This window comes from Rattus norvegicus, chromosome 3 (assembly GCF_036323735.1).
Source record: "Rattus norvegicus strain BN/NHsdMcwi chromosome 3, GRCr8, whole genome shotgun sequence".
NCBI classification, from domain to species: domain Eukaryota; kingdom Metazoa; phylum Chordata; class Mammalia; order Rodentia; family Muridae; genus Rattus; species Rattus norvegicus.
In genome coordinates this window covers 34,894,611-35,160,233 of record NC_086021.1, presented here as the reverse complement: position 1 = coordinate 35,160,233, position 265,623 = coordinate 34,894,611, and the positions used below count along the sequence as shown (strand labels likewise).

The window sequence follows — 265,623 nt, the reverse complement described above, 5'->3', positions numbered from 1 at the left end:
ATCAAAGATACCAATGGCCTCCCGGGCACCCAGACTGCTCCTCCAGGAAGAGAGAATGCCCAGGAAGCCTATGACCTTCCTGTCTAGTGGTGCTCTTAAGGAGTCCTGGGTTCTGCGGGGTGACACTGAGAGGAGTCAACAGTATAAGGACCCTGCCCTTGTCACTGCTCTTCCCTGTCCTGCTCCCAAGGTTCACCGGGGGAGGAGCCACCTCTTACCTTAATCTGGGGTGCTAACGAGTAGCAGGTGAGCTCAAAGCGGACCTGGTCATTGCCCTGGAAGAGACGATAAGGGTTTGTTAGAGGTACAGGATGGACCAAGAGATGGAGGACAGACGGCAGAGGGCTTTCTTCTCTGTATGTTATCTTGTTGTAAGGACAGGGACCAAAGACGCAGATACTGGGAGGGGCAAGGACTGGAACCCAGGGCACCCCCTGACCAGAGCTTCGCCGAGGGGCACTCAGCGTGCGTGAGCTGCGATGCCCTGTGAGCATGATGGTCGAAGGGAGGCTGGCACAGCAGATGGCACGGAGCCTGTGCTCGAACCCTGTTCCGGCTGGTGGTGGAGCACACGCACATAAAAAAAAAAAAAAGAGAAGTGTCTGTGAGGGTGTGCACTGTTGGGGACATGGTGTGCACGTGGATGCACGGTCCAGGGGTGCATGTAGAACTGTGCCGCTCCAAAGACCCCAAGTAGGAAAACATGGGCCCCCGAGGGGCTCCAACCACATGCTTTGATCTTCTACACCCACAAAGTGGTAATTCCTGTCGCTCTCTAGGCCTCAGTTTCCCCAATTCTATAGCGGTTGTTTGGGGCAGGAGGGCAGAACTAAGTGACCCAGAAGGGCCTTTTGCTTGCAGTCTCTCTCTGCACAAACAGGAGACTGAAACCCAGAAGGCAAACAGACGAGTGTTCCCTGGGACAGGGACAGGCCCCCAACCACAGGGCCTCAGCACCCTTGGACAAAGCTCAGAGTCTGCACGCGGTCATCCTGAGCCTTGAGACAAGAGGAGAAGGGGCAGAGTGGGCACGGGCTACCGGGGACCGCTGTCTGTGTGTTGCCTGCTCTGCCGCTCGCAGAGAGGGAGGCTCAGGCGCTGTGCAATAATAGAGAGCCCTTTCGCCTACTGTGAAAACTGCACGGGCGCAGCCAGGCAGCAGTGGGAATAACATGTTATTTTCCAGAGTCTTGTCAGGCGGTGCGGAAAGCCTGGTTCCAGCCCCTCCCCACAGAGCCTGGAGCTGTGGAAAGCCGCTATCAGCAAGCCTCTCGGACACGGGCCCAGAGTCATCCCCTCTATCAGTCCCCACACTGGGCACCTCCTATTCCTACCACGAGGGCAATCCCAGGGCCCAGTAGACCAGGGTCACGCAGGCACCATATCCATCCTGAGTGTGCCGTGAGCCCATTATCTTCATAAAAACTGCCCCCTGGGCTGGGGCTGGGTCATCCCCATCAAGGTGGGAACACTGAGGCTGAGAGAGCAGCGTTTTCTCCAGGATCCACATGCAACACCCCTTGGGAAGCCAGAACATTCTAGCATAAAGCCGACCCTTAGATTTTTTTTTTTTCTGTGCATGGCCAAGTGCTACCTGGCCTGGCCACTCTTTCCCCACGGCTTCAAGTTTCGCCAACACAAAAGGCAGCCTGTGCCTCCTGAGCCAGGCCCAACTGGGCTGGTGTCTGCTGACCCAGACACGGCAGGGGGATGGACACCCATCTGTTCAGAAGCTGAGAGCTTGGAAAAGCTGGACAGACAGGCTTTCTTGATTCAAAGTCTGTCCTATGCAAGAGCCTAGGGCCCTTCGTTCCCTTTATCGACCCTGCGAGGGATCCCAGTGCTGGGGCAGCTCCTAGTAGCATGCCCGAGTGGGGGATGGGGAGACGGACAGTGTCGAGTCACACGCATGTCTGCATACTGGTGCATGTGCGCATGGCGTGTACCTTGGTGAGTGCCCATGGGAATGGGAGGGTAGGGAAGCGGGGGTGCCTCCCATCTGCCCTGGGATAACCCTGCAGATGGTGCCATTTACGAAAATACCCCTGCACCCCCAGAGTCTTGGGCTCACATTTCCAGGCTTTCTTTCAAATCTAGAGGCTGCAGAAGCGTGCCCTGCCCATCTCTCTGGGCGGGCTAGGGTTCCACTCACAGTGGAGCAACCAAGGATAAGAAAGATGCCTTTGTAAATGATGCTCCCTGGGTTGGACTGCTTGCTGGAAGGAGAGCTGCCTTGCCCTGGGCCCTTGCACAGGCTGTGCCTTCAGCCTGGGCTACACTGCCTTTCGGTGTCATTGGCTAACTCTTACTCTTCCTCCACGACGTTCGTTCGACACCACCTCCCAGCACCCCTGCTGGCTCAGTGTCTAGTCCCACAGTGCCTCCATCTGGCTGCCCTATGGCCTGGCCTACAAGAGAGAGGGTGAACACAAAACCTGTGTTGGGGCTGGGAGACGGCTCCGCAGTTAAGAGCACTGGCTGCTCTTGCAGAAGACATGGATTCTTCTGCACCCACATGGTGGCTCACAACTACCTGTAACCCCAGTTTCAAGGGATCCAATGCCTTCTTCTGACCTCTGTGGGCTAATCCACACGTGTAGTACACAGGGCACCCATCATCCAGGGACACATACAAACACATTACATAAATAAGCAAGTAAATAAATAAATTAACAGATGGATAATATTGTGAAGACTCCTAGTGGGGCAAAGCTAAGGCAGAGGGCTGGGTGGCAAGTTCAAGACCAGTCTGGGGCACACAGTGAGACCACCCAAACAAGGGGCCTGGGCAAGCCTTTAAATTCAGGAGACAGGCAGGAACATCTGAGCTGAAGGCCAGGCTGGTCTACATAGCAAGTTCTGGGCTACAACAACGACCCCAGGTCATGGCTCCCAGGCCATCCAGGTCAAGACAGCTATAGGCATATCACTAACCTGCCACAAAAGCCACAGCCCCTCCAGCCTGGCTCTGCCACACGGTCACCCTCTCCACTGTCTCTTGGGACAACTGCATTCTGACATGTACAGTGACCAGTGTGTGCTCCAGACAGTCAGAAACACTGCATCCCAGGGCCTCTCCAGGTCTCCTCTCATTCCCCAGTATTTAGACACTGCCTCCAGAGGCCGTGGGCTGGGGAAAGAGGTGGGTGTGTCACTGGGAGCCATGTACATGTGGAAACAGGCAGAGGAGTATCCTTGTGGACACCCAGACCAGGGAGAGCAGAGCCAAAGCGGCACTGGCTCCTGGCGGTCTCACTAGTCTTCTTGCTGCTGGTCTCAAGGGCTCTGAGATGTTTCAAGTTGCACCCTCTCCTCTATAAACAGTGGGGATACTGCCAGGCTCAATCAAAGAAGCTGTGAGACCCATGTGGAAAATTCTAGAGCCCTGTAAAACCCGCTATGGGGAGCTCAAGCCCTGGGTTGCTGTCCCAATGCCCATACACTTCCTCAAACCCAAGTCTCTAGTGCCCTCTGGTGGCCACATGCATGTAGCACGGCAAGTGGCCTCTCTCCCGCAGTTCGCTGGCCTGTCTGTGGCTGGCTGGGTTCTGCCCTCACTCAAGACAGAACCAAAAGGAAATATAGCCCTTTGTTCTACTCAGTTGATTCCCATGGGATGGACCTTCAGAGTCCTGGCCCTGGCTTTGGCCAGCATGCCAGCTCGGTTTACTTGGGAAGATGCGGTGGCTTTATTCTGCTGACCCTTGTTCTCAGCGACCTTTGCCCGTCCTCAAACATCTCTCCCAAATGGTTCAGGAGCTGGGTGTTATTTTCACTCTCACTTACAGCTGTGGACAGTGGGGACACTGGGGACACTGTGGCATGCTAGCTGAGCTGAGTATGCAGCCCTGAGCCTTGGGTCTGATCTCCCACCATTGCTGCCATGGCTGTCTTAGGGAAGGTAGTACATGCTGTCCCTACATCCTGCAACATCCACCCTTCTGCATTTGGTCCCCTCGCATGCAGCTGAGCAGACAGGGTACCAGTGAAAACCAGGAGCCTCTGGGGTGTGAAGATAGCTGACCAGTTTCCTCCATTTCATGGCTACTACTCAGGAGAGTTGTGTCCCCAAACTGGGCCCAGACCCTGCTGTCTCCCATAACTACTCCATGTCCTCAGATGGGCCATTTGTTGTCACGGCCTCTTGCCTGAGGGGCATACTGTCCACTGATTCTGCAATATGTCTACCTGTGTTCATCCCCAGAGTGCAGACATCATGAAGACAGGGCAGTCTTCCTCCTGTCCCCTGCTCCAAGGCTCCTGAACCCTGCCTAAAGCAGCCTTATGAGCCCTGCCTTATCAGGTGCAGTCTCTCGGGCTTCCCAAGAGCAGGCGACAGACCTGAAGGTCAACTATGTCTGTGGCCACAAGCCAGCTGAATCCAAGACAATGAAGGCATGTTGAAGCTCTCACAAACACCCAGGGCCATCCTGGTTGCTGGCTATCTCTGGGGCCGCCCTCAGGTGAGCTCTCCTAGGTCAGCCTCAGCTGCATGTCTCCTGTACCCACATCATCACCAGCCCCGTGTCAGCAAGGTGTCACGGCACCCACTAAGCTTGAGAGCTCACTCTTAGGAGTCATCAATGCTGTTAGGAGCCCTGCCAACCCCACGGGGTTCTCTTCAGCCTGTGCTGCACAGGGGAAAAGGTGACCCTCAGGCGCCCTGCCAGGTGTGGTGGTATATCCCTTTAGTCCTAGAACTGGAGAGTCAGAGTCAGGGAAATCTCTGTGAGTTTCAGGCCAGTCTGGTCTACGTAGAGAATTCCAGGACAGTCATGGCTACATAGAGAGAGAGACCCTGTCTTTAAAAAAAAAAAAAAAAAAAGCTAAGTCTAATCCCCAGATCTCTGAATATGACTTTGTTTGGTCTTCACAGAGGGATCTGGGTTTCAGAGAGGCCATTAAGGTATCTAGTATCTGAAAAGGTAACTTTCAAGGAAAACATAAGAACAGACATCACGAAGAGACTGGAGCACCACTAAGGCCTCTACAAGCAAAGGAATGAGTCCCTGGGGCTGCTGGGAGGGCAGATTCAAACACAGTCCTCTGGGCCTTTGGAAGGAGCAGGTTACACTTAGAGCCTTCAGAACCCACCCTGCTCTCCAACCCTTCTTAGCTTTCTATTGTAGTCCATGGTGACATATGCTGTGACTTTATCTGGGGCTGATGCGTGTCTAACCTTGTGATAGGTCTACCAAGCAGGTGGCAAGGCTTCCATTGGGAGCCCAAGCACAGACAACTCAGCAGGTAGGTGGAAGGGACCACCATTGTTGTTCAGGCAGCCCAGCCTTTCATCTTGGCCAACTCTGGGATCCTCAGCAGCTTGCTTTCCCTTCCCTCCTTCTAGTCACCACATCCCCCAACCCCCAGCCTTACCTTCCCCGTGGCGCCGTGAGACACATACTTGGCCCCTTCGCGCTGGGCAATTTCCACTTGTTTGCGAGCTATGCAAGGCCTGGCGAGAGAGGTGCCTAGGAGATAGCGGTCCTCATAGAGTGCACTGGACTGGACAGCAGGCCAGATGAACTCTTCCACAAACTCCTTGCTTACATCCTCAATGAACACCTAAGTGGAGAACAGCTATGAGAGGGAGTCTAGCAAGGATTGGGGTTCTAAGGGAACACAGGGAGCCCTTAGCTATACCAATAGTCATGTGAGATCGGAGCAGACTATACCTGCCTTTCCTTCTGCCCTGTAGTACACATCACTCGTTAATTCCAGCCAACTACACTGTTACTCTCCTTCTGCACTCATGGCAGACATTACTAATCAATCCCAGTAAACCATTTAGCATCCTTCCCAACAGGATGAACCTCTGGTGTCCCCTAAAATCTCAAACAGAAGCTATTGTCCAGGGGTGAGCTTCCCTAGAAGGAATTTGGCAATAACTACAGATATCATTGTCACATTGCTAGATTCCGTGAGGGGAAAGAGCTTGGGACTTAAATAAAGCCAGGGACTTTGTTTCCAGCTTGATTTCCAGTGCCCACATGGTGGCTCACGACCATCTGTAACTGCAGTTCTAGGGGATCTAACACCTTCTTCTGATGTCTTCAGGCACCAGATACACAACAGCATACAGACATACATGCACCCATACAAACAGTACAATTTAAACTACATAAAATACTGCATCATGCCCTCCGTGCTATTTGCTGTTTTTGCTGAGGCTGCTTTCACAGGCAACACAAAAGTTACGAGGGGGTGAGGGGGTTGGAGAGACAGTTCAGTGACTAAGAGCACTGACTGCTCTTCCAAAGGTCCTGAGTTCAAATCCAGCAACCGCATGGTGGCTCACAGTCATCCATAATGGGATCTAATACCCTCTTCTGGTGTGTCTGAAGACAGATGGGTAGGTAGTAGGTAAGTAGATGGATGGATGGTAGGTGGGTAGTTAGTAGGTAAGTAGATGGATGGATGGGTAGGTGGGTAGTTAGTAGGTAGGTAGATGGATGGATGGATGGGCGAGTAGACAGGCAGATGAATAGATGCTGGGTGCTACTCATTTATCTGAAAGCAGCGCATTTGATCCTGTCCTCCTGGGGGGAACACAGGGGACAGGAGCTCTGATGCCCGTCCTGTCACAGCCCTACCTTCAGCCCAAGCTACACCTCTCACACCTTACCTTTTTGGCCCCAAGCTTCAGTGCCTTCTTCCTGGCTTCCTCAAAGTCTTCCTTCTGGCCAATGTTGGCCTATGGAGCAGAAACAGAGGCCAGTAAGCCCAGGGCAGAGAGGGTGCGGGAAGATAGTGAGGTGCCTGGGTGAACCGGGCCAGCCACCACCCACACCCAGCCTCCCTCAGTCATCACAGAAGTGGTGCCTGAGGTTGGTGAAATGGCAGAAGGAAGGAAAGGGGCTGCAGGACAACTTGAGACGCTGGGCCCACGCAGCCTCTCATACTTGGCACTGCATGGCTGGGAGTGCATGACATGGGTTTCCCTGACAGAGCTGCTTCTGGCATCCAGGTGGTTGGGACACAGATGCATGTTGTAATTGACCACAGGTCTGAGGCTTTCCCTGAGCCCATGCAGTATCTGCCCTGGCCACAGGAAGGGACCAGCTTATCCAAGCATCCCGGTGGGCAGCAGGCATGAGCTCAGAGGTGCTAAACCTAGTCTGTCTGTGGACTCTGGCTTATTAGCCAGGTCCAATGCACAGGCTCTGCACTCCTGGTCCTGCATCTTCCCAAAGCTCTCTATAAGTTCCTGTCTGAGATTGCCCAGCTTTCAATCTGCCAGGGACTATGGTGCTAAGACAGACAGACAGACAAACAGACAGACAGACAGACAGACAGACAGACACACACACACACACACACACACACACACACACACACACACACACACTCACCAGGTGAATTTGAGCAAAGGGAATTCCATCCCTTCCGCTTCCCCTCCCAGTCCCTTGTAGCAGGTAACAGGGTCAGCTGACCATACACAGAGACCCCTCCTGGCCCAAGGCCAACATCACTATCCAAAGCAACAGACTCATTTCCTCAGACATTCTCCCCTGGGATGGTGGGAGCTCATTATGCCCTCCCTTCCCCCTCTGTACCCCAGGTGCAGCCACAGAGAGGAATGCCTAGAAGGTCTGACTCCAGCCAATGGGACGAGCCTTGGGCTCCACAACCAGCCACTGAGCCTGAGACAGCTGGGTTTCATCTTGCTGGGTATGAAAAGGTCAAGAATGAAGCCAAGTGGAGGCCAAGCAAGGCAGGTTCCGGGATCCAGCCATCCCTGAAGACTTCCGGCTCCTGGACCTTTGCTGTGAGAGCCAAGAACTGACTTTTGGTTTTGGCTTTGTTCTGTTGCCTTCAGCGATGCTAGGTTGGGGTTTCTAAATCCCAGGCCTGACTACCACATCACAACTATGGATTCCGAGACAGTACGTGCAGCCGACTACATTGGGGATGTCTGCACTAGACGCTGGATGGGGAGGTGGCACCAAGCACGGTCTCTCTCTGATGACTTATTTGCCATGCTAGAACTAAAGGCTTGCTTGGAGGGAGTCTGTGTGGAGAGGCTTGGACTAGGTGCCTTCGAAGCCCAGGGACCTCCTCTAGGCAGAACAGTGGCAAGCCTAAGGCACGTCTGCTAGCCTCCACCCATATGGCCTTCCTGACAGCCAGCCCTTTCTGGTCAAAAAATGGAGGCAGCTCATCAAGCAAGGGAGAGGCCATTTCCCATCTGGCTCAGGCAGGTTGTAGAGAAAACAAAGAGCAATGGCTTGGTAGAGGATGATGTCGTGTGGGCAGTGGGGGGAAGCAACGGGGAGGGGGAGGCTGGAAGGGCCGAGGGACCCACAGGCAGGGAGGGCACCTCCTCACCAGGTAGGCGATGACATCATAGCCTTGTTCCTTCAGCCACACGAGGATGCAGGAGGTGTCCAGACCACCACTGTAGGCCAGAACCACAGAGCCCTTGCTGGACATCTTGTCTGGAGAGAGCAAGAAGGATATATGTATAATGTAGGTCAACTCTGCTCAGTCCCTCCTGGCTCTGGCCCCTCTCAGGAGGCCTTGGAGAGCCTTATCCCTTGAACAATAAACAACTGGGATGCCGGGAACAGAACGTTCACCTTCCCACATGCACCCCTCCTGGGGAACCCTGACCTGACTGCTCTGCACGTGTCCCACATGGGATCCAAGAATGCTGGGTTGGGAGTTGGGGCCAGCAATAAGAAGGCAGATCATGGAGCCAGACCCTACCAGCTAAAGTGAGCCTTTGAGGCTGAGCACCAGACCAAGGCGGCCGGACCTGGGCAGTGCCTGAGGGATATGTATAGTGGGAGGCTGGGAAGGGGCCTGGGTTAGAGCAGCAGGCAGCTGACAGGCAGCCCCCTTGAAAACTGTTCCTTGCCAAAGCAAAATGTTCTGGGCAAGGCTACAAGAGCCTTCTGTCTATCACCCTGAGCCTCCACAAGGACCCCGGAAGTAGGCAGTGAGGCTTCAGGGTGGTCAGGGGGTCAAGGTCACAGAACAAGCAGCTTAGGTCATAGCGCCAGGCCTGGCTTTGTTACTTGGCTCCTTGTCCAGCAAGTGTCGCTGCCACCACCTCCGGCCTTCTGGTGGACAGGAAGCCATGGAGAGGACACTTGGTCCCAGGCTCCTCTCCCTTCTGCACTCACTGGAATTTGAGGTGCCCTGTCACACTCTGTGTTCTAGGGGTAGTAACTCTGAGGGGTCTGAGAGACACCCCCTGCCACCAATATCTGTCAATTCAGCTCTATAAGGGCTTAAAGACAGATTTGCTCGAGTCCAGGTGGAGAAACTGGCCCAGAGAGAGGATGGAGGTGGGCAGAATGCCTCTCTGTAGCCTGAAGTATTTCCCAGCAGCCCCCATAGGCTACCACAATGCAACCCGTCTTTCAACTCACAGAACCTTCCAGAAAGGTACTGGGATTGTCTTGTCTCTTTTGCTACGGAAGCTATTTCTTCTGCCCAGAAGGCTCCCTGAGAGCCCTGGGGGTGCCTTCCAGCATGTCCTGCATGTGACCCTGAGAGTAGGTGCTTTATAGAGTCAGCCACCATTATAGACCCTAAAGAGGAAGCTCAGGGTCAGCAGCTCAGCCACCACCCAGGTAATTATAATGCAGACAGGCTGGAGAGATGGCTCAGCGGTTAAGAGCACTGACTGCTCTTCCAGAGGTCCTGAGTTCAAATCCCAGCAACCACATGGTGGCTCACAACCATCTGTAATGGGATCTGATGCCCTCTTCTGGTGTGTCTGAAGACAGTGTACTCATATAAATAAAATAAACAAATTTTTAAAAGAAAATAATGTCAGTAGGCATCAGGGCCAGATACAGACCCAGGTCTCAGTAATTCAGTTTCTACTAGAACAGTAGTTCTCAACCAGGGGTTGCATATCAGATATTTATATCACTATTCATAACAGTAGCAACATTACAGTTATGAAGTATCAACAAAAACAACTTTATGGTTGGGGGTCACTACACCAGGAGGAACTGGGTCCTTATTAGAAGTCACTGGGAAGGACAATGGCTCTCTGCAAACCTAGGGAGTGTATCAGGGCTCATCTGGTTGCTGTCACTACCATGAAGCTGGCTGAGTACTGTTCCTTGGGCCACAGTGGCTTTCCCAGGCCACTGAGTACTAAGCTGCAGGGTTAAGTTAGGCACAGCTGCAGGTAGACTTGGGAGCTGGAGCAAAGAGGCGTAGTTCTCCAAACATTCCCTAAGACCCACTCTCTAGTCAGCCCCAGGATGTCTCTGGCAGGCTTTGCTGCCCTTTGGACTTAAAGAGCAAACACCTCAGGAACAATACCATTGGTGTACCGGTTGATACTCCTGCAACAGACAGCAACTGCCTGCCCAACCTCAGCCAGCTGCCCTGGACCTGGGCTACCAGGTGACTCAGCAGGCTCTGACCCTGAAGCCAGATGATGGTGCCCATGGCAACTGCAGCTAGGCAACTGGCCATGGATAATGGAGGGAGGGAAGGAGAAGGGAGGTAGAACCGAAGTGGAAAATACCTTGGATTGTAGCTACAGGTCCCTGGAGTCCGTAGTCTGTCTTCCTGGCCGGGTGAACCACTCTATAAAAGTGAATGTGATATTGAGACCCCTGTGGCCACTCGATGCTGTGAGAGGCTTGTCAAGAGACATGGAGACCTTGTGGTGGTGTGGAGGATGGAATCTGTGTCTGTTAAGCACGCACTCTACCACTGGGCTGCACCCCAGCCCCTAGCTGTGTGCATGCAAATCATCTTGTTTGTCAAGTTTTGTATGCGTTACTGGGGAAGCCATCCTCATACTCCAGACAATAAGCACTCGAGATGAAGAGGTAATTCGGTAGGTAAAGTGCCTGCTGAGACCTGGGTTCGGATCCCTGGCAACCATTTTAAAAGCTGGGTGTGCTGGTGTAATCCCAGAGGCAGAGACAGGCAGCCCCGAAACTCACTAGCCAGCAATTCTAGCCAAATCTGTAAGCTCTGGATTCAGTGGAAGACCATGTGTCAAAAAGCAAGGTTGAGAAAAGGCTGGGGAGATGACTTCATAGTTAAGAGCCCTGGCTGCTCTTGCAGAGGACCTGGGTTTGATTTTTCAGCACCTACATGGAGCCGCACACAAGTCCGTAACTCCAGTTCTGGAGGATTTAGCGCCCTCTTCTGGCCTCTGTGAGTACTGCACTCATGCAGCACTCAGCCACACCCCACCCATAACGCAAGAACTAAAGAGGAAGAGGGGAAAAAATTAGAGTGATTGAGGAAGACACCAGTGTTGACCTCTGTCCCTACCACCAGATATAAAACAAAAGATATTAAATCTGTACATTGTATATCGAACCCTTTTGTTAGGCATTTGCCCCAATTTAGACAGAATTGAGGCTCAGGTTAAGAGACTTACTGGGGCCTTAATAGGCTGGGAAGTAGCCAGACCCCCAAACCCACATCAACTGGGTTGTGCATGTCCTATTGATCTCTGACTGGACACCCCTCTAGAGGTGCCAGAGGGACGAGCTAGGCAAAGGGTGGTAAGGGGGCTCTCAGACATCTTAGGGCATCCGGGGAATGGAGGCTGCCTGCAGATTCACCCAGCTCTTAACGGTCACTTCTTCCTCCCAGTCTGTTCCAAAGACACCCAGAGCCATGAGGGTGAGAGGGAGGTAGGGCTCCACAGACAGGTCAAGCACCTGCATGACCTGTGCGGCCTACCCGGCCTCAGTGGTTTCAGGGAGCCTTTCCTCCTTTCAGGCACACGATCCACTGAATTCTAATCTGTTCCCGCTCCCAGGAGCAGCACGGGGTAGGGCCCATCTCCCATTGCACATAGTAGGCACTCTACACTCCAACGAAGGTGCTACTCTTCGGAGGTCAGCTCCTGACTAGCATGTCCTGACGTGTGGGCTGCTATGGCCACCTCCACCTGCCAGGCTGTGTGGGTTTGGGCTCTGGGAGCCTCAGCCAGGGCTGCGCACGTAGTGTGAAGGGATGTGTCCAGCAAGGACCCCGTGCCTAGAAGCACACATGCAGGCTTGCAATGTGTGTACCTGCACTTGTGTGCTTTTTCGTACCCCTAAGTCTGGGTCTCTGAGTAAGTGTCTCTGTGTACCTGTGGTGTGCACCCGAGTGTGTGCATACGCGAATGCTCACACACATACACACATTCCTGACTAGAAATTGGTAAGGATGCTGGGCTTGAAGCCATAGCCTGTGAGCTGGGCACATAAATATCATCTTGGGTCTCAATCTGAATCGGTGTCAGAAGCAGTCTGTCCCCGAGGATAACATGCATGTGACTCTTGCACCCGCTCTTGTCACGTTAGCCACACAAGCTTTGGTGGGGCTGGACTGAGAGGTATATCCTGGGCACTGGCCTGTTGGCTCTGGCTGATGCCACAGAGAGTGCCACCTACCTTGCTCACTAACACGAGCCTAGGCTGATACAGACTGCCCTCCACTCCTTGGTTCTTAGTTTTGGCTCTTCCTGTCTTCATGACCAGACTACAGACAGCTACCTGGGCCATTCTGCCACCCCCGCTCTATCTGCTGCCATCATTACTCAATTCTAATTGGTTTGTCATTACTGTTCTTTTAAAACCCTGACTGAACCTAGCCCAGAAGATCCCTGAGATGACTCTAAGTTCCCCTCTGCAGCTTCATGTCTGATAAAGCTAGACTGCGATACCGATATGGCTCAGCAGGGGGCGCACCATCCTCCTGCCAGTTTATATTTGATAGACTTGCGTTTCTGACCTTCATGCCAGAAGGAAGCAGGCTGGGGAGCGTACACGGTTTTACTAATCTCTGGTGAGATACTCAAACCCTTATCTAGGATAGCGGTCCCAGAAGGGGTGAAGACACTTGAACCCATCCCTTTGACTCTCAGACTACTGAAACAATGTATCCCAAGGAATTAGAGTTCCCCAGGAATTTCTCAAGCTGGGGGAAGGAAGTGCTGAAGGGCTGGGGAAATTGAGAGAAGGAACCTTTCTCCCAAGAGGCCAGGCATGCTGGTCCACACCTTTCATCTCGGCACTTGGACAGCAGAGGCAGGGGAATCTCTGTGGGTTTGAGGCCAGCCTGGTTCCAGATCAGCCAGAGTCACATAGTGAGATATTGTCTCAAATAAATTAAGCAAACAAACCAAGAGCCGACAGTCACACAGTTCTGACCACTTAGCCAAGATAATGCTGGCCGGGCCACACCTTGAACAGGATTGCATTCTTGAGCAATTCCTGATGCCTCTTGACCTGTTAAAACCTAACCCTTGGGTCAGGCTGCCGGAGGTGGGCTTGGGGCCGTGTTCTTTGTTCTTCTTCCCAGTGTGGCTATACTGACTAGATCTCCTTCATCTGCCTTTTACTATTAACCGTCTCTTTAATTGGGCTATGGGAGAAGGCTGGCAGAGCACAGCTTTTCAGGGATAGCAGGGCCCGTGCTCTGATGCAAACAGCTCCAGTAACACTAGAAGAACACACCATTCATCAATGCTACCAACTGAGACTTGGGTGCCTGGCCATTTTCCAGGTCTAGGGAAGAACCAGCCTCAAAGAAGCAGGGAGCCAGGTCCTGGGGAATGAACTCTGCCCAAAGCCTTCAGTGAAAACCAATGCCTCAGACTCCGAGTTCGGCAAGACATCTCTTTCTAGGCGGCTGCCCACAATGAAGCCACTCACTCCAGGAGCTGTGTGTTCACAGCCCAGTGGAGGCATCCCGCTGACCCAGGGGCATCCGGGGTAAATGTGAGATGGGCTATGAGAAAATGCTGGTGCAGCAGGTGGGTGGCTGGGGCTTGGCTCCACCCCAAGGCTCCTGGAGTGTCTGGCTTCCGAAGCTCAGAGCTGGCAGGCAGTTGGGGTGGGGGGGCATGTTTAACCAAGGGCACTGAGAGTATAGGCTTCCTGTTCTGTCCTACTCCGTGCTTGGGGGAGATGGGTAGTGGACATTAGTCTCCCTTCATTTATGGAGTTCAAAGGCACTGGGTCAATTCCAGTCTCTACCCAGCCCAGCTCTTGATTCTCTCCGCTGCCTCCTTCCTTCTGAAGGCCTTGTCCCAGGAGAGCAGGGACCCTGTCTTTTCAGGTCTGCATCCCAGACTCAGTGAGGTCACTTGAGCAGACCCTTGGCCACAGCTCTCAAAACAGTACTGAACCCTTGGACAGCTAGTGTTGCGAGTCCAGGCACAAGGCTGGCAGCCCCAGAGCTGAGGGTGACGAGGGTGACGTCAGGCATCACCTGCCAGGTCACTGGCCAGGCAGAGGAGATGCAAGGGGAGGAATCAAAGGAAAGGTTTTCCTGCCCTAACCCTGGGGGAAAAGGGCAGGTCTGCTCCTGCCATTGCATTTGTAGATAGCCTGACAGACCCACTTTACAGAGGGGAATACTGAGAGTGCGGTTGGTTCTCCTGGAGAAGACTTCCCTTCCTGGAGAGGGGCCCAAGCCGTTAACAACCCAGAAATAGATATTTCCTGTGAAGGGGCTCCTCCCAAAAAGCCAGCCAGCCAGCAGGAAACCTGGCTAGGAGAAGCCCCACCCAGACTGAGCCTGGCACTGCACCCCACCGAGAAGGGAAACTGGTCAGCCTAGGGCCTGGGACCGGTAGGCAGGGTCCGCATATCCACCTTAGCAGGGCACTGTTAGACTCAGGAGAAAGCCACACGCCCAAGCCCCCAAGGGCAAAGAGGGACTGAATCTTTTGCTCACTTTGAGAAACAAGCCTGTACGTAGATCGGTGAGCCTGATCCAGGGAGAGGGAAGGAAGCCCCCAACCCTCTGGACTCTCCGGGGCTCTACTTAGAGTCTTCGCAGCACACAGGAATCGTGATCAAAGAAGGAAAATCTAGACGGGACCTCGATAGTCCACCTGCTCCCGAAACCCTGGGACCTGTGCGCCTCCATGGGTTCCTTAGGCAGGAGGAACGTGTGCGTCACAGCGTCCAGGACACCAGCCTCCTTCCTTCCACCAACTGCGCGGTTACTCGGGGGCCGCCCCGCGCCCACCCTCGGCAGCTGCTCGCTCCCTCTGCGATTCCTCGGAAGCGAGACCCTGGATAGAGAGTAGGGGAGCAAGAGGGGCCCGGAACTTCTTACCAGTGAGCCCAGGCGGCAGTGGCGAACAGCGGAGCAGGACCGGGAGAGGCGCGCATCCAGGGTTATAAGCACAGGGCCTGGGGGGCAGGAACCTGGGACACGTGGGAGCGGGCTGGAGAAAGGCCCCGCCCTCGGGCCCGGCCCCCGCTCCGAGCCTCTCAGAACTCGAGGCCACCTGCGGATGGGCGTGGCCCGCCGCTCTCTCCTACTGGCCCTTCCCTCTTCCCTTGGCGTCAGCACAACCTCCCGGGGGCGCACGGGCGTGGGCGCTTGCAGTTTAGGTCCCCAGATCCTGGCCCGCTGGTGGCGCCTGGGAGGGCAGCAGAGGTTGGAACCCGCGTGACTAGCAAGGCTGATCGCAGTCGTCTTGCAAGGACCCTTGAAAGCGCTTCTAGGCGAGAGTGAAGATGCAAATTGTTCAGGCTCAGAGGCTGTGTACCCAAGCCATTTAAAGACTGAAGCATCTGCCCCCAGAGGCCCTCGCTTCCCCTAATGCTAGCCCAGAAGCCAAAGCCAAGGGTTCACAAGAGAAAACGCAGACGAGTTAGCCAAGGAAGGCTGGGGATACCATCTTAAGGTCCTGGCTGTCTCTCCTCAGACTGGCATCTATCCAGATAGCCCTGGGCTCCCAGTAAATAGTGAATCAAAGCCTGGCTGTCTGCTGACCCATCAGAAGATGGGGAAGGTTGAGGTTCACAGAGAAGCCGCTGGCTTGTAAAATGAAACCGGGGGTTGTGAACCACATGAGCCAGAAGGCCGTGTCAGAGGCTTCCCAGCTTGGCCCCTGTAGCACATAGGACAGCCCCTGCCCCAGTGAACTTCAACACCCAGGATCATGGCCAAGGTCACTATCCCCACAGGTAGGCCTACATTCTAAGCCTCAGCCAGTCCCATGCCCATGCCTCCCCCAGCTCGCTTTACCGCATTGCCTACCCTCGGACTCTGGGTGCCCTCTGGTACCAGACACATTTACAGACCCTAGCTGCAGGATTCTTTTGCGCTCCTGGCCATGTCCTTCAGGTTAAAAGTGGCCCATGACAGTTAGAAACTCCAGTGAGTCAGGTGGGAATGGATGTCCAGGGACAGCCTGAGGCATCTACCTGCTGTGTGACTCTATGACAGCTGACCTGTGAGTGTCACTGGACCAGCTCTGGGCCTTCCTCACAGACAGGAGACTAGTGAGGGTCAACAAACAGAAGATGGCAGCAGCTTGTGGGCCACTTTGAGGCCATTCCTCCCCGCTTGCTGACTCAGCTTCTTAGGGCTGACCCTGAGGGCAGGGCAAATATCTATATTAATCTCCAGTTCCGCCTTACCTGCTACCCTTTATGAAATATATCGCCTTGATCCACATTCTACAGGCGGGAACTGCAGCGCACAGAGAGGGTGCATCTTTCCCAAGGTCACACAGCATGCCCAGGGCACAGCAGAATTAGAGACCAAAAGCCCCAAAACCTTTGCTCTAACTCAGGTTTGAGCTGAACTGGTACAGGTAGGAACTGTGATCCCAGGGCCTCAAGCAGCAGGAACCTTTACTCCCTACTACAGAAATGATGCCAGCCCAGGGGACTGATACATAGGCCTGGGGGATATGGGGGGTCCATACTGCCAGCAGTTGACTTACAAGGAGCCCCAAGGAGGTGGAGGGCCCATCGGCTCCAGGACAAGCCATGTTCTCTGCATTTCGTCACCTTCAAGGTGACACTCAGCCCTGCCCATCTGCACTCTGCAAACCACTTCTGGAATTTGGGTGAAACATGACCAGAGAGGGTTTACCCCTGGAAACGAGTCGCCATGACCTTTGACTTTCACCTTTCCCCCTTCCCATGACAAGGTCAGGGTTCCTTAAGGATTTAGGTTAGCGATTTGAACAAGCAAAACAAAACAACTTTGCTACATATCCCAGGCTAGCCCAGAACGCTCTATGTAGATCAGGCTGACCCTGAACTCTTGGAGGTTTGCCAGCTTCTGGCTTCTGAGCATCCTCACCTCCTCCCCCGCACGCTCTACCTCTTGTTTTACTCAGACCACAGGACTTTTCTTGCTGCAATTTCCAGTCTCATTTCCCTGCGTAACTAGATTGTCCATCAGCCCTTCCTCTATCCGGCTGCCAGAAACTTCCTGAAAGTACAAACCAGAACAAACCAGACCAGGTCACACACACCCTTCTCAAAGGTCTTTGATGGGCCAGCAAGATGGTTCAACGGGTTGAGGCACTTGTGACCAAAGCTAATGACGTGACTCTGACCATGGGACCCTCATAGAGGAAGAGGACCATCCCGTTTCTTTAAGTTGTCCTTTGACATCTGCATGGGCACCGGGGACGCGTGTGAACCCCTAAAGCACAAGAGCGTGTGGGGGGGGGGGAGTTCTTGCTGACTCATCACTGCCCGCCCACTCCGCGCCCTTAACTTACAACTGTTCTAAATGATTGTGTAAGTGTGGGTCTGTTTCTTGCACCCGTGTTCTGTCATGTTAGTTTCTTTATCTGTTGCTACGCTGGTTCTACGCTGTCTTGATTCTTGTAGCTTGAAATTTAGGAAATGACCGTTTGGCATTGCCACAAAATAACAGAAACAGCCTGTCTCTGTGTGTAAAAAGCTTCTTGGGGCTGGGACTGGGGCTGGGGCTGGGGCTGGGGCTGGGGCTGGGGCTGGGGCTGGGGCTAGGGCTGGGGCTGGGGCTGGGGCTGGGACTGGGGGTGGGACTGGGGCTGGGACTGGGGCTGGGACTGGGGCTGGGACTGGGGCTGGGCCTGGGGCTGGGGCTGGGGCTGGGGCTGGGGCTGGGGGCTGGGGGCTGGGACTGGGGGTGGGACTGGGTTTGGGACTGGGGCTGGGACTGGGGCTGGGGCTGGGGGCTGGGACTGGGGCTGGGACTGGGGCTGGGACTGGGGCTGGGACTGGGGCTGGGACTGGGGCTGGGGCTGGGACTGGGACTGGGGGTGGGACTGGGGCTGGGACTGGGGCTGGGACTGGGGCTGGGCCTGGGGCTGGGGCTGGGGCTGGGGCTGGGGGCTGGGGGCTGGGACTGGGGGTGGGACTGGGTTTGGGACTGGGGCTGAGACTGGGGCTGGGGCTGGGGCTGGGGCTGGGGCTCAGGTGGGAGAGAGCTCGCCTAGCTGCACAAAGCCCCCAGCTCCATCTCTAGCACCACATGACCAGCTTCAGTGGTTCCCTCCTGTAATCCCAGCACAGATGGCAGGAGCATCAGGTTCAAGGGCATCCTTGGTTACATTGTGTGTTTGAGGCCACGAGAACCTGTTTCCTACCTGTTGTGCTTTGCGTGTGGTGCTGGGAATCAAACCTAGGGCTAAGCACCGCCCCCTGCAAATCTATATACGTAAGTCTCCATATCATCTTAGAAGGGCAGACAAGACTGTATTTTCCAGTCCAGGAAGATGGTAAATTTCTGTATCTCTTTATAACTTCTTGACCTTTCTTAACACACACACACACACACACACACACACACACACACACACACACACACAAAAGCCCTAAAAATATTTTTAAAAATATTAATTGCTACAATGCAAGCAACAAGAAAGATATGAAATGTGTTGGCTCAGTCTCTGGAAGTTGACATCCTGATGTGGCCTTCACTATGGGGGGAGGTCAGGCCTCTAGTTTAAACCAGAGATGTGTCCAAGAAACCACAATGTATAGTGGTTTCTTTTCTGGGGATGGGGCTGAGATGGAGTCTATTATTTTGTTCTGGGCTAACCTAGTACTCTCCATGATCAGCCCAGGCTGATCTCAGATTTGCATAGTTCTCTTGCCTTTGCCTCTGGGTGTTGGAGTTACAGCCTGCATCACCCAGCTACACTTCATTAGTATGTCATTTGTTTGCCAGTGCTGGGGATTGATCAACCAGAGTGCATGGAGCCCAGGGTTCAGTCTCCAGCACCGCATATACCATGCATGGTGGCTCATACTTACAAGGTCTCTGGGAGGTGGAGGCAGGAGGATCAACCTAAGTTTTATAGTGAATTGGGGGCTAGCCTGGGACTTATGAGATCATATCACACACAAAACACAACCACGCACATGCACATGCACGCACACGTATATATGTCTCTATGAATATGTGCACACGTGTGGATGCTGCTGCAGAGTTCAGAAGAGAGTGTTGTGAGTCCTCTTCCTTCACTGGGCATCCTCCTCTATCACTGGGAGTCCTCCTCCATCACTGGGAATCCTCCATCACTGGGAGTGCTCCTCTATCCCTGGGAGTCCTCTTCTATCCTTAGCTATCCTCCTCTAACACTGGGAGTCCTCCTCTATCCCTAGGAGTCCTCTTCGGTCACTGGGAGTCCTCCTCTATCCCTAGGAGTCCTCCTTTATCCCTAGGAGTCCTCCTCTATCACTGGGAGTGCTCCTCAGTCACTGGGAGTGCTCTTCTATCACCCTCTAGCTCTGTCTTGGAGTTGGGGCTACAGACAGGGGACTTTCGGCTTGTCATGTGGGTGCTGGCATCCAAACTCTGGTCCTCAGGACTATGCAATGTAGCAGGTGTAGAGCTATCACTCCAGTGCCCTGAACGGATGGCATGATTTCTTAAACAGACTTTGACAGTCCCCACCTCTCCTCCAATCAGAGTGAGATGCCAGTGCCCTCCTCTTGGCCATTGTCAGTTGAGCTCCTATGCATGGACGTCCCTGTGCATGTGACAGAGGCCTGATGTCTCTTCCCCTGGTCCTTCTGTTGTGGCCTTAGATTCTACACCACCACCGTTACCTCTGCCTCACCCTTCCAGCCCTGCCCACTGCCTCCCCAAAGCATGTGGCAGCCAGGTGGTCTCTTGAGGTACAGGCTGAGACTGGTGTGGTCACTTGTACTGATACTGATCCATGTATGTGATCTCGGAGACCCCCCCACAACCTATGGACATACAGACACTTAGCTTGTGCTCATAACTGGGCAGAGGCCTCCTCTTGTCTCCTGTCTCTGCCACCCAAGGGATCTGGAGCAGCTGTTGACAGAGGAGCTGGGAGAGTATTCAAGGTCCTTAGTCTGCAACTTCTTATGTTTGGCACCAGAAGCCACTGTCCCCCTGCCCGGGTTTGGGCAGAATGGCCAAAGAAGAGAATAACCCCAGGCCAGACCTCAGCTTTCCCTTCCTACCCAGAGGGACACAGAGTCCAGTTGTTGGCTTCTTGGAAACGCTGCATCAGGGAGTTTAATGAGTGACCTGCCGGGTGGAGCTGTTTTTCACCACCGATGGTGGGAAGAGCCTCGGAGGTCAGGTGCCCCAGGGGCTGGGTGGCTAGATAGGGCTGTGACCAATGACAGTTGGAGGTGACAGGCAGCTGTGGAAAACACCTCTTGTGGGGCTGGGTCCAGCTGCAGAGCCAGCAGAGAGGCCTCTGGAGACTTCTTTGTGAGCCAACAGCCCCTGAGGGTGATCTGGGACAAACTTGGTCTCCACTAACCGGCCAACAGTGCTGCAAGTCTCTTTGCTCACTAGCCTGATTCAAGGTCTCAGAGGAGAAAAAGCAGGGAGGGGTCCTGGGGAAGGGACACTCCTCACTCCCTTCCTCAAGCCCTCCCTCTCCATCTAACTCTGGCCTGTCTCCTCTCCTCAGCACTGCTGAGCCTTAACTTTGAGACTGACAGCAGCTCAGAGCCTTGTGAGACTGCTCAGAAGCCAGGTGGGCTCAGACAGAGTGCTTGCCTCTTAGCCTCCACTCCTGCATCTGTGAAATGGGAATATTAGTCTTGCCTCAGGAGCCTCTGGGAGAGTAAATACACTCGAGTTCGTGAAGGAGATCCACTGGACAGTACCTTTACAACTCAGAGGGCTTGGGGGAAGCATGGGAGGGACTGCAGCGGGGAGAAGAGAGCTGTACCCAGCTTGTAAGAGTAATCCCTTCTGGTTCTCAGCACCAGAGTGAGGCCCTGTCCTCTTCAGGGCTACAAAGTTCATAAAAAGTTAACAGCATAGCAGAAACAGCCCCTGACCCCTGAGTTTTCAGGAGGAGTGTTTATCTCAAGATTCTCATGGGTAGGCCTAAGATTAATGAGGCATGGTGGGCTTCGGACACCCTGTCTCTATGTGCCTTCTCCCCCGTCCTCCCTCCCCTATCCTGGAGTTCCAAACAGTGTGACTTAAAGCAGAGATGGGTTTTTTTTTTTTCCAGCTTTCATATTGGGAGTGGTTGAAAGAAGAAAATTTCAGGCTGGAGAGATGGCTCAGTGGTTAAGAGCACTGACTGCGGGGCTGGAGAGATGGCTCAGCGGTTAAGAGCACTGACTGCTCTTCCAGAGGTCCTGAGTTCGATTCCCAGCAACCACATGGTGGTTCACAGCCATCTGTAATAAGATCTGGTGCCTTCATCTGTCATATATATGCAGAACACTGTGTATGTAATAAATAAATAGATCTAAAAAAAATTAAAAAAAAAAAAGAGCACTGACTGCTCTTCTAGAGGTCCTGAGTTCAAATCCCAGCAACCACATGGTGGCTCACAACCATCTGTAATGGGATCTGATGCCCTCTTCTGGTGTGCATGAAGACAGTTACAGTGTACTTATATATAATAAAATAAATAAATCTTTAAGAAAGAAGAAGAGAATTCCATGGTATGAAAAGAGCAAACTTGAAATGTGAGTATTGGGAAGAGCCCCTCCCCCACCCTGAGGTGGGAGGGACAGGGACCTGCTAGGAGAGCATTCTGCTAATTCAGCTAGCTCAGCCCCTGCTAGTGACTTTCATTGGAGCATCACACACTCATAGCTGCCTATGTTGTCTCTAGCTGCCTTGGCACTCCAAAAGCACAGGGAGTGAGTTGCATCAGAAACGAGATGTCCTGGAAAGCCAAAAAATATTTACTCTTTTGTCCTTGGGGAGAAGCATGCAAAAGCCCGGCTTCACCTAAATCTGTTTTGAAAGTAGAAGGCTAAACGGGACATGGAGGCATGTGCCTGTAATTCAAACACTCAAGGTTATCTTCAGCTGCGTAGACAGTTGGGGGGGTCATCCTGGGCTACATAAGACCTTGTTTAAACACCCAACAAAACGAACAAAAATCAGAAAGAAAGTAGATGTGTCCTGGGGACATTCTGTTGGCTATATGGACAGCTTCTAATCTAGAGGTTGGAAAGTCAGCTCATGGTTAAGAGCACTGGAGACTCTTGCAGAGGACCTGGGTTTGGTTCCCGGCACTCACACGGTGGCTTATAACAACCTGTAACTCCAGTTCTAGCCTAGACAACTAGGAGTGCTGGGGCCCATCTGTAGTCCACTCGGGAGGCCAAGGGAGGATTGTGGTGAGTTCAAGGCCAGCCTGGACTACAGAATAAGGTCCTGTCTCACTGCTTTCTTGAGTCTCAGATGGCTGTCCAGGTTAGCTGGGGTGGCAGGGAAAAGTGAATTATCCCCAAAACCTTCTGCACAAGAGACAGTTTTCCATGGCTACATCTGGGAGTACCTGGCAAAAAGGTTATGAGGCAGGGGCTTGCCCACCCAGAAAGAAGGACAAGGACAGTGGCAAAGCAGTGCCTCAGCCAGTACACGGGGTGCTTAGTCCCCCTAGCACACAAAGCCATATCTCTGACCCATCCCAAAGCCCCCTCACTTTTTCCTGAGCAATCCCAACCCCTACTGCTAGACCCACTCCTTTCAGGACCTCGACCCCTCCCTGCTGCTCCCACAGCTCCCTCCCGCCCGCCCTCCCTCCCATTATCAGGTATCTGCTCAAAGGTCACCTGTTCAGTGAGGTCTGCCTCAAACTGCCCCAGAGGGGCTGGGGCTGAAGCATAGCCCCATCTGATATGGAGGCTAACTGGACTTATGTATAATGAGCTCTCTCTCTCTCTCTCTCTCTCTCTCTCTCTCTCTCTCTCTCTCTCTCCCTCCCCCCCAGTGGGGCTGTGTGTGTGGCAAAAGCATCTGGAGTCTATTCAGCCCCCATCCTGTTGGATACTGGCCTGGATAAACTGCATCTTTATCCCTTATCTTACAGCCCTGTGTCCTACCCCTCCTCATTGATGTTTCCATGCATTGGCCTTGCATGTGTGTGTGCATGTTTGGATGTGTGCAAACATGGGTATTCCCTAGGGACACTGCCCACCTTTTAAAATTATTATTATTATTATTACTATTATTTGTGTGTGTGTGTGTGTGTGTGTGTGTGTGTGTGTGTGTGTGTGTTTGGATGTCACAGCACCTATGCACAGTTCAGGGGACATCTCTTGGGGGTGGGTCCTCTCCTCTACCCTGGGATCGAGAAACCAACTCGGGTTATCATTCGGTTTAAATGGCAAGCATTTTCTTATCTCTGAGCCTCTCCCTGGCCTTGGGAGCACTTGTCCGCCTGCCTCTGCCTCCTCAGCGCTGGGGTGACAAGCTGGGGCCCCCATGTTAGTACATCATGAGTTCCAGGAGTCAAACTTGCCCTTGCAAGGCAAGCGCATTTACTGAGTCCTCAGCTGGTCCTTGCACACGTTCCACGGATGCAGAATCATGTAGGCCTTTTGTAGTTAACATTTCTGAGTTGTTGGTTTTTTGTTTTGTTTTGTTTTTTAAGTAAGCTAATTCATTCGCCCACTGGTCAAAGGTAAACTGAGCCCTATTCAGGTGCCAGAAGAAACTGTAAAACCAACCTGGGGCTCACGGCCCCATGTTCTAGTGACAAGATTCACGAACAAGAATTAGAGTCACGCGTATGCCTGCCACTTAGGCAAGGGTCCGAGGGAGAAAAAGCCTTGGTGTTATTGTTTTGAGGCAAGGCCTCTCGTAGGCCTGGCTAATCAGGACTTCACTATCAGCAGGATGACCTAGATCCTCCTGCCTCTAAGCCCCTAGTACTGGGATTAAGGGTGTGCCGCCAATCCTGGCAACTTTGAATTATTCTTGAGAATTAATATATCGTGGTTTTGGTACCACGTATTAGTGTCTATGATGAATATTTAATTCTCGTTAATTCTCCCGCAGCATAATTGGGAAGGAAGGTCTGCTTTACAGCTGTTTTACACCAAACATCCTAGCCAGGGACAGAGGCCTTACGATGCCTATGGACATGGGTCTGCTGGACCCAGCAGCCAGGATCACAGCAGGGCTGGCCACGGCCGTCCCAGGCCCCTCCTCAGCAAGATAAAAAAAAAAAAAAAAGTCGACAAAGACATCAAGTCAGTTAAAAAAAAGTTTTTATATTACTGCATTCCATGTGGTCAGGGCAGTGCCAGCCGCTGCCCCCTCTACTTGGGGTCTGAACTCCTTGGAGTCCTGGTCCCCTGAGACCTTGCCCAGCTTCCCCCTGAGACTTGAGGAAGGACAGGACTCAGGCCTGCCCCATCGGCTTTGCCACCAAAGGGGCAGCGGTCCTTGCCCTGGGGTCAAGGCCCTGCGCACAGCAGTGTTTACCGAAGATCTCGCTGACGCACGGGGGCGGGAGAAGAGGATGTTCTCTGTCACTGTAGGTGTCACGGGCAAGGGCCACCCTGTCCTCTCTGCGAGGTCACGGTGGATCTGCAGCTCTGGCCTCGCCAGCTTCAGTACGGGTAGGGCGACACTGCAATTAGCAGGACGTAGAGGCTCTGGTGGCGGGGTGCCGCTGCGCGCACCGTCAGGCGGTAGAGCCCGGCGCGGGTGAGCGCTCTGCGGGTGTAGACCGCTCCTTGTCCAGCGCGCAGCTGGCGGAGAGCAAAGGGACTACGTGGGTCGGGCTCCAGCACGGTGAGCTCCGTACGGTTGGCAGGGATGCCAGCCTCGGAGAAGGCGGCCAGGCGGGCCACGTCATGGTGGGCGCGCACGCCGAGGGGCAGCGGCAGCAGGCGGTACTGCAGTGTGGACGGACCGCTGGCGCTGCAGTCCTGAGAGCAGCGGCGGAAACAGGTCCTGTGGGTGACACAAACAAGCTTATTGGGCTGCCATCCAGTGCACCTCAGTTCATCCCCATGCTCCCCGAATACCTTGCCTGAATATGCTACTGTTAGCCCATTTCAGAGATGAGGAAATGGAGGCGCAGAGAAGCCAGATAGGGATTTTTCCTCTCCTTTAGCATGTCTGCCCTCCCCCTTTCCCTTTCCTTGCCCAAAGCCAGGGCAGCTCAGTAAAAACACAGAATAATAAAACTCAGTCGCTTAGGAGCCTAGGGGCTGAGTCACAGGTCTGGACTCGCAGACGTAGCAGGGATTCAAAGACAACGTGTTCAGCCTTATGGGAGTCTCCTCCACCGCCTGCCTCATTCCCGGTTGTAGGGTCCTGATTCCCGGTTGTAGGGTCCTGAACAGTTACACGCTCCAGAAACCTTCCCGAGGTTCTGAGGTCTTGGTGCCTCCGTATGAACACAGTGAGCAGAGTCCTGGAGTTTGTGAGATTTCCTAGTTCCTATGTTTGGGGTGCTTTCTGTCTGAGGTGTTTTTTTGTACGAGGGGAGCAGTGCATTATCAGTCCCAGAGAGCACACACCATGTAGTGGTGGATCATCGTGTACGGAGCCAAGTTTGTCCCTGCCTGGGTGCAGGTTGCCAGCTGTGCCAGCACGTAGCTCTGGCCCGGGACGTCTGGCAGGGCAGCTCCCTCTGGCCTCGAGAGGCCTTCCTGGAGTCGGGGGTCCAGGCACGAGCAAGCTGGAGAAAAAGCCCTGTACTCATGTGCCTGCCCGCTGGGCCCCTCCTTACCCAGGGCTGGAGCCCTGCCGGTAGGTGGCAGGACAGGGCGTGTCTACACACTGGAAGCTGCCTCGGGTGTTGAAGCACATCTGGCCAGGCCCACACTCGATGCCATCTTCCTCACACTCGTTGATGTCTGGGTGGTAGGGCGCGGTAGGAGATGGGAAGATAGAGAGGGAGACCAAGGGAGGCCGTGTGAAAGAGACCAGCGGAGCCCCAAGGAGAGACCGAGGAGAGACCCTCCCCAACACCTCTCCAGCTCCCAGGGGCATGTCTTTGGAGGGCATGTCTTTTAGGGATTTCCTCCTATCATGGGTGAGGTTCAGACTGAGAACAGCCCAGGGACACTATGCTGTGTGTCCCTAATCCTGGGAGGAGTGTGGATTGGGTCTGGCTGGCTCACCCTGGCAGTTCTTCCCGCTGGGAAGGAGGCGGTAGCCAGAGGGGCAGAGACAGTAGTAGCTACCCTCCGTGTTTTGGCAGGCATGCTGACACAGGCTTCTCACACTGCACTCATCAAGGTCTGGTCCAGGTGGGGACAGAGGGCAGAAAGATGCTGAGTCAGATTGCAGGGTGACCATGTGCTCTGAGACCGGTCAGGGAAGCTCCCTGCTCCGGGCAGCCCCTCCCCTGCCTGCCCCACCCAGGCCTGCCGCAGGAGGAGTTCCTGGGCTGTCGAAGAGTGGAAGCCTCACACAGCCTCTATCACCAAGTCAAGTCCATCCCCTCTGTGCAGCCAGCCCAGCTTTCGCAGAGCCCACGGACTACAAGCCCGCACCCTCTGTTCTCAATAGTCCGTCCCTCTTTATGTCTAAATGGAACATTCTTTCACTCCCCAAACCCTCTCCCTCGACAGAAGTGCTTCTCAAAGTGGGTTTTTCCTTAGGCATCTTTTTAGGAGGGCCTAAAGACAAACAGTTTGAACAGCACCCCAGTGTCCCTCTTGGGATCTCCTGCGTCCATCAGTATAGCCAGAGCTCTGCCCCTCAGTTGCAGAATTTCCTCCTGCCTCCACCCCACCTTGGCCATGAGTGCTGGGTTTCTGAGTTTGCCCAGATCCATGCCCAGCCTAGGAGCTCAGGACAACAGTGTCCCTAGGTCCCTATGGTCCGCCTTACCTGTACACACGCCATCCTGCCTTATGAAGCCAGGTGGGCACCAGGCCCGTCCCACACTACTCAGGGCTCTAGAACCAGGCCGGAGGGAGACCCAGGCATGGTAGGAACCATTGGGCCTGGGTATCCGAGATCGCAGCCAGGGCAAAGATGGGTTCCGGTGGCTGACAATGGTAATGTTTTGACCGTTCCGTCCCAGGGGGTTACAGGTCCTGCCATCCTGTAGGAGGGTCTGGCCTGGTGGGCACAGGCATCGGTAGCTGCCCTGGAGGTTATGGCACTGGTAGACACAGGGCATGGGCAGCTGTAGGCACTCATTGATGTCTGCAGAGGGAGACCAGATAGGGAGTGAGGAGGGCACGGTGCACCTGTGGCACCTGTGGCCTGCAGGTGCTCCAGCTGCCCCTTGGGGTTTTGTTGTTGTTGTTGTTTTTTGTTTGTTGGTTTTTTACTTTGAGACAGAGTCTTGTTCAGAATGTGCCTCTTTCTTTTGAGTACTGACATGAGAGCTATGTACCTCTATGCCTGGTTCTAGCTGCCTCCCCCTGTCATCTTCCCAGAATTCAATGCCTTATGCGCTACACAGGGTTTCCTTCAAGCTGGCCTCATGAGGATCCTGCTACCAGCATTCTCCCTGTCCCCAGGGCTGCAGACAGGGGCACCTCCCAGCTCTGAGCACGAGTTCCAGTCCTTAGTGACAGTCATCCATTCTACCCTGTGCCTCTCTGAGGTCCTGCCCTGGTCTTCCCCTCCTCCCCTTCTGCTGGGCAGAAGTGTCCCTATGCAGGGTCTGGTGAGAGGCCTTAGCTACTGCTTCAGTCACTCTCAGACTCACCACCATAAACACTTCTTGTCCTGAGGCAGAACTGAGTGAGACCCAGGACCCAGAAGAGGTTCTGGCTGTCCCCTTTACCTAGGCAAGGCAGGCCGTGACCTTGTTGGCGGTACCTTCTGGGACAACCACAGTGGTAGCCACCTGGAGTGTTCTCACAGACTTGATTGTAGTGGCACTCATCCAGCTGTTCCAGGCATTCGTCCACATCTGGGGAGGCAGTGGTGTTCACAGGCGTGCTCATGGAAGTGGTTCTGCCCGGAGGCCTCCTCCAAGGATGGCCCCTCCCCCCCCCACTGTAAGGCCTTGTCTGTCTCTTTTTCTGACCACGGCTGCACAAGGCTTCACGCTAAAACTTTGCCTCCTCCGTCTCTGAGTACCACACAAGGTTAGAAGGCAACAGGGTCCGAAAAGAAGGGGCTTAGAATGCGGGTTCTAGCAGAGCTGACATATTCTAGGCCCTAGGTAGGCAACAATCCTTTTACACAAGCTCCTCGTGTGTGAGAAGAGGCCCTTTTGGTGCCGTGTTGGTGAGGGGGTCAGATGTGTGCAGGGTGTAAGGACTTGGTATATAGGAAAGAGGAAGGAAGGAAGGAAGGGATGGAGAAAGGAAGAGAGAGAGTGATGAAGGGAGATAGGAAAGGAAGAAGGAAAGAGGAGGGAGGCAGGGAGGGGGGAGGGGGAAAGAATCTCTTAAGATCTAGAAAGCTTCAGAAACTTGAAGACTCACAAATCTCTCTCTCTCAGGGCTATATAGACAGAATGTTTGCCAAGGAAGAGGAGACCCTTCTAGCTGCTGCCCAGGCTGGCGAGGGCTCCCCCATGACGTGTCCGTCTTTGAGTCATTATGTCCTCACAAGCAGCCCTGACTCTGTAAGCCGCCCATTAACTGCCTGGTTCACTACCCTAGACTCTATGGTGTTACTTCTTTAGTTAGTTGCTAGTGTCTGATCTGGGATGAACAGATGTTCAAGTCTGCTTGGGAAAACAATGCACGACATAGGCCGGGTGCATAAAACCATACAGTGCATAAAGGTCAATGAGAAGGTCAGTGATGCACAGTGACTGCCTGGGAGCTGTGTTGAGAAGGACCCGGAGGCTGGCTCTAGTCTGGACCACGATGTGGGGGTCAGTCATGGAGGGAGGTGGCTTCCCTGCTGTCTCTGACTTATTTCCTTCACCTCATCAAACCCAGTGGGCAGAGATTGAAAGGAAAAGATAGGACCCAGCTCTGGGCTTCTGCCAAGAGAGTTCTAGATGCCCCCGAATCCCAGTGACATTCTCTGGTTTCTTGGGAGTATGGCTGGGCCCCGCCTGGTGCCCCTGTCACCTTCGCAGTTGCTTCCGTCAGCAGTTACCCGGAAGCCAGGCCTACAGGAAGGGAGGCAGTTATAGGAGCCGAGCAGGTTCACACAGTGCTGCCCCTCCTGGCAGAGGTGGGTGTCTCCTGCACACTCGTCCACATCTGGGGGCAGAGCACACAGGGAGGGGTGGGGGGAGACCTCCATGCGAAAGTTTGCCTTCCCACAGCCATCCTTATACCCCGGGCCAGCCCACACAGCCTAGAAGGCCCAGCCCGTAGTGCTTATGGAAGCTTGCAGACCATGTCCCCTCGGATTTTAGCTAGAAAGCCAAAGGAGACTTGGGAGGGCCAGGTGAAGACACAGGCTAGTGTCAAGGTGAGAGCTGTCACTCAGCCATGGGTCACAAAATCAAGAGAATGGGGCTGCACAGAGACCACATTTGCCTCTGGGGATCCATGCTGCCCCAACACCCATGCCTCAGGATCTTTCAGAAAATGACACCTCCCCAGGTATGTGCTTCCCTTTGGAATCTGGACCCCAGGAGCCTCCTGCACCCTTGGGCCAGGATTGAGCTGCACCTCCCCGGGGGGCTTCTCACCTCTACAGTTCCTGCGGTCCCAAGCCAGGGAGAAGCCAGTGGGGCAGGAGCAGGAGAAACGGCCGGGAGCATTACGGCAGGTATGGGAGCAGGGACTGGGACCCCCTGAGCATTCGTCCTTGTCTGGGTGGGAGACACGAGACTCTGTTCACGGGTGCTCCTGCCAGCTGGCTGGGGAGGGCTATACAGCCCAGAAGGAGAGGTCAGCTTTGTTCTTCCCCGGGTGGGGATGAACTCACCCACACAAAACGCTCCCTGGGCATCCAGCTCAAAGCCCTCGGGACAGCCAAGTTCATTTTCTTCTGTAATGCAAAAGGAAAGACCCTGAGGGAACCAGTTCCCCAGAACATCTTAGGCTTGTTCTTTGGGCTGGTCCAGGCTATGGGCCCTGGTTGGGAGCACAGCTTTAACCAGACATGTGACAGCGAGACAGCCAGCTGGCTCTGGGCCCAGGCTTGTTGGAGGTGGTAATTGTAGGGCATGCTTGGTCTTGTAGATGTACCCGGGGCGGGGGTGGGGGCTCGTAAGGACAGAGAGCCAGGTAAACTCAAGAGGGACCACTAGAGAAAAGTAGACTGAGGACATGCAAAACTGCACAGGAGAATGCAACAGCCGTGCACAGAGGGTTGCAAAGCTGTCAACAGCCAGCAAGAAAGGGAGATGGGACTGCTCCGGCAATTGTAGGGACAGTTGCCCTTAGCAAGGTGGCCACTGGGCCTGGTTAGGGCTGTAGAGGCAGAGCCTGTTCTGGTGGCCTGGAGACCTGGGGAAGTTAGCAGTTCATGACCACTGTGCAGATGGGAACCATGGGATTCCCACTGGGTCCATAGCTGGGACGCAGTGCCGACAGACTGAATCCTCTGAATCGGGCGCGCCTTGCCTTAGAGCTTTGCTCTTTCAACAGCATTCCTCTAGAGATCTTAAGCAATGAAAAGATACTTTTAAAGCAATTCCTTGGGTGTGGCTACATGGTGTGCTCAGGTGGGAGAAGGAGTGGGTGTGGTTTAGACTCGGAGTGTGGAGTATATCTCCTGCCTAGGAAGAAGCTTCAGAGGTCTGGGCAGGAGTGGCTTGAAGAGCTGAACCGGCCCTGCCAGAGTGGGCGGAGCCATATGGAATGGGGCGGAGCCATATGGAATGGGCGGAGCCCCTCTCCCTAGCCTGTGCTCTGGCAGTCTTAGCTGGTAGGGTGGAAGTGGGCAGTGGGGCCTCACCAGTTTGCAGGGCTGTGGTGAGCTGGAAGCTCAGGGCCTCTGCCTCAGGGTCGAAGGCCGAGCTGATAGATGAGGCCCGAAGGTGCTGCACCAGCTGGGGCTGGGGGCCCCGGGTCTCATCATACTGGATGCTGTGATTGCAGCTCAGTGAGGCCGGGAGCCTGTCGTGGAGGAAGCGCTGTGTGGAGCCCACGAATAGCTGGCCAGGCCCGGTCTGCACGTAGTGCTCCTGGAAGTCCTGGGGGGGGGGCAGGAGGAGGGGGGAGAGTTCCACTTTAGAGCAGCCAGGAGGGAGCTGGGGTGCTTTCTGTGGAAGACTGGGTAAGCTTCCTTTGTCTCTTCTGCCCAAGAGCTGGCATTCAAGGGCAGCACAATGCCTGTGATTTTCTTGTTTATGGAGTGAGAGAAATGCTCACTTCTGGGTGGCGGCCCCCTCTTAAAGTCTATCGGAATTGGCTTCTGGGGTATGAGGAAGGAGGGTGGGCCTGTCTCTCAGGGTGGCTGGGTGGAGCAGCGCAGCGTTAGTACCTGCACGTGTAGATCTGCGTCGGCCAGGCTCTCTGGGATCATGCCACTGATTTTCATGTTCACAAGAAGGAACCCATCAGGATCCAGTCCCCGAGCCACCTGGGTCATTGTGAGCAGCTCCCCTGCAAGCCATCCCCACCCGGCCTGGAGTCAGCACAGGGGCAGTCCAGGCTCTCTTAGGCCCCGCCCCTAGCCTTCTGCAAGAAGACCAGGCTCACCTGTAGAAAACTCCATTTGTGACTCCTGCTGGAAGTTGCCGCCGGTCAGGGAGTAACCGTTTAAGGCCTCTCCGCTCTCTCTAGCCAGGGCCCAGTAGATGGGAGAAATAGTGACCACCAGCACCCGCATCAGAGGCCCTGGGTAGAGCAGAATGCAGAGGCCATGTTAGGACTGGAGTCTTGGGAGCAGCAATGCCGCTCACGATCCCTCTATGTCTCCCCTTTGCTCAGCCTTTCCCTCCCTGGCTGCGCTTGGTCCTGTGACTCCCTGTGCCCGCTGTTTAGCAGACCCCAGGAGACAGCAAAGTCAAACATATACTTTATGGTTCGGCTAGAAAAGCAAATATAATAAAGGGATGCATGGAACATGATAGCCAGGTTCCACAAAGCCAGATTGATGGTCCCCATGGCTCCTGGGGTGCCACAGGCTGCCACTAGGTGCAGGCTGGGTTGATGATCAACCAACTTGTAGAGAATTCCTGCAAGCGCCCTGGAGAGGAAGGCTTGTTCTGAGTGGACTGTCCTGGGTGTCATGTGACATCTGGACCTCTTAGAGCTAGGAGAGGTCAGAGACTGGGTCAGGGGGGTACTGTCCCCCTCACAGCTTCCTCAAGGTCAGGGACAAGTGGCAGTGAGTAACAGGGTGGAGGGAGGGAGCTAGATCCCTCGTGGGCGGCAGACCTTGCCCAGCTCCTCGGAGCCTCCACCCTATCACAACCAAGTTCACTGAGCCTGGGCCTCCATGTTTCCCCCATGGCTCCTGCAGCTCCTGGGAGCAGCAGTCACCTCGAAACAGCGTTTGGCTTAAATCAGTCTCTGTTAACAGTGGCTTCGAGTCTGGCAGTTAAAGTCCCCTGAACCGGGGCTGGAGAGATGTCTTCATTAAGAGCATTTGTTTTTTCTGGCAGAGAATCTGGGTTCAACTCCCAGCACCCACATTAGTGGCTCACAACCATCTGTAACTCCATTTGCAGAGCACCTGACAGTCTTTTCTGACCTCTGCAGGCACCAGGCATGCACATGGCTGTACATACATATATGCAGGTAAGACATCTGTACACGCAAAATAAAAATAAGTTATTCTAAAACAGAGCAAAAAAAAAAATCCAAACAAACCAAAACCAAAACAAGAGAGGCCAACAACGAGGCCATGTGTGGCTTCTGAAGAGCTGTTCCTAGTGAGAACTTGTCTTGGCCTTTCCTTGCACTGGGTCCTTGGAAGGGGCCTTGGGTCCTTTACGTAGGCTTGCCAAGGTGGGGCCGGTGAGCCACCTGGACATTCTCTGCTCAAGACATCCTACTTCTTGAATCTGTGATTCAAAGTACGTGCACGCCTCTTCCTCCTCCTCTTCCTCTTCCTCTTCCTGCTCCTCATCCTCTTCCTCTTCCTGCTCCTCATCCTCTTCCTCTTCCTCCTCTCCTTCCTCCTCCTCCTCCTTCTTTCTTTTTGATTTTTGACGAAGGGTTTCTCTGAATAGCTCTGACTATCCTGGAATTCACTCTATAGATCTGGCTGGCCTCGAACTCTGAGATCCACTTGCCTCTGCCTGGCCTCCCAAGTGCTAGCATTAAAGGTGTGTGCCACCACACCAGGCTACCTCCTGCTTATTAGGGGATGGAATTCTGAATCTTTCCCTCTGTCTCCCCCCCCCCACCTCATGTCTGTTAATCAATTCTAGTGATTCTTCACCTTTCCATGGGTGGGGGGCTCCCCAAGTGTAAGTGGCATTCCCATCATTCTCTGAGCTCCTGACACAATGCCCTGTTCATGCCACCCCTCCCTGTCTGTTTCAAAGGCAGTGACTTTGTTTGGTGAATGTGGTAGGGGGTGGGAACCTGTGAGCGGGAGAGGGAGTCAGCTCTTCAGTCTTCTCTTCAGGCACTGGGCCTTGAACAACAAGCCTTTTCTATTGTGTGGGTCCAGCATGTGTCCCAGCCCCCCAGCTCCCCACCCCCACATACCCACACTTGCTGGGACATGACTGATGCTGCTCCAGATGGTAGGGAGCTCAGAACCGCCCTGCTGTCGCACACTGATGTTGAGAGTAGCCATTCCCAATTCCTGGCCATTGATGACTCCGATCATGCTGCCCCGACTGCCCCGGGGCTCCCCTGTGAGACAGGAGACAACCAATAGTGACACATACTACCCACTCTGAGCCTCTGGGCAAAGGTGTTGTCACTGTTACTATTTCATCAAATTAGAAACTGAGGCTCAGGAAGGCACAAAGGCCTGAGCTTGGTCCCTGGAACCCACATAGAAATGTCAGCCATAGTGGTATATACGTGTGGTCTTGGTGTTGGGGAGGCAAAGACAGCAGAGGCAGGGGTGGAACCCTGGGGCTCACTGGCTAGACACTTAACCTAATGGGTTCAGTGAAAGATCCCATCTCAAAAACAAGATGGACAGCTCCCAGGGAGTGCACAATTTGTCATCTGGCCTCCATATGCACCCGCACACACATGGACCTGCATACACACATTTACACATATGTACCACCACACACATGCACCTGCATACATGTATGTACACACACATCATGCACACACGTACTCATACCCAAATGCACATGCACACAGGCACCCCCCACATGTACCCACACACAATGCACCTGCGCATACATACCCCTGCATATACATGTACTTGCACACATGCATATACACATGCACCCACACACATGCATGCACACACAAGTACTCACACAATGCAACTGAATACACATACACCTGCACACACATGTATGGCATAGATGCATCCACACATGCATGCACTTACACACATGCACCTGCACACACACACACACACACACACACACACACATGTGAATATACATACACATAAAGCCAGGCAAGTCATGTCCCTAGGTCACATCAAGTTGGCTTGTTTATAAAATGAGGAGGTGGGTCCACAGACACACAGAAGACCTGTTGGTCTAAAACTTGCCAGGAGTGATGGTGGCAGGGGTTGGCATGCTGTAGGGACAGGGCACCATGCCAAGAACGGAGTATTATCACCACAGAGTCCTCATTCCATCAGTGGCCCTGGCTCCAGCTGGCCTGCAGCTGCTCTGGCTGGAGCAGGCTGGCTGCCCGGAGGCTGCCAGGCGGTGCAAGCAGCCGTTCTCTTGCACAAATTCAATGGATGACATAGGCCCTCAGGGCCCCTGCTTCCTCTGCCTAATGAACCAGCTGCCTCCTTTGGGCAAATGGCCTTCCAGGGGGCACAAGACAGAGGGAGCCTGGCTCTCCGCTCACCAGCCCTCCGGGGAAATTAACAACAAATTGCAGATGAGCTGTCAAAGAAAAGAACACAGAACATTCCATGGTCAGGATCGTAAACAGTCCATCAGGACGGGGTAATGCCGGGTTCTAGGAAGTGCAGCCCTCAGCTGGGGTCTGGTGATGCCCATCTGGAAGGCTTCTCAGAGCTATCAGTTTCACAACAGAGAACAGGGAGGGAGCTGACTTGTGCAGGGAGGAAGATAAGTCTGATCCAGATCTCCGGAGACCACAGGAGCTCTGAGCCCTTGAATAGCAGGCCACGTTTTAGGAGTCTTGGCCTCATGTTGCCCACCTCCTAAAAACCAGTCAGGGTCAGAACACATTCTTTTTTTTTTTTTTTTTTTTTTTTTTTTGGTTCTTTTTTTCGGAGCTGGGGACCGAACCCAGGGCCTTGCGCTTCCTAGGCAAGCGCTTTACCACTGAGCTAAATCCCCAATCCCTGAGCTAAATCCCCAACCCCCAGAACACATTCTTACACTGATGGGGCAGAGAGAAGAAAAACAGCAGGGGGGAGAGACAGGTTTGCAGTCAGGGAGCCTCAACAAGTTGGACCTTCTGCTGGTGGCCAGGAGAACTCAGCGCTTGCCTAGCTGGTTCCACCCCCAGGATTGCAAAACCAAGGCCAACCAAAAAACAACAGAAAAAAACAGAACAAGGGTTGGAGAGATGGCGGGTAAAGTACCTGATGTGCAAGCAGGAAGACCTCGGCTAGGACTCGCACATAAAAGCCAGGACACATAATAGTGGTGCAGGCACACCTTTAACTACAATGCTGGGGGAGACAAGGCTGCAAGAAAGGCAGATCCTGGGGCTTGCTGGCCAGACAACCTAGGAGACTGGTGAGCACTGGTTTAGTGAGAGACCCTGACTCAAACAAAAAGTAAGGAGGGAGGCTGGAGAGATGGCTAAGTAGTTAAAAGCATGTACTGCTCTAGGGTTGGGGATTTAGCTCAGTGGTAGAGCGCTTGCCTAGCAAGCGCAAGGCCCTGGGTTCGGTCCTCAGCTCTGGGGGAAAAAAAAAAGCATGTACTGCTCTTCCTGAGGACCCAGGCTCAGTTCCCGGCACCCACAACAGGAAGTTCACAATCATCTGTAACTCCAGCGCCCTCTTCTGGCTGTGGGCACCTGCATGCACATGGTGCAGAGAAATTCACACACACACACACACACACACACACACACACACACACATATTTTTTATAGGGTCAGAGAGTGATAGAGGAAGACACTCAGTGTCATGTCTTTCTTCACCTCCACACACATGCACACATTTACATACATACTCTCACACACATACATTCACTCTCACATTCTCACATACTCAAACACAAGCACACATACACTCACATACTCACATACAACACATTCACACACACTCATATACACATGTACACACGCACACACACATGCACACACACACATACACACACACACACACACACACACACACACACACGCCCCCCAAAAAAAACCTTCAAAATCCTTTTACACAACAAAACCATTGAAGGAACTTAAAGCAGGTAAATCCTGAGGTCCACCATGTGGAGAAGGTGGCCATTGTGTGGGCATGGGTGGGGAGGTTGGGACAGGAAGCTGTTCTTTGTCTCTCACAGCCGAGAGAACTATAGATGGGAATGTCACACACAACGAGAAGATACGTCTCCAGGTAGATTATTATGGGATGCCATCCAAGCCAGGCAGAAAAGGGGGCAAGTTTTAAAGCTCGTCTCTACGCTGTGAAGGAAGCGGTAAATCCAAGCTTATGGATTTGCAGTTGGAGAGGAAACAAGCAAAAAAACGAGTCAGGCATGGTGGGTTGTGCCTGAAACACCACCACTAGTGGAGACTGAGGCAGGAGGATTGCTTTGAGTTCTAGGGCCAGGCTGGGCTACAGAGTGGGAATGTTACAAAATGGAGCTAAACCAAGAATTACCTAAGCATGGGAGGAAAAAGGGAGCTCCACAAAGTTGTCCTCTGACCGCCACCCAGGGCTGTGACACACGTATCACGCCCGTGCAAATAGATAAAAAATATAAAAAGATTCACCTAAGCATGTTCCGATCAGTGAATTATGGGTAATAACTAGTTATCAGATTTCTAGTTTCTCTGGCCTTTCTGTAATTAGCATACATGAAGGGAAATAGTAATTTCCACTATTAAATAAAGAGCTAAGTGAACTAAAGAAAGAACTGTGTTGGGGTGAATCCTTCCCCATGCCTCCTCCTCTTTTCATGTCTTGATGCTCTAACCCCAGGGGACCTTATTTAGAAATGGGATCTTCCCAGAGAACAGCATGTCAAAATGAGGTCATCAGGGTGAGTCCTTGTCCAGTATGCCTGGTGGCTTTATAAAAAACACAGGAAATAGAGGCTGTCTGTAGTCACTGTTCTTTCAATTGCTGTGGAGAGACACCATGACCAAGGCAATTCTAACAAAAGAAAGTATTTAATTGGGGGCTAGCTTACAGTTTCAGAGACTTAATCCATGATTATCATGGCAGGAAGCAGGCAGAATGGCACTGGAGCAATCGCTAAGAGTTTTACATCTGATTTATAGGCAGCAGGCAGAGAGACAGACACTGGGCCTGGTGAGGGCTTTTGAAACCTCAAAGCCCACCCCTAGTGGCACATGCCCCCTTCAACATGGCCACACTTTCCTTCTAATGCTTCCAAACAGATCACCAACTGGGAATGCAGCATTCAAACGAATGAGCCTATGGGACCCACCCTCATTCATCCCTTCACATAGATGGGTGTTCACAGGGAGACTGCCACACAATACAGGCAGATTGGGCAACTCTTCCAGAAACCAAGGAATTCCGATGATGCCAGAAGCTAGGGCCAGAATCTCCTGCATACGCTCAGTGGGAATCAATCCTTCCAAGGCTTTGATTCTGGACTACCAACCTCTGAAACTGAAAGATCGTGTCTGCTCATTAAGTCCCAGACTATGGGACTTCTATATATTCACCTCAGAAACCAACACAGAGACCATGCACAGAGCTTTGCGGTTTGGACTGGGAGCTTGTCACCAGGAGAGAGGAAGAGTTAGGACCAAATTCTGAAACAGAGGGAAGTCCCTCAGACCTGAAGTCACCCTTGAGCTAGCAACTTCCTCTGGGTATCCAAGAACCACTGATGTCTGGGTGCATTTGTTAGCAACTTGCCTTCTTACAGACAAGGGAATCAGGGACCAGAAAGGTTCCCACATTTGCTTAACAAAGGTCAAATCTCAATTTCTACGGAGAGAGATTGTGACCAGGTAGAAATAGATTGGTGATGTCTGTCATAGGCAGGGTAGAGAATGGTCCTTTGGGCAAAGATTCTGCACTATGTGTGGAAATGGATTGGTGATGTCTGTCATTGACAAGAGATACAAACCCATGTCCATGGGGGTATTTGGTGTAGAGGCCGACAATCCAGAAACAATATTCTTTATGTTGGTTTGAATTGTTTTACTGTGGCTTCTCAGGACACCCCTTTTTGATATTAAAGTTTGGCTTCACCCTAAGGAGAAGGGGGCTGATTAAGGAATCTCTGGTCTGTGGGGGGTCAGTAATGTCAAGTTTCTTCTGATGACCTACCATGGCTGTGTAAGACTTGGGATGACCATTAGTTCACAGATGTTCACAGGAAAGTCCTCAAGGGCATCATAGGTAATCTTATTTGATCCTGCCCTTTTCTCGGGGTCACAGGGTGTCCAAATGGAGGATGTGGGTCAATGTCAGACGACCCAGAACAGCCAGGTTCTCTGGCCAAGCTGAGTGTGGTAAATGCTTAGCCCTTCTGAGATTCAGTTTTCTCAGACAGGATGCTATGGGTAGCTTTCCCACCAGCCTCATGCTCAGTTTTAACCAAGTGAAGAGCCAGACGCCTGAAGGGCAGTGGCCCAGGCTCTGCTAAGCAGGAGACATCCACTAGATTCAGTCTAGAGGCCTAGGTAAAACACTCCTTACCTCTCACGGCCAGCAACGCCTTGGCTGTGGCAGAGCCCAGAAGGTTGTGAGCAACACACTCATATACTCCAGCATCTCCAGCTTCCACACGTTCAAGCCACAGGCTCCCGTCTGGCAGGGCCCGCAGCCTCCGGCTAGCCTGTAGTGGTCGGCCTGCCCGTAGCCACTCGATTGTGGGCACAGGCTCTCCAGTGGCCCGGCATCTGAGTTCCACATCCACTCCGGACCTCACTGTCATGTCCCGAGGCTCCACCTGGAACACTGGGGCACCTGAGAGAGGAGTAGGGCAGGTTTTAGGGGACAGTCTTGTCTAGTCCAGAGATCTGTGCTCATTTAGAAAACACCAGAAGGTGGGAAGAATATGAGAGTCACACACATTGCTGCCCCACAGCTACCAGCCTCTTCACACATGGTTTTCCCAGGAGACCACTGTTGTGTGTACACGTTGCTGCTTTTGCTCCATCCACCTCACATTTGATGGTGCCCTCCTACCCCAAGATGATATCACTAAGAGCTTGGGATGTGGCTCAGTAAGTAAGAGTACTAGCTGTGCAAGCATGAGGACCTGAGTTCAAATCCTCACCGCCTATGTTTAAGATGCCAGGCATGCACTCCACTGGTACTTATTCTCTGTACTTCAATCATCCATAGGTCAGACATTTATATTGCCCCACCCCCACCCCAAGGCTCAGGGACCATCAGGGAGCACAGGGCAGAAAGTCTGTAAGAGCCAGTAGTCAGGGAAGGCCAGAGTAAATGTGTATCTTGGATTCGCTGAGGTTATGAGCTCTCTCTCACCAGACCTTGTACGACCTGCACAGGATCAAACCATTCAACATTTGAACACAGACCTGGGATGAGCTTACGGCCCCCTCCTCTGAGGAGCTGTAAGACAGCTGACAACTTCTGGAGAATAAGTATTCTTTAAGGATGTGGTCTCCAGTAGGTTGATCTTGTTCCATCAGATCCACCCCTCCCCCAGGAGTATAGTATATGTACAGCAGAAATTAAACTGGGTGGCTTATAAGAAATAAAAAGAGGGCTGGAGAGATGGCTCAGTGGTTAAGAGCACCCCAGCACCCACATGGTGGCTCACAACCTTCTGTAATGAGATCCGATGCCCTCTTCTGGTGTGTCTGAAGACAGCTACAGTGTACTCATATACATGAAATAAATAAATCTTTAGAAACAAAAAGAAACAAAGAGAACACTAAGTCAGGGGTGGGTGGGGAGGCAATCTGGAGAAGTTAGCAGGAGGAGTGGTGAATATGATTAAGACACACTGTATCAAGGTCTCAGAGTTAAAGTGTTACTTAACAAGCACCACTTGGGGCTGGGGATTTAGCTCAGTGGTAGAGCCCTTACCTAGGAAGCGCAAGGCCCTGGGTTCCGTCCCCAGCTCTGAAAAAAAGAAGCAAAAAAACAAAACAAAACAAAACAAAAAAACAAGCACCACTCATGGCTGTGTGTGCCTGTAATGTAACCCAGGGCCATGGAGGGCAGAGAAAAGAGGATTGCTGGGACTTGCTGGCTGTCAGTCAATAGCAACATAGTGGGAAGCCATAGGGCCACAAAACGGCAGGGAGATTCCAACAGTGTGGATGGTGTCACAGTGCTGGGAGAAAGATTGGACGGGTGACATGATCCCAGTCACAGCTTCTTTCTGCTTTTAGTGGAGCAGGAGGTAGAACCCTGGCCACAGACTCACTAGACAAGTGCTCTGCCAAGCTTGCCCTAGCACCCAGATTCCATTTAGATGAAGATCAAGGGCTGGAGAGATGGTTCTCACACATAAAATAAAAAGGTTTAAATCTTAAAAAATAAGAACGAAACTAGAATGTGGAACACCTTGCAGCCATGGCTGAGCAAAGTGGTCCTCCATAAGCCCTCCCTCCAAAAGGATTAAAAACTTCAGCAGAATTGACAAAAATTATTCCAGGGCCCAAGAAGCTAGCCAAAACCTCACAACACACAACACGTTTCCAGAACCTTGGCTGACAACAGTGGCAGCCTGCAGGACTGCCCAGGACTGCTCACCCCACTCCTCACTCGACATGGTATCCCCACAGGTCAGCGTGAAAGCCACCAGCTTTCTGTAACCAGGGCCCAGCTGCAGTGTGGGTGGCAGACGAGACATACCCAGAGGCTGAAGTATGCAGGGAAAGGAAACTGGAGGTGAAAAATGGCCACTCTAGCAGCCCGGCTGAGGAGTCCAGAGAACCTGCCAGAACTTTGACAATGGCAAGGAGGGTATGAGGGAGACCTGAGCTGGTCACTCCCTTCAGCTCTGGTGGAAGGGAAAGATTCAGGTAGAGGAAGCCCAGAGACGGATGATCTTTGACCCATTCTGCAGCCACATGAGGCTGAAATTCGTCTCCATGTTTTCTGTCATGCTCACAATGTCTGCATGAAGTAGTTTTGTGGCGGTCACTTTCAGACCTTCCGGCTGCTGAGTCACACATCTGTGCTCTCCTGTGTGGGCTGGCTGTCATTGCCCCTTCAGGCTGAAAATTTCCTGGTTTCTGATTGAGCCAGGGGGTTTCCCATTGCAGCTGTAATCGAATGTCTCACAGCCTTCCTCCTCCATGGGGAGAGAAGCCATGGCCCTCCCCGTCAGACCTGCTCCTCCCAGGCCTCTACTGACACCCTAGAACACTAGAGGGGCTCAGCATCCTCCCTCGAGCAGCCCAGGGCGTCAGGATTCCCAGTAGGGCTCCCATTAACTGTAGAGAGAGAGAGATCTCTCATGAGAAATGGGGACAGTCCTGTGCCCTCATTAGGCCTGACACGGAGAACAGTGATGGCCCCTGCTCAGAGTGTGGGGGAAGGGTAGGCTGCACTCATCTATGCATGGCACAGGCTGTGCATGGTGATTGTCATGGAAACTGGAGTAAGGTGACTGTCCTAGCAATATATCTTCCTGCCTCGTCGTCCTCTGTTCGTTCTTTCCCCGTTTTAAAGTTTTAGTTTAAATTACATTTATTTATCTAGGGACTGGAGAGATGGCTCAGTGGTCAAGACAGCAAACTGTTCCTGCAGAGGGCTGGGTTTGGTTCCCAGAAACCACGTGACTCATAACTGCTTGTAAACTCCCACTCTGGCCTCTCCAGCCCCTGTATCATGTACATACACCCACAAACATACAGATTCACACACACACACACACACACACACACACACACACACACACACACACAGAGAGAGAGAGAGAGAGAGAGAGAGAGAGAGAAAGAGAGAGAGAGAGTGTGTTAAGTTTTTAAAATATATTTTTGTGTATATTGTGTGTTGTATGTTGTGTGGTGGTAGTTGTGATGGTGCATGTGAATATGTTGTATGTTGTGTATGTGTGTATGTGTTGTGCATGTATATGTGTGTGCATTGTGTGGTGGTAGTGGTAATGGTGTATGTGTATATGGTGTGTGTGTGTGTGTGTGTGTGTGTGTGTGCGCGTGCATGTGTTGTACATGTGGAGGTCAGAGGACAACGTTCTCTCCCACCACAGGAGTCCCAGGGATTGAACTCAGTCTGTCATTCTCGGTAGCAACCCATATTTACACCCTGAGCCATCCCCTCTGTCCCACAGTCTTTCTTTTGGCTGGAGAAAGGGGAAGGGGCTTTGCTGGGTTTCCTGTCCGTTGTTTTGTGAGATCCTAGCTACATCGCAGATGTTGGCTTCAGCCTCATTCGGCACTCAGAGAGGGTGCCTGGGCCTGGGCCTGGAGAGGAAGTGCCTGGGCCTGGGCCCCGGGAGCCTCAGTCTCCCTTACTTTTTCCTTCAGTTTCGTTCTGCTGCCGTATGCAAGTTTCCGGTTGTTCTGAGTAATCACAGGACACACTCAGCTTTGTCTGTTACTGGGTCTACCCCATCCCTGACAAAAGAGCCTGACAAACTCAGGATGAAGGGAGCCCTTGGCAGGACAGACAGTTGTCCTCTCATCAGACCGACAGGACAGATGCTCTCTGCCAACAGTGGTTACGTAGGGCTGGTGAGGACGGTGACTTTCTAGGGTGGCTGATGAGTCAATAATCAGGGCAGGGCAAAGTCGCCAAAGTGTGGACAGGAAAGAAGGAAACAAAGTCTGTTGACACATGATACATAGACGATCCCACTGGGGGAAACCCTAGGGAATCTATGTGAAATTCCCAAGAACTAAAAACCAAGCTGTCAGCCAGGTGGTGGTGGCGCACGCCTTTAGTCCCAGCACTCGGGAGGCAGAGGCAGGGGGATCTCAGAGTGTGAGGCCAGCCTGGTCTGCAGAGTGAGTTCCAGGACAGCTAGGGCTACACAGAGAAAGCCTGTCTTGAAAAACCAAAAAAAAAAAAAAAAAACAAAAAAAAAAACAAAAAACAAAAAACCAAAAAACCAACTAACCAACCAACCAAACAAAACAACTCCAAAAACCAAAACAAACCAAAACAAAGAAACAAAACAAGACAAAAAACTCCAAAACAACATAACAACAACAACACAAGCTATCAAGGCCACAGGGCATAAGATCAAGATATAAAAAGCCAGGGTGGGCTGAGGAGATGTTGCAGCAGGTCAGAGCTCTGCATAAGCCTCACTGTCTGAGTCCAGAGCCTCAGAATTGACACATTCCATCACCTCAGGCCCAGCACTCCTCTGGTAAGAACTGGTAGAAGCCTGTGGGGCCAGGGCCAGTCGGCTGAGAGAGAACCAACTCCCCAAATTTGTCCTCTGACTTCCGAGGGTTGGGCATATAGCTCAACTCAAAGGTAGAGTGCTTCATTAGCATGTAAAAAACCTTGGGTTAAATCCCCCAAACTGAAGGCATTGTGGTGGGCCATGCCTGTAACCCTAAGGTAGAGACAGGAAGATTGTGAATTCAAGACCCGGTGACCTCCCCTACCCCAATCAAATCATTCGTTAATATCTGTACTAGCAACTGTCCATCTTGTTTACTGAGGCAGAGTCTGTTCATTGGCCTGGTTGTCCAGCAAGCCCTGGGGATCCATGTCCCGCCACTGCCCAGCACTGGGGTTACAGACACATGCCACACACCGAGTTTTAACATTGTTTTTATATTTGTTTCCTCATTTACCAGTGGGTCTGCCATGGTGTATGTGGGGAGGCCAGAAGACGACTTGCGGGAGTCAGTCCTCAACTTCCACTGGGGGAAGTCCGTGGGTTAAATTTAGGTGGTTAGGGTAGGCAGCAAGTCTCTCACACACTGAACGTTTTTGCTCCCGGGGAGCAAATTTGGGTCTTTTTGTTTGCCAGGCAAGCACTTTACTGACTATTTCATTTCCCTGCCCCTGAGGACTTAAAAAAAAAAAAAATAGGTATGGTGCTAAACATATAATCCAAAAAGTACAAAATCGATCGGTTAAGTATGGGCTGCCTCTTATTTTACAGTTTAGCCTTTCTTGAAAGGTTTTGTCAAGAAAAGGCACAGACAAGCTGTAGACTGGGAGAAAGAGAATTCATAGCTCAAAGAAGCCAGAACCAAGAAGACTGCCTGGGATCCCATTTGAGAAAGTTCCAGGAAGAGGAAATCTGGAGGAACAAGAAGTGGGCCACTGGTGGGCCTGGGGCTAGCCTGCAGACTGGAATGACTAAGGGGACAACAGTCAGTCAGTCCCAGGGCTGATAGGAATCTGCCCCTTAGGACAGTGGCCCTGCTTGCACAACTCCATGATTTTATCAGATGAGTACTTTTATTTCTTTTTAAAAGATTTATTTTACCCAACCAAAGAACAGAAGCTGCTGACCCCTCTGGTTGAATTAGGGAAAAGCTGGAGGAAGCTGAGGGGAGGGCTACCCTGTAGGAGGTCCAGCAGTCTCAATTAACCTGGACCCCCCAGATCTCTCAGACACTGGGCCACCAACCAGGTAGCGTACACCAGCTGCTATGAGGCCCCCAACACATACACAGCAGAGGACTCTCGGGTCTGGGTTCAGTCAGAGGAGATGCACCTAACTCTCAAGATACTGGAGGCTCTAGGGAGTTTAGAGGTCTGGTGGGATGGGTGAGGTTGGGACATCCTTGTGGAGACAGGGGGTCAGCGGGGAGGAGGTATGGGATGTGGAACTGTCAGAGGGTGGATCAAGAGGGGAATTAAATCTGGAGTGTAAAAATAAATAAATAAGTAAATAAATAAATAGATTTTATTTTAAATTATGTATATGTGGGGGGGTATGTGTACGTGTGTGTGTGTGTGTGTGTGTGTGTGTGTGTGTGTGTGTGTGTGTGTACTCACAGAGCCCAGAAGATGGTGTTGGGTACCCCTGGAACTAGAGTTAATGGGTGTTGAGAACCGAACTCTGGTCTTCTGAAGGAGCAGTGTTTTTTACAACTTCTCTCTCTCTCTCTCTCTCTCTCTCTCTCTCTCTCTCTCTCTCTCCCTCTCTCTCTCTCTTTTAAAGATCTATTTATTTATTTATTTTATTTTATTTTATGTATGTGAGCACACTGTAGCTGTCTTCAGACACACCAGAAGAGGGCATCAGGTCCCATTACAGATAGTTGTGAGCCACCATGTGATTGCTGGGAATTGAACTCAGGACCTCTGGAAGAGCACTCAGTGCCCTTAACCACTGAGTCATCTCTCCAGTCCCTTTACAACCTCTCTATTCTGTCCCCACCCACACCCCACCTTTCTAAAATTTTCTCTTTTAGATTAGTGTCACAGTGTAGGTTTGGCTTGAAACTCACTTTATGGTCTAGACTACCCATGGGACCTTAGCAGTCCTCCTGCCTTACTCAGGAGTAAGTGCCAGGATTTCAGGTCTGGTCTGTGCCGCCACACTCACTCAATGCGAACCATAGCTGAGCAGAGCTGTGGGTCTTTTGTTATACAAAGTCAAGGCAGCCACTAGTGGGGCAAGGGGGTTTGACTGAGATTGCATGGGGTGCTGGGAGTTGGCAGTGGGTGGGTTCCCAGCATGAATTCTCATATGCTTCAGGGCTTCATACATGGGTTCATCTTCAATGCAATATTTTCTGAAGGGCTAGGGAAATGGCTCAGGGTAAAGTGCTTGCCGCACAACTGTGAGGATTTGTGTTTGATTGAAAGTCATGCAATGCTTGTTTGTAACCCCTGTGCCGGGAAGACAGAATCAGGAGGATCTCTGCCAGTCAATCTAGTTAAAACAGTGAGCTCCAGATTCCCTGGGAGACCTCTCAGAACAGTGAGCTGGAAAGCAATAGTGGTGAAAGGTAAAAGTTTTAAAGTTGCCTCCCTAGACACAAAGTTTAGAACAGAAAAAAGAAACAGGTTAGGCCCCAAAATTGTACGTTCCAGAAAGCCTCTCCTAGGGCTATAGAATGGGTAATTACATTGGCCGGCTCAACAGCTTTCTCCCAGAAACTAGCTGACCATAAATCTTAGAGAACAATCTTGAGAAGCAGGAAGCTTCTCCCAGGAACTAGCGGACATAAAGTTAAACAATCTTGAGAAACAGAGAGTTTCTCCTTGTGATTTTTCACTGTTATTCTTGACACTTTCCAATGATGCCATCCCTGCCCCCTCAGGTTGTGGTTTCTCCCTTTAAATACCCTTTCTCCCAGTCTCTCGAGGTTGAACTCCACTGCCCCTGTGTGGGATATGAGTCTCGACCCCAGTGCACTGGTTCCTATCAATAAACCTCATGTGATTACAGCAAAGATGGTCTTGTGTGAGTTTTGGGGGGGGGGGTCACGTCATTCCAAGACTTGAGTGAGGGTCTCCCCGCTCCAGGGGTCTTTCAGTGGAAGGCACCTAATGTCCACCTCTGGCCTCCACATACTCCTGCATGGGTGAGCATCCTCCCTCCACCCCCAACTGCACACAGAATACTTCTGTAAATTCTTTCGCAGGATTTCCTGTGCTCAGATAGTGCTAAGCAAACTCTGAGCTGTGTCTCCAATGGAAGAGCTGTCACCTTAGCCTCAAAGGCAGTTTTGAATCTTGGATAGAAACAACCATAAGAATAATAGCAACATTTGTTTCAGCCTGAACCTTGGTTACATTTGGGAAATGTTTTCCCGGGGCTTCTGCCACATGATGAACCATATCCAGCTGCAGCTGGCCCCGAGTGCCCTTATCACCTGATCCCCACCTGCAAGGGACAGAGTTGAAACTCACTCTGAAGCACAAGGGTCACCACTTTCTCCACAGAGCCCATCTCGTTCGTGGCCAGGCACTGGTACCGTCCTGCGTCGTCCATCTGAGGTAGCAAGGGAGGAGAAGGGTGTGGGTGCTCAGGTGAGGAAGAGGGTCGGTTGGGCACACTCGGGTGACTGTACTGAGACTCATCTGATGTGGGGATGTGGGGTGGATAGTGGACAGAGAACCTGGAGTCCTGAAACAGCAAGGGCCCTGAGGCTGTTCATCAGCTATGCGGAGTATACAACCCCTCTGCCCCTGGAAGCCCTGGAAGCCCCAGGTGAGTAAGGGTGGGGCTTGTTGCTCTAGGCAGAGTCCCGTGCTAGGGAGAGGACATTTTGGTTTGCTTTTTTCAGACACCTACATGAACTACTATTTCTCTGCTCTGCTGTAGGGATTTGGATAGCCAGGGAATGTTTGCTAAATACTAACGAGCACACTTAAAAATTATTCATGTATTCATTGTTTAGCGCGCGCGTGTGTGTATGTGTGTGTGTGTGTGTGTGTGTGTGTGTGTGTGTGTGTGTGTACATTCAAGCATGTGGAGGTCAGAGGTTACCTTTGGGAGTCATTCCTTAGCTCCTCTATCCACCTCCTCTATGGCCTGGAACTTATCAAGTATGCTAGACTTGGTGGGCCAGGAGGCAAAGGGTCATCCTGTCTGTTTCCCCAGGGCTTGGATTATTTGAGCTATTAGGCTCAGCTTTTTAGATGTGGATTCCTGGGATCAAACACCAGTCTTCGTGAATCATGACAAACTCTTTGCTGACTGAGCCATCTCCCCAGCCCATGCCTGGTACATTTCAAAGCCTCGAACTCAGGCGTTTGCGCTAGAAGGTGCAGCTCACAGGGTCTCCAGACCAGCACGCAGGGGCTCTGGCACAGTAGCTCTGGTGGCCAAGGACACTCTGACCACACAGGGTCCTGTCCATGACTGGTTTGTGGTGATGCAGGGAGACACCTTCATTCTTTTTTTTTTTTTTCTTTTCTTTTTTTCAGAGCTGGGGACCGAACCCAGGGCCTTGAGCTTGCTAGGCAAGTGCTCTACCACTGAGCTAAATCCCCAACCCCTGACACCTTCATTCTTTTCTCTTCCTGCTGTTGCTGCTAGATTTATTTTATTTTATTTTATTTTTGGTTCTTTTTTTTTTTTTTTTCGGAGCTGGGGACTGAACCCAGGGCCTTGCGCTTCCTAGGCAAGCGCTCTACCACTGAGCTAAATCCCCAACCCCTTATTTTATTTTTAAAAGCAGAACATGGTGGCGCATGCCTTTAATACCGGCACGCAAGAGGTGCACAGGCAGGCAGGTGTATAGCATTCAAGGCCAGCATGCACTACACAGTGAGTTCCAAGGCAGCTAAGGCTACATAGTGAGACCCTGTCTCAAAAACAAAACAAAACAAAACAAAACAAAGCAAAAACCAAAGCAAACCAACAACAAAACACCCCAACACCCACCCCCCAAAACCAAAATAAAAACCTCTCTCTCTTTTTAAGAGAGTATCTCTGTGTAACCCCTGCCTGTCCTGGAACTTGCTCTGTAGGCCAGGCCGGCCTTGAACTCATGAGCCCCAACCTGTATCTATCCAAGAGGTGGCTCCCAGGGTCTGATGAGACACAGCTGAGGGTGGGGATCTGGTGGCCAGATCCACATGGGTGGGGTCGCGTCACTACCCTGTTACCACATCTATGGAGATTCAGTTTCCCAGTCTCTAAAAGAGCCACGCCTTTAATCCCAGCATCCGGGAGGCAGAGGCAGGCGGATCTCTGAATTCAAGGTCTACAAAGGAAGTTCCAGGACAGCCGGACCTACAGAGAAACTCTGTCTTGAAAATCAAAACCGGGCTGGAGAGATGGCTCAGCGGTTAAGAGCACTGACTGCTCTTCCAGAGGTTCTGAGTTCAATTCCCAGCAACCACATGGTTCACAACCATCTGTAATGGAATCGGATACCCTCTTCTGGTGTCTGAAAACAGCAGCAGTGTACCTCATATGCATAAAATAAATAATTCTTTAAAAAAAGAGAAAATCAAAACCAACTCCCCTCCCCACCCCAAAACAATAACAAACACCAAGCAAATGACAACAAAAATCCAGTCTCTAAAAGAACAGGAGCTGCTAGAACTGGTGCAGGTGTCCCCAAGACTCTTGCAGGTGTCCCCAGGACTGTCACAGATATTAAAATCACTGCAGCTGCTATTGCACTATATCTGTCTCTTTTTTAACACACACACACACACACACACACACACACACACACACACACACTGCACATGTGTTTTGCCTGCATGCATGTCTGTGTGAGGGTGTCAGATCCCCTGGACGAGGAGTTACACAGAGTTTCGAGTTGCCGTGTGGGTGTTGGTCCTCTCGAGCAGCCAGTGTTCTTAACCGCTGGGGTCTCTCTCTAGCTGCACTACCCGTCTTTAATCACTGTTTGCATGGTTCCTAACTGGGCAGATCCGAAGCCTATCATGACACGGTATCAGGCCTGACTGGTCAGTTTCAGTGTCACTAACCCCTGGAAGGTGGGGTGCAGGTGAAAGCTGAGAGAGGAGCTTCCCACAAGGAACAGGCAGAGTCAGCCTCCTGCACGCACTGTGGAGGGAAGTGCCTTTAGACTGTAGAGGGTGGTGCTATCCTAAAAATCCTCTCAACTGCTGTAAAAAGCACAGGACGGGGCCCCGCCTTGCCTTGGTCCTGGGGATAGTCAGGGAGCCGTTCTGCAGCTGCAAGTGGAGGCGGCTGTTGGGCAGTGGAAGGCCATCTTTGGTCCAGTGGATGTCTGGAGCTGGGTCTCCACGAACCACACAGTGTAGCTGGATGCTGCCCCCTACAGGTTCTACCAGGTAGGAGAAGGCTTCCCCTTGTAGGACCGGAGCCTCTGCAAGAGCCAAGACAAAATTAGCCAGGAGTGAAGTGTCCTTGTAGCCCATCATTTCATCAACCCACTACTAAACTCTGTTAAGCCCCTGCCTTCCTCTGAGCGCTAAAGGAGCCCCTGCTGGCCCAGCATGGCTGTACACAGTCCATGCATGCATTGGGAGGGCAAACACCTTCTGTGTTGATGCCCATAAACTGGCAGTGGTCACCAGGAACTTATGCTTTGATCGATTAGTGATGTCTGAGTGGACACAGGAAGGAATCTGACTTCTATGTGTCTGCCATACTGGTAGACATGCAGATAGAGCACCCCAGCTGCGAATCACACAGCCAGGTACTTTGGAGAAGAACGGTAAAAACGTGAGTGCTGGGGCACCTGTCGGACAGGAGCTAAGGGACTCATTTAACTCCCTAGGCACTGTTGGCTGTTCTGGGCTGGTTTCCATGGTTCCTGGGGTCCTGAGATTTAATTGATCCAAAGCCATACAGACCCAGTGTCTTGGGTTATCTTGTCTCCAGCAAGACCCACCCAAAGCTAAGCAAAAACCCCAGTGTTCTGAGGGCTACGCATGCCAAGGGGACATCAGCAGACTGGCAAGCACTGGTCCTATCCCAGCCCCAACAGCCTCCTTCTCCCCTGGTACTTCCCAGCAGCATCTAGGACTGTCAGAAGAGCGGGTGTAAAGTACAATTTTCTGTACTGACCTCCCTCCCCCAAGGATGTGTGTACAGAGTACGGTAGAACTCAGCCCCTGGCAATGTATAAAGTCCCCCAGGGGCTCCCGACTCGCACAGGTTAAAATGTCACTAGCTAGAAGGCAGGAAGTTAGTTTCTTTTTTTTCTTTTTTTTTCTTTTTTTCCGGAGCTGGGGACCGAACCCAGGGCCTTGCACTCGCTAGGCAAGCGCTCTACCACTGAGCTAAATCCCCAACCCCAGGAAGCTGGTTTCTTAAACATCAGAAAGTGGGATGGGTTACAGGAGGGCGATAGAGGAAGCTCACGTGGGCTCCCATGCTACCTTTCACATGGACGAAGCTGACAGCCTGCACACGGCCAACTCTGTTCTCAGCCCAACACATGTACACTCCGCTGTCCTCTTTGGTGACGGCTGCCCGCTGCAGGGTGCTGCCCCCATCCTGCTCAGACACCCCCTCTGTGGTGGGAAAAGAGATGTCCGCTGCTCTTAGTCTGCAATAAGGGCCTCCCCTCTGTTCTTGGTCACTCTACAGAGGTGTGTGTGTCTGGAAGGTGCTTAAGAGGGATGCAGAGACAAATGGGATGGTCCCTTCTCCATGGATGACGGGATGGGATGGTCCCTTCTCCATGGGTGGTGGGCTGACCAGGCAGATCTTTTTTGGGGGGGTGGGGGAGGTGGGAACAAGCCACAGAGGATCTGGCCAGAGAGTTTGCCTGTTTCGTGATTTCCAGGTGACAATCAAGGGTAGACCTATGGGGGTCTATTAACATAAATAATCAGACAAAAAAAATCACAGGCCTGTGATCCCAGTGCTCAGGAACCAAGATAGTAGGTCTAGGAGCTCAAGGCCAGCCTGCGCTACAGAGAACCCTGTGAGTTCTCCGATTGGCTAGACTGACCAGCCAGTGAGTCCCAGAGATGCCTCTGTCTCTGCCTTCCTGGTACTGGGATCATAGACGCACACCACTATATCCAGTTTTTTTCCATGGGTGCTAAGAATTTGAACTCAGGTCCTCTGTAGATACTGCCCTTTCTCCCCGTGGGTCAGACATAGTCTCCATGACAGACACTGCCATTGTGGGGGAATTTATTCAGGACGCCAAGTGTATTTCTGTGTTGGGTCGTCTTGTCCTTGGCATTTCTCTGTGTCATAGAAGTGGCTGGGACGTCTACCATAACTCCCTTGTAAGGCGCACAGAGAAGCCCAATCTGCAGGTGCATAGGGGGGCTCGGCAGACATGGCCTCACATCTGGGTGATGCTGTCCACAGCAGAACATGTCATTTCCAGGGGAGGGCATGCAGCAATTCACTAACTAAGCAGGCCCTTGTCAGGGGTCTACTGTGTACTCTGAACCCCTGTGTTTCCCTGCTGGGTCTCAGAAGGGAAGACAGAGTTGCCTCCTATGGGAGCAGCATCTCAGGGCAAGAACACAGGTATCCCCTCTTGACCTAAGGTCTCTGGGACTGAGTCTTCTGTTCAGATGGCTTCCTGCTAGCTCTAACATACAGCTCACGATGCGCTCACAGGCAGGCTCTCTGTGTTTCCTTGTATAACCTGGACACCCAGGGCCTGAAGGACCATCTGACACCCTCTTCCACTCTATCTACTGCACTGGTCTCTGAACCCACCTTCCTCTTCTACCTCCCCAGCCTCAACTCTGATCACCCCTGGCTCCAGGAGACCCAGACCTGTGACAGGCTGGTCGTTGATGGTCCAGCCAATGCGGGGTGTTGGGCTGCCCCTGGCTGCACAGCGAAGCCATAACCTGTCCCCAAGGTGCAGACTGCGGTCCCCGGGCAAGGTGGTAAGGACAGGCAGCGTCAGGATAGTGAGATGCACACGGCGGCGGGCACGGCCCACGGCGTTCTCTGCGGTGCAGATGTACGTGCCTGCATCCTGGCCCTGGAGGGAGAGGGAGAGGGAGAGGGAGATTCAGGATAGCGAGACTACCTCTTTACCTAGCCTGGGCCAGAATCCTTGGAGACCCATTCTCTACAGGTTCCTGTGAAGCTTCCAAGCTAGAGAAGCAGAGTGACTCTTCCTAACTCCTACAGGCAGCAGTGGGCCCAACAGACTTCTCTGAGGCTAGGCAGGGTGTCTCCATGCCTTCCCTTTAAAAAAAAAATCACTCAAGCTCCGATCACATAACCAGAGCCAAGAGACCTAGTCCTGTTTCCTGACATTGTACTGGGTGCTGGGCTTTGTGATCCAACTGACGCATGCCAACTTATCCATGTTTGAAACACCCAAGAGGTTGCTCCTACCTTTGGGGAGAAAACCCAGTGAGGTTCTGAGGGGGCATGTTCTGCAGGGGACCCTGAGGGCTCCTCACTGCTGTGGGGACAGGGTCTGGGGCCCTGATAACCCACACAGTCATGTGTCACAACACAGCTGCCAGGTCATTCCAAGAGTGGCAGTACTGATGATCAAAGGGGCTGGCACCCCAGAGCCCCGGCTCAATACCTCCTTTGGAACTTGGACAACATTCAGTGCTGAGATTGGTTGAGAACAACTGGTCCACTTGGGAGACACTAAGTTGTCACTATTCTTCTCTGGGAGGTGGCTGCGGAGGTCATTTCAAACCTGGATTCTGATTACGGACAGAAGCTGTCTTGGGATATCCAGTTGCCTCTGACTCTTGGCTTATCCTCGTGGGATGCTAACACTGCCCTCCCAAGTTCCCAGGGGCTGAAGGGCCTAGGGATAGCCGTGGTGAAGCAGGTGGTACTCTGCCACCTGAGGGCCACACTCATTGATCTTGGACCTGGGTCTCACCTCAGAGTTCTTTACCAGGAGCTCCCCAGAAGGCTGCAGCGTAAACTTGCCCTCAGGTCCAGATACCAGGTGGCCATCCTTTTCCCAGGTGATGGCTGGCTTGGGGCTGCCCTTGGCTGTGCAGGGCAGGAGGGCATGGGAGCCCTCAGTGGTGGACAAATCTGGGAGACCATTCTCAATCACAGGTGGGACTGCAGGAAGAGAGATGCTCATCTGGGGCTGGGCTGAGCTTGCAGTTTGGCTTCTGTGTGCCAGGGCCTGGTTAGCGCTCAACCCTTCTCAACTTCTCCTACCAACTTCCAAGCCATGGGTCATTGCCCGTGGTCAGAATGATCTGAGGATTCTGCGTTTGGCAATGTTATGACCCTATTATAGCTGTGTGCCCAGGTGTGTACACGCAGGTGTATGTGTACATGTGTGCGCACACACGCAATGACTTGAAGCGCTGTGGTGGGGGCAGAGGCCATCTAGGGCTCCATTAGCACAGACTCCCGGTGTATAACAACCTCAGAGAGCATGTGTAGCAGAACTTGTGTATTTCCTTCCCTCCATAGACTATTCTAGGGATACAGTGGAGGGCCTAGGCAGGTACAGTTTGTTTCGTCCATCGGGTAGCATTTGTCTGTGCAGGGTAAACAGGATCAGGAGGGGCATGGAGCCAGGAGACACTCTGGATTCATGGCAAAGCTTGACCCTAGCCATAGAGCCATGGCCATCCAGTTATCCTGTCAACAGCTTCAGGGACAGAGCACCCTGGGGCCCATTGAGCAGACCTTTGGCAGATCATGAGGCTCAAACTAAGGAAGAGCCATATAGAAAGAAGCTTATAGGGCAGGGGAAATAACTTGTCACTAAGTTACAAAGGGAGAAGAAAGGCCAAGTAAGCATGCCAGGTTGGAGAAGGCAGAGGGTGAGTGTTTATGACTAGAGTTAGCCAGACTGGACAAGAGAAAGTTCCCTCAGCAGTGCTGGGTAAGGAAGAGGTGGGATGTGTCAGCAAGGGCAGGAGTAGACTAGGAAGAGTCTCAAATTCTGGGTCACCATGTCTCCTGCAGGTCCCTCCTGGACCCACCTTGCACCACCAGCCTGGTTTTTGCCATGGCACTGCCCACGCTGTTCTGGGCAATGCAGAAGTAGTTCCCGGCATCCTCTGGGCTGGCATGCATGATCCGCAGCTGGCCGCTGGGGAGGACCTGCATATGAGCTCCTGGATTTGGATAGAGTAAGTTAAGGCTAGTATCTGCGTTGGGGGAAGCGTCTAGAAGGATGTGGTGTGAAATGATCTGTTGGATTTGCTGGTGTCACAGAGGGCAGGAGGTGGGACCATGTCTCAGACCCAGGGATGAGGGTGGGGTCTCCTGGGTAGGAAGGGGGGCCACCTTGCCCTTCCTGCTGGCCACTGTGAGGTCTCACCTTCAGGAATGCTGAACCCCTCCTTCTGCCAGATGATCATTGGCTGAGGGATGCCAGAGGCCTCACAGGGCAGCAGCACCTCCTCCGATGCCACGACCTGAACCATGCTGGGGAGCGGCTTTACCACAGGGGAGGCTGTGAGCACAGAAGACAGAGGTCCCTCCAACAGGTATCCCTCTAACCAGGGTTTATATCGAAGGAGAGGGATTCTAGGGGGAGGAGGGGCTCTGAAGCCTCACGCCAGCAACAGGACTGCAGGGAACCAGCTCTCTCCCCAAGATTCCAAACTAGGAATTAGTTTAAATTAGGCTGGGGGCATCAGGGACCGAGGCCTCCCCTGTACTCCCAGTCCTACCTGTCTCCATGTCTCCAGCACCCCCAACTCCTTTTACCCTGGGGCCTCAGGTGGGCACTTACCTTGCACTGTGAGGACCATGTGCTTGCGGGCTACCCCCACAGAGTTTCGAGCTGTGCAGGTGTATCGGCCAGCATGGATAGGGAGGGCCTGCTCAATCTCCAGGGCTCCTGTGGGTGGGAGCCGGGCATGGTTGGGGGAGGAGGGATGGGATGTAGGACAGGAGTCCCTACTGACAAAGTGGGTAGGGCTGTTACCAACACTCTTTCAAATGGTGGGTAAAACTCACGGGGCACAGAGGGCATGGGAACAAGTTCTAAGCCCGCCATGCTCCCTGCCTTCTACTCTCTGGGCCTCAGTTTCTCCATGTACACGACGAGAAGTAGACAAGATAGGCTGCGGGGCCTAGGGGTATGGGACCTCAGGGTCAGTTGCTCCTTGCTGGGATCCACTGCTCCCCACAATGTGCTCCTCTCAGAAGCCTCTCAGGACTCCCTTCTGCTCTCCCGGGTTGGAAAGAGGGTAGCAGGCAGTGAGCCTCAACTTAGTCTTCTCACTGCAAAGTGGTTTGGCCATATTACCTGGGGACTCCTGGGGCCTGCTGTGGGGGACTGAGGTCACTAGTCTATAGCTGTAGAGTGGAAGGAGAGATCCACGGCACCTAGAGAGTCTGAGAAGGAGTCTGAGAAGCAGGGCTGCCCTGCGCAGTGATCTTGAGAGCAGGCTTCCCTAAGTAGCAGGAGCATTCACTTAGGGAGTTGCTACAACCATTTTGTATACTTGTACATCTGAGAAATGTAATTTCTTTTTGAGACAGGGTCTCATGTAGCCCAGGCTAGCCTTGAACCTACTGTGTAGCTGAGGATGACCCTGACGTACTGGAAATACTTGGTGGTGCCACCAAGTCAGTTTTATGTGGTGCTGGAGATGGAGCCCAGGCCTTCCCACAGGCTGGGAGAGTGTTCTACCGAGTGGGCTCTATTCTCAGCCCAGCAAAGGCACTATACCGATCTGGTCTCCAAATTCCATTAATAATAGGACCTCTCAAACACCAAAGGGTCAAGAGCATGATTTTAAAATAAAGGCCAGCTACCTTTACCAATACTCCCACAGATTTTTCTCCTTTTATCAGAAAACCCTGATTTTCCTCTGGTGAGCTTCAGACAGCAGACACTACACAGGAGGGGGTACTGAGGTTCAGAGAGGGCAAGGGACTTCTCTCAGGATGCACAGCAAGGTGAGGTTCAGAGAGGGCAAGGGACTTCTCTCAGGATGCACAGCAAGGTGGATAAACCTCGCTTCTTTCCTGCTGCCCAGAGCCCGTCCACACCCTCAGTGCGGTTTCCTTTTTCCCCAGAGGCATCTCTGCGCTCTCTGTAACTTACCGGAGGGCAAGACTCGGTAACCACTGCCCCTTGCTCCCAGCTGAGTGCCTGCCTTGCTCCAAGACACTGCTGGAGCTGGTGACCCTGTGCTGTGGCAAGTGAGGACCACAGGTGCCATCCTGGTCACTGTGAAATGCGTCTGGTCGTCCGCAATGGTGGGAGGCACTGGAATGCAAGACAAGCCCTTGCTGAGGTGCAGAGGGGACAGGTGGCCACAGGACCTCGGGGACAGAACTGTCACGAAGGGAGGCTAGGGCATGAGGTGGCGTGAGAGACGGAAGCTTTGGGAAAGGCAAAGTCATACTGCACCCTCAGAGGATATTTTTGGGCACAGAGATAGTCATGAATAGCTTCCTGTAGAGACGTTGGCCTGGTGACTGTGGAGAAGGCCTCTGGGAGAGGTGACCCACAATTGAAATTCTGAGGAAAAGCAGGTGTTGGTTGGGTGAAGGAAGCATGTTTCTGGCAGAGGGAGCAGCTCGTGCAGAGATCTGAGGCAAGCAGAGGCATAGCTGGTCCCAGGGCAAGCCATGGGGCAAACTGAACCTGGTGGGGGGGGCGGGGGCCTCTGTGGGGTTGGACCACACCGGACCTCGCAGGCCCAGCTGAGACTTTAGCCTGCCTTGAGGTCCCAGGCAGCTGAGGAAGGAGCAGATTTGGCTTCAGACTGTTGTAGATTAGACAGTGTCTGAGTGCTGAGATGAGCATGACCCAGGAGAGCTTCCTAGAGGAGGTGTCCTAAGATGCCCAGAAGTCTTGGGGTGAAGCCAGCACAAGTCCCTGCTGGCAGGAGGGCTCCCATATTTCCCACCTCTGCCAGGACTTACCGTGGACAGTCACCTGGTAGCGCCTGCGGGACTCGCCCATCTCATTGCTCGCCACACACTCAAACTGGGCTGAGTCCTCAGGGCTGGGAGCTGTGAGGAGCAGGGCACTGGAAGGCAGGAGCCTGGGACAGACAAATGGATGGCTGGAGTGAACCAATGCAGTCTCCCCACCCCGGGCCTACCCTGCATCTATTTCTAGACATGACTTAAGGTATCTTCTAGGGCCTCAGAGGCTCAGAGGATTCTCTACTCTCCTGGGCAGTAACTCCAGCTCCAGGGGGTCTGAGACCCTCTTCAGGCCTCGTGAGCTGCCGCACACACATGGGATATACTCAACACAGACAGACATCACACACGGAAAAAAGAAGTTTCTTCTAGAACGTTCTAGTCCTAAAAGCCTCCGCTACTGGGCATGTAGATGACTTTCATGTGCACTGATGTTGCTCTGGCTCCTGCACTTTTGGGACAGCGTGTCATTGATGGCGCACATAGCAAACTGCCCATTGGCTGCATGTGATACTCAGGCAACACTCCGAAGCTTTCAGAAGTAGCCACAGGCTTCTGTTGGGGATTTGATTTGTGCTTACACAGGAATTCGCACGTCCTCTGTGGGTTCCTGCCAACAGTTGATTTTTTTGACTGGTCAATAAAGGCCATAGGCCAATGGTTGGGCAGGAGGACAGAGGAGAGGCTTTTAGGATTCCTGGGCAAGAAATATAGAGAAGAGAGAGGAGTGCTGCCATTAGGAGGGCGGACCATGCAAGAAAGGGTGCAGGAGAGAGAGCCCGCAGAATTGTAAGACTTATAAGTCCCAGGGGCCACTCCGCTGATTGGGTCTTGAGTGGCAGAGATGAAATATTAACTCAGGAATATCAGAGGGGAGTGTGCTAGCCACGTGGAGGTCCAAGAGTGGCCCAACCATTGAGTTAGCCAAGGCCTATTAAATAGAAAGGTGGCGTGTGTGTGTGTGTGTGTGTGTGTGTGTGTGTGTGTGTGTGTGTGTGTGTGTTTCGTTTGTGAATCCAGAGCTCTTGGACAGGTGTGCACACCCGACGGGAGCATAGAGCAGACTTTTAACTGTTTACTGCTGCAGGCTTCCTGTATGCCCAGCAGCTGACCCGCCACTCCCCTGCCCCACCCCCCAGTCCCTCCATGTCCTGTTTTCAATGTGCTGAATAAATCATGTACGTTTTTCTGTGGGGCCATGTGTTCAAGCATCTTCTCTTCTGCCAGGGGGCTGCCTCGGTGTCACAATTTACCCCTGGCATCTGTGGTCACTGACCCTGCCACACGCTGTGTGATAGCCCCTGATCTTTGGTATATCTACACCATAGATGAACTGTTCATTACCGGTAGGCGCCTTGCTGCAGGCGGAAGTCCAGCTTCTGCCCATCCTTCCACCAGGTCACCAGGGGCTTGGGAGAGCCGCTGGCCTCGCAGGGCAGTGAGGCCGGGCTGTGGGCAGTCAGGGTCAGGTTGGAGGGACCAGGGGCAATGGCTGGGGGCTCTGGGGAGAGATTGGTTATTAGAAACAGGCATAAGGTGGGCATGTGGGAGCTCTCTGAGACTGCACTCATAACTGGGACACTGGCTGCCTGCCATCTTCAACCCATCCCAGGGAGCTGGGGGAGGGGAGGGACACTCTCCAGGGAGAACTAACAAGGAACAATGGACTGGTTGGGCCTTTTGAGTCCCTGAACCTGGTGCCTTCCTGACATCCCACACTTGAAGGACGCCACCAGGGCTTCTGTCCATCAGTCCTGCTTAAGGTCAGAGTCCTGCAAGGTAGTAACACTGTCACAGGAGGGAAAGCTTGAGCGGAGGACCCAACTCAGTGGCTTTGAACTGGTTCCCATGGAACATGTGCCTTTAAGGAAGGGTGTATGACATATGTGTCCTCTGACTACGTATGGGTAAAACCGTTCTCTCCTGAGCGTTATAGCTGAAACCCCCTGAGAATCATTGCTTTTGGCCCCTGGCCCCTGGCAGGAACGGATGCTGAAGGCAGGAGGGTGCTTTCCCCTGCCCACCTACCAAAGACTCTAAGGTCTAGGCCTTTCCGGTCAGAGCCAGCAGAGTTAGATGCTAGGCAGAGGTAGTGTCCAGCATCCTGTGCCAGGACTGGATGGATCCTCAGTGAGCCCTCAAGCAGAAACTCTAGCCTGGAACAGAGAGAGGGGTTGTCCTGGAGGTAGGCGGATGGGGTGCTGAGAGGGGCTGGACCCCTGACTGTGCTGCCCCCAGCTCTCTCTGCAAAAGGGTTAGGAGTCAGTCCTGCACTTGGGAGACTGACATAAAGCTACACACACTACCAGAGAGGACAGGAGCGTCTGCTCCCGGGGACAGCAGGCTCACTATTTCTGAGAATGGCCTCAATGGCCAGGCTGTTATGTAAATCCCGGACAGAGGATGTTTTCATCACACAGGCGGGGCCAATGGCACTGTGTGCCGTGGGAATTTGGGTTCGATATTCACAGAGGGCTTGCTGCTTCCACAGGTTGTATGAGCAGGGGAGCTGTAAACTTGGGGTGGAGAGGGGGTACCTGTCATGTTTATAGAGGTAGGAGAGAGATAAAGAGGGTGAGAAGACACTATATAGAGAGAAACAGATGGACAAGGTCCTGGTGCGCCTGCTCTTGTGATCTGAGAGTCTCGTACACCCCGTGTAAAGTCACTTTTCTGCCCCAACTGCCTGGAAGAGTTTCTTTCTGATTGACAAAGAGGAGCCTAAACCCAAGATCCTCCTAAAGCCCCCTCCCCTTCTGGCTCCCACCTGGGGCTCCCAGGGTCCAGAGGGATCCCGTCCTTCCGCCAGCTCACGAGAGGCGTGGGCACACCGTGGGCCTGGCAGGGCAGCAGGGTTGTGCGGTTCACTGAGACGTTCACAGCATTCGGTCCTGGCTGGATGGTGGGTGCCACTGGGGAGGGGCAGAGGGCAGGGCTGGGAGCCTGTGGCTCTGAGGGGAAGGTGGGCGGGGAGGGGGACACTCACTGTGAATCTCCACGTGGAAAGCCACGCTGGTGCTGCCTGCTGTGTTGCGGGCTGTGCAGCTGTAGTCCCCGCCGTCTGCTGTGCTCAATGCCTGCAGCTTGAGGAATCTGCCCTTCTCTGGAAAGTGAGTGTGGGCATCTGCCTGCAGAGTGTCCCCCAGAGGAGGGGAGAGAGGGATCTTTATTGGCACTTGGTTGTGACCTTGATCTCATGGCTTCAGAACTGAGTTCGGAGTTGGCCTCCTCTTGCTGGGAAAGCCAGGGGTAGGAGGACATGTCTTGTTGGAGATAAAGTCAAGTGTCCGGGCCCCTCTCAGGGTCCAACTGGCAGGGTTGTGTGACCATCCCTCCGATAGGTTCTTCTCCTTCTTCTTCTTCTTCTTCTTCTTCTTCTTCTTCTTCTTCTTCTTCTTCTTCTTCTTCTTCTTCTTCTTCTTCTTCTTCTTTTTCTTCTTCTTTTTCTTCTCTTCTTCTTCTTCTTTTCTTCTTCTCCTTCTCCTTCTTCTTCTTCCTTCTTCTTCTCTTCTTCTTCTTTTCTTCTTCTTCTTTTCTTCTTCTTCTTCTTTTTCTTCTCTTCTTCTTTTCTTCTTCTCCTTCTTCTTCTTCTTCTTCTTCTTCTTCTTCTTCTTTTTCTTCTCTTCTTCTTCTTCTTCTTCTTCTTCTTCTCTTCTTCTTCTTCTTCTTCTTCTTCTTCTTCTTCTTCTTCTTCTTCTTCTTCTTCTTCTTCTTCTTCTTCTTCTTCTTCTTCTTCTTCTTCTTCTTCTTCTTCTTCTTCTTCTTCTTCTTCTTCTTCTTCTTCTTCTTCTTCTTCTTCTTCTTCTTCTTCTTCTTCTTCTTCTTCTTCTTCTTCTTCTTCTTCTTTCCAGAGCTGAGGACTTGCACTTGCTAGGCAAGCGCTCTACCGCTGAGCTAAATCCCCAACCCCAGATTCTGCTTCTGATCAAACTAGTCTTGGCTGAGACAAGCATCAGGCCAGGAGGTCTGAGAGACCTGTGAGGCTCTGCTCTGTCTTAGGTTAGCAACAGGCTGCAGCCGAGGGTTGCTCTGCTGAGACCGTCAGGAACCTGAAGGGGCCGGGCACCCTCATTGAATCCCCTACCCACAGACCCACAATCCCCCCATCCCTAGCTACAAACTGGCCCCCGGGGAAGGACGAGCACGGAGACAACTTGTCATAGACTTGGGTCACAATGCCCTCAGTATAACGTAAAGGCACCAGGTCCGAAATCCTGGACTTGCTGCAGTGCCCAGCCATGACACAGAGTGACGGTAACATCAGGGTAGGTAGATGTGCCCAGAGCAGACATGTGGCGTGACGTGCAGACAGGCCGACCCTCAGAACCCTGCACTCATTTGGTCAGAGGCCTCAGCTGGAGATGGAGGAGCTCACCTGAAGCAGGACACCACCTCGATGCCACTCAATCTCTGGTGCTGGTTCTGCTTCCACGGAACACTCCAGGATCAGCTGCCCTGGAGCCAAGCCAACCACAGAGCGGGGGCCCCGGGGCCCAACAACATTTGGAGGGGCTGGGGGAATAGGAGGATACGGGAGATGGACTCACTCTCGCAGGTCCCATGCTGTTTCCCCTTCCCCTGAACCTATACCCCTTACCTTGAACCCTGACCCGGAAGCTCTTCTCGACTTCACCTGCAGGGCTCTCAGCCAGGCAGGTGTACAGCCCAGCATTGTCCACCTGGGAACAGGGCAAGGAGGTCAGCTGCTTCTGATTCCACATGTCCACTGCTCCTGCCACCCCACCCTCCTTGGAATTCTCTTCTCCATCTTGCTCTTGACGTACAAGGACAGGACTGAAAGTCCTCACTCTAGCTGTCAGGGTTTGCTTGTTTTTGATCAGCCTTGGCTCTGGCCTTAATGGGACTCCGTAAGGACATAGGCATGGGGATCATGTCCCTCGCACACAAACGAGGACCTAGGGGACGTTTGGCAGCTGCCCACTGGACAGTTGCAGTTTCTCCTCCGGTCCTAACCCCACGCCAGCAGGAGCCATTGCCAATACCTGCACATTCCGCACCCGGAGCACCCGGCCGACTTGGCTGTCATTTTCCACCCGGCTCAGGGCCTGCCCATCTTTGTGCCAAATGATGTTGGGTGGGGGGATGCCGCGGGCTTCACACAGGAGTTCCAGGTGGGCACCAGGTGTCAGTGACAGCTCTGAAGTCTCACCAGACGCCTCAATGTGGGGGGGATCTGCAAGATGTCCACCTTGGGTCAGCTTTTCTCCCCTCCCCCACCACCAAGAGGCTCACCCCCCCCGGAAGGGCCTAGAAATGGTTGAGTATGGTGTGTGGGGAGTGCAGGGGAGGGGAGTGCTAGAAGGTCACCTGGACAAAGAAACCACAGGTGGGTGGCCCCGGGACAATTATCTGTACCTTGATCTCAACAAGGATGAGGTACATGGAGAGGAGACAGAGTTGAAGCGGATGTTTTTAATAGGGCCCCTCATTGCACACTTTTGGACCACATCATGAGGCTGTGTCCCTACATGTTGGTGCCTCTAGCTTTTGCTTTTGACATCAAGGGTCTGTCTGGTGATAAAAGCTACTGGACTAGAGCTGAAGAGAACCGGACTTCTCAGCCACAGTAGCTTGGCAGTCCGGGCCAGCGAGGCCTCTCTCTGGAGCTTCATACAAAGGTGACCCCAAACCTCCAGGGAACTCCTCATCCTCAGTGGCTTTTCCTCAGCCCCAGAGTCCCATGTCACCCTCTAGCCACCGATGCTGCTGAAGACAAGGCACCCACCCATCACGGTCAGCTGGAAGTGCCTCCTGGCCTCCCCTGCCTCACTTGCTGCCATGCAGGAGTAGGTTCCCGAGTCACCAATGCTCACGGCTTCCAGTTTCAGGCCAGGACCCTGCTCAAGGCTCTGGGGTAACAAGGGCTCCCCGTCTTTCATCCAGGACACGAGGGGCAGGGGGCTTCCCCGGGCCTCACACGGAAGGACTACTTCAGAGCCTTGGGCAGCCATCACGTCGTTCTGAAATTCCTCTGGTTCCAGGATAGGGGGCACTGAGGGGGACAATTGTAGGCAGGGTCCCTATCAATCCACAGCCGGTGGCCCTCACCCTGAATCTTTGCACAGTCTGTGGCCCTCATGGATAAAGCCTTTGGAACTCGCACGCTAGGCGAGTCCTCCAACACTGACCCCTTGTCCACCTAGTGGAGCGGGGTCCGGAGTTCATTACCGTAAATTGCCTGTCAGCGCTTGGCACTGAAGTGGTTGCTCACAACTTGGGGGGATAGATGAGCGGACAGTGGAAGAAATTAGATTAGAATGTCCCATGGCTCTACCCCGGGCACACCCTGATGAGCCTGGGATGGGGGACTTCATCCTCGGCTGCCCTAGCCTGAGTCGCACTCACTGCCCCACCCTGCCCCATACCGAGTACCAGCAAGGTGAAGTTCCTGTTAGCCACACCGGCTGGACTCGAAGCCACGCAGGTGAAGACGCCCGAATCTGCCAGCTGCACCTGAGAGATCCTGACCCCCCTCCCCAAAGGGGGAGAAGGGGAGAGGGAAGGGGAGAGGGAGGGGGAGAGGGATGGGGAGAGGGATGAGGAGAGGGAAGGGGAGAGGGAAGGGGAGAGGGAAGGGGAGAGGGATGAGGAGAGGAATGGGGGAGAGGAAGGGGGAAAGGGAAAGTAGTTGAGTTTTCTTATCTCAGTTCTCAATGGCTGAGTCTGAAAGGAGAACCCTTTAGCCCCAGTTCACATCCTTTCCCTGGCCTCCTAGTGCTCCCTGGGGAAAGTCTCAACTGCCCTTCCTTGACCCCCATGCCCACTACCTTCTCACGTCCTTACTGCCTCAGCCAAACGTCCTCAGCCTCCTAAACGCTGGAAGCTCAGTGTCCCAGCAGGCATCCTTCCCACCGGCAATCACTCAGGATCCACCTGGGAGGTCTCCACCTACTGGCCCCATTCGGAGCCCTTTCTCCTGAGCCCTCAGCTTCTTCTGGGCTGCTCTTGTGATGGATCAGAGAGGATCACGGTGTCAGAGCCAGGCCAGTCTCCCTTCCTGAGCAGAGCCTTCTCAAACCCTCCTGCTCCTGTCAAAAGCCATTTTCCAAGTCCAAAGGACATGGTGCGTGCACGTGTGTGGTGGATGGCTGCATCCACCTGGCTTCCAGAATCTTCCCTGATGCTGACAGCCCTTGAGTGTCTATCTCCCCAAGTTCAAGTAGACAGCGCATCTCCCCCGGGTGCCTAGGAACCTCAGCGTCAAGAGTCGTCAGATTCAAAATGGAGTCCCTTTGGTTAAGCCCCAAACAAAGTAACGCTAAGGGGGGTTGGGGAGGGTTCCTGTGCATGACTGCCCAATGTGGCTGTCACTAAAGATGTCTGACAGACCTTTAAGCATGTGTGGAAAGTGCTCTGTGAGCGCCCCTGCCGGATGGGCAGTGACCCATGCCGCATCAGACAGGGCCACTCTCACCAGCTGCGGTCTGGGGTTTCAGGGTATCTTGTATAATTCTCATTTTGCCTTTAAAGCTTCCCTTTCTGGGCGGACAAGGTGACTCAGTATGCTTGCTGTGCTTCCTTGGTGATGACGAGATTCCCAGAACCCAGGGGAAAGCCCACCAATGAGTGTTAGGAACCTCAAGATCCCACCTGTAACATCTGCCTGTCCCTGTTGTCTTCCTGTTCTGCTCCCACCTCAGGAGGGGAGGGGGGCCCTTGCACTTGCTCTGTCTGGATGCTGTTCTCCATGGAAACCAGGCCTGGCTCCACCTTCTTCCACCTCAGCAGCTAGCCTTGACCAGGGCACTCTCTGTTGTCACTGCGTCTTCTTGACTGTCTTTAGCTCATGGTTTGGGGCCTTTACTGCCTATCCCTTTATGTCTGGTCCTTTTGACTGCAAGACTCTCTTGCTTGCTGAAGTCTAGAACCAACAGCTTAGTTCAGGCCTCTTCCAGGAAGCCCTCCTGGCTTTCCACCTGGCCTTGCCAGTCCCGTGCACTCAGGTATCCTCTTGAGTTATGCTTTCTTCGTCAGGCCACAGGATGGGACCTCTTCTGGGGTCCCACACTAAGGTAGCAGGAGCTTCATGATTTCCCCAACCACCATAAACCTCTGCATCTGTGTTTGTATTTTACTGTCCACACAGAAGCATTTGGAACCTAAGCAGCCTGGAGACTGTGTCAGCAACTGTCATTATCAGGGACCAGAGGTTGGGCTCTCCTACCTGAGGGTGCGGCCAGAGTTGTGGAGGAGGGTGCGCTGGGAGAGTGCAAGGGGCAGGCCATCCTTGAGCCAGCTCACGTGAATGGGTGGGGACCCTTGGACAGGGCACATCATGGTCACCAGTTCTCCAGTCCTGCTCACCAGGGTCCCTGTGTCACTGGCTTGTTGCTTGATGGTGGGGGGAACTGGGACAATAGATTAAAAGTGATGAGGGACTTGGAGGGAGGGCAGCACCCAACCCTGACCTTACACCACTGCCGGCCATTGTAGTTAGGGTCTTGGAGTCTTGGCTATGCTCTGGAGAGATGAGGCCCACTGTCAGGGACCCAGATTCACCCAATCTTTTCATGGTCAAACCGGGGGCTGGGACACTTGTGACTCTTATTTGAGAACAAGGTCTGTAGGCCCAGGAAGCCTGCAGAGCGGCTATCACAGAGGTCTTGGATGGAGGTCCCTGACTCCGCCCACTCATCTTCCTGTAGGTTTTCCCACAAGGTACTGGGGCTCCCTGCCTCTCCTCAGCCTCAGTTCCTCACCCAGTACATTCACCGTGTGTAGCCTGGCATCCTCCCCAGCTGGGTTGTGGGCCACACAGGTGTAGGCACCCGAGTCCGCTGCTCTTAGGCCCTTCAGCACCAGGGTGCTGCCATCCAGATAGAACCTGCACGGGGAGGAGTCACTGAGTGCCGGGGCACACAGGCTGGCGGCCCTGGTGCCTCGAGAGGCACAACCTGGCCTTACCGGAGGTGAGGCCCCACGTGCTGGTCCAATGGGCCACCTTCCTTCAGCCAGGCTATATCTGGTGGTGGCTGGCCCTCAGCCTCACAGCCCAGCCGGACCTCCTGTCCCTCCAACACGTTGTGTTCTTGTGTCATGCCCGAGTTCTGGATCTGAGGAGGCACTGTGACAGGGGCCATGGTGAAGGCCCGGAAGCAGCAAGGGCTGCCGGGAATGGGGCAAAGAGGGGGTGTAGAGTGCAGACGTACCTAGTACAGACACCACAAAGTCTTTACGGGCTTCTGCTTGGGCGTTCTCAGCCATGCACGTGTAGGTACCAGCCTGGGCTGGCTGCAGGTGACTCAGCTGGAGGCGGCCACCTCGGGAGACCACGCCCTGCCCCATGCTGCTCTCTGTGGAACAAAGGGAAGCCCCTGAGTCCTGTGCGCCCTTCCTGAACTGACAGGGAAACAGGCACCAGTGGGTCGGAGGCACCTTTTTAGATTCCCACTGGCCTAGTTTCATTTCTGACACTGTGAAAAGTTACCCTGACAAGGGCAGCATAGAGGAGACAGGGCGTCATTAGGCCCACCGTTCCAGGTGACAGTCTTTTTTTTTTTTTTTTCCGGAGCTGGGGACCGAACCCAGGGCCTTGCGCTTCCTAGGCAAGCGCTCTACCACTGAGCTAAATCCCCAACCCCCCCAGGTGACAGTCTTTGAGAGGGAGCGGTGGCATCAGAATGTGGCTGGTCACAGTCACAGCAGAGCAAGAAAGAAATGTGTGCATACCTGTGTTTAGCTGGGTTTCTCTACCATATATATAGTGTCATTCATTTTCTGGCTGGGTCTTTCCACACCAGGAAACATGCTTAAGACAATCCCAGACAGACACGCCCACAGCCAACAAGGCCTAGACACTCCCACATTGGTGCTCTCTCAGTGGTGATTCGAGCCTATGCCAAGTTGACAATTAAATTAACCATCACAGCCGCCTTCCTCAACTCACCAGTGGCTGTTCTATTTCTTACCGCCCTCCCTCTCTCCCACTTAGGGTCCTACACCTGCTACGCAGATCCAGGTTGCTGATCAAAGGGAGTCAGCCCCTCAGCGGCCCCACAGGAGTCACCTGGGGCTTCTGGGACTCTGCTCAGCAGTTTGGAATGCCCTCTTGCAGGTCTGTCCTGAAGGCATTTCTAACCTCACCAGGCCTACCTCCCCCCGGCCTTGACCCCGTCCAGCCTTTCAGCACTGCGCGCACAGACCAGTCTCACATGTCTCTGTCCTCCGGAAGCATGAAATGTATCACAAAGGCACAGTGCAGCTGAGGGCTAACAGCTGTAAAGCCCTGTCAGAGTCAGGGGGCTGGGGGTTGGAGGGCAGGGGAGGATGGAAGGCCCAGGGGAGGGGCAGGAGGATGCCAGAGAGGGATGCAAGGAGGAGTCGTAGGCCCCTGGAAGGGCTCCTCAACAGGGACTGCTGGGACAGAGCCTGAGCAGAAGCCAGTCAGATGCACGCAGACAAAGTCGTGGGCATTCCAGGCAGGGAACAGCATGCATGAAAAACTAGAGGTCTGATAGACAGGGTTTGTGGTGACTCAAGGGTCCACTCAGGAGAAACAAAAGCACACCCCAGAACCCGGAACACCCACAGACGCCTGCACGCTAAGCTCACAGCAGCCTCATCGTGACAGCCCGACGGCTGGTTAAGAAACACAGTGCTACTTGTGCATGTCTTTAATCCCAGCACTTGAGAGGCAGAGGCAGAGGCAGAGGCAGGTAGATATCTGTGCGTTTAAGGCCTGTCTGGTCTACATAGCAAGTGCCCAACCAGCCAGGGTTACATATTATATAAAGGAACAATAAAAAATAATTAAATTTATGTCTGAAAGAAAAAAATAAGACTGATCCAGGATGCCCAGTAAGCTTTCAAAGGCTCAGGTGGAACAAGGCAAATGCAGAAGGTCACAAGATGATGTGGTACCATCAGAACGAATGTCCGGGACAGGCGTTTCATGGAAACCCACAGCAGACTGCCGTGGGATGGGAAGTCGCTGGGCCTGGGGGTGAAGGCTAATGGCTATGGGGAGTCTGTAGTGGGCAATGATGACATTCTAAAATGGATAGTGGCAGTGGCTCTACTGCTTGGACACACTGAAAAGCCTTGAATGGTCAATACTCTGTAAACGGCTGGACTGTGCAGGATGTACACAGTAACCCACTAAAGCTACAATTTAAAGAGTAGGGATAGAATCTACATGTGAACGGGGCGGGGGAACACATTGCCTAGCCACAGCTGCCGCTGACCCTTCAGAGACGAGCTGTCAGAACCTTCTGCCTGCATTAGAGGGGCCCGTGGGCCTGAGACCAGTGGGGGTGTGGGGTGCTGCCCTCACCAGGCACTGGCAGGGGGCAGTGATGCCAGCATGGGATAGGACTCGGCGGACAGCGCCACAGGATTTACCAGCTGACAGGTTGAGTATCCCCAGACTGACCCTAGCAGGATGTAGAAGTCAAGGAGGAGAGCTTAGATGGAGTGACCTATGGCCAAGCAGGTGCAGAGCTGATTGACAGGAGGAAGGGCAGCTCAGGGGTCAAGGCCAGACCCAAGCCTGGGATAGCCAGGCCTGCAGAGCCTCCTGTCTTCTGGGTGGAGTGTACAGACACCAGAGGACTGCTGGAGTGGTTCCCGATGGCATTCCAGTGGCCAATAAAAGCAACGAAGGGCAAATAGGGGTACGGCTTCTGTCATACAGTACAGCAGTCTTGCTTGAGAGAGGAAGGGAGGGAAAGGGGAAGGGAGAGAGGGAGGGAGGGAAGGGGGAGGCGGGGCATGCCCAGGGTAGGTATTTCACATACATACACACACGCACACACGCACTCACGCACCCACGCACGCACGCACACGCATTTGGGGGGATTATAGATAGCCATCACTGGAAGAGGTCTTTGAGAGTTCATAGTCTGTCCCACTCCCTCTGCTTCCTGTTTGTGGTTTAAGCTGTGTTCTCTCGGCTTCCTGCTCCTAGCACCATGCTTGCAGCTTGCTCTCCTCCCTCATTGCCGTGATGGGCTCTTCTCCCTCTGGAACCATCAGCCAAGGTCAGTGCCTTCTTCCTTAAGCTGCCATCATCACGGTCACGGGCTGGCTCCCTGTGGCTCAGCCTCCACGAGCCCTCCATTTTGGACAAGACCATTGATACCGGACAATTTCCTGGGCTTCTACTGTTGCTCCACTGAATGAAGACCTATTTTGCACTAAAATGGTAAGCAGGGCAGGGGTACTCACCCACGGGCAGTCTGTCCTTCAGCCAAGTCACAGTGGGAGCTGGGACTCCAGACACATCACAAGCCAGGACTAGGGGACGCCCAGCTACCTGGTTCACTGTCTCCCTCTCAGGTTTCTCAAATGTTGGGGGCACTGCAGGAAAGATGGTAGGTTTCTGCACTCTCCCCTGTCCTCCAGTTTCTGATCTCCTAGATTTCCCTCAGCCCGGTGCTGGGAGGCCAGGATCGTGCCTGGTGTCTAATCTATACAGCAGATTAGTGCCCAGTGTGCCCTGTGAAACTTGGCAGGCAGAGGGACAGAATCTCCCCACTAAGTCCTTCCAAGCATGTCACAGGAAGAGGCCTGTGTGGATTTTGGGGGGTTGTTTTTTTTTTTTTTTTTTTTTTTTTTTGGTCTTTTTTTTTTCCGGAGCTGGGGACCGAACCCAGGGCCTTGTGCTTCCTAGGCAAGCGCTCTACCACTGAGCTAAATCCCCAGCCCCGGGGGGTTGTTTTTGAGAGGAGGTCTCAGTCTGGTCTGGAGGTAGCTAGCCATCTAAGGCTGTAGCTTATGTACCTTTAACTCCTAACCCCACCCCCACCCCCACTTCGGCCTCCCTCCCATGGGATTACAGGCCTGCACTGGGCCCTGATTTTGAGCTCCATCCTTACTCCCTTCTTGGTTTTGAAAATTCCAGATCTTGTGCACTTAGCCCTTGGTGGTAGGGCCTCAGGGATCCAGCCATTGGTCTCATCCCTGGCAAGTCTAGGAGCTGCTTGGGGTTGACAGGCAGAGGCTAGGAACTGGCCAGGCCGGGCAGGGACCCCAGAGCAGAGGTCGTCCCAAGAATGTCCCTGCTAGGAATGCCAGGAGAGAGCCCTGGTTCCTGGCTCCTATGGTCACTCACCCTTACCTGGAAGATGCATACCAGGATATGACCACGACAGAAGGACCAGACTGACCAACTAGCTCTCCCCTCCCTGTGTCTCACCCAGTTTCCTCCATAAGTCCTTTCAAAAGGTCTGTACTGCCACCTCTGTGGCACCCTATTTCCTGGGATGAACTCTTACTATACAAGATCTTGACCTCTTCTGTCTGTCTGTCTGTCTGTCTGTCCCACTTGTGATTGTAAAATAAGCTCTCTAAAACACCCCCTGGAGTCTGTGAATTTCATTCTCCAAATTCATGGGACAAAATCCCTAAGGCTACCAGTTTGGGGTGGCTTTGTTGACCATTAGGTTTTCTGGGACCACAGGTCTCCCAAAGTCATAAAGGCTCTATTCTCAAAATGGGGTCTAAACTGGTCCTGGCTTACCTTGGATGTTGAGTTCAAAGGTCCGGGTGGCCTCTCCAGCTGTGTTGCTAACTTTGCAGCTGTATACGCCCTTATCTGATACCTGGGACAGAGCGCACTGCGTTAGTGTTAGTGTGTGCAATAGAGATTCCCCAGAGAGTCACCTTGTCTGGGAAGCTAATCAAGGCCCTGGAAATGAGGGAAGCAGACTCGGCCCACTATGTCCTGGTCTGCCCTTTACTGTGGGACTGGAGCTGGGTCAGAAAATAGGAGTCCATAGGAGAGGAATATACTCATTCAACAAACACTTGAGAGCCTGACTTGCTCCAGTGTGGAAGGATTCTGTTTAAGGTCACTGTGAGGCCCTGGGCCTTTTCCCAGTCACATTTTGTGTGTGTGTGTGTGTGTGTGTGTGTGTGTGTGTGTGTGTGTATCTACTTGGGTTAAGGAGATGGCACCCCCACATCATCTTAGGACACACCTTCCTCCTCCCTTACTCAGACCTATGGTGTCAGGAGTCAGGGCTGCGCCCACTGCCCAAGCTGCCCAGGGCCACTGACCTGTGAGTCGAGGATTTCCAGTTTTTGTCCTCCTTGTAGACCCTGAATCCGCTGCCCCAGGGCTAGGGGCTGCTGATCCTTGAACCAGGTCACAGCTGGCTCTGGGAGTGAGTCTGTCTCACAGTTTAGGGTGGCTTTGTCACCTGCTCTGACCTGGACAGCCTCCTGGGGGCCTCCAGGAGCCTGTTTAAAGCTGGGGGGAACTGAGGGCCAGAAAGCACAGTGAGGCGGCATTATGGCTTTGTCCATATTGTCCCCAAACCACCCTGGGTAAATGGCCCAGGGAGACCCACAGGACCCTCAAAGCCAGTGCTGACCCAGGGCTGCTGGAGGAAGTGAACTCAGGCCAGCCTACCAGAGCCTACTGCCAGCCAAGGGACCTGGTGCCTAGACATGGCAGAATGGTGCTGACCGAGGGCCTTTTATTTTCTTCCCAACATCTCCTGACTAGACACAGCCCTCTATGGGGCCTCTCAGCCCCTGCCTGGTACTCCTGTTAACTCATGTAGGCGTCCATACCTAGCCTTGAGCTCTCTGGGCTTGCCTTGGCTATGTATTTACAAATGAATGAACCTCCTCCCAGGACTGAAAAGAACTTTCCAGAGAATCTTGGCTGCTAACACTGCAGACCAGCTTTCCCCCAAGGGGATTCCAAAAACAAAGAATGCTGTCACAGGCTACAAGCCAAGAATCTCTGACCTTCCTAGCCTAGCTCTTAGGGTTCGCCAGTGCTCTGCCCCCTTAACCTGACTGCCACTGAAGCTTACGGTGAGCCACATGGTAGGCCAAGGACTGCAATTTCCCTTCATCTACATAGGGATTGTCACCTTACACATAGGACATCTGGGGTTCAGAGAAGGGGAGACACTAGCCCAAGGTCACAGAGCAAGCCTGCGCATGACTGCATCAAACCCTGGTGTATCCAATCCTACTAATTTACCCTCCTGGTGGCTATTCATAAGATAAGGGCTTCCCAGGGGGCTGATGGGAAAAGTAGATGGGGCACAGCAGGGACAGGACATACCCAGAACACTGAGCTGTACCATCTTTTGGTCTCGGCCTGCAGGGTTGAGGGCTTCACACAGGTAGGTCCCGGAGTCAGCTGGCTGTGCCCGCGCCAGCCGCAGTGTGTGGGTACCTGTGGGACAGCAGTCCCTGCACCAGTAGCCGCAGGACCCCAGGCTACTCTCAACCCCCAGTCCTCCCAACGTGCACAGCCCTGTCCCAGGTTTGAATATCTCAGACTCCCAGCAGAGCCTTGAACTGGGCACAAAGTCTCAGTTTACCAACCAGGAAGGAGGAAAACCTCTTGTCCCAAGGAGAGAGGCTGGCCATCCTTGTACCATGTGACCTCAGGGCTTGGGTGAGCATGAACTTCACAGGGGAGGGAAACACTGCTGTTGAGGGTGGCGGTGAGCTGGCCGGCGTTCCAGTTGGAGATTTGTGGTGGCACTGGGTGACGACAGAATTGAGATTTCCGTGGGTAGAGAGCACAGCCCGGGGAGGGGACACACTGAGGAACTGGCCTAGGCTCTTAGAGCAAGCCCTGGTGTATCTGCACACGGCCCTTGGAGGGCAAGCCTTATTAGAGCTGCTTTGCACAAGAGCACAGGGTAGCTTGATCAGACCATTCTCCAAAGCCACATAGTAGCAGAACCCAGATAGCTTTTGGAGCTTCAGTTTGTGACTTTGAGGACTATCCAGTCCATCCTCAGAGATACAGCTGTCCCCACATCTGGGCTCGCAGTGACAGAGGTCAAACAGCAGACTTGTGCTGGTAAGACCTCTCGGAATAATTCTATAGTCATAAAGCCAGGCCACCTTCCAGGGTCTGCTGGAAGGTGTCCTTTAGACACATGTCAGGTACACAGTAAGTGCTCAGTAATGACATTGTAAGCCCTTGGAGCAACCCTCTGCCCAAGCTGTTCCTGACTTGGTTGGTCCAAACATGATTGAAGTCTCACAAGTGGTTTTTTTTTTTTTTTTGTCCTGGCATGTGGCTGGGCCAGGTTAGGTTGTCTGAACTCTGAGTATAGGGGCTAGGGTACCCTCAGGGAGAGGCCAGGAACCCACAGAAGTCCCCTCTCAGCTATCTCACCTTGGACCCTGAGGGTAAAGAGTTTCTCTGCAGAGCCCGCCTGGTTCTCCGCAACGCACATGTAGTTGGCAGCGTCAGTCACTTCCGCAGTGGAAACCTGAGGGCACAGAAACCCTCAGAGCACAGCCTGATGCCAAGGCCGACATCTCTGAGAGGACCCAGGGGCCTCATAGCGAATCCCCACACTGCCAGGGAGCACCGCCCGTCTCCCCACAGCGGACATGTGGGCTGCAGGTGCTCTCAGTGACCAGGACCAGTCCCTCTGAGGCCCATCTGGAGGCTCCGTGTGGTGTCTTGGGAGGCAAGACTGATATATTGGTTGGTTTTCTGGAACTAAATGGACAAGAGGGCCATGGCAGTGGTGGTGGTGGGGCGTGTTTACCTCTGGGGGAGTGTGTGCAGCTATGGTGTGGTTATCTAGATCCTGGTGGTCAGAGCTTGCAGGGGGCTGCTGCCCTGGGTCTGGGCTGGCCCTGAGTGTGGCACATGTGCTTCTGATTTGCCAGGAGTGACTGATACTTATGAACACTGTGTGACCAACGGAGCACCTCACAGATGCCATGTGTCGTGCAGGTGACAGCCCCATACTCTAAAGGACCTTTATATGGCCCAGGTGACACTCTCCCTTGGTTCCTAGTGCCTTTACCCTGAGAGGGGTCTGTTCTTACCTTCAAGACCTGTCCTTCCTCTAGGACCTGCAGCCGTGGGCTGGGGGACACAGGAAGCCCATTCTGGAACCATGATAGAGCAGGTGCTGGGTTCCCCAGGGCTGGGCACTCTAGGCTGACGGCACTGCTGGCATTCACAGTCACCTCCTCTACCAGCTCCTGTGTGTCTCCCGGGATCACTGGCGGTGCTGGGTGTGAGGGGAGACCGAGAAGTGGTTTAGGTGTTGGGCCGGGAGTGAACAAGGAAGTCAGTCCCAGATGCTGGCTGGGGTGTCCTTGTGCTCTCCTCACTGAATCTCTCAGGCCTGGAAACAGCTAAGAAATCTGGGCTTCTGAGAGGTTATAGTCTACTCAAAGGTACATGTAAGACAGTGGCCATGTGGGACTTCAAAGCCACTTCACTTCCGCCTGGCTTCAAAGCCCAAGCTTGAAACCCTATTACAAACCATCCGAGTCCAGAGGGATTGCATACCCACTGCCCAGGGCTCTTCAGAAGGAAGCCTCTCTGGGACCAGAGCCTCCCTGTCCCTCCTCACCAGGGACACTCACTCAACACCAGTAGTTCATAGTGTAGCCAGTCCTCGCCCACTTCGTTGGAAGCCTTGCAGGAATACCTGCCCGCATCCTCTGCCTGCACGAGAGGCAGCTGCAGGATTCGGCCTCCTGCAGGGACACAGGACAGGGGCCTGAGCTCAGGAGCCAAAGCTCTGAATTCAAAGCAAAGACTCTGTTTCCCTTCTGGAGAGCCCAAGACAGCACCACCACTCCCTGCCACATCATTCAGGCCAAGGGAAGGTTAAGTCCTTGCTCAGTTAAAGGCCAGGTCTCAGGTGCAGGCTCAGTAGCATGAGTACTGTTGGTAGCCCATTTCACAGATGGGCAAATGAAGCTTGCAACAAGCTTAGCAAGAGGGTGGAGTTGGCTGGCTAGTCAAAGGTCAAAGAAAGTATTCCCAGAGGCAGGGTTAGCTGGGGCAGGGGAGGAGTTACCTGGGACCCTTTGTGACCAGGAGGGAGCCAAACCTAGTCTCTATATAAGGCTGCTGTGTGCTAAGGATTCCAGGTCAGGGAGTCACCAGCCCAGGCTGTGGGTGTGGTCTGATCACGGGTCAGAAACAAGGTCTCTCGGCAGAGCTATGCAGGGGAGGCTAAGGCCACAGTGGAGCCCAGGTGAGGTCTGGGGTGGATTTGTGATGGGAATCTATAGTCAATCCAGTGTTAACATGCTCAGGGTGGGTAGCCAGGGTCAGAGGTCAGCAGTGGAGTTGAGGTCCATGCTAACATGTGAAGCAAGTCAGTGGCTGGGATCAGGGATTAACTGACAGTTGAGATCAGCTTGTGTTTGAGATCTGCATCAGGGATCTCCCCGTGGCTGAGCCTACAGTGACAGGATGTGAACCCGGGGTCCAAGTCTGAGGTCAGCAGGAGGTCAGAGGTCAGATCAGGAAGTTCCAACTTGGGCAACCTCTACATGCATGGCACTCCTCATCAGAGATTGTTACAACTGACCTACTGCCCCCATCCAGTCCAGTGCTGGTCTGGCCCTGGCAGGCCACCATGCAGATGCTAAGCCAGGGGACACCCCCACCCTCACCCCAGTTACTGCAGCCTGGTCTGGGGCAGGGGCGGGCAGGCACAGGGAAGCCAGGCATCTCTCAGCCTCATTCCAAGGCCTTTGATTCGTAAAAGATATTTCAAAATAGGGTCCACTTAAACAATTAATAAAACCCCCAATAAGGAAATATTTTAAATGATAAAATGAAAGTAGAAAAATTTCATAATCTGTAAGCTATGAAGATAGCATAGACCTCCAAAGCCAGAGAGATCTTCCATGGGATCCGTGGGATTGCAACCTTCTCCCCTCCCCCTCCCCCTCCCCCTCTCTCTCTCCCTTTCTCCCTCCCCCTCCCCCCCTCTGTTGTGTACGTGTGTTTTGTGTATGTATGTATGCGTGCAGGTCGCATGAGTATGTGAGCACATACAGTCATGTGTATGTACATAAATGTAGGTCAGGGGTCAGTTTTGAGTGTTTTCCCTCTGAAGCTGTTCCCATAATGTTTTGAGACAGGGTCTCTCACTGGCTTGGGTTTTTTTTTTTAATGAGAGTAGAGTTGCTGGCTAGTGAGCCCCAGGGATCTGCCTGCCTCTCTGTCTGCAGTGCTGGGATTATGGTGTGCACCAGCCCTCCTGGCTTTTCCATGGGTTCTGAGGATTACTGAGTTTCTTCTGGACTGGCAGGTGATTTAGGGGGCAGAGCCTGTGGTTCCCATTGGCTTCCTACTTCCGGGTCAGTCTTTACAGTCTTTACGTAAAGAGACCGACCTCTCCCAGAGGAGTGGTTCTCAACTTTCCCGATGCTGTGACTCCTTAATACAGTCCCTCCTATGTGGTGACCCCCAACCATAAAGTTATTTTCATTGATACTATTGTGAATTATAATGTAAATATCTTAGGTACAGGGTATCTGATATTGGACCCACAGAGGCTATAAGCCACAGGTTGAGAACTGCTGCCCTAAAGAATCACACCATTTTCCTGAGCATTCGAGGTCAACAGAGATCCTGAAGCCCAGACATAGGCTCTGGCCTGGGCTGGGAAGCTCATTTTAAAAGCTAGGCACAGAAAGCAACCCCATGCCGCCATTATCCTCAGTTTGCAAGTTTCAGGCGGCATCCGGCCTACCTTGCAGCACAGAGACCCCATCGACAGCTGACAGGGGCTGGCCCTCCCTGTACCACGTGAGTTCTGGTGGTGGAATAGCATTGGTATCACAGTACAGATAAGCTGGGTTGTTCTCCACAACCTCCCGGTACTCTGTCACCCTGCCCTGGGCCTCTTCCTCATGGGGCAGGAGTTCAAAGCCTGCATCAGCATCACCCATCTTCTGGAACATTGGGGGCACTGTGTGGAGGGAGACCAAGACATTAGGGATACAATAAAGGGTTAAGGCTGCTCACCACTACCCAACCTGCCTGGGAGGCACTGCCACACCCTGTACTCAGGTCAAGACTTCTCTTTGCTCCCCTAGGGACTGCCTGTGAGGCTGCCACATGAATTTTAGGAAAAGCCCCTTGTTCTGTGGACTCACATTTAATTGGCCTCAGAGAAGCCCCATGGCACACCTCTCATCCTAGCACTTATGAAGAAATAAAGCTTCATAGATGTGAAAAACAAAGTTGTAAAGACAAGGTTTTGAGAAATACATCTGGTGGTCAGGATGCCTATGACAAACTTGTGACCTTTCTGAGAGATACATCTGACGTCGGGATGTCCAGTGAGATGATAAAGTTTTGGTGATCAAGATATTGAGGCAATTCTGACTAAGCTAATTAAGACAAAGCAAAAACAACTGTTCTTGGAAAGACTCCTCCACCTCTCCCTGTGGTGAATCCCGAGAACAACCACAGGGTGTCATCCTGACCCTGCCTGACCACCCTGTTCATCCCCCCTCTAAGGGACATGCCAATTTAGCCCTTTCCCAGTGATTCTCCGAGGCCAGGTACAGGGCTGGATGAGGAAAGTGACCAACTAAGCCAAGAACAGCCCCTTGAGCAGGCCAGCCAATACCTGACCAGATCCTTTGTCCTGTGTACCACCAATGAGAATGAGCCAGCTAACCCTGTTGCTAAAGTCTGCCCTCTGTAACGAATAAAAGTTGTGTGTTTTTGGGTTCGGGGTTGCCTCTCCCTGCATGGATGAGCAACCCCACGTGGATTAAAAACTTTATACCCGCATGCTATTGCAGCGGTCACTTTGCCGATCTGGGCTCTGTGGGTGGCGCTCCTGAGGTAAGGCCACTATGGGGTCTTACAACACTTAGAGGCTGAGGCAAGAGGACCACAGTGCCAGGCCAGGAAGGCTTTGGCTCAAAGACTTTGGCTCAGAAGAGTAAAATGAGATAAGATAAAAATGACTTTTGTAACGTGGAAAGCTTTTGAAGGGAGTCAGACAGTTGCCAAGTGTTAGCCCGCATTTGCTTGTTGGTAACTCAGAGACACAAAGCTCTTTGCAGTTAGGACCTGAAGGGGCCCCAGGGGCACCTGCCTTAGTCAGGTCACCTGTACCTTTCTCTTTTTCCTTCTTTGAGACAGGGTCTCACAGTGTAGACCCAACTGACCTCAAACACTTGGAGACCTACCTGTCTTTGCCTTGGGGTGCTGAGATTAAAGGTGTGTGACGCCATACCTACGTTTTGCAAAGGACAAAACCAAGGCCCACAGGCAGCCAGTGACATCACCAGGTCATACAGCCCAGCTGTGATTTGAATAGGTATGGCCCTCCATAGACTCGTGTGTTTGAATGTTTGGCCCATGGGAAGTAGCACTGTTAGGTGGTCCAGCCTTGTTGGAGTAGGTGTGGCCTTGTTGGAGGAAATGTGTCTCTGTGGGGACAGGCTTTGAGGTGTCATGTAAATGCTCAAGTTAGGCCCAGTGTAGGACACAGTCCCCTTCTGCTGCCTTCAGACCAGATGGAGCACTCTGAGCTCTATCTCCAGAACCGCGCCTGTCTGCATGCTGCCATATCTCTTCGTGAAGGTAATGGGCTGAACCTCTGAACCTGTAAGCCAGCCCCAATTAAATGTTGTCCTTTATAAGAGTTGCCATGGTCATGGTGTCTCTTCACAGCCATGACATCCTGAGACAGCAGTGCTGACAGGGCCAGGGTGAGGCAGCTAAGGGTCAAATGTGGCAGAGGAGAAAGAGTGCTTTCTTATCAGGTCACTATGGAGCACTGTGCGACAAAACCTGTCCTTCCTTCATTTGACTTGACCTTCAGCCTCCCAGCCTCCTGGCTTCCCTTGCAGCCTCCCAGCCTCCCTTGCAGCCTCCCAGCCTCCCTTGCAGCGTCCCAGTCTCCCTTGCAACCTCCCAGTCTCCCTGCCTTCCAGCCTCCCTCCCTGCCTCTCCTCAGCCCTTTTGGCCCCTCTCTAGCTTTTCTTTCTCCCTGCCTTCTCTGCCTGCCTCCCAGCTCCTGATTTAAGGCTGGGGCTACCATTGTCTGAACTCATTCCTTAGCCATAGAAAACACAGAGCCAGTCCACATCTGAGATGTTGAGACAGATGATCCATGGAGAATGCCTCTGTGGAGTGGGAGGGCTCCTAGTGCCCAGCTAATGTTGCTGCCATGGGTCACACCCTTCTACCTGGAGGCGGCATCTTGTCTTGGGCTCACTGGTTGCCAACACCCAGCCCACACGTACCTTGGATGAGAACATTGAAGTCCTGGTCATCCTCGCCAGCCACATTGGTGGCCACACACAGGTATCGGCCAGAGTCAGACACCTTCGTGGGTTGGATCTGGAGCAGCCGCCCCTCCCCCAGGACACTGAGCCGCTGGCTGGGGGTCACAGGCTGGGAGAAAATAGAGAGGGACCAAGATGAAAACTCAAAATTGTTTGTTTTGGGACAGGGTCTCATGTAGCCCAGGCTGGCCTCAAACTCACTCTGTATCCGAGGATGGCCTTGAACTCTTGACCCTCCTGCCTCAGCTTTCTAAGTGCAGGGATTACAAGCGTGTGCCACCAGGCACCCTATTCTACATTTTAATAAATAAAAACCAGACCATAATGTGAAGTGATGGGATTGTCCATGGCTCTGTCAACCCAAACCCGCATGTTCTCGGAAGAAGAAAAGAAGCAAAGGAGTGGACAGAAGAGCTTAATGGTGGGGAAGTGTTGGTTTTGTTTTGTTATCATTAAAGACTGAACGGTGAGCAGGTCCTGCTCTGGGGCTAGGTACTTTCAGGGCTTCTCTCTGGAAAGATACAGGCAGGGCTAGTGAGGCTCAGGGTGAGCATCTAAGGTCGTCTGGGGTCCAGCACACACCCTTCCGTCCTTGTACCAGCTGATGGAAGGCGGGGGCACGGCCCAGCATTCACACTCCAGGGTCAGAGAGCTGTTGACTTTGGTCTTCACTTCCTTCACGCTGACCTCCCCCAAAGGGTCATCTTTGGAGATGGAGGGGGGGACTGAAAAGACACAGGTTGTGTGAGGAGTGGGTCTGGGGAGGGTCCCGAGACCCTAACCCACCGGCCCTAGGGGCAGCTCCCTGAAGAATGTGGATGGTAAACAGGATTCTGGAAGGGAAACCCATCTGCCCCTATTTAGGGTCAGAGAAAGCTAAGGGACCGGGTTTATGAGGCAGGGGGTTTCAGTGGTAGCCTCCAGAGGGCCTTTTGAGGGCCCAGGTAGAAAAATGAGGGATCCCAAGTTGTGTCTCCTCACCAGTAGAAAGCCAGGACTTGGGGAGGGATGGGGGTCAACATGACTAAAGTCTTAACACTATCCTTTCTTTCCCACCAAATCAAGGATGGGAAATGACAGAGATTCCCCTCCCCCACACCTCCCCCCCATTCCCCCAGCTGCCTGTGACTCTCAGGGAAAATAGCCACAGAAGGAGTCTGGGCGTCTCGAGTGTGGCCAGCACTCTTCTGCCTGTCCAGCCAGTGTCCCAGGGGTGGTGGGGGCTCACTGAGTACTTCCACATGGTAGTTCTTTGTGGCCTCCCCCAGCTCGTTGGTGACTATACAGGTGTACTGGCCGGCATCTTCCTTCTGGGCATTCAGGATCTGTAGTCCGTGGGTACCTGTTTGGGGATCCATGGCCAGAGTTAACCCAAATAGGGCTTCACCATAGACCTGAGCTCAGATTGACCCAGTTCAGGGTCAATTCACTTGTCATTTCAAAGCCCACCCCAAGGGCGTCACCTGGGAGGAGCTGGATGTTTTTCGAGGCCTCAAAGGGCAACCCATCCTTCATCCAGGTGATATTGGGGGATGGAAAGGCTAGTGCCTCGCAGATCAAGGAGATAGGATTGTTGATGGTCACGGTCACTTCCTCATTGGCATTCTTCTCAGGCTCTCCCAGGATGGTGGGAACCACTGTGAGGGGGAGGCAGGAAGGCCTTGGCTAACAGAGTCCAGCCCAGGCCTGGAGACCCTGATGATCAGGACAGCTAGGACCCTAGGGTTCTCCTTGGTGCTGTATTGTGTGAGGAGAGTGGAAAATGCAGCTCAGGGCAGCCACACTACAGGACAAGACAGACGACCAGTGTCCCTCAACATTGACTCAACACGTGGCCTTGCTACTTATTCAACCAAAACCTTGCTTCTGATGATGATGAGGGCGACTTTTGGTCCAAGTGCTTCTTGGATCCTAAACTTTCTTTCCATGCTGCTGCACGGGGCACTGTTACAGTTTGGGCATGAACTGTCATAGGAAAGGCTTGTGTGCAGAAAGCCTGGTCCCCAGCAGCGGTTGCTATGGAGATCTGGCTGCTCCTCCGATTATTTTTGCTGTCACCCTTGGAGTGGTTTGTGGAAACTTGGGGTTCCCTCCTGCAGCATCTGCTGATCGGGGGAGGCCTAACACTCACCCAGGACACTGAGCTGTGTGTGTTTGGTCTTCTCCCCCACTGCATTGGTAGCGATGCAAGAGTAGTGGCCGGCGTTGGACAGATTGGCCTGGGGGATCCACAGGAAGGCGCCATCTGGGGACATCTCATAAGGGTCTCCAACAGCCAGGGACTGGCCATCTTTGAACCAGGTGACCTTGGGTGGTGGGTAGCCTATAAAAGAGGAGACAGTGAGATCCTTCAGCAGATTTTGACCAGGTGGACTCAGGCCAGAGGAGACTCCAGACCAGCACAGATATGGAGTACATCCTCATTTAGGATGTACAGCAGGAATAGCCTGGGCCTTTCTTCAGGAATTCGACCGCCTTACTGGGGACTGGGCAGAGATGGCTTGGCACAGACAGGCAAGATCCATTTGTCCATCTCCCCTTCCTTCCATCTACCCACCCTTCAACTCATCCATCTGTCTTCCTACCTTACTGCATGTTCATGAATGGATCTTTCTATCCATCTGTCCATTGATCTTCCTACTCACTTAAGACACTCATTAATCCACCTATTAATCCATTCTTCTATCTATCTCCTCATCCATCCATCCATCCATCCATCCATCCAATCATCTACCCACCCATCCATCCATCTACCCATCTACCCATCCACTCACCCACCCACCCACCCACCCACCCACTCACCCACTCACCCATCCATCCACCCACCTATCCATCCATCCATCCACTCATTCACAATCATCTTTAGTCAAACACCTGATATATAGAATAGAATCTATTCTCCCACCCATTCATTCACTGTCTTTCTCTTTATCTACACAAATTTCCACCCACTCTCCAACCCTCAAGCATCAGAGAGAGCCTAGTCTTCCAGGCAGCGGGGCGGCCATGGACTCAAGGATCTCAGACATCACAGACTATTATGGTCTTATGTGTGGTCAGTAGGGTGGGGGCAAGGAGGTCCTAGTGCAGTGGGGACCTGGGAAGTTTCTGGCAGGTGACTGTAGTCAGCTAAGAGCAGAGCAAACAATCCACACACACAAATGGGGCCTGATGCAGAGAGCGAAAGTGTAGAGGTCTTTGGTAGGTAGCCCCAGGGTTGGGGACTGGCTAAGGCAGGCTCTCCATGCTTGCAGCCCTCACCCGTGGCATTGCACAACAGCTGGGCAGTCTGTCCCTCAGGCACCTTGATCACTTCCTCCAAGTCTTCATTTTCAATGCTGGGAGGAACTAGGAGGAGAAGGGAGACAAACAGTTGCCAACCGGGTGACCTACCCAGGCTACCCATCCACAGAGTGGGAAGCTAAGTTTCCTGGGCCTCAGTTTTCCCTTTCCCCTTACTTCTACCCAGAAGTCAGTGTAATGCATTGTTGCTGCTGGAGACTGAACAGACAAGTGAATGTGCTGTTGACTATCTGCTTCCTCCGCTTTGGGTTGATCCTTACTCTTTCTGGAAAATTTGAACAGAACAGAGGGTGTGTGTGTGTGTGTGTGTGTGTGTGTGTGTGTGTGTGTGTGTGTGTGTGTGTGTGTGGTATATGTATGTAGTGCATGGTGTGTGTGTGTGTGAATGGTTTGTGGTGTATATGTGTGTGTGTGGTGTGTGAGTGTATGTGTGTGAATGGTTTGTGGTGTATATGTTATGTGTGATGTGTGTATATGTATGAGTAGTTTATGGTATATGTATATGTGTGTATGTACAGTACATGTGTGTATGGTGTGTATATGTGAGTATGATACATGTGTACAGCATGTGTGTGTATGGTACATGTGTGATGTGAATAGTGTGTATGTGTGTGTGTGTCATGTGTGTGGTGTGTGTGTGTGTTTCTGTTTATGGTATATGCTGTGTATATGATGTGTGTGCGTGTGTGCCATGTGTGTGGTGTGTGTGTGTTTCTGTTTATGGTATATGCTGTGTATATGATGTGTGTGCTGTACGTGTGGTATGTGTGTGTGTGGTGTGTTCACCTGTGTATGGGTATGCATATGTATGCAAAGGTAAATCTTAAGTTTCATTCCCCAGGGACCATCCACTTAAAAACAAAAACAAAATTAAAGAATCCCCAAGGTCTCTGGCCCAGAATTTGCCGAGTAGGCTAGGCTGCTGAGCCAGGAAACGCAGGGCTCTTCCTATTTGCGGTCCCTAAGGGCTGGGTCTCTGAGTGAGCGATGCTACACCCAGATTGTTTCCCTTGTACTTGGGACCTGGGACCAAGCACAGGTCCTCACACTTGCACAACATTGACTGCGCTACCTCTCCAGCCCCAGCACAAAGATGAGGCAAGGGAATCAGACCCTCCCCCATCTCTCCTGCCCTAGAAGCCCCGCAGCGGGAGGAGGAGGCTCCTGGTGCTCCCGAGAACAGAGATGCGTCCTACCCAGGACCTCTACACTGAAGTTCCTCCGTGCCTCCCCAGCCTCATTGCTGGCCAAGCACGAGTAGAGGCCTTTGTCCTGCTCCTGTGCCTGGGTCATCTTCAGCATCCAGCCACCTGGGGAGGGAAGGGAAGGCGTGGGCTCAGCAAACTCTCTCCACTCATGATGTCAAACACTCATGTGCAGGAGTCTGCCTCCCAGCGGTCCATTCCTCATGTAGGGAACGGGAGGACCGAGACAGTGAACAAAAAACGATAGAGCGCAATGTCCTCTGGCAAGAAGGACCTGACATGCTGGTTCTGGGTGGCTCTCGGCTGAGACACAACAGAGAGATGCATAGCCCTGGTCCATTTCAGATGCTTGTTGGTCTCAAGAGACCCAGGAAAGAAAGGTCTTTTCCTCCAGGGAAGAAGGGCTAGTTCCTCACAGAGGAAACAGTTGCACAGATCTTGTAAGACCCACCTGGGGCAGATAACACACACACACACACACACACACACACACACACACACAACCATTATTATTTCTACACTCATGGCAGACATTACGAATGGATTCCCAGTGCCCCTTCTGTAGGGCCTAGTTCCTGTCTCCACGTTCCTGTCTACAACGCATCGGCCGACTTCTACAAAGCTGGAAATGTGTTTGTAATCCCACAACTAATGGGTCACTGAGGCCTGACAGCCCACCGTCAGAGGTCATAGGCATCTCAGGCTGATCCTGAAACACACCTGCTTTAGTGCATTACCTGCCAAGAGGTAGGTGCCCTCTCCGGGGCTGATTGGCTGTCCTTCCCGAAACCATTGGACTGTCGGGGGCGGGATCCCTTCGGCTTCACAGAGCAGTGTCAAGGAGCCGTGTAAGGTAGCAGTGACATTGGTTAATGAGTCCGAGTCTCCAGTAAGGTGAGGAGGTGCTAGATCCAGAGAGAACCGTTTTCAGTGTATACAGGAGCTCAGCACTCCTCAGGTTCTGTCTGTCCAGGGAATGGCAGCCCCACTGGGAGGGACCAGGAACGGGGAGGATTCCAGCTGCTTCCATCAAAGAAGTGATATCTACAGCAGTTTTAATTTTGGCCACAAGTGGGCCTTTGGGATGAGTCAGGCATCTCAGGCCTCAGTTTCCCTATCCTTTAGGAAGCATATAGACCCGCCTCTCCAAGACAGTGTCTTTTTTTTTTTTTCGGAGCTGGGGACCAAACCCAGGGCCTTGCGCTTCCTAGGCAAGTGCTCTACCACTGAGTTAAATCCCCAACCCCAAGACAGTGTTTTATGTAGCCCAGGCTAGCCTCCAATTTGCTATGTAGCCAAGGATGATCTTGAGCTCCCCACCTTCTTGTCTCCACCTCTTGATTGCTAGGGTGACAGGGCAAACCCCAAAGCCTGGTTTATTCAGTTCTGACTATGGGACTCAGGACTTTGTTGGCAGAATGCTAAATGAGCTCTACCTAGCTGAGTGCACCCATTTGGTACACATTCTGTACGCCCCACCTGGGCACAGAACACACACATACCATTACCACGATGCCTACACTCACGTAGACATATGAATGGGCATTTGATTACATTAGCATTCAAGAGGTAGAGACAATACCACTCACTGCAGGGCAGGAACCAAGCAGGGCAGACAAAGGTGAGCCTGCACCATCCCTGGGTGAAGTAGCAAGGCTTTCTTTTTGGAATGACCTCCCACTAGTGGGATGGCAAGGCACAGAAAGCTTAAAACCCCCAGGCAAGCAGGGCCTGATGGGAAGAGCCTTCCTAACCCACTGTGCTCCCACCCTCTCCTCCAGAACCATATCCCGCCTTCCCTGAAATAGACTCAGGTACACAGTAGGGAGATTATGGGCTCCAGAAGTCACCCAACTCTTACGTAGTCTTACAGCCCCAAGGCCACTTCCCCCAGGTAGGCGTCTAGATTCTTCTACATGTGTATGGTCTCCCTGGCTTTCCTATATCTGCTAAGAACACCACACCAGCCACATAGACCATGGGTTGACAGAAACAGGGTGGGGGAAAGCCAACGTGAGAGGAAGGTAGGAGATGGGTGTTTTGAGAACAGCCACACTGAGGATGCTGTTGGCCATGGCCCCCAGTGGCAGCCCTCATCAGAGCCCAGACTGAAGAAGCCCCAAGAGCTGCCTGCACCCAGCTGTGTCAGGGCCTGACCTGGCCTCAGTCTCTCCATCCTCCCCACAGGCCATGGGTCCTCACCCAGCACGGACAGTGCAAACCTCCTCTCGGCGCGCCCAGCTATATTCTCAGCCACACAGCTGTAGCCACCAGCGTGGGAGGCCTGAGCCCGGTCCACGTGTAGGCTGTGGTTCTGATTCTGAAGCCATATGCCGAGTTCCATCCTGACAGGCTGACCATCCCTCTCCCACGTCACCACCGGCAGTGGCTTCCCTGTGGCATTGCAGTCCAGGGTGGCATTTCCATCCTGGATCACGGAGACTGTCGTGAGGGGCTCCCAAAGGCCAGTGACCTGAGGAGGAACTGAGGTGAAGAGGAAGCCCATCAGTGAAAGGAGTTAGGGTCACCCGGCATCAGGCACGACCAGTGCTAAGGCCTTGGTGGACGTGGCCTATTAGACCTCTGTTCCTCCTTGCACTACAAGCTGTGTGACCTTGCCTGTCACTTCACCGGAGCCTTTCCATCTCTGTGGCAGAGTGACAACTGCATCCCTGAGCAACCTCTCAGACAGGCTGGGGATCTGAGTGGGCCGCTCTTTGGGGAGACCCAGCCATTCTCGGTCTGTGTAGTTCCAGTCTCAAGGGCTGGAGTTTCTCTAAGTTGCCCATGCTTGCTCTCCAATAGGGACTACAGTGCCCAGTACCTTTCTGGGATTTGTTTTCCAGCACATCTCTTGTGTCATGTAGCTCAGGCTAGCCTTGAATTCACCTTGTGACTAAGGATGACCTTGAACTCCTGATCTCCTGCCTCCCTTCCCAAGTGTTGGGATTATATGCTAGGCAAGCACTCTACCAATTCAGCAGCGACCTCATCCCCAGAGCATGGTTTTCAGAAGGCCAAAATATTTCGTTTCTTTTGTCCCTCATGCGCGTGCGTGCGTGCGTGCGTGCGTGCGTGTGTGTGTTGTATGTAGTATGTTTGCCTATGTGCACGTTCACATGTATGTGCAGATATGCAAGCATGTGGAAGCCTGAGGTCTGCATACAGAATCACCCTCAGTTGTTCCTCCGCCTTATTCACTGAAGCAGGGTCTCTCAAACTCAGAGATTACCAATAGAGCTAGTCTCAGAAGCCAGCTTGCTATGGGGCCCCTGTCTTGTAGACTGCAATGCCCACCTGCCATTTACACAGACTCCGGGGATTCAAACTTTCTCTAGCAGGATTCATATCATCATGCATGGGCCATATAGTGTTTGTGCACACTCATTCCTAAACATTTCAGGGCATGCTTTCTCCTAGGTCACACACGGCCTGCGTCCCCTCCTGTATGCACAACTGGCGAGTTGAGAGTCTAGGTTGGAAGGTCAGGCACGTGTCCAGCCTTGCTGCCCCTTACCTTGTGTGGTCTAGCAGGCATGTGCCCAGCCTTGCTGTCCCTATCACCCCCGTGTGATCTAGGTTTCAGATCCACCCATGCGCCCATTCTCTCCAGCCCTGGCAGGCTCACCCAGAACTTCCAGCTGCTGCTCCTGGCTGCTGGTGCCAGCCACGTTGCTGCATTCACAGGTGTATGTCCCCTCCTGGGCCGACTGGGCCTGTCCCAGGTACAGCAGCCTCCCGACCGCTAATACCTGTTCCTGGCTGTCCCCATCCCCAGGCAGGGGCTGACCTGGGGCAGTGAGAAAAGGGTCCTGGACCAAGGAACTTGAGGTCCTCTCAAAAGGAACAGTGGTCCTCCCAATCACTAGCTCCTCCTCCAGGTGCTCCCATATATGACACCTCCTCCACAGAGCCTTCCCCAGAGTCCCGGCAACCCTCTGAGCTGCCATACTCCTAACTTTGGAGTTCTGAGCATGCCCTGCCCCATCCTACCAGAGGTAAAGCCAAACCCTTCACAATGGCCCCCTGGTTCACTCCTCATTGCTCTGTGGACCACTTCCCCACTATGTCCTTTCTGGCTGACTCTGCTGCAGCCCTATGGACCCCTTTTGTCCCCCAAAACATGCTTGCCTTGTTCCTGCCCCAGGGCCTTGGCACCTACCATGACCTCTGCCTGGAATGTTTCTCTTTGCTCAGTGTCGTCTCTCACCTTGGGTCAAACATCTCAGCCACATAACTTAAAACTCCAAATCCTGGCCACATTCGCCTTTTCCCTTTATAACCTTCTCCCTAAGGCCCAGACTCCCTTCCTAACTTTCTGTTTGTCACCTGCCCAGTCAGGGTTTGGGAAATGGTTTCCTGGCAAAGCAAAGAGACTGGGAAAGCAGCACTCTGTAGCTGGCTGGTTGGGGATTCAAGGGCTGAGAACCTATTCATTCATTGAGGCACTCAGGTACAGGGTGAGGGGTGCTAGGTAAGGGGTGCTGAGTGAGGGGTGCTGGATAGGGGGTACTGAGTGAGGAGGTGCTGGGTGAGGAGGTACTGGGTGAGGCGGTGCTGTGTGAAAGGGTGCTAGGCAAGGGGGTACTGGGTAAGGGGTGCTGAGTGAGGGGGGCTGGGCAAGGGGTACTGGGTGAGGGGTACTGCATGAAGGGGTGCTGGTTAAGGGAGTTTTAGGTAAGGGGGTATTGAGTGAGGGGGTGCTGGCTGAGGTGATGCTGGGCAAGGGGGTGCTGGGCAAGGGGGTACTGGATGAGGGGGTTCTGGGTGAGGAGGTACTGCGTGAGGGGGTACTGGGTGAGGGGGTACTGTGTAGTGGGGTACTGGGAGAAGAGCAGTGGGTAAGGGGGTACTAGGTAAGGGGTAGTGGGTAAGAGGGTACTGTGTAATGGGGTACTGGGTGAGGGGTACTGGGTAGGGAAGGGGGTACTAGGTGAGGGGTACTGGGTGAGGGGTAGTGGGTAAGGGGGTACTGGGTGAGGAAGTTCTGGGTGGGGTAGCCATCCTACCGTCTTTCCTCCATGAGATCTTGGGGAAGGGAATGCCTTGGCAGTCACAGGACAGTCTGGCAGTCTGACCCTCAGTCACAGTGAGAGTGTAGGGCTCCTTTGAGGGGAAGGCTGGAGGAACTGGTTCAGAGCAGACAGAAGTTGGGGGTGGTAGGGGCAGGGATAGGTAGGGAGGGTTGTATCCTGGGGCTCAGATAGGGATCCCTTCTCCCGGGGACCTGGAAACCCTCACCCCAGACATGTAAGTTGAAGTGCTTCTCAGAGCGGCCTGCCTGGTTAATGGCCTCACAGGTATAGTGACCTGCGTCCCACACCGCCACTCGGTCCACCTGGCCAGGAGCAAGACAGCGGTCAGTGAGTCAAGCAAAGGCAGCGAGTGTCACCCCTAGACAGACCACAGCCCCCTCCTCCTGCCATGTGACCTCACTGAGCCCTGATCTCCCCGCCTGGAAAGTGAAGCATCTCCCTGCCCGGGGCACCAGGAAGTTTCTAGAAGCCTTTCTGGCTTCTCCACATCATATGCATAGTTCAGGCTGGGCACATGGTGATCCAGTCCTACCCCAGCCCTTCATCCATTCCCACCACCCTCAGAAGGTCCAACAGAGCCAACCGGAGGAGAATGTGGACAGTGAAGGATCTGCCATCTGGGGGTCAGACCCTGACCTGGGGTTCATGAGGCTGCACCGTGGCTTTGGAGAATGAAGGGAAAGAAGAGGAAATAAATGGGTGGTGCTTGGAGACAGGAATGGTAATATCACAAGACGGAGATGGGCAGGGGAGGTTGGGACAGTCAGCATATGCCGGGGTCCTGAGGGAGACTCTGATGGCTCTGTCTCCCGGTGGGTGATCATTGGTCACAGTGAGCCTAACAATGCTCACAGGGACCTGGGATACCCATAAGTCCACCCTGCCCTGCTCGTTCGGCTTCTCCGGGCAGCGGGCTGCACAGCGGCACACCTCCAGCAAGGCCTTGTCTGCAGAGAGGCGTATGCCAGGGTGAGGCTCCAAGGGTCTCCCATCCTTCTGCCATCTCAGCACGGGTGGCGGCACGGCATGGCTCCGGCACTCCAGAGCCACTGACTCATTTACCACCACGGATATGTTCAGCTCTTCTCCGAGGATGCTGGGGGGCACTGTGGGTGCAGACGGGGAAGGGACCCCTGTTAGTAATGGGACACCAGGAGAGGCCACAGCTGAGTTGGCCTAGCCAATTCCTACAGCCAGGAGCAAACTCCAGGGGAAGAGAGTTACATCCAGCCTACCCTGGCCACCTCAGTCCTGCTGTGTGGGCTTGGTGACAAGGTTAGCTGCTGAGCCCTACCCCTGTCAGCTTGGGAACCAGAAAACACTGGGCTTCCCTCCTGACTGTGCATACTGCCCCAACACTGTGGCTTCATGCTTCTTCTCTAGCCACAGAGCTCCTGGACATGCGTGGCCACTTGCCTGCCACCTGCCCACCCACGGGGATGCTCACGCCCCAGGACAGGTCTCTAGGGTCTACTAGCAACCACAGGGTCAAATGGTAACTCCTGTCTTCTCCATCTTCACCCTAGCTGACCCAGGGCACATGGCCGCCCCAGTTCTGCTTCTTGGAATGGCTGACCTTTAGCAATGCTCACCCCGCACACCCCGTCCCAGGCTAGAGACTCACTGTGAACTTGCAGGACAATGTCCCGGCGATCCTCACCCACAGCACTCACTGCTACGCAGGAGTAGCCGCCCGCATCAGAGGCACGGGCGCTGGCCACTGTGAGGACTTGGCCTCCGGGGAAGACCTGTACCCCAGAGGCAAGGCCACATTAAACACAGCTCTTACTACAGGGATGGTACCTGCCTTCCCAAGCCAGCCCTCATTCCACATCTATATGGATCCTGTTCCAGACCCCCTAGAGGTCCCCAAGGTAGGAGAGTCACAAGCTGTACCCCTGACTCAAGGACCCCTGCTGGCTGCTGGCAGTTTTATCTGATTCTAAGAGAGTCACCTGGAGCCATTCTGCCCACCACAACACCACGAGAAGCCAAGGAGCCCTTCAGAGGTTATTAAATCTAGTGGGCCACATATATAAAACATGATCAGGGTTGGTGTGAAAAGGGATGCATAGAATGTCTTAGGTGTGACTTTTTAATATTAGTCACATGACAAAAGGAACATGTTTTAAAAGATTTATTTATATCATGTATATGAGTACACTGTAGCTATCTTCAGACACACCAGAAGAGGGCATCAGATCCCATTACAGATGGTTGTGAGCCACCATGTGGTTGCTGGGAATTGAACTCAGAACCTCTGGAAGAGCAGATAGTGCTCTTAACCACTGAGCCATCTCTCCAGCCCCGGAACATTTTTTTTTTTGATATTGGACTTGATAACATTAAAATTGCTTTGCCTTGGCTGTACCCAGAATGATACACCTTTAATGCCAGCACTTGGGAAGCAGAGACCGATCGATCTCTGCGAGTCGAAGCCAGCCTGGTCTACCTCTTGCAGAATGAGTTCCAGGATGGCCAGGGTTACACAGTGAGACCCCGTCTCCGAACAAAACAAAAATTGGTTTGCTTTGGTTTTGTTTTTGGTTTTTGAGGAGGTCACACATAGTCCGGGATGATTTCAAACTTGCCATGTAGCTGAGAATAACCTTGAGCCTCTTGCTTTACCTCCTGAGTACTGTGTGCCTCCATGAATGCCAGCGTGCCTACGTTTTGCAGCTCTGGGGATGGAAGCCAGGGTGTCATGCACTCTGGGCAAGGGCTCGATCAACTACTACATCGTCAGCCCCCTTCGTTACTTCTTTATGAGGGAGGGGTGAGACAGGTCTCACTATGTAGACCACACTGGCCTAGAACTCACTATCAGCCTACCCTTGAAGTCACGGCGATCCTCCTGCCTCAGTTTCCTGAGTGCTGGGGGTTTGGGCATGCACCATCACAGATAGCTTCCTTTCCCCTCATTTCAATGTGCTGACAAACCACTCTAGGCTACATATTTGGCTGGCATTGGTGGCATGCAGTGTATTTCAGTGGGTAGGGAGGTCCTGTCTCTCCCTTACCCTAGACTTCCAGGGCCTGCTGCCAGTCCCTACAGGAGGTGGCTCAGAGACCACCCAATGCTACTAACCTTGAGGCCAGGGGTTCCTTCAGGGGACACAGGGTTCCCATCCTTCAGCCATAGCAGCATGGGGCTGGGGGTGCCAGTGGCATTACAGGTCAGGCGGAAGGGTGTGCCAAGTACTACTGGGCCTGGTAGGCTGGGTGGCAGGGTGATTCGGGGTGGCACTGCAAAGAGGGGTGATGGGAAATGGAACTGAGTTGAGCCCCACCGAATGTGACATTGTCTAGGGTACCCTTAGGAGCACAAGTCACAAACAAAAGCATGGGCGTGGCATCGCCACCCAGGCATCGTGTCAACACACCAAAGGCTTCTAAGGACTGAAGGTGAGAGAGGGGGGTCACCTGGCCAGGGCTAATCAGCTTGAACATGTCAGACATCACACTTGAGCTCAGGTCTTGGGGATTATGGGGACATTATGGGGACCAAGAGCGGAGTGTCCTCTTGACTCAGGTCTCAGATGCAACACTGACATCCTGGGGAAACCACAGCCAAAAGATCTCACGGTAACCAGGAGAACAAAAGCTATTTTCTCTCACAGTTCAAGCTGTCTAGCTCCAGATGGCTGCCGACATCATCCAGGGCCCTGAGTTTGTTTGAGCCAGGCTTGCCTGCCCAGTGTTGGGCAATGTTGGCCTCCATTCGTGCCATGAGTATTACTGTCCTCACCAGAGCAGTTATGACTTTTTTTTTTTTTTTTTTTTTGGAGCTGGGGACGGAACCCAGGGCCTTGCGCTTCCTAGGTAAGCGCTCTACCACTGAGCTAAATCCCCAGCCCCCAGTTATGACTTTTTGTTTGAGATCCTCACAAGACTGAGTCTGTTGTTGAAGGAGAAGGTGGGGAGGGCTACTTCCTCTTCTCCAGTTGTACATGATATCCGGGAGTGCTAGAGGGTGCTACAGGTACTACAGGAGGATTAACAGAAGGGGACTCTCTATCCACAGAGCCTTTGAGGGGCTGAGATGGGGCTTTTTGACAATGTTCTTGCTTGGGGTTCATCCATACTCCTATAAGAAAACCCTCACCCATACTTCTTCTGTAAGGAAGCCCCATAAACCCATTGGTTCCCCAAGCTGGAATTGTGCCTTTGGTCTACTACTGGGGCCCTAGGTGGGATGTGTTAACATTTGTTCACATGGCGTTGGGAAAGTCACATGCAGTCTCTGTTCAGTTTCTCGTGTTTCCTATGTCTCTGTAGCTCAGATGGGGGAATAGATCAAAGACAAGATGGATGGGCACAGGATTGGATGGATGGACTGTGGATCAGTGATGGATGGGCAGATATTTGTGTCATAGATGGGAGGCTGGATGGTTGGGTAACCGACGGACAGTTTAGAATATATCACTGGTTGGATCAATGGATGTGCAATCATTGTTTATATGAATGGGTGAAAGGCTGGCTTGCTGGGTGGTGAATGGGTGGGTGATGAATGGATGGATAGTTGGGTGAATGGTGGCTCAGTGGGTGGATGGATCAATTGGCGGGCAGATCGATGGGTGGGTGGTGGAGGGTAGATAGTAAGTGGATGGCTGGATGGAAATGTAGATGGTAGATATATGGTGAACAGATGGATGCATGGGTGGGTGGTGAGTGAATGACAAGAAAGGTGTGCGATAGCAAACAGGCAGATGGACGGATGTATAGATGGGGAATGGATGGATAAACTGACAAACAAGTGGACAAGAGACAGAAGGCTGGACACACAGGAAGAAAACAAGCATTTCGGAAAGGCCCTATGGTCTTAGGCACTCACCATTGACCCGTAAGCCATACTGCAGCGCTGCACTGCCCACCACATTGGTCGCCACACAGCGGTAGCTCCCTGCATCAGAGAGCTGGGCTCGCTCAATGTGAAGAACTCTACCGTCAGTTGACACTATCAGGTGTCTCTGGGTAGAGATGGGCTGGCGACCCTTGAACCAGGAGATGTCTGGGAGAGAAAAGACACGTGCAAGGATCCTATCAGCGATTGACTGTTGGCTGTAGGGGTATTCCGAGAAGCTCGCAGAGTGAGCATGGGCTTCTTCTCGTACTAGAGACAACCAACATTCTTAGGAGGAGCAGAGAGAACAGAACAGCTACAGCACAGGAGATAAGACCAGAGGCTAAGAGGAAGCTCCAAGGTGGGGCTAGTGAGCCAAGGCCAGCTAGTCAAAGCCAGCCAAGCCTCTTTCCCCACAGCCACCTTCACCCAGGAGTGTGTAGAGAAAGTCACCCTGGGCAACAGCCTCAGAGGCAAGGATGGAGCGCTGTGTCTTGGGCTTCCTGTCTTCAGTCAGTGCCCATTCCCTCCCTAGGGCTCTACAGGAGGTAAGTGCTTCCTGGTCTCATCCACCCAAGGCAAGTGACTGTCTTTGCTCCTGAGGGGACAGGTATTGGGCCTCCCCTCTGGAACATGGGTAAGTCCCACCCTAGCCTGGATGTGGACACTTGTATGATTCACCCAGGTGCCCTAGCCTTTTCCTTCAACTAGTCTGGAGAAGCCCAGATGAAGGGGATTCTAGACCTTAACCACAGCCTGGACCAGCCCTAGGAATGCTAGAACCTCTAAAAGACCTCTTATAGACTTGTTCCTGACCTGCATACAAAATTCTGGGTGCTTGCAGAATTGGGACTGGCTAGGGGGACGTCTGGCCAAGAAGATGAGTCTTACCTGGAGGGGGCACACCCGAAGCCAGACACTCCAAGGTCACTGAGGCATTCTCCAGAACCGCCTTGTTGACTGGTCCTGGTTCAATGTTGGGGGGAACTAAGGGGTTACAAAGAGAGACCCCTCTTGGTGGATGTGGGCTCTGGGCAGTTATAATCCCAGCCACCCTCTGCCTTTTCTGGCTTCTCTTAAAGGGTTCTGGTGACAAGGCTCACATACTTGGAGTGGGGAGCCCTTAGGAAAGCCCCAAATCAAGCAGAGCCTATGAGACCTCCCCAGAGGTCACACAGGGTTCCCAAACCCCAGCCCCCAGTCCTGGGGAGGATCAAAGCTGGCTCAGTAGGAGCCGGAATCCCAAGTAGCCCTGGAGTAGCCAGGCAGGGTTTGTCCACACTGTCAGGGACACGTGTGAACCCCAAAACATGAATCTAGCCAGCAAGGAAGCCATTGGCATAGGTAAGGTGACCGCTGAAAACCTTTGCAAGGGTCTGGACTTTTGTGGTTTCCTTTCATCCCTAGACCCTTGACTCCCAGATCTCCCACTGGCATCTGGGATGCTTCACCTAATACTTCATCTCAGCATTGTCCACCCTTTGCAAAGTTAAGCATACAGTTGTGAATCTAAAACTTCCACTTCCGGTCCCAAGGACCCTTGAGGTGTCACCAGTCACCCCAGGCTTTGGACCCCATTGAGCTGCGGTCCTCACCCAGAACTTTTAGTGTAACATCCTTCTTGCTCTCCCCTGCCAGGTTGGTGGCTGAACACGTGTAGACACCTTCATCTCTCAGGTCTGCCTTCTCGATCTGGGAGAGAGGGTGTGGGAATGAGAGGAAGCCACAAAGTCCAGGACCAGGCCACAGTCGGAGAGAGGACAGAGTGGGGGGATGGCCCTCACAGGCAGGTGCAAACATGCAAATGAGCTCTCTTCTCCATGATATCATCTCTGACTTTTCCCTCTGGTGGCTAAGCTTCAATGGCCTGGACCAGGCTAAGGGTCCCCTCCATTCCCCAGGCATAGCACCCAAGTACCTATTCAGAGTGCACACACAGAGAGGGCTCGGTTGTCCCACCTTTCTGTAAAGACTCTGCTCAAGGGCTCCAGGACCTCTACAGCCAGCCCTGGTTCTCTAACTGTACCTGAAGGTTGCCCCCTGAGGTTGCCACGGCCACGCCATCTTTCCACCAGCGAAGGCTTGGGGTGGGCACTCCAGTACCTGTACACTGCAGGGTTACAGGCTGCAGGAAAGGGGCTGTGAGATTCTCACCACCGATGATGTTCACTGAAGGAAGTTCTGCGCAGGAGAGATGGAGAGAGCCTGAGTCAGTCTCAGGGGGCCTGTGGTAGGTATCCAGTAATCCCCTAAATGGCTAGACATGAAGGAGTGGCTTTGAAGGCCTGGCCAAAGAATGGTTCTAGAATCCTTGCTCCTCAAACACCTGGATAATGGAAGGAACTTCAGACTGAGAGCCAACAGAATAGTGCATTCCCTTTGAAAGTTCTCCAATCCACAGATCCAATGATCTACCCACACATCCATCCATCCATCCATCCATCCATTCATGTAACCATCCATCCATCTACCCATCTATTCACTTATCCAGCAATCCATCCACCCATGCATTCACTTATTCATTCATTCATTTATTCATCCATCCACTCATCCACTTACTTACCTATTTATTCATCTATCTATATCTATCATCTATCCATCTATCCATCTATCCATCCATCCATCCATCCATCCATCCATCCATCCATCCATCCATCCATCCATCCACCCACCTACCTACCTACCTACCTACCTACCTACCTACCTACCTAAACATCCATTCATATGCCCATCCATCTACTCATCCATTCATCTACCTGTCCATTCATCTATCTACCTACTCACCCACTCATCCCCTTAGCCCAAGCATTTGCTAACTAAACTATTCATCCATCCATCCATCCATCCATCCATCCATCCATCCATCCATCCATCCATCTTGGTACCCACCTAATTGCCTACCCATACATCCAATCAACTCTCCACCAGTCACCCTATCCATATGTGCCCCGAAGAGTGCCAAGTGTCTATTCTAGAACCAGAACTACTGCAGGCCCAGATAAAAGAAAGGTGATCACCATGCCCTTTGTGGGGAGTCACAAAGCTGGCACAGAGGACAGTTACACAAGCCGCTCCAGAGAAGTGGAGTGGCAGGGACTGAGAGAATGAACAGTGAGGATGACAGACATGGTGAAATCAAGAAGCCTTCCTGGAAGAAAGGGCAGACCTAAAAATCTGGGAGGAGCTAGGCAAACCCAGAGGTTGGACAGTGGGTGCTTATTAACTAAAGATGTGAATGACGTTAGATGAGACTGAGCAGAAACAGGAGGCGAAGTCCCCAGGCAGCCTGACAGGACAAATGGGGAGTATGATGACCAGCCATGACAAGCCTCTCCCACCCACATGTCTTTGGAAGTCCAGGCTAGACGTCCCATGTCATTCCCAGGTCTGCCATGGCCTCCAGCTCCGCTAGCCCCATCATTTCAGATTGTTCCAGAGCCACAGATGCCTGCTTACCATGCACAGAGACCTCCACCTCAGCCCCGGCTGTTCCTGCCTCATTGGTGGCCTGGCAGGAGAAGAGGCCCGAGTGGTTCAGCTCCACCTGGCTGATGTGCAGTTTGGTTCCCTGTGAGGCCAGCTGCACCCCAGCCAGCTCCTCGGCTGGGCGGCCATTTTGTAGCCATCTGAGGTGGATGGAGAGGGGGTCAGGTCACCCTGAAGCCTCTCTTCCGTGGTTTAATGCCATGCTCACACTCCTAGGAGCAGGAATGGCTCACACACACATCTCCTTCCTCACATACAACCCTGTCCAGTTCCATACATACTGGATGGTGGGCACCGGGGAGCCTGATGCCTGGCAGGGAAGATCCAGAGACTGTCCCACGATGGCAGTCACCTGGCCCACACCTTCAGCCACCAGCAGCTGTGGGGGCACTGTGGGCAGGACATGCTGCTGGCTGGAGCTCATCCTAGCCTTCAGTGATGCCGGGGCCCCAGTTTTACCCCAGCCTTCTAGTCTCCCCTCAAATGTACCCAGGAGGTCTTCCAGGGCCACTAAAGAATATGAGAGAGGCCTCTATGGCCTTTCTCCCCAGAGCCCATTTATTTCATGTCTCAGAGCCTGGAGTCCTGTCTGCTTTGTAGTCTTCTGTCTTATGTCACGGGGGCCACATACGGTCTAAGTGTCAGCTAAACAAAACTCATACCCACTCCAGCTTTGGGTCTGAGATGCTACATGGAAAGCAGAATCTTTCCTGGATGTGTTGGTCCAGGGCCGTGGGCGGGAGTGGGGGATCAACCTCACCTCTCCCTCCATGCGTCCCCAACCCAGGCCTCACTACTCATCTGTGGTATACAGGAAAAGGGAATACATGGCTTCCCTGCCACCATCCACCTCCTCTGGGGCTAGGCATGGAATGGGCATGGGAGAAGACCCACCCACTGCTGGCTCACCTTGCACCTCCACCGAGTACTGCAGTACGGCCTCTCCAGCGGGGCTGCTGGCCACACAGCTGTAGAGGCCACCGGACGCCTCTCCTGGGTTCTCCAGCTGCAGGGCACCTCCTGCCTCCAGCCACGTCCCATTGCTATCCACCACTGGCAGCCCTTCATGCTGCCAGGAGAGGGTAGGGGGTGGATGGCCTCTGGCCACACACTCCAGTGCCACGGGTCTCCCAGCCACAGCCTGCACCAGGTATGGCCCTCCAACAGCACCCTCAATGGTAGGTGGAACTAGGGAAGAGGCAAGGCCATCTCAGGCACCAAAGGGTTGAAGCTCTACTCTCTACCCTCATTCTATTAGGTAAACCTTGCTCAGACACGGTCTCTCTCTCCCAGCAAGCCTCTCTCAGACTCTTGCTAGAAGAGCCTCATCTCGCTGCCAACCCTTGCTTGTATCTCTTCTGCGTTCACTACCACCCAGAAAGCTTATTCCCAGGAGGATTCCAGCCTGTCTATTGAACAAACTGATGGGTCTCCAGGACTCTAGACTAGGCTGCCATCCCTGGAAGTCTCCTTACAGTAGATCTGAGACAATACAGTATGATCTTGGGGACTCTTGATGTTTGAAGAGTGATCAGAGCTCACTGCGGCCTGATGTGTGTGGGGGTGGGGGTGAGGGGCAGGTCCCTCAGGCCCTGAGATGTGGAGCTGATAGAATTACCACTGGAGGACCCCGTACAGTCATGAGCTTGGACTCAAGATGCTTCAAACCTTGTTAGGACCCTAAGGCTCTTGGAGAAGGTACTGGACATGCACATTTCATTCTACTCCAGAGGGTGACAGAGACTCCTGGGAGTTCCTGGTGGCAGGTGTTGTGGTGTGCCCCACCCTTTCCACAGCTCACCACCTCCAGACTCCAGCACCCAAGCCCTTTGCTGACTCCTTGGCAGAGGTCAAATGACTCCTCTAGACTCCCAGGCTGTCCCCCAACTCCCCAGAGCACCCTGCTCTGCCTGACCCAGGCCTACTCTCAGTCTTTCTCAAGAGTGCTACCCAATTTTTCTGAGTCTACCCTTCAGGGTTGCCAATTCACAGATATCTTCCCCTCGTAGGGAGGGGGCAGAGCTCATGTGTCCTTGAGGTATGAATCGGGCAAGCTTCTCCATCCCATGGGGACACACAAGGCCAGATCCTTTGAGTAGCATCAGTCACAGGCCACAGGGCTCTAAGTCCTAAGCTACACAGAGTTAAATGAGGGATCTCTGCCTCCTTGGGAAGTTTTGTGGGGGCTCTCACAGTCCTCAGGAGGAGCTGGACTCTGCATGGACTCCCACCTAGGTCCTGCCTGCAGCCCAGTGTCCTCATTTGCATAGGGAAGGTAGGGAGTTGAAGTGAACCCTGTCCTTAAGTCACCCTATTTGGTTTGATCACCCCAAGTGGCCACCCCTCACTGACCTTCAGAGACAGTCAGAGGTCACCTCAATTGTCTATACCAGCTGCCCACTGCTGCAACCCTCTGGCCGCTCACCATAAACCTCCAGATTGGTGGATTTCTTGGTGATCCCTGCAGAGTTGCTGGCCTGGCAGGTATAGAGGCCAGCATCGGAGTGCTGGGCCTTCCCCAGCTGGAGCTGCCGGCCACCCTTGCTGTAAATCACTTCAGAGCTGGGGGCCAGTAGGGTCCCATCTTTGTACCAGGTGATGTCAGGAGCTGGCATTCCTCGGGCCTCACACAGGAGCTGTGCTGTGTGGCCCTCCAGGACAGTCACCTCACCTGTCTCATTAGAGCCCCAGATGGTGGGAGGTGCTGGAGACAGAGAGGGACACGAGGGTGGTCACAGACTGATTGAGTTGGTGGCTGACATCCCCTGAGTAGCATGCACACACCCCAGGCTTCTATCATAGGGGCTGGCAGGCATGAAGGACGAGGGAGGGATGTGGGGACACAAATGGAAGAGGCCAGCTCAGGGACATGCTTATGTGGGGAGCAAGCCCAGTCACTATGGGTAAGGATGGTACAGAAGGGGAGAGGGGCTGCAGGCTTGAGCTCTGGAGCCCACAAGGCCTCTAACTCACTGTATGACCTGGGGTAAGTCCTTTCCCCTCTCTGGGCCTCGGGGTCCCCATCTGTGAAGGAACTTGATCAGGGATTCCCCTAGGGCGGGGCACTCACAGCTGGTACCCAGGATGATGGCTGAGTTACACGGGTAGAGTACAACATCACTCTGCTTCCCAGAACCATGCCCTCCTAACTCTCTTGTCCCCGATGGCCATTAGGAAAGGCTCCCACTGAGGCCACTGTGTCACCAACCTGTCTGCCCCTTTGTACTCAACATTTGGTTTAAAGTTTATTTTGTTTGTTTGGATATGGGGATCTGGAAATATAGCCTGTGGGGTGTGTGTGTGTGTGTGTGTGTGTGTGTGTGTGTGTGTGTGTGTGTTCAAATGGGTGTGAATGTGGGTGCACACACACACACACACACACACACAAAGGTCAAAGGTTGATATTTGGTGTCTTCCTCTATTAGACTCTTCCCCTTACTTTTTGTGACATTGGCTCTGGAACCCATCAGCTCAGCTAGGCTAGCTGGCCAGAGAGCCCCAAGAGTCTACTTGTCTCAGCCTTGACAGTGCTGGTGACTCTCTAGGTGAGGTGACCATCTCAGAGGGCCACACAGCGCAGGCATGTGGCCACAGGAGTTCTGGGGATTCAGACTCAGGTTCACTTGCTGGTGGAGCGAGTAGCATACCAGCTGAGCCTTTTCCCTAAGCTCTCAACTCCCCTCGCTACCACAGAGCACAGCTGTAGGCCAAGTGCCTGCTGCTTCGCTGCCCAGAAGGCCTGCCTTCGTCTCTTTGAATGTGTTCCTTGGGGCTGTTCTATAGCACCTACATGTGGCTTCCTACATCCAGGAGAAGGGATTCCACTGTTGAGCCCCACCCGGCCCTGGGTGTATTAGTTTTTCCTGTTCCTTCCATTGATACAGCAGACACTGGCTTCCCACGGACACTTGAAATACTAACTTGCCTTATTTGGCGTTCCCATGTAGATGTGAGTTCAACACAGGTCAGAAGTGGTGAGTGGGTAAAGTTGGTGGTTTGGGGAAACAGGAGGAGCCATCTGCCCTTAGTTTCTCTTTTTTTTTTTTTTGGTTCTTTTTTTTCGGAGCTGGGGACCGAACCCAGGGCCTTGCGCTTCCTAGGTAAGCGCTCTACCACTGAGCTAAATCCGCAGGCCCCTCCTTAGTTTCTCTTATTGCTCCCCTCCCGCCCCAGGCTGTGTTCCTGACTTCCCCTCCCCCGCTCCCAGTAAGCTCCTAGAACAGCCAGGTCTGGGTGGACAGGACTCACAGTGAATGCTGAGCTGAAAGTCCTTGGCCTGCTGGCCGGCTGGGCTGAAGGCCACACACTGATACCGTCCTTCATCACCCAAGTGACTGCTGATGATTCTGAGAACCTGGCCATCCTCCTGCAGCAGGATGTGAGAGTCCCCTGGAAGGAGGGGCCTAGAGAAAAGCCATAGATCAGGCCAGGGTGCTGGTGGGGTTTCCTGGGAATCTCCCACAGGGGAGGGACACCCATGCTGCCCTCCAGCCGGTTGCACACACCACACTCACTGGGTTTCTCAGGTTTCCCTGACCCCTCACCCGGCCCCCCACACTCCACTGAGAGAGTCACTCACTGCCCATCCTTGATCCACTCCACCTGGGGCGTGGGGACCCCTGAGGTCTGACACTCCAACTTCACATCCGCACCAGCCAGGCCCAGCACCTCCTGAGCAGCCCCAGCTCCCAGCAAGGAAGGAGGGACTGGGGGTGGGAAGGAAGGTGAAGGGGGGTGACTCCGACTCCGTGCACCCTGCTGACCACAGGAAGGCCCCTTGGCCTACACACCCTCCACCGAGGAGCTCCACAGAGTGATCAGCACCACGTGTGACGGCTAACCTTGTCAACTGGGTGAGAGTTAGAGTCACCATGGAAGTAAAATCTCACACTGTGTCTGCGAGGAATTTTCTAGATTGGGTTAACCGAGGTAGGAAGACACACCCTAAATATGTGCCCTGGACTACATAGAAAGCAGAAAGCCGGCGGAACACCAGCGTCCATCTCTCCCTGCTTCTTGTGTGTGGATGTGATGGTACTGGCCACCTCATGCTCCCACGGCCATGACATCCTATCAATATCACAGACTGTACCTTTGAACTGTGGGCCCAGATTAACCCTTCACCCCTTAAGTTGCTTACGCTAGTTAACACGGCAACTAAGACTGTCTGGATGTCATCACTTAGTTAGCCATGTGACTGTCCCCTGTGTGGTCTGCTCCGTGGGCTCCTGAGAATAGGGTCTAGGTCTGTGGTGGCCCCTGTGTGCCCCTTGGTCTCTGCTGACACATGCTCAGTTCAGGATACAGCCCGCACTCACTGAACACGGCAAGATTGAAGTCTCTCTGGGCGCGCCCTGCCTGATTCTCAGCCTGGCAGGAATAGAGGCCAGAATGGTTCTCTTGGATCCTTGGGAAGTGGAGGGACCGAGCACCATCCAGGAAGCGATGGGCACTTGCCTCTGGGATCTGAACACAAGAGGCCAGAGCGAATAAGTGTGAACAACAAGGGAACAGAGGCCCACCAAGCTGGCTGGTGACCAGAGCGGAGTTCTCAGTTCCCCAAGAGGACTCTCAAGATGTCCTTTCAGGACGGCAGTTCCCCATTACCCCTGAAGACTGCATTCCCAAAGACATCTGTCATATTCCCATGCCCCCTCAGCACACACACAGAAACATATCTTTATCCAAAAGTCCTAACCCCCATCCCAACTTCCCCCAGAGTCACTCACCTGCTGCCCATCCTTGAGCCACACCACCTCAGGGACTGGAAACCCGCTTGCGTCACACTCCAGTGTTAGAGGCTGCCCAGCTAGGCCTGACATGTTGGCTGTGCGGCCCTCTTCCCGGATGCTGGGGGGCACTTGGGGAGCAAGGAGAAGCAGAAGAGCGGCTCCCACTTTGGTTGAACTTGGCATCTGAGGCAGGCCACCCACATCCAGCCCCTCCCCGAGGTCCTCAGCCTGTCATCGGCCTACCACTGAAACCCCAGGAGACCCTCCTGCCTTCATCTATCCTGGTCCCAGATCTAACCACAAGGGCGGTATGGATCTCAAGTGGACACAGCAGCTTCCCCCTGGGACCAGCACAGCCCCATCCCCCACTATGAGTGGAAGCCATACTCTGACACTCTGTCTAAGAGGCAGGACATATCCAGTTCTACCTTTGACCAGATGCCTCTCCAGAGAGGTCCCCAAGTGGGAACTGCCAAATGTCAGCCCCCGTGTGTCTATAGCCAACCTCCCAAGGAAGTCATTCCCCAGCACGTCAGGGACACAAAGTGGCTGTGAGAGTTGCTCAGGCTGACAGGTCCAGCTCACCCCAACAGTGAGGAGTACCTGCAGCCTCCCTTGTCCTTGTGGAGTTCCTGGTACACAGGCTCAGCTCACCGGTTAGAGGTGCGCTAGAACTCCGTTCAGCTCACACACATGATTGTTTTTTATTAGCTTTGTGTGTGTGAAGGCCAGAGAACAATCTGGGGTGTAATCCCCCAGGTGCCAGCCACCTTCTATGCTTAGAAAGGAATTAGGAGCATATGACATAGGCTGGACCGTGAGCTCCCAGGCGTGTCCTAGCTTTCCCCAGCACAGATCCACACTGTGATGCCCCGCATTTGACATGGGTGCTGAGATCAGAATCAGATCCTCATGGTTACACAGCAAACACTTTAGTGGCCGAGCTTTTGCTGCAGATCTTGACCTGCTGACATCCCCCAGAAGTCTCCACTGTCCCTAGAGATGTACCTGGTGAAATGGGGTACCACTCCCAATACCCTCAAGCCCTAATCCTTTCTGGTCTCTTAGGGGAAGGAATCAAGGTATCCACCATCTACTTTGTAGGGAGCTTTGGGACACTGGAGCCCTGGCATCATTTTGGGTCTCTATGTGGGAGGTGGACACAGGCCTATCGCCAGCCTCCAGGTCTAAGGTCTCGGCTTACCATAGACCACCAGCTTGACTCTCCTGGAAGCAGAGCCCACCTCATTGGTGGCCTGGCACTCGTACTCTCCGCTGTCCGCAAGAGAGACTGAGGACAGGAATAGCGACCCTTCGTTCAGCACCGCCACGTCTGGCCGGCCATTCAGGGCCTCTGAGGATGGGACCCTCCTCCATGTGATTCGTGGCTTTGGAGAACCTGCCAGGGTATATACAATCATCAGGCAAAATGTCGGACACCCCCTCCATGCCTGCACTGTCCCCTCATCTGACTCCTTGTGTACATATTGCTGACCTTCATGATGGGTGGCCTCAGGCCCTGTGTCACCCCCATGTCAGGAGAAGGAAGAGGAAAAGGGAGAGAAGGAAAATGAGGAAGGGGAGGAAGAGGAGGGGCTCTCTCAGATCTTCAGCATGTGTCCCCTGTCTCCACACAGGGCTGAGTGTCCACAGGTACATGAGCAAAACATGCTTTCTGATTCTCAGGGAGGTCAGAGGTACCCTTCCCGGTATCTCCTGCTAGCCCTGAGCTCTCCTTTCTGTGCCAACTCTGACTTTCAAATGACCAACAGTACATTCCTGCCAGCTTTCATTGCTTAACATCCTCCCCCATGAGGGTCAGGGTCTTCACGGTTCCTTGCTATGCCCAAGCCACCAGCACAGCCCACATATACTAGGTACTGGGTGAGTGAACAAGGTGCCAATGGAGCTAGGCACACGCAGTGACAGATGTTGACTCTGCCTGTCCTGTCCTGCCCTTCACAATGTGACAGAATTCATGGTAGCCACACTCCTGGCCACCTCCCAGCACTGAAGAAGAAGCGATAGTGTCCCTGAGTATTCCTTGTGCCAGCCTGTGATGCTATGCCCTTTAGCACTCAGACCCAGAGCCAATTGCCGTCCACCCCTGGGAAGAGTGCCAAATACAGCCTGGGGGTGGAGCAGTCCAGACAGGTTGCATTACAGAGGGACCTTGGGTGAGGCTGGTGAGGCTGAACCCTCATGGTCCAAGGATGGGGGACAGGGGGTGAGAGGACCACACTATGGAACAACTTGAAGGTAGAAGGCTAGTTTGGGTGGCTTGCCCATGGTTGTTCCTGCCTGCTATTTCTAGAGTCCAACACTAGGTGGCACTGTGATCAAGGCTCCCAGCCTCTACCTCGGTGCCTGTTCTGCCTGCTGCCCTAGTGCTGTTCTGGAATCTCCTAGCTGCCCAGCTGCTGCAGAACGAGCTGCTGAGGTCAAGGGTGCTTTGCAGGTTCCTCCTGGCTTCTCTACCCACCCATTGCTCATCAGATACGCAGCCCGTGTGAACATGTGATCAATCATGATGGAGATGGCTTGTTTCAGCCCCCGAGTCGTAGACAAGCCCAGGAAGGTGGGTCACTGTGGCAGTGAGGTCTTTGGAAGGTGGTGTGGAACACATTTCCCCTCCTGAGGAATAGGCACACGGCTGGGAGCTGTGACTCGCACCTCGTGTCCTACAATCTTACAGCAATGCCATCAGGAGGGACTGGTGTGCCCTCACCATGCAAATGAGGAGACTGAGGCTCAAAAAGAGAGGTAAACCTCCAGGAAATGCAAGGTCAGGCTCTGCTTGGACGGCTGACCCAGAGGTGGCAAGCTGAGCCCTCAACTGCATTGCTCTCCCAAGGCAAACCTAGAAAAGGCTGGCCTGCTTGGAACCATTCTGGGAAAGTATGGGGGAAGAGTGGTAACCCCACAATCTCAATTCAAAAGGACCCAAGAGCTGCCTTTAGCCCAAGCTATCACTTTCCCAGATGCTGGGGACTATGGGGATTCATAGGCAGGCTGACTGGAAGGCAAACCACTGGCCGTGTGACCTTATGCAAACTGCTTAACTTCTCTGGGACAGGATAACCAATACGGAGAAACTAATGGGCATATCTATCCTATAGAGTTGTTGGTGGAACTCCATAACCCAAAGAGGCCACTATATGGTAACCAAGTTCCTGGAACCCAGGCCAGCCCTGCTTCCCTAGCCCCACCCTGGGTTTGGCCTCACCTTGGGCGGGGCACAGCAGACTGGCATTCTCCCCAACCACTCGCTCCAGCAGGTCGTTGGTCTCATTGACGCCCCAGTGTGGTGGCTCTGTGGGAGGTAGCAAGGCCATGTTCATAACCCTCAGGTCTAGCCTTCCCTCCCAGTATGGGCTGGGATGAGGGATCTCCTCCCAGAGCCCCAGGCCCCAGCCTCCCAGGGAGGCCAGCATTCTAGGCTGGGCCTGTGCCTCAAACACAAGAGGTATAATAGGGTCATGTCAGTGTCCTTCCAACTGTGGCTTGCATCCAGTTCCCAACAGTGAAAATGCTAGAATATTCCAGAATATTCTGTGGGTCATACATAATTCCCTAGCGACCTTGTCTAACACTGGATCACCTTGCAGAGATGTGGGCCAGGGTGGAGAGAGGGAGGGATCAAGGGAGGGAGGGATGGGGAGATGGAGAGAGGGAGGGAGAGAAGGAGGGAGGGAAGGAGAGAGGGGAATGGAGAGAGGCAGGACTCACCCAGCACTTGGAGCTCTAGCTTCCAGGTATCTGTGCCAGAGCTACTGGAGGCCTCGCAGTGGTACAGCCCAGTGTCAGAGGTCTTGACAGCAGCAAAGTGAACGGAGCCTGGGGGTCCCTCACCCATCAGGACCATCCCATCCTTGAACCAGTTCAGCTGAGGCTGGGGGTTGCCCTCGGCCACACAGTTCAGATCAAGAGCTTCTCCAGCCAGTACCTTCAGGACCCTCGGGCCAGGCTGCACCTGAGGGGGAACTGGCAGGGTTCCAAGGATGGGCATCAAGGTGGGACAGCTAGTTAAAGGTCTCAGAGCTCCAGCCCATACAATAACCCTGACATGAGCGGGCAGCAAAATCATCACAGGGGTGGGAAGTCTAAGGCAAGCCACTCCTCATTGCAAAATAGAGCGATCAGAACCCACGTGGCCTTCCCCACATCCTGAAAGGGCAGATTCTATCTTTTGCCTGGACCCCTGAATACACTCAGTGCATTTATCCCCCATCCCCACCATGTGCTCTGTGCCATTTGGGACCTGTCATCTGCTCTACACCAGCGTAGTGGGCATGTGGGGAAACTGAGGCACTGAAGGCAGGGCTAACTCAGAATGGCCCGGCCAGACTGGAGCAGTACAGTCTGAGCAGCCACACAATCCCAGCTCTGTTCTCTCCCCACACTGAGGCTCTATGCACCAGCCGAGCCTCAGTTTCCCCTTGATGCAGTCAGAAGGAGAGGTGAGGAGGCACCCGCTCCCAGCAGCCCCCAGCCATAGCTATGCTTTTCAACCATTTCCCCACACTCTATCCCGAGAGTCCTCCTGCAGGGTGGAGAATGCCACACCCAGTTTGAAGATGGGGAAACTGAGGCATGTAAAGATTTCTCTCCTCTTCCAGATGAAAGGAGTTAAAGACTGTAGCCCTGGGTCTGTGTGTCTGGCGGTCCAGGCCGCTTCTAGAAGGTCCAACCTGTGCAAGCTAGGAGCATACGCAGGACCCAGGCCAACCTGCTCTCCTGAGCCATCAGAGAAGCTGAGGAGGACCCTGATATTGTCCCAATTTCTAAGACACAGTCAAAGATGAGCCCGGGCTTTGGAACCTAGCAGAGTAGCTGCCTGGCTGTGCTTGGGAGAGGCCCAGGAGCATGGAGATGCCCATGTCACAGCCTCCGTGCCATGCCCACCGTCTTTGTCACACCTTGGGCTGCCCTGTTCTCAGCACCTGACTATCCGTATCCCTTCCAATGATTACAGCGTGGGCACGATCATGGCCCCGCTTTACACGGTTCAGAGAGATCACACAGCAAGTTGGTATCAATACTGAACAAGATTCAGCCTGCTGTGCCATTCTCAGCCCTGCTTCCCACTTCCACCCTCACCCTCCTCAGGGTTCTTTTTCTCTCCACCCTCAACCCGGGCCTCAGCCTATGTATCTGCAAAATGGGAGGCTGGCTCGGATAGGGCTGTCGAGCATCTGCGGAGCATTGAGGATGCTTGATCTCCAGGGCAGACGATGTGTCTAGCCGCCCAGCTAGGGTGTGAAGGACACAGAGGAACCCTTGCAGCTGTTCCGCATTACCCACAGTCCGAGTACAGACTTCAAGTCATTATCAACGATGTGGAACGCTCACTGCCTCTCCACCCTTCTTTCTTAGGCCCATGAGAATAGCACGTGGGATAGGCCATGCTTGGTCCTGTCTTATGGTCTTCCCAGGGCTCTGGCTTGGGACGACTTCTTTTGAATGGGACCACTCCAGGGACCCCTAAGCATGCTGAGGACCAGGACCACAGTGAGTGAGCATTTAGACCTTGGCCACAGAGGGACGGAGGGGTACAGTGGTGGCTGGAAGATCAGGAGCCTCTCCCAGCATCAGTGAGCCTGTTACAGAGGCGCAACGCCAATCAGACAGAGAGCCTTGGAACCCCTGCCCCCCGTATGTATCCCTAGGCTTGGTCCCCACTGAGTGCTGTTCTTGGGGGGCCTCTTTTAACAGTCCTTCCAGGCCCTGAGTCAGGGAGAGGAATGACCGGTCTGGCACTGTAGAGCCTGAGAGAGTAGAGGGAAAGGCAAGGCAGGGAGATCAGGGGTGGAGTAAGAACCCTGTGCGCCCTACCTTGAACTCCGAGGATGTAGCGGCGAAATGTGGCCCCTGCGGGGTTGCTGGCTGTACACTCATAAAGGCCGCTGTCACCCACCTGGGTCTGCACCAGGCGCAGGGAGCCTGATGAGAGGAGCTCATACCTGTGGGGTGGAGGGACATCAGTGAGATCTCATTCCACTCTGACCGGAGAAAGGCTTGAAGACCCATCTTCACGGATCTAGCGGCTGTCTCCTCCAGGCAGCCTTCCCAGACTGAAGTCAAATCTACCTTCTGGCCTCAACTCCAGCCCCTACTCTGATTCCAAAAGCCAGGGTCAGCCCCTCTCAGTTGTAGCACATGTAGAGAGATGGTTGGGTGCCAACCCACACTCCCAGCCTTCTTAGCTGTGTGACCCAGGGCATGAACTGGGTTTTCGTTTCATCATCTATAAAATGGGGCTGCATCCCTGGGGCTCTGGCACCCCCACCTCCATGCATCACTGATTGGTGGTAATGTCTCTTGTTCTCAGCACATCTGTTTGTCAGGAGGCTGGACTCCCTTTGTTTTCAGAGAGAAATCCACCAGCCCCAAGCACTCAGTGTTTGAGTTCTCGGGCTCTCCTACCCAGAACCAGGCCTCTTGGAGAGTCACTGTCCAGCCCTCTCAGGGGCCCATGAGAAGAAACTTTGCAGACCCTCTCCGAGATCTGGCCCACCTTACCAGTCCCCTGACCCTCCCCACAAGGCTACATGACACTAGCCAGACTCCAGCAGCTGGGATGGACCCTGAGGAGCCCCGCAGACATGATGTCAACCCCATCTGTGCTGGCTCCAAGGAGCAGAGGCTGCAGCCTGTGGCCCTGACATGCGGAACAAGTGCTCACATCAGGGACAGAGGACCCCAGGATCAATCGTCAACCTAGAGGTGGCCCCAGATCTTCAGATGGGCTTTAGCCTGGTTTCCCACTCCACGCATTCACCTCTGCAAAAACTGCATCACGGGGCCCCTGGCAGGATACTTGGGAGCCAACCCTGCAGCCCCCACCTTTCTCCATGCAACTGCTAGGTTGCGTGGTTTCCAACCACACCCAGGTTGTCATCACTGGCCTTGCCTCATCTGTAAGTGAGGTGATAACCTCCCTACCCAGAACCTTCTATCTGGTTCCAGTATCCAGCAGGCATTGTACACAGCTTTGAGTGACCTGCAAGCCAATGGCATGCAGTCTACAAACTGAACTACACTCCGGGCCCTTGGCACCTGTCTTTCCTATAACCAATCACAGTCATCTGTTTTTGCAGAAGTTGGAAGGGAGTGGTGTGTGCTCACTGTGCCATAAGGAAGAAATGGATAACTGTGTACCCTCAGTTCAGATGAGCAGGCTTACGCTTGCAGGGGCTGAGAGGACTTGGGCCTGCCCAGAAAAGTGGCTATTTGCTCTGAGTGCCAAGGTAACCATAGTAAGCTCTGGGGACAGGGCCTGGAGGGATCTGTGCAGAGCATGCCCTCCCCTCCCCCCTCACCACTCTCACCCCAGGCCCTGTCCCACCCCTCAGAGCTCAAGTTTGCTTGACTCCTGCAGCTCCGAGCCTGCTGTGAGGCAGTTCTTCATCCTTTAGGCAGGTACACTTCCTCCAGGAAGGCCACCGTTATGCCTCTGGGCTGGCAAGCCCATCTGTGGTCTCCCATTGCTTTACTCAGCTCATGACACTGGAAGCCTCTGTCTTCCAGTCCAGTGGGATACCCTTTATCCCCAGACCCTAACAGAACAGTGTCTATGGCCACTCAGTGTGAGCTCCCAACACGGCTCAGAGACAAAGGAAAGCCGCTGTCCTGGTCCAGGGCTGGCTAGACATGCTTGGGAGGTGCTGGACAGGGGCTTCCAGGCAGCTTCCACCTGCTCCCCCAGCTCCCCAAAGCCCTTCCAAGAGCTCAGTAGGAAAATACTGGGCAGGGCTGGTAGGAGGTACACAGAAGTCCAGACGCTTCAAGCCACGAGCTGCTGGGGATGGGGGTTCCATCAATAGGAGGGCTTCTCCAAGGCTCTGCAGCCAGATGACTCTTCACAGCACCCAAGGGAGCACTTGGATTCAAGGGGAGTTTCCTGTTTATGATGTCCATTGGCTGAGACCTTGCAGTCCAGGGCCAGTCATACACAGATGTCAGAAGGCTGGGACAGAGGATCGGCAGGGGCCCACAGTGACCCTGGCAGATCCTCCCTGGCAGAGAGTGGCCAACAAACCTGGTCTGCCCAGATGGTTCAAAATACACCTGGTGGGAAGTACACCTGGTGGGAAGTACTTGGTGAGAAGTACACCTGGTAGGAAGTACACCTGGTGGGAAGTACACCTGGTGGGAAGTACTTGGTGAGAAGTACACCTGGTAGGAAGTACACCTGGTGGGAAGTACATCTGGTGGGAAGTACCCTGGTGGGAAGTACACCTGGTGGGAAGTACTTGGTGAGAAGTACACCTGGTAGGAAGTACACCTGGTGGGAAGTACATCTGGTGGGAAGTACCCTGGTGGGAAGTACACCTGGTGGGAAGTACTTGGTGAGAAGTACACCTGGTAGGAAGTACACCTGGTGGGAAGTACATCTGGTGGGAAGTACCCTGGTGGGAAGTACACCTGGTGGGAAGTACACCTGGTGGGAAGTACATCTGGTGGGAAGTACCCTGGTGGGAAGTACACCTGGTGGGAAGTACATCTGGTGGGAAGTACCCTGGTGGGAAGTACACCTGGTGGGAAGTACTTGGTGAGAAGTACACCTGGTAGGAAGTACACCTGGTGGGAAGTACATCTGGTGGGAAGTACCCTGGTGGGAAGTACACCTGGTGGGAAGTACTTGGTGAGAAGTACACCTGGTAGGAAGTACACCTGGTGGGAAGTACATCTGGTGGGAAGTACCCTGGTGGGAAGTACACCTGGTGGGAAGTACACCTGGTGGGAAGTACACCTGGTAGGAAGTACACCTGGTGGGAAGTACATCTGGTGGGAAGTACCCTGGTGGGAAGTACACCTGGTGGGAAGTACTTGGTGAGAAGTACACCTGGTAGGAAGTACACCTGGTGGGAAGTACATCTGGTGGGAAGTACCCTGGTGGGAAGTACACCTGGTGGGAAGTACTTGGTGAGAAGTACACCTGGTGGGAAGTACACCTGGTGGGAAGTACACCTGGTGGGAAGTACACCTGGTGGGAAGTACACCTGGTGGGAAGTACACCTGGTAGGAAGTACACCTGGTGGGAAGTACCCTGGTGGGAAGTACACCTGGTGGGAAGTACTTGGTAGGAAGTACCCTGGTGGGAATTACACCTGGTGGAAGCATCCACAGCCCACACATGCCTGCCCGTCCTGTGCATCTATGTCCAGCCAGCTCCTGAAGCCATTAGGGTACTTATCACAGATGCGATCTCTGATGTTATCTGTGTGGAATCAGATAATGCTCGGGTTTCTACTTTATTGTCGTTCTTAGCACACAGTAGGTGCACATGAATATTTGGTAGAAGTTACAGCTGCCCTCTGTCCATGTATACATGCTTTCCCCACCTTCACTTACACAGTCTCCTCTCGCACTGTCTCAATACAGCTGTGCTGCTCTCTGGACCTCCTCAAGGCCGAATTGACCCAGCCCTTCCCTGAAGCTTCCCCAGACACTTCCATGCAGGAATTCTAGAACCTAGGCTCACTCGTTTGTGATTTACTCATTCATTGAGAGCGTCCCCAGATTCCTAATGACCAGGGTGTCTGTGTTTCTCTTCTTGGGCTGCTGAGAATCTTGGTACTTGTCTATCCTGGTCCCTCCCGCTGCTACAGGGGTCATCTTGCTGCCTCTGGCTATCAGAGGTCATTGTGCAATGCTTTCAATCCTATCAAAGAAGTACACAGTAGGGCTGGAGGTTGGAGAAGCTGCCCTGTCCACTGTCCACACATCTCAGCATATGCCTACTATGTGCTGTGTGTACAGCAGTGTCTGTGGGCCAGGGCATCTTTAAGCCCAGGGTGGGGAAGCGTTCAGCTGAGTGGCACAGTCCCTCATCAGGAAGTCACAGATGGAAATGCTGAACTGGGGAAACTGAGGAGAGGGCATGATAGCCTTTCGGGGAGGGGGAAGAAGGGAGAAGGGGCTGCACCATGGCTACTAGGTAATGAAAATGTAGGCTGCTCATGCTGATAACAGGGATGGGCCGATGTCAGCAATGGCCGCCAGCTCTCGTGTACTTCCTGTGTATATTTACACCGTTGAATACCTGCTGAGGTGCCTTCTCATTCAACACTCAACAGCCACACCTCAGGACAGAGCCCTCATGGGTTCCATCACTGTATTTAGTAGAACAGAGGTCAGAGAGACAAGCTCTGTTGTCGATGCCACTCAGCTGACCAGAAACAATGGCACCTGGCCCTCAGATCGTGCCACCCACCGTGACTCCCCATCACTTTGGTGGCCAAAAGTTTGGGGTCTGATGTTTGGCTAACAAAGGGAGCCATTGGTCATGGTACACTGAGAACCAGACTGGTCACCAGCTCACTAGCTCTGAGGCTCCACCAAGGCAGAGAGCTCTACATCCGGCCTCTTAGGTACCCTGTCCTCCGACACTGGCTTAAATCAGTCAGCCCAATAAAGAGACCGGTGGGTGGGCTGGCTGTCCTTCAGGGTCCAAGGGAGTAGGCAAAGAATGAAGAGAGACTGTGACCACTGGAAGCCTGGAGCAGCCATCTCCCCTTGCTACCACTCCCCTTTTGGAATTAGGGATCTGGCCCTGTGTGGGTCCCTGGCTTGATGCCTTGGGAGCAGGAGCAGAAGCCAGGAGCACTTCCAGCTGCCCCCACTCCACAGCAGAATCCCTAAACAAACATTAAACATTGTTGCCTAGCAACACACCCCAGCCCAGCATCCCAGCTGAGGAGAGGGATGCTCTCTGGCCACCATCACAAGCTGGACCCTTTCACATCGCGGAAGGGAAGGCTGAGGCCTGGGGAAGAGATGGATCTTGTTTGAGTTGGATGACACTGGGCAGGGTCCCCCCAGGCCCTTCAGTGTCTAGTCTGATCCGGCACAGAGCCGGCATGAGCTGTCCCTAACCCGTGCAGCCTGCTTTAGTTTTGCATTGGTGACTGGGAGGCATCTGCAAAAACAACAGTTCCGGGACAGTGGGATCAGATAGCCAAAGACCACATCTTAATCTTGTCCTTAGATGCTTGCTCTGAGGCCTGACGGCCAAAGGAGGCAACCCAGGAGGCAGAGAGGAATGTATGAGTAGAGCCACCACCCAGCAGCACCATTTATATTATGAAACTGTCGGAGGGTATGTCCCAAACAGCAGAACAGCTCTTAGTAACACCAGGGCAGCCCGAATGCAGACAGCACACAGTCCCACACCAGCAGGAGAGGGCAGAAAGACCAGGCGTTTGGCTATGCGAGAAAGAACCCAGTATCCAGGGCAGAAGCCAGACCCACCAAGTTCATATAGGAGTATGTATGTATGAGGCCATAGGAAAGGAGGGGGACTCCGGTGGACGTCAGGGTCTCTTGGCTTCTCCAGCCCTGAGCCCACTTTCTCCAGTAAGCTCTGACTTGGGAGGTATTAGAGACAGCCCTGGTTCAGAATATTCTTTTCTGGGAAAAGAAGGCAGCCTGCTAACGTGCAGTGTGTATTCATATGTGTGTGTCTCACCTCTATGTGTGCCTCTGAGTGTGCTGTCCCTGGGTGTCCAGCGGAGGGAGGAAGAAAATCTCATTCTAGTTCACCCTCCCCCAGCCCCTGGTTCTCTCTCTTCCTCTGTGGCCCCAGCATGACGACATTTGCGGCAGCCCGCTCCAGGGTGGCCTGCTGGCTGGGCCCACCACTCAGAGGCCGTAGCGGCCCAACACATCCTGAGACTGACTCCAGCCAGCCGCTTACACAGCATTACCAGGGAAGCTAAGGCAGGGCAATGCCTTTCTAGGGACCAGAACTTTGGGCCAGGCTTCATTTTGCTCAGAGAAGGAAGAACGTTAGGGGTCACCTGAGGCATGCCGAGACCAATCTAGATCTCAAGCAAGCAGACACCTCCAGCTCATGGAAGGAAGAGAGCTCTTCCGTTTCTAGAATGGGTCTGGAAACTGAGCCCTGGGGCTCTTCCAAGAAGGAAGAGGAGTAGGCAGGGAGAGGGGGGAGGGCTGAAGTAGCACAGACCACAAGCCTGTCTCCCCTTCAGTGTCTCTTGAAGCTTATCAATCTCTATGTTGTGGCTGTGGGGTGGGGGCAGGAGAGCCATGCTCTGTGTGTGAGTGGAGACATGCTTAGCTTCCGGCTCCAAGAAAGCCTAAAGAACCTCAAACACACCCGTCTAGTTTGTTTAAAATACAATTAAAGGAACAGAGGCGCTAAGCAGCCACCCGGGGATGGAAACACCTGTGTCACTAGCCGACGGAGCGAGTATCAGGAATGTTCTCGAATCGCCTGTGGTGAGCACTGCACAATTGTAAATGTACTAAAACCAAAACCCACTGAACCGGGCAAGTGAAAGAAGGGAGCCGCTGCCCTGTATTAGAGGGGGACTTCCAAAAGCTATTCATGGGACAGTTCCAAAGTCAACAGACAGGGTAAGATGAGCGCTGTGGTGTGTGTGTGTGTGTGTGTGTGTGTGTGTGTGTGTGTGTGTGTGTCTGTCTGTCTGTCTGTCTGTCTGTCTGTGTGTGTGTGTGTGTGTGTCTGTCTGTGTGTGTGTGTGTGTGTGTGTGTTGGAGGGGGGTATGGGTGAGTGCACACACTGTATCCAGAGGCCAGAGAGGGCATTGATCTCCTGGAGCTGTAGTCACAGAAGCTTGTGACCCACCTAATCTGGTTGCTAGGAGCTGAACTTGGGTCCTCTGCAAGAGCGGGATGTGCTCTAAACTGCTGCGCCATCTTACCAGCCCTGGGACGACAACTGCCTCAGTGTGTCTGTGAGTGGCTGCAGCAGGAGTGAGGTGTGAAGCGAACGGCTGTCTTACCATCTGTGACATCTAAGCATCGGACAGCCATCCCAGCAGGAGAGCAGGATTTGCAGAACGTCCACTTTGCAGATGTCAAAGATGGCTGAGAGTAGCCAAGGGCCACCTGGGCTCCCCAGTCAGAACAGAAGCTGGAGCATCTAGTGTCTTCCCCAACCTTAGTCCTCCTTTGAATCCCCATCCTGGGCACACTGACTGCCTTAAAGATAAATTCCCAGAATCCCTCAAGTCCAGAGAGAAGCGATGGGAATCTTCCAGAAGGATACCAGTAAAAGCAAAGGAAGAGAACATATTCTATGACCGCTGTTTCTCGGGAGGTCCTAGGAGATTTACAGCTCCCTGTTGATCCATTAACGCATCAGGCTGGAGGGGTGAACAACTGGAATTTGCTTCCCATTTCAGTAACAAGTCATAAACAAACACTACAGCCGCTGCCTGGCAAGGAGCAAACACTAGCCTTGGGGGTGGGGGGTAGGCTCTCCCTACCCCACCCCAACACCCCTCACCACCATCTCATCCCATGGCCTGCTCGAGGACACTGTGAGGCCCACCGAAGGCCAGCTCTTTGAGCTCCATGTGAATTCGGTGATACATGGCTGCGAGATTTGGAAGGATTCGGGAAGCAGATGTTCTGAGGGACACGTGGGGGTGGTGGGGGTGAGAGCCAACTGCTGGAGACCTTCTTCTTGGTCTGAGGCGTCTCAAAGACTTTGCCAAGACTGATGTCACAGCCTGTGCTGCAGTGCATCTCCCCCGCTCCAGGTCAAGGACTCCAGGAATTTAGAGACTCACTTACTGGCTGGAAGTAGCCATTGACAGCCCCTCCTGAGGCAGAACTCTGTGCCACTAACAGCCCCTTGCAGTGTCCCCAGTGAAAAGAAGCAGGCAAGCCGCCAGACACCTGCTCTACATAGTGGCTGTAGAGGCCACTTGTGTCTTGGTCAAGATGTACATCCCACCCTAGCTCTGGTCTTTCTTACTCTAATGACCCTGAGGGTCACACCCCAGCCCAGGAACCCTCAGCATCTTGGTACAGCTCAGAAAGCAGGTCACTGGGCAAACAAGAAGCAAGGTGACCTACAGGACCTAGGACACAGAAGCTCACATCTGAAGTTCAGGATGTGGAGATCTATAAAGTGTGTGATGTGTCACGGGCCACATTTGCAGAATCCCTCAAGGCTTCCCCGAGTCTCAAGGTCACGTGTACCAACTTAGGTCACAACCATTTTGACACCAGTCTCCCTCCAACCCAAGCTGGGCATCTTACTAGCCCCACACACTGGGACTGGGTACCTGTTGGTGACAGGCAGCAGAGGGTGGGCATCCTTGGTCCAGGTGACCAGTGGAGTCGGAGAGCCTTGGGCCTCGCAGTCCAGGGTTGCCTCTTCACCAGCCTTGACTGTCACTCTCAGAGGGGCATCTGTAGCCTGAGAGTCATTTATCTTGATCCTGGGCTTGGCTGTTGGGAGAAGTAACACAGTGGGAGCAAAAGCAAGAGGCTAGCAGATGGCTCCCATGGATAGCAGAGAGTGAAGTCACCTTTACCTTTAGGGAGGTTCAGAGAGCAGTGAAGTCCAGTCATGACAATAGAAAGCCCGCCCCCTTGACTGTCCATCACTCTGATATGCTATCTCCCATTGGTCAACCTTTTCATTCCTGGGAATAGGAGCCGCAGGATGCAGCATGAACTCGTTCTCGCTTCTTCAAAGCCCCAAAGGGAATTTAGAATGATTTACACACATCATTTCTCTGCTTGGCCAAGGACTCTTCATGGATGAGGCTACCTCAGTACTGACTCCCACACCCATAGCTTGCTCAGCATGCACTTGCTCACAGAATTAGGTCAGAAACAAGTTACGTGCTGGGGGTGTCCGAACACCACCATGGCTTCCTACGTATACCACCATAAATTCATTAAGTCCCACGGAGCTTAGCCTGGACTTTATAGTTGTAGAATATGACCTTGAACTCCTGATCCTCCTGTCTCTGACTTCTGGAGACTGAAATTACAGGTGTTCACTACCATACCCACCCGGTTTTGTTTTATTTTTTTTAAAACAGGATCTCACTGCCTAGCCCTGGCTATCCCGGAACTCACTATGTAGACCAGGCTGGCTTCAGATGCACAGCCATCATCTGCCTCTGTCTCCTAAGTGTCGGATCTAAAAGGTGCGTTCTCTCATACTTGGCAGATAAAAAAAAAAAAAAAAAGGCGTCGGGGTTGGAACCTGGTGCCTCATGTATGTTAGGTAAGTATTCTGTATCCCAAATCCCCATTGTTTTATGACAAACCTATTTAACAGCAAACAACCAGCTTTGGTTCACAACCTAGACTCACCCCCTGAGGGCCCAGCCCTGAGGGAGTGGCTGGGAACGACTCTTACTCTGGTCCAGGCAGCATTTTGAGTTTACAGGGAATACTGAGTCTCAACTGACCAGTACGCAATTGATTACTTAATCTCAGTAATGATGGGCGCTACTAAGGGGTTGTCCCACCCAGAGTTTACAACAGCTGTTTGATCCAGCTGGGGGTCTGACACAAGAGAGAAGTAGGTTGGTCCCAGAGGAAGAAGCACATTGAGAGAGCCTCATGTGTGAAAGCCCTGAGGCAGGTTAGAACATCAAAGAAGCCAAGAGGTCAGAGAGTTGGGACAGGGCTGGGGGGCAGAGGAGGGTGAGGGCAGGGTGAGGAACAGAGGAAGGTGAAGAGAGAGGGTGTTGCAGGGCATGTGAGTCCTGTGTCTGTTCAGGGCTTGGTTCTGTGAGCCCCTGTGGCACCCCTCCCAGCCATCGCTCTCCCATCAGGATCCATGACACTCACTATTAACGGACAGCCACATCTCCTGGCTGGAGAAGCCCACGCTGTTAGTGGCTGTGCACACATAGGCACCTGCATCCTGTGGGGATGGCTGAACAATGACCAGGGTACCATTTCTGCTCACACTGTAATGGTCGCTGGTAGTCAGGGTGTTGGTTTCCTAGGACAGAACCACGGTGACGACATCAGAGTTCACGCTCTGTCCCAGGATGCATCAAGTTGACCTCTCTGGCCCCCCTACTCCCAAAGGTTACAAGTTCTGCCTACCTTGGTCCAGGTGATGGTAGGGGTAGGGACCCCCGAAGCCATGCAGGGGAGGGAAGCTGGCACTCCTTCCTTGGTGATGTGGTGGGTGGCAGTTGGATGGATTCTAGGTGGCACTTTTATAAATAGACCAAAATTTTATAAACCAAGGTACCTAATGGCCAAGGCCCAGAAGCAACCCAAATGTCCCCCAGTGATGACTGGATAAGTAACAGGGACGTGTGCCCATAATGAAATAGTACTCAGCCTTCAAAAAAAAAAAAAAAAAAAGCATCAGTGGTTTCTGGGTAGAGGTGCAGAACACCGAGGGTTTTTAAGACAGGGAAAACATCAAGTTGAGACCACCAAGGTGGGAACACATGACAGATAAGCACAAAGCAGTGGACTTGGCTGGGGACGCCAGGCCTGGGCCAGCTGTTAGCACAGGCTGAGTAGTGGCGGCGGCTGTTGATACTGAGGGAGGCTGAGGTGAGGGAGAGGAATTCACGAGATATTTTTGCCTATCTGCTTAATTTTTTCAAGAAATCCATTTGGAAAGCAAGACCTATAGTCTACCCAGGCTTTGTACTACAGGTGTCCTAGTGACCTTGGAGAGGCGGAGCCAAGAGGACCCCAAGTTCTGGTCTGCCTGGGCAATATAGTGAAAATCTGTCTCAAAACGAAATTACTAATAAGGGGTGGGAGACACAGCTTGGTGGCAAAGCGCTTGTCTGACAGGCTCATGGCTAAGGGGTTCCACTCCCACCACTAGGAAGAAAAGAAGGAAGAGGGTGGAGAAAGAAGAGGGGGAAGAAGGAAAAGGAAAAGAACACAGAGAGGGGGAACTGGGGTGATGCTCAGTCAATAAAATGTTTGCTGGATAGGCATGAGGAGCTGAGCTTGGTTCCCAGCACCCACATATAAGGCAGCTTCTGTGCTGTGCATGGGCAGAGCTCTCTGACCGGCTGATGACCATTAACGTGTAAGGTGGGGAGAGACAGGAAGATGCTCAGTGTTAACCCCTGACTTCTAAGTGCACACACGCTATCCAGTGTACATGCACAATGAAAGAGCGCTCTAAGCTAGGCATGCTGGTGCACACCATTAAATCCAGCACTCAGGAGGCAGAAGCACACAGATCTCTGTGAGTTCAAAGCCAGCCTGGTCTACATAGAGTTACAGGCCAACCAGGGCTACATAGTAAGACCTTGTCACAAAGAGAGAAGGTGAAGGGGTGAGACAGAAAGAGACAGACAGACAGAGAGACACAGAGACAGAGACAGAAAGGGGGCATACAGACACACAGAGAGAAAGACAGAGGGACAGAGACAGAACGTTTAGAAGGGGACAGTGTCTGGGGATGTGTTTTACACCATTGGATTCAACACTAGAAAACGGGAATGACCAACCTTTTGTTGGTCTGATATTTAAAAGAAATCCAACAGGAGAAGGAAATTGGCTCAATCCATGGCCACATGGCTGGTGGTTATTGAATCTGTCCCAGACACAGGCTGCCTGTGCTGAGAACAGCTGCTCAGTCTCTCTGCTCAGGACTTTGTATAAACCACGTAATCGCTCAGTCCCTGGATTCCAGGATGGGCCAGAAAGCTAAACTGACTTGGATTCCCCGCTCATGGCTTTGGGGACAGACCGATGAGAAACAGCAGAAAACAATGTTCACAGGACAGAGTGAACTTAGGAAACAGGTGCCAAAGGCATGCTGGGAACCCTCTGGATTCATGACGAGGTCCAGAGGAAAGCCAGAATCCAAGCGCCCTGGAGCTTCAGGGAGTAATGTCCAGGGGGCCCAGAGGATGAGTGGCTTGTGTGGCATGATCGTGATGGAGCCAGGAGACCAGGCTAGACCACACCAATGTCACAGATTTGGCCTCTAAATACTGGAGGTGGGGGAGGGGAGGGAAGGATGGAGAGACAGACAGACAGACAGACAGACAGAGACAGAGACAGGCAGAAACACGTGAAACCTAGCTAAGGTCTGTCATTGTTCAAGCTTTAGCAGGGCTTGACTGGGACAATGTCTGATTGTCCAGACAGGATACTGCATCTTCCTGCCCCAGCCCCTGATGGATTTGGCTCTTCTCTCACTGAGGAGGCCTGCTCCCTCCCACTCACCCCTCCAGAGTTTCATACAAGAATCACCACGGAAAGAGAATGACCTGGGCTGATGATAAATGCAGCCTGATTTAGCTCCTCGCCTGGTAGGAAGACGGGACTTGTTTGGGTGAGTTGAGGACCTGACACCCTGAGTAAGAGGCCGGCTGGGTAAAATAAACTTACGGCCTCAAAATGTGCCACTGCTGAGACCCAAAACACAGAGGACGTGGACATACATCCCCAGGTGTGGTGAGGACACGGGAGAGGTAGAGTAGACATCACAGTGTATCCCAACAGGGATCTGCAGGCTCTACACTGATTCCTCTGAAGCCGTGAGTGACAGGGACACGGCCATGGCATATTGTCATGGGAACATCTGACAAGACAACAGCAGACATGACCACAGTTTGGGCTTTGGTTTTTTGGGGGGGGGGGTGTTATTGTTGTTGTTTGTCTTTGTCTGTCTTTGTTTATTTTGTGACAGGGTTCTTCTGTATCGCTCTGGCTGTCCTAGAACTCACTCTGTAGATGAGGCTGGCCTCAAACTCACAGAAATCCACCTCCTTTCACCTCCTGGGTGCTAGGATTAAAGGTGTGCACTACCACAGCCTGGCTGGGTGATTTGTTTGTTTGTTTGTTTGTTTTGTTTTTAACTCAGACTTGTGGGACTGTGGCGATGGCTTGGTTATTAAAGTGCCTCCTGAGGTAGGATCTCAGCCCCCACATAAAGGTGGGACGCATCTATAATTCAGCATGGGGCAGAAGGTGGTGGTGGTGGGTGGTGGAGGAGGTAGATCCCAGAGCTCGCTGATCAGTCTAGGCGATCGGTGAGCTCAGGGATCACTGATTCTGTCTCAGCAAACAATGTGATGGGTGGGCTAGAAGATGCTCAGTGCGTGAAAAGGTGCCTGCCGCCAAGCCAGCCAAACAGCCTGAATGCTATCCTGGGACCCACATGGCAAGGAGGGAACCTACACCCTCAATTATCCTCTGACTGCCACAGGCATGCCATGCTGCGGGCACACACATGAATAAATATATGTGATAGTGATACAAAGAGGAGGAGAGTCATGGCAGATGACACCTGATGTCAGCTCTGCCCCCACACATGTGAGTACACAGGTGCACACACATGAGCACACAGGTGCATACACATGAGCACACAGGAGCACATACATGAGCACACAGGAGCACACACAGGAGCACACAGGAACACACACAGGAGCATACACGGGAACACACATGAGCACACACATGAGCACATGCATGAGCACACATTATACACACAAAAATAAATAGATCTGTAGGGAAATGAAAGCTAGGGAGACAGATATAAAGAGAATTTATATACAATGCATATGAAGAACAAACATAGAGACAGGCATGGTAGCTTTCACCTTCAAGCCCTGCACTCATGAGGCAGGGGCAGGTGGATCTCTTCGATTTTGATGCCTGTTTGGTCTACATAGCGAGTTCTAGGCTAGCCATGAAGACTGGGCTAGACTCACTCTCAAGTGAAAAAAACATACCAAACCATGCATAATGGATACATATTCTCTAATAGCGTGTTCATAAATGGCTGTTCTAAATATACATGCAGTCAAGCCTGTACACAGGTTCCTACACAGGCTCAAGCAACCACAGATAGAAGATGTTTAGAAAAATACTTCAACGGAAAAGCTCATTTTTCCTTTGTAAATAAATATAATAACCATTTGAAGTGTCTCCATTCTACTAGGCACTAGAAGCTATCTAGAGCCTACAGGGGGATGTGACCAGGTCCTGTGAAAATCCTTCCTAGGCTTTCCTGTAGCCCAGGCTAGCCTCTAACTCACTAGTGTGAGTCTGAGCTCCTGGCTCGCCTGCCTCCGTCTTCCAGGCACTGGGATTACAGTGTGCACCACCACGCCTTGTTCATGTGGAAGGGATGGAACGCAAGGCCTGGACCTGCCAGACGAGCTCTCTACCAACTGAGCCCCATGCCAAGTTCAGATACTTGAGCACGTATGGGCTTTTATAAGCAAAGGGTATGCGGAAACCAATTCACCATGGCTACTGAGGGACCACTGCAGACAGGGCACACTGACAGTATAGGAATATCCGACTCTAATTTCCCTGCAGCAAAGACATGCTGTTGAAGATCAAGTTATCTCAAGCACTTTCCCCTCAGCCCATCACCACCATCTTGGGATCTATGACTCACCCTGGACCACCAGCTCCACATCTCGGTGCTGAGAGCCTGCCACATTGGTGGCCACACAGCTGTATCTCCCAGCATCTTCTTGCAGGGCCCGGTCAAGGTGGAGGCTGCCATCAGCACGGACAGCATGCCGGTTGCCTGGAGGGAGCTGGTGGGGGCAGAGAGGCAGAAGCTTAGATGAAGGGGCCAGCGCTTAGGTGTGTAGGTGCTACTCCTAGTAGCTTCTCTGTTCTTCAAGCCATCAGCAGATGCTGGACCAAGAGGCCAGGGGCCTGGTAGAAGAGCCTGGTGGGGTGCAAATACAGTTTCCCAGGCCTCACCCCTTCTCTGAGCCTCACCATCTCCTGAGATCAGCAGGGTAAGGGGAGGCACCTTGCATATCCTGGTCCCCATCTCCCTCAGCTGGGTGGGCAAGCAGGTAAATGGGTCAGAGCCACCTGCCTAACCCAAAAGTTGTCTTGTGAGAGTTAACAAGAAGAATATGGAGTTGAGACAGAGATCTCAGTCTATGGGGCAGTGGCAAACTGTCTTCTTGTCCCCACTGAGACCCCAGAGAGAGATGACATGGGCTACAAGCAGAGACTACAGCCACACAGATACGCAGAGAGCTTATATGACTTCTAGGGGCTTCTCCTCTCAAGGAGTCTGCCATATTTAACTGCACAGGCTGCAAAGGCAGTCGTGGGGCTAAAGATTGCCTAGGTAGAGCCCATACACTTTTAAGGCACACTCCATGTGCCACATGCATACACAGAGCCACACCTGCCGGAGAAGGAAGGGAGGAAGGAAAGGAGAGAAGGAGGGAGGGAAGGAGGAAGGGAGGGAGGAAGGGAAGGAGGGAGGCAACCCATGCCCATGTTCACTGTACAGGGCTGTCAGGGCAGAGAGGTCAGTACTATGTTATTAGGTCTCAAGTTCAAGTTAACAGAGCAAACCTTTAATGCCGCTCTGCAGCGTGGCTTATATGAACTTGCTTGCACACTGAGAACCCTAGGGAGTTTTTAAACCAAAGATAACAGTGGTATGACCGCTAACTTCAGAGGTTCTGGTTTCACTGGTAAAGCCGAGGCCAGGATAAACAACACACTCCCAAAGAGACTCGAAAGCACATCTGTGCTAGAAGGAAGCCATCTCAAGTTGGGGGAGCAAAGGCACGAGAGACGATGCTCTATGTAAGACTTAAAACGGGCTTGGCAAACTGTCTGCACTGAGCGTCAGAGGTGGACTATTTCAGACTACATGATTTCTGTCTCAGTTGCCCAATTTGACCCAAACAGAGACTAATTATGAGGGGATGCATTTCAATAAAACTTGATCTAGAACAAAGCAAAACTTTATTTAGGGCGGGCTGGAGCCTCTGAAGTTTTGAAGTATGGGCCACAGGGTTTGAGCCCAGCTTGGCCACCTACTAGCTATTTGATTTTAAGAATGTTGTTTAACTTCTCTAAGCCTCAGTTTCCTTATCTGCAGAATGGGGGGAAATGGCTAGGTACGAGGAATGCAGAAGATGAGAGCAAGGAGTGGCATTTGTGCTGCGGGGAAGAGAAGGATAAGCAAGAGCAACTGGAAAGGCATCCCAGCGGCAGCAACGGTGTGGGCTAGTGCATGGATACATGATTATCTGGCCTGATGGGAAATAGTTAGGATGGGATGGGAGATGAGGAGGCGGGGGTGGGAGATGCTTAGACATGCTTGAACCTGCAGCAGGTGGCCGGTGGCCCTGGCAGGAGCCATGTTGTTGCTGGAGCTGTTCCTGCTGCCTGGTGGCTAGGTCAGGTCAGGAGCCGAGCATGGGGAACAGAAAGTACACACGAGCACTGCTGTCTTCCTGAGCCATGCCGCCTGCCCGGCAGCTGGTGTTTTAGCTGAGGGGAATCCTTTATGGTCTCAAGGGCACAGAGGTTTCAAGGGTAATGGCCCAGGGAAGACAGAAAAGGTACAGGGAGCAGGGTGATGGTGTAGACAGCCCTGTGCCACGGACTGAAAAACTGGCTCCTGCATGTGTTGCTATGAGCTAAACCACACAGGGTAGGGGCTCATCCTGGAAACATGCCACGAGAGTGGCTTGGCCACCCTGCATCCTCTCTCCTCAGACCCTCCCCTGGATTGTTCTCCTACTGGGCAGTAAGCAGGGAGAAATGGCAGGACCGCAGATGCCAACAATTCAGGAGACAGGTGATTCTGGGACGAACCAGGACGGAGAGGGAGGAGGAAGGGAACATTGCAAAACGGGGTAGCTTCGAGGCAAGGGCTGAGGTGTGGCTGTGACCTCTGCCCACAGCTGCCAGGGAAGCCTAGAACTCACAGGCCTGCCAGCCTTGAGCCAGCGTCTCTCAGGGAGGGGCCTCCCTGCCAGGATGACACAGGTCAGGGACACGGGCTGTCCCTCCAGGACACGTACGACAGAAGCACTGCTGGCGATCTGTGGGGGTGCTGTGGGGAAATGAGAGCTGCTGGTCACACAGGTCTGAGGGACACAGACCCACCCCACCCATGGACTTCCCCAAGAAGACCATGATTGCAGCAAGACCAGAGAGCCTAGGGAATTAGGTGTTCCCTAGGAGACGATGGCCCAAGGAGCAGGGATAGAAATGTGGGGATACATTGGTCCAGTGTGATAGATACAAGGAGAACCCTGGGACACCCACAGCCTGGCTGGAGCACCTGCCTCCCACTCCCTACAGCTTCCAGATTCACCCACAGACCGTGTCCAGTGACCACCAGCTGAGCCTCAGCCTGGGCCTTCCCGAATACGTTACGAGCTTCGCACACGTACGGGGCTTGGTCTTCCAGGGAGACTCCTGAGGAGAGGAATGAAGCTGGCTGTTGGGAACCCACAGACTCTAACAGTACAAGTGCACAGCCAGGCCCTGCATGCATGCAAGGGAGGACCAGGGTATCAGAGGAGAGGGAAGAGGGTGATGCTGGACCTCACCTTGCTCATCTGTGGAATGGGACAAGGGATAGATATGTGGTTGAGCTGCTCATGTGTGCTACCCCCATGACAATGAGGAGCAGCTGGCCTGCTCTTGAGGACACCTTTAGCATCATTAGGGTGGTGATCCATCTCATAATGGAATGACTTGGCCAGAACTACCAGCCCGTATGAGCCAGCATCAGTCTGCCCATGGTCGGTTAAATGAGAAAGGTTCTTGTAGCCCCCGCATGTTTGAATATTCCATCTCCAGTTGGTAGAACTTTTTAGGAAGGATTAGGAGGTGTGGCCTCGCTGGAGGAGGTGTGCTGCTAACCCGCACCATCCCCAGTGTGCCTCTCTCTGTTTCCTATTGTGGACCAAGGTATGAACTCTCAGCTGCTACTCTAGCACCATGCCTGCCTGTCTGCTGCCACACTCACTGCCGTGATGGTAATAAACTCTGGCCTCTGGAACTGTAAGTCACAACTCAAGCCTTCCTTCTCTAAGTCACCTTGGTCATGATGCTATGACACTCGGATAGAAAAGTACCCAATGCAGCAAGTACTGGGACCAGGCTCTTACCCTCCTCAACCCTGTCTGCCAACCCACCCAGCTCCCTTCTCTTACTTTCAAAGACCAAGACTCCTGAATCTCGTTGTCCAGTTCTGCTCCTCCTCCCAGGCTCCAGGGCTTGGCCGTCTCCACGCCTCCAGGTGACGGTTGGGGGTGGGCGGCCTGTGGCCCGGCAGGTGAGGAAGACACTCTTGCCTAGCTCCACGGTGACGTCCTGGGGAGGATCCGTCAGCCTGGGCGCATCTGTGGGAAGCGATTAGTCTGTGGGGAGCCTCAGTGAGCTGGGACCAGGGAACGGTCCGTTTTCTTTGTCTCTTCTCTGGGGGCTCCGTCAAGGCTCACCCCATGAAGCTAAAGTCACTCTTGATCACAGCTCCATGGCCAACCTGAGGTTAGCTCAGTCTGCCTCTAGAGAGTTCCAGAAATGAAGCAGAGAGAGCCTGTTTTGGAGGGGTAGTGGCTGTAGATGCACTTTGCACTGTCCTACAGGAGCCTCTGGGTTTGGCGTGGGGGCTTGGATAGCCACGCAGGGGGATACATTTGCCTTCCCTGCTACAGTTTGTCCTCAGGACCCTCCCACCTGCGAGGAAGGCCACAGGATCCTTTATGGCTGAGGCTGACGGAGATGCAGCCAGTGAGGGGTCAGGGTTCACACAGGGGCTTGGGCACAGTGAGCCCCATGGCCTCCCAGACTTCCCTATTTATCTCCTCCTGAGCCCGAGGTGGGTACAGAGGTTTTGTGTTAGCCTCTGACATGCTTAACCTGAAGCTCACATCTGCCATTTCCCTGTCCCTGCCTGCTGTGAGCCACCCTAACATGCTGCCCTCAACTCTTCCTTGTTCTCTCTGTTGTTCCTGTTCTTGTAATGGGAACTATTTGGAATAAGCACGTGAAAATTTCCATTACACGTGACCTTGTATCTGATGGTCAAGAGTGGGGTGCCGGCTGGCGAATATGTATTGACAACGGGCACACAAGGATGCTCCTACCATGCGAGCCACAGAACCTGAACTGAGAACAGAGGGTGGGGATTTCCCTAGTCCTTGCTCCAAGTACTCCAGACACCCCAGACTCCATTCTGCCGGGAAGCTGGTGGAGTTCTGGCTGTTAGCACATTGTTGCCTTTGCTGGGGTGGAAGAATTGGACTATTTTCCCTAGAACAGAAAGTCCAACTCCTGTCCCTCAGGAGAGCCAGATCTGGCCCCAGAGTAGACAGTCTTCCTCTTCCCGCTCCTTCCCTGCCCCTGCAGCCCTGGCACCCTCCATGGTCCATGGGTCTGTGTCCCTAAGCCATCCACTCAGGAGGTCCTGGCTTTCACTAACAGGGTGAATCTAGAGCCACGGGAAAGCGGCCTCCTCTTTTCCCATCTCTCCAGAAACTGCCGACCATCTTCAGATAACATTGAACTTCTTTCCTGGCCTTGGGATTGGGAAAATTTAAGGGAGACGCTGACGCAGCTTGGAAAGTTACCACAAGACAAGAGACTGTCTGTGAGGCAGCTCCACACCGGGTCTGTGGTCACACAAGTACAGAACCTAGCTTCGGGCCCTGGTCTTCAGAGATGGAGGATACCCCACCCCACATGGTGCAGCCCCTGGCCTGAGTCCCCTGAAACCTGCTCTTCGGTGTTCACCATGGTGGCGACCAACTACAGCCAAGCAGGGCCTCAGATCTGGGCCCACCCACCTCCCACTCAGCTCTGCTTTTGACTCCTGACTTTTCCTTTCTCGGCTCCAGACCTGCTGAGGGGATAGCTCACCCCACCCCCTAGCATGAGAGCAATGGCCACAGTGGGTACCCTCTAAGCAGCTGCCAGGAGAAAATGCTTTCAGAAATACCAGAAACAGTTCCTTGAGTTCAACAGGTGACATCACAAATTCCCTAGTCACATGTGAGGAAATTGGGGGTCAGAGAGATGGAGGAAGGGTCCCAAGGCCCATGGCAGGTGCCAGGACCCAGGCTCTTCCCTAGCCCTGTGACCTGCTAGGTGCTGCTTACGGACTCCACAGTGGTTGTCTGAGCAGCGGTCACCTCTTCTGCTTTCTTGCAGGAGTCACAGAGATGCTCTGCCGTAGGCCCCACATGGAAAATTCCCACCCTTTCCCTTCCTTACCCAGAACTCCCTAATTAAGGTGAGACCCAGAACCCCATAATGTGTTACAATGGAAGGCTCCCTAGTTAGATCTTTCATTGGACAAACGGTGACTGAGGAAAATGTGGGGACCAAGATGGGGCCATATGCTCAGCCAAGGGCCTTCCTCAGGGCCTGGCCAGTGTGCTCAGTGTTCTCTGTCTTCAGTCCTTGTTGCCACACTGACTTCCATAACCCCCTGCAAGGGCCCAGGCCGGGACCCTGTGACGACTTCATCTCTGCCTAATTTCCCTGTGAGTGGCCCTCTCTACCTTGGCCTGGAGCCTATGCTGGGGCAGAGGGGTCAGAGGTGAGGCAGGCAAGCGCAGAGAATGGTGAGGTAACCCAGGACCCCGCTTGGTTTGGCTGTGCACACCGTCCTTTCTATAATAACGTACATGGGAGGCTGAGGAAATGACTCAGCAATTAAGGGCACTGGCTGCTATTCTAAAGAACCCGGGTTCAATTCCCAATATGGCAGCTTATAACTAACTATCTGTTAACTCCAGTTCCAGGGCCTCTGGTCCCTTCTTCTGGCCTCCATGGGCACCAGGCACATACATGGCACTCATATGTGCATTCAGGCAGAAATGCCAATGTACATGTACAATAAAGTACATTTAAATATATTTAATGATGCACACGGCAGCTGAGCTCCTGACCTGCCTGTACTATGCACACCTCCCTCCCCTCTCCGAACCAAGCATCCTCTACGCCAGGCTACATGTGTGCCCCTCTCTGGACGATGGGCAAAGTGCCTCCTCCCCTGCCAACCATCATCAACAATATCTGTCCAAACACAGCTGTGTCTGGATACGGGGTGGTAGAGGTTCAGCCTGGACTGGTTCTGGGTACGTACATGTTCAGTAAAGCAAAACTGTGCCCTCAGGTAAACTTTTAAGAAGACCCTATTCACCATCTTAGGCCTGTGCCTAATTGGACCAACATCTGACCAAAATCAGATGCATTATGGGAAGGGACACAGGCAGTGGGAAAATGTCAATCAAAACAGAACCACACTCACTCTCTTAGTAGCCAGTTCCTTTTCTTGAAACCCATGAAAGGGAGGATCGAATGGTCATGGGGCCCCCTAAGCACCCTTACTCTAACTCTCTCGCAGGGTACTGCAACCTCTCCTATTACTTTGCCCTTAATAAACTTGCCTTCTGCAAGTCTGTGTGAAGTTATAGTTCAAGTCCTCGAAGAATCAGCCAAGAACCTGGAGATATCCCCAACCTGGACCTGACTGGTAGCAACAGAAACTAAAGGTTCATCCTCAGCTACATGGTGAGTTTGTGGTCAGCCTGGACCACATGAGATCCAGACTCAAACATGTAACAGTGGTGTGCATAGCTTAGCTCAGGACATAAAATGTGGGGGGTGGGGTGCTGTCACACTAAATGTGTGGGGAGTCATTCACGGCTAGCGCCTTGTCAGCCTGCCAGGTCTGGACATAGCCACCTAAGTATGTTGGTTTAGTTGTCCACGGGAGCACACATCAAGCACATAGTCTGGATTTGGTCTGCCAAGGACCCCCATAGCAGTGTCCTACTACAATCATCCGACCACACAGAGGGGGAAGTGGGACTCTCGAGGGCAAGCCACTCAGCCAGACAAGTTGTCCAGGATTCTCTTTCTCTTGATTGACAAGTGCCAGGCCCAGGTGATTCAAAAGTGCCCTCCAGAGATGTGGCTCACTGATAGGGCATTTGCCTCGCACCAAGCGCTGGGTTCCTTCTCTCGAGCCTCAGAGAAGAAAGTGTCTTGGAGCTTACTGGCTCCTCTACCACTGCTGGAAAGACAGACAGGCTGCCTCCCTTCCTGGGTCCTACATGCTACAAGAAGCCCATTCCCCAAGCCACAGCAGGAGTAGGCATAACACCCACCTGCTCCCAGCACCTGCCAGCTTGGCCAGGAAGGCTGGACCACAGCTGCTGCCCAGATGGGCAGGAAATTTGATTTCCCACTCTCTCTACCAGGCTTGCTTGTCCAAGACCCACAGCTGCTCGCTATTGTTCACCCCTACCCTGCCTGGTCCCGGATAACCATTGCCTCTTCCCTCTGACCTGGGCCTTGTCAAAGGAGCAGGGGACCTCAACCTGGACCCCAAAGACATAAGGCTCCGCTGAAAGGCAATCAGATGTGGAGCCAAGGCTAATGACCATAGCAATGCCACAGGTAGTCTTCTAGAACCTTCCAGCTAAGACAATGACAGTGTTTCTTGTCTCGAACCTCCCTCATCTCATGCACACATACTTCAGAGGCATTTGGGCAAGAAGGAGCTTGGAGCTCAGAGAAGAGAAGGATGTTGGTTATTGTCCAGTGCTGACCCCACACACCAGGATCAAGGGCTTAGAGCCACCGTTAGCTTTCAACTCTGTCATGCCTAGCTGTGCGCCTTGGGCAAGCCACATGCCTTCTTTGTGCCTCATTCCCCCATCTGTAAAGGGGTACTGATGACCCTCACGTCCAAGGTTCGTGATGATTTTATGACTGTACACCTAGGGCATGCTCAGAGCTGTCAAATACTGCAGACGTGACGGCTCTTGTTTTACTATTGGACTAAGAAGGCTCTTTGTCTACTTTGACAGTCTGAGCATGAAATCCTTTCTAAAACATCTCACTGGGCCCGCAGGATGATCCCCAGGCTGGGCTGACCCACAACAGGTGGTAGCCCTCGGAGTCTCCCCTTTCTGCCAGGCTTTAATTGAGGAGTTCCACACCAGCCTGGGGGTACAGATAATCTTTTCTAAAAGTAAAACACTTATTACTTAGCCACAGCCACAAAGCTAAGGACTAAGACGTGTCCCAGTTCCCTGTGGGTCTCCAAAGCCCTACGCTGGCATTGTAGGTACAGATATTAGCTTCCTCTCTAAAGGCAGGGCAGGGGCTGGGCGGTGGGCGGGCTGGGAAGCGAGGGCGGGCAGTGCATACTCACATCCAACCAGCAGCTGGATTTCAGCAGAGGCATCACCCAGTTCGTTTACAGCCTTGCAGGTATAGAGGCCAGCGTCTCTTTCCTGAGCTTCAGGGATCCGCAGTGTCCCAGACCTGGAGCCTTCAGGAGCCAGAATCACTTCCAGACCTCCTAAAACAACGATGGAAAAGTATTGGCTGGGGTCCTTGGTTGCCCGGGAGCTAAGATCTCAGGCTTCCTGACCCAGAGCTTCTACAGGTCACACAGGAGTTTGGCGGAGGTGGTTTTCCGGAAGTCATGATTTCTGGGCCCAGACTTAGAGCATGTCGGGGTCTGAGTTTCTCCCAAGCCCCTTGTTGGCCAGGGCTGGGATTCACCCAGACTCTGACATGACAAGCTCTTCCCTCAAAGTCTCCACACCCAGGCCTTCTTACTGTCTTACCCCCAGGTCCTACTGAGGCCAGGATCTGCTTTTAGGGCACAGGAAAAGGTGAGTGGTGTCTGGTAGATATCTTTCACATGCCTGCCTCCCTGACATCTCTCTCCGAGGCAACTGAGGACCATTGTCACCTCTCCCATCTTGACACTGGTTAAATTTCAAATACACAGCTCTACTTGCTCAGCTCTGGGCATGAAGCACCTGTGCTGAGTGACATCGCGTCACCTGCCTGTAGGTTCCTCATTCCTCCCGTTCTCCCCATTGTGACTGTCCCATTAAATACAATGCACACACACACACACACACATACACACACACACACGCACACACACACGCATGCACACTCAACATGCATGCATGCACACATGAACACACATATACATACACATGCTCACGTGCTCACGTGCACACACACATATGCACGCATACACATATGCACACTCAGAGGCACATACACAGTCACATGCACACATGCACACACACACACACAATGCACACTCAACACGCAGTATGCAAACACAAACATACACACATACACACACACACACACACACATGCAGTCACTTCTCCTGTCCCTGTGAATGGCTCTGGGACCTCATGCCAATGGACTGCTAAGTTTCTTGGGACCTGCCTCCTCTCCACACTGTTCTTAAGCATCCCACCCCACATCACAGCAGGTGTCAAAAATCCCTTCCCTCCTAAGGCTGAAGAATATGCCACCCTAAGACCTTCTTTGATGGGTGGGTCTGGGGCAGGGCCATCAACCCTGAGCCAGGAATCTCAAAGCACCTACCTCCCACTAGCCAGAGAACTTAAACAAAATACCCTTGGCAGAAAACAGAGCCAAAGCCACCAGGCCTGCCTGCCAGGCTCTGATGAGACACCAGACAGGAGCTGCAGGGTAGAATCAGGTATAAGTCCCCTCTGGGGACTCCAGCTGACCTTCAGAAGTTGCCCATGGCACTATCCCCTGCCAAACATGGGAAGCAACCCCATCCACTAACTAAACTCAGCTAGATATTAGCCCAGGCTTGCTCTAAGCACACCCATACTTAATCCTCATAAGACGCATTTCCAGATAAGGAAACTGGAGCTCAGGGTCCTCCTAGGGGAGAGAATAAGGACCCAGGTCTGACTGGGTACCTGTGGGCTATGAGGCTGCTGGGGTCTGGTTGCTGGAACCAGTTGGCTCCCTTGTGAACCCCCCCCCCGCCTTCCCTGTTGGGAGTCCCTGCCTGCCAGTGACCTTTCAGAAAACTGTAAGTCCAGGGATGTGGTGGACATTTCCTGGGCTTCTCCCCATTAAACTCACCTCGATACCAGATGACCCGTGGTGGGGGGACCCCAGACGCCGCACACAGTAGCACGGCCTCTTCCCCAACAGCTGTGAGAACCACAGCGTTGATAGCAGACACGGATGGTGGGTCTGTGTGGACCAGAGGAGAAAATATGGGGCTGGCCTTCCGTGCCTTCAGTGGGAAGAGATTCCATTCCCTGCTCCACCTGCCCCCCACACCCCTAGCACCCACATTTATTCACATGGCCCCACTAGCTGCAATACCAATCCCTTGCATGGGTGTTGCGTGTCTCCCCACCAGAACGCCAACCTATGTCTCACATCAGGAACTATAGGCACAGGGCCTGGTACACCACAGATGCTCAGTGTCCCTGAGCAGGAGGGAGGGAAGAGCGTGCCCTGAGAAGTTATGGCCCAAGTACCTGTGTAATAGAGGGTGACTGTTTCCTCGTCTGTGCCTACTTCATTAGCGGCCTGGCAGCTGTAGTTCCCAGCATCCTCTGGGGCCACTCCCTGAATGATGAGTGTGCCTTGGGCATCCACATGGATCCTGAGGTCGTGCCAGAAAAACATGTGACATATGGTGACCCCATAGTCATCATTAATTACAAATTAATGCCACTAGTAAATGACATCCAGACCCTGGCAGGCTTCTCTAGGACAGGTAAGCTAAGGATTCTGCCATTTTAATTCCCAGGGCTCTTCTCTGAGACCCGAGAGCCTGACCACTCCATGCTCAACTAATCCTGACGGAAGTCAGGCACACACCACGCCATTTTTACTGCCAGGCCTAAAGCTCGCATTGACTCACCTGCTGTCCTCTGGCAAGGCGAGGCCCTCACGGCTCCAGGAGACATGGGGTTTGGGGTACCCAGAAGCTGAGCAGCTGACCCTCACCTCCACACCCTGGGAGAAACGCTGGGACCTGGCATTGATGCTGACTTGAGGGGGCTCTGTGGGTGAGAAGACCCCATCTGACCAGTGTGCTTCCCCACAATGGCCCTGCCTGACCCTAATCACAGTTTGGGAGGCAGTGGAGAGGAAGCACAGGCCCCCCAGAGCCAGAGTCCCCACGTGGTATCCCTGGATGTGGGGAGAGTGGGCCCTGACCCTGGGTTGCTTTGAGCTGGACACTGCTGAAGGCTTTGGGCACTCAGCAAGTGCCAGGGCTAGGGACGGTCACATCTCTGTGACTTTGAGGTGAACCCCATCACCTGCCCTAAACCAACCCCCCAAATAAGGTTTGTTCAATTAGGTGCTCTCAGTCCACAGACCCAGTGAGGCTCAAGCCAAGCTGCCAGCCAAATTCCCTAAAAAGACAAATGTACTCCTCGCTTCCACGCCAAGGAAGACATAACTAATCAATCTCTGTCCTGCAGAGCCCAGGTAGGGTCTCTCAACACACTCCCAGCACCAGTAGGAGAGGCTGGCTCAATACAGAACACTGTATTGAGAAGAGAGGGAGGAGAGGCTTGGGGAGGCCAAAGCCACACCCAGTCCTGAAGCTCTTACATGAATGACTTTCTCTAGCCAGGCCTCCCCCAGTGCGCCCTCCCCCCCAGTCTGCGTCAGGCACATCAGATCTCTCATGCTGCCCCAGCTCTAGTGTGGAGAACCTCCAATAGCGATCACCACTTAGCTAGGAGACAGGCCCCACCACCTCTGAAGGTTCCAAGTTTGAGCAGAAGGAAGGGCTTATGGTGTCCCCAGTGAACACTAGGTAGAATGTGTTAGGGTACAGCAAGAGTGGGAGGGGCCTCACCTCGCACCAGGAGCCAGGTAGATGCCCTTGTGAGCCCATTCGGATTGCTGGCCACACACTGGTACTGCCCACCATCACTGGGGACAACGCTGCTCACTTCCAGAGACAGGTCACGCAGCTGGGAGACTCGGCCTGTTTTGACTGGTAAGGCTCGCCAGTCCCGGACCCATGTCAAGTTGTAAGGAGTTTCACCTAGGACTTGGCATGACAGGATGGCGGTTTCCCCTGGGGACACGGTCACATTGGGGCCAGGGACCAGCTGTGGTGGAGGGTCTGTAGGAGAGATTAAGGAGCTGGGGTGGGGGAACAGCCGTCCCCTGTGTCTTGGGACAGACATGTCAGCCAGCAGAGCACTCATTCTGCATGTGTTCTCCATTCAGAGATTGCGTGTCTCCCATCACGTTCTCCCTAGGGTGCTATCAAACCCTGGAGCTCGCCACAGCATGGATGTGTTCACGAGCCACAGCCAATGCACACTCCACAAGACCTATTCAGATCTTGACACGCTCCCAGCCAAACATCTCAGCCAGGAGAGGGAGAAACCTGGTGGGAACATCTCTGTCCTCCAACAGGGTGGCCCTCAACAAGCAGCCCTCGAGAGACAGACGCAAAGGAGATGCTGCTAAGTCTATTGTTCCAGGAACACACGCCATCAAACTGACAAGATCAGAGACACCTGCCGAAAGAGCAGGGCCAACAGGGCACAGGCAAGAGATGTAAACATCCCAGCCTGCATGGTGGCACTGGCCCACGATGCCCACGCTTGGGAAGCAAAGGCAGGACTGCTGTGCGTTTAAGACCAGCCTGGGCCACATGGCCAGTTCTAGTATAGCTACCTGGTGAGACTCTGTCTCCAATACAAAGAGGAAAAAATCACAATGCTATTGAAAGTGCTTAGAAGCCACATTTGGGGACAAACAGAGAAACTTGACTGTAGATAAAATTAAGCAGTAGTGAATATTCATACTTTGTGGGGTGTGTGTGTATGTGTGTGTAAGTGTGTGTGTGTGGTGTGGTGTGTGTGTATGTGTGTGTATGTGTCCTGTGTGTGTATATGTGTGTGGTGTGTGTGTATGTATATGTGTGTATGTGTATGTGTGTGTGTATGTGTGTATGTATATGTGTGTATGTGTGTGGTGTGTATATATATGTGTGGTGTGTGTGTATGTGTGTGGTGTGTGTGTATATGTGTGTGTATGTGTCAGTGTGTGTGTGTATATGTGTGTGTTTTGTGTGTGTGTGATGTGTGTGAATGTGTGATGAGTGTGTATGTGTGTGTGTGGTGTGTGTGTATGTGTGATGAGTGTGTGTGTGTATGTGTGTGTGGTGTGTGTATGTGTGTGGTGTGTGTGTGTGTGGTGTGTGTATGTGTGTGGTGTGTGTGTGTGTGTGTGTGGTGTGTGTATGTGTGTGTGTGTGTGTGTGTATGTGTGTGTGTCTGTCTGTGTGTGTGTTCCGACATTGAGACTAGGTCTCCTTCTGTAACCCTGGTGGACCTGGAACTCATTATATAGCCCAGGCTGACCTCACACTTGCAGCAACCCTAAAACCTCAGCTTCCCAGTGCACGAATTACAGATGCAGCCATTAACTAGGGGACCTCAGTTTTGCAGTGTGATCCCCGGTTTCCAGGGCTCTGTATTGAAATGTCAAGGTAGTTACAACTTAGTTTAATGTAGTTCAGCGGCAATGAGAAAAGCCCAGTGTGTACAGATACCAGCACATGGCAGACCATTTCTTGATCCTGCCCACTTCCTGCTCATCGTTTATAAAAATTACTCTCCCTATGCGGAGGGGCACAGGCTACCTTGCGGCAGATGGTGGACTCAGGTTGCTGAAATCACCTCAAAAAATGTGGGCAAAGAATTTCCTCTAGGGAGCTAGCTCCACAGATAAAATGGCAACTGTTCAAGTGTTAGGATCCAGGTTTAGATTCTAATCGTTCGCATAAAATCCAGGTGTGGCAGCTCACATCGGTAGCCCCAGCTCGAGGGAGTAGGGATGCGAGGATCCCTGAGGTCTGCCGCCTTCCACTCCTCAGTCAAGTTAAGATTAGAAAGCTTTCCTAGATTCCATGAGAGATCCTGCCTCAAAAACAAAAAGGAGGGAACACCCTATGTCAACCTCTGGCTCCTGAAGAAAAGCTCACAGGAAAGCACCCCTTCACACACATGATATACCACAGGCAGAAGAGCTCATCATCACGCTAGACTGGTGGAATTGAAGGTGGCTTTTGTGTCCTGGTTTATGCTTTTCCACCTTTCTGCCAGGGGTCTGTGTAACTTTTTATCAATGGATGTGGGGTCACTACGTTGCATTTCTTTTCTTCCCCACAAGACTGTCTGGGTGTCTAACTTTAAAGATTACATCGAATCTCATTCTGAGACTGCCCGTGGCATCTCCAGTCTTCTAGAGCTCAGTGGTGACATCCTGAAAAGAATATAGAGTAACCCTGCAGGGACACTAGGCACGAGGCCAGTATTGAGCAGGGTAGCTATGTTCTGAGAGAGAGACTGTCCCCAGGTGACAGCAGACTAGTACTCTGCCCTGAGGATGGAGAGTGACTTCTAGAACACTTCGGGGGGAGGGAAAGAACACAGTGGGCACACAGAGAGAAGGGGATCCACCTGTGATGACAATCTGGGCGCTGGCTCGGCCTGTCCCAGCTCTGCTGACAGCTATGCACTGGTACACGCCTTCCTCAGCCTTGGAGGCCCGTGGGATCTCCCAGCTGCTGTTTCCTGACTCTCTGCAAAAGCAACAGGCAGTATGGTCACTCTGACCCCAGCCAGGGTTTCCCAGTCTCCGGGGCCTCAGCCTCCCTGCACTGAGGGGAACCCTAATTCCTCGCTGAGGCTCAGTAAGAAAAGCCATGCAAATTCCCAGTATGCTGTGTGAGCTGACTTAATGCCTTGGCCTCTCTGATTTCTAGACTCCCACACTAAGGGAAGGGTCTAGGGGGTCCCTCCATTCTTGACCCCCACTGCTGGGCCCATTCATAACCAGAATACCCACTCTCCCCATCCCCATACAGGCCGATCAGGATGACAGTTAAAGTGACCCCAAGTCTCTCCCGCTGCCCACTCTTTGAGATCTACCCAGGGCACTGGAGCCCCAGAGCCAGGGACAGTTGCTGCCCAACAGCCACTCACTGAAAGTATCGCTCCTCGCCCAGCCTCTCTCCATCTCGCTGTAGCTGCAGCTGGAAGGGGAGGGTGCTATACACAGAACAGGACACCAGCAGGGGCTGCTGTAGGTAACCGTGGATCTTGGGAGCCATGCTGACCAGTGGCACACCTGCAGGCAAGCACAGGGCTTAGAGCTCTTCCCTACCATGCTGAAGCCTCTCCTTGGTGCCTCACAGTCACACAGGGGCCCTTAGGGATAAATAAGAGCCAGGGGCCAGCCTTTAAATGTCTGGTTGAATTCAATGGTCACCCGAGGCAGGCCGCTTACCTTTGAGAACCTCAGTTTCTACTTCTGCCAAATAGGGGTGATCCCGCCAAAGTTTAGGGAACGTCAGGGAAGGGGTAGGAAGAATGCAGAGGCAGAGGAAGTGGGGGAAATGGTGTGTGATGCTGGCTTCCAGAACAATATGACCATTGTACCCACGTGCACAAGGTCTACCATAGGCTGGGCCTGCCAACGTCCTGTCAGGGAATAACGAAGGGTTCACGGGGTCCCACTCATCCGTGAGGCCTTACAGCAGCTAACGGTGGGTGAGGGGGAGGTTGTGCAGGCGTTGGTGAAATGTCCATGCTCACTAGTGCTCTTGTAAGCAACCCCAAAGAAACTCAGCAGGTTGCAGCCAACGAGGAAGGAGTTGGGAGGAGCCGGTGGAAGCAGGTAGAGGGCAAGACACAGAAATGGTGGGGTGAGCAAACTACATTACTGACATGTATGAAATGTCACATTGAGACCCGGTAGTACGCAGTGCTAATAATCACATGCTAAGACGGCGTTTTTAAAATCATCAAGCGAAGGTTAAATGCTCATAAAACTAATTAGCTTCGAGAAGGACTCTCCTTGGTGTAATCACTAAGATGCTATATCGATGGGCTGATGACGGCCCTGAGACTGTGGTGTGGTTAGGAGCTGGGAACGACCATCAGCGGAGAGTACTCCACAACCTCCCTCACCAAGGCTTCCGAGGAAGCCAGTTAGCAGACAGGCCTGCCTGGGACCAGCTCTGAGATCTGACCAGATGCTGCCCACTGTGTCGGTGGTCTATGTAATTGGCTATTCTTTGTCCGGGAGTGGGGTCCAATTCACCTAGATCTGTCTGCAGGGAAATTTTTGCAATGGCGGGGGGGCAGCAGGAAATGATTATGAATGGGAAACAGCATTTTTGAGATAAAGCAAAAAAACCTCGAGGAAACTCACAGCTTCCTTCCGGGGCCCCTGTCTGCCAATGCTCATCTCCTCACCTGACCCTTGTCTCGGGAGCAAGAGCTTCTTTCCCTGTTTGAGTTGTTTTCAAGAGGCCTCTGAGAAAGTTCCCGGCAGGGTCAGCAGCAGCCCATGGTGCTGGCAAGAGCTCAGGCCATAAGGCTGCCTTCTTTGCTCCCCAGCCAGAGGAGACAGGAGCCCAGTAAGATGCTCAAGGGGTGAGACAATGCACCAGACTGCCTCACAGCCCAGACTGGGGGCTGGGAGAGTGGTAGGTGACATCATGCCCTGGGCTGTCTGCCACATCCCCAGGGAGAGGGGTGTCAGACTTCCAGCCACGTCCTCAGCTGTGTGTACAGCCGCTGCTCGCCCCCACAATCTGGAGGCTCTCCCAGCCAGCTTGGTTACCCCTCTTCTGAGCAGAATGGGACCAGGAGCCCCAGACCCACTACACACCTTTAGCCTCAGAGCAAACCTGTTCTGAGGCAAACCCCAGCCTCCTCAGCTCTGAAAGTAGGGAGGAAAAAATACCATGGCCCACCCCTCCCTACCCCATCAGAGTGTCAACAGAGACCAAAGCCCACAGCTGTACAGTGACAACCCAAGTTCCTGGTTCCATCTGGGAGGACAGAATGGAAGGAGACAGGTTTCCACTGATGAAACCTCTCTAGAAATTTCCCCCTTGGGCTGTAAAGGCATGGCAGAGAGGCCCAGGAATAGCAGCATGGTATAGTGGCCAAGATGCCCAGACACAAGAAGGCAGGATGAAACAGAAAAGAGGAAAGGAAAATGGGGGGAAATGGTGAAAGGAGAGGGGAAGGGGGAAGGGATCTCAGCCAAGTCTTAAAGGAGTGCTCTTGTGTGGGCACTGTGGATAGCCTCCAAACCAGCCCTCTCTCCTGCCTTCCACTCACCCTTACTAGAAAAGAATGTAGTAACTGCCCCACCAAGAAGTGTGGAATGCCCACGAGACCTTCCCCTCTGGGTTCCTCGGGTGCTTCCAGGGAAAAGAAGACAGTGTCCACAGGGAGGGCCACAGAGCCCAGCAATGTGGTCAGGTGTCCCATGAGTCTAGGTGCCCCTGCTAGGAGCAGAGGTGGAGGTGGGAAGCCCAAGATTCTACCCTGCCCTGGTGCTTCCTGACTCTGAGGCACCGAAGCCAGAAAAAGCCACCCAGGTGGGAGCCAGTATGGTGACATGAGACATCGACAGTGGCTGAGTATGGTCTCAGGAACCCCTTGTAGCTGTTAGCAGACAGGATTCTGGAGCCCTCCGGCAGACGGGGGAACTTACTGTCTTGTCATGGTTCCCCGGAACTTTCCTATGGGTGCTCAGGGAGGGGCAGTACCTCTGTCCACTACACAGAACCGATTCAGGTGGGCAATGGGCCAGCATTGGCAAGTGCTGGGCCCACACTTCCATGCAGCATGGCTTGGACTTAGCTTAGTAAACCTCAAAATTATGAATGAATGAATGGATGGATGATGGATGGATGGATGGATGGATGAAGGATGGGTGGATGGAGAGACAGATGGATGGATGGATGGATGGATAGGTGGATGGATGGATGGATGGATGGATGAAGGATGGGTGGATGGAGAGACAGATGGATGGATGGATGGATGGATAGATAGGTGGATGGATGGATGGATGGATGGATGGATGGATGAATGAAGGATGGGTGGATGGAGAGACAGATGGATGGATGGATGGATGGATAGATAGGTGGATGGATGGATGGATGGATGGATGAATGAAGGATGGGTGGATGGAGAGACAGATGGATGGATGGATGGATGGATAGATAGGTGGATGGATGGATGGATGGATAGATGGATGGATGAATGAATGAAGGATGGGTGGATGGAGAGACGGATGGATGGATGGATGGATGGATAGATAGGTGGATGGATGGATGGATAGATGGATGGATGGATGAATGAAGGATGGGTGGATGGAGAGACAGATGGATGGATGGATGGATGGATAGATAGGTGGATGGATGGATGGATGGATGAATGAATGAAGGATGGGTGGATGGAGAGACAGATGGATGGATGGATGGATAGATAGGTGGATGGATGGATGGATGAATGAATGAAGGATGGGTGGATGGAGAGACAGATGGATGGATGGATGGATGGATAGATAGGTGGATGGATGGATGGATGGATGGATAGATGGATGGATGGAGAAATGGGTGAGAGGGTAGACAGATGAAGCGATGAATGGATATCCTTATCCGTTGGATGATGGGTAGGTGAATCAGTGGATAGATGGATGGCTTGTTGGCTGTATGTAGCAAAGAGGATGGGTAGATTCTTGGGTAAATGCATGTGGATAGTTAGGCGGACAGGTAGGTAGATGGATGGGTAAACAGATATAAAGGCATGGATGAGCGAGCTGTTGATGGTTATCTAGACGGGTACATTGACACACAGACGGATGGGTGGGAGGATGGGAAGGAGGTGGGAGCATTGCTGGGTGGGTGGGTAGGTACATCTCCTACATCTTCAAATTGAAGGTCGTGTCAGGATTTGTCATAACGCCTAACAGAACAGCTGTCCATGGACGTTTTCCCAAACTAATCTAGCCAGGAAACGCTTCCAGAAAGACACTCACCTGGGGCCACCCCGCTGTAGGAAACTCCAGAGACACGGAGGAGGGGATTCCCCTCCTGGTCTTTGCCCTTCACCTTGAGATAAAAGCGCTCCTTTGGTACGTGGAAGGGTGGCCCAGCCCAGAGCTGATGAGTGGACCCATTGGAGAGGAGTTGTGTAGGCAGAGTGAGAAGGGACCTCCCCGAGCTGTGTGAGAGCTCCACAGACTCAAGGTGGCCAGGTGCCTGCAGACCCGTAGAGTTGATCACCAGGGAGATGGGTACGCCTGCAAAGACAAGGCGCGGGATGACTGCTGGACTCTGGGGCCGCATTTCAGGAGCCAGCCTCCTTGGCCTTCCTTCACCAGGTCTGCATCTTCCCCATCTTCCCCTGTGTGAGCTAAGGCTGGAGATGAGAAAGGACGACGCCGTGCGGCTGTCCATGGTCCTGAAGCACTACAGCTTCTCCACCCTTGCCTGGATTAGCAATCTGCTTCTGCAAACCCAGATCCTAGTGAGATAGGACTGGGAAAAAGCTAATGTCACCCCCCCCGACCCCGACCCCATATTTATTTGTCATGGTGTTGGCTGTGATCTACCCCGCATGGGGACCCTCTCCCCACCCCTCTCACAAGCACGGAACTGGACTCAGCTTTCACCACTTCCTTAGTTTATTTGAGAGCCTGAGTCAGGTTTCTCCTCTTTCAGATGGTTTGATGATTTTCAAAGAAACACCAAGTCTGTACTTGGCACAGAAGAATCTAAATGTGAGTCCCTCGGAAGGCCAAGCCTGTGAGTATCAGGCTCAGGTCCATGCTGCAGTATTCAGCCAACAGTATGTAAAAACCCCCTGAGGTCTTGTATGTCCAGCTAATGGTATACAGTAGCTGTTTGCCCTGGTCCAGGCATTCAATGTCCAAATAGCCACAGACTCCCCCAAGCCCTAATGATCCCAGTATAGAAGCTCAGGGCCAAACACTCTTACTTCCTGTTTCAGCGGGGCATGGAGGTGCACACCTTTGATCCTAGCACTGGGGAAGCAGAGGCAGATTTTTGTGAATTGGAGACTAGCCTTGTCTACAAAGTGATCCAGGACAGACAGGGCTACACAGAGAGCCCTGTGTCAAACCCAACACAAACAAACATTTCCGGTATCTTTCTCCTCCTCCTCTTCCTCCTCTTCTTCCTCCTCCTCTTCCTCCTCCTCTTCCTCCTCATCCTCATCCTCCTCTTCCTCCTCATCCTCTTCCTCCTCTTCCTCCTCCTCCTCCTCCTCCTTTATTCTATTGGTCCTCATGCACTCCTAGGAATTAAACCAAAACCTTGCAGACATTCGCAAGCATTCTGCCACTAATCTATCTCCCTAACTTTTTAAGAAAAACTTCTTGTGTGTCTCTCCCCTTTCAGGCAGTTACAATGGCTTTTTAAAGACCATCAAGTCCACATAAAGTCTAAACGATACAGTCAGGAAGCCGGAGGATGCAGGATTATAGCCATATAGGTCTGAACAAGGAAAAAGGAGTGAAGAGAGATTACACAGGCAATCCTAGTGCTGGGGAGGGAGAGATGGGTGGATGCCTGGAACTTGACGGGTAGCTAGCCTAGCCCACTTGGTGAGCTCCAGGGCGTGAAAGACCCTTCTAAAAAACTGACGGTTCGGGGTTGGAGAGATGGCTCAATGGTTAGCAACTCTGGCTGCTATTCCAGAGGACCCAGGTTGAACTCCCAGCACCCACGTGGTGGTTCACAAACGCCTGTTAACTTCAGTACCAGAAGTGCTGCTGCCCTCACTTGGCTTCTGTGGGTACTGCATATACACGGTACACATAGATCCAGGCAAAAGTCACGCACATAAAATGAAAAAATTCAAAAGCAATTGGTGACCAGTGCTGGAGGAATGACTGCAGAGGAAGTCCCCTGACCTGCACACACACACTTGAACATATATACAGGAACATAAAGACAGGAGAGACAGTGGCTCAATATTAAAAGGGACAGTATGGGGTCCCCTCAGCCCTTGGTCTCATCCATCCTTGGCTGGAAGGATGCTCTGAAGGTAAATATCACCACATGGGCTGATGGAGAGGAAGCTGGGCCAGAGTCATCCTGTGGTCTGGAACAATAGCCCATCTTCCCCTCCGCAGGACCCATTCCACAGTCACGAATGGCTCGCACAGCCAGGCAGGACCTCCCTCAGCCTCCCAAAGCCACTGTCATCCTAAGGCCCAAGGTACCTTGCAAAGGCCACTCGATGGTGTGGTTGAGGTCCAGGGAGGGCTGCACGGAGAAGCCGGCTCGGAAGTTGATGTTGCTGATGCCCGATATTCTCACTGAGTGGCGGCCGCTACTGTACACCTAGTGCAGGTCCCCACTCAAGTCACCACGTGCCAATTTGGCTATTTTCTGAACTTTTCTTCTCAATCTTTCTGGGTGTCATCCCAAACTGCTCCCCTCCCTCACGGTGGCAAAGCAGGTTGTTCCTCCTCCGCTCTCGCCCCTGCACCCCGTCGATGTACCCATACCACTGCCCACACATCCCAGGCTCCCATGCTGAACACCCAGTGTCCCTACCTTGATGGCCCACAGTCCTGGGTGCTCGGGCTTAAAGGCTACGACCTTGGCTGAGTCTGGAATGTTGAGGAGCACATTGAGGCCTTCGTCCGTCTGCAGGACCCTTCCTGTGGAAGCCCCGGGTGTCTTTCAGTCCTCTCTTATCCCAGGGTTCCCAGGTTCCCCACCCTCCAGTATCCTTGGGACTGACAGGAACTGTCATCACTTTCAGTCCCCATTGGTCAGTTATCACCAGCCTTCTCCACCTGCAGGGACACAACTTGATGTCCCCTCACTCTTCCTAATTTCTATATATCCTTGAGCATGAACCCCCTGCCTCTGTCTGTCACCTCTTTGTGGAGTGTAGTGATATGTGTGATATATCTCTGTGTAGGGTGTGTGTGTGCATGTGAGTGCATGCACATGCACATATGTCAGACGACAGCTTTCCACAGCCAGTTTCACCCTCTCACCATGCGGGACCCAGGGATAAAACTCAGGTCTTCAGGCTTGGCAGCAAGCTCCTTTACCCACCGAGCCATCTCACTGGCCCATCTTTTCTTTTTTGTGACAGGATCTCTCACTGCACTCGGAGCTCATCGGCTGGCCAAGGAGCTTAGGGGCCATCTGTCTCCACCCTCCAGTACTGAGGGTAAAGTGTGGCTGTCATTCATGGGTACTAGACATTCAGACTCTGGTCCTCATGTTTGTGAGGCAGACATTTTATTGGCTGAGCCATCTCCTCAGGCCCCTCCTTCCATCGCCTCAGCCTGGCCTTCCAGCTCAGTCTTGCATCAGAAGAGGAGGTGAACCCTGGGACATACCCAGTGGGTCCCGGACTTCGATCTCAGGCCCTGGCCCGCTCAGTGAGATGGTGACTTCCTTCAAGCTGGGGTCAAAAGGGATTCTCCATGTGTGTTCGCCCTCCTCCTCGTGGTCTGCTGACAGCAGATGAACTTTGGAGGCCTGGATGGCGGACTCCACCCACTTTAACACCTGAGGAGAAATGAGAGAGGCTGAACTAGCCAGTGTGCCCAGGGTTTGATTGATGTGCCTGGCCACTTGAAGCAGACCTAACTGTGTGCAGAACCTACACACTCCCCAGACAATTGGGGTGGCAGACAATCCATTCAGTCCTCAAAGCCCATGGACTCTCCCCTGTCCTACACCGGGCCTGATTGGCTCTTCTGCCATCTTGGCGGCTATGGTTTCCAAACGATGCCCACATGGGGACACGAGGTGATTCGGTGCAGAGAAGAGCAGGCACAGGCTTCTGCAGCATAGGCTCCTGCCTCTCCTCTGCCTGTGATGCCTGTGAAGAAGCCCCTGGTGCATACTGAGTGCCTGGGAGATCTCGAGTCTCCCTTCTGTGTGGTTTGTGGAGCCACAGGCTTCTCACAGGGTGCTAATCTTCACAGGACTACAGGGTCCTGCATTCCGTCAAATAGATTAAAGTTAGAATCTTCAGTGCTTGCCTGGGGCGCCGTCACTGGGTAGAGTGTTTGCCTATCTCACAGGAAGCCCTGGGTTTGATACTCAGTGCTGAAAAAACTTTTCTATGCCACACGATTCAAGGAAAAACACTGAAAAGAACTCTGCACTCAATAGGAATGGTGCTCACAAGCCAGAGCATCCCTCCCAAGGACCCAGAGCCTTTTTGGAAGAAGGCCCACTCCTAAATGTGGAAGGAGTGACGCAATTAGGAAACCATTGTCTTGCAACTACTAATGAAATAATTGTTTTGGGCAAGGATCCTCTCTGGATGTTAAAAGCACAGGGTATAAGATTAATGGGGACTAAATATCCACCCGGAGCCTGGGTGTTACCCCCACAGACACTGAAGTCAGTATGGGGTGGGGAGATACGGCCTTGCCATACACAGCTGCCTGTCACCACCGGAACCAGTGACACAATGTGTCATCAGCTACAGTAAGACGGCAAGGTGCTGCTTGTCTGTTGATGTCAGGCATCAGAAAGAAGTCACAACACCAGCCCTGAGACACCACTCCATGCTCACCAGCCACCGCCTGCCCAGGCCTTGCAACAAACTCGGGTTAGACAGGAAATAGAGAGGGAGGAAATAGATCAGTGACGTCGTGGGGCAAAGGCTAGAATTTAGAACACGGGACCCAGCAGGGCCTCTTCAGCTGGTGTCCTGACAAGGAGCAGATGACTCCAGACTTTTGAGGTTAAGACAGACACAACAATCAGGTGTAACGGGCAGCAACAATTAAGACCTGAGCCCCGCATGCTTCTTCAGAAAACATCGAGAGGGGCTGGGAGATGACTCTGCGGATAAAGCATTTGCCTTGCAAGAGGCAGGACCAGTGTTCAGTCTGCCAGCGCTCAGATAAAAAGCTAGGTGTCATGACAGTCCACCTGTAACCCCTGTGCTTGGGCGGTAGAGACAGGGGATCCCTGGACCAAGCTGGCTAGCCAGACTAGTTTAACCTGAAAATTCCAGGTGCTGAGAGAGACCCTGCACCAGTCAATGAAGCGCAGAGAGAACACACCTGATGTCAATTCCTATCTCCACGTGCACATAACACATGTGTGCCCTCATACACGCATGCATATACATGCGTGCAAACCAAAACCAAACCAGACAAGGCATTTTGAGGCCAGTTGGGGGAAATCGAACAAGGTTTTTTCGTACCAGATCACAGTAAGAAAGTGTATTAATATTAGAACATTCTACACTATGAGGGAGAGTAGGGGGAGGGGGTGCCAGTAAGGTTCAGCTGAGGAACATACATGAGACCCTGGGTTCCATTCCCAGGAAATAGTCAATTCTAACTTGTTTATGGATAAAGTATCACGGCTCAGCCCAAGTCCAGAGGGGTAAAGAAGAGAAAGATGCAGGCAAGTGCTGAATTGTTGGTAGCCCTGTGTCTTAGGGCATGTTGTTTGTCTGATTTTTGAGACAGTGGCTATGTAGCTCTGGCTGGTCTGGAACTTACTAACAAGACCAGGTTGGTCTTGAACTCACAGAGGACTGCTTGCCTCTATCTCTGAGTGCCAGGATTAAAGGTGTGTGCCGCCATGCCCCTCCCCTCACACATTCATAGTAATTTCAGAAACTAAAAGCCATTTAAAAATGATAATGATGGGTTGGGGGTTTAGCTCAGTGGTAGAGCACTTGCCTAGCAAGCGCAAGGCCCTGGGTTTAGTCCCCAGCTCCGAAAAAAAAGAAAAAAAAATTATAATGATGTGAGGAGTTTATCATACACCTGGGTATGATGTTTGCTTGACAGTGTCAGTCAGCTGTAAATGCCTTCCTGGAGTTGTTGCCTGAGAAGGAAAAGAAAAAGAAAAAGAAAAAAAAATCTGTGATTGATTAGTAATGTCTGTCACGGGTATGAGACTAGGAGAGAGTGGCTTTGTGTGCTACCTGCAGGCCATTGTGACCCTAACTGGCAGTCCTCCTGCTCTGCCTACCCATGTGGCTTTTCACAGAAGGGAAGGGAATTGGAAGATGTGCCTGAGACTTTGAAAATGAGCACATTTTACTGCGACTTGGATTTACTGAGACACGTGCTGAGACCTCAGTTATCACGGGATAAGAATCAACTTTGTTCTGCCTAGTTTTCTGCGAAACATGTCTCTTGAAAAGGCTCCACCTGCCGCAGCTGATGGACCAGGACAGGGTCTTTTGTCTCCATGGTAGAGGATGGAAGGAAGTCAGTGATGCTGAGGAATCAGTGAAGCTACGGAGACATTGCCAGATAGAGAAGGAGCAGCTCTGTGCCAACTGCCTGTTCCTCAGGTCATACAGTGGAGGCAGAGGACGGTGACCCAGAAAGGAGGCTGCCCCAGGCAGCAATCTTCTGGACAAGTTACATCCGCTACTCCAGTGACGGAGCTACTGCAAACTGTTCTAAATTGTTCTGGTGGAGAGAGGATGCTACCAAACCACAAAGAAGGCTGGGACACGGACAGCAGCACCCTAATGGCCCCAGCATGAGGCAACCTCCTGGAGGGGAGTGTGATTCTCACAGCAAGTCCAGACCACCTTGTAGGGCCAGGCTAAGGGTCAAGGCCTTCTGGACCTGGCTGTGCCCCCAGGCCTCCAGAGCGGAACTTAGGGGCCTTCTGAGCAGAGTCCTTCATTAAGCAAGCACACTGTTTATTTGGTGACCGTGATGGCTTCCAGATGTCTATGAGGTGGGGCCTGGGAGCCAGCCATCTGCTGGCCTGAGCTCTGACCGCTGATGGAGAAGGAAGGAAAGAGTCTGGCCTTGTTACCCTCTGCCAGAGGACTGCTGATGGGCCCTTCATGGCTGATAAATTACCCTAGAGGCTTGACAGCCAGGAGAGCCGAGGAAGCTGAGAGAACCAGGAAGAGGAATGGGGGGTCACGGCTACACATGAGGGAGCTGAGGGACTGGCTTGGAGTCACAGAGGGAGCACCCACCCTGTCCCAAAGCTCTGCCCCTTGCCAGCTGTGCACCCCAGATTCTCTACCCAGCCCTGCCTTGCTGAGAACACTCTTGAGAGTGTACCCCTACTCTTCAGAGGGCTTCAGTGGAGAGGGGGAGGGGAGGGGAGAAACCTCTGCCACCAGCCAGACGACTGGGAGAGTTAAGCTGTGGTCAGCTCTCACCTAGTCTTCCCGGGTCCCAGCACCAAGCTCAGCCCCCTTCCTTCACCCTGGCCACCACCTCAAAAGGCAAAGGATCCCATCAGCACAACTGTGCCCAAGGGAAAAAGAGGGAGATCCTGCTACGGGGAAACAAGAATGGGCATAAAGTCAGTCCCCTTGAAGGCAACAGAACCCATTGCCACCCCCCATCTTACCCCCAGCAGCCCATGTCTCAGCCTTTCCACTACCCTGAATGCTGCTGGGTAGAGTCCAAGGTTAGACCATCTCAGGGTCCTCTAGGTTGGGGCTCCCCAGGGCCACTGTTGTCGGAAACAAGTTGCCTCTCTTCAAAGGTAGTTACAGAATCTGGGCAATTTGTTGGGTGTACTTACTGCTGCTGGACAAGAAATTTGTCCCAACCCCCAGAACTGGCTAAAGAGAAGATCGTAGGGTACAGAGCAGTGGACCATGCAGCAGGGAGAAGGAGATGCCCAATGCTCTCCTGGGAAATTATACGGTGACTTCCCAGACAAGAAAACGCGGTGTGGTGAGCTCTTCCGCCCCCTGGCACACTCCTGCATCTTCAGCTTTTGTAGCTGAGCCTGGACCAAGCCAAGCTTGTGTGCCACCCATGGGGTCTACCCAAAGCTTGGTTTTTAAAAATGCCCACCTTGGGCTCGGAAGCCTAGCTCAGTAGAAAAAAGCGTGTGGTGTTTACACATAAGAACCTGAGTTCGGGGGTTGGGGATTTGGCTCAGTGGCAGAGCGCTTGCCTAGGAAGCTCAAGGCCCTGGGTTCGGTCCCCAGCTCCGAAAAAAAGAACCAAAAAAAAAAAAAAAAAAAAAGAACCTGAGTTCAGCTTCTCAGGACCTCGCAGAAGTTGGGAGCTCACGCACGTGCCTATAAACCAACGCTGGGTCGGGGATGCACAGACGGGCAACCCTGGAGCTCACTCACCAGGCAACATGGTTAGTTTTGGCTTTGGTGAAATACTGTGACTCAAGAAGTCAACTGGAGATCACCTAGGGAAGATGCCCAGTGCTGACCTCCAGCTTCCACATACACTCACAAATGAATGCATGTAGTTACATATGCCACACACCCTGGGACAATCTCAAGGTCACATTGCCTGCCTTCAGTATGGTCCTCTCTTGTGGCAGGATGGTCAGAATTCTAAGTTGCCTTGCCAAGGAGAGAGGTTCTTCAATTCCCCCATATACTTTGGAACAAACTCCAAAAGGGGGCTCTTCCCCCATAACACGACAAGTTCACAACCCAAAAGAACTAAGATCCCCAAGACAGAAGGTCCCGTGTTCAGGCCAGTCACCTCCTCCTGGGTGGGGCATGCAGTAGGTGCTTACTAAATGACCACAGGAGAGTGTGCACAGTACATCAAAATCCTGCACTTTGTGAAGGTCAAAGTGTTTGCTTGACCTGCCTCCTCAGAAGTTTAGAAGACGTCTTCCAGCTAGAGCCCCACTGGCCTGACTTCCCTGGGGAACGGCCACAGCCTTGGCTGTCTCAGCTACTTTCCCAGGCTTGCTGAGGATCTGGGAATATCCAGAAAGAGACAGATCCAAGGCTTGAGGCTCTCCATGCACAGAAGCCTCCATTCTACCACCTGGAGCAGCTCAACCTGGCTGTCAGTGGTCCTGCCACGTGAGACTCGCACAGCAAAATGTGGAAGGGCTAACCTGGGGTGCCTGGAGACAAGGACCCTGGCAAGCTGTCTTCAGCCTCTCTGTCCGATTTGACACTGGAAGGAAGTAAGCATCCCCGCCCCCCAAAAGCGGGGACGAAACTGTCCCTCCACTCTGAAATGCCTCCCGCCCTTACGTGGGGCTCCATGCCAGGGTAGGCTGACAAGCCAGAAATTAAAGCCTGTTGTATCACAGAGAAGTATAAACGCCATCTGTCAACAGGGAGCCGAGGCACGCTAATCTAAACACGGCCCTAGAGACCAGTCCTCTCAGCTCATAAATACACAGCTCACAAAATCCATTCTTGAGGCCACTGCCTGCCCTGCAGACACCTTCTTTCCCAGAGCAGCAGGCATGGGGACCCAAAGCACGCTCTGTCCCCCAGCCACTTCCTGGAACTAGTTACCCAGCTTGGGTGTCTGTTTAGGGTGGCCTCCATGGCCCAGCCTTGAGGGCTCTCATAGTCTGAATACTCACACACCCACAAGACGAAAACTCTGTAAAGCAGTGTGGAGAGTTCTGGGAAGTGATGTGGAGCGAGATTTGACCTTGGCAGGAAGTTGAAGATGGCTTCCTGGGAAGGCACGTATATCAGATGGTTAGGAGTTGGGAGAAGAAAGCCTGACCAAAGGTCCCAGGGCTGAAGAGCAGGAGAGAGGCCGGTTGGGTTTTGAGGAGTCGGCAAGAGGAAACACAGGCAGAGGTTCTAATAAGGGTCTAGATGTGCGGGAGAGGGGCAACAGGAGGAACCTAGGGGTAGTGTCCTGGGGTCCACACAGGCCATTCCCAATAGTCTCAGGGAAGCTGGTGTCAGGGTCATGTGACAGCTGGGGCTCTCCAGTGGTTCCACGCCCACACTTTGCACTCAGCAGTGCCGGAGGACTTACAGCACAGAGAAAGGCCTCTCGGTTCCACTAGAGAGATGGTGGTTAGGCTCTGTACTGTTGGAAGGATGGGCGTTGGGGAGGGGAGAGCTGTCATTTGGTCAGGGAGCAGGACAGGGGCGCAGACGCCTGGCATGCTCTGGCTTAGTAGATCCGGAAGCTGGACCCTAAGGTAGTAGAACCAAAGCAAGTCCCTCTGCTGCTAACTCCCAGGATCCCGGGCCCAGACAGTGGTCCCTTTGCCCCAGACTCTAGGATAGCATCTGAAACTAACTCACTGTTACCCTTCCAGCAGCGGGATATTGGCAGCACCCCGAGGTGCTCCTCCAAGCCTCAGCCTCTTTTACTTTTGGGGTGTTTCCCAAGAACTTGGTGTTTCCCAAGCCTGGGGGGTTTCAGGAGAGTTGAGGAGACACGCAGAGCCTGGAGGTAGGCACTCAGCACAACTTGGTGACAGCCACAGGCAAAGCTCCTATGTACGACACCATATGAGGCTCCACCCCCTCACCCACGGGGGCAGCAGGCTCGGAAGGACTTCCTGGGGTGACTCACCTCCGACACCTGCTGCTTGTCCAGCTGGAACACCTGGCCAGAACTGGTGGAGGCGATCTCCTCAAAAGCCAGGTAGCCAGGGTGGGTGCGGTCACCGCAGTCCCCAGTCAGCACGAAGACCACCTGGAAGATAGGCAAATAGGCCCTGTGCTTCCTACCGTAACCAGTGGAGGCAGGACCCCAACCCTGGGAGACCTGGGAATAATGACACAGTCCGTGCAGGAGGATCAGGAGGGATGCAGGGTAGGGGCAGGGCAGTGTGCACAGCCAGAGACACAGCAGGTACTTCTGAAATCTACAACAAAGAATGATACCGAAATAGACTCCTTTTGGAGTGGCCCCTAGAAGCTACGGTGAGAAGAACCCTGAAGAGCTCTAGAATATTCTAGACACAGAAGCATCTATGTAGTCCCAAACCTTGAAGTTTTCCCCAAGAGTAGACCCGCCCTTCTCCCCTCCGCAGCCATCAGTGCAAAAAGCAAGAGGCAAAGTCTTGACCTGTCGTCCGAGCACACAAGGACCAGGGTTCCTGAGCTGCAAGGACCAAGGGCTGTGAGGGCAGAGAAGCATTGCATGAAGGGAAGATGGGGGAGGGGCTGCACCAGGGCAAACCTCACCAAGAAGCGAGGTCCCCAGAGCTTGCAACCATGCTGCCTTTACAGAGGGGTGGCTGGCCTCCACAGCTCCAGGGCTCCAGGAGAGACGCCGGACCCCACTCACCTGTGAGGCTTCATGCTCCCCTCCTGGTCTCGTGCACGCTGCCCACCCCATCCCTAGAGCTCCTCACCTGCGACTGCTTCAGCTGCAGGAGCTGCAGGAGCTCATTCTTCTTGTGGTAGTCCTTGGCACGGGCATCCGAGAAGACGTAGATGAAGGAGCCGGGGTTGGCAACCTCCACAGCAGCCTTGATGGCCCCCACACTCATTTCTGGGCAGTCACCACCTCCCTGGAGGGTTGAAGTGTGTCAGCGGCTGCCACCCACCTCATCGACAAGGGAGCAGCCTGGACAAACCTCTAAAACCAGCGGGAGTTGGGAGTCACCTCGAACCACCTCAGCGTGGCTGCCCTGGGTCAGGCTGTGGTCCCTGTCGGTCCCTCCCAGCATCTGCCCTGTTGTGACTTTAGGCAGGTGTGTTCCTCCTTCTCTCTCTTGCGTGAGTGACAGCTCCATCTTATAGAAGGTATGGAGCTGGGGGGTGGGAGAGCGGCTGAGACATGAGCGAACCTTACACAAGTGAGTGTGTAAAGTGCATATGTACTCACGTGTGGATGATCATACACATGTATGTGAGTATGTGTAGAGGTCAGAGGTCAATGTTACGAGTCCTCCTCTTTTGTCACCTTATTTTTTCAGATCCATCCCTCACTGAATGTGGAGCTCCCTAACACTGTTAGGCATACTGGCCAACAGTGCTCTGTGGTCCTCCTGTCTCTGCCTCCTCGTGCTGAGATTACACGCATGGGCAGCCACACCCAGCTCTTACATATCTGTGTGACAGGCACGCTTTACCAAAAGAGCTGTCCCCCAGACCATCACCACCACATGGGACAGGGAAGGCTGAACGGAATCACTGGGGGCAGCCTCAGGAAGTCCTGTGGCAGCCAAAGCTTAAGAAGTAAGGATCAGAGCTGAGCCGGGCAAGGCCAGAAGAAACACTCTCTCTGTCACTTGCCCTGGCATCAGGCCCTCAAGGAGACACACTCACACCCTCCCTGCCTGGCAGCACCCAGAGCTTTTGGTGAGGGCACACGCCTGCTGGAGCAGCCGCCCCCACAACACAACTTTCTTTTGTTTTTAATTAATTGATTATTATCTATTTGATTATTATTAATTGATTGATTGATTTACATTTCAAATGTTGTCCCCCTTCCTGGTCTCCCTTCTGCAAACGCCCCCATCCCATTCCCATTCCCCTTTCCCTCAAGAGGGTGCTCCCCACTCCCTCCTCACCCCTGTAGCATCCCCCTACAACTTTCCTTCTTACCTCAGGAAGTCAGAAGGACTGCCTGAGCCCCAGGTATTCTAGACCCTGCCAGGCCCTGGGGGATCCAGCTGAGAAGCAGACCCCACCTACGGAGTCCCTGCTCTCAGAAGGCTAGTGGCCTCAACTGTCAGAAGGACGGTGCTGAGCCATGTGTTTTGTGGCCAAGGACATGTGACCCAGGCTCAGATCTGCATTAGGGGTCTGAACTAAGCTGTCCCTCAAGCCTCCACACATACCCTCAATGGAACAGCGTCTCCCCTCACTCATTTATTAAAACAGGACCCAGTATGCACCAGGGCTCTGTGACATATTTGTTTCATGGACTGAGGAAAGCAGCCGGGAGGTACTGGCTTCCGGGATCCAACCTAAGGTGTGGGTTGAGGGAAAGGCAGGGCCAGGATGGGGGTGGGTGCCATGGCGGCAAGACCTTGGACTCTTGTCATGGAAGAGGAAGAACAATAAAGATGGCAGGTGGCCCACCTGAACATAGAGTTGTCTCAGCTCTCTCTGAAACACCACTGGGTCCGCCGTGAGGGTCACTGGGCCAATGTCTGTGGGAAGAGAGAGATGCAGGTGTGTTTCCCCGAGCACAGACAGGCCAAGGGCAAACCATTCCAACAGCGGTCCTGAGCCCTCTCTAAGAAATCGCCTTTCTGGACCCCACCCATTCCTACTTTTGAAGGGAAAGGGATGCTGGGAAAACAGATGGGACAGGAAACAGTTGCTCCATTCTGGAACACACAGCAAGCAGCCAACTCCAAGCCAAGCAGTAAGCACGAAGCTTCCCAGAAAGTCCATCTACACACCAAAGGGACAGCAAGGAAAACCTGAGGGTCACATGGGTGTGGAGGGGGATGTGAGGCAGGGAACACCCTCGGACAAAGCTGGTGGAACTCAAAGTCACTCCACTGCCTCAAAGAGAGCACACGTTCCTCAAAGATCAAGAGCTAACAGGCTCCGGTGGGCACAGAGCCTTCTGCTCAGGTGTACATAACAATCATGTCAAAGTTCTTGAATCCTAGTCACCGCCAGACAGACTCCATCTTGTGTGATTACGGAGTCAAACAGCTGAAAGTCGGCTTCCGGATGGGCAGCATACACAGTGTGGACAGTATGCAAAGTAGATGGCTAACTTCCTGGGAAGGCACCAGGCAGGCGTGCACATGGGACTCACAGCCAGGGAGCCGTGAGAAAGAAGCCAGGCTTGGGAGTGCGCCTCCCTTGGTGAGAGTTTTCTGTACTAGAACTTGGAAAGGCAGAAGGGTCAGCAGAAGGTACAGCAGTGCTCTAGACCCCCGAAAGGAGTGTGGTCTTCTTTTTTTGTTTAATTTTTTTATTAGATATATTTCTTTACTTACATTTCATATGTTATTCCCTTTCCCAGTTTCCTGTCCATAAGCCCCCCATGCCCTCCCCCTCCCCCATACGGATATTCTCCCCCTCCATCCCCTTACTGCCCCCCCACATTCCCGTGCACTGGGGGTCCAACCTTGGCAGAACCAAGGGCTTCCCCTTCCCCTGGCACCCCAACAAGGCTATTCTCTGCTACATATGCAGTTGGAGCCCTGGGTCAGTCCATGTTTAGTCTTTCAGTAGTGCTTTAGTCCCTGGAAGCTCTGGTTGCTTGGCATTGTTGTTCTTGTGGGGTTGCAAGCTCCTTCAACTCCTTCAATCCTTCCCCTAATTCCCCCCAAGGGGTTCTGTTCTCAGTTCGGTGGTTTGCTGCTATCATTGACCTCTGTATTGGACGTGCTTTGGATGTGCCTCTCAGGAGAGTTCTATATCTGGTCCCTTTCAGCATGCACTTCTTAGCTTCATCAATCTTATCTAGTTTGGTGGCTGTATGTACATGGGCCACATGTGGGGCAGGCTCTGAATGGCCGTTCCTTCAGTCGCTGCTCTAAACTTTGCTTCCATGTTCCCTCCTATGGACATTTTTCCCCTTTTAAGAAGGAGTGGTATCTTCATAATGTGCCATCTGCTAAGAGCACACAACTGGGACCCACTCATTCTGGTATCTGTTGATTTGATATATTTTAACAGCCTCAGTGCTCATACTTGTGTGAGACTTGTGGGGACATTTTGTCCCCTAAGCCATTGCCTAGCTCCTGGTCATTTCTGTGCCAATAATAGATCAGGCTATTTAAAGTACAGATAGAAATACAGACAGACAGACAGATGATGATGATGATAGATAGATAGATAGATAGATAGATAGATAGATAGATAGATAGATAGTAGACATGAATGGATGCAGGGATGCATGGATAGATAGACAGATATATAATGGGTGGATGGACAGATAGATGGTGGTGGTTGGGGGAATAGATAGATGGTAAGCGATGGATGACCTCTGTGCCTTGGGTTTAGGTTTTCCATTGTTCTACATGGCAAGATCAGGCTTCCTCTCTTGGTTTTCTTTTCCTTTGAATGTTTTTAGATCATTGGCTTTTCAAAATCACTTTCTTTTGGCTTATGCATACATGTGTGTTTGGGCTGCCTGCATGTATAAGCATGTTCATGGTATGTGGGTACTCAGATGTGTGCATGTAGGGTGTATCCAGGCCAGAAGTTAACATCGAGTGGCTTCCTCAATAGCTCTCTTCCTTATATGTGGAGATAGAATTTCCCTGCTGAGCTTAGAGCTCTCCCACTCACCTGCTCCATCCAGCTAGCTCAGGGATCCCATCTCCATCTCCCGTGCACTGGGATGGCAAGTGGGCTGCCGATGCTACCCTGACAGTGTCCTGGGTGCTCTGCATCCGGACTCGAGCACTCACACTTCTATAACAAGCACTGTCACTTACTGAACCATCTCCTCAGTCCATTTAAAGACCTGTTTTTATATATGTGTATGTAAGCCTGTGTGTGTGTGTGTGTGTGTGTGTGCCTGTGTGTGTGTACACATATGCATGCCACGTGTTCAAGTGCCTGCAGAAGCCTAACAGGGCCTCAGATCCCCTAGAGCTGGAGTTAACAGTTATGAGACACCACGTGATTTATTCGAAGAAGACAATGCAATCTTGGCAGTCCTGGGTTGAAGGGTGAGCTTCCTGAATCCAGTGTCTAAGGCTCAGCCTCCCACTACCCAGGTCCTGGGAAAGTCCATCCTGTGACAGGGAGTTGCCTCTGGGAGACCATGTCACACCAGAGCGGCTGCCCTCCTGCTGACATCCTCCACCCCCAGTGAGCATCCACATGCATTCATCTCGGTAGACACCACACTGCCTTCCCTAGTCCTCAATCCCAGAGCAATATCAGCCCCTACAACACGAGGAAGGGTCTGAGTACTCAGGGGTCCCCACCAACTGTGCGGGGGGTCAGAGATGCATGCTGTCTTCAGTGAGGGCTGTGCGTACCCTCACTGGGTAGGTTGGCCCCTCTCACTCCCAACTTCCAGCAGAGCACTGAGCCCAGAACCAGACAGCGCAGGACGGGTTTGTCCCTATGAGAATTTACCTGTAGGAGAGATGACTGGGTCCCTTCTTCTCCCTAGTTCTTGTCTGGAACAGCTGGCTCTGAACAACAACAAAAATCCCAGCGGCTTTGTTTGTGTGCCACTGTGAGTCCTTGCTGATGTAGTGTGCCCCCAGCTGTGGCTCTAAGAGCTGATTTGTGTTAGCTTGTTTTTGTTCTGCTGCTGTCATAGAGCACCTGACGCTAACTGAGTGATCAAGAAGAAAGGTTTATGTCCTCTCACAGTTCTAGAGGCTAATGGGTCCAAGACTGTGCTACAGCATCTGCTGGGGACTCCAGGAGCATCATGTGACAGAAGGGAAGCAAGCACGCTGGAGAGATGAGTGGGGGGCTGGGAGGTCATCTCAGGAGAACTAACTCAGTCGGGGGTGACCTAAACCCCTCCCCTGGGCTATAAGTTACCTCATGGGAGAATTAAAGTTTCCATAACCTAGCTTTGGGGTGGGATACAGGCCATGACAATGGTGTTGAGCGGCATGGGTCTATTGTCAGATTTATTTTTTTAGACAAAGTCTCATGTAGCTCAAGGCTACCCTAGAACTCTTCATGTAGCTAAGGGTGACCTTCAACTCTTGACCCTGCAGTTTCCACCTCCTGAGTTGCTGGGATACAGGTGAGCACCGTTTCACTCAGTCTTTGCAGTGCTGGGCAGAACCCCAGGCATTGTGAATGCTGGGTAGGCCACTGAGCCACACCGTTAGCACCATAAAGTCTACTGTCAAGTCCAGGGAGACAAAGCGACCTGACCGAGGAATTACAAGTAGGGATCAGTAGAGATGGGGCTGGAATCTGGGTCATTCTGACCCCAACTCCAAGCTGTCAACCACGCTAGAGGCTGCAGATGTTCTGTGTTCATTCCCTGGGCCTCATTGCTCCTGGAGGAGAGGGAGGTTCGTGACTGAAGAAGGACATTTGCCAAACAGCTGGGCAGATGTAGCGTGCAGCCCCTTAAAGCTGGGTATGCCGGCCGTGGGAATGATTAAGCCTATGACCTTGACTCCCCTCAAACACCCTCCTAGGAGCATATGAGTACCAGAAGGCTGGCCCAGGCTCACCCCTCTACAGGGGGAGCTTCTGCTCTGCGTGAAAACGAGGTCTCTGGGGTATGTATGGGGCAGGCAGTGCTGGAACAGTCCAGGTGCTTCGCTAACCCCTCGTCTGGCCCTGCTGGTCCCAGTGGGAATAGTCAGGGCCATAGCTGGGCCTCAGACTACATCTGTAACAATCTCCATCCTCAATCAAGTAGCACTGGAGTCCCATAACCCCCCCAGCACACACACACACACACACACACACACACACACACACACACACACACTCCCCGTCCCCCACAGTAACCTCAGCAGAGTTCCCTATCTTACCGCCACCTTGCCCACCTTGTCCAGGACTTAGCTGTCCCTTCTCTAGGAGGCAGAGGCTGGAGAAGCAGCATGCAGGCTGCTGGGACTCTGACACTTCCTGAGCCTGATCCAAGGTGTCACCTTTGAAGATATTCCCAAATGACAGGCGTGACGAGACAAGAAACACTAGGCTGGTGGCTCTATCCAAAGAACCAAGAATGGTCCCAGAGCTTCTGACAGAAGCCCCTGGAAGCCTCTACCAGTGGATCTAGGCTCAGTCTGTTGCTCCTCCTCAGGATGTACTGGGCCACAGTCCTGCTGACCTCAGAGCTTCTGTTTCTGCCATCCGTGGTACCCAGGATGCTGTTCCCAGTCCTATTTGTAAGGTTGACACTAATCCCACACCCCAGACCTCTGGGGGTCTCCACTCTCACTTCTTTTTTTTTTTTTTTTGGTTCTTTTTTTTCGGAGCTGGGGACCGAACCCAGGGCCTTGCGCTTCCTAGGTAAGCGCTCTACCACTGAGCTAAATCCCCAGCCCCTCCACTCTCACTTCTTATCCACAGGCAAACACCTCCCCAGCACCCAGCACCCAGCACCCACCTTTCCTTCTCCCTCCATTCTCTCCCAACCCTGCAAAGACTCAGACTAGGAAGTGTCTGGCCCAGTCAGGCCATGACATGAGCCAGGCTGGTCCCCAGGATACATTCGGGTTTCGTTTCTGCAGTAGATGACTCTGTCTCAGGATGATGAGGACCAGCTGGACGTAGCTGACACCTTACAGGTGCCTGGATCTCCAGCCTCCTGGGAGAGGTGGCTGGAGCTAGACCAAAGCAGTGAGGACCCTCCGAGGGGAAACCCTTGGCTAAAGGGCCCTCTAGCCTAGTGGTGAGAGCCCAAAGCTAAAGGAATAAGGGTCTCTTGGTAATCGGGGGAAGTGGGTGAATATCTCCAGTCCAAAGGAAGGAAACCCCCAGGCTGAGGGAGGAGGATCCCTGGGCTAAGGGGATAAAAGCCTTTAGGTTAAAAGAGAAAGGGCTGTCAGGCTGAGGTAGTGAAGCTCAGGCTTGGGGGTGGCAGGAGGGTAATAGGAAAATCAGAGTGGAGGGAGACAATGAAGACCTCCACACATGCACATGTACACAGGTACACAGGTAGCTCCCACACGTATTAAAGAGCTGCCCCAGCCATGGGCAGTTCTGAGGACTGTACCATGAGTCCAGCCCAGCCAGCCCAAACTCCCCTGTCAGAATGAAAGCATGCCTGGAGAACTCTGGAAGGTTCTAACTTGGCCAAGAGTCAGACATATGCAAATTTAGAGAGGACACCATCCGTCCTCCATCAATTTAGCATAAAGTTCTTACAGTACACTAAACTGACACAGGCCAGGATGTGATTAAACAGTCCCCCAGTGTGTCCTGGGCAGGGTACAATACAGGGAGGTTTCCCATACCCATCAAACGGCAAAAGGTGGGCTCCACTTCCACAGAGCAGTTTCATTCCCAGGAATACACACATAAAATCAAGATAAATATATCTATTTTTAAAGTGAGCACTTTGAAAAAATTTAAGGTTGTATGCGTATATGAAAAGCAGCTGAGATGATTCAGTGGGTCCATGTACTCGTCACCAAGCCTGATGACCTGAATTTAATCCCCAAAACCCATATGGTGAAGGGAGAAATAAACTCCCAAACGTTTTCCTCTGACCTCCACATTCATGTGATCATACACGTACATAAGTGTTTCTTTTAAAAGGGGAGACATATGAATGTAAGTGAGATAAACTGGCTATATATTACTACACACATGTGCACACACAAGCACATACACACATGCACACACATACACACACATACGCACACACACATACACACGCATGCACACATACATGCACACACATACACACACATACGCACACACACATACACACGCATGCACACATACATGCACACACACATCACGCGCATGGTCTGGAAAGACATAAGAATATTAAAGTTTGCATTTCTTCAACGCTGTATTATTAGAACGTTTTATAAACGGATGTTCACTTTTGCTTCTTTGCGTTTGGGGTTTGGTCTCGTGATGGAACCCAAGGCCTTGTGCAGGCAAAGCATGTGCACTACCGCGGTGATCCGCCCCAGTCTGGCAATGTTTGAAGGAAACAGATTATTAACTGGAAGAGTTGAACCCCGAGCCAAGGCCTGACAAAGAGCAGAAAGGAAGAGCTTCCTAGACAGTTCGAGCAGACGTTCCCAAATGCAAACCTCCTGCACGTGTACTCAAGCCAGAAGTCAGCTTAGTCTTAAAGAGACAAGCCACCGTGACCGAGGGACTAAAGGAAGAAATGTGGGAACCAGTCATAGGAAGAGATTGCATATGTGGGTCAACAGGAGAAAGAACCTAGCAACATCACAATAAAAGCTAGAATTCTACCTGCTAAAATCGATATACATTCCAAACCCTGTGTGTGTGTGTGTGTGTGTGTGTGTGTGTGTGTGTGTGCGCGCGCGCGCGCGCGCGCGCGTTATTTTGTTTTAAGACAAGGTCTCATGTAGCTCAGAGCCTGGTCACCACTGCCAGTTGCACATGGCTCTAAGGACCAAACTCAAGGCCTTGTGCAGGATAGGCAAGGGCTCTGACTCTGGGTGACGCCCTCAACCCTATCATGGGAAACAGTTTCTGTCCGCTCGTTTGGCTTTTCCTTCTGGTTCAGTTCGTTGTATGTTTTGGCGTGAGGCGTTAGAAACAAAAAGGTCATCCTTTGCATGGTGATTTCAAAACAAAACAAAAGAAAGTCCCAAACACACTTCAGGTCAAGAGCCAGGGCCCCAGGGCTCAGGCTGAAGCCCCATGTTTGATTGTGTGTTTACCACACATGCAGCCCTGGGTTTGATTGAAAAACAATTGACCAAGAGACAACCAGTAACCACCAAAATGAAAAATGACGTAAAACTAGCGAGGAGACGAGAGGCTGTGGCCACCGCCTTTCTTTACATCATTCTGCACACCCGGCAGAGGAGTGAGCCGAAAGGAGAGCAGGGCCAGAGCCTGCACACACCGGGCATTACCCTGGGAAGGAAGCCCGAGACACCACCAACGCTGAGTTTAAAGAAAACCCATCGAGGGCCTAGGGACCAGGCGCAGAGGTAAAGTGCCGACTACACAGAGAGGATCTGAGCTCAGATGGCCAATGCACATGTAAGCACTGGCTACAGTGGTGTGTGCCCAGAACCCCAGCACGGGAGAGGTGGAGGCAAGAGGGCTGCTGGGGCTCTCTGGCTGGCCAGTCTAACCCAGGCAGGAATTCCAGGTTCAAAGAGGGATCTTTTTCCCCAAAAGCAAGGTGATGAAGACCAAGGAAGATATCCAACGTCAACCTCTGGTCTATACACACACACACGCACACGCACTCACACTCACACCTGCACACACACATGTATACTCACCTGCAAACACATGAGCACATGTATGTGTGCACACACATATACACATACATACACACACTCATACATAAGCATGCATGCACACATGCACGCACACACACATGTACACTCACCTGCAAACATATGAGCACATGTACACACATACACACATGCTCACACACACACATGCCTTCAGTAAAGAGTCTGCAAGGTAATAAGTGCATGAAAACAAATTGTTCCCCAACATTCCAAAAATACAGATTTTCAGAATGAAATGTGATGGATAAAAATATCCTGACCAAAGTGGTAACGCATGAGAATGAAGGAGTAAGAAACGCTCTTAATGGAACCGGAGGGACTCGTAGGAAAAACACAGAGCCTGGCTAATGGACATGTGTCAGCAGAAGCAGGAGCAGGTCTTAGGGAGCAGGCAAATTCCTTCAGATGATAACTAAAAGTAAACTGGAAATAAAACAAAACCCTGAGCAAGATCACAGTCAATCTTTAGTAGATTTCAACTCTTCATTATTTTATTCATGTCTTTATTAGTTATTGGTTTTTTTTTTTTTTGGTTCTTTTTTTCGGAGCTGGGGACCGAACCCAGGGCCTTGCGCTTCCTAGGCAAGCGCTCTAACCACTGAGCTAAATCCCCAACCCCCACTTATTGTTTTTATTAATTAATTTATTGTTGTGGCAGAATCTTACCATGTAGAATTGGCTGCCCTGGAATTTGCTATGTAGACCAGGTTGGCCTTGAACTCACAGAGATCTACTTGCTTCCACCTCCAAAGCACTAGTGTGGATCACCTGACTTTTATTTTTATTTGTGTGTGTGTGCATGTGTACACGCGTGCTCATGTGTGTGCATGTGCAGCACATCTATGGCTGTGTGCGTGTGAGTGTAGGTGTCCCAGAGTCCAGAAAAAGGAGTCAGGTCTGCTAACGCTAGATTTGCAGGCAGTTGCTGGCTACCCAGAGCAGATGCTGGAAAGCAAACTTAGGTTTTCTGTAAGAGCAGCTAGAGCGCTTGGTCGCGGAGCCATCCCTCCAGTCACAGATGATTTTTTAAAGAGAAGTTAACAGAGGTTTTCTGTTACCTAATATTTCATCTGAAAGAATAAATACTTCAGAATAGTTTTGAAATGAAGATATGAGGGAATGGGGATGTTGCTAAGCAACAGAATTTGTGCTTAGAAAGTACTTGGAAGGTAGAGGCAGGGGAGTCACGAGTTCAAGATCATCCTTGGGTACACAGGGAGCCAGGCTACATGACACTGTCTCAAAACAGTAAGATGCATGAACCGAGCTCTGGCTTCCGTCTCCGGCTGCATAAAAATACGGGATGAAATGAGGTTTATAAACAGAAGAAGAAGCTGATGGGAGCGGCTGTAGAAATGGGGTCTGGAGGACAAAGGAGGAGCTGGACCTGAGTTAATGAGGCCGTTTCCCACGGGGTTAGGAGTTAACGATTCTGAAGCCACGCCTGTCCGCGCTGAAACGGAACAGTGAAATGGATGGTCGGCGGACGGATGTGGGGAGCCAGGTTCGTCAGTGTTGGAACGGGAGGCCAGAGATAAGCCACACGTGTTCGGCCTGGCTTCATGCGGAAAGAGGTTCGCACAGTGCATGTGGTAGTGATTTAGTAGTGGAGACCTCAGGACGAAGGCATGTTCTCCTTGGAGGGACGCCGCTGTATGTTAGGCATCCTTCCTGCTACTTCGATAAGAAACATAGTAGAATCAAAGTTGGGGGTGGGAGGAGGATGTATTGGGACCCGGGGTTAAAAGATTGTGGCCCACTGGATGATGGTGGCACACACCATTAATTCCAGCACTCGGGAGACAGAGGCAAGTGGACCTCTGAGTTCGAGGCCAGCCTGCACTGAGTTCCGGGACAGCCAGGGCTACACAGAGAAGCCCTGTGTCAGAAGGGGAGGAGGGTATAGGTTATGGTCTGTCCATCAGGAAGGAACGGTAAAGTTCATGGTGAGGGGACCATGTGCTAGGACACCGCAAGTGTCTCCAGGTCAGAATGTAGCAGGTAGGGAATACTCGTGTCTCACCAGCTTCCACTGGCTTCCTACGCCTCCCTCAGCTGGAAGGGTCAGCTGCCTGTATTTGGGGTGGCCTGTCCACCTCAGTCTATCCCCTCTAGAAACCCCCCTCACAAGCGTAACCAAGAGCTCGCCTTATTAACCCCTGAGGTGTTCCTTCTCCGGTCACGCTGCCAATTTCAATTAGCTATCACGAGGCGGTTATATCCAGAAACCCTGTGGCCAATCAGATGGCTCATCGGTTAGAGGTACTTGCTGCTAAGTCTTAGAACCTAAGTCAGATGGATAGGACCTACATGGCAGGCGAGAACTGACTTCTACAACTTGTCCTCTGACCTCCTTGTACATGACATGACACATGTCTGTTCACACCCTCTCCCCAGTAATTTTTTAATGTAATAATAGTTTTTGAAAGCAGAAATACTGATAGAAGCACACGCAAGTTTTGCTTATTCCCAGTTCTCCCTGCTCTGTCATGAAAGGCATCCGCAGAGACCCTTAAGCAACCAGAAGCACATTTAGCAACAGAGCTTGGCCACTGACACCATTCCCTAACAAAAACACCCGGGTCTCCCTGAGGAAAACAGCTAGTTCTACACAACGTGTGCCTGCAGTATGTCTCGGTGCCGAGGCATGCATGGGGCTTAACAGTGTAGAGCTTGGGGGCTGCAGCTGTGCTAGCAGAGCACCTTCTCAGCATGCACTGGACCCCAGGGTTCCATCCCAGAGTGGTAAGGGGAGGAGGTGCATACCTGTGATCCCACCAATCAGGGAGTAAGGCAGGAGGATCAGATGTTCAAAGTCACTCTCAGCTACACAGCAAATTCAAGGCCAGCCTGAACTACATGAAACTTTGTATAGACACCATAAATGTATCAGTAAAGAACAACAATGTCTAAAATCTTTCCCTGTGCTGCACTGGGAATGTGCATAGGAGCACAGAAGCCAAGCAAATTAGTTTCCAAGGACCAAAGCCCGAAGAGTCTGGGCCAGGAAATAAACAAAGTAGTCCTGGATTAGAACCAAGGGAAAAAAATACATGCACTTTCATGCCAAACAAGATACATGACTACATGATAAATAAGTAAATAAGTGAGAAAGACAAGGCCACTCCCCTACTCAGGAAAATTCTGCCACTTCTGACGCTGTTCCAGGGAAGGCAGTGGGACATCTCCCTTTGCAAGGGTAAGATGCATCTCCCAAAGAGACAGCAGGAAAAGAGAGCAGGGACCCCCTTCCCACTGGAGGGCCCTGGCCAGCACCTGACCAGGCCCAAGCAGGGTTTGCAGGCCATCCTGTTGGAAGTGCACATCCTTCCTAGATATGGTCACCCTGGCATTGGATCTCTTTGTTCTTCTCCACCCCAAACCACCTAACTAGCGAAGTGTGGTGACAAAAATGCCCAAGGCTGGAGAGATGGCTCAGTGAGTGAAGGGACTGCTGCATGAGGACATGAGTTCATATCTCTGGTACCCATATAAAATCTAGGCAGGGCAGTGTGCACTTGTTACAGGAGTCCTGGGGTAAAGGACAGCGACAGGTGGATCCTGGCGTCTCACTGGCCAGCCAGCCTGGCTAAAACAGTGAACTGAATGTTCAGGGAGAAGCAAGTAGTACTCGAAAGGTAAGGGAGATGGGCCAGACCGAAGAGACCCGGAGTCGACCTTGAGCCTCTGCAAGTACATGTATACCACACTGCACACACATGCATACCACACAGGTATTCCACACTGCAATGCATATATACCTCAATGAATGTACACCACACATGCACGTGCATGTACAGCACACATTATATACATGTAACCATGTATGTATACCACAGGTGCACATGCATGTATATCACATGTATACATCATATGTGTACATGCATGCATACCACATGTGAGCACACACATCACACATGTACATACAATACATACAGGGCATATCTGCTCTATCCTCACATTAATTCCCGAATCTAAAACCGTATGACATAAAAACTTGATTAAAAGCTTTATAAGAAGACATAAAAGCAGATTTGAGAGCACATATCTACATGATCCCAGCAATTGGGAAATTAGAGCAGAAGGATCGTGAGTTCAAGGTCAGCCTGGGCTGCATTAGCAAAACTCTTTCTAAAAACAAAACCAGGAAAACCACTGTGGTTGGGCACAGTGGTAAGTGTGTAGTCTCAACACCTGGGAGGTGAGACAGGGCAGGCAACAGTTAAGGGCTAGCCTGAGCTAAATAAAACCAATCTCAAAAGCCAAAACCAAACAAACAAACAAACAAATACAAGCCAGGCATAATGGCACATGCCTTTAATCCCAACACTCTGGTGGCAGAGGCCAGTCAGTCTCTATGAGTTTCAGGGCTAGCCAGGGATACATAGCTGGCCTGTCTCCAAAAAACACACAAATGGGCAGAGTAATCATAATAAGAGAACACAGGAGTCCTTTTCTTAACACTAACTACTAAGGCTGATAATTTAAAAAGTGTGTTCCTGGACCAAGAATCATCAGACAGTAGGAAAATGGAAACCCAGACAGAGTCCTGCTCTGGTAGGTAATTTGGGATCAGAGCAAGAGCCAAGTGATGGAGAAGAACGGATTGGGAATTTGGGGGAGATAGCTCTCTCTGTAAAGCGCCTGCCTCCCAAGCGTGATGGCGTAGTGCAGATCTCCAGCACCCATGTAAAATCTGGGTGCAGTGGTGGTAAACAGCTGTAAGCCCAGCACTGGGGGCGCAGAGACAGGCGGACCCTGGGAGTTTGCCGCCAGCCAGGCAGATTTGATGATCTCTAGGATTGGTGAGAGATCCTGTCTGGAAAACTAAGGTGACAGTAACCTCTGCCCTCTTCAGTACATACGCGCATGTGCGTACATGAACATGTACACAAGAGCAAATGTACATGTATAACACACACAAGCACACATGCACACAAGCACACATGCACACACATATATTCGTACACACATACGCAAAGAGCAAGGATAATTTCATAAGATGACCTTAAAAAAGAAATTAATAATAATTATACTTAATTATAATATAAATTATTAGTTTTCTCTTTTATTTTTCAAGACAGGGCTTTTCTGTGTGGCCCTGGCTGTTCATGAATTTACTCTGTACACCAAGCTTGTCTCGAACTCACAGAGACCACCTGCCTCAGCCTCCTGAGTGCTGGGATTAAAGGTGTGCACCACCACTGCCACCACCAATAACAACCACCACCCTGGCTATGTATTTGATTTTTTTAATTCTGTAGGCCGATTTATTTTATATTGCAGGTAAAGTTAATGCCAAGAAAATAAAAAAATACTTTTACATATAGCTAATTTTATGATGATAAAACAAAACACGCCATTCTAAGTATGTATGTGGGAAGAAACGCAAAAGAAGACAAGAGTCAATAGATTTCTCTATATGAATACTGAAGACCCCAGGAACCATGAACAATATGGAAAGGTAACCGACCAGGAAAAATACTAACCATTGGGCAGGGGACACAGATTGGTGGCTGGGCACTTGCCTGGCATGAGTCCCATCCATCCCCCACAGGGGGTGTGCACTAAACAATGTGCAAACGGTGGGTACCACCAACATAGTGTGAATTATCAAGTGAAGAAATCCATTGGCGTGTCCGCCCCCAAAACCCCAACAGTAAGACTGACATGCCTAGGAGAAAATCACAGGGGGAGGGAAGGAAGGAGGAAGGGAAGGAGGGAGAGAGGGAAGGAGGGAGGGAGGGGAGGAGGGAGGGATGGAAGGAAGGAGGGAGGGAGGGAGATGGATTGAAGGGGGAGGAAGGGAAGGAGGGAGGGATGGAAGGATGGGGGAAGGGAGGGAAGGAGGGAAGGAAGGAGGGAGGGAGGGAGGGAAGGAAGGAGGGAGGGAAGGAAAGAAGACGCTCTAATGAACATTTCAGAAGCTCACAAGCTATGCAGACAAGGAACTGGCCTCTTCCCTGACACCCAGGGTTGGGTGCTGTGGCCCCTCAAATGCCTAGAACATTCCACAGACTTGAAGAGCCACCATCTACCCGCAATGTAAAAAGCTCATTCCACTGCAGTGCTGCCAGTGGAAGCCACAGGCCCTGTCCCTGGGGAATGGGTGCTTTTGTAGCAGTTACTGGTGGGACGTGCAGAGCTATCCACATTTACAGTCCAGAGCGACAGAAAATCTGCCGCTATTCTCCTCTGGGAATTGTCCAGTCTGGCTCATGGATTTGTTTGCTCACTATAGCCTGGCTGTACCCTAATGCAATCCTCCTGCCTCTGCCTCTGCCTCCTCCTGGGTCCTAGCAACTACAGGCATTTGAAACCACATCCAGTTATGATTTCTTAAAACTCCTCACTTACCTTGGTGAATTTTTAACATTATTTTAGTTTGCGTGCATGGATGTTTTGACTACATGTATGTTGGTGCCCCCCCCTCACACGTGCCTGACACTGAAGGAAGCCAGAAGAGGGTGTGTGACCCTCCGGAACTAGAGTTACAGATTCCAGTTCTGATCCCCCGTCCTCCAGGTGAGTCCTGAGAACCCGGGGCCCTCTAGAAAGGCAGCCAGGCTATGAACCACCGAGCCATCTCTCCGGCTCCTTATGCATTTATTTACTGAGTGTGCACAGGCACCAGAGGATAACTTTCAGGAGGCAGCTCTCTCCTTCCACCCTGCAAGTTCTAGGGATAAAACTTAGATCATCAGGCTTGGCAGCAAGCATCCACTGGGCTGTCTTGCTGGCCTTGCTTTTGCAATGGAAAACACACTAAAACCATTCCCAAAGCTTAAAGTCATTCTCTGTTTGCAAGGCTGTGCATCCCTAGAAGCGCCACCGAGAGCCTGCACGCGCACTCACAAACACCCGGTAGCTCCCATTAAAAACACACTCGCAGAACGCAGAGCTGGGGGGGGCGGGCAGGTCAGAAACCCCTCTGTCTCCAGTTCATCCTCTACTGAAGGGCATACCATTTGCTGATTCAGCAGACACAGCCAGAGCCCAGCTGCAGTGCCTGCTGGGGATGCAGTGCTCCAAGCCCATACAAGGAAATTCAGGGCCTCCCAGGCCTTGGCAGCTATAGGCAGCAGGCAGCAGAATGGGCTTCATCCAGCCCCGCTCTGCCCCACTTCCTCCAGGAGAGCTGCCTGCCAGACACACACACACACACACACACACACACACACACACACACACACACACCTGTCCCTACATGTCACATTGTCCTCTAGCCCTTTCCCAGCCAGCCACTCGCCCCAGGAGATTCTTTGTTCCAAGCATGTCCCCTGTCCCTGGCAGGAGCAGCCAATGCTCCCTTCTCTAATGCTGCTTCCTCGCAGTCTTTCAGTGTCCCCTACTGAGACTGAGTGATAGCCAGGCACTATACTTAAGTGACCCCTACCCCCTCATTTTGAGATGGTATCTTGATCTTGGGCTTGAACTTTCCAATCTCCTGCCTCAGCCACCGGAGGCTGAGACTACGGGTGCGAACTACCGTGCCCACCTGCATGCCCTTGTTCTGCAGTCCCAAACTGTTACCGCTAGGCTGCTGGGTCCTGGTTATGAATCCTAGTCCCTCTCCCACTGTGGGGCTTCTATATCCTTGAGTTCTTCTCCACTTGGAATCTGGGGGAGCTTTAGGGAAGATGGTTTGGGTAGCCTGTGGGGAGGGTTTGTTTGTTTGCTTGCTTGCCTGCTTTTGTTTAAAAATAAAAAGGTCGGGGTTGGGGATTTAGCTCAGTGGTAGAGCGCTTGCCTAGGAAGCGCAAGGCCCTGGGTTCGGTCCCCAGCTCCGAAAAAAAAGAACCAAAAAAAATAAATAAATAAATAAAAAGGTCTGAGAGTCCAGTGAGGTGGCCCAGCAGGTAAGGGCACTTGCACCAGCACTAACAAGCCCGTGGCGAAGGAAAACAGTGACTCGACCAGTTGTTCTCTGACCTCCACAGGTTTGCTGAGGCCCAGCCACATACATGCATACACCTAGTCAAGAAGCACATACATGCAGTTGACTTTTTTCAAAAGTGAGGTAGCTACCAGGGTGCCCAGCTGAGGGCATATGCTCACCAGACCTACGCTGACCTAACCTCACCCCTCTTTACCTCCTGAGGTCAAGTCCTTCTCAAAATTCTTCCCATGTCAGAAAATTGAACATAAAATTGTTAGAATAAATGTTCATGCAGCATAATGTACAACGGAAACCGGAACTCCAGAGAAGCACAAGGTTGCATGAAGAAAAGTGCATTGAGACCGGGCACCCAGAGTTAGGGTCCGGCTTTCCTTTCAACTCTTGTCTACCTCTGCACCAGAATTGGGGTGGTGATTTCAAAGCATATAGGATGTTCCTGTATCAATCAAAAAGGTTCATGTGTGCTTTCAAAATCGTCTCTAGGGCATCCTAGAGCAGCCCTTATCCTCTCCAGAGCATGCCTGGTCCTCTCCAGAGCATCCCTGGTCCTCTCCAGAGCATCCCTGGTCCTCTCCAGAGCATCCCTGGTCCTCTCCAGAGCATCCCTGGTCCTCTCCAGAGCATCCCTGGTCCTCTCCAGAGCATCCCTGGTCCTCTCCACATCCCTGATCCTCTCCAGAGCATGCCTGGTCCCCTCCAGAGCATCCCTGGTCCTCTCCACATCCCTGTTCCTCTCCAGAGCATGCCCTATCCCTTCAGAGCTGGTGCTACAGGAGCGAGGGAAGGAAGTCGTGGAGCTCCGTCTGCACGCTTGCTGTTAATGATGACTTCAACTCTTTCATGTCAGCTGGAGTTTTCGTTTCCTGGCAGCTGGAGGGCCATTTTCACCTGGAAATTTTTATTTAAATCTGTGGTAACCTTCATTCTGAGGAAAGTTGGACTTGTATTTTACTATCAGCTTTTTAAGAAGGTGAGCATCATTTAAATTTTAGTGGACTTAAAATGAAGTACGGAGGTGCGGTGTGGTGGCGCAGCATGTGGCAGCACTTGCCGCCAAGCCTGTCAGCCTAAGCCTCAGCTCTGGAAGCCACGGGGTGGTAGGAGACAACCAATTCCTGCAAGCTGTCCTCTGAGCTCCACAGACACACCATGGCAAGTACACTCATGCACACACACACCCACACACAAATAAATACTTAAAAAACGAGAAATAAGGGAATAAAAGGGAGCCCCGAGTAAAGCTTGGAAAGGAAGAAGGAAATGAGGTAGAGAAAGAAAGAGAGAAAGGACTGGAGGTTGAAGGTTGACATGAACGGCCGAGTCACACAACCGCACAGAGCCCAGGGAGCATCTGAAGTTAGTGGGCAAGGAGGGGCAGCAAGTACAACCATCAGGAGCCCATTTTGGGGCTCCAGACACTATCTGTCTCGAAAGGCTGCTATCCCGTCCTGAAATGGCAGCCAAGTGTTCTAGAGACAAACAGTAATAGTATCATCTGGCAGGTGGCTTCGGGAAACCCTGTTGGTGCCCTGGGTCTCAGTCACTACAACTAGTGGGTGGACTCACCATATCTAAGCTCCCACAATGTGATAATGGCTTTGGAAGGCCAAGAAAACTGAAAAGTGGGGGAGAGAGAGCTGGAGGGAGAGGCTGACCTACATCCTGACAGAACCCCGCCTCCTCACACACCCAATCTCATTATCCTTTTGGGTCTCCCAGGAGTCTTTTCCTAAAGGCCTGGTCCCTGGGCTTAGACATGGGGAGCCCCGTAGAGAAGAGGAACAAAGCCTCAGACAACACGGAAGGCGTGGAGGGCGCGGAGTCAACCCCTGGAAGATTCTGTGATTGACAAACGTGCACACCCCTGACAGGCCGCCATCATCTCCTTGTGTCTCCTCAAACTCTCCACCGTCGGTGCTGTGTGGGACCTGCCTTTGCGGTGGGAGCCTTCAAAGCTAGCCTGGATAGTCATGTGGATAGATGGAAGCAAAGGGCTTGAAGGAGAACGACACAAAACGTAGCTCTCGGGAGTGAGGCAGGCACAGAGAAGAGCTCATATCCCTGCTTCTTTCCTACTTTCAGTGTAAAGCGGAAATGTTTTCATTTTTAAAAAAAAATGTTGAGGAACGTGGTTAGGGTTGAGGATGTGGGGGACATCTCTCCGCTGGGTGCAGGGGGCTCTTGGTGGGGAGGCTCCCCAGCGAGCATTTTCAACCCCGAGCTAACAGGTTGGCTGCAGGGAGAATCAGCGGTAACTAGGAGCCCCGCTTTCCTGGGAAATTTTGTTGTGCTGGAGTAGGGGGGCAAAGGGGAAAGGGCAACAGGTTCCACCAAGGGCTGCTTTCCCCCTGAAAGAGTGCCCTTTGCCATGTCCTGGCCTCTCATATGCAATCTGGGAGATGGTGACTCAAAGAAAAGAAAAAGAAAAAAAAAAAAAAAAACAACTAAAAACTTATGGAGTCGGCACAGAGCTTGCCCAGTGTGCGTGGAACTCAGGTTCAATCCCCAGCACACAATAAAGGGGATATGTTGGTGCAGGTCTGTGGTCCCAGCATTCTAGAAGATGAGGCAGGAGGATCAGAAGTTCAGAGTCATTCTCCACTACACAGAAAATTGGGAGACCAGCCTGAGCTACAGGAGATCCTGCCTCAAAGGAGGAAGGAAAGGAGGAGGGGAAAGGAGAGGGGGCGGGGGAAGGAGGAAGGAAGGGCAGGTAGGCAGGTAGGCAGGCAGGCAGGCAGGCAAAATAAAATCGAGAACCAAAAACCACACAAGCTCCTGGCACCAGCTGTCAACATCTCCACACTATTTTCCCACTTCACAGATGGAGAAGGTGAGACTTAGAAGCTTGTGGTCGCCTGCTAGAAACTCATAAGCTCAATGCCAACCTAGGGGATGCAGGAGAGAGCGTGGCCAGGCAACGGAAATGTGCCAGAAGATGCTAAGGTTCTGGTTATCGCTTTGCGCCAGGCAAGGCAGAACGTGCAGCAGGGATTGGGGGTTGCGGGGTACGGGACACCGGAGGACAACACCTCGAGGATGCAGGGGAGGAGGGAACCAGCCGCGCCGTGAGGGGACCTTGAGGACCGCGCGAGGCGCTACCTGGGTCGTGGAAAGGCACCAGCGCATAGTTGGCGATGACCCGGCTGCGGCTGCTCAGACTGCGCTCCAGAATGCGTGAGGCGCCGTCGATCACCTGCATCAGATCGTCCCACATGGAGCCGGTGACATCGAAGACGAAGGCCAGGGTGGCGTCTCCTGTGGCGGGGGACAGCGTCTTCGTGGGCTCATCAGATGTGACCGCCGCCGCCACTACTGTGTAGGTCGCCAGGAGCAGCGGCAGGAGCTGCGCCCCAGGCGTCATGCTGAGCCGGAGGCTGCAGCCCTAATGGGACGCGCAGGTCGCAGGGATAGATGGCAGTGCAGTCTCGCTCTAGCGGGCTCACCGGACAGGGGCGCGGCGGGGTTTCCCTGGTGGGAGACCGAGGCGGTCCCTAAAGCCCATCCCGCCTCCCGCACCCCTCCCCCGCGCCCTGCGGCGTGACTCAAACTTTCCCAGCCCCGCGGCTCTCTGGTCCAGCCCTGAGGTTAGAGGAGGACGCAGGGCAGACGGCAGAAGGGAGGTGGGGCCACCAGCCAAAGGCGAGGGATGAGGGTGCGGGAATCCACAGACACCTGCAAGCCCTTCTGCGGGGGCGGAGAGGCCACACGAGCAGTCCAAGCCTCCCTCAGACAGGAATTGCATTCACTGTTACCCTCCCCCCACCCGGCCATCTCGGTGGCTCTGAGCCTCCCTGATATTGTAATTATTCTTGTCAAATTCAATAAGCTTTAGCCTGACGTTCATCATGGGCACAGCATCCCACAGATATATTCTGGAGGCTTGCTGTAACCCTAGGGAAAAGATACTAAGACCAAACATATTTGATACAGGCCATCAGAGGCTCGGAAAAGATACTAAGACCAAACATATTTGATACAGGCCATCAGAGGCTCGGTGAGAGATTAAACCTATTACTAAGTGGCACAGTCAACATCAGAAGCCAAATATAGAAGGACCCCAACTCCCTCAGGCTCTGCTGTTTCCCCTCAATATTGTAAGACATCGTTGCAGGGCACATGGGGACTCCAGAGGATCAGCCACACATTCCTCTGGTCGCCTGTCTAGGCAGACTCACGGATTGCATGTCCGGGCTGGGCCACATGGAAGGGGCTACTGGGACTGGGTTCAACCATCCTTTACCTGGCAGTGCTCCTGTGCCAGCTGGGTGGGTCAGGGTGGTGCTTCTACCAGTGGGCCAAGTGGGGATGTCCTCTGCACAGTCAGGTTGGAGGGTGCTCTCTTTGCCACTGGACTGTTGGGGGGTCCTCATCCATCACTTGGCTGGGCAGAATGCTCCATCCACCTCTGACTGGCCAGAGGTGTTTCCCGCCATCCTGATGCAGCTCTTCATTCTCCCAGGCTGTACACTCCTGATGATGTTTGTCCTTACAAACCAAGAGCCCCTTGGAATAGAGAGTGTCTTAGCGTCCCCACCACCCCACCCTGATCCTACTCTAGTCACTGGCACAAGGTGGACTCATTAGATACTGTCTGACTGGAAGAGGCAGTTTAGGCAAAACGCTTGACTCCTTAGGACCTTCTCTGAGTACAGCCCCCTGGGTGAGGTCGGAGAGACCCTGGACACAGCTGAGAGCTTCGGGCTGTAGAGGGGTCACTCTCTTGACCCTTCCTCCCTTCCTCTGAAAATACCTCAGCCAGGAGACGAGCCACTCCACACCACCTCTTGTCCTTTGGGCTAGCCTCAGCTCCCCCATCTCTGAGGCTGCTGGGGCCACTCTGTCCTGCACGCACAGCCACTATGTCCTCGCCCCAGCTCTGACAAAACTGTGTCACTGGGACTCTGCCTGGACGTGCGACCTTCCTCTGCAACTGAGCTCTGTGAAAACAGAGACCCAGAACCTGGAACACATGGGAGTCCAAAGACTGCCACCAGCATGAGGAAGTGAGTACCAGAGATGGGTTACAGAGCCCTGGCCATAGGCAGGGGTGCCGGCCTGGACATGTCTAAGATTTAAGTCTCTATGAGGCCAGAGCCTCAGGGCAATGATCTCTTGAAGAGCTGTCTGTCTCATGTGATATGGCAGAAGCCATGTCCCCAAGGCCTGAAAGTGGCATTTGCAGGCAAGTTTGATGGGAAGTTTAGTCTCCTGCACTTGTAAACAACTGGCTTTTTAAACCTCCTTGGATGAAGGTTGAGATTGCCCACAGAGCCTGGGCAGGGTAGGCCAGCTGTTGGAGTGAGAAGAGAGACACCAGCTGTGGAAAGACAGTAGCAACCAGGAGCCAAAATGGTGACATTTTGATCCCGGGACAGAGGACTTTGTCATTCAGTTACAGATATGTGCTGAGCTGAATGTCAGGTCCTCCAGGAGGTGCTGTTGAGACAGGGGGATAGGAAGATAAAGGAGTATGGCCCCTACCCAGAGGAGGAGAAACGTGTAAACAAATATTTCTAAGTCAGTGAGCTAAGAGAATGACCCAGTGTTCTGGGAGCTCAGAGGAAGGAGCGGCTGAGCCTAGGAGGTCAGAGAAGGTCATGGAGCAAGGCGGAGATACCAGCAAGAATGAGAGAAAGGTCTGGAAAGAGAAGAGCTGGGACAGCATTCACAAAGGCAAGGGAAGCAGAGAGGCCACCACTGAAGGAGATGGTGGCAGAGGGGACAAAGGCGAGAACCGGGAGGATCCTACACACTTCACCAACCCTTCTGGGGTTTACCTAAAGGTCCTGGAAGCTATCGGAGAATATTCACGGGGGGGGGGGTGGGGGGGGAGGCAGCCCGGTCTGGCTAATTAACATATTCAGGCAGCTCCTGGAGGCTAAGTTCAGAGGACAGACCTTATAGATTTATGGGAAGCCATAAAATTCTCACAGAAGATCGACCCAAAGACAGCAGGGACCTTCTCCTTATGCTGGTACAAGGGATGGAGGGAGCCACAGACTTGAGTCTTGGTGGCTTTGTGGTGGGGGATGTAGCCCAGGCTGGCTTTGAGCCCACAGATTCTCCTCCCTCAGCCTCATAAGTGCCTGTGTTATAGGTGTGTGTCCCCTTCCCCAGACTTAGATTTGAGTTCTGAAACTGCCTGGTGAACTCCAGAGAGGGGCTGGAGAGATGGCTCAGTGGTTAAGAGCCCAGCTGCTGGGCTGGAGAGATGGCTCAGTGGTTAAGAGCACTGACTGCTCTTCCAGAGGTCCCGAGTTCAGTTCCCAGCAACCACATGGTGGCTCACAACCATCTATAATGAGATCTGGGGTCATCTTCTGGCCTGCAGGCACACATGCAGACAGAAAGCTGTATGATGTATACATTAAAAAAAAAAAAAAAAAAAAAAAAAAAGAGCCGAGCTGCTTTTGAGCAGGACCTGGGTTCGATTCCCAGCACCCGCATGGTGGTTCACTGTCATGCAGGACTCCAAATCCGGGGGACCCAATGCCTTCCTTCTTTTCATCTTCATAACCTCCGAGCGTGCACACAGTGCACACACATGCACGTAAGCAAAACACCCGTACGTGAAATCTAATGAATAAACCTAAGGAGAAAACTCTAAGGAGGTAGGAGAACTACTGAGGTCCCTGCAGATGTTTCTTGTCACCCCGCCACTCTGCAAGGACCACTAGGTTCCCTCAGAGACACAGGATGGAAAGAAAAGTTCAAGGCTGGTCTCTGCCTGGCCTCCCTCTGTCGCCATGTTGGGGACCCTGGGGGTGGGGGGAGCGGTCTGATCCCATTACCCAAACAGGGTGGCCATGCCACTGACTCAAGCCCAGGTATCCCAGGTTCTCCCCAGAATGTAACCAGGGCCATGGGAATGGGGGAGACCTGTGGTGGAAATACAACACAAGCAAGCCACAGCAACCAGGTGCGTTCCTGCATCTCCACTTCCCCAGGCCCCAGGAGTCTGCATTTTTCAACCCAAGAGAGCCTACATTAGCCACCCCCACCCCAGACCCAGTAGTCAGGGCTCAGGGGAAGGCAGAGGAGCTGAGGACCAGAACGGACAGAGCTCATGAGGACAAGAGAGGCAGCCAGAGTCCCAGCCTTACAGCCATGGCCCCGCAGCCAGAACTGGATGATTTACTGCCGAGCCCAGTCCCGCTGTGGGACCAGCCTCCAAGTCACATGTACTGCAGGAATGATTTGAAGCCGTCCCAAGAAATAGTTGAGCCACTTGACACAGCAACCGTTGCCCATCCCCATGTTTTCAAGAACAAACAAATGAAAAACTGGGCCAGAGACAGCGCTTTGGGGCTCACTCCCACCACCCGCCTGGTCCAGCTGCTCCGGGGTCTCCTGGGCAGAGCGCCTGCGCGCCTGCGCTGCTTAACCGACATAGCTGGGAGGAGAGCGCATCTCTCAGAGATCATTACTCACTTGTTTCCGGCTGTGTCTTGAGTCTCACTGACATCTAAGGTCCTTCTGTCACTGTCACTGGTGTCAGTGGAGGCTGACACCAACATCCACAGTGAGCTAAGGTTGAATATCTGCACACAGCATCCACAGTGAGCTGGGGGTTAATACCTGCTCACATCTCACATCCGCTCACACACGCATACACCAAACTCTATTTTAGCTTCCTACCTTAAGCGCTGCCTTTCCTCTTCCCAGAAAGCTTGGCTTTGAGCCCCTTAGCTTTCTGGCTAAGGTTAAGCATTTCTCTTGAGTGATCTGAGGGAGAGCTGCCCTGCCCCATTCCATAGAAAATCCTGACAAGTGGGACTCTGTGGTTCCCTACCCATTATGGAAGATGGGCTAGAATTGGCGTTTGACCGTACTCTGGCATAGAGGCTGAAGGTCCATGTGCCGGGGTGTCTTCTGAGGAGACACATGGAGCAGGCTGGAAACCTTTCTCTTGACGGTGTGAAGTCAATCTAAAGTAACAGTGACTCAGAAGGCGTGACCTAGACCAGGCCACCAGGAACAACTAAAGAGTCTGGGAAGACCCACGTGTAATCGATTGGGTTTGGAAAAGGTGCCAACAGGAAAGAACAGGCTTTTCCAACTTACAATGTTGGAACAGCTGTGCATCTATAAAAAGAACTAACGAGGGGGCTGGAGAGATGGCTCAGTGGTTAAGAGCACTGACTATTCTCCCAGAGGGCCTGAGTTCAATTCCCAGTAACCACATGGTGGCTCACAACCATCTGTAATGGGATCTGATGCCCTCTTCTGGTGTGTCTGAGGACAGTGACAGTGTACTCATACACATAATATAAATATTTAAAAACAAACAAAACCTAGCCAGCTCCAATTCCTAACTCACTACACATAAGTAACCAGAGACCACTGACAGGCCTGTGTAAAGGCTAAATTAGAACACTGTTATGAGCAGGGTGTTGAGATGGCTCAAGGATTAAGGATGGGCGTTGTTCAATCACCAGGGGCTTGTGTTTGGATCCCAGCACTCACATCAAGGAGCTCACAAATGCCTAAATTCCAGCTCCAGGGAACCTGATGCCCTCTGCTGGCCTCTGTAGGCACTGCACGCACATAGGGCAAAAACTCAAACATACAAGCATAGGCTCACACACATAAATAATTTCTTAAAAGAAAGGAGAGCGAGAGCTCGAGAGAGCGAGAGCGAGAGTGAGAGCGAGAGCGAGAGCGAGAGCGAGAGCGAGAGAGAGAGAGAAGTGCTTTCTCCTTTCACTTAATGATGCAGTGACAGCATCCGAGGAGCTGAGCAGCTCTCTTGAAACCATGAGGAAGTCAGTGCAAAGAGCACATGAAAGTGGACCTCTCTTCGGGGCTGTCTTAACCATGGCTTCTCTACTGTGCACTTGCCTTTGGAATTACTCAGACTGTATTGAGTTCTGTGTTAAGTGCAGCTACCAACATCCCCATCTGAGAAGCAACCACATCCCAGAGACAACCGCATCCCTGAAGCACCTCCATCCAAGCAGTGTTTCTGTGGACATCTTCCTGATTTTTCCCTTCAGATGGTCACAGTCTTACATAACTTCTTCTCTTCAGGCAATAGATATACATCCTTGCACACTACTGTCTAAGCAACTTTTCCTATAATTTTTCTTTAGACGCTGGCTCTGGAACTTCACCCCCCCCCCAGATGCCGAGGGACCCTGAAGAGAGAACTGGACTGCTCACAGCAGAAAGCAAGCCACGTGAACACGTCTCCGAAGAGCAGAAGTGACCTTTGACGCATTCACATCTCCAAGCCCTGTGGCAGGCACACAGTAGGACCTGGCACACAGTAGGACCTTAATAAACAGGTGCTGTATGAGTGGATCGCTGCACACAGTGGGGCTTCAAAAAAACAATAAACAAGTGTCATATGGATGGCTCGCTAGAGCCATGGAACCCCCCAAGCTTGATCATCACAGTGAAGACACAAGATGTCTCCTGTCTTGTGTGTGTGTGTGTGTGTGTGTGTGTGTGTGTGTGTGTGTATTGTGTGTATGCATGCACAGGTGCATGTGGAAGTTGGAGGACAAGTTCAGGCACAATCCACTTTGTTTTTCTTTATGACAGTGTCTCTCGCTTGTCTGGAACTTGTCCTATGAGCCACCCCCCCCCCCAGGGATCCACCCTTCTCTGCCTTCCCAGAACTGAGATTCCAAGCACATACCTCCATGCCTGGCTTTTTATGTGAGTACTGGGGTTCGAACTCAGGTCCTTGCACAGCGAGAACGTTACTGACTAAGCTGTCACCTGGACCCTGGTTCTTCAATACCTTCCCCTAATATACTCGACTGCATCATGATGATAATGTCCCCCAAGTGTGTGGGGAATGTGGTCAGAATTGGACAGTCCCTGTGTCTGAGGAGCAAGGCCCTCAGAGCCAGCAAGTTTATCAAGCCTCACTTGCCACTAAATCCAGGCTGCTGTCATAGTCATGGTCCCTACCCACCCACACACCACCCGCTAGCACTATTCTGTAGTGCTGAGCAGCAAAGTCAAAAGTTCACCCAGAAGCCCCTGGGATACTGTCTCAGGTAGAGTTCTGCTCAACCGGAAGATTCCAAGAGCCTGTTTCCAAGGAAACAGGAGGGAAGCATGAAACTCAGGAATCACTTCCTGTCTCTGAGAGATGCTGGGTCCAGATGTGGGGCTGTGAGTTGGGGCAATGCTGAGGTAAACAGCAGGGAGGGGGCCTCAGGGCATTGAGACAAGAAATTACTGAAGAAGCCACCAATTCGTGGCTAGGTTTGTGTCCCCACAGAAATAAAAATAGGCATTTGATTGGGTGTGGTAACACACGCCTTTAATCCCAGCATTTGGGAGGCAGACTCATGAATGTGAGGCTAGCCTGATCTACATAACAAGTTCCAGGACAGTCAGGGCCACATGAGACCTTTCTCAGAAATAATCAAATAGGTTCATAGGTAGAGTGATTACAACACACTCCTGTGGACCCCTATTCAGAGGCCCAGTACCCACATAAAAACCCGGCATGTGGGTGCATATCTGTAATCCCAGGTGGGAGGGGGAGACAGCAGAATCCTGGGGGCTCATTAGCAGCAAGTTTAGCCAAACCACTGTGCTCTAGGTTCCGTGAGAGGCTCTGCTTCAAAGAGTAGAGAGCAATCCAGAAAGACACCTGGTGTCAGCCTCTAGCTTCTTCACATATGTATGTGTGAGCTCCCCTGCACATAGGCATGCACACATGTGCATGTGCATACACACACACACACGCACACATACAAACGTATGCACACACCTTCCAGACTTTCAATCAAAGACTTGCCTGTATTGTTCACAACACCTCAAAGGAGTAGCAAGCACCCATTCATGAGTCAGTGGATGGATGAAGTAAGTGTGTTATTAGCCACACAAATACTGGGGCTCCGTGCACATAATCACTACAGCAGAGGCACACGGCAACATGCTAGGCTTCACTTTGATATTTTATAAAAGAGCAGAATGTAGTTGCCAGAGAAAGGTAGATGGAAGCCCAGAGTTGGGGTTCACAACTCGAGAAGGGAAGCCAGCAGGGGTCTCCCTCTACCTCTGAGGTAGGCTGGCCCAGCCCATGAGGAAGGCCTGCTGGGTTCTGGGCCAGACTTACTCCACCACCCACTCTGATCCCTGCCTTTAAGGACTTGCCAACTCAAATTACCTCAAGAAGTCTCCACTAAAGGATCCGAAGGCTCAGAATATGATTTCAATCAAGGAAACAGAGCCCTTCAACACCGAGGCAAGGACAGGTGGCCTTTGACAAACACAGAGACTTGCAGAAGGAACCATATTGAAGGTGTTTTGATTGCTGCAACCTGGAACTGCTGACCCAAGGAACTGTGCTTGGAAATCCGGAAAGGGGACATGGTGCTTCCAGCCCACGCATCACCAGAACCTTCTGGCACGCAGAGTAGCTGGGTCGGGATTAAGGCAGTGGACTCCTTTAACAAGCCAGGTCTAATTGTGTCTCTGCAGATGTTTAATGGAAGCCAGAATCCCAGACAGGCAGCTTCAAGAACAATGCTGGACAGGTTCTCATGTGGGAACCAGAGACACAAAAGTGGTGGTAGTTAATCAAGTCCCTGGTTCTTGGGAAGCGACAACACAAAGAGCTGCAGCATCTGATCATTACCCTGGAGCTCAGACACAAGACGCAGTCCTGTCTGAGCCCTCATAACACTGCTCACGTTAGCGACTCCCCTCCAGCACCAGGCTTCCTCCTGGAGAGAGGAAGCGTGCCTTCTGGCATCCCTCAGGACTCCAGAGTCTACCCTAGAGTCGAGTCCCAGGGAAGAGAGTTGATTGGCTCTCAGCGAATCGCATGCCCAACTCTGTACTAGGCACTGGAACCGGAGGGAGATAAGACACAATGATTGGCTTTCCCCCGGGTCACGTGATCACTCTATCTCGGGGCGTTTCAGCAGAAAGCATGGAGAAGACTGTTCTTCACAGGTCATGGAAGCTTGAGTCCCTTGACCATCTTTCCCACATCAGGTCCCGCAAAAGTCCTTGAACTAGATGCATCCAGCAAGCACTCTATAATTGCTGAGAGACAAACTGCTGCTCCCTCCCAACCCAATAGCACCTTCTCTTTGACATCTCAGGCCCGAGTGGATGGAAAGGTAGACTCGTGATTTGGAATGAGTTCCTTTTCTCAGTAGGGCCCCACCCCAGGCAGTTTCTCCTAGTTCTGTGAACTAGAAAAGGTGGAGAGATATATTTGATAATCCAGCTCACGGAGGGAGCTGATGACCGGCTCTTGGAGAAGTGATTTTCTTTGAACATGATACTACAGACGGGAAGCTGTCTCGAGTGTCCCATCCTGGCGTGCAGAACACAGTTTCTACCTCTGGACCTGCCATGAAAGCAAGCCCACACCCACACCCACGCCCTCCCAGCCTCCCATTGGGTGTTCCTTAAATGAGCGAACGGAACACAAGAGCCTGGCCGCCGTCTGACCTTCAGGCCCCACTCAATGAAAGCATCACAGCCAAACGGAATGCAAGGGAGACTCAGGCATCAGAGAGAAGGTGGGTCCTAGCTGAAAAACCCAGAGTATTAACAAAAGGGAAACCACACCTCAGTTTCTCTCTAGTCCTCTCAACACATTTGCCCAAAGGTCTCGGTCTCTCTCTCTCTCTCTCTCTCTCTCTCTCTCTCTAGTTTCCTTCAAGTTTCTCCTCTCCCTACCTCCCACCATCCCTCCCCTTCCTTCCAAGTCTAGGGTTTTATTTTCCCTCCTAATAGCAACGAGTTGTTTTTTTTTTTTAATACAAGTATACTTAGGTTTATTTTTTTAATTATTAGCGGTTTGTGTGTGGAGGTCTGGGGTGGTGGTGTGCATGTGGGTGCCGTGGCTTACACATGGAAGTTCAATGACAACTTTGGGAAATCGTTTATTTTCTCCCACTGTTGAAGGAGAGTCTCTGTCATTTCTGCCATGATGGGTACTCCAGGAGAGCCAGCCTGGGAACGTCTGGGCCATCCTCCCATCTCTGGGTCCCATCTCCCAGGAGTGCTCGGATTACAGATGTGAGCTGCTCCATCTGTCTTCTTTGCGTGGTTTGTGGGGATCAAACTCGGGGCTTCAGGCCTGTGAAGCAAGAACGTTCACCCACTGAGCCATCTTGTTGGCCCAACTTAGTCCGTCTAGATTTATGATAGCTTTCCCTACCCGTTTCCCTTCTTCTGCCCACAAAGCTGCTGCAAAACACACTCGATGTTCAGTGGGGATGGAGTGGGAGGGGGCGGAGGATACTCAGAAATCGACCAACCTCCCTCATCAAAGACACCTTTGAGAAACGGGCGGAGGAGGGCTTCCTAAACGTCTATTTGGTGATACACAGTTGACAGCTCAAAGTTAGTCATTTCCCATGGACTCCTACGCAGGGAGCAGGGGACAGGCAAGAATTCATGTGCAAATTCATGTACACCTGCCTCATGAAGGGGCCATTAATGGTCCAAGGACCCAGAAATGTGCTTTGACTCAGCTCTCAGACAACTACAGACGCCCTGTCCTTCAGAGGTGCCATTCTGTTCTGGGCTTGACTGATTCATTTTGATGGTGACTCAGTTTTCCCAGTAATTGACAAAAAAAAAAAAAATCAGTAAGCATGCAGAATGAAAACATTTACGCCAAGCCAAGCAGTGACAGCACACACCTTTGGTTCCAGCACTGGGGAGGCAGAGGCAGTCGGATCTCTGAGTCTGAGGCCAACCAGGTCTACAGAGAGAGTTCCAGGACAGCCAGGGCTGCACAGAGAAACCCTGTCTCCAAGAACCAAACTAAAAAAATATGAATAAAAAATAAATGAAATAAAAGAGAACACCAATCTATCAGTCTCTCGTTGGTGTTTCTAGAACATTCTACCCAACAACATCGGAGCACACGTTATTCTGTATTGCATCTGCAACAGTCGCCATGTGCAGGATCGTGACAAACCTTAACAAATTTAAAGAAATTGAAGTGCTCGGTAGATGTTTCCTGGCTGCACTGTTAATTGAACTGAAACTCATTAAGGAAAAATAAGCAAACTCTCAAATGTCCAGGGGTTCTCTGAAGCAGCTCCCATAGCATAACTTACAGCCTTAAATGCTCGGATAAGAAGAGAGATCTTGGAAATGGAGACAATGCTATGTAGTTAAGAGGGCTGGCTGCTCTTGCAGAAGACCCAAGACCAGCACCCACAGAGCCATTCACGGCCTGAAACTCCAGCCCCGGGGAGCCCAACACCATCCACGAGCACGGCTTCCATCTGCCCATACCCACACAAACACATACACATATATTTAAAACTAAAATAAAGAAGAGCTCAAATCAGTAAGCTAAACTCTTACATGGATCGGCAGGATGTTTCAGTGGTCAGGACATCTTTAATGACAAGCCCTAATTAACCTGAGCTCAGTCCGCTTGGTAGAAGGAAAGAACCAATCCACACAAGTCCTCTTCTGACCGGCAAAGATGAGCACAGCAGTGGGAATGTCCCCCCAGGCATAGCTGCCTCCAAATAGCATCCTCCTCTCCAGACCGGATACTTGGACCTGGATCTTCAGTGCAACCTCACCAAATCCAGGTACAGAGGCCTTGGGTAGAGAGAATCTGGCTGTGGCACCTGTGGTAATTCTGATGGTCAACTTGACAGGATTTTTGTATCACCATGGAAACAGATCTCTGAGCACATCTGCAAGCGATTTTTCTAGACTACTTTTAGCCATAGATGTGGCCTGCCGTCTCCTGGGCTGGTGAGCTAGCTGGTTTATGTCAACTTGACACAAGCTGGAGTCATCAGGGAGAAGGGGGACTCAGTTGAGAAAATGCCTCCGTAAGATCCAGCTTAATTAGTGATCTATGGAGGGAGGGCCAGCCCACTCTGGGTGGTGCCATTCCTAGGCTGGTGGTCCTGGATGCTGTAAGGAAACAGGCTGCACAAGCTCTGAGGAGAAAGTCAGTAAACAGCACTCCTCCCATGGCCTCTGCATCAGCTCCTGGCTCCAGGTGCCTGCCCTGCTTGAGTTCCCCCCCACCCCTTGACTTCCTTTGATGACGATGGCTGAACAAACCCTTTCCTCCCCAGGTTTCTTTGGTCACAGTGTTTTGTCACAGTCATAGAAACCCTGACTAAGACAGCTGGGGTCTAAATAAGGAGGAAGCGAACTGAGCATTCATGACAGGGATGGTAGACACAGTCCAAGCAGCCTCCTCGAGCTCAGGTGGCCATCGCTTCCTCTCCACTGTGGACTGCACTCTAACGGGCACTGGAACAAGTCTTCTTTTTCTTGAGTGGCCTTTGTCAGGTATTTTGTCACAGCCGTGGGAAAGTGACTGAATATACAGCACATTTACCGGGCCTCCTCACATCACCCTGCTGAGGCCAAAAGGCATCTGGTTAAGGTACGCCCTTCTGCTGCCCATTCTGCAAGACAGGACACCGAGGCTCCTTGTGGCTCACTTTGCATTGCCCCACAGCTTGCAGCTGGGCAGGGTGGAACCAGGACTGGACCCTAGAGAAAGAGCATTAGCCGAAGACACCTTGTAAGAACCTGGAACAACTGTGGTGGCCTGGAGTTGCCTCAGTGCACACCCAGGGACCCGCAGAGAGCCGCTTTTCCAGGCCCCACCCTGCCTCTGAACTTCTGCCTTTGAGGCTGCCTGATGGCCCATCAGACTTCCTCCCATAGGACAGAGCCATCTCCTGCTCTGGTAAGGGCTGGTCAGGAGCCAGAAGGCCTTACAGGTCTCAAAGCGGGATGGTTCCAGCAGAGAGCTGGCTCCGTGTTGCTGGGTAAGTATGAACACTGAAGTTCGGGTCCCGGAACACCGGTGAAGGTTGGGTGGGCCTGGCAAGCTGGCTACACTTCTAGTGGAAACAGGATCTTCAGAGTAAGCTGTTGTTAGACCAGTCATATCAGTGGGCTATGGGTTCACCCAAGAGACCCTGCCTCAAAGAATAAGGTAGAGGGTGACTGAGGAAGACACATGGGCACACACATGGGAAGGGACAAATGGCTGCTTTGAGCTCAGAAGGTGACCGCAGCAGTAGCTAGCACAGTCCCAGCACAAGGGCCCTGCTTCCCTTGCTGGACTGCAAAGAGCAAGTTCCAGGTCCAACAGTGCCCCTGCCTCAGCACCCCCATACCACACACATCCACCTCTGATCTCTCCACAGCCCTCACTTCTACTGCTCAGGTCCAGGGCACCTGCAGAAACCAAGGAAGAGTCAGCTCGTCTGGAGCCTGGAAGCCCCTTGCAACATTTGACAACCCTTTTAGGAGCAGAGGCAGCCTTGTCTACAAAATGCAGGTGTGATACCAGTTACGGACTCTAGAGGGCGCTTCCACAAGTATTAAATGAGCGCAGCAAGGATCTGGGGCCAGCTGTATCTGAATGACCATTCATTCATCCACTAAATGTTAAAATGGGGACTTACAGAGAAGAGCCATCCCACCAGGCTTGCTGGGAAGCACAGAGAGGAGGAGCTACGTGCTAAGAGTGCAAGTACCCAAAAGTGACCTCTTGTCTCTCTACCTTCCCCGTCTCCCCAGTTGGAATTTACCTCTGCACCTTTGTATCTGATGAGTCTGTCCATCCTTCTCCTCACCTAAGGATCCTGAAATCCTTTAAGGGCAGATGTGTCCTTTTTCCTCCAGGAATCCCTATCGACGGCTGTCTGTGACAGCTCAAACCTACCCTTTGTGGGTCGCTTAGCCCATCTGTGGTTGGGGTCTTTAGCCTTTCTACATGGACAGCAGGCTCCTCAGACCAGCATCACACAGCTGTTACATTTGCACACGAGGCTCAGGCTGAGGGGCACCAGGGAGCTTTTGGCTTCTGCCTTGAATCCACGGAGATAGCAGTCACCTTGTTTTTGTGGACTTGACGCACAGGCTCTAGTTAGTGGTCTGAGATTGTCCTGTGCTGATGACTCTCTTACAAGATGGCCCACCCCCACCTCCTGTATTCATATCACCCAGGTCCCAGCTCTGCCTTCCAGCATGGCAGCTGGCTAGTCATCCGAAGCAGAGCTTCTCACATGCACCTGTGTGGAATCTATAGAACTCTCAGTGAGCTCTTTACAACACTGGGGGTTCCAGTGGCTAACCCAGGGCAAGCCCTCTGCGGTGGTTTGAATAGGAGGCTCCCCAAGGCTCATATATTTGAACACTTGGTCACCAGGGAGTGGCGATCCTTGACAGGGATTAGGAGGTCCACCCTTGTTGGAGGAAGTGGGTCACTGTGGGGTGGGCTTTGGGATTTTCGCTGTAGAACCCTCAGCTCCCACTCCAGCACCATGCCTGCCTGTATGCCACCATGCTGAAAATACACTAAGCTTCTGCAACTGTAAGCCAGCCCCAGGGAAATTTTTTCCTTTGTAGGAGTTGTGTGGTTATGGTGTCCCTCTACAATAGAAGACTAACCCTCTGTCCCAGGATTGTTCTGGAAGTCACCACCACTCCCAGTCTTTCTGACTCTGGGGGAGCGGAGGAGGTGGTTTCACGACTCACTACATGGTTTGACTCCTGAGATCTGCAGAAGTGAGTGGCTAGCCTGGGGTCTCACCTGGGAAAAGGACACAATTTCTGAGACAGGAGACAAAACAGTCCCTGACCGGAGGGACCCTGACAAAGTCCTTCCTGGCCACCTCCTTATGGACTCCAAGTCGATATCCTGGCCAGTCCAGAGCCACTAGTTCCCAAGTCTTTCAGCAAAACAAAGGTGCACTCCGCAGGATCCCTTCTCCTGGAATATCCTGGCATAGGAGAATTTACATGCAAATACTTGGAAGAGACATCCGGTCGTTTAAATCGACCCAAAGGCACGCGCAATCGTTTAGAGAGGATCTAAGTCCGGATGGCGACACAGGGGGAGACCCGAGATGGCGTAATTCAAGACCCGCGTGCATTTCTCTTCCGAGACAAACTCTGTCTTGGGCTGGTGTGGCGACGGGCCAGAAACATTTGTTTGAGGCTAGTTTCTTTGCTTTCACTCCATTGGCTAGAGCGGAACCGCATGGCCGCCCTTGCTCAAGGGAGGCTGGGAAATGTAGTCCTTTGCTCCACACACCGCCCTGCTGAAAGCAAATGCAGGAGGCAACAACTTTCCAAGAGCTCACTTTTCCCAAGCTCAGGGGATTTTAATGGCCTTTCCACGCCAGATAGACAGAGGACAAGGTGGATGGGTGTCAGGTAAGGTGGGTGAGGGTGGCAGGTAGACAGTGACCACAGTAGGGATTCTGCTTCGCACCTCTACCACCATCCCCACCTCAAGCCCCTCTCTGCCCGTTCCTGTCCATGCCAAGTGTGGTCCTAAGTATTTTGTTATGGTGTGGCTGTGAGGTGTCCGCTGCAGAATGGCACATTAAACACTGGTATTGGCCCCTGCCCGATGGTCCTGTTTTGGGATTCCGTGGAACGTTCCACATGTGGCCCGCCTAGCTGGCAGAAGTGGGCCACTAACTGTGGACCTTGGAAATTATTATCCCCTTCTGGTTTGGCCCGAGTTCTCTGCTCCCTCGATGGAGGAAGTGTGAGGAGGCCCTGCCTGAACTCCTACCACCATCGTTTCCCCGCCATGGTAAACTGGCAAGATGGAAGGCTCCCACTGTGAAGGAAGCCCGCTGGGTCACCATAGAGAGCTCACTTCCCTGGGAGGGGGGAGAAATCGTTGGTGAAGCTGGCACGTAAGTCACCCAGGATAGGCTGAACCAGGGCGCACACACTAAGGTCAAGGCCTGCCCGAGGCAAAATGAGGGAGAATGGATGTGCCATCCAATGCTCTCAGCCCTCAGAGACCCTAAGTTAAGGCTCCACGGTTGACAGCAGGCACACCCATGTGACCAGCTTCCCTTGCATCGGCCATTCAGGACAGACCCTCCTATTGGCAGAGAAACCGCTGTGCACACATTCCATGTATGTGTGTGTTGTGTTGGTATGAATGTGAGGTGTACACACCCAGGACCACACACGCAGAGGCCAGGGGGGACATATATCACCCTCTGCCTTATTGCCGTGAGACAAGATCTCTCACTGAACCAGAGGCTGGCTGGCCTGAAAGCTCCCAGAACTCCTCTGGCTCTGTCTCCCTGCGGGGGGGGGTCACAGGCCTGCACAGCTGCACCCCATTACATGCTGCTGGGGATTCGAACCCAGGTCCTCATGCTTGCAGAGAAGGCACTTCACTACGAGTGCCTCTCCCCAGCCCCATCTATTTTTGATGCTCTCATGGGTGCGATACTGTGCAGATATGTAGGTGGCCCCCAACTTACACCAAGGGACAGCTCCTTAGGACTGAGACCCTCCTTGGTAACCAGCTCTCTCGAGCAGAGACTATCAGACTCTTATGCACACGCTCTTGCTAAATCCTGCCCCACAGTTTGCTCATTCGCACAAGATGGGGTTGTGGTAGGGGTACGATTGTAGACAGCCCACCACAACCCCTGCCACCATCACCAAGGATCTCTGAAAAATGCAGGTCTGGGTCAGATCCCAAGAAAACCACATTCCCAGTATGTACTGGCTGGTTTTGTGTGTCACCTGACACAGCTGGAGTTATCACAGAAAAAGGAGCCTCAGCTGAGGAAATGCCTCCATGAGACCCAGCTGTAAGGCATTTTCTCAACTAGTGATCAAGGGGGAAGGACCCAGCCCATTGTGGATGTTGCCGTCCCTGGGCTGGTGGTCCTGGGTTCTATAAGAGAGCAAGCTGAACAAGCCTGGGGAAGCAAGCCAGTAGGTAACATCCCTCCATGGCCTCTGCATCAGCTCCTGCTTCCTGACCTGCTTGAGTTCCAGTCCTGACTTCCTTTGGTGATGAGCATCAAAGCTGAACAAACCCTTTCTCCCCAACTTGCTTCTTGGTCATGATGTTTGTGCAGGAATAGAAACCCTGACTAAGACATAGTGAGAGGCCAGGTTAGGCTGACACGGCTGGGCGAACACACTTTGAGAAGCTCTCATATCCCATAGCGTATCTTGTTGGGCTGTCAGGAGGAGTGCAGCTTCCCTTGGCCCGGGAATTCACTTTTGCATCTGCAGCTGCTGAGAACCCAACTGTGTTGGAGACTATGGGAAGTCGCCTCTGGAGGGGAGGTGGGTGGAGAGACAGTTGGCTTAGCCTGCAGAGGTTTTGACATCTGACTTTGAGAGCAACAAGCCTCAGCTGGACGTACGTAGTCACACGTATGAAGCAATGTGGCCCCCAGGCAACCCCAACAGATGGGACATGCGGGAGGGGATGCTGCAGGGTGAATTGCTGTGGCCTGCTCACCTGCTGAGCCCTGGTCGCCAAGGCAAGCTTTCTTTAAATTTATTTATGTATGTGAGTACACTGTCTTCAGACACACCAGAAGAGGGCATCAGATCCCATTAAAGATGGTTGTGAGCCACCATGTGGTTGCTGGGATTTGAACTCGGGACCACTGGAAGGGCAGTCAGTGCTCTTAACCACTGAGCCATCCCTCCAGTTCCCGTCACCAGGGCGGTCTTAACCGAGTGGATTGAGTGGATTCCTTGCATGGGATTTCTCTTGGGTATCCTGAGCAGACCACACCCAAAGTGAGAGCAAGATTGTCCTGGGAGAAAGAACTCTAGAGCAGACAGAAACACAGAAACAGACAAAGCACCAGGCCCACACAGGGAGGCAGGGAGGTCCAGGAAGCATGTTTAATTGGCCAGACACAGACAACATACATCGGGAGCAGCGGGGACACCTGGACATGCAACAAAGCCTATCGCCCTTGGCCTGCACCACTAGGTGAGGGCCTCCCTATGCCCCCCCAGACATAGACAGGACGGCACCCCAAAAAGAGACTCTGAGGGTGCTGGGAATGCAAGCAGGGAAGGATGGAGACAACCACAGCCAAATGTCACCTTTCCTAGATTGGGTTTTTAAGTTACCTAAAAATCCGTCAGGAGCTGCAGGACCCACTATGGGCACCAACTCAAACGGCGCTGGCCTGTCACCCCTGCAAGGTGGCTGACCTCCTTCTGAGGCATGGAGAAACAGATCCAATGAGTAAAAGTCCCGAAGGAATCTGGAGACTTGGTTCAGGAATGCAGAGGTGCTGGGTGGGGCCCCCACCCTGGGAAGCAGACAAAACCTGAACCTAATGCCAAGACAGAAGATGGGACCAACTGTTTATTCAACAAAAGCCTTTTATTCATTCAAAAATTAACCATTGGATTTATTTCTGCAGATATTTTTTTAAAAAAAATTAAAGTCGGGAGGGCAAAGCTTCCCACTGTGCCCTTATGCCAACTACCTTGCCAGTCCCAGATGACATAGCAGAGGGGTGGGTGGGATACATGCTGCCAGATATGTGAGGCTGGGGAATCCAGGACCTCTGGAATCACAGCCCCCACCTTGGCCTTCCCACCTCTAGCTTCACCACTTGCTGGAACGCTGCATCCCCAGGTGCCACTGTGGCTCACCACCACCAGGGGGCGTCCCCCGTGCATCCTTGGATCATGTAAATGTAGAAACACACTAGGAAGAATCTTAGGGGCTTTCTGTTTGGCCAGCAGTGGGGGCTTTCTCAGGAGAGATGCCAGGGATCCCATGCACCGCACGCCCCGCCATCCCCCAGAAGAGACAATGTCCCCCAAAGTGCAAAGGCACCTTCCTCGGAAATCAACTATCGAACTATAGAGCATTTAAAGAAAGAGATGTCAATGCTGCATATATTTTACCTTGTTATTTTAAACCTGGCTAGATACTGAAAAGTCGTGATATGCTCCCAAGTCACCATCGACACAAAGTGGGCAGCAGATGCTGGGAAGAGGGGATCACAGCATTCCTGGCCCTAGAAAGGAGGGTCTGCCAAGGGACCAGGGACCTGGCCTCAATGGCTAGACCACACCCCTAAAGAAAGCAGCATCAGATGGGGTGGGGCCTCTAAAGAAATGAACTTGGAGAGGCCCTCGGGCTGCGCAGAAGAGGCCTGGCCTCAGATTCCGGGCGTGCTGTGTGCCTCAGCTAACTGCTGGTGAAAGAGAGGGACAGACGTAAGTCAGCACACGTCCTTGAACGAGAATAGTGTCCGACACCCTGCCAGGAAAAGGCAGCCCAGGGCTGTCTCAATGTCCAAGGCTTGGGCCAAGGGCATAAACCGTGAAGGCCAAAAACCACACTGGAGGATGCAATCCAAAAAGCCAAGATGCTGAAAGGAAGCCTGGACCCACAGACATCAGTGAACACCTTAGCTGAGGAGCCCCATGCTTAACCCTTGACAGACCCTCAGCTAGGAATCCATTGGATCTTGATGCTACCACACATGCCCATTCACAGAGAGGACGACCAAGGCTCCAGAGAGAGGTCCATTCTCATCCTCTCAGCTAATGTCATCACATCTACTCCCTATCCTAGAGGCCCTGTCAGGGACCAGGCAGCAAGATGACCCAAAGAGGCCTCAAAGAAAATTGCCTGTGTAACTGGAGCCCTGGGGATCTGGTGGGCCAGCAATGGAAACAGCATGAGCAAAGGGCCTACCCATGAAGAGGGTGTGTGCACGGACGGGCTAAGCGTTCCCACTCACTCACAGGGATGGACAGGCAGGACAACGCCACCTCTGGATGGAAGACGTCAATCCTCCAGCTGACAGCTGCTCACCCACGGGTCATTAGCAAGGAAGATTCTGGCCTCCCAGAAGTATGGTGGAGATTACAGGGGAATCGGAGCAGAAGAAAAGCCCCGGGGGCCGCCTTCCCCCTCTCAACGGTGGGCAGAGAGGCTACACAAACCAGAAGCAAGAACTGTGGGCTCGGGTCTGCCTCTGCAGCTGGGAGGCTCACCTGGCAAAGCTCGCCAGGGTGAGGACGAGCCCAAAGGAGCTCACGAGTCTGGGGGATCCTAAAGAAGGGGTAAAAGGGGTGCCTCTGGGTCCAACCACACACTCCAGCAGCGAGGCTGTGTCCCGAGACCGTATAGGGGTTACGCTGTCATTTATACGATTCTGTATCCTCCAGGGCCTACAAAACAGTCAAAGAACGGTGTCACAAACACCTAACTCCAGGCTGAGAATCACACATCATCAACAAGGCCAACCACCAGGCCTCCCAGCCCTGCTGCTGACTGAGAAGGCAAAGACTACAAAGTCCCAGAGAAGCCCAGCTTTGGGCTCCTTGCTTCTCTTCCATGGTTGCCTGGTGTTTCTGGTGGCATGCTGGAGCCGTCTCGCTGGCTTTGGATTCAGCCCTGAGGAGCAGCATGGCCTGCTCCCGTCTCCCTACCCCTTCTCTCTCAGACTCCTAGCAGGGAAGAAGGCTGCTGCAAAGGGTAGATAGAGGCAGGTGAGCAGAGGGGTTCACACGCTATACCTACCCAGCCCCTTAGTTAGCATCAAGGAGGCAGAGGCCAGCAGTTCCCAGAGAAGCCCACTTCATACTCTATTCTGTGTGCCCGACACCCGCTCCCAGTTCCCACTCCCAGAGCAAGGCTCTCCATCTTTTCTCTGCTGCAAACATCAGAGTAAAGTTGCAAAAATTAAAAAAAAAAAAACCAAAAAACAAAAAACACCCCAAGTGTGTTCTTGAAAAAAAGTGTTATGGGCTCCAAGGGGTGCAGAGGAGAGGGGTGGGGGCTTCAGGGCAGAAGCTGGGGGAACAGTGCATTAGCCATCGAGGAATGCCTACCTTCCCCTCTCCAAAAACGGAGCACAGTATCTGAGAAAGAAAGAAAAAAAAAAAAAAAAAGGAAAAGATTTTTTTGGCTTCTTGGCCGCTGCAGGCCACCATCCTCCCAAGTGTGGCGGGCAGGTGGGTGAGGGTGTGCACATGTAAACGGAGGCCCAGCATCCTGGGAGTTTCAGACACACAAGGTAGCAGCAATAGTTAACAACCAATAAATAAAAGGTATCGATTATGTATGAGTATAAAAAAAAAAAACCCTCAGTTTCCCCACAAAATGCACAATACTGTTATCACGTGAGTCACTGCCGCTAACACCCTTGCCTGCCAGTGGCCTCACTGCCCCTGGCCACCACTGCAGGGGACCAGGCAGAGACTGAGTTCTCTGAGACACAGAGGCCTTCTCCCAATGGTCAGTATCTTTTAGAACGGAAGGTAGTTTGTTTTCTTTTACATTGTCCATTTGAAATAAAAAAAGAAAAAAGAAAGCACACAGGCCAGACAGCAGGAAGAACGGGACGGCTGCCGAGGGAGGCAGCCCGGCGCTCAGGTTTGCAGAGGGCTGGAGCCTTTCCGTTTTGGGTTGTCGTTGTTTGGACAAGCGGAGGTCGTTGACGATGGAACCAGTGGCTTCAGGCGGCAGGTGGATGCAGGGCTGGGGGAAAGACAGCCAGGGCCTAGAGGCTCAAGGGCGGCCGGCTTTGTGGAGACGAGGAAGGCTGGGTGGGCACAGGGGCGGTGTCAGGCTGCGGTGGCCTCATGGCACAGGAAGAGGCTAGTGGTTCCCACACATCTGCAAGACAGAGGGAGGCAGGATGTGTTAACAGCTATGGCGACTGAGGGGTCCGTTAGGGCTCCAGGTTCCTTCGGGTTTGGAAAAATGAATGTGACAGTGACGAGAGACCCTCTAGAGCATCCCAGAATGGAAGATTAGTGCCACAACCAAGAATTAACTCAAACTCAGTGATGACGGGGGTCTGAGGTGATTTGGCGGCTCGACTTGTCCTCTGTCTCGATTCAGAGCACACAGCCTATGCCCTTCCCGTGACGTCACACCTCACACCAACGCTGCCTGAAACAGCTTCGGGTTTGAGACGTGTGTGTTATGAATTACAGCTTTTTTTCTGTTTCCGTTTACTGCATCTATGACATTTTTCTGTTCCCACAGAAACATCATGCTTTAATTATAGAAAAAATAAAGACAATAAAACTATATGCATAACAAACTGCTTTTAAAATAGAATTCTTTATGATTTATTAGCTGTAAATATTTGATCTAATGTTTATTTCGTATACTTACGTACCAAGAGCTGTGTCAAAGTTTCTCAGTGAGAAGACGGGTCACGAGCAAAAGAAGTGTGAGAAACTAAAGGGCACTAGAGGGCGCTAGAGGCGCTAGAGGGCACGAGAGGGCCAATCAGCACTCTGGGCTGGAAATCCTGAAAAGTTTGCATGGCCTTTAATTCACCACAAGATTCTTCATATCCCTCCCTGGGAAATAAGTAAGATGATCACCACGGCACACTCTGTAATAGTGAAGGGCCAGCCTGAGTGTCCAATATCAGGGAACTGGTCGTATCAAATATTTACAGCCATTAAACCCACGGATGGCATAAGTCACTAAGGATCCAATCAGAAACAGGATGTGGATTCGGCCCCTCTTCAGCTCATGAAGACAGCCATTACACATTCCAAGGAAAACAGTGGTGTCAACAAGAGCAGGGGGAAATCAGAGTCCTTGCGCCTCAACAGTGAGGACATAAAATGGTGGGAAACAGCATCTGAGGCCTATCTGCCTGTGTCAGTGACATACCCAACAATGTGTTTAAAAATGGCTTTGATTTATGGCCTCTGTGTGTGTGTGTGTGTGTGTGTGTGTGTGTGTGTACATGCACACTCCGAGGATTAAAACCAGAGTCTCTCATGTGCCGGAAAGTACTCCCATACCACTACATCACCACCTCTGTATTTTTATGTTAAGACCAAATCAATCTGTTATTCAATTGTTCAGGTAGGTCTTGAACTCCAGACTCCTGCCTCAGCCTCTGAACAACTGAGATGACGGAGATGATGGGGAAGATGGGGTGATGGGGGTGATGGGGAAGATGGGGATGATAGTGACAATGGTGATGATGGGATGACGGTGACAATGGGGATGATGATGGGGATGATAGGGATGACGGTGATGATGTGAAGATGGGGATGACAGTGACAGTGGTGATGATGGGGATGATAGGGATGACGGGGATGATGGGACTGCAGGGACATAACAAGGAGACAATAGGCCTACACCACCAGACCTGGCAGAACTGCCCGCTTTAAAACGGTTCCTTCTGCATTGAGTTCCCCTCCCAGACTCTCTTATAAAAAGCTCGGAACCTGCCCTGGAGCCAGTCAGCCTCTCGGCCATGCTCATATGGAATTCGGGGTGTCCTGGAGGCTCTTGATTGGACAGTTGCAGAATCCTGCTCCAGCACAGTAGGCTTCCTGATCTATGAGGGTCAGGCGGCAATTTGTGTTATCCTAGGCATGGGAACCGGAGAAAGAAAGCATTTAATGGTGTCCCTAAAAGGAACACAGAGACTACTGGCTGTCTAGTTTCATGTCAATTTGACACAAGTTAGAGTGGTCAGAGAGCAGCTCCAACGGAGAGAATGGCTCCGTAAGATCAGACTGGGGCAAGCCGGTAGAGTACTTTTGTAACTAGTAATTAATGGAATCATGGTGGCTTATACCATTCCTGGGCTGGTGGCCCTGGGTTCTATAAGAAAGCAAGCTGAGCAAGCCATGGGGAACAAGCCAGTAGGCAGCACCCTCCATGGCCTCTGCATCAGCTCCTGCTCCAGGTTCCTGCCCTGTTTGAGTTCCTGTCCTGACTTCCTTCCATGATAAACAGTAGAAATGTAGGTGGAGTAAACCCCTTCCTCCCAAGGCTGGTCATGGTGTTTCATCACAGAAACAGTAACCCTGACTAAGACGGGGGCAGAGGGATAACAGGCAGGACACGGTGGTCAGGAGCAAAGGGAGGAGGTGGATGGGGCAGGGCTGTTGTCCCCTTCCTGTCAGCCTCTGTGATCTGCAAACCTTTCTGATTTGCAGTTACTCTTGCTATACCTCAAACACTATCCATTTTTACTGACAAGTTTGTTGTTGTTTCAAAATATGATTTTATACTGTTGCCCAGGCTGGACTGAAACTCTCAAGTAGCCCAGGCTGGCCTGAAACTCCCAAGTAGCCCAGGCTAGCCTTAAATTGGAATGAGGCTAACCCTCATCCCTCAGCCTCTTGAATGCTGAGATTGTAGGTGTGAGACTACACACCCACCAGGAAGCTCTGACTGAAATGTAACTCCTCAAAGATGGTGAACACGGCATCCCATCTGCTTGCTGGAGAGCCGTAAATCTAGAGCCCATCAAGACATTCAAATTCATTTCATCATGATGGATTTTTTAAAAAGTCATCGGTAACCTCTGAAGGATGTCAGGAAAACAGTTAATTCAGGGCTTGAGAGATGGCTTATATGGCAAAGTTCCTGTCAAGCAATCGTGAGGCCCCGTCGGGTTTGACCCCGAGCACCCATGTGAGAGAGAGAGCTGAGCTTGGCAGCATGTGGGCATCGAGGCACATGGATGGTGCAGGCTGGCCAGCCAGCCTAGCCTGAGCAATGAGCTCCAGGCTCAGTGAGGAATGTGGATCTCAGAGGAAGGCACCTGATGCTAGTCCACGGCCACGCACAAACATGCGGGCATGCACACAAACCAACTCATTTCAGAAGGTGAGAAAGAAGCAAGTGTGGCTGTTAAAACCTGGTTATCAAGGTCAGCAAATCACAGTCAGATTCAGGTTCCCCACAGCGTGGGCTCAGGGAAGGCGGCAGGGCGCACACAGCAGGTTGTCCTCTGGCCTCCATGCTCATGGCATGAGCAGACACACAGTAAACAAATAAGTGTAATATTTTTAAAATGAGCCAGGTGGTGGCCCACACCTTCAATCCCAGCACTCAGGAGGCGGAGGCAGGTGGAGCTCTGAGTTCAAGGCCAGCCTGATCTACATGAGATCCGGGACACCTAGGGCTAGGCAGAAAAACCCTGTCTTAAGGGAAAAAAATTAAATAAATAATAATTTTGGCCACTGTGACTATGTCTAGGTCATATGGGCTAGGAAGTAAACTTTTAATTTATCACATTTATTTTTAATGAAGTTCTCTTTGTATGCATCAATTCTAATGTCTTGTCGATATGAAAGTGTGTCTGTGTAAAGTAATGTTGATAAAGGGGCTGGAGAGATGGCTCAGTGGCTCAGAGTGCTGGCTGCTCTTACGGAGGGTGCAGGTTCAGTTCCCCGTACTCACACTGGTGGCTCACAGTGGACCCTACCTCCAGCTCCAGTAGATCTCATGCAAATTCTGGCTCCTGAAGGTGTATGCACGCATGCGCATGTACACACACACACACACACACACACACACACACACACACACACACACACGTTTTAAGTGATGTTAATGGGAAGCTTCAAAATGGAGCTCAGACCTTTGAACTGAAGAAGGGCCAGGACATCCTCCCCTTAGCCATCTGGCCCCAACTACCTAGTCTTCAATCTGTCCTCAGCCCAGAAAAACTTATTCTCAAACTAACCAGAGGCTGGATTGGGTCTTATAAAAACGTTAAAACGCCACAGAGTTGTGCTTGACTTGAAGACCCGCAGGAGTCCTGAAGACACAGAGAATACGCTGCCGGTCCTGTGGGTGGGTAGTTCCCCACCCCCACCCCCAGCCCTGCCTTGGGACCCGTCCAACTCACCACAGCTCTGGGCCTGGACTATACCAGCCCGTCGTAGAGGGACAGCGCCTGCACAATGGAGGGGTCGGCCTTGGAGCCTTCCTGGAACTCCTGAAGAGTTAGCTTCCCATCAGCGTTCTGTGAACGAGAGAGGTAAGTGGCTGACGGTGGCCATCCGCCTTCGGGGACAGCCTGCCCACAGCTGGTCTCAACGGAACTTCCTGAGTCTAACTGGATCTTCAGAGGAACCGAGCAGGCAGCATCAGACACCTGGCACTCCTGACACGTCTCTCAGTTCCCCCACCTGGGGACCAGGGAGAGACAATGACAGGTCTGGGGAATGAATATACCACACGTGTCAACTTAGAGACACCGGTAATTCCAGGCTTTCCATCAGCCAAAGTGCCTGTACCTACTCATCTCTCACTCCGTAGCTGGGCTCAGTGCGGCTGGCCTATGCTCTCAGCTACGTGGGAGGTTGAAGCAGGAGGCTCGTGACTTCAAGCCTTGGGCTATATGGTGAGTTCAAGGCCAAAGTGGACAACTTACAGACCTGGCAACATACAGAAGGAGCTGGAGACCGCAGGGGTTAGGGAGTGGCATCTCAGTGGTGCTTGTTGAGATCTTATCTCAATTCCTAGTTTTAAAAAAAAAAAATCCAATACCAGGGGCAGAGGTTTACCATACAGGTGTGAGGACCTAGGTTTGATCCCCAGTAACCACATCAAAATGCCAGGAGCAGTGGCACAGAGCTGTAACCTCGGGGAAGGTAGAGACAGGGTGAGCCTTGTGGCTCACTGGCTGGCCAGCCTTGCCAAATCAGTGAGTCCCAAGTCCCAGTGAGAGACCCCGGTGAGTGAACTTCTGGGGGAGGGTACCCAAGGTTGACTCCTGGCCTAGTCATACATGTGCACGCATGCACGCATGCACACAGGTCATAGAGTGGTCAGCCCTTAGGCTTAATGCTCCAGTGTTTCCCTGGGGTCTCTTCTGAAAACCAGGTCACATCAAGCCCCAGGAGTCCCCGGATGGAACCAAGCTAGTACCTGGGCCTCAGGCACCATTCATATACTTCCAGCACCAGGGAAAGTGACACAGGTGTCGCCCACCTGGCAAGGCCAGTCCTGTGATGGCCAAGAGCCTATATGTGTGATGCCCCTTGCTCCCCCTAACACCTCAAGTCTTCAGGTCACCCTACAAAGGAGGAAGCAGCTGCATCAATCCCCTGTAGTCCAACAAGGGAACTGGCTTAGGGTTACAACTGAGGGACCCCACTACCGTAGGGCAAGGGGTGCCTAACAGGTTCATGGCCTTAGCAAAATCAGTCTGAGTCCCACTACGAGAGGGCTGGTGCTTTCTGCACTCCTGAAAGTTTTCTGAGGATAGCAGAAGCCCTGCTCCTCCCAAGTGTTAATCTCCTTTCCTAATGAAGAGCTCAGAGCTCTCAGGGCAAGCCTGGTACCATGCAGCAGTTGGTAGGAAGCCTGGTGATTTGTATTCTCCTAGAGGCTGGAGAGGCTGTCCCTTCACCTCACTGTTTCAAATTTCCATGTAAATCAAAGTTATTTTAGTTTGGGGGGGAAGTTTTAGATTGGGGGTACACCTCAAGTAGGGCTCAGGCGTTGTATGTGTACAAAGCCCTGTGCAACCCTCAGCAACACCAGAAAAGCAGAGGAGGGCCTTCAGAGAGTCAAAGGAACCGTAGAGTTCTGCAGAAACAAGAAAGGGGGTCCGGGCAGGTGGCCTGGCATGCACAGTGTGAGCTGGGCAAGCATGAAGACTTGAGTGTGACTCCCAGCACCCACCCTGAAGCCAGGCATGGTGGTGCGTGCCTGTAACTCCGGCCAAGGCTGAGGCAGGAGGATCGCTGGGGCTCACTGGCCAGCCAGTCTAGCTCAGTCAGTGAGCTCCAGGTTCAGTGAGAAATTCTGTGAGCAACAGAAGACGCTTGGTGTCATCCTGACTGATAGACAGACTGATATGCGCCCCCGCACACGTGCACACAAACACACACACACTCTCTCTCTCTCTCTCTCTCTCACACACACACACACACACACACACACACACACACCAGTACACGTGTGCATACAACAAAGACACATACATACACGAGAAAGAGGTTTTTCAACCCAGGGTCTGTGGCTAAAATGCAGTGGGTCTGTGGACACAGATGAGGGGGCAGACAGTTCCCAGAACCTCAGATGACTATCAGAACCTGTGGCACCCAGGACCTGCTCACACAGCCACTACCTGGATCAAAGCGTCAACTTACGCAACAAACATGCCCGCCGTGTTTGCGCAGTGCTAGCGATGAAACCAGGACCTTGCACGTTGTAGGCCTCCACCACTGAGCCATATCTCAAAACTCCAGCACAGACTCCCTTTAAAGCATGCCTCAGAATCCAGCCCCACCCCTGCCGTCGCCCGAAATAACAACCTGCTTCTTGGCCACTGAAAGGATCACTTTTACACACTTAGGGCCATTATTGTGAGAAGCCTGGGTTTTGTAGAATGTCAAAACAGTCTAGGATTAAAAAAAAAAAAAAAAAAAAATGAAGGCCAAGGGCCCTGGCTAATTGCAAGGAACATCCTAGAAGGTCCCTGGGAAACTCACCGAAAACCCTGAATGGCTACTGGCTGCAAGCCAAGTTGACTGGCCTGAGCCAGTCCCAAGGATCAGTGGCAAAGCCTGGCCAGGCCCAGGCTCCCCATGCCCCACCTCACCTTATCCATCATGGCGAAGATCCGGTCCACCCTCTTCTCTGGTGTGTTCTCTTCTTCTGGGAGCTCCACGGTGTTCCCCTGTCAAGGTCGCACACACCAGGCTGGGCCCGTGCAGCAGCCTGGGGCTCGTGGCTAAGGAAGCCCCTGCCCAGCCACCAGGCCACTAGGTCGGCACTTTGACCTTTGAACTCATAACTAAAGCCTTGCCTTAATATCCTGGGCTGGTGGCAATGAGGATCATGTCTCTCTCCCATTCTCCAGTCCTAGAACTTCAAAGGGACGTCTGGAGCTAACACCCACCTAGTCCCTGCCTGACCAGCAAGTGAGGATGCCCATGGCTACTGGCTACTCAGCCAGCAATGTTTGGTCGGCCTGGATTGCCCTGAGACGGGGGAATGATTCTGCAGGCCATTGGCGGCCTTCCCGCCACCCCTTCCCTCCTGGGACTCACCACCATCTGGTAAATGGCATCCACTATGTCCAGCATCTCGTTTCTGGTGATGTAGCCGTCGTTATCCAAGTCATAAAGCTTGAAGGCCCCTGTGGTCAAGCAGCCAGGTGGGGGTCACCCTGGGCCGGGGCAACAGTAGCTCCTCCCCTCCCCCTCCCTGTGACCCTATGCAAAGTCCAAGGTCAGACCTTTCTGCCAAACATCAGGCCAACATACTGATAGGAGAGCACATTCCTACACCAGTGTAACCAGAGCAGAGATAAACCAGCTATGGCAGGGTGGCTCACACCTTTAATCCCAGCACCCAGGAGGCAGAGGCAGGCCGATCTCTGAGTCTGAGGGCAGCCTGGTCTACCGAGTGAGTTCTAGGACAGCCAGGGCTACACAGAGAGAGCCTGTCTTGAAAAACAAAAGAAGATAAACTACACACAAAATCAGGAATCTTATGCAGAGGCCCACATCCCTAATCGGCGCATTCAGGAGGCAGAGACAGGAAAATGGTGGGTTCAAGAACATCCCAGGCCACACAGTACACTCTAGACCAGCCTGGACTATATAGCGAGAACTTGAAAAAAACCAAGGATGAGGCTGTCGTTCAATAGCAGAGGACGTGCCCAGCACGGGCAAGGTCCTGAGTTCTGTCTCCAACATGGCAAAAAATAATAATAATAATTTTGTAAATATGTAGGTACTGGTCTACAGGGACTGAGGTCGTGGTGTGTGTGAGGACGGTGAGTCCCCAGAGGTTGGGAGACCCTGGAGGAGACAGCCAGGTCTTTGAACTGGGTCACGAGATTGGCCTCAGAGCCCTCCTGAATCCCAGACACCAAGGCTCTGCCTCCCCTGACTCTCATCTTCAGGCCCCTCCTCACAGTGGGCAAAAGGAGGAACTAAAGGCATGCACGGGTGTGTGTGAGGAAAGCCCTCTTCTGTTTCTAGCACAGACGCCATTGTGGATGGGGAAAGCACCCACCAAGCAGGGCATGCCACACAAATGCCCCTCTTCTAGAAAATTCCCTGCTACTCCCGTGTGACAGCCGAGGACCCCCCCAGGACACTCATGTCCTTGACTAAGTGGCTCTTCCCAGCCTTCCAGATGCAGCCTTCACATAGAGTCCTGGCCTGGAGCCCGCTCCTGCTGCAGCAATGCCTCCCTGGGCTCACCAGGCTCTCAGTCAGTTCCTCCTCTAGCCGCTCAGCCAGCTCCTCCTCCTCCCTGCCTCCCCCACAGCATTAGGGAATTTAGGAACCTGTCACTGTGACAGACCGACAGCCACTACTACATCAAGCACTCATCCACCTTAGCCCCAGGTAGACCCTCAATTCCCACCCGGTACCAGGGTAGCACCTTCACCTAATGTTTGTTGATTGAGTAAACGAGGGATATCAATATGGCTGAAGATCTGGGCCCAGCAGGATCTGGATCCTGTGACCCACAACCCACAGGATCTGCCATCTCAGTACCATATCTGCCTGAATGTTATTCTTGGTCCCACCCACACCCCAGACCCTGCAGTCTGCCCCACCGATGTGACTGTGAACTTTGCCTCACAAAATCCAAATTACTCCCTATGGGACCTTAATCCGTCCCAGAAGGGCAGGGTGTCCTCTTGCTCTGGCCCTGCACAGATGGCCTGGCCTGCTTCCTTGGCCACATTGGGCCCACCTGCCCAGGGCCCACTGCCCAGGCCTCTGGGAATGCCCTGACCTCCCAGAGCAGGACACCATCTGTGGTCACCGCTGCAGGTGTCTAGCGCCTCCTCCTGGCAAGGGCTGGGGCTGCAACCTTCTAGCCTGGTTGGGGGTGTGGCGGGGGACAGGAAACTTACACCTCAACTTCTCATCCAGGGTCCCCCTTGAGGTCACCGATAGAGCCTGGATGAATTCGGAGAACTCGATCCTGCCATCCTGAGGGAGACAAAGGCTTCGGTCAGCAACAGACCTCGTGATGGGCAGTGACAGACAAAGGACATCGATGGCTGACGGACAAAGGACAGGAGGGAAGGAATGAGGGGCAAGGAGAGGGGAGGAGGGGAGACAAAGCTGGAAGAGGGATAGGAGGCAGCAGAGACCGAGACGCTGATGCCTGCTACACTAGTAAGCACTGAAAACTCATGCTCACTGGTGCTCGGTCAAAGAGCCAGGCACAAAACTCTAAGCCTCAGTTTCCTCATCTGTACAATGGGGGTACTGAAAGAAACCACACCACAGGAAATGGTGGCCAAGACTGTAATTCCAGCATTTGGAAGGCAGAGGCAGTAAGATGGGTTCAAGGCCAGCATCAACTCCATAGAGAATCCAAGTACAGCCTGGGCGGCCTGGCTAGTTTTTGTTTGTTTGTTTGCTTGTTTTTGACTACTTGACACAAGCTAGAGTCTCTGCGAAGAGGGAACCTCACTCAACTAAGAAAATGCTCCCTCCTGGGTTCGGTCCCCAGCTCCGAAAAAAAAAAAAAAAAAAAAAAAAAAAGAACCAAAAGAAAATGCTCCCTCTAGATTGGCCTGTGGGGTATTCTCGTAATTAATGATCAGTGTGAGTGGGCCACCCCGGGGCTGGTGGTCCAGAGGTGTGTAAGAAAGCCAGCCAAGCAAGCCACAAAGAGCGGCCTGGTAAGCCACACTCCTCCGTCGCCTCTGCTTCAGCTCCTGCCTCCAGGTTCCTGCCTTGCCTTACGGACTGTGGTTGGGAGACAGGAGCTGAGTCGAACCCTCCTCCCCAGGCTGCTTTTTGTCACAATGCTTATACAGCAGCAGAAACCTAACGAAGACACTGGGTTAAATAAGACCCCCTTCTCAAAAAAAATCAAAACGGAAACGCCAACCCCACAGATGGCTGTCTGCTTATCCCAACCCCACACCTAGCGTTCGTCACACTGTGAACCCCAGTTCCAACTCCTGATCTTCCTACCCCTAGAGGACTCTGCTTTTTGTTTGTATCCATGAGAAAACTCTCGGATATGTGCCTTCATACACGTATGCAGCTCTCTGTGTATTGCATGTGCAAGCCAGTGTATTTATGCACATGAACATGGAGCACTGAGGTGTGTATGCACATGTCGGTCTGGATCTGTGCTGGTGTGTGCCGGTGTCACACCTCTGTGTGCCATCATGCCCACGTGCATACGTGCGCCCGGCCCTGAGTGGGGAACTGTGCAGCGGGGGAGGGGCTGGGACGCAGCCGCTGGAGGAGCTCGTACCGGGCCAGACCCAGCAACCTGCAGCTCACCTTGTTCTCGTCGAAGACGTTGAAAACAAACGTGGCGAACTTGGTGGGGTCTCCAAATGGGAAGAACTGTTTGTAGATCTTCTGGAAGCCAGCGGCGTCCAGCTGCCCACTGGGGCAGTCCTTAATGAAACCCTTGTACCTGCAGATGGCAGAGCACGTAGCAGAGAATGTCACCCACCAGGGGCTTCTGCCAGTGAGACCCAGGAAAGCCATGAACCCCTCCCTCGTCCAAGACAAGGGCCCCACGACACTGATAACAGTGTCCCGTGGTCTGATGAACATGGAGTGAGATGTCACAGGCATGGGATTAATGCCTCTGCCGTTCATTGGTTGTGTGATCCTGGGCAAATCACTCCAGCACTCACATGATCCTCAGAGGCAGCACAGGGATTTGCCTGGACATAAAACTCCTGGCCTCCCTGTCTGACACTCCTCACAGAGCAGTTAAAATGACTCCCACCAATGATGCCCACGAAGCCTCACTCCTGGCTGTATAGTGCCCCGACAAGGACTGGCATCTGGCACCTGTACCATCCCTGCCCCATCCCTTCTCTAAGGGAGCAGAACAAACACCCACTGGGACCACACACAGGGCTCAGAAGACCCTTTGTACTTACTCTGGTTGGATGTGTCCACCCTTGCCCTAGTACCCAGCATGAGACCCTCCCAATACCCAGGCGACTTGAGAGGCCAAGCCACAGTCTAACGCAGCCATCCACCAGCACTGCCAACCTAAGCAAACGCCTTCACCTCTCAGAAAGCTCACGTATGAACCACGATGATCACCACGCCAATCTGGCTAGACTTGGGTGACATGATGAGTGTCACCCTGGGGGCCTGATATCTAAAACTCCACCATATACACTCTCCAATATCGAGCAATGCTACAAAGCCATGTAAAAGAGTCCCTAGTGTGACCATCAGCACACGTGTGGCTTTAAGTCAGTGCCTGTGTGCACTGGAGGCCTCTCCGTCCCTCAGGTGGGGCAGGCTCTCTTCTGAGGACCATTCCTCCCACGATGGACAGCCAGAGCAACTGGCCTCAATCAGCAGAGCATCCAGACCAGGGACTTTGTTACCTTTATTGAACTAGTCTTATGGGCAAGGTACTGAGAAAGCCCATTTTCAAGACAGAGAAACTGAGGCTGCAAGAGAGGAAGTTACTAACAAGGTCATTCAGTCCACCCTGATGCTATAAAGGGGAGGGAAGGTGAATCTGGGTCACTGACTTTCCTATGGTCTCCTCACTACCCACCAGAAGGTTCCATTTGTCTACCATCCTCAGAGTAGAGATTCTGGGAGTCAGGAGCTAGGAGCCTTCTGTGATACTGTGCCTCCCCCACCCACAGAGCTAGTCCCAGTGCCATGAGGTAGGACAGTGATCCCATTTTACAAATGAAGCCACAGCTGCCAGCCTCAGCTCTCTGCTGCTGTGCCCTTTGCTGACCATTCTCTTTTCAGCAGCTTATTTTCTCACATCAACACAGCACAAAACTTCTCCAGATCCACGGAGGTCCCCGCATTCTGTTCTGGAAAAGTCTCAAAGGGCCTACTTGCCCTGGCAACCCTGGGGAGTGTGGGGGGCACTGTGGACCCTGTTACAGGCCACACACCAGAATGAAGCGGAGTCAGGCTGTGAGGGACCGGACACTGGACCTGAGCCTCCTTCCTTGATGGTATCGCCAGCTTCCTTCCTGGGGCCAGGGTGCAGAGTTTTAGGTTGGCTCCTGACTGCCAGACCCAAAGCCAGAACTCCAGAATCCACAGGATTCTGCCTACTTCCGCCCTCCCCTCCCTCCTCCTTCCTTCTCCATTCTTTCTCTACCACTGCCTGCTGCTCAAAGGCCGGTGACAGTTACTCAAAATCAACAAAATAACAAAAGCCAGCTATGGCTGTGCCTGCCTTTAAACCCGGGAGGCGGAGAAGCGGTTCTCTGAGAGTTTGAGGCCAGCCTATATATGGTGAGTTCCAGGTCAGTCAGGACTACACGGTGAGACCCTGTCTCAAAATAACCAAAAATGAAGAAAAGGGAGAAGAGACTCCTGAAGCCCTGCAGGAGGCCCAGAGGAGCCGGCTCCCGAGTGGGAGAGACTCCCCGCACTGCACCAGCAGAAGTCATTGGCACTGACATCAGGGGCTGGTGGCAGGGTGCCAGTCTCTATTGAGAATCCAGCTACCCCTACAGAGGCTGTCACTGAACCCCACCCCATCAATAGGAGGCTGGAGAACCCCACCACCGCCAAAGAGATGCTGGAAGCCAGGAGTTCCAGCCCGCACAGAAGGCCCCATCATGTATTCTCCACAGCCCCTTGATGTTTAGTATCCCCTGAGGTCTGTAAGCTCTGTGGCCTTACTCACCCTGACCTGTCGCCTGCCATCAGCCTGTCTAACCCTACTAGGGTAAGAGTCCTGACCCACCCTTAGCCAAAACCTCCATGACAGGCAGCCTTTAAGGTAACTCTCCCACTCATTCAGGCCTGCTTACAAATCCTGGCTGACCTGAGCTTCACAGCCTATACAAAGTATCTAACTGGAAGTGTCTGCCTGGAAAGGTGAATGAGCCACTGGGTGGGGCTGAGAGTGAGAGCCTCGTTGCCCGGGTCTGAGCCCCATTGACCTAGAGAATCCGTGGACAAGACTAGCAAGCTGTGGACAGAACCACCAAGCTCCATGCACAAGCGTAGCATGCCAACGGTGTGTGTGAGGCTCTGGTGTCCAGGGAGGGAGAGATAGTAGTCCAGGGTAACCCAGGCTGTTAGCAGAAGCAGAGCCCCTACTATTCAGCCTCCCCACCTCCCAGCCTCTTCTCTGGGAGGAGATGCAGGCTGCGCCACCCCCATGTCAGCGCCCGGGAAAGCAATTATACTCAAACATTATATAACCCCACTATTCGTCCTCCTAAAGTGGAGGAGGGGACCTGCCCTGACTAGAATGGTGAGGGAGAAGACTGGGGTTCTGTAGCAAACTGGTACCTCAGGTAACTGGCATGGTCAATGTTTCAGGAAGGGAGTCTCAATGCCAAGAGGACAAGAGGACCTGGGGGCCTAGCACACAGGCCCGCCTCACTCAGAGAAGACAGGAGTGAGCGTGGGGTTGGGGGAGGGGGGGTGTTATCACCGTCTCACACACACACACACACACACACACACACACACACACACACACACACACACACCTGCCTATAGGGAGCGTGTGGAGGCCAGAGGCCAGTGTCAGGCATCTTCCCCAATTGTTGGCTTCCTGATATTTTGAGACAGGGCCCTTCACTGAATCCTAGGTCCCTCACTAGCCAACTAGGTAGCCAGCAAGCCCCAGAGTCCTCTGCCTCTGAGATAACACCCCACCTCAGACATACATTGCTGCACCCTGGGTATTTTTTTAAAGATGTATTTATTCTTGTTTTATGATGAGTGTTTCTGCTTGCCTGGACCCCAGGAAAGGCTGCACCCGCTGAGGGCTAAATCCAAGGCTTGTCCCTGAGCTCTGCAGGATCGATTTTGCCAAATGATCCAACCAAGCGTGTATATATACAAGGTATGCCCCTGACGTTGAGAAAAACCAGAGGACATCACATATTTCCCAGGAATGAGTTGTTTGCCACTGTGTGAGCACTTGGAACCGAACCCTGGTCTTCTGCAAAAGCAAGGAGTGCTCATAACCACTCCACCAGACCTCAAGCCTGCTCCTAGCTTTCTACGTGGATTCTGGGAAGCTGAGCTCTGGTTCTTACTCTGCTGAGTGAGCTGTTCCCCGAATCTCAGCTTCAGTTTTTCTTAAGCAGGGGTCTGGCTTCTCATGCAAACCTGGCTTGACCCTGCTACCTTCTACCCAAGCCTAGTATGCAAAATCCAGGACAGGAGTGTTCCAGCCATGTGACACTCTGCTTGGGATGTGGCCAGTCTGTTTTGGGGACCAGCTCTTAGGGGTGGAGGTGAGAATGTGAAAAGACGCCCCAGAGGTGATAACTGCATCCTTAAGTCTGGGGCAGGGAACCTGTCACCTCACAAAATCCTAAGCGCTGTGACTGTCACATGAGTCACTCCCAATGGGGTGTGCGTATGCAGCAGAGGCAAGGGACGAACGCAAGGGGGAATGCCATGACGGAGAGATCCCAGCAAGGCCACTTAGGCTTGGTTTCCCATCTCCCACATAGCCTAGCCAGCTAAGATATCTGGAGAAACTTGTCCTTGGAAAACTGTCCCCATCCCCTCATGCCATCATAATTTTTTTTTCTTTTTCTTTTTTTCGGAGCTGGGGACCGAACCCAGGGCCTTGCACTTGCTAGGCAAGCGCTCTACCGCTGAGCTAAACCCCCAACCCCTCATGCCACCATAATTAAGGCAGCATCTGCTTCCCAGGGAACAGAATCTGGATGGTACGTAGCTAAATGGGTAGATATGGTGCGGACACCTCTGCCACAGCTGGGAGAGGAGCAGGGAGGGGTGCAGCTTCAAGGGGTGCACGGAGGCCGCCTAAGGGGATTGTTCCTTTTGTCATCTCTTCAAAAGCCTCCCTGCCTGGGCCCACCCCTACCTCCCCACAGCTCCCTAGAGGAGGAGGGTCTCTCCTCCCTTTTCCTTCCCCTGGCTTCATGGGCCCCTCACAGCAAGAAGCCAGCATACATGAGCCAGTAATCATTGGAGCATGAAGGAGAAACAAGCAAGATCCAAACTACGACCTCTGCCATGGCACGCACAAACACACACTCACAAAGCTGTACGACCTAGAGTGCCTTCACTTCTCCAAGCCGATCTCTTTAACTGTAAGACGAGGCTACTTCTAGAATTCAGGACTCCCTGAAGGGCGCTCAGTGTTAGGATAGCACCTGTCCACAGAAGCCCTGGGGACACGAGGGTACCTGCAGCCATGTGGGGCGGTCCAGCTGGCCCTGCCGAGATGCTTGCAGATAGCCCTCCTGGGCCCACCCTACAGTACAGGGGAGAGAACAGCCACAATCCACGATCCTACCGCCTTCCACCTCACTCCCTCCTTTCTCCTCCGCATACTTGGATTTGAGCAACTGGGACACCATTTTGCTTTCATTCAGCTTGATGTCCCTGTCACCGTCAAGGCACTGCAAACTTGAGCCCCTGTGGTATTCCTCAACCAACCCCTGTTGTGCTTCTGACCACCCACAAGGATGAGGCCAGCTCTGTGGACACTGGGTTGGATCTAAGATTAGAGAACCTGGGACACAGGAAGGCATCCCCCGCACCCAGTGTCCTTGCAACCCAGGCCCTGAGTTCTAGTCTTGGTTCCTCTAGCACTATCTGTGTGGCAGGCATAGCATCACTTGGGAACCCTGAACAACAAACAGTGTTAGATGTGTGCACTAAAGGTTTCAAGAGACCAGAACATCTGGCTCCAGGTCCAGCTCCCCTGACATTGGCTGAGGGATGGGATGCAGGGAGACAGTGACCACAATGGAGGGATCCCCGAGTTTGAGGCTAGTAAGAACAGGAAAAAGATGTGAACGAGACCTGGGCATTGGCAGGACAGGCGTGGGAGGTCCACAGTTTAACCTCTAACCCGGCAGGATCTTAGAGAAAGTCCCAAGCCATAAAAGGAGTTTTCGGTTATCCAGTGATAACCAATGGGCTCGTCTTGTGTGGTAACAGTTCTATAACGGCCCACAACACTAGAGACTGATCAGAGCGCCACAATGTGTGACCCACTGCTGCCTGCACATAGTAGGTGCTTCCCGCAGGGGCAAGCCTAAATCAAGCAAAAGTCAGGAAGCTCCCCGGGAAGGAGGCAAACTGGAGGAAACCCAGCTTCAGGAGAGCTCAGCAGGGCTGGACCAGCAAGGGAACTCATAAGCACAAGCATAGCCTACCATCTGCAGTGTTTGCACCAGAGAGCCCAGGGGCTGCCCATAGGAGGCAGGGAGGTGTCCACGCAGGAAAAAAAGCTAGGGAGACAGCATTGGGGTAGGACAAAGGAAGCAGGCAGACCTAGAAATGAACTGTTCCTAAAGGAAGTGGCTACATACGAAATAACCAGAGATGGATCAGCCCCGCCCCTCCTGGGTCAGCTTCTCTCCACACCTGCACTCCCTTGCCAAGGCCTGCAGGCTCATGGTTCTGGCTCTGCCCACCTAGGCAGATCTTCAGTGGGAGCCAGCCCAGTCAGCAGAGCCACGGGTCTGCCCTTTCTGCAGCATGGAATCTGCTGTGCAAGTTTAGGAGTAGCCCTGGAGGATCTGGGCTCTGTTCCCCTCAACATAAAGGTCCCCAAGTTCATCTCCTTTCTCCTCCTGGGGTTGGCCTTACAGTGAGAGCCTCTCCCATCTGCTTCATATTGCTCGGTGGCACACACTACCTGCTCTCTTCCCTCAGGGCCCAGAGCAGGCATTACTAGTTCATCACAGATCTCACTAATTCCTCACTGCTACATTTTCTGTTTGCTCTGTGACATACCTCTTCAGAATCTTTCTCAACACAGAATTTCAGAAAGATTGGAGCTGCCCACCTTCATCTCATATTTATTCTCTCTCTCTCTCTCTTTCTCCCCCAACCCCCGCTCCCTGCCCCAAGGTTTCTTTATAGCCCTGGCTATCCTGGAACTCGCTCTGTAGACCAGGCTGGCATCGAACTTAGAGATCAGCCTGCCTCTGCCTTCCTGAGTGCTGGGATTAAAGACATCATCACTGAACCAGATTCATTTAGGATTTAAATGAGGCAAATTAGTCCAAAGTGGAGACGAGACGTCACACGGCCCGGCGTGGCTTAGTGATGAAGTCAGTGTACACAGCCAGGTATCTCCCGACTTGTGTCTCATCTTCAGTCAGCCCACTGGATCCTTTTGGCTTTGTTTTCCGTGATTTTGCCTGCTTGTATATCTGTGTATCATATGTGCACCTGGTGCCCAGAAGAGCATGTTGGAACTGAAGTTACAGACAACGGTGAGCCAACATGTGGGTGCTGGGATTCTAACCCAAGTCCCCTGGAAGGGCAGTCAGTGCTCTTAACCTTGAGCCATCTCTCCAGCCTCCAGCTGGAGTCTTAATGAATGCCACAAAGTGGGGCTGGGTAGACGGCACAGTCAGTAAGGTAGACATGAAAACCTGAGTTCGGATTCCCAGCACCCCTGTGAAAAGCTCAATGTGGTAGCATGCATTTACAATCCCAGCACTGGAGATATTGAGGAAGCAGAGACGGGGCTCTCTGGAGCAATCTGGACAGCCAGCCTAGTCAAGTTGGAGAGCCCTTAGGTAGCAGTGAGGGACCTTGTCTCAAAAAACAAGTTGGCCAGGTGGTGGCAGTACATGCCTTTTCCTCTCAGAACTTGGGAGGGAGAGGCAGGTGGATCTCTGTGAGTCCTAGGCCAGCCTGGGCTACAGAGAGTTTCAGGCCAGCCTAGGCTACATGGTAAGATTCTGTCTCAAACAACCAGAGAAATGGCCGCAGAGATTGCTCAGCAGTTAGAAGTACTTACTGCTCTTGTCGAGGAGCAGGGCTTGATCCCCAACACCCACAGCCTACTCATAGAACAGGGGATATTGATCTGTCCCGCAGCCACACCCACCCGAAGCCACGCCCACTGCAGCAGCCATGCCCGCCCCAGCACACAGGCGCTTCCTCTACTCACCACTGCTGTACTTCCTTTTCAGTGACTGCAAGAGAAGAGAAGAGAAGACCAGAGGTTAGATAGCAGTCCCAGGACACAGCCATTGCAGAGGTGGGGCTCCCTCCTACCGCCTTCCCCACGGCAGTCTGCCCCACATGACAGTCAGCCAACTCTGAATAAGGACATACACCCCTAGTAAACAGGGAACGATAGGAGAAGACAGGGCCCTTCCCCAGGGCCCACTGCCTGCTGCTGCTATGAAGGGGCACCTCCAAAACACCTTCAGAAACCTGGGTTCCCTGCTCAGAAAGTAACTTAAGGTATATTCATTCAGCCAGGTATGGTGACCACGAGCCTTAATCCCAGAACTTGGGAGGCAGAGTCAGGCAGACCTCTGTGAGCTCCAAGCCAGGCTGATCTACGTCTTTTCTCAGCTCTCAGTTCCAGGACGGGAGGGTCAGAGTGGGTGCTGCTTCCAGGCCTGGGATGGGCAAGGACTCTCTTGAGGACCAACTCTCTGGGAGCCAGACCTCCTCACTGCCCTACCGACAGCCCTCTCAGTGGCTGTCCAGGTCTTTACTCTCAAGATATGACCAGATATGGCAGCTGAAAGGATCCTCACGTAGGGCTGATGCTCATGCCAAACCCAAACTGACAAGTCTACCGAACCGTAGAGTGAATGGGTTTTTTTTTCTTTTCTTTTCTTTTCTTCAAAGTATTGAATCGAAAGTTTGAGCTGAAACCAAACCACGCTTTCCAACACATCGCCAAATGCAAACAACAAACCTTCGAGGCCAGGCACTCGCCTTTAGTCCCAGCAATGGGGAGGCAAAGGCAGGGGGATCTCTGTGAATTTAAGCTCAGACTACAGGTCTACAGAGTGAGACCCTGTCTCGAAAACAAAACAAACTAACAAACAAACAAACAAACAAACAAACAAACAAAAAAACCTTCAAGACCACAAGCTCTCTGCCTGGGTGACCATGAGAGGGATTGCTGGGCTCTCTGTGCCTCAGTTTCTCCAAACAGTACCTGTCTGGGAACTCTGTCCTAACAGATGCACGGAGCCCTGGCTCCTCATTGTGGCCCTCAGAGGAGCTCAGCATGGTGACAGTGAGTGAACGGGTATGTGATGCTCCTTGTCAGGCAGCAGGTGAGAAAGGAGCTGGGACACCTCCCCGGGGAAGGGGAGGAAACGTGGCAGACTCAGGGAGACCCCGCTACAACAAGTGTTCCAAACAAACTCAAACGTAACATCTGCTAGGCCCCATATGTGCTGTGACTCAGCCATAGCCCCCAGCAGTCCCCAGAGAGCAATCTCTAGCCTGGCTCCAGGTGGGTGAGCATAGTGAGGCGAGACCTGGATGCAGCAGTTGGGGCTTCGGACCTGAAGTCTTGGAACCTAGGGTCAGAAGCCTGGGTGGGCTGGTGGCCTTCCTGCCTCCTCACCTGCACACTTCCCAGCAGCCCGTGTGGATCCTGCAGAATGGTTTACCCGGAGCAGTCACCTAATAGAGTGGGATCCCGCCTCTGCAAGGCCAGAGCAGGCAGTGCAGCTACATTTCCAAGAGCAGATTCTGGCAGAGGTTACAAAGTAGCAGGTGAAGCCAGGGGATGCAGAGGGGAGGAGACTGAGAGACAACCCAGCTGTTGCTCTAATTCCTTTTCTGTTGCTGTTATAAAATGCTGACCAAAAGCAAGCAATCCGGGGAGGAAAGGGTTTGTTTCATCACACAGCGTACAGTCCATCAAAGAGGGAAGTCAGGGCAGAAACTCAGGCAGGAACTGAAGCAGAGACCACAGAGGAATGCTGCTCACTGGCTTGCTCTCCAAGGTTTCTCTGCTTGCTTTCTTATGCCACTCAGGACCATCTGCTCAGGGGCGGTGCCACCCACCACTCGTCAATCAAGAAAATGTCTGTAGATTTGCTCACAGGCCAACCTGTTGAGTTATTTCATCAACTGTTCCCTCTTCCCAGATAACTCTAGTTCATACCAAGCCAACAAAAACCAGCCCCCCACCCCCACCTCATGCCAGACTGCACTGAACTGCCCTGGACCTGCCACCCCCGTGATCTCTGGGTGGAGATGGCAGGAAGTGGAGACAAGGGTGACCGGCCTCTGAGGACCAGACCTGAACACCTGAACTCGAGGCCAGGTCCAAGGTTAATGGGCTGGGTGTGCCTCGGAAGACTGCTTCTCCTCTTTGGCTCTAGTGTCCTCATCTATAAGCAGGTTTGCTGTCCTCTGCCTGTACAAGAATCCCATCGGTAGGTGGGACAGCCCCTCCCATCTTCCCAAGGAGGAAACTAAGGTTCAGACAAGCCTACTCAGGTGCTGTAAGGTTACCAGAGGTCACTGTCCCAAGAGCTGGATGATGCCTCCCTCCCAGGCCCAGAATGGAATGCTTCTTCTAACCATGAGGAGACGAGCTATCTGACTTTGTGTGACCTTAGTGAGGAGCGACTTGTGGACCACTGATGACGGGAGGAAGAGGCAAAGGCTTGAATGGCAGGGTCACCGGTGACCTCAGCTAAGTCTTAGGAGGCCGGAGAAATATTCCTGGGGAATCCTGATGTCTTAGCTTCCCACCTACAATCTTCCAAAGTCCGCCCAGGACCTCTCCTTTCAGCCTCTGGTCTGCCTTACCCACTCTCAGTCCAGAGCTTCAGGTCTACTGTTCTCTCAGCAGAATTGTCCCTAACACAGGACCGGGGAAGAACAGCAGGCAGCTAAGCCTCTGAGATGTAAAATGAGATTGAAGAAAAAAGTCCTATCCAGTTAAAGCAGCTACCTCAGCTTTATCAGACATTTGAAGTCACCAAGTGTCCCCAGCCTCTGAGATTTCTAGAGATCCCAACTCTTCACCTCCTAGAAACTCAGATGATCCTGGAGGGTGGCAGTCAGGGTCCCACCTACCCAACCCTTCTGCCAGCTAGGGTGCTTGGACAGAGGCTAGGCAGGCCTGTGCCACCACAAGTCAGAGGTGTGTACAGCCTGTACATCTTAAAGCTTAGCAACAAAGAGGCACATGTTACACACCGGCAAGGGCGTCCCTGTATCAGCCTCTCCTGTGCTCCCCTTTGAGGAAGTGCCCTGACAGCTATCTCAAGATTCACTGAGGGGGCTGGAGAGATGGCTCAGAGGTTAAGAGCACCAACTGCTCTTCCAGAGGTCCTGAGTTCAATTCCCAGCAACCACATGGTGGCTCACAACCATCTGTAATGGGATCTGATGCCCTCTTCTGGTGTGTCTGAAGACAGCTTCAGTGTGCTCACATATATGAAATAAATAAATCTTTTTTAAAAAAAAAGATTTGTTTTTACTTTCATTAGGGGAGGAGCTCTGGTGTCGGGTCAGAAGGGGATGTCAAGTCCTCTGAAACTGGAGTTACAGGTGATCATGAGCCACCACGTGGGTGCCAGGAATTGAATGAGGACCTCAGGAAGAGCAGCCAGGGCTTTAACTGCTGAGCCGCCTGTCTGGCCCTTGACTTCCAGCGTCGTTGTCCCAGTCGTTCCTGCTGGATTCTCTAGCTGGCCCCAGCTGTAAGCAACATTGTCCACAGCACCCCTAAATGTGCTCTAGTGGTTCAGTTCCCCAACCACGCACAGCAGAAGGCAATGACGAAGATGAAGGCTCATTGATTACCTTTGCTCGGGGTCACGGGGTCTTGAGAAATAGATCAGCTATTAAGAGTTCTTACAAAGGACCTAGCTTCGTTCCCAGCACCCACATCGCAGTTCACAACTGCCTCTATCTCGTTCCGTGGGACCTGACGCCGTCTCCTGACCCCCCCAAGGCCTGGCTCTAATCAAGAAGCATAACTGGACTAATCCGGAATGTGAGGTGATACTAGACCATCAGTTCTACAGCTCGAACCAGCCACAGCCACGGAAGCCCAAACACACCAGAGGAAGATGCTGACAAAGAGGCTAAAAAGAAGAGTCAGTTAAGAAGGGAAGAGGAGGAGAGAGGAGAGGAGAGAGAAGCCGTGGCGAGACAACATGGAAGCTGACTATAGATTCCACCCTGAACCTTTACAGGTTGTTACAAATGCTCTCGAGGGATGGATGTGTATAGGGCTTTGTATGTTTAGGTGGGCAATTATATCTTTTTTTTTTTCTTGGAGCTGGGGACCGAACCCAGGGCCTTGCGCTTCCTAGGCAAGCGCTCTACCACTGAGCTAAATCCCCAACCCCTGGGCAATTATATCTTATCAATTGGATCAAAGGTTTAAAAAAAGAGTCAGTTAAGCTCGTAACCCTCGTACACAGACTGGGGTGGGGGTCAGGGGGTCAGGGGTCAGGAGGGATCTCGGGGGTGGGGGGAGGTGCTGAAATCCCTGTGAGGCACTGGGGGAGCCGGGTGGTAAAGAGATGCTGTGGGACCTCTGTCAGGATTCAAGGGTAGCAGCTGGATTGACTATCATGCCCCTGTCCTGGGAACTGTGCCCAAGAACTTGGGGGCGAAGGCTGTGATGCTGTTGAGTAAAACTGAGGGGGAGGCTGGTTGGGGTGGGGCAGGGGGCAGGGGGCAGGGGAGGAGCCCACAGCCTCAGCCAAGCCTCCCCTGCAGTGCTACACTCACAACCTGAAGGGAAAGAATCACGGTCTGTGTGTCCTCCACAGCGCGGGGGACCAGGAGGCAGCCTGGGGTCCTACGCTCATGGAATCAGATCACCACAGAAACCTGGGAAGAGCAATCTAGGGGTGCAGATCTGCCTCAGCCTTGGGACCAGACACAAAGGGAGCTTCTCAGTATACAGCTCCCAACTCCGTCCCATCCCCCTTCTAACCCTCCGCCTCCAACCAACTGTGAAATTAACAGGCCATCTCCTCGGGCTCCCCTCCATGCATCTCTGCTCCAGGCTTATCTCGCAGGCTTCCTGTACAGAGCTCAGGGTTCAAGCTCCAGGCTCAAGACTGAGGCTCAGGGATCAAGGCTCAGGATTTAGGCTCAGCTTTCCAGACTGAAACTGGAAGCTGAGGATAAATATCAGTGATGTCATTCAGGTAGGCCCCCAGTGCCCTGCCGTCACCCCAAGTCAATGAACCTACTCAAGCTTCCTGAGTGTCCTATGCCCCGGGCACTGAATGACCTGTGTCCATCTTCCTGACCCTTGACCTTCTCTTTCCCTAGTAACACCCCAACACACGGCCAGTCAGAGATCTGCCCAAGTGGGTACAGAGTGGAGAGGGCAAGGGAGTGTGAGGAAAGACCCCGGTGTCAGCCAGGTCAACAATGCAGGCCAAGGCCTCCTGCCCTTTTCAGTGCTGACATCATGCCAAACGCAAGCTTGTGTCTCTGAGCCTCGCTCTGTGCATCTGTCTAACAGGAAAAGCAGTTTCACAGGAATGTTGCAGGGAAAATGCACTTAGCTTAGTACCTGCAGGACCCAATAGAGACCCGTTCTCGTTCTCTCCCCAGCTGGGCACCCCAGGACCTCCACAGCCCAGCTACGGGACAGGGGCTAGAACTCCCTAATGTGTGTTTTGTGTGAGCATGTCTGGTTTTGGCTGACTCTTTCTCCAGCACGGTCCTGTGGCTGAACCTGTAAGCCTCACCTGTAAGCCTCACTGAGAGCAAGGCTTGCAATGGACACCAGGTGTGTGGTATCCTGGGAGGTGTGGCACCTCTTGGTCAAGACCCTGTTGGGGTCACATGCAGGTTACTTTACCCTGCACCCCAGAATCCTCATTTTTTTTTCTTTTTTTCGGAGCTGGGGACCGAACCCAGGGCCTTGTGCTTGCTAGGCAAGCGCTCTACCACTGAGCTAAATCCCCAACCCCAGAATCCTCATTTCTAATATCAAATATGAACTCTCAGCATAAGGAACCTCCTGGGAAGAGGTTCCTTAGAATCCCGAACTCAGGGGGGCTGGAGCACAGAGCCACAGGAAGAGGGTGCTTGGCTCCCATTGTCCCTCTGTGGCCATGCTGAGAACTGCAGAGGGAGAGAAAAGCCCAGCCCCCTGGCCACTGCCACCCCTCAGGCCTGCTGACCTCTCTCGTGCCCCTGCCTGAGTAGAGATGCCCATGCTACCCAGTGCCTCCTCCCACCGCCAGCAGCAGCGACTGAAGCTCCTTCAGGCACCGCCTCCTCTCCTCGAAGCTCTTGTCTGCCAAGAGTGAACACAGGAGCCTATCCCAGGAGCCCAGGATAAACGTTGAGTCTGATTTTCATTTCCCTAAAGCAAAATACCTCTCTCCTGATTGAAGCTCAGCTCAAACATGGTGGGAACAGAACGCCAGAGCTGGCAGCCCCCACGGATGGGGAGGTATCTGTCTACTGCGGCAGGAAGGACAGAAGACAGACTGCTGGTCTCCGTGTGACCAATCCAGATCCCACTTCAGTCTCCAGACACAAGGACTACCCTCTGGGTTACCCACACTTGTCCACTACATTAGCAAGGGGGTCTTGGGAGAATCACACAAGAGAGAGAAAACAAGGCCTTTGGGGCCTTCAGACACCTGGCAATCCCTTTGATCCTGATGCCTTTGGTCACCAAATAGTCCTCCCTCCAGAAGGACAGCAGGCCTTCCTGTGCCCAAGGAAGTGCCGTAGCACTTTCCAAATGCCCTCAAAGTGGCCTATCAGCGCCCCACACCCCTCCCCCCAACCAGCCTTGCTCCATCTCTCTCTCTCCTATTCACTGGTCTGGCAGCTGGGAACACCCCTGCCATGGTCACAGTTCTCTGGTTTTCTCTTAGATCTCAGGGATAAAGCTCAAAGTTCTCCACAGCCTGCCCCTCCCTTACCCCCATTCTGAGTCAGTTCTACACGGTAGAGAAAATTCCTAGCCTTAAGGTTCTCTCAGCATGGAGGTCTCCCCTCAACCCTCCTCGAGGTGGCTGTCCCCATTAGGAAAACTAACTTGACACAAAACTAGGGTCATGGGGAAGAGGGAACCTCAGTTAAGAAAACGCTACGGACAACTCTGTGGGACGTTTTCTTGATTCACAATGGAGGTGGGAGAGCCCAGTGGGCAGGGTGGTCCTGGGCTGTATAGGAAGGGCAGGCTGAGCGAGCCACAAGGAGCAAGCCAGTAAGCAGCACCCCTCCGTGGCCTCTAGAGCAGCAGCTCCTGGGTTCCTGCCCCGTGTGAATTCTTGCGCTACAGATAAATAGATGTGAGCTCTAAGGCAAAATAAACCCTTTCCTCTGCGGGTGGTTTTCCCTGTTTATCACAGCGACAGAAAACAAACTAGAACTATGGGAATGGCAGAGCTTCCTCAGAGAAAGGGGACACACTTGATCTATCCTGCTGCACTCAGCTCAACCTGCCCCCTTCCACCTTATGACAGTGCCCCCATTCCTCCAAGGAGCTGTGTGTCCCAGCAGGGACAGCAAGGTAGCCTCCCTGAGAAATCAGTCACCCCATCCTGTCTGGGCCTCATTTTCCCATTCTGAAAGTGAGGCAACTTGGGCAAGAGAGGGTTAAAATCCATGCAACTCTCCCTCCTAGTGAAGCTCTCCAGTGCTTTCCAGCTCCCTGAGCTTCATGGAGACAGGGGTGGCATAATCTTAGCCCTGGTGCTCCCCTCTGACCCCAGGGAAAGATCCCAGAGCCCTGCCACGAGATGACCAACCCTGGCAAGTAACCCTGGTCCAGTAAAAGCATTTCCCAGGCAAAGCAAGCAGGCAGAGTGGCAGCTCCACGAGCTGAGAGGAGCAGGGGGCCAGCATGGGGACGGGAAGATGGCAGAGCTCTGGTGTGTAGGGACCTTGCCCCGTTCTAAGCTACAGCACTTGGAATCACTGGCTCCGAGCAGACAGAGATAACATGACAGCACACGCAGAGGGCCTGGCAGCCAGCCAGCAATGCTACTGTGATTACTACCCAACGCCTCTGCCAGAGAGAGAGAAGCAGAGCTCCTGGCCTGCCCGTTCCTCTTTCCCAAAAGAGGCCAGAGACTGACTCTGCCTAGACATATGCCGACCCACCCAGAATCCCTGGGCCCTCCCTCATCGTGACACAAAACAGGACTCCTGGATCAGTCCCCTTCAGGTCCCTCCTGGAGTGGGGCGGCAACAGCCCAGCCTCGAGCTGGCAGTCTCTATTTCTACCCATGTTCACCGTGCCAGCCCAGCTGGGCGGCTCTGGGCTGGGCACACCACAAGTCAACAAGAAAGACATACAGGCCCTGCCTACCTCCCCCACACCGCACCTTCTGTGCAACAGCCCTCCCCTCCCCCGTCTCTGCCCACAGAGATGCTACTGCAACTGGTGGAGACTGCTCTTCGGATTGTCCACACACTAGGCCGTCGACCCAGTCCGCATCTGGCTTCCACATGGGCAGGAGTCACAGACTGCGGCTGTGCTCAGTCGTGACAAAGCCATCTCGCTTGGCAAGAATCTCATGCCATATTTAAGTCCAAAAGGCTAAGCAGACTCGAATCCCCCTAGTCTGGCTTTTCTGCTGCTCACACCCAAACCCCTAGCTCTTTCCCCCGCACATCCCCGCTGCCTGGTTGCCTTATGTGGCGAGTGGGTTAACACAAGGGCCCCTCCACAGATGTGAGTACAGGTCTAGGGCACCTGAAGGCCGGACTGGACCAGCTTTGCCCTGACTTCTTAGGCATACCCCTAAGCTCGCAGCACCAGAACCCATTCTCCCACCAACGGCCTTGGTGCAGATAGGGGCATGTCTACTGGTCATTATAAGACCCCAGTCAGTGTACTTGCATGCCACTCCGAGCCTTGCTTCCTCTTGGCATGGGGCAGCTGACAGAGGCCGATGGGAAAATACACGTGGCAGACAGCCCAGCACTGGACACAGGGACACTGCTGTCATTATACTGGCGACAAGTGGTGGTGTCAGAATAAAGCACTGGGGCTCTCGTTGCCTTCTGGGTGTGTGGTAGGAGTTGCAGCTGGCAGGGCCAGGCCCCGGTGTTAGCACACACCGACATGGACAGCTTCCTGCTGCTACCGTGGAGAGGAGCCAGGCCCTCAGAGGAGCACAGATGCCAGGCTGCTCAGAGCCATTCAGATCTCAAGTTCAATTCCATTTCCTTCCCAGTCCCTCGGACCCTCCTGAGTCCCCCAGCTGTTTCCATTGGCAGAGCCCAGGGACTGCACCACGCCCTGTGGTGAGAGAATTCTCTGCCAGTCCATTGTAAGAAAAAAAAAAAAAAAAACAAAAAACTCCTGCGGCTCCAAGGAGGTGACAGCATGCCACCCGAATCACACAGCCAGTGGCAGGACAAAGGAAATCAGGGGCCCAGCCCACCTGTGTCCTCAGCCAGGTTCAGCAGCCTCAGCCTGGGGTGGTCACACCCACGGAGAGGGCTTGTGAGCTCCCTCCCCACCCCCGCTGGGGAAAGCATCTTCTAGGCACCAGCTGTATGGCGAGTATAGAGTGACTGTCCAGAAGGGCACAGGGGGCACTTGCTGTCAGCACAGCCTTTCTCAGAAGAACCAGGCTTTGCCTTGCTGTGGGACGCTAGGCTCCTTCTTGCTGAGCCTCAGTTTCTTCATCTGACAAAGGGGATAATAGTACTCAAAAGGACAGTGCCTCACCCCTAAAGGAGCTCCCCAAGATGCTCCCCACAGACTCCCTAAGGAGAGAAGGCTGATGGTGACCCTAGAGTTGAGAGACTCCCACGTGGTTATCGAAAGCAAGGTTTGGGGGTAGAGAGACGGCTCCGTCAGTGCCTATTGAGAAGACAAGAGAACTTAGCTCATTCTCCCAGGATCCACACAAAAACCTGGGTGTGCTTACAACCCCAGCGATGGGGAGGTAGAGACAGGAGGATCCCTGAAGCTAGCTGGACAACCCGTCTGGCCAATCAGAGAGCTCCAGGCTCAGTGAGAGAACTGGTCTCAAAAAGTGAGCTGGAGGGGTTGGGGATTTAGCTCAGTGGTAGAGCACTTGCCTAGCAAGCGCAAGGCCCTGGGTTCGGTCCCCAGCTCCGAAAAAAAGAAAAGAAAAAAAAAGTGAGCTGGAGAGGGGCTGAGAAAGCTTCCTGATCACTGACCACATGCAAATGTATGTGCACACACACGCACACACGCACGTGCACACTCACACATGCATGCACACATGCAACATACTCATATACACACATGAGGCAAGTTTTGGTTCAAAGTTTGTACTCTGGTCAAATATTTCTATAAATGTTACTGTCTGCCCTAGCATTTATAGATTTTATCTTACTTCAGAAGCAAAATTATAAACTATAGTGATTTTTAATTTCTATGTAAGCCGAACTTTTCCCCCAAAGGATTAAAGTCAAATTACAGAAAGACGCACTTTGCCTTGAGGACTCCTGCAGCGGTGTGAGGAAGAAGTGACCGAGGGATACTCCTAGCATGCCAGGCTGGGACTCATCTTAGTACACACCTTAACCACGCTGGGGGACAGCGCTCGAGGCTCTCCACTGCACAGAGGAGAAAACTGTGTCACCCGAAGGTGAAGCCATCTGCCCAAGCGCAGTGGAGGTGGAACCAGAACCCTGTGACTCCTGAACGTGGTGGAAAAGGTGAGTGTTTGAGACATCCCCCAGTGCATGCTGGGAGTTGATTCCCTTACATGTGATCCAACTCATACACAGGTTTAGGCGCCCTTCTGCAGATTGCTGGTACACGCCTTTAATCCCATCCCTATGGAAACAGAGGCAAGTGTCTAGGCCAGCCTGGTCTACAGAATGAGTTCCAGGACAGCCAGGGCTACATGGAGAAACTTTGTCTCAAAAAAACAAAACAAAGTAACATCAGAAGTTCCACAGATCTAGAGGTTTTTCTGGGTTGGGGGAGTTTGCATTTGTCCAATGAGTTTTAGGGCGACTGAATTTTTGCTGCAACCCATGAGGTTGGGTGTGGAATTTTCCATAGCAGTCTCTTGTCACTGCTAGAAGGTGATGATTTTGAGAACAGGAATGCCAAGCTGCTCATAGGGTACCGATTCTCTGGCCCAAACTAACTCTGTAGTACCAGGTCTTGCTGATACCAGACAGCAAAGGCCCTCAGTCTGCTTGCACTTGCCGACCCACGTTCAGGTCTAACTGTGTAACATCAGATGCGCTGACTAATTTCTCTGAAAGTTAGCTTGGCTTTTTTTTTAAGATTTATTATTATATTTATGTAAGTACACTGCAGCTATCTTCAGACACACCAGAAGAGGGCATCGGATCCCGTTACAGATGATTGTGAGCCACCATGTGGTTGGTGGGAATTGAACTCAGGATCTCTGGAAGAGCAATCAGTGCTCTTAACTGTTGGGCCATCATCTTTCCAGCCCCTGAGTCTTGGCTTTTCTTTCAGGACCCACCACAGATGTACACATGAGAAAAAAGACAGTCGGAAATGCCCTGACCGTGGCCTTGGAGAGGGGGCAAGAGAGAGAAATGACTCAGCCACTGCTGAGTGTTTGGTCCTATCCTTCCCAACTGCTGCGAGCTCCAACAAGCAGGACCTGTGTCTGGGACTGGCAGTTGAACAGTTATGGTCGGTATGAGGTAGGCGCTCAGCGCACGTGTTCCTGCGGAAGACGTTCAATGGTCTGCCCCTTGCTGCAATGTCCCCAGCCTTCCTTCTTGCTCTTTGGGACACACGGGTGCACGTGTACACACAACATGGGAAACACAAAAGAGGAGGCAGGGCTGGTCTCTAGTCCAAGCCTCCTCTGCTACCTGACTGGGAACCAAGAGGAGGGACCCCATGGGGGGGGGTGACACCTTCTGTGGCCCCTCAGGAAGATGCTGGTGTGAGTTGCTTCTGAAAACTCTGGATAGGGAACACTCCTCCAAGGTTTCAGACGGACCAGCTCCATTGCTCCCCAGACTGAGTCTACTATGGCTCCTGCCCAGAAGCAGAGACAGCGCCTGGAATTCACCGAATTCCCTCACTAAACACAGTGCTTCTTTGTGCTCCCTCCGACTTTGAGTCACCGAACTCGCCACCCTGAGCCTCAGTTTCCTCCCCTGCAAACTTGGAGCGGCGATGCCTTCCTGATAGGATGAGACTTAAGACGCCTAGGTTTTACAGTTCCTCACCTAACAGTCACAAAAGGCCAGGCCCTGGGCAGGACTTTGGGAGAGCAGCCATGACCCCCATGGCTCCTGTCCTCCAAGGATCCTCATGTAACCAGGAAAGACCTGAAGTACAGAGCTGTCTAGTCACGCATGTGGGTAAAAAAGAAAAGATCAGAGTGATAAAGGCTCACTTGGTAAAGTGCTCACCTAGTGTGCAGAGCTGTGAGTTTGATCCCAGCACCCTATAAGACGGGGCATCGTGGTGCACAACTGTTACCCCAGCACTTGGGAGGAAAAGGATCAGAGGGGTCAAGCTATATGGCAAGTTGGAGGCTAGCCTGGGCTACATGGAATCCTGGGTAGGGCAGAGAACATGGAAGAGCATTAACAAGAGTAGGATCCACCCTGGGCTGCAGGGTGGAGGACAGGACAGCCCTTGGTTGGGGGACACGCCAGGTTGATCACCATTCACAGCTCTGGTATGCCTGATCAGTTACGGCTGCTAACGTCACAGCCTGTGGAGCCCAGAACTGGATGGAGAAAGGGTGATGAGGGATCCCTAAGGCAGAACAGAGGCGAGGGGTGAAACGAGACCCATCTTCCCCCAAAGAAGGGTACAGCACCGCACCAAGGGGATAACTAAGTGAACTGGCAGGGACCCTGCTGGGGTGAAACAGCCCCGTCTTCAGCCAGCTCCTCACGCTCCTCCCCTCACAACCCGTGCAGTGACCCTGCTTCAGAAACCCATCTGCAGACCCTGAGGTCTAGCTCCAGGAGAGATCTTGGAAAGTTCCAAGCTTGAATTCCCAGGCATCAGGCCAGGAGGCTTGGAATCCACACAGCTCTAAGCAAACGGTATGCTCTAGTGCTGCTTCTGGAGCTGGCCCTTTAAGAGTCAGGGTAGGGGCGTGGCCCTGACCTGCCCTCCGAAGAGGAGGCACCCCAGTGACTCACAGCTGTGCTAGTGGTGCAGAGGAACTGGGGGACCCCAAACTGGCTGGGCCGGAGAGTTGCTGCCGTCAGTCACCCATCAACGTGATAGAGAAGTGCGGGTAGAAGCATGTGCCACCAGCAGTCAGGCTGTGACCTTGACCCGCTGTTTCCCAAGCTGCTTCTCTGTGGCGGGTGGGGGAAGGCACGGGACTTTAGGGGGTTACTGCACATCAATCCCTCGGCAGGCACCTCCTGGAACAGAAAGACGCCTCTCGTCCCTCCCTTTGTGGACGTAAACCTGAAGCGTCAGAGGCCGGGACGTTAAGAGAGTGCTTGCCCAGCGTGCACAAGATCCTAGAATAGGTCCTAGCACTTCACAGACCGGGAGTGGCAGCAGCAGTGTGGAGGCTCAAGGTTATTCTCAGCGACACAGGGAGTTTGACGCCGTCAAGAAAGGAAGGAAGGAGGGAGGGGAGGAGGGAAAGAAGGACAAACGGGGGGGGGGAGTTGAGGGGCTGGGGAGATGGCTCGATTGATTGATAAAATGTTTGCCCTAAAATTATGAGGACCTGAGTTTAGATCCCCAGTATCCGAGGACAAAGTGGGGGAGGGGCTGGTGGAGGGGGAGGCGGGGAAGAAGAGGCAGGAACCCTTGGGGCTCACCAGCCAGTCTAGCCAATGGGTGAGCTCCAGACTCAATGAGAGATCTGCTCAAGAAATAAAGTAGAGAGCAGTTGAGAAAACACCCAGCCTGTACCTATGTCTTCCATATGTACATGCACATACACGCATACACACACACACATACATACACGTACACACACGTGTGCACACTCATAGCTGGGCCTGTCTCTGACCTGGAAACTCTCCTCCTTACCTGTCCAGCTTGGCATGGCTTGCTGGGCCCAGCATAGGACTATGTCACCAGTGTCCTCCTCCTCCCAGACCCCTGGGCACAGGTCCTGAGAGTAGCCCTGCCTTGACCTGACACTTTCATACCAGAAACTGCTGTCAGACAAAGCTTCTGGCCCAAATCTCCACTACCTCAGCCTCCTACTCCTGCCTCCATCAGAGCTACCCACATGAGCAAAGGAGTAAACCAGACCCAGCGTACGGACATGCCACTTAAGCCCTGCCCACCTGGTGCATTCGCCCCCATTGCACCACCAGCTTGTCTTGGCATTTAAACTGGCCTCACTTTGTTTCTCCACCACATCATGAATGTCATATAAGCCAAAGAAGCAATGGTCTATGCTACCTTGTGCCAGCACCACAGGGTAAACTGAGACAAATAGTCCATAACCACTTTCTCAACCAGGAAATGAGAACGAAAGAGACAGCCAGAGGTACCCTGTAGCCAACTGGCCTCCCCCTAGACCTAGAGTCCTCCCAAAGCTGCAGGGCATCCTTCCCAGAATGCCCTAGGGCACTGTCAGAGCGGCCCTCAGCTCCCCCAATCCAGGGAAACAGGCAACCCAGTCAGAGCCCCTAAAGCAGGAGCCTCTGTATTTTGATGGCTGCTGCTACGTACGTATAATTAAGATCAATTAAGATCAATTAAGATCGTGTTCCTCTTGAGCCCAGCAAGGGCCCCGGGACCAGCAGTGGGACGACAATGGCCACCCTGCCTGGTTGGATGTGTAAACTACAGAGCCCCAGAGGGTTCAGGGACCACGGCAAGAGGCCCAGTGCCCAGGAACACAGGCTTTGAGCAGGCCCAGCTCCCTGTTTGCACAGCACACACCATGTATTTTTGAACAGAAGGAAAGCATTTGCCTCCCCCCACGGTGCCAAAAATAGCCACGTCTCCTGCTCTGAAGGGAAGCTTTGGTTCTTACCAAGAGGCAGGTGCGGGAGGGCAGGAAGGAGGGATGAGTGGCTGGCTGTCACCTCAGACCCAACCTGTCCCCCCTGCGAGCAATAAATTCACAGAAGCCCCCAGACCCAAAAGGAGTCCCAGGAGAAAGGATCAAGTTTAATGCCAGGTAGGGAAGCAGGCTCAGGATGGGTTGGAAGAAACCTGGAGCTGTTTACTTCCGTCCTGGCTTTCCTAGTCATCTCGACAAATGTGTTTGGGGTGCGGGGGTTGGGGTGGGGGTGGAGGAGCAAACCAGAACAGTGAGCCCCAGCTTCAGCCTCACAGCCGCAGAGGAGTGGAGGCGGGGTTTATACACATGGCCTCTACCGCATCCAAAAGAGACACTGGCAGATAGGGCCTCTGGGTGGCAGGCATTCGGCCTCTTCTGAGCATTGGGGAGTTCAGAGTTCACCCGCCCACAGCTGCAGCAAACCTGCAAGGGGTGTGACTCTCTCCATGGATGTGTGAAGAAGCAGTAAGCAGTGGCTGGTCCCTTCCACTCTTCCTTTCTCACACTTTCTTTGTTTGCTCTATCTAACCCTCCTGGGCAGGCTCCCTCACTTGGCCCATTTTACAGATAGCTCCTGGGCTGGTGTGTGTGTGTGTGTGTGTGTGTGTGTGTGGTGTGTGTGTGTGTGTGTGTGTGTGTGTGTGTGTGTGTGTGTGTGCTGGGGGCGGGTGTGTGTGTGAGCTGACATGCCAACAGTAAGTGGAAAGTATTTGAAGTTAGCCTTGGCGGGAGGGAACCCCTGAGCTACAGTTCCCTGTAGCAGACAATAGACAGCAGACAGACCTCAGGGCTCCATGTCCCTCTCTCCCTGAGATGCAGGCTGAGGGGCTGAGGAAGTAATCACAGGGCCTGTGTGCGTGTGCCTCCAAGTCAGAACCACTTCTGGTTCCCACGGCAACCTCTTGGTTAAAATAATAATAATAAAACTGGGGGAAAAAGAGGTCATTGTTTGTCCCCCAAAAGGCCAGAGTTGTGGGGGAACCAGGCAGCTGTGGGGGGACCCGGGCAGCTGTGGCCGCAGGCTAGGGTGAGAGAGCAGCACCCTATGCTGAGAACTGGAGCCCAAAATAAGGACAGCAAAGTGTGCTATTTCTGCCCGGGTTAAACATTCCTCGGAGCCGCATTCCTTCACGCCGGAATCCAGAGCACAGGGGCTCTGAGTCTACCAGCTTCCGGGGCCACCCTGGAAAGTTAGGAGTGTAGGAGAGAGCTCTGCACACTTCCCCAGGCCCCCAACCTGTGCTCCTCAGGCAGGAAGAGCTTCCCCAAGCAGAACCATTGATCTCCCCAGAGTTGATCTATATAACATCACACCAAAAGGAGAGACTGAATGGTGGAGACCTTTTCTAAGGGGATTTCCAGATACAAGGCCCTGGCTGGACCCAGGCACCTTGGCAATTCTAGGGGACCACTAGGTAATGGTGCAGGCCAGGCCAGGCAAGTGGGATCCAAGGAAATGACCCAGGAAGAACTGTCTGGAAGTGGAAACAATGGAAACCACATTTGCCCACCTGTCCCTTAACAACTCTGCTGCACAGAGACCAAAAGCTGCGAGACATGGTCTAAGCTTCAAGGAGCCGTCCATCATAGAGACTGACTCTATGTCACCGCATCCCTGAATCCACATCAAATCCATGAGAACTGGGACTCCTCCTTTATCCAAGGACACCAAATATCAGCCAGGGGGACATCAGTCTAGGGCACTCTGGGTCTCACCTCACCTTTGGACATCCCATCCCCAGCCCCAAACTGCCATCGAAGCAGGAACAGGGTCCTCGGGGAGATGGCTCAGTGTCTGCTGGAGAATCTGACAGCAGCACCTTCATAAAAGCCAGGCATAGTGTTGGGGATTTAGCTCAGTGGTAGAGCGCTTGCCTAGCAAGCACAAGGCCCTGGGTTCGGTCCCCAGCTCCAAAAAAAAAAAAAAAAAAAAAAAAAAAAAAAAAAGCCAGGCATGGTAAATCTTGCAAATCTGAGGAGACAGACAGACATGCAGATCCATAGAGCTCTCTGACCAGCCTGTCTAGCCAATCAGGAAGCTCCCAGTTTAGTGAGAGACCCTGACTCAAGAGAAAAGGTGGTGAGCAAAGGTGGAAGACACATGGCCTCTGGCCTCCATACACACGTACTCACACCAAGCACACACAAGTGCACACACACACACACACACACACACACACACAAACAAGGGTAGTGCAGACTCTGTAAAAACGGGGAGTCCCCCTCCATGGGGGGCTTGCATGAGATCCCAGAGCTGGGCTTCAGCTGTATCCCTTGGGGATGGTAGAAGTTGGTAAACCCTGAGAGATTAGGACCAACAGTCCCCTGCTTACTCCTGACCACACCCACTCAATGCTCCCAATGAGATCACCCACAGGGGCCTTACCTCTGCCTCCTCAGTGCAGAAAGCCAAGGCAGGAGCTGCTCAAATGTCCACGAGAGGCAAGACATCCAGCTCACCACCTGGCCTCACCCCCATCCCGCAAATCCGGAAAACTTGGCCAGTGTCCGATACCTCAGAGATGGGTGTGCTCAGAGATCATAGGAGTGTGCTCTTGAGAGAAAGGGCATGGTTTTAGCCACACAGGGATAAGATTAGCTTGATCCCAAGATGGCTGCTAAATGGCTACCAGACCTTGGTGTGCCCCCCAACTGCCTGAGCTTCCTTCCCATTTCCTATACAATGAGCACCAATCCCATTCTCAGCCTACCTGAGGTCTCCCTCTCCAGCCGCGGCGCTCCACGTACATCTACGTTTACAACCAGCACAGAGTTCCTCCCCCCAACCCAGACACGATGTATGTTCGTGCACAGACCAAGATGGCTCACCCACTCCTGACACATGCCACGACCCTGTCACACTCGGAATATGCACACGTGAGTCAGAGCTTGCCCACGTGACCCCCGCTGGCCCCTATCCAGACTGCACCGCCGACACAGGCACCCACACATGCTCACACTTAACCCACACACCCCCACAGAGCCTGCTCAGCGCCTCCCACCAGCACGGGCTGAGTATTAAATACTCGGGCCCAGAGCTGCATGGGACCAGGCTCAAACCTTAGCTACATACATCACTTGCCACAGGCCAGCGACTACCCTGTCTTTATTTATGAAAGAGGGACCACGCGGGGCTGCTGCAGAATGTTCCTGAACACCAAACACGGCCCTGGGCCCCAGGGACCATGCATTATATTGGTCTCTCACAGCTACCACAGACTCTAGCTCTTGGTGAACCAAGCGGGGGCGGGGCTGAGAAGAGCTGATAAATCCAATACTACAGTTTCTGGTTCAACTCCCAGATGGGGACATTGAAATATCAAGAACCTAGAACAGGTCCCTCTCTGTCTTCTCTACCCTGGGAGCAGTTCCCCTGCCATGGCCCCTCGCCCCTGAAAACGTATGCCTGCTCCAAGTTCGTCTCTACCCGCTCCCTGATCAGGAGCACTTCTCAGCTGCTGAGTCGTCCATCCGTCCGTCTGTCTGCTGTCTGCAGTGGAGTTGAAGCGACCACATGCTAACAGATGAGGGCCTCAGCAGCTTGGAGGTCCGGCGGCTTCTGACCTCACTTATCCCTAGCCACAGCTTCCAAACCAGCGCCATTTCAAGGGACATCGACACAGCTGCCAAGCTCATTGGAGCTAGGGCTGCTACAGTTGAGGTGGCTGGTTCTGGGGCAGCGATTGGGACTGTTTTGGGAAGTCTCATCATTGGCGGTGCCAGGAACCCTCCTCTGAAGCAGCAAGTCTTCTACACGATTCTGGGCTTTGCCCACTCAGAGGCCACAGGGCTCTTTAGCCTAATGGTGGCCTTTCTCATCCTCTTCGCCATGTGGGGCAGCTGTCTCCACTTCCACCCACAGTTCTTCTGTGTCTCGTCTGCCCTGTATGGTCCTTTTCCTGTGCCTCCCCAAGAAGTCTGGGGAAAGTGGTTGGCTCACAGCTTGACAGAGAGAAGAGAAATAAAAACTGTATGAAGAAGAAGAAGAGGGGTTGGGGATTTAGCTCAGTGGTAGAACGCTTGCCTAGCAAGCACAAGGCCCTGGGTTCGGTCCCCAGCTCCGAAAAAAAGAATTAGAAGAAGAAGGAGGAGGAGGAGGAGGAGGGGGAGGAGGAGGAGGAGGGGGAGGAGGAGGAGGAGGGGGAGGAGGAGGAGGATCTAGAACAGGCTCAGACGTCAAGAGCATTTCCCGCTCTTGCAGGAAACCTGGGCTTGGTTCCCAGCATCCACATCACAGAGCTCGCACTGCCTATGGGTTCAGTTCCAAGGGATTCAGCACCCTCTCCTGGCCTCTGCAACCACATGCTGTATGCATGCTCGCACAGGCACACACACATGCACATAGACAAAAATCAAGCCTTCAATGACAGGCACAGAACGCTCCTCTCAACTGACGCTGGGTTTTCTTTGGTAGGACTACTTAGAACAAAGCCCACCACAGCAGAAGACTTCAGTGAAGAAGCAAAGACATGACCACCAAAACCCCAACACAGAGCAAAATGGAAGGACCCCTGTAAAGAGCCTGGGGCTGCTGGTCTCTCTCACTTCCTGTGCTGTCTTAGAGGTGCTGAGAAATCAGGGCATCGAGGGCTGTGCACATAGCCCAGTTGGCCGAGTGCTCTCCTAGCATCCACAAAGCCCTGGGTTCCACAGCACCACATAAACAGCGTGGGGTGGGGCTGTCCTGGAATCCCAGCATTTGGGAAGTGAGGCAGGAGGGTTAGAAATTCAAAGCCATCCTCAGCTATGTAGCGATTTGAGGCCATCCTGGGCTACATTGAGACTACCTCAAAAAGTAACAAAGATGCTGGGTGGTGGCACAGGATTCAGGAGACAGAGGCAGGAGAATCTCTGAGTTCGAGGCCAGACTGATCTACAGAGTGAGTTCCAGGGTAGCCTGGGCTACACACAGAAACCCTGTCTCGGAAAAGCAAACAAAAGTGACATCAACAACAAAACAAAACAAAACAAACAGAGACTGATAGACTGACTGGTGGATAAACAGACGGATGGATGGATGGATGGATGGATGGACGGACGGACGGATGGACGGACAGAGGGACAGATCTTTGCACATGTCTCTCCTTTAGATAACTCAAACCCCGAAATGGGATTATGGAGTCAAAACCATGTTATATTTTAAAGGTTTTTTTTTTTCCTTTTCCCCCTTTTGAGCAAGGTCTCCTTTGTGCATTCTGGGCTGACTTTGAAGTCCAGTTCTCCTTCTATCTCTGGAACTCTAGAATCACCACGTACACTGTCACAGCTGGCTTAAAAGGCTTTTGGTTCAAAAAAGCTGACTTGCTTTCCAGAAGGGCGTCCTGACCACCCTTTCAGCAACAGTGGGAGACCACGGGCCACCTTCCTGCTAGCACTGGGTATCACTGCTCCACTCCAAGGCTGCCAATCTCATTAGGAAGAAAAGAGAAAGTTCATAGTCTCAAGTTCATCTTCCTCATTACTATTAACTAGAATTGCAGAATCCTTGATCCAGAGGACTTTCAGGGTCATGTGGTCGGAGGCCTTGGTGTGTGTGTGTGTGTGTGTGTGTGTGTGTGTGTGCACATGTGCACACATGCATGAGAGTGACTGTGTGTATGAAGATTCAAACAGTCCTCACAGCTCTGTAAGGGGTGAGAAGCAATGTAACTGCCTAGTAACAGAAGATTAAAAAAAATGTTGCATGCATGTGTCAAAACATTAAAAACAAACAAACAAAACAAAACAAATAACAAATAAACCTGGTGTGGGCCAATAAGATAGTAAGTGGATAAAAGCACTTCCCCCAATCCCGGGGACCAGAGTTCAATTCCAGAACCCACACAGTGGCAGGCAAGAACTGACTTCTGACCTAAACACACACATACAAAGGAAATTATAATATAAATAGTAAAATTAACAAAAAAGTAAAGTTAGAGATTAAAAGCAGACAACCCCAAAGGCACAGAATGGTGAAGACCATCTATGTAGCCCTCTGGGCATTCCTCTAAATATCTCCAGACTCTGTCAGGCCATCCCCAATGACACCCCTAATTCATTGCCACAATTTTCCTCATTACTTGCCTCCTTCATTTTGGGGGCTCTAGCTAAGAATGTTCTTTCAAAATCTAACCTTGTTCACCGTGTCCCCCAAATCTATCACCTCCCTTCCACAGATCCTTACCCATCTTGGGAAATATCCAAGTTCCTGCCCATGGCCTTCTGAGAGTGACTCTGATCAGACCCACTCATCCCCAGTTTCCCCACAGTCCATGCCACAAGAGCCCCAGATCTCACCCTGGAGCAGATGGGGCTCAATCCTGACATGGCGTGGGTTGCCAGGACAAGGATTTGCAGGGACACCTGGGGTTAGAGGAACTCTCCGGGGAGGGGACAAGAGGAGCCAGTCACGGGGTTGGGGATTTGGCTCAGTGGCAGAGCGCTTGCCTAGGAAGCGCAAGGCCCTGGGTTCGGTCCCCAGCTCCGGAAAAAAAAAAAAAAAAAAGAGGAGCCAGTCACATTCCACACAGGTGACAGGGACAGGGAAAACCACAGCCTGAGATGATCTGTGACTGCAGCGCTCCTCTGGCTGAATCCCAGGCTCCAGAATATCCCCCTCTTTTAGCCTGGATCCTCTTCAACTCCAGGACTCAGCACGAAGCACATTTTCCAGAGAAGGAGGGAGGGAGGGTCTCCTCCTCACCATAGGAAAAGGTTAGAGTCTCCTTATAGCCAGGGTACAGAGCCCTAATCCCATCCAGGGACTGCTACCCTGAGGCCCAGTGTGAGCAAGGCATTCTTTTCCTATAGAACCAGGCAGCCATGAAATCAGGTGTCAGATGAACACACTAGGGACCCAAGAAGATATGTAACTTACCTAAGGCCACAGAGCCTGTGGGGGACATAGCCTGCTCTCCATAGAGCTGGTCTGTCCTACTTAGGTGCCCGCTGAATCTCACCTAAGTTTCTCTTGCTGCTTTGTGCCACCCTCAGTGAAGGAGGGAAGGCACAGCAGGAACAGGCAGTGATGATCTGTCCACCACACCCCGCTGAGCCTCCACTCCAGCTCCAGAATTTGCCCCAAGATGGATGCCTCTCCGGGCTGCTCTCTGAGAGCTGGGTGGAGGTAATGGCCTGGAAACTCTTTTTCCTACGTAGCAGACTTCTCTGAGTGCCTGGACAACGCCAACCCAGAAACTTCAGAGTCCAGCAGGTAAGTCCCTGCACCTCTCAACCCGACCCCATCTGGACCAGGAAGTCCCTCTACCACAGGCCCCGGTGATGCCCGCTACTGCACAACCACAGAGATCACCCATTTGCTCTCTTTCCTGATGTGCTCAAAAAACAACCTAAGAGGCTCAAGGTTGGCAGGCCAGGTCAAGGCCAAGCTGGAACCGACAAGAATGTATCCCTGTCTTAGGGTTTCATTGCTGCGAACAGACACCATGATCAAGACAACTCTTATAAAGGACAACATTTAACAGGGGCTGCCTTACAGGTTCAGGGGTTCAGTCCATTATCATCATGGCAGGAAGCACTGCCGCGTGCAGGCAGACACGGTGCTGGAGGAGCCGAGCATCTTGTTCCGACTGCAGCCAGGAGAGACTGTCTCCTGGCAGGCAGAGGGTCTCATTGCCCGCCTCCACAGTGACACACCTACTCCAACAAGGCCACGCCTCCTAATAGTGCCACTCCCTGGGCAAAGCCTATGCAAACCACCACTCCTTCCGCTCCCTGAGTGAATGTCTCCAGCCAGCAGTACCAAGGGATGGGGAGAAACTAAGGAGAAAGGGATCTCTGCCCCTCGCATATACGAACACCAGGACAGAGAATTTGTGAGCCACTCGGCCAGTTTCCGCTGGAGGCAGGAACTGTATCTCTTGCTCCTTCTCTGTGTGCCCAGCAGAGTGGACACTCAGTGAATGGCAGATAGGGAGCCGTTCTGACATGATCCAGTAAGGTGGTAGGCTGCCGTGTAAAACCATGGCTCTACTGGGCCTCAGGAAAAATAGCCCAGGACTTGCTCCATCCCTGAGTTACTGTGCTAAGCACAAAGACTGGCATGGCAAGAAGAGCCATCTGCAGAGATGAAACCACCCTCCAAAGACATTTTAGGCTGATTCATAACGAAGCTCAAAGCTGAGGCTGGGGCTCACTGATAGAGTACTTGGCTTATTGTGTGTAAGGCCTTGGGTTCCATCCCAGCATTGGAGCAGGGATAAGGTGTGCGTGGTGTGTGTGTGCGTGGTGTGTGTGTGTGCGTGTGTGCATGTGTGTGTGTGTGTGTGTGTAATGTTTTCACGAAATAGTGACAAATTTGGAGAGAGTCCCTGGCTACTTACCCGACATGCCATATTACACCTCTACTCACTTGGTCACTACCAAGACCATACCCATTTTGCAGAGGAGGAAAGCAAGGCTCAGCTAAGCAAGAGGGAAGGCTTCTCCTTCAGCTTGAATTATATGAGGATACAACAGGCTTGCCAATCAGTTCTGAGAGACTGAGGCAGACCCCACCCCCTCTCCCCAGCACTGCTACTACTGTTCATGCTGGTCTGTGAGTCCTGCCTAGGCTGGGGGGCAGAGGTAGAGGGGTCTTCCCCTTCGCTAACCGGATGCACTTAGAGATGGAGTTCCAGAGAAGGGCAGGAGAGCACAGTGTCAGCAGATAATCTCATCTGCACAGGAAGAACAGAAGGTTCCAGAGCATTAAGTCTGAAAGAAGGTTATCTTTGGCTAGGCTGAAGCCAGGCGTGAATCCAGATGTGTTGTGAAGTCCTCGTGGAGCCTCCTCATGGAGTCCTCAGTCTCTCTCCCTTCTTTCCTCTCCTCCAACCCCTGCCTCACATGGACCACAAACCACAGTAGATCCGCACAACCCAGGATGGTACATAGACTGAGGCAGGGCCACTGGGTCCCCAAACTGGACCCTGCAGCATAGGACAGCCAGGGACCTGCAGTATGAGTCAGACTATGTTTCTTCAATTGGGTCTCCCCAGAACCAAGAACCAAAATCAATACATGACTCTCACCGTGTGGGGTGTGTGTGTGTGTGTGTGTGTGTGTGTGTGTGTGTGTGTGTGTGTGTGCATTCTACCCGTGTGGTGACCAGCTGAAGGCCAGAGGTCAATGTTGGGTGTTATGGCTCTCCGCCTTCCTTTGCTTTTAAAGGTTTGCTTTATTTTAAGTTATGTGTAAGGGGGGTTGGGGATTTAGCTCAGTGGTAGAGCGCTTCCCTAGCAAGTGCAAGGCAAGCACAAGGCAAGTGCAAGGCCCTGGGTTCGGTTCCCAGCTCCGAGAGGAAAAAAAAAAAAGTTATGTGCAAGGAGCTTAGGGGAGTTGTGTGCGTGAATACAGAGCCCATAGAGACGAGAGATTTTGACTCAGGTTGAGCTGTAGTTACAGGCAGTTGTGAGCCCCAGACATGGGGGCTGGGAATTGAACTCTGGTCTTAAAGAAACAGCAGTGCTCATTCTTAACCACTAAGTCATCTCTCCAGTTCCTCCACCTGATTGTTTGGGCTGGTGTCTCTCAATGAACCCAGAACTGGCCATTTCACTAGACTGGCTGGCCAGTGAGCTCCCAGGATCCCTCTAGGTCTGCCTTCCCTGGGCTGGAGTTGTGGACACGAACCACATGTTCAGTCAGGTACTGGGAACCCGCCTCAGTTCCTCATGCTTGCACTGAGCATCTCTCCAGCCCCAGGAGAATACAACTCCAGAGCTCAGCCCAGACCTAAGAGAAGAGCAAGCCAAGTGGGAGGGACAGGAGATGGTGACATTTGGGAATACTTCCTGGATGATGCGTCTCTTGACTCCCTACTCAGAATTCCCCTGGAAGTGGGGAGATGCTGCCTGCCATCCCTCATGAGAAAGGAGAAGCAAGGAGAGCCTGCCGCCAGCGGCGAGCACGCTCTGCTTTACCCGATGAGGTTATTTTACTCCCACTAAGATCTGCAGACCTATTAACCATCATCTTCGAGAGATGGCTGTGGGCCACTGAAAGACCTGCCTGGAGGGAGCTGGCTTCCATGGGGAGACAAGCCAGAAGCAAGTGAATCCCCCTACCCCTAAAAAGACCTCAGATGAAGGAAAAGCACCCAGACTACCTCCATCTCTGAACAAAACTGCTCCACATCACAAAAGGCCTTTAAAAATAGCTCAGCAGAGCACCACCAAGCCGGTGCCTAACGAGAGTTTTGCTGGTCCCATTCTTCCCAAGGTAAGGCCAGCCCTTCAGAGATGGGGCTGAAGAAAAGGATCTTGGCCCCCATCGGGTCTTACAAATCCAGCATTTGGCCAGGGTGGAAAAGAGAGGCACAGAGAGGCACACTCAGTGAGCATGGCACACTCAGTGAGCAGGACTCATTTGTGGCCCCCCAGCCTCACCATCATGGAGACAGCTTGGTACACCACGTGCCATGGTTCCTGGAGAAGTCCACGGAACCCTCTACCTTCCCCAGACCCTGGGGTCCCGGCCCATTCAGGGAGGGAGGGTGTTCCACCTACAGCCTACCTGCTAATGACTGTGGGCCACACCTTCAAGGGTCCGGTCAACCTCACAAGCAACAACAAGCTAGAAAATCCACCCACTGAATCTGGGAAGGGAGAGTAGGTGGCCTGGGCTGGGAAGGACACCTCTACAGGAGCAGTTCCTGGATGTGACCTCTCTGATTCCTCGGGACAGGGACCAGGAGAGCCCAGGCAGTAAAGCCCCCTTTGTTCTAAGTCTGGGAGGGTAAGGAGCACGGGGCTAAGGCACTGGGTTGGCCAAGACCTGCAAACCTGCTCAGAAGACCGATATAGGGGGCAGGGGAGAGCAGAGGCCATGCACTGCACCAGAGCCTCCATCTCCACGGAGCTGCCAATCAACTGCCTGTCTTTCTGGGTGATGCAGAGAGCACTCAGCCAAAGCCTCCCAGGCCCCACTTCCAGGGCCACCCCTGGAAAGGCTTCAAGGAGGGGGACACATGGTGTGAATGCAGAGACTTATCTGTGAAGTTGGGCACGTGGAGAGCCACCCCTGGGACTGATCTAGAGGACTGTGGAGTAGGACAGACCTTCCCTCACTCGTCAGCTCGTCAGCTCGGACTATACAAACCCATTTCCTGGTGCGGCAGAGACAGGAGCAAGGAAGGGGTGAGACCAGGAATACAGCCCAACAGTGCGGCATCTAATAGGGCGCCCAAGACCCTTGGACCCTTACAGTCACTGCCTGAGCATTCTACCAGTCTCACCAGCCCTCTCCTTCCCAACACACAGTCACACTTGCCAGGGAGGGGGCGACAGGCCAACCTCGCAAGAGGCAGGAGCCGCAGCAGCATCATTAAGCATGAATCACCCACCCACCATGCTCCAAGCAGGAGAGCCACACTACGCCCGGGCGCCCCCTCCTGGGACCACTTGCCCCCCACCCCGGCACAGCCCGAGCCCTTCGGACTGGAGGGGGCGGTGGGTGGGCTGCAGATGCCCTGAGGACCTGGGGTGGTCCCTGGAGCACGCTGACAGGCGACACCCAGCCAGGGCCGGGGGCGGGGGCGCGGGTAGAACAATGGGCCAGGTGCGGGGCAGGGGCGCGGCCGAGAAGGGCGGAGGGAAGGTCGAGGCGCGATGGGGAATCAGGGATCCGGGATCTGGGCGCACTCACAGTAGGTTTTTCTGGTCAGCTCCTCCACAACTTCAGGCTTCAACTTGCTGTTGGATTTCCCCATGCTCGGCGGCCGCGGCCCCCGCTCCCCGGGCCGGACCCGCTCGGGGCGCCCAGCGGGAGCGGTTGGGTCGGGCCGGGGTGCGCGGAGGCCCGCAGGCCGGGCTGGGCCGGGCCGGGGCCGCGCCTTTGTCTGGCCGTGCCCGCGCGTCCCGTGCGCGGGGCTCCGGCGCGCTGCGCGACCGCAGCTGACGGTTCAAGGGGCCTCGGGGATCCGGCGAGGGCCAGGCCTTTGCGGTGCAAGCGGCCACGGCGGGGAGTTGCGCGGGGCTGGGCGCCGCAGCCGCCGGGGCTCGGTAGCCGCGGTCGTCCCTGGTTACTGGGCTGCGTAGCACATGCTCGCTACCGCTGCGCCGCCGCCGCCCCTACGCTCCCCGCCTCCCGCCCGCACCGGCGCGCCAGGGGTGGACTCGGAGCCGCCACTCAGCGCCCGGCGCCACCTCCCGCCCAGCTCCGACAGGCGCGATCTCCGAGTTGAGGCACCCCCCCTCTCCAGTTGGCTCTCCGGGGACGCCGGGAGGTCGCCGCACCGCCCCCTTCGCCGATCCATGTCCTCCCAACCCCCTCTCCGCAGCGGCGTGGGCAGGGAGGGCCCGGAAAATCGGACATGAACGAGGCCAAGTCCCTGCCAGGCGCGATTCATTCATTCCACTTGGATGTGTTGGGCTCTGGGGACCGGGCGGCCAACCTGACAGGCGCGATCCCAGGCCTCTCTGGGAGCATCCTGATGTGCTGGCTGGCATGGGTTGCGGTGGGAACACTTTTGCCTGGCCTTGGGGGAAATGACTTCTAAGATCAGGTTGAGAGAGGAATGGGGCATCAACCTGGAAGGTGTCTGGCTGGGAGGGAGAGCAGCCTTTACACCCCGGGCTCCAGGCAAGGATGGGAATGATCTGAGGCCAGGCAGAAGGACCAGAGCTTCTGGAGACCAGCCTGGCAAGCCCGTATTGCCCAAGGACCTGGCCTCTGTCCCCGGGGCCCAGGAATACTTGAAGTTAGGCCTTCTCTGTTGTGAGGCTTGCTTGGAGAGACCAAGGGCAACAGAGCCTGCTGGTGGAGCTCCGGGAGGGACCTCAGGGAAAGATTAGCATGGCCTGCCCTGCCCTTCTCCCAAAAATATCATCGTAATTGAGACCTCTCCTGACTTTCTGCTCAACTCTTGTGTCTTCTCAACAGCTTAGGAAAACTTGGACCGCTTAGTTCAGTGGGACTTGTTTCTCCCAAAGAATGAGCCCCCAGGGGGAGGGAGAGCAAATATACATCCTGCTCTCAGAAGGTCCTGAGGGCCAGTAGCAACCTCTGTGAGCCGGCCTTAGTAGCAGAGGCCTGGGAGCTAGCCCAGCCACACAGGGAAGGGTTGAGGGGGCAGTAGGGTCCCTGATTCACAACCAGCTTAGACAACAATTAGGAGGGAGACCTCTCAAGGAAAGGGCAGAAAACAGGTCGGGCGGGGAAGGAATGACCCATGCCAGGAGCCAGAGTCCTGCAAAGACCATGCAGGATGAAGCCATCCCCTCCAAAGCCAGCGGGGATGCAACCGTAGACAGAATTTCTTTTTCTCCCCCTCAGAGGGCATAAAGCTCTACCCAGGGCAATGGCACCTTTCAACCTCAAATGTCTCCGGCCTTCAGACATTCTGTTCCTTCCCACACATGAGCCCAAGTGAGACCCAGGTTCCAGCATGTTGGTGTGAAGGACCCATTCCATACAGGAAGTGAGCAGGCATGGATCCTGGAAGCTGGCACTGTACCACAGCTGGAGGAATCTGCACTAGAGGTGGGAGCAGGGTACCCCAGCTTTGAGGATCAATTCAAAATGGACACTGAGGAAAAGCCACAGAAAGAGATGCAGAGCTGGCCAGCCTCACCTGAACATCCTGCTCAGACAGAAACCATGGGCCATGACTGAGGCAACAGGGTTAATAGCTGAAGCCTTACAGAGCTTCGAGGCAAGCCTGTCACTCCTCAGGAGAGGGAGGTAGGAGGATGAGAAGCTCAGTGCCAGCCTTGGCCATATAATGAGTTCAAGGACAGCATTTCAAGGACAAGCACAGTTCTATGACATTTTAAAAAGACTGGGGACATTGTAGTGACCAACATGAGAAATGACCATGTCTCAGCTTGCCCAATGACAACCAACTGGTCACCATCACCATGCAAAGAACCAGGACGCTGGGGGGTATGGGAGTGAGGGAAGTGCCTGGCTTCTCACAGTCACTAACACTGGGCTAGCATTTCCTGGGCACCTACTATGTGCCAGGCCCCTGGGGATGTTGGAAAAGTCCTTGCCACAATAGAACTCACAATGTAACGATCAGGGGGACATTAGAAACCGTGAAAAATGGGTTGGGGATTTAGCTCAGTGGTAGAGCGCTTGCCTAGCAAGCGCAAGGCCCTGGGTTCGGTCCCCAGCTCCGAAAAAAAAAAAAAAAAAAAAAAAAAGAAACCATGAACAATTCACACAACAGACAATATGTTACAGAACCAAGGAGAAACAGCTCAAGCAAGGTAAGACGGGGATGCCAGGTACTGGTGAGGATCTGTGAGCCTCCTGGGATGGAATCTGGTCAAAGACTTGAAGCAGGGAGAAGGGTATTGAGGACCAAGCAAGGCTCTGTAGTGTCGGGGGAGCACAGCTGGGGTAAGAACAGTCTCAAAGGGTAGGTGAGGAGGGGCAGGAGGGCGACTGAGAGAATTACAATCAAATGTCTGTTCTGGCTCATGGCTGTGGAGGCTGGAGGTCCAAAGACTATCTGGTGGTGGCTCTAATGGTAGAGCCTCAGGCAAAAGGACAGGGACAAAGGGAGAGAGCGCTCTCTCTGCCTCTTCTTATAAAAGCCACCAAATTTGCCAGGCATGGTGGTATAACACACCTGCATAGCTGAGGTGAAGGGCTGACTTTGGGGGTGTGTGTGAGTGTGTGTGTGTGTGTGTGTGTGTGTGTGTGTGTGTGTGTGTGGTGTGGTGTGGCAGGGAAGGGGGAGCTGAGATCGTGGCTCAGTTGATAAAGTGCTGAGGACCTGAATTTGATCTCCACAAACTAGGCTGTGGCTGTGAGCTATGCAGTGGGGAAAACAGTTACCTCAGGAGTGTGCCAGTAGGAATTCAGACCTCCTGCAGCCCAGTGAATGTGAGGTGGGGCTTGGCAGCCTGTCTGTAATCCTAGCGCTTGGCAGACTGGCTAGCTAGATTTACTTCATCCGAGAGTTCTAAATTCCATGAGAGATTACTCCTCAGTGAAATAAAGTGGAGAGCAACCAAAGACTTCTTTTTTTTTTTTTTTTTTTTTTTTTTTTTGGTTCTTTTTTTCGGAGCTGGGGACCGAACCCAGGGCCTTGCGCTTCCTAGGTAAGTGCTCTACCACTGAGCTAAATCCCCAGCCCCAACCAAAGACTTCTGATGCCAACCTCTAACCTCCACATGCTCATGCGCGCGCACACAAACGTGCACACACAGGCGCACAGGCACATATGCACGCACACATGCACACATACACACATGCATGCACATGTTCCCTTGTACGTGTGTACATGCATGCATGCACACACAACACGTATACATGGTGGGGGCTGGAAGCCCGGCATGGTGGTGTGCACATGTAATCCCAGGGCAAGAGAAGACAGAGACAGGCAAATCACTGAGCTCTCCCTGGTCTAGCCTAGTCGGACGGAGCCCACATCCTAATGACAGATCCAGTCTCAAAAGGACAACATGAGTCGTTCCTGAGAAATGTCACCTTAAGCCAACCTCTGATTTCACATATACATGCATGTGCCCACACACACACACCTGTACACACACTTGTACACACACACACACACACACACTCATTTTTTTAAGACACCAATGCTGGCTCACAACCATCCGTTGTGATCCAGTTCTAGATCCGATGCCTTTCTTCTCCAAGGGCACCAGGTGTGCATGTGGAGTTCGTAAATACACACAAGCCAGACAGACACACATTCACAGAAAATAACAAAAGAAATTAACCTAAAGAAATGGGAATGTTTAAAAATCCACCTGTGTAAGCCACAGCAGAGGCAGGGTAGAGATGGGAAACTGGGGTCAGATTCACGTCAGGGAGACTCACTCCAGGCAGGCATGGAATCTAACCTGCCTGAGGTCATCGATGACCGCCAGGCCAGCGTGACTGGGCATGACAAGTGCTGACTAGAGCACCGTGGGGCTCCTGTTGAGGAGAGTGGAGTCGTGAACCTGGAGGACTGGGAGACAGGACTGGGAGACAGAGGCGGCTGGGACAAGGGAATGTCTGTGACCTGGGCAGAGAGGAGGTAAGGAGGGGTCAGTGCACAGGCAGGAAAAGCAGAGCTTGGTGATGGGGCGGTGAGGCTGAGATGTAGACAGCCATGTGCACAAGTACAGGACACCATGCAGGAGCCATCGGCGGATGACCACCCCCAGGCTGCAGGTCTAGGCTGAAGGCATTGTGGTGGCTGAGACAGGGACAAGGCTACCCAGGGACTGTAAGGAGACCAGGAGTCAAGGAGAGACTGCAGGATTTGGGTAGGGTATCCTAGAAGTGACTTGGCCAATTGGGAAGGTGAAGGAAGCCCAGACCCCCTGTGCAGATAACATGTTGCCCAGAGGGGAGAGGTCCCCTAAGGGTGCTTTGGGGGTGGCAGGGAGTCAGGGTGGGTGGGGACAGCCCAGCTCCGGTGAAAAGCAAAATTGCTTGAGGAACAATTGAAGGGGGTAAGGTGTTAGAGGGCGGCCTCAGGGTGAGCGGGGAGTCCACTGTGGTCCTGCTGGGTCAAGAGCTGGGTCTACTAGAGAAATGTGTTTTTTGGAGTTGAGGCCATCTTTGAAGAGAGCCATGAGCTAAAACACTGGCTCCAAGATGTCTGCGAGTGAGGCCGGAGCGGGGGTGGTTCTTCCTGTTAAAAAGAAAAACCCACTGGGAGATACAGCTCAGTAGGTGGGATGCGGCCTGGCAGTCAGGGATTCTAACACTCCATGAATACTTGGGAGGAGTTCAAGGCCAGCCTTGGTTATACAGTGAGTCTGAGGCTAGCCCAGGATGTGAGAGATCCTGAGTTCATTTCCGCAAACAGGTAGAAGAAGAGACATGGAGGCCTCTGACCTCCATGTGCTTGTGCAAACACCTGGAATATGAAGAAAGTTAGAGGAAAACCAGACAACAAAGAAACTGGCTCTATTTCCTCCTCCAAGGCTCAGGGGGTGTTGAAGAGGATCAGAGGGAGGTAAGAGGCAGGCTGGAGACATGGCTAAGGGATTAAGCTGCTCTTCCAGAGCAGCTCACAACCCATTTGTAGTTCCAGTTCTAGGAGATCCAACTCCCTCTTCTGGCTTCCTTGGGCACATATATGATGCATGTATGCAGATGTAGGAAAATAACTGAATGAAAAAGAAATAAAAAAGGAAGGAAGGGAGGATTGTTCCTAGGAAGGAGGAGAAGAAAGCTTATTGTGGATATTTACTCATTTTGTTTGTTTTTAATGGGTTTTTGTTGTTGTTGTTGTTGTTTGTTTTTTGTTTTTTTTTTTTTTTCAGTTTGGTTTTTGAGATAAGGTCTCAGTATCCCTGGCTGTCCTGGAACTCACTCTGTAGACCAGGCTGGCCTTGAACTTAAAGATCTGCCTGCCTCTGTTTCCCGAGTGCTGGGATTAAAGGCATGTGCTCCTACACCCATATAAAAAAGTTACGTTTTAATTTTATGTGTATGAGTGTTTGTCCTACATGTACGTCCATGCAGTGTGTGCTTGGTGCTCATGGAGGACAGAAAGGTGAGTCAGATCTCCTAGAACTGAGGTGCGAGCCACCATGTGGGTGCTGAGAGCTGAATGGGTCCTCTGCAAGAACCCACAGTGTTCTCAACGCTGCTGGGCCATCTCTCTAGCTGGTCACATCATTTCTCCTGTGCGAACAGCCTGAGGAGAAAGAGGAGGACCTCCTGGACCACATGTCCACTTGAGAGTTTGTCCTCTGTCGCCCAGACGTGCAGAATCAGAATGAGGTGGGCGGTGGTCTGAGGGCACACCTAAGTCGAACTTGCTCCACCCCCCCCTTCCTATTGTTTTATAAGACTGTCTGGGGGCGGGAAAGATGGCTCAGTGATTAAGGGTACTGGTTAATCTTCCAGAGGACATGAATTCAATGCCCAGCACTAACATCTGTAATCGCAAACTCAGGGTGTTCAATGTGAGTGCACATGTGTGTGTGCGTGCGCACGCACGTATTATCTGGAAGTGGGTATAGACTGTCATGGAGGGCTGCTGGAAGAAGAACAGACAGAGAGAGGCCAGATAACACGTTAAGAAAATACAGTTAGGAGCTGGGGTGGAGCTCAGGAGCAGAAGACCTGCCTAGCATGCTCAAGGCCCGGGGTTCCATCCCCAGCACTGAAAAAAACAAACATAAAACCCACCAGACAGGAAAAATCAGTTCTATGGTTCAGTAAGGCCCTGGCTTGTTGACACTGACTAATTATGCAGCACACAGCTAACTAGCGGAGATCCCCTAAGCTCTCCTGCAAAGACAAGAAAGGATCATCTGAGGAGCTGGGCGGACCACCCACATGGATTTGATCATCGGACTTGGTATTTGACTATTCCTGTTGGGATAACCACGCTGTACTCGCTACAAGCATATACCATTGCTATGCGTCAATCAAATGTCCTCAAGAGGCGTTGCATCAGCCCATGGCAACATGCTCCGGTCCTGAGAGCCGGGCTGAGGCTCAGTGTAGGGAGCTTTGCCTTGTACGTGCCAGGCCCTGGGCCCAACCCACAGCACTGGGGAAAAAAACTTCTTTTGAGACAATATCTCACTGTGTAGCCCTGATCGGCCAGGAATTTACCATGCAGACCAGACTGGCTTCAGACTCCAAATCCCAGAGAGCCGAGATTAAAAGAGTGAGCCACCAGGCCCAACTACTTGAACTTTTAAAAGAGAGCGTTGTCAGAGAGTAGGGAAAAGATGAGTCCCTCTGACGAGCATGAGGGAAATGACCTGTGAGCCTATCATCTCTTTCAACCTGACTGAAATGGGATCACCAAGGGGACATGTGATTGAACCGAACAAGAAGCCACCCTGAATGTGAGCAGCGCCATACTGTGGATTGGACTACCAGACTAGATACAAAGGATAAAAGAATCCCAGCATGCCTTGCTAAGAATCCCGGCATGCTTGCTAAGAATCCCAGCATGCCTTGCTTTCTGCTTCCCCTGTCAGCTGAGACGTGAGGAGTCATGCATGTTCTTGCCACCATAATCCCTGCCGTGGCTTCCCCCAGTGATGAACATATATATCTTGTGTGTCTTGGGGGGAAGGAGGAAATGGGGCCATACATGTTTGTGTATTATGCAAACATACGCACGCACGCGTATACGTGTGAAAGCCGGAGATCCACATCGCGACATCATCTTCAACCTCTTCCTCTTTTCATTTATTGATTTGGTTTGCTTTGGTATTTTGAGTTAGGCTACCCCTGGCCTTCAGGGTCCACTGTCCCATCTCTCCCATGCTGAGGTCATGAACGGATGCTGCCGTGCTTCGATTTCTGTGGGGACTGGGATCCAAACTTGGGTGCTCAAGCTTGCATAGCAACATAGCAACATGCTTCACCCGTGAAGGCATTTCCCCAGTCCCAACAATGTTTCCATACTCCATGAGCCAAAATAAGTTCTTTTTCCTTAAGTTGCTTTCTGTCCCTGAAAAGGCAAGGGTACAGAAGTAAATGGAGATGGCGTCCACACATCCAGAGCTGTCTCTTCCACGTGTCCAAAGAGGTGATGATGGTGGTGGTGATGTTGTTGATGATATGATGGTGGTGGTGGTGGTGTTGATGATGATGGTGATGATGATGAAGATGGTAGTGTTGGTGATGATGGTGATGTTGATGAAGATAGTGATGGTGGTGATGGTGATGAAGATGAAGATGGTGATGATGAAGATGGTGGTGGTGGTGAAGATGATGAAGGTGGTGGTGTTGATGAGGATGATGAAGATGAAGATGGTGGTGATGAAGATGATGAAGATGAAGATGGTGATGATGAAGATGAAGAAGATGGTGGTGGTGATGATGATGGCAGTGGTGGTTTTGGTGGTAAGGATGATAAAGATGGTGGTGATGGTGATGCAGATGATGATGAAGGGCACCAGATCTCATTACAGATGGTCTCGAGCCACCATGTGGTTGCTGGGAATTGAACTCAGGACCTTTGGAAGAGCAGCCAGTGCTCGTAACCACTGAGCCATCTCTCCAACCCAAGAATGCATTTTTGTTTTAACCTCTGGTATAGGAATGTGGGGCTGCTTCGGACTGTCCACGGCAGCTGACTATGATTTGCCTCGTGCTCTAGCAGGGACAGGATTCTGTCAGCTGCAGAGAGATTCTGTAATGTGTGACACTTGGAATTCTGGGAACTTTTCAAAGGGTGGATAAATGCTAGGGCCACAAGAGGTGGGGATGGGTGGTTGTTGGTTGTTTAGAGAGGTTGGCTGTGGTTTGTTAGTCGTTGTGCTCAAAGAAGAAACGAAAGGAAAGAAATTAGATTCAGGGATTTTTTTTCCCCCTAATTCCTCTCCCCCCTCTATCCCTGTTGCTCTCCTATCTATCAATGGGGGTGAAACCAGGGAGATAAAGGGTGGGAAAAAGTAGCACACAGTAGCAAAAGACTGGCCATACTCATGTATTTGTAGAGCACTATTTTAAAACCCTGGATAGATGTTAGGAGTGGTGACACGCAACTGCCATCCTGGCACTCGAAGCAAGTCCCCAGTCTCAAATAGAAGTAAAACTCCAAATAGCCTTTCGAAGAGCCAGGTGCAGGGGAACTCAGGCCACAGAAGTTCCTGACAGAAGGGACCAAGGAACAGGGCTGCCTCTGCTTAAGCTGACCGGGACAACATGGCCCCTGGTATGAAGGAACGCACAGCCAGCTGTTAAGTAGGTGCTGCTTACCTTACAAGGTTGGAAGGAACCTGCCCAGCCACAGTTCCTGGCCATATAGGATGTCAAATCTTTGGGTGCCTGTCCCACAGAGGGTGCCCTTAAGCCACGTGCCTTGGGTCATTAAGGTCTCGGGCACTGAGAATGCACTACACAGGGACAGAGCTGAGGTAACCCAAGAGTTCAGCTGGAGAGACTGACATGTGGCACCTGGAGGAGCAGCCAGCCTGGAGACCAGGAATCTCGGCAGTCCCTCAAGAAATCTGCCCTCTTTCCTGCTCACTTTGCCTCCAGGTTCCTGGCAGCACAGTCACCTGGAGTGAGTCACTTCCTGACCAGTGTGCAAGCCTGGGAGCAGGGAAGCCAATGAGTGGGCTGCCTTCCCCCAGTGGTCCCTGGCCCCAACTGTGTGTCTTAGGGGCCTGTGTAAGTGGCTGGACACCTCCTCCCCGTGGAGGAAAGCCAAGCAATCAGTGGTTGGCCCAGCTTGGTTGTCCGGTCATGGGGATTACGGAAACTAAGCTCTGGTTTCTTCTGGAAAGGGGAGATCATGATGTGTCCTCCTGGACAAGGTGGTAACACGATCACAGTGTCAACAAACTGCTGTGCAGGGAGCTGTTCATTGTTACTCAGCTGTTACACGATGGTTGTGGTGGTTGTGGTAATAATGCCAGTGATGATGGCAGTGGCGATGGCGGTAGTGATGATGGTAATGGTGGTGGCGATGGCAGTGGTATTAAAGACAATGGAGAGGGGTTGGGGATTTAGCTCAGCGGTAGAGCGCTTGCCTAGCGAGCGCAAGGCCCTGGGTTCGGTCCCCAGCTCCGAAAAACAGAAAAAAAAAAAAGAGGAAAAAAAAAAAAGACAATGGAGGTGGAGGTGGCGATGGCAATGGTGGTGGCGACGGTGATGGTGGTGGTGGTGGTTTGGCGATGGCGGTAATGGCGATGGCGGTAATGGTGATGGCAGTGGTGGTGATGAGATGGTGGTGGTGATGGCAATGGTGGTGGTACTAAAGAAGATGGAGGTGGTGGTGGTGGTGACGGTGGTGTAGAGATAACGAGTTCGGATAGTGATGATGGTGGTGGTGGAGATGGAGAAGATGTTAGTAATGATGGACATGTTGATGAGGGTGGAGTGGAGATAAAGAAGAAGATGGTTGTAGAGGGCGGGGTTGCTATGGAATGAACCCGGGTATTATAAAAGCCAACCAAGCAGGTCCTTCACCACTCGGCTGTATCCTGTTACATTTGGCGGAGGAAAAGAAATAGTCAGAGCTTTCTGTGAAAGAGGCCTGACGTGAGGAGGTTTGTCACAGCACCGGGACGAGGGATGGGCACTAGAGCCCTTTGAGCTGTGTTTTCTGGATACAGGGGGCACAGCGGTGCCCCCAGGCAGCTGCTACCTGCAGGGTTATTTGCATTCCTTGAAACGACCGTCTGTCCAGGAGAAGTTAGTCCATGGAGCAGTAAGCCAGGTTGATGGATGCCACGGAAGCCCATCTGGTCCAGGGACAAGTGTCCCCTTCTGCAAGTGTTTACTGCCTTGGAGGAAGCCTGTCAGTGGGGCATAGGACGACTCTTGTCAGGTGGAGGTTCTGGGATCCACAGCTGCTCCAGACTGGGAATCTTTTCTGGATGTCACCTCTATGGCCATTCAGGTTGTGGCAAGGCGGGATTTGATGGGCAGCCCATGGTGAGATCCTGGCATCCTGGTGGCAGCAACGGTGATCTGAGCTGTCTGGTGTGTGCCTGACTTTCCCAGCCTCACCCATATTTAAGGAGACATGCCTTCGCAGTGCTACATCCCTGAACGGGAAAGGGCTATTCTAAGCATAGGAGGATGCTGGGCAGGGTGTGCACACCTTTAATCCCAGCACTCAGGAGGCAGAGGCAGATGGATCTCTGAGTTTGAAGCCAGCCTGGTCTATAGAATGAGTTCCAGGACAGGGGGTTGCAGGGTGCGGCTACACAGAGAAACCCTACCTTGAAAAACCAAACAAAAAATGAAACCCTAGGAGAGCCAGTCACTGTAGCCACGCCCCGCAGGTAGCTCCCCAGCCAGGCCGGGCTGCTGGTTATCACAGCCTGGGAGGGTCAAGGCATAAGCCTATGTCTCCAGTTCGCTGCACGGACAGGGTTCCTAGCAGGCCTTTCTAGAATAAATACAGTCTTGTTAATAATTCTGTCTGAATCACCAGTTGCAGTAGGCTCTGAGTGTGTGACGCCAAGAGCGGCTGCAAAGGGCCCGAGAGACTCATTACGCAGAGGTAAAACATGATTAAAAATCAATGCAGCCACCCGCGGATGGATTTTATGAAGCCGGACGGCAGAGGCAGAACACAATTACCCCAAAAAGCGGGGAAGCCGGCGGAGCTGGATGGGGATTCTAGGCGAGGTGAAGAGCTTTCTCTCAAAACCAACATCAGTTCTGCCGGGCCTCCGTCTGGAACAGTTTGTGCTACAGATGCAGGCTAGTGTGGTGATGGACAGGACTAGGTCAGGGGAAAATACCTGAGATGCTGGCCTGTGTGACTCCGGGGTAGCTGTGGGCCAATCAACTGGCCCCTGGGATCTCCCCGAAGAGCCCCTTGAGAGGATAAAAAACCCAGGAGAGAGCAACAGTTTAGCTCCCTTGTGCTCACACTGGGTCAGGGCCCCTCTGTGACAGCCTGTGAGATTCAACAGGGTGTTCTGTCCACATTCCTAGGAAAGAAGACATTTTAATTCCAGCACTCGGGAGGCAGAGGCAGGTAGATCTCTGAGTTTGAGGCCAGCCTGGTCTATAGAGAAAGTTCCAGGATAGCCAGGGCTACAGGGTGAGACCTTGTCTCAAAGCAAACAAACATTCTAATTTGGCACCTTCTGGGGGACGCCTCCCAGATACACTGAGCACCCAGGGTGGCCTGCTGGGCTCTCCCTACCTCTCTCAGATCGGAAATCCCGCAGCCCAAATGGCTAACGTAGAAACTGATCTGTGTAACTGAGTCCCACATCACCTCCTTCAGACAAGGCTTGCTCTAAGCTCTCGGGCTATACATGAGTCTGATGTTTTCTCTCTGTTCCTGCCACTGACTCTTCCACATCGAGGACATTCACAGAAGAAATGCAGCAGCAGAGGGCTCCCGTCTTGGGTTCCCATCTCACTAAAAAGGACCATTTTCTCCTTATACTCCCATTCTGCCCCTTAAGCCTCCAGTGCTGAGTCCCAGTCTGGATTTATCTGTAGTCTACCCGCAGCCCGTGCGTGCGTGCGTGCGTGCGTGTGTGTGTGTTTGTGTATACACATGTCCACTTGGTGCCGAGATGGAGCTGGGGGTCTTCTGCATGCTGGGCAGGTTCCTTTACCACTCAGTCAATGTCTTGAATCAGTCAGTATACGGCATAGGGAGACAAGGGACATTGCTACCCATTAAAACCAATCATAGCCCGAGCCTAGAACTAGGTGCACACTTGAGAAAGATTGGAATGGTGAGTAGGGGCAGGAGATCTTGTGACACACCCTCACCGCATGCCTTGCTGTATGCTGTGCCTCTCTGAACACCTCCGAACTTCCCAACTCCTAAGACCAAGACACCATGTTCTGGATGGCTTAGTGGTGCTTCCTCCATGCAGCCCTCCTTGACCACATGTCACCAGGGCCGGGTAAACCCATTCTATTCCTGCAGGCACTTGAGCTTGGGGTTGCACCTTCCTTTTTTAATTTTATTTTATTTATTTATTTATTTATTTATTGGATCTGGGAACCGAACCCAGGGCCTTGCGCTTGCTAGGCAAGCGCTCTACCACTGAGCCAAATCCCCAACCCCTTTAATTTTAATTTTTAAAAGACTCATCTTGGGGCTGGAGGGATGGCTCAGTGGTTAAGAGCACTGGTTGCTCTTTTAGAGGACCTGAGTTCAATTCCCAGTAACCACATGGTGGCTCATGATGGACTGTAATGGTATCCGATGCCCTCTTCTGCTGTTTAGATAGAGCGCTCATATACATAAAAATGAATAATCTTAAAAAACGATTCCTATATGTATATGAGTATCGTGCCTGCATATATGAGAACCGTGTGCATTACCAGTGCCTGTGGCCGTCAGAAGGTGACATTGGCTCTTCTGAAACTGGAGTTGGGGGTGTTTGTGAGCCGCCCTGTGGATGCTGGGAACTGAATCCAGATCCTCTGCAAGAGCAGCCAGCGTTTTTAACTGCTGAGCCACCTTTCCAGCTTCTATGTCTTTTTTTTTTTTTTTTTCCCCGGAGCTGGGGATTGAACCCAGGGCCTTGCGGTTGCTAGGCAAGCGCTCTACCACTGAGCTAAATCCCCAAACCCCTTCTGTCTTTTTAAAAAAGATTTATTTTTAAAATGTGTGTGTGTGTGTGTGTGTGTGTGTGTGTGTGTGTGTGTGTGTGTGTGCCTGTCTGTCTGTCTTGTTTACTGTTCTATTGTTGTGATTAAACACCATGACCAAGGCAGTTTATAATAGAAAGCATTTGATTGGGGCTTGCTTACAGTTTCAGAGTGTTAGTCCATGATCATTAGGACATGAAGCATGGTGGCAGGCAGCAGGCAGGCAGGCAGGCATGGGACTGGAGCAGTGGCTGAGAGAGTACATCCGATCCACAAGCATGGGGCAGAGAGAGAACGTTAACTAGGAATGGCTTGAGCTTTTGAAACCTCAAAACCCATCCCAAGTGTCACGCCTCCCTCAACATTGCCACACCTCCTCTGTTGCAGTTTGCCCTGAAGTTATCTGTATTTTGATGCTAATTCCACTGCCCCAAGGACAGCTGCCTAGTCAAGGACTCAGGTGACTTCACCAGAACCTTCTCCCCAATGAATTTGTAAAGTACAGGTGAGGGGCAGGTACAGGATAGAAGGAGGCCTGTCATTGGAGGAGAAGGAAGGATGGGCGGGAGATAACTTTGAAGGAAGAGGAGGAGACAGAGAGAGAAAGGAGAGACTGGAGGGAGAGGGGAGAGAAGCCGTGGCAGGACAAGATGGCAGGTGATGTTAAGATTCTGCTCTGTGTATTTACAGGTTGTTATCAATGTTCTCAAGGGATGGATGGTACCGGGCTTTGTATGTTTAAGTGGGCAATTATATCTTATCAATTGGATCTAAGATTATTGTGTTGTGTGTTCTTTTATGTGAGGGTTTGAGTGTAGGGAAGTGTGCGGCTGGGATGTGTTTCCGCCCAGATACCTAGCAGATGTCTTGGGGCACCGCGGTGCTAGCCTAGCGGGGGAAAAAGACAACAGTACATTTTTATTTTTATATTTTTACAACAACATCCTAAACCTTGCTAAATAGTTCCACAACTGGGAAGCCAGCATTCACATGTATGAGCCTACGGGGCCTTTCTCATTTAAACCGCCAGACTGTATGTTGTGTGCATGTGAGTACAGGTACCCGTGGAAGTCAGAAGAGTGTTTCAGATTCCTTGGAGCTGGAGTTACAAGCAGATGTGACCCACCTACCTGGGCGCTTGGAACCAAACTTGGATCCTCTAGGAGAGCAGTAAATGCCCTTAAACACTGGGTCATCTCTAGATCCTTTAAACAGGTTTTGTAAAAAGTTATATTCATTTATCTGTGTATGCATTGTATTCGTGTGTGTGTGTGTGTGTGTGTGTGTGTATTCATATATGTTGAGGGGTGTATTTATGTGTGTTGGTGTATTCATGTGTGGGGAAGGGTGGTGTACTCGTGTGTGTGTGTGTGTGTGTGTGTGTGTGTGCGCGCGTGCGCATGAATGCCTGCTTGTATGTTCATATGTGGAGGCCAGAGTTTTGTGAGGATCTCTGGCTCTCTACCTTGTTTTTTGAGACAGTCTCTCACTAAAATCGAATCTTGCTGATTTGGCTAGTCTGGCTTAGCAGCAAGCCCCCAGATCCACCTGCCTCTGCCTCTCTAATTAGTGTTGGAGTTACAGATGTGTAGGGCCACACCCAGATGTTTAAGTGAGGGCTGAACTCCGGGTCCTTAGCTTACACCAAGAGCATCTTACTCACTGGACCACCTCTCTGGCCCCGTGAGTGCCATCTTTTGTGGAGTTACTGAGATGTCCCCAGGCAGCTGTTCCATTGTGCATCCCCACCATAGTCATCCTTTGTCCTTGTCCTTGTCCTTCCCATTGTCAGTGTCTTTCTGATCACAGTTTCCTGGGGGTGAGACCAGCATCTCTCATGTGCTCACTGGCCACCTATGTATCAGCAGAACTGTCCCATCAATGGGCGGGACTAGTCAACGGGAACAGGTCTATGTACAGCCAATGGTACGTGTCCAAGGACTATGTACAGCCAATGGTACGTGTCCAAGGACTATGTACAGCCAATGGTACGTGTCCAAGGTCAAGATGGGTCTTTTCCCTATTCTAGACACAAAGAGAACTCAAAACGGACCAAAGACCTCAATGTAAAAGCCAATAGTGTGAAACTCTTAGGCCTTGGGATATGACTCAGTGGTGGCATGCTCGTCTGTTGTGCTCAAGGCCTGGCTTCCATCCCTAATACTATTAAAACTCACTTATTAAAACTCAAAAGGAAATTTAAAAAGCTTCCTGATACTAAATTGTACAAATGTTTCCCAGACGTGATCCTAAAACAAAGGAACAAGAGAAAAGTATCAATACATTGGAACAAATTTTAAATATCAGCTAGGCATGGTCGCCTGCATCTGTGACTTCAACACTTCCAAGTCAGAGGTAGGGGGATCTTGAGCTATGTAGCATGAAATTACATCCTAAAAAATTTAAATGGGTCTGGCAAGATGCCTCAGAGCATAATGGTGCTTGCTGCCAGAGCGTGGCAGCTTGAGTTTGATCTCCAGAACCTACATAAAAGTAGAAGAAACTAGCCAAGTCCACAAAGGGAGACCCTGGCACTCAGTCTGTACACACACATACCATGCACAACACACACACACACACACACACACACACACACTCACACTCACACACACAACACACATATACAACACACACACAACACACACACACACATACACACACACACACACACTCTCTCTCTCCTCTCTCTTTCACACACATGTACCAAAATTAAGTAAGAAAAATTAATTTAAAATGTTTGTGTATCAAGGAGCACTATTAAAAATGTGAAAACTCAGGATGGGAAAAATATCTGTAAATCATAGACTTGATTTTGGATTAATATCCAGAATATATAAAGAATATCTACGGTGTAACAGAGACGAATAAACATCAGATTAAAAGAGGCAAATAGGGGGGCTGGGGATTTAGCTCAGTGGTAGAGCGCTTACCTAGGAAGCGCAAGGCCCTGGGTTCGGTCCCCAGCTCCGAAAAAAAGAACCAAAAAAAAAAAAAAAAAAAAAAAAAAAAGAGGCAAATAGGGCTGGAGAGATGATTCAGCGGTTAAAAGCACTGACTGTTCTTCCAGAGGTCCTGAGTTCAATTCCCAGCAACCACATGGTGGCTCACAACCATCTGTAATGGGATCTGATGCCCTCTTCTGGTGTGTCTGAAGATAGCTACAGTGTACTTATATATAATAAATGAATAAATCTTTAAAAAAAAAAAAGAGGCAAATATGTTTTGTTTGCCTTATCCCTTGGGGAGGGGGGTGGCAATGGAAACCCTAACTAAGACAAGGAGGCAGGAGGATCAAGAGTTCTAGGCCATCCTTGGCTACATAGTGGATTTGTTACTGTCTAGAGGTCCAGCTAATGTTTGTTTTCTCTGCCAGTGGAGGAATTAAAAGGCAGGAAAAGGCTCAACAGACAGAATTAGCCAGTGAAGAAAGCCTTTTATTAAAGCTAAAGAAATCTATACATCCACAGTGAGCACCAAAGAGAACACCCCTCCACAAAGCAGAGGGGTGTGTGGGAGCCTGAAAAGAACAGTATCTCCTCCAGGACTGGGAATTTTAAGGGTCTTTGAGGGATTTTCCCTCACATAGTTTAGGGTTGGTCGGTTTGAACAAAGACAGGGTGGATGATAGGTTCACAAATTTGGTGTCAACACGACCTGATTGGGCCTTGAACTTGTCTGGCTGGCCCATCAGCAGGGCTAGAGGGGAGGCTGGAGTGTGTGCTGGGAGGGTGGGAGGGAAAGACTGCTAAGCCTTTGCTTAAGCTGTCAGCTTTTGTCTTAGGTCAGGAGGGTGAGGAAGAAGTTCAGCATCTTTATTACCTGCTCTGGTGACCCCACCCCACCCCCACCCAATCCCCCAATCTGTCTGGGAAACTGTCTGACTTAGAGATGGTCAAATTCAACACCAACCTGAAATGCATGAAGTCCTGTCTCAAAAAAAGAACAAAATAGGGGGAAAAAAAACCCTCAACATGCTAGGTGAAATAGAATCACACACACACACACACACACACACACACACACACACACACACACACACACAACCAGAGATTTGTGGTATGGAGCATGAGGAAAGGAAGACTTTTTTTTAAAAAGATTTATTTATATTTTATGTATCTGAGTACACTGAAGCTGTCTTCAGATACACCAGAAGAGGGCATCAGATCTCATTACAGATGGTCGTGAGCCACCATATGGTTGCTGGGATTTGAACTCAGATCCTTTAGGAAGAGCAGTCAGTACTCTTAACCACTGAGCCATTTCTCCGGCCCGAAAGGAAGACTTTTAATGCAGACACAGTAGTGGCTTTTTCAGGATGAATAAGTTCTCAAGACGGGCTGCATAGCAGGATAAAGGTGTTCACACAATTAAACTGTGCACTTAAGGAAGTGGAGTTGGGATTGGAGAGATGTCCGAGCCACTTCTTGTAGAGGGCCTGAGTGCAGTTCCCAGCACCCACGCCAGGCAACCCACAACCACGTGTAACTTCAGTTCCAGGGAACCTGCTGTCCTTTTAACCTCCCTGGGCACCTGCACACACATGTACATACACACAGACAGACACAGATACCCAGAGACATAAATGAGAATAAAATCAATCTATTTCTTAAAGGCTAAGATAGAGCTGGGTGTGAGGGCATATTTCTACAGACCCAGCACTTAGGCGTGAGGTAGCGCTAGACACATGAGGTCAGGAAGCCAAAGTCAGCCTTGGTTACATAGTTAAGTTTGAGCCCAGTCTAGGTTATATGACTTTTTTTTTTTTTTAATCATATGGCATATATTTTCTTTTTCTTTTTTTTTTTAAGGGACTGAAAAAGATGGCTCAGTGGTTAGAAGCACTTGCTGCTCTTTCAGAGTACTAGAGTTGGGTTCCTAGCACCCACATCCAGTGAATCTGGGCATCTATAAATCGAACTGAAGATCTGATGCCTCTGGTCTCTCTGGGGCACCTGCACACATGTACCTCTCCCTGATAATTAAAAATAAAAGAGAATCAATCTTTTGAGGCAGCATCTTACTATATTTCCCAGGCTAGTCTGGAACTCTACAGAGATCTGCCTGCCTATGCCTCTCAAGTACTGGGTTTAAAGAATGTATCACCAGGCCCAGCTAAATAAAGTATTTTTTAAATCAAAATGGTAATTTTTTATCACAATGGAAAATCTAATGGCAATGGGAAAAAGACTCAAGTCGGCTTTTCTACAGGATTACAAATGGTCAATGAACACATGAAAAGACCCCCCCAGGGCAATGTCAATCAAAACCACAATACCTTCCCACTTGTTACTCACCTAGATGGCTACTATTAACAACAAAGTATTATCCAAAACTAATTGTTGGCAAAGATCTGAGTCAGACACCTTGGGAATTGCTGTGGGCACCTGAAACTTTGTAGCAGGAAACAAAGTAGTTCCTCCAAGAAAGTAGATACAAAATTACCATATGAGCCACTGAGCCCACATTTAGGTATAGACACCAAAGAAAGGACAGCTGGGGCTTAATAGCCATTTGCTTACCAATGTTCTCAAACCAATGTTCACAGTGGCAATTCATAAAAAGTTCGACACACATATACACACATATTTTGGGTTGAAGTGGGGGGGGGCGTGTAAAAGTACTTGCTCTGCAAGCATGAGGTTCTGAGTTCAAATTCCCAGCACCCATGTAAAAGGCTGGGCCTGGTAGTAGGTGTCTCTGAGCTCAACTTTGGGGGATGGAGTTAGGTAGATCCTGAAAGCTTGCCTTCCAGCTTAGCCAAAACCAGTGAGCTTCTGGTTCTCTGAGAAATCCTGCCTCAAGGCAAGAAAGTGCAGAATGAAGCAGAACTACTTGCAAGGTCCTGCTCCAGACTCTGTATACACATGTACAGATGTGAATACGTACAGGCATGTAACATACATGGAGGGGGAGGGGGGAGTTGAATAGATAAATAAGGGCCTGGGAAGATTGCTCAGTGGATACAGAGTATTTGACTCACAACCAATTGACTTTCAAATGTTTTTGTTGTTCTTTTCAGATAAAACCAATGTAGTTCAGGCTGCCCTCAAGTTCACAGCAAGTTTCCTTCACCGGTCTCACCTCTTGAGTCCTGGGGTTCCAGGTAAGCCACCACACTTGACATAATCATCTCTGAACAGTGGCATCTTGCTACATTGCCCAGGATGCCCTTTAGCTCCTGGGCTCCAGCAAGTCTCCTGCCTCAGCCTTCTGAGTAGCTGAGACCACGGCCATGCCTCACTGTGCTTCCTCCCTCACCGTCACTTGGTGATGCCTTGTGAAGCACTTGGGTTCTAAGTTTTAGTCAATCTGGGTGACATGGTTTTGGTTGTTCATGTAACAGGTTTTACTGTGTCTGTCAAGGATGTGGGGGTTCTCCTGTCTCCTGACCTCTGCATCATTTTAACACCTTGTTTAGGTGAGGATACACTTTTTTCTTAAAGCACTCTCTTTTTTTTTAAAAGATTTATTTATTTTATTTATATGTTAGTACACTGTAGTTCTCTTCAGACACTTCAGAAGAGAGCATCCCATTACAGATGGTTGTGAGCCACCATGTGGTTGCTGGGAATTGAACTCAGGACCTCTGGAAGAGCAGTCAGTGCTCTTAACCACTGAGCCATCTCTCCAGCCCCCCATTTTTGAACTCTTAATTCTACTTCACTGACCTGTGTATCTAACTGTGCCCCAGTACCATGCCTTCTTGAATTCTGTCCCATTTACATTTTAAAATCAAATATGGAATCCTCAAACTGTCTTGCTTGTTTTTTGAGACAGAGTCACAGTTTGTAGTCCAGGTTGGCCTTGAACTTCTGTCTCTCTTTCCTGAGTATCTGGGAACATAGATCCTAAAATAAATCATCCTTTTTCAATATTGTTTTTGCTAAACTGGAGCTCTTGACATGTGTGTGGTGTGGGGATGCACTTACCAATGTGTGCACATCTGGAAACCAAAGGGCACCAGGTGTCTAACGTTGTCACTCCACTTTGGTACCAGCTGGTCTAGAAGTCACCATGTAGACCAGGCTGGCCTTACTCTCAGAAATCTGCCTGTATTGGGCACACACCTCCACATTCCTTCTGATTCCACCTCAGGGAATTCCGAGTTTCACCTAGGCCTAGATGAGCCTCTGAGATCATGCGGTCTCTCCCTCTCCAGCTCTATGGTTGTGCCTTGGTGTGCACTGACACACCAGGCTTTTTATGTTAGCTCTAGAGATCTGAACTCAGATCCTCGGGTTTGCATAGCAAGCACTTTATCCATTGAGCCAACTCACCAGCTTGTGGATGTGCTAAGGTGGCCAGCTGTGAGAAAGGTCAGACAATGCTGATGTCCGTTCATAATCAGGGAGACTAGGGAGTAGTTCAGCTTTTTTTTTTTTTTTGTCTTTTTATTGTTTGGGGAGTATTATCATCTCCACAACATTGCCCCTGGCCTTTGAAGAGGATGGTTTTCCCTTTACTTGTCTCTCTCTCCATATCCCCCTCCAAAAAATGTGTGGGTCATTTTCAGAACCAAGTTTCCACTTATCAGCCTGTTCCTAGGTATATTATCCTTCTCAGGAAATAGCACTGTTTTCTTCTGGACTATTGGTCACTTCTGGTCTATTGGTATATAGAAACATGATGGACTGTTTGGTTGGTTTTTTTTGTTTGTTTGTTTGTTTGTTTGTTTGTTTTTGAGACAGGGGCTCACGGATGGAGACGTGGCTGCCCTGGAGCTCACGGAGATCTGCTTGAGTGTTGGGAATAAAGGTGTTGAGCCACCATGCCAGCTGGACTCTTTACAATTAATTAAAGATATTTCTTAGAACTTCTTTTATTTCCAGAGGTATTGTACTGGCTTCTTAGCCATATTTTGGTTAACTTTGTATTGGTTCTTTGTGAATTTCCCATCATGTACCCCAATCCCACTCATCTCCCTGTCCCTTCATATCTGCTCTCCACCCTTGAAACCTCCCTGCAAGATAAAATAAGGTAGAATAAAAAAATAATAAAAGTCTTGTGAAAGCGGTAGTGTGTCACAGTGTGTCCCATGGATTAACCTTTCTGCGCATACATCTTTACTTGCAATGACTCAGTGCATTGAGTCATTGGTCTGGCTTGAGGCCTCCGGCTTCTGCTATGTAATCTACACTGGAGCCTCACGGGACTCCTCTCAGACACCCTGCTGTTGTCCTGTGTCACAGAGATCTTTGGGTTTGCAGGACTGGTCCTTTCATGCACTCTAGCAGATGATCATAGATGGGTAGATGTTGGGGGAGGCCAAGTCGAAGCCCTGAATCTGGGCCGGAGAGCCTGCTGAGTTTCTCAGCACTCGTGCAATTACCCTGTGCCTGCCCTCCCAGGGCACACTCTCCAGCACTGTCCCGGTTAGCTCACCCAGTGCGGCAGCCAGCAAGGCTCAGTTCTTCTGCCTCGCCACCAGGGTCAGCTCTACTGTGCTGCCCAGGTGAGTTGTAGGGCCAGCTCTTCAAGTCTGGTGGCAGTGGGAGGGAGAGCCATCTCTGTACAGTGCCTTAGTGGGCAGTCCAGACAAGGAACATCTCCATGGCCTTGGATGATAACACGGGCCTGGAACATCTACATGGACCCCAGCTACCATAGGGCCACATACACACCCATGGCTCCCAGCAGCAGCCTGGGCCCAGATGTCCCTATGGCCTCAAGCCATTTTCCTGGGTCCACAATTAATTTTTGTGTATCGGTCTGGTATGTTGCACTGTCACATCTGAATCTCTGTGCTTAACCTAGGGGACAGGAGCTCCATTCTGACTCATACACAACCGGGCAAGACTGGAGGCAGGTGCCCCATGGAAGGGCGTCTAATGCTGTGTGGGAGGGGGCAGCAGTGGGAAGAGACATGAGAAGACTTGGTCCACAGGGTCAAGATGGAGTATCAAGGAGACCCAGGCTTTCCACTTACGTCACACTGACTAGGGCTGGGAGGGGTGTGGTACCTGAATGCGACTTCGATGTTCTCTTAAAAGCAGTGCCAGGAGGTAGCTGAACAAGCCACAGGGAAGAGCTCAGACCAGATCTAGGCTGAAACAAAGTCTGGGTTACCAGGGAGCCTGAGGAGGGTGGGGAGCTGTGCCGAGTTGATGCAGAGCCCCAGGACCCAACACAAGGAAACCCGAGTGGCAAGGTGACTCAGATGGGAGTCTGACTTGCAGGTGGCCGAAGTCTAGAGACAGGAGAAGAATGTCTAACTGTGCCAAGCTCCTCTGGTTAGCGAGAGCATCATATCAGTAGGGGCTGTTGTTATAGTTGTTCTGGTGAAATCGACAAAGATGAGCCTGCCGTGTGCACCAGTTCCCAGTGGTCGCTCTTCCTGTCTTCTGTCTCCCAGCAGTTTGCAAGCCAGATGTAACCGCTCGTGCTTAGTCTTGGTCTGACAGATGTTAGCACAGAAGGTGATTTTCAGTCCTCACAGGCTCGAGCCCACAGATGCAGTCCCTTTGCGGCACAGGTCTACAAGGGCTGACAAGGCATGTGGTACTTGTGCCTCCCACACCGTGTAAGGAGCAGATCCTTTGCTTCTATGCAAGTCAGCTGGGCCTTGAGGTTCCTAAGCAGGTCACTTCTACTTTCCCAAATGCTGAGAAAATTCCTCTTGGGGTAGGCAGGCCAGTAGCAGGGACCAGGGCTAAGTTCTCAAAGGCCAAGGGACCTGCAACGTCATGGGGGTTACCCTGGTGACATAGGGCATGGACCCACGCCCCCAGCCCCTTGCTTGGAAGTCAGAGGAGCACACAGCAGTTTATCTGTCTACCTGACAGATTCTGATGCCAAAGACAGCGGTACCCACGAGGGAAGCAGTGGAGGGCCGAGAGGGCTCAGCAGGGTGCATCTGAGCCAGACAGCTGTATGGACTATGGCACCTCAAGTGCAGCATGCTTCATCACCATGGAGACAACCAAGAGTATAAGGGCCCAGCCCTCCATTCTTCAGGCCAGTCAGCTCTTTGACTTCAGAACGCCACCTTATCAGACCTTCTTGTGGACAATACAATCACAACCTCCCAGTAAGGGTGGCTGCCCCGGAGCGGCCAAGGATGAGCCGCATGTGACAGGTCTGTGTATACAGGGAAGAAGTGAGGCACCATGGACAAGTGCACTGGCCATTGGGATAGGTCTCCACAGTGGCTTTTGGATTTCCTCTTTGGGACAGCTGGACCTCCTTGTGGAGGTTCCTGTACCTGTAACACTCACTGTGAACTTAGAAACATAAAGATTAGGAATGGTTTGATGAGTGCTTAGTGCCTGAAGTTAGAGAGGGCATCAGAGTCCCTGGAGTTTGCGTGATGGATGGATGTGAACCACATATGTGCTGGGGATTAAACCAGGTCATTTGTACAAGCAGTGAGTGCTCCTAACCACTGAGCCATCTTTCCAGCCCTCACTGTATACTCTTAATACGAAGGCGGGGGCTCAGTATGTACCAAACTTAGTAAATGGGGTTCTAGTGTTCAATATGTAGGGGCAGTGGGTAAGGCCTCAGAAGGTGAACCTTGGGTCAGATAGCAGGCTCCTGTTTTCCCAGTGCCAACCTGGGACTGTGGCATCAGGGTTTACAGACAGCCCAGCATTTCTAGCTGGGATGCCCTAGGTGGCCCAGGGGAAGCAATGGGCACCAGCCAAGAGCCCCATTTAAGCTGTTTTCCTCCTTCCACCTCCACCCTGGCCATTGGATGACAATCAGCCACAGACGTTGTTAGGTGGGCCTGCGGGTACATGGGTTCAAGTCCCAGCTAGACTCCACCCCTGGGTTAAAAGTCCTGATCAGAGCTGCTATCAAAGCATCACCAAAGAGTCTCATCAACCCTGCCTGGCACTAGGAGGCACAGTCTCAGCCCCCAAAGACCTCCAGACCCACAACTGGAGCCTATTGGAACGCCTGGAAATTAGAGTGGCTAGATTTCCTAACTCCAGGGTCACTTCTCTGTCATTCTTTGCTGCCCCTGCCTCAGCACTCTCTCCTGGAGTCTTGTCCATCCCTCTTTTTCATCCTTTGCTCTAGACACCTTTACAAACCCAAAGTCACTGACAAGGTTTATAGTGGAGGCACTATGAAGCAAAATCTTAGCTAACAGACATGCACTCTAAGGCTTTGCAGAGCACGAAGCATGTTTAACATTACTACAACTGCGCAGTAGAACCCAGAGTCTCCACTCAAGCTGGGCTGGACTCCACTTGCTTCTTCCAGTAGACAGACACGGGCTTGGCTGCTGACAGGGTGGCACGGGAGCTGAGTGACATAGCTTTCTTCGGGTTCCGTGGTCTGCAAAGACCAGGCTTTGGATGGGCGAGTCACACAACCAGCAGGCTCCCTGAGTGGCTGCTCCCCCTGGAGCATCTCTAAGCAGGGAAGGAGTCTGTGGTGAGGCAGTGGGATGATGGTCAGCTCCGAAAGGCAGCACGATGGAAATGGGATACTTGGGGTGGGGCTTCAGCACCACACTCACACCGTGAAGTGTGCACTTTTTCCTGCATGTAGTGTTGTGTATTGTGCACATGCAGGCCCAGCCTCACACAGTGCCCTCCTCTAGCACTCTCAGCCTTGTACTGAGGCAGGGCCTCTCATGGGACCCAGGCACGCTGACCCGCTCACTACACTGGCTGGCCAGCATGCTTTGAGGATCCTTCTGCTCCCCACATATGAGGCATATGGGTAGGCACCACCACGTCTGGCTGTGTAGGTGCTGAGAACCCCCCCACACTCGCACAGCTGGTACTTTACCCACACAGCCACTTCTCCAGCAGATGTATTCAAAGGTGAACTTCTCCTGTACGAGAGTGCATTCCTAGCGAAGGGGTCAGAGATGAATGGCTTACAGTACTTTGTGCTGACTGGGATGTCTGATTCCCACAGAAATGATACCCTATGGGAGAACAGGAAGTCTGTTTCAGTTGGGGGCTCAGCCCGGGATCTCTGCTGTCACATCCCTGAGGTGGCAGCAGTACTGGGTCCTGACCTGGATCTCCTATGACTGCACTTCAGCGTCTGCACTGGTACCACAGGCCTGGTAGTAAGGCTTTGGCAGGTGGGGCTATTGTCAGTGAGTGGGTGGCAGGTAGCCAGCTGATTTAATTAACACAGATAACAAGGAATTACAGCAGTTCTCAATCTGTGGGTCACAACCCCTTTGGGGGAATCAAATGACCCTTTCACAGAGACGCCTAAGACCATCTGTATATCAGATAGCCACAATTCATAACGGTATCAAAACTACAGTTATGAAGTAGTAACGGGAGTAATTCTATGGTTTGGGGTCACCACAACATGAGGGACTGTGTGAAGGGTCCTATGAAGGAAGGATGAGAAGCACTGCGTTTTGAGGAAGTAGATGGGGAGTGCCTGGGCTTCCCAAACCACAGACAGTGTCCGCATGGAAATCTTTATTGGGCACATTTGCTTTGCAGTGACATGCCTCCATCCAGTGGCCAGCCACACCCCATGCTTGTAAACATTTCAGTGATTAACATTAAAAATGACTAAGTGGCCCCCAGCCCCTACACCCCAGCTTGAGTAAGGCATACAGGCCCAGACCTCCTGTGGGTGACACCTCTGGGTCTAGTCTGACAACGATCTTGGTCATAAGAGAAGCTGTGTAAGGATTGAGAGTTCCTTTATGTGGACAGGCTTTCTAGCCCCTTCAGTGGAAACAGTGCCTGGATGCTAAGAAGGCTGGCCCTTCAGCTCCCCGTCTATTCTACCTCAACTCCGAGTGAGTGAACTTCCTGTCTCACGAGTGAATCGCCTCACTCCGCTCCCTATGGACACACCAGGAGCCTGTGCACCTTCCCCACTGGCCAGTACGAAGTCTCTCCATGGTCCTGACAGACCACAGCTGCCCCCAAGCTTCTGTCCCTCAGTGCAGTCTCTTGATACTGTGGGGAAGCAGGCAGGTGGTCCCTGGCCAGGCACAGCATCACCTAAATGTACGATGCTTTTTAAGCATGAAACAGACACATCTCTACAGGACAGACGAGGCCCTGGAGTAACTGGGAGACTCCTTGGCCTATGACCTGGGAGCACACTCTAGGTAGTACAGGTATGAGTAAGACTCCTGGGAATTTTTTTCCCCCAGAATCTTGCCAGGGCAGCCTCAGGAAAGGAGTAAAAAGCAG

General features: G+C 52.4%; 3 protein-coding genes, 1 long non-coding RNA gene and 1 pseudogene across 5 annotated transcripts in view; 2 read left to right on the top strand and 3 right to left on the bottom strand.

Annotated features, from left to right (window-relative positions):
• The window catches only part of Ass1 (argininosuccinate synthase 1), a 49,868-nt gene extending 34,399 nt beyond the window's left edge, over nt 1–15,469 (bottom strand). Inside the window, exons 1-6 of one of the 2 annotated variants that reach the window (XM_006233911.5) lie at nt 15,055–15,469; nt 10,496–10,557; nt 8,329–8,438; nt 6,626–6,694; nt 5,377–5,565; nt 219–275 (exon numbers count right to left, since the gene is read on the bottom strand). In XM_006233911.5, the coding sequence (XP_006233973.1) occupies nt 219–275; nt 5,377–5,565; nt 6,626–6,694; nt 8,329–8,433 (420 nt within the window). In that variant the 5' untranslated portion in view covers nt 8,434–8,438; nt 10,496–10,557; nt 15,055–15,469. Of the gene's footprint in view, nt 1–218; nt 276–5,376; nt 5,566–6,625; nt 6,695–8,328; nt 8,439–10,495; nt 10,558–15,054 lie in introns of those variants that run through there. The other variant, NM_013157.4, reaches the window with a different exon arrangement.
• Nucleotides 15,470–24,186: 8,717 nt separating this feature from the next.
• On the bottom strand, nt 24,187–173,988 carry Hmcn2 (hemicentin 2). The gene is made up of 98 exons (XM_039106171.2): nt 173,511–173,988; nt 154,710–154,780; nt 153,032–153,190; nt 152,245–152,367; nt 145,351–145,522; nt 144,548–144,654; nt 144,211–144,331; nt 142,000–142,263; nt 138,141–138,285; nt 137,616–137,737; nt 134,990–135,262; nt 134,039–134,180; nt 133,650–133,777; nt 133,243–133,356; nt 131,513–131,662; nt 126,495–126,683; nt 125,656–125,751; nt 125,256–125,383; nt 122,954–123,098; nt 118,660–118,772; nt 118,396–118,552; nt 116,868–117,033; nt 108,636–108,763; nt 106,530–106,784; nt 106,027–106,113; nt 104,005–104,199; nt 102,798–102,928; nt 102,387–102,534; nt 101,648–101,774; nt 101,317–101,471; nt 99,494–99,772; nt 97,978–98,256; nt 97,350–97,458; nt 97,039–97,208; nt 95,609–95,763; nt 95,178–95,274; nt 94,474–94,569; nt 93,574–93,750; nt 91,828–91,985; nt 90,364–90,487; nt 89,670–89,845; nt 88,945–89,041; nt 88,713–88,832; nt 87,332–87,493; nt 85,906–86,187; nt 84,441–84,608; nt 83,695–83,808; nt 82,457–82,543; nt 81,327–81,518; nt 80,659–80,832; nt 80,424–80,537; nt 79,778–79,920; nt 79,154–79,304; nt 76,636–76,854; nt 74,504–74,617; nt 73,955–74,142; nt 73,287–73,383; nt 72,479–72,640; nt 72,213–72,326; nt 71,189–71,391; nt 70,650–70,731; nt 69,356–69,487; nt 66,340–66,483; nt 66,095–66,254; nt 65,890–66,014; nt 65,355–65,538; nt 63,556–63,653; nt 62,916–63,182; nt 62,173–62,363; nt 61,767–61,848; nt 61,545–61,681; nt 60,156–60,297; nt 59,937–60,081; nt 59,198–59,325; nt 58,514–58,670; nt 57,164–57,285; nt 56,337–56,501; nt 55,014–55,121; nt 54,597–54,731; nt 54,256–54,390; nt 53,184–53,374; nt 52,097–52,310; nt 50,728–50,862; nt 49,519–49,709; nt 46,804–46,885; nt 38,716–38,985; nt 33,441–33,590; nt 31,479–31,616; nt 31,261–31,382; nt 30,733–30,970; nt 29,758–29,820; nt 29,519–29,641; nt 28,947–29,081; nt 27,698–27,826; nt 26,788–27,108; nt 26,073–26,192; nt 25,679–25,805; nt 24,187–24,894 (listed from the first exon to the last, which is right to left on the bottom strand). Exons 1-98 carry the CDS (start codon nt 173,770–173,772, stop codon nt 24,549–24,551), a joined length of 15,228 nt encoding a protein of 5,075 aa, XP_038962099.1. The 5' UTR covers nt 173,773–173,988; the 3' UTR covers nt 24,187–24,548.
• A 6,465-nt stretch (nt 173,989–180,453) lies between these two features.
• On the top strand, nt 180,454–189,117 carry LOC134486068 (uncharacterized). Its single transcript, XR_010064748.1, has 3 exons — nt 180,454–180,560; nt 181,526–182,914; nt 186,551–189,117. It is a non-coding gene; the product is annotated as an uncharacterized LOC134486068 (long non-coding RNA).
• Nucleotides 189,118–193,679: 4,562 nt separating this feature from the next.
• Ncs1 (neuronal calcium sensor 1) lies at nt 193,680–239,285 on the bottom strand. Its single transcript, NM_024366.2, has 8 exons — nt 239,162–239,285; nt 212,779–212,803; nt 205,188–205,326; nt 203,792–203,870; nt 201,963–202,051; nt 201,512–201,589; nt 198,806–198,922; nt 193,680–194,796 (listed from the first exon to the last, which is right to left on the bottom strand). Exons 1-7 carry the CDS (start codon nt 239,223–239,225, stop codon nt 198,824–198,826), a joined length of 573 nt encoding a protein of 190 aa, NP_077342.1. The 5' UTR covers nt 239,226–239,285; the 3' UTR covers nt 193,680–194,796; nt 198,806–198,823.
• On the top strand, nt 230,333–238,989 carry LOC134486023 (ATP synthase F(0) complex subunit C2, mitochondrial-like; annotated as a pseudogene).
• Nucleotides 239,286–265,623: the final 26,338 nt, after the last annotated feature.

What these genes read in the sequence shown, in the direction of transcription:
- Hmcn2 (XM_039106171.2), bottom strand. Translation starts at nt 173,772, where the DNA reads ATGACGCCTGGGGCGCAGCTCCTGCCGCTGCTCCTGGCGACCTACACA. An exon ending in AGTCAAGCTGGTGGTCTATG is followed by an intron (nt 102,929 to 104,004) that starts GTAAGCCGAGAC and finishes TTGCTCCCCAAG; the next exon opens with TGCCCCCCAGCATCCGGGAA. An exon ending in CACCACAGCCCTGCAAACTG is followed by an intron (nt 29,821 to 30,732) that starts GTGAGGCCCCAC and finishes TTTGCATTACAG; the next exon opens with AAGAAAATGAACTTGGCTGT.
- Ncs1 (NM_024366.2), bottom strand. Translation starts at nt 239,225, where the DNA reads ATGGGGAAATCCAACAGCAAGTTGAAGCCTGAAGTTGTGGAGGAGCTG. An exon ending in ACGTCTTCGACGAGAACAAG is followed by an intron (nt 203,871 to 205,187) that starts GTGAGCTGCAGG and finishes TGTCTCCCTCAG; the next exon opens with GATGGCAGGATCGAGTTCTC. An exon ending in CCTGGATGAGAAGTTGAGGT is followed by an intron (nt 202,052 to 203,791) that starts GTAAGTTTCCTG and finishes GCTTGACCACAG; the next exon opens with GGGCCTTCAAGCTTTATGAC.